We start from the raw sequence: 279104 nt of genomic DNA on the forward strand, positions 1-279104 counted from the left end.
TACAGGCTAAGATTCTCATCCAGGTATTGTCTCACCCACAGTTGGGATAAATCTCCCACCTCAATTAATTTAACCTCAATAATCCCTTAAAGACAAGGACAGAACCTCACCTTCCTGGCTGTTCCAAACCTCATCAGACTTGACAGTTGAGATCAACCATCACAGAGCACATTTGACACCATAGCTCTGGCCCCAGACATGGTTGATCTACATAGCTTTCCTTGAGGAACACTTTAGTCACGAACTAGAAGCTCTGTAGGGATGGCATTCAGACCTGCATACCTCATTTGAACCTAGTTGCAAGTGTGTCTGTCTTGCTTGGAAGACTCTCTGCTAGTGAGCTTTCCAGTACAGCCTAAAGGCCTGAGATAAGCAGCTTCAGCAGAGAAGGAGGGGTTTTGCTCACAGTTTTGGATCACACACATAATCATAATAAACACATTTTTAAAAATATAATGATAAAAACAGTTACAAATAATCTCACCACCCAGAAACAACTGCTAGCATTTGGAGAGTGTGGTGGTTTGACTATGCTTGGCCCAGGGAGTGGCACTATTAGGAGGTGTGGCTTTGGTGAAGTGGGTGTGACCTTGTTGGAGGAAGATTGTCATTTTGGGAATGGGCTTTGAGATCCTTTGCCTAGCTGCCTGGAAGACAGTCTTCTCCTATTTGTCTTTAGGACAAGATGTAGAACTCTCAGCTCCTTCTCTAGCACTATGTCTGCCTGGTTGCTGCCATGCATCCTGCCATGACAATAATGGACTAACCTCTGAAATTGTAGGCTAGCCCAAATTAAATGTCCCTTTAAGAGTTGCCTTGGTCATGGTATCTCTTCACAGCAATGGAAACCCTAAGATTGGGGAAGTGGGGGGGGGGGGGTGCTGGAGGGATGGCTCAGTGGTTAAGAGCACTGACTGCTCTTCTAGAAGTCCTAAGTTCAATTCCCAGCAGCCGCATGGTGGCTCACCACTATCTGTAATGAGAGATCTGATGCCTTCTTCTGGTGTGTCTGAAAACAGCTACAGTGTACTTACATAAAATAAATAAATAAATCTTTAAAAAAAAGACAGGGAGGCTCTTCTTTTAGCTTCTTTATATGTATAGATATACTTAACATGTATGTAGGCAGAACACCCATACACATAAAATAAATAAATTTAAAAACTAAAATAAATAGTAAAATCACACACACACATATATATATATATATATGTATATATATATATATTACATGTATATCAAATGATTGTTTCAAATGCAATTATTTGGGTTTATTTCAATTAGATGTTTGGTTTGTACAGCTATTTTATTTATATAATTTTTAAGTTTTTTTTATGCATTTGCCTGCATCTATATCTGTATACCATGGTCATCCAGTGCCCTTGAAAGCTAGAAGAAGGCGTCTGATCCCCTGGAACTGGAGGTACAGACAGTTGTGAGCCACTGTGTAGGTGCTGGGAACTGAACCAGACTCCTCTGCGAAAATAGCAAGTGTCCTTAACCACTGAGCCACCTCACCAGCCCTACTGTATACCTATTTTATAAACCTCAAGTGTTTTATATACATATATATATATATATATATATATATATATATATATATATATATATACACACACACACACATATGTATATATAAACACACACATATACATATATATATACATATATATGTATATATATATATATATACATATATATATACACACACACATCTATGGTGTATATATGAGGTTGCATATATATATATACATGTATATATATACATGTATATATATGTGTGTCTCTGTGTGTGTGTGTGTGTGTGTGTGTGTGTATATATATATGTATATATATATATATATAGTGTCTTATGTAAACAGGGCTTACAAATGCTTAAGAAGCCCTACTATGTATGTTTCATGTATTATTTCTTATTAAGATATTTGTTTATTCTCTGTGTGTGCGCACCATAGCAAGCATTTTCTCTCATGTGATCATTATAGCAAGTACCTTTCTTTACCTACTGAGCCCTCAAACTTTGTTTGTGCTTTCTCTCTTGCCTACAGCTTTGTAAACATGTAACAGCTGTATAATAATACATTGAGACGGTGTGCGTTAACCTGCCTAATTGCTTTGTAAAAGGCTATTTTAAAACATTATTATTCATAGCTTGTTGTTTATATTATTATTTAATCTTTATGTGCATAGCAAGGTTTTTACTGAGTCATCTCCTTAGTTCAAAAATGTGCTATTCCAAAAATGTAACCTGAAGTGGTTTCAGAGTTCAAACTGGGAGACAAGAGAGAAGTCTCCTTGTTAAGAGTCCTTGCTGCTCTTCCAAAGGACCCAAAGTAGGGCTCAGTGCCAACACTGGGCAGTTCACAGCTGCTCTCCAAGGGATCCAACACCATCTTCTGGCCTCTGGGAGAACCCCACACACATGTATGCACGCACACACACTCTCACTTTCTCTCTCTCTCTGACACACACACACAGATGCTCGAACACATGCATACACACACACACATACACACAGAGATGATAAATTTAAAACATTTAAAAAATCAGATAGAAATGAAGATGTCAGGGCCCCCTTCGTAGCAACCTCACATTCTAGGACTTCCTCAGTGGCCCTCTTTCTTGTTCTTCCGGAAGCTCTGCGAGGGAAAAGATGTTTAGCCTTGGTATTCCAAGGCTTCCAGCTTCAGCGGGGAGCTCTCAGGGATAAGCTTATCAGAGAACGTGGCTCTCCTCCTTAGGCTCTTCCAAGACCCACTCTAGCCCCTCTGACACTCCCCTCACTGGACTGGGATGACAGCTCCCTGAGACACCGGACATAATTGACAGATCTACAATAGAACAGAGCCTCGCTATCTTCTCACCTCCATTATTTTAATCTCTCTCCAAACAGTCAACTAATGGATCTAAGTTACTGTAAAAACTCCAGGGACAGTGGGTGGTTGTCCATATATCCCTCAGAATCACAAGAGGTCCTGCCCTGTACCTGATTTAGGGAGCTGTGCAGAGACTCAGGCTTGGGACAGAAAGAGACTGAAACGTGCAAGAAGCATAAAGTCTGGTCCACTAGGAAGGGACAGGCAGTGTGGCCCACCTCAGCACCAACGATGTGCATTTACTCCTGTGGAGAGCAATTGGAAGCAAAGGCTGAAACGGTCATTTGGAAGCGGACAAAGATCGTGGAGGATTAGGGATGAGGCTGTGGGCTGACTTGTCCCATCATGTAGCGCTTTATGGAGCTGATCGGTTTGTGCATGGCACCAGGGAATCTAGCTAACTGGAATGGCCCCAACCTTCCAGCAAGTCCCATGGTTGCTGTGTGGGAGGGAAAGTCTGCAACACAACACTGACCGTAGTGATTAAAGCACTATTGAGGTGACGTCAGCTAGCAGGGCCAGCTTTGTGTGCCAGCAGGCTCGCTCGGGACCTGCGCCATCTCAGGCAGCTTCACACACGAAAGCACCTCCTGAGCAGTTCCAGGCTCGGCCTGTGGGCATTGCTGTCCTTCCTATTCATTCCTTTCCCCAGAGATTTATGGAGCTCCTACTGTGTGAGAGGCTCTTGCCCAGGCCCTGGAAACAAGACAGCCAAATCACAGAGTAAAGCACGTAGGACTCTAGCTAGAGTAGATGTCACAGAAAAGGCAACTACTTATCATATGCAGAGTCCCCCAACAGTGAGTGGCCATCCATAGATGGTCTATGGCACTATGGCACTATGGGGGTTTCCCTGGTTAGTTTTATGTGACTGTGACTTGTGCTAAAGTATGGCATTTCGTTGTTTGGTTAAACACCACTTACATAGCACAGTGAACTCACTGTGTAGCCAAGGGTGACTTTGAACTTCTAATCCTTCTGCCCCTACCTCCCCAGTGCTGAGAGGTGCCAGGGATCAAATCCAGGTTCTTGTGTATGCTAAGCAGGCACTGCACCAGCTGAGCTACGCCCCCTGGCCAGATGTGATGAGTGTGTAAGTCAGTGGGCTCTGAATCAAGCTCATCCATGGAGGGCAGCAGACCTCATCCATCCATTCAGTTGAAGGCCTTAAAAGAAAGCAGCCCAAGATTCTCCAATAAAGACTGAACTCTGCCCCAAACAGCCTGTGCATTCAAGATGCAACATCAGCTCATCCTGGGGCCTCCAGGCAACAGGCCTGTCCTGTTACTTACCAGCCCCACAATCACTAGAGTCAGTTCATTTGTCAGTCTGTCAGTCAGTCAGTCTGTCTGCCTGTCTTTTTATCTCTTCTCTTTCTCTCTGTCTTTCTGTGTGTGTGTGTCTGTCTGTCTGTCTGTCTGTCTCTCATCTAGAAATGAGAAGGCACAATCACTGGCTCAGCTACCCTCTCTGCTTTCCGCTGGTGGGCTAAGAGCCGAGATACAAAGGAAAGGGTTGCTAGAACCCTGAATGTGCCTGAAAACTTCATGCATCCACGTTCCTGCTGCGTGGAAATCTTCTCTTTGCAGGTCCTTTATCAATAGCTCCAGGAAGCTCATGCTCATGCTAAGCCTTGCAAAGCCTGCTGCTGGCTGGGCACATGTGGAGTGGATGCCTCTTCCCTGGTAGCCCTTGCGCTTGGAGTCCCAGTTGGACTCCAGGCACTTGGTAGCAGACCAGCCCAGGGGAACCGCCTGTTCTGATTGTCACTGCCCTATATCCTTGGCTTGCCTCTAATGTACAGTGCATCCTGGAAAGCTACAAAGGGGACAACAGCCTTCCAGGAGGTGGGAGGCTGTCACCACAGTCCTAAGGACAGTGTATAACAAGGTCTTTTAGTGATAAGTACATGATGCTCCGAAGAGAACTCTGCCGACATCCCAGGTCTAGTGCTTTGGAAGAGGAAAAAAAAACAAAACAAAACATTAAAATATGTGTCATTGCTACAGATCTGTGCTGTCTTCCGAGGACAAACACAGAGACCCATTGTATGGACTGCAAGTCAGGAGCCATGTTTGAAAGCAGCACACAAAGCCTGCTTGTGCCCCAATGGATCTTTCCACATAAGTCTTGGGGCAAAGGAGGCTGAGTTGATCCCTCAAGGTCTGAAGAGATCTCTTCTAGTGAACAGCAAGGATGGATGGGGGTCATCTCTGAATCCTGTGTCATCGCTCCGCTGACAGTACCCAGTCAGGCAGAGTTGTCCAAAGGCTATGCTCTTCCTAGGGGGAACTGCTTCTAAAGTTGTGAGGTATGTCTTCTCTGTAGAGCTGGATCAATATGCATGGGTGGTGGTAGGGGGTGGTGGTGGTGGTGGTGGTGGTGATGGTGGTGGTGTGTGGTGTGTGGTGTGTGCACGTGCGTAAGTGCATGCATGCGTGTGTGTGTGTGTGTGTGTGTGTGTGTGTGTGTGTGTGTGTGCACATGCAGGTGTGTGTGTGTGTGTGTGTGTGTGTGTGTGTGTGTGTGTCCAGAGGTTGACATCAGGATTGTTCTCCACCTTATATTTTTTAGGAGGGTCTCTCACTGAAACTGGAGCTGGCCAATTCGGCTCATCATTCCTTTGCCCTGAGATTTACTGAGTACCTAGTGTGTGTGTGGTTCTTTTCTGGGCCCTGGGAACAAAGCAGCCAAATTGTGATTTAAAAGCATATAGGACTCCAGCTAGAGTAGATGTCACAGAAAAAGCTGCTACTTGTCACTTGTAGAGTCCCCAAACACTGAATAACCACCTATGGTGTGCCACTTCAATCTTTGGTATGCCCCTTCAATCACTATAGAGGTTGGCCTGGTTAGTTTTATGCAGCTTCAATGTGAAAACTTTGCTTTTTAGAGATTTATTTATTGTGTTTTCTTAATGGGTGTATTTCTTTTCTTCTTTTTTTCGAGATTTATGTGTGTATTTGCTTGTATGAGTTTATGTGTATCATGTGTGCAGGAGCCTACAGAGCCCAGAAGAGGGTATTAGATCCCCTAGAACTGGAGTTCCAGGCAGTTGTGAGCTGCCATGTGGGTGCTGGAAACCAAACCCTGGTCCTCTGCAAGAGCACTAAGTGCTCTTAGCTGCTGAGCCAGCTCTCCAGCCCATGAAATGTATTATTCTTAAGCTAAACAAGTTTCTCTTCCTTACAGTGTTCAAAACAATTTGTGCTGTATTTCCCTGTTTTGAGGTGTGTGTGTGTGTGTGTGTGTGTGTGTGTGTGTGTGTGTGTGACACATATGTGGATGTGTGAGGACCCAAGGCAGGTGACTCTGCCTCCTGAAGCAGGTCTCTCACCAGACCCAATGCGCACTGATTGAGCTATTCTAGTTAGCTAGCTTCTTAGGCTCCTGTCTCTGTGTCCCAAGTGTTGGGATTACAGGCCAGCTGTCATGCGCAGCAAGCATTTGTGCGGGGTCTGGGAATCCAAACTCCAGTCCTCATGCTTGACTGGCAAATGTTTATCCACTGAGCCATTGCCCTGGCCTCATTTCTGCGGTTTCTAAAAACTATACCAAGACACAAGTCTGGAAGGAGCTTTGTTGGTAGTCCTGCCTAGCCTGGAACTCACAATGTAGCCCAAGCTAGCCTCTGACTCAGAGATCTGCATTCCACTGGATCCTGAGTGATGGAATCAGAGATGTATACCACCACCAGCAGCTTGTTTGTTTTTAGAGACAGGTTTTCATATGGCCCAGTCTGCAGTAAGCTTTATATATAGCCGAGGCTGGCCTTTAACTCCCGACCTCCTCCTTCCACCACACACATCACCACACCCAACTGGAAACACTCTTGTGAACATAGGCATCTTTCAAGACTGGGGATAATGGAGAGCATTGTTCATCTTTCCAACTTTCTATATTTTCATTATTTTCTATTTGGAAAGAATAAACCCAAATAAACAGATATGTGGTCACTATGGTGAGAAGATGGGGTGGGAGCTTCATTATCTAGCCTCCCCCTTGGTCTGGTGTCATGTTATACCCATGGTCTGACAACTAGCTGCTGGGAACCCTGCCCAGGCTGTTTGAGACGAACGCACAGGACCGCTGGCTGACTCCAGATCACACCAGATTCCAAATTTAGATGCCTGGCAACCTCTGAATGTCACTGGGTTTGTGTTTTGATTCCCCTTTCCTCTGGCTCCAGTTAGGAGTGCATGTGCACTTGCATGAACACTTAGCACAATATACATGTCTGAGTTGTTGGGGTGCACAGGACGAGGGGCAAGTGTGTGTGGGGACTCAGCCCTGCCTCCTGAGAGGCAGACAAACCCCTCAGCAAATCGCCATCTCTTCTCAAAAGGATACTGGCACTTGAGGCCTGGTTCCTGCAGGGCAGATCTCAGTAATGGTTCCAAAACAAAGACTGCAGTTGTGATGGTTTGTATGTGCTCAGCACGGGGAATGGCACTATTAGGAGGTGTGGCCTTGTTGGAGTGGGTGTGTCACTGTGGGCGTGGGCTTTAAGACCCTCATTCTAGCTGCCTGGAAGGCAGTAGTCTGCTAGCAGCCTTCAGATGAAGATGTAGAACTCTCAGCTCCTCCTGTACCATGCCTACCTGGAGGCCATTATGTTCCTGCCTTAATGATAATGGAATGAACCTCCAAACCTGCAAGCCAGCCCCAATTATCATCCTTATAAGAGTTGCCTTGGTCATGGTGTCTGTTCACAGCAGTAAAACCCTAAGACTGCATTCTAGGGAGGAACATAGGTGGTCTAAGGGCAAGACCTGTCCCTGGTGGTGGTAATGCGGCACACACACTCAGAAGACTGGCACACAGTGTGATGACGGGCTCTTGGTTAACCTGCTCCAAATTCCCAGACCATCAACTGCTTGAAGGTAGGGCCTGGGCAGCTGCAACAAGCCAGTGAGGTTTCTAGCCTTATTCCTCTCATTAGCCATCCTATTGCTTCCAGGAAGAGCTGAAGCTCTGAGTGTTTGAGGTCAAACAGGTCTCATTCTGCAAACGGCTTCAGAAATCTGCTTGTCACCCGAACTGCCATCCCTGCGGAGCCCAGTACCCCGCTCCTGCCCTGCTGCCTGACACATACCCCTTCACTTCCAGCAGCTCTGTTTGACTCTGTTTTGTTTACCTTTCATTACATGATGTGTGTCGAGTTTTGCCTGGAAATTTGTGCACTACATATGTCCTGGTACCTATGGAGACCAGAAGAAGGCATGGGATTTGTAGCTGAAGTTACAGATGGCTGTGAACCATCATGTGGATGCTGGGATCAGTCCTGGGTCTTTTGGAAGAGCAGCTAGTGCTGTTAACTGCTGAGCCATCTGTCCAGCGCTGTGTTTAGTTTACTGAGACAATTTTACGCATCGCCCACAGGCTGGCCAAGCCCTCACTGTGTAGCTGAGGATGAATCTGAATTCCTGATTCTCTTTCCTCGACCTCCCCACTGCTTGCACTGCAGATGTGTTCCAGTACGCCCAGCATCTGAGGTCATTTTGACAGACTCCCACCTCAATGCCACAGGCAGAGGTGAACCAGCAATACCTGGTAAAGGGTCATTCATTCGTTAATCCAACAAAGGAGTGTGCCACACATATCACAGCCTATCACTTAGGCACTGTTCTGCTCAAGTAGAATCAACTAAACTCTTCATAGGACAGCAGAGGGGAAGCCAGCGGGACTCCAGTCCCCGGCAGAGCACATGAGGCATTTGAGTTTGGCCTCACACCACCCGGGACAACCAAAGAAAAACCTCTTTGTTTTCCTTTGCATTTATTCAACACACACACACACATACAAACATACACACACACACATATATATATATATGTGTGTGTGTATATATATGTATATATATACACATATACATACACATATACATATATATATATATATATATATATATATATATATATATATATATATATGTTGCATTTACTTATCTTACACATTTTTGTGTTACAGTGGGGAGTATGTGCCTGCCATGACTTTCTGGAGTTGGTTCTTTCCTTCCGTCATCAGTGGGGCCTGAGGACTGAATGCAGGTCTTCAGGCTTAGTGATAAGTGTCTTTATCAATTGAACCATGTTGCTGGCCCTTAAACTTTTTACATTACATTTACTAATGTGTGTGTGTGGGCGCGCGCATGCGTGTGCACAACATTCAAATAGAGGTCAGGGAATAACTTGGGACACTTGGCTCTCTCCAACATGGGACTGTATTCAGGTTGCCAAGCCTGGTAGTAAGTGCCTCTAGCTGCTAAGCTAGTCTGCTGACACCATTTAAAATACTTTAGGAGGGGGCTGAAGAGATGGAGCAATTGTTGCTCTTGCAAAGGACACAGGTCCAGTTCCCAGCACCCATAAGCAGATCACAACCTTCTGTAACTCCAGTTCTGACATCCTCTTCTGGCTTCTGAGGGAACCAAGCAAACATGTAAGGCACACACATACACACAGACAACACACACATACACACAGACAACACACACACATAAAATAAAAAAAATGAGTAAATCTCTGGCCTGCTCTGGGAAACAAAACTGATTGACGGGATGCACTCTAGCCTTGTCTTTTATAAGAGCGTGATGAAAGGAAAGAGACACAGCGAGGAAATGGCATGGCACTTCTGAATGGAGACTCACTACAGAAGCATTTATACAGCATATGTAATCATACACGTGACACTGAAGCAGCAGATGCAAAGGGCAAGAAGGGATGGACCTTGAAGGCCGGGCCTCAAGGGTTTAGAAGGAAAGCACCGTTTGAGAAATCAAGCATTTCCCACCAAGCCCATCCAGCGCCACTCCCCGGACCGTTGTTCACATGAGCCCATCACCTGGAGTAACAAGGGCCTTGAGGGTCCAGCTTCCCAAGTAGTGGAGTCTCCATCTCTCTGAAATGTCTCCATTTCTGTTATCATGTCTGTCGTCCCACTTGATCTCCCCTTTGCTCTTTTTTTCAACAGGTAGTTATTAAATACCTACTGCGTGCAAGGCACTGTGCCAGCGCTGGGATGGAATGACAGTCAGAAGAGGGAGGTCTAAGCCTGAGGGAGGGAGACAAGCAGTCACGGGGCTCAGATGGAACAGGAGGGAGTAAACTCATAGGACAAATGAATGATGATGAATGAATGAATAACTGTTTGTTTGAACAGCCTGATCTACCATGGTACAGCCATTGCCTAGGACAGCTTTAATCAGGTCACCTTCCTGTCCCAAACTTCCAGCGGCTGTGTTCTAACTCCTAGCCTCTTGACTCTGTCCTTTTTGTTTCTGAGATGCTAGGGATGGAACCCGAAGAGTTCAGACATGCTATGCAAGTGTTTTTGAGCTGTTCCTCCAGCCCAGCCTTCTGACTCAACACGCTCTGCTTCCAGCCTAGCTCTCTACTCTGTTAAGTTCTAACCTAGGAGATAACCCAGTCATCTCCTGTTTGTTTTACCTTTTTAGAAACTTCACCCTAAATTTTGATGCTGAATTAAAAAAAAAAAGTCTTTATTATTACATGTAAGTACACTGTGGCTACACACAGAGGGCACCAGATCTCACTGCGGATGGTTGTGAACCACCATGTGGTTGCTGGGATTTGAACTCGGGACCTTTGGAAGAGCAGTCAGCGTTCTTAACGGCTGAGCCATCGCTCCAGCCCAATGCTGAAGTCTTATTGGAGGGACAGAAGAACCAGAGCTGATGTGGATGCATGAGGCACATCAACTCTTTCCTCCCCAACTTGCTTTTGGTCATGGTGTTTCATCCCAGCAATCGGGATCCTGATGACAAGAGCCACCCACTGAAGCGAGAAGTTGTGACACCGGGTCAGAAAAGTCATGAAGAAGGTGACCTTATTTACAAATCTGGCAGTGTGGGTGGACAGGGAAGCATTCTTCTGTAATCCCAGCACTCAGAGGCTGAGGCAGGAGGGTTCAAAGCCAGCTTGAGTTACATAACAAAGCTTTATTTTTCCCACTGCCAAAACAAAGGAGGGCAAAGGAAGCGAATAAGCAACAATGACAAACCCCACATGGCAAAGCAGCACCTGCCCATAACCTCAGCATTCAAAAGGGCGAGGCAAAAAGATTGCCATGGGTTTGAGCTATGCAGCGAGCTCTGGCCCAGCCTGAGCTACAGTTTAAGACTGAGACAGTGAAAGGGGGAGGGGGCAATGGAAAAGGGCCAAGGAAGAAATGGAGAACAAAGAGGCAACATTGTTTTTATATTCACTGCACCCTGTCGATGCAGACTGTCAACAGCTCAGGCCAGCAGACAGCCGAGCTTGAGCTTGAGGTGTCTATTTGGTTTTGGTCTGTGTGAGTTCTTGCAAATATTGGCTCAGTGTGAGTATTAAGATCAGAGAAGCCGGCCTGGAGTGAGTTCAGATAGCGAAACGGGGAGTTCCCAGCTGTGACATAAAGGCCCATTCCTGGCTTACCGTTGGCTTTACCTTGAGTACGGAAGCTGCAAAGAAGCCCACGGAAGCCTACCAGCCTGCCAGCAAATCTCTCTCCTCCCTCTAAAAGAAAGCCTGAAACCTGAAACTCCTTATCTCTCTCCTGGGTACACCAGATCACCAATTTGGGGGAACTGAATCAAAGAGATGGCAGCACCCCTAAGCCACTTGCCTGTCCTCACGGGGCTCAGATGAGTGGGATTTGCAAAGTGCTGGGGACCCTGTGGATGACCTCCTCATTGTGACTTGCCAGTCATTTTACATTGTGGCTCACCCTGAGTCTTTGAGCGTAGACCTGAACATACCTAAGGCTTCAGTTTTTACCATGGCCTCTTCCTCAGCTGTTACCCACCACCTACTAAGACTAGACCATATACAACCTCACCTCTGTTACCCATCAGAAGTCCTCTCCTTAAGCACACCAGAGTCTAAGTAAGCCTCATCTTCAAGTGTGTCCTCTCTGTCTGACTTCCTTTTTTTTTTTTTTTTTTTTTTTTTTTGGTTTTTCGAGACAGGGAGACCAGGCTGGCCTTGAACTCAGAAATCCACCTGCCTCTGCCTCCAAGTGCTGGGATTAAAGGCGTGTGCCACCACTGCCCTGCTCTGTCTGACTTCCAAGGAACGCCATTCTGCATTTGCTCAGTTCCTGTCCGAATAACTTTGCTGGGCTCCTCCTCAGCACTATCCCCACCTATGTGGGCCTTTTTATCCAGGTTACCTGCCATATATGTTTTCTAGGAAGGTTCACAGCAATCCAAAGCTCTGCTGTCTTCAGCAGCGTGAGCTGCTGCCTGCGATTGCCCCTGCCCGCCCGTCACCTATTCCTGAGCTGTGGCAGACCCTGATAAACACAGTGCTCCAGGTTCCCTTGTCTCCCTGCTGTTTGCTGTTGCTTCTCTCTTCAGTGTCCTTCCATGAGCTTCTGTTATTGCTTCTGTGACCTCCCTCAAGACTTAGGCTATAGGTCCTCTGGGAAGGTCTCTAGGAGACAGGCTACCTTCCAGAACACTTTCATGGAAGGTAATCATACCGGTTTTTTTATATATCGTGTGTGCATATACATGTGTGCATAGGTCAGAGAACAAACCTCAGACATCCTCTGCCTTGATTTTTTTTTTTTTTTTTTTTTTTTTGTCTTACCTTGTAGCCCCGGTTGGCCTGGAACTCTATGTAAAACGAGGCTCACCTTGAATTCAGATGCCTCGTTGTCCAGAGTGCTGAGATTAAAGATGTGCATCACATCTACCAGTCACCTTGTTTTTGGGTCAGGATCTCTCACTGGCCTGGAACTTGCCAATTAAATGAGGCAGACTGGATAAGGAGCCTGTGGAATCTGTTTCTGCTCCCTCAGCACTGAAATTACTGGTATGTGCTACTATGCCAGGCTTTTAAATTGTGTGTGTGTGTGTGTGTGTGTGTGTGTGTGTGTGTGCGCGTGTGCTCAGATACACCAGCACCAGGGAATGACCCCAGTGCTTTGAACATGCTCAGCTGACACTTTACCTCTGAGGTACACCCCTCTTCCTCAAATATTCTTTCTACCACCACAAGTCCATATTCCAAACTATGAGTCTAATTTTCATTCCAAAAGATATAGCCCACCTTTTCTAGTGGTGTTAGGATATCTAAGGTAGGAAGAGATCCTTATTGTGCCAGGCTAAGTAAGCTCGAGGGGAGGGGACGATCACAAAGAAAGCTGGAAGAGAGGAGAGGTCATGGTCACAAAGTCAATGAATGGCAAGGACAAATGCTAAATGACGTCATTTTGGTTCAATATTCCAATAACTGAAGTTTTACAGTGTTGTTTGCACCCAGACTCTGGGCTCCTCATGGATTTAGCAATCTACCTAGTGCATGCTGTGTAACTGCAGGATGCTATTTGTGCTCCTTCCTGGATCATGTGATAATATCTGGACTTTTGAGACACAAAAGATACAGGTTCTCAGCAGTCAAGAATTAAACTGAAGTCAATAAAATGCTGAATAGAAAAGGCAGAAGTCTCTGTGAGAGCCACATCTGCCATCAGATCTTTCTAGGGGATATGGGTTTGCAGGATGAAAAATACACAACAGACGTTTGAAGCCGACTTCGGAGAGTAAGTAAATCTGACGACCAGAAGGCTTAAAATATAATAGAAAGAAAGGAGTGTACAGAGCTCACGGGACCCTGAAGGGAAACGAGAGCAGCAAGTCTGTTGTGTCCCTTTTCTCCACAAACATTTCAAAACATGACACTGGCGGCAGCAAAACTGCATCTCGAAGGTACTACTAGAGCGTTGTCTCTTCTTCCAGACGGGAACACATAGACAGGGAATGGCCTCTTACAGCACTGACAACTTTCAGAAGCATCGCGGATCTACCAGAACATCAGGGTCGGGAGTGGTGGTGGAGAGGAATTAGGCTCCTTCCATCACCCTCTGTGGAGAAAAATATGAGCTTTCAAAATCTTCCCGTGGCTTGAACAGAAACTTGAAAGGGACTCTACGGAGCGCACAGTGCTTCGGACCTTACCCACCAGATTATTACGTATATGTATACCAAGGAGGAGCCAAAGAATGGAGGACCACCGCGGGCTTCCCAGAGCCAGGAAGAAAATGCGGGGTGTGTAGTCTCAGCCCAGGGCTTGGGGTGGGCAGGTTGCGTTCGCTGTAGGGTGGAGTAGCTGCGGGGAAAGCAGGCCTCCCCAGGGGGCTGCTTTGCAGCCGGGATTGTTTGGCTCGCGTCAGAGCAATCCCCGGGGAGCCTCTGAGCGAAGGAGGGGGCCAAGAGGATGCCGCGAGGAGCGCGCAGCGAGCTTCTAGGCCGCGTCCCGCGCACGTACGAGTGTGCACCGTAGGGAGGTACAGGGCGTGTGCACGGCACGGGCCGGAGGCGCGCCAGTGCGTGCGCCAGGTTCAGGGCGCCGCTGCGCAGAGGGCCAGCGCCGCCGGGCGAAAACGCTGCGCAAACCCGGGATACGGCGGGGCGCAGAACCGGAGAACGGAGGCGGCTACGCAGAACTGAATCTGCGGCCCTTTGGTGCGCAAGCTAACGCGGAGTCACAGTGCCCAAAAGCGTGAAGGCAAGCGGCCACGGGAGAATTCCGCACGGCTCTCCGCATTGACCGGGAAGGAGCGTCAGCTCCGAGGAAAGGCGCGCGTCCGAGGCGCGTGAAGAACGCGCAGCTCGCACCCCCGCGCGCTCCACGCGCGGTCTGGACGACCACAGCGCGGGCGGGTATTAGGGGAGAAGGAGGAGGCGTGGTCTTTTCGTGACGAACCAATGGGATCGGGAGCACTGCCTGGAGGCGGAGCTCAGGATCAGGGCGCTGATTGGCCATTCCGCCCTCCGGTATGCAGATGCGGTGGGAGTCACGTGCCGGGGGCCGGTACGACTTCCTGTTGGAGGCCCACGCGGGGCGGGGCCGGGGGCGCGAGCGCCGCGTCTGGCTGGAGCGGGGGGAGGGGGGTTCTTGTCAGTTAGAGCAACAAGATGGCCGCGGTGGCAGCTCCGCACCTCAGCGCGACGGCCCCGGGAGCCGCAGCCGCCGTCGCCGTCCGCGTCGCCGTGCAGCCCTGAGAGCCGCCGGGTCACCCCGGCCGCCCCCGTGACAGGCGGTCCTCGCGCCGTCGCGCTCCCGCCGCCGCCGCCGCGGGCCCGCTCGAGCCGGAGCCTGAGGCGGAGGGAGCGGAGCGGCCCCGCGCCCAGCCGCCCATCGCCGTCCCCGCCTCAGACCCGGGCTGCGTCCGAGCCGCGGCCCGCCGAGACTTAGGAGCAGGGCGCGTCGCGGCGTCGCGGGCACTGGACCTGGACCTGCCGGGACGTGCCGCCGCCCACCCGCCGCCCGCGCCCGGACTCGATCCTGCGGCGCCGGCACTGAGCGGGCCCCCGCCGCCGGAGCGCCCCCGAGGGCCCCGGGCGGCCGAGAGCGACCTCTCCACCGCCAGGCCCGCGCCGCCGGAGCCCCGCGGAGCCGCCGCCGGGGACGGAGCCCAGGTGAGAGCGCCACCGCCGCAGCGCCCGGAGGTCTTCGGGCCCTTTGTTCGGCCGAGCCGGAGCGCGGCGGCCCCGAGCTACCCGCGTGCGGCGCCGGCCGGGGTTGACGGGCGGAGGAGAGGCACGGACTGCGAGCTCCTGGCCGGGCGTGCGACATCGGGATGGGGACCCAGGGGTCGGACACTTAGCCGTTCCCCCCAACCCCCGCGCTCGCTCTCTCGTTCTCTTAAAACTAATGCAGTGGTGGATGATACCCGCTCCCCTTGCATGGTCCCCTGCAGACCGTGCGTTCCCAAAGGGTGGCATACACCGATCCGCAGTGTGGCGTTGTTTGGTGAGCCATGGGCGACCCCGAGGGCCCCCTACAGTTGTGAAATGAGGTGGATTTATTTGTAACGGTGTTGCAAACGGATTGCGGAGTGCTTGCGTGCTAGGAAGACGCACCGCCACCGCCGCCAATGCAGCTACCTCGACCGGGTTAACAGATAAGGAAACCCGAGCGCCCCGACGCCGTCTCTGCTTTTTTAGGGTAGCTTGGTCCGCGGCTTCGCCAAGTAGGTGAGATGTAGCGAATGCTTCCGTAGCAGTTAAAACCTGCAGATGTGGACCTGAAGCTGTCCCCCACCCCCATCTCCCTGTGCGTTGGCCGGGCGAGGAGACGGTTGGCGCGCGCGCTGCGCGTCGCTGGAGGAATCTTGATGAAGGATGGTGCTGGGATGCTGTGAGGGAGCCCGGGGAGGAGGAGGAGCCGGCGGGGCTCGGCTGCACCTATGGCGTTCTGAGACTTCTGACAGTGCTGGTGCTTCCGTGTGTAATTAGTTGAGTTCTTTCCAACCTTTGCCTTCGCCAGATGAAACCTCCATTTGAGTGGTCTGCCCATTGGCTTCTGGGAGTGAAACATAGGTTCAAAACTCAAAATGGTGCTCCATTGATGGCCAACTTGGGCATCTTGAAGGAGTTGCACGTCGGAGTCTCCTGGCTCCTTTGCTCCATTGTACTGCCCAGGTTCTGATGGTAGTGGTTGTTTTCTGGGTGTCTGGTGTGCACGTTAACCGCCTTGTGCCAGTATAGATAGTCTATTCATCACCACATCTCTGAATGGCACCTGACTGTATATGCAGTTATTTTATGCAATTTCCTGTCTTTGGATTGGAATAACTATGTGAATTAGTTCAGACCCTAAAAATGTGACCTGAGTGACTTCAGAGGATAGTTTGAACTGTATATGGGGTGCTGACAATTGTATTCCTGGATTGCAGACTTCTTTCCCTAGGAAATGAAATCCTGAGTTAGATAAGACAGCCCAAGCCAGTTGAACTTGGCTGGCAGAGGGCACCTTTTTTCCCCCCCAGAACAGAAGAGGTGAGCCTTGCTTTGGACATTTCAGTGTGGTTAAGATGCTTTTATTGAGGAAATGAGGTGTCTAAAATACAGGGTTCTGTTATATTGACGAAATTGATTTTATTCATGGGGGGAGTCTGAATAGTTGGGACTTCGTTTACCAATACTGAAAAGACTTTTTTTCTCCCTATCGAATTATCTTAGTACTTGTGTTTTCATAAGATTCTTAGAGTCTATTTTTATTTTATATTTTGAGTAATCAGAAATTAGTAGTTCAGAAAGTAATAGTTAAATTGTGCATCCTACACATATGATTTAATTATATGGATCTGATTTTAAAACTATGAATTTAAACTCATGCTTCTTGTCCAAAGCAATCTGACAGTGATCTCCCATGTGCTAGTAAGCTGTCAGTTTGGACCCTAAGATTGGCAAAGGGTTAATCTTAATTCCACTTTTGATTCTGGTGTTTAAATGTTTAGGTGGTTATAGGGACTCTAGTAAATGCTGGTCTTCCTCTTTATGTTTTGTGTTGTCATAAGGAGCAGATATATGGTTAATAAGAAGGGTTCTTTTCTAATAGGTTTATATTTATGTTTAATTGACTTGGCATTTTGGAATAAGGAGTTGAGTGCTGGAGTAAGGTTCATTGTTTCATTTGACATCCTTGGCTAAAAAGTTGCCAAGGCACTTGGAGATTATTTGAAACTTTAAAGGACAATTCCTCATTCCTGCCACCTTTTGTTAAGCAGTGACCTTACTGAAGTAATTGTGTGTTCTTCCAAATACTGTCACTCAGAACTAAGCCTGGGAGGGAGGAAGTCAGGACTGGGGTGAGAGGCAACTTTTTCCTCATTGAAGGGAGCTTTATAGGGAAGATAAAATTTCTGCAATACTGACTAAGAATCGAGTGTCTGTATCTTCCCACATATTCATAGCCACCAGCTAGGGAAAAGGAGGTCCTGCCTGTTACTCTTGCTGGACCCAAGTTGACATTGACGGGTCAATGTGGGGGTGGGGTGGGGGGGTGGAGGGGTTGATGGGGTCGACATGATTAGTAGCATTACTTTCTTGTGTGGTTTGGTTTGAGTGTGTTAAGTGTCTTTGGCATCATAAATAGCTCCATTACAACCTAAAATGAAGAGCTATTTTGTAGACTACCTCCTTCTCCAGTATGAATTAAACCTGTGAAGGGAAGGTGTGTGTCTGTGTTGGTGTGTGAGATTGTGTGAGGACTATGACTTACTCAAGACTTACTGTGCAAGGGTGATATTAGATTAGAGTTTTTAAATTTTATTTTTATTTTCTGTGCTTTGGTGTTTTGCCTGCATGCTTGTCTGTATTAGGGTGTTGAATTTCCTGGAACTGGATTTACAGATATCTGTGAGCTGCCATGTGGGTGCTGGGAATTGAACCCAGGTCCTCTGGAAAAGCAGCTACTAGTACTCTTAACCAGTGAGCCATTTCTCTGGCCCCTGAGAAAATTTTACAAGAAAGAAAATTGGTGATTTTAGGGTTCAATGTAGCAAAGATTTTGTTTGGAGAAAGTATGAAAAAGATGAGGCAGGATTACATGCAGTTCTTGGGACCCAGAGAGGTATGCTCTGGGGGAGCAGGAGACAGAGCCCCATCAGGCAGGACAGGAAGGTTCCAAATGAGCCCAGAAAAGCCAGGTGGTAGTTTTTGTGTGGTTGGATTTGGATTCCTTTGATTGAAATTGCTTGGAGGTAATCAGATAGGCTTTACCTCTCTCTCATTCAGCCTCGTTCAGACTTTGTGCAGGTGAGAGAATGGAAGTGAGCAAGAGATGAAGTCCTCTGTCAGGGTAAATGGCTTCAGGGAAGGAGACTTAAGATACTAGCATCTTTATCACTGCATTGAAGACACAGCTTTGAGTAAAGAGAGTGGAGCATCATTTGTGAACTAGGTAACATTTAGGGGGTAGTTTTTACAGATTTACTTTCTTTAAGACAGTTTGATGAATGCAAATTAAATTTTTACAGATTTGCTCTTAAATACTTGTGCTGTTTTGAGGAGAGTGTTTCTTACAAAATAATATACCTTTTAGAAATAGACTTTAACATATAAATGTATTCCCGTTGATACATTTTCAGGCTATATGCAATTTTTCAGAAATATAATCACAAATAGTGAAGATTACTTGCTAGAAATGATTGTGTAACCCTTACAGAGAATGCATGTGAGTGATGTGAAACAGATAAATGATAGCCTCTGTCCAGAGCTTGTTTGGTTTATTTCCATCCTCCACTTCTATATAACAAGGTTTTGCATGTTCAGAGTGCTCTGCAACTCCCTACACTTTGGGCCATTTTTGGAGTTGCACTAAAAGTGACTTCTTGGCGGCCTCACATACTTTCAAAGGATGAAGAGGCTTTGCGGGGATGGAGAGCTGTTTGTTAATTTAAGAATGCATTCCTCCTGTGTAGCCCTCAAAACACTATAGAGTTGTGTGCAGAGCTAGACAGTCTGGGCACCCAGCCATGAAGCATCCCTGAGGCAGTGCAGACAGTGTACACACTCTCCTGAGCCCGCCTTCCACAGCTGCACACCACTGCAGGATCATTCCTGTGAAAGCAGCCTTCCTACTCCTGTGAATTCTGTGGCTATGATATAGTTGGGATTAAGCGAGGATAAGAATGTAGCTTCTGCAGTATGTGTCTCTTACAGGCCAATGAATTTAAATGCTTTTTCTAGGAATTTGAATATGGAGTTGTCACCATCACACACACCCCTCCCTTGGCCTATTTGTTGCAACACATCTTTGCTGTTATAAACACATGAGCTCACCTGGCCATGTATAGTCACAAGGCCGAGGAGCCCTTTGGGAGATGCTTCCCTAGAGAGCAGGCTGAGTTGGTCTTTCCATTTTGCTTCTTCATAATCCACCTTTCTGCCACAACAGTTTTTTAAATTGTCAGTTCTCTGTCATTGAAGCTGGTAGCCGTCTTTTTTTTTTTTTTTTTGTATAATAAATGATCCCCCGGGAGCCTTCAGTCTTCCGTCTTTAGACCTCTGGCAGACAATATTCTTTTTTTTTTTTTTTTTTTCCTCCTCTCTCCGGCCCCACTCGCTCTGGCCCAAAGATCAATTTTTTTAGTATATGTAAGTACACTATAACTGTCTTCAGACACACCAGAAGAGGGTGTTAGATCTCATTACAGATGGTTGTGAGCCACCATGAGGTTGCTGGGATTTGAACGCAGGACCTTTGGAAGAGCAGTCAGTGCTTTTAACCGCTGAGCCATCTCTCCAGCCCGACAATATTCTTAATATATTGATGCTTTCTTCCTCAGAAGGCTTGAGCTGTAGACCTACAGTATCACAGCATCAAGTCAGGTTATTCTCAGCAGCCAGAAAAGTATCCCTGGTGAAGGCCTTTGCCATCATGCACAGTCTTTTGACAAGACTGACACCAAAGCACATTCATGGCACAGTGGTTCTTAGGGATGTATGCCTCCTTCTGTGTGTGTTGTCAGATGAGCAAGACAAAAATCTTTCACATCAGAACTCACTTGCTTGGCTTGAGCCTGGCAAAGATATTGTGTACTTTTTCTTCCCAAAGATAATTTCTTTTTAATTATTCTTTGAGCAAAAGCAAGAGAATCCAAGTTAAATTAGCAAGCAGGAATTAGGCTAGATTTGCAGTTCGGAGCTGGTAGCTCAGGCCCTGTGGATTTCCTTCTTTACCTTCTTGCTAAGGCAAGAGATCAACAACAGAGTTGTTCAGAAGCTGTGGGAGAGGGGTGCAGTAGTATTCCTGTTTCCTCATAATCCACATAAAATATGAAATGCTGAGAAAGAGGAAGAGTGCAAGGAACAGGCCTGGTAAACCTGTTCTGAATGAGGGGCTGTGGGCTGATATTTGGAGCAAAGCTTCTGTCAGAAAACACCTTGAGGAAAGAAAGTGGTGGTTCTGTGAGCCCTGGTGCCACTGAATTGCTTAGGACAGCTGTGAGGTAGGAATGATGGACAGTGTTCTGTCACTCAGATCTTCATTTAAGCAAAGCCTTAAAAAGTACGTAACCAACAAACAGTCACTGTGGCTCCATGTCAAGACTATATAATACTTAATATTTACAATACTCCTTTAAAGTAGTTGCCTTTTTTATTGTTCCCATTTCACAGGTGAGCAAGTGGGAAAACAAAGAAGTAATTTCCATAATATCCTATAGTTGATAGGAGATCCCAGATTTCAAATTTATGTACCTCAAAGCCCTCACATATAGAAATAGTGTAGCTTTTAAAGTAGACTCTTAATCTCACTTCCATTGTGTGGTGTTCCACCCATCCTGCTGCTAGTATTGACAGCATGTTTTCCAAATCTTTCTTTGTATTAGCTAGTAAGTGTGGATCTTCTGGTCATGTATACATATGAGGAACCTTGGCTGGTATAGATTGATTTGTCAGCTATTAGTCATCTGTGCCTCAGGCCCTCCAATGCTAGGCCTTTTGGTTCCCTGCTGCTGTTTTCTGTGTACACAGCCACAGTGAAAGAAGGGACTTATAGACTTCCTAGAGTTGACCTGCTGATGTTACCTGCTGTGTAAACAGACAGTAATCAAGAAAGGTTTAGAGGAAGCCACATATTCGTACAGGGATTTGACAAAAATCTATGATGTTGTATACTATGTACTCGTGTATTTAACCTATCCTCTTTGTAAGGGTAGGTTTCAAAACATGCTTCCCAGTCTTCCATGACCACCAAGAAGTTTCCCTCCAGACTAACTTGTAGTTCAGAAGAACTAACTGCCTTTGGGAAATGCTGAGGATATGCCCATCTCTCAGAAGAGAAAATGGTTTGATGGGATATGGTGTGGAAATACACGATTGGTCCAGAAAAGTCTTGATCCTAAAAGATGGAACTTCCTTGGAAGAAAGTGCTAACTTTGCAAGGAGACAATGAGCAAACCAAGTGTGGTGGAACACCTCAGCGGAGACAGAGGGGGACTCATTGTACCTAATAACCTATATGAGCACCGAGACCTAGCTTTTGCATTATTAGTGGGTTTTGTGTTAGTTTTGTGTTGGTAGTGAGGCTTAGTAGGGACAATATTGGGTAGAACCATAATTGTTTACCTGCTTGGACACTGTTGATGCTTGTTGATGTGCTTGACATGAGCAGTGATGGATGAGGACCATTTCTTGACCAGATGTAGTGTTCAAATTGTGGGCAGTGTGACTGGCTGTGTGAGACAGGTGGCCTGGGTGGCAGGAAAATGCGGTGGAACTGAGAGAAGTTAAGATTTTGAAGGACAGAATGCACAGGGATGGTGTGGGTTGTCAGAAGGAAGGAATTCTAAGAGATAAGGCTCTTGGCTAGCTACTTTGTGTAGGGTGTGCCCAGGGGACTTAAAATTAGGTCCCCAAGAAGCTATGTTGAAATGTCCTGCTCAATATAGTGCATCCTTGGTAGATATGTTTGGGGCAAGAGAGCTTATTGTGTGAGGTTTTGTTCAGGGGTAAAAATTTGGATTACAGCAAAACCCAGTCATGCAGTTAACCCCATGAGAGTGGGACTCTGATGTTAATTGTGGGGACTACTCTCAATGAAATCAAGTTTTATGAATATCCTACGTTAAGAAACTGACAACTTAGTCGGGCGTGGTGGCACACGCCTTTAATCCCAGCAATCAGGAGGCAGAGGCAGGTGGATTTCTGAGTTCGAGGACAGCCAGGGCTATACAGAGAAACCCTGTCTCGAAAAAAGCAAAAAAACAAAAAACAAAAAACAAAAACAAAACAAAACAAAAACAAAAATGCAAAAGCAAGAGAAACTGACAGCTTACATAGCACCCCAAGAAATATTTTTTCAAAGCTGCACAGAAGCAAAGTTGGGTTATCACATGAATATTACAACATAGCTACCTTAGTAGTTTTGTTGTTGTTGTGTTTTAGGTGACAACATTTTATAGGTTAGACAAACATAACTTCATAAACTTCAGGAGCAATGCATTCTTGTTTAACAAAGAAAAAAACCCCAAACAAACCCAAAATATACTTTTTCCTTTTTACTCCTTTAGAATAGATTGGGGGAACTTTTTATTTGTTGTGGGGTTTTTTGAGACAAGGTCTTAATGTGTAATTCAAGTTAGCCTTGAACTCAACATTGTTTTGCCTCAACAACCTAAGTGCTAGGATTACATTCTATATGAGAAAACTTTAAAACAGGTCAAAATTATTTTTCTTCTTCCACAGACAGGTGAGGAGAACCTTAACCATCATTGCAGTTAATGTCTTGTACTTAACTGGTTGTACATTAGTGCAAAACTCTTCATTACGGTGATCATTTCCTTATTAGACTTGAATTACTTGTTAGTAGGAGTTACCTGTTCATCTTTGTAATCCCTATAGTAGCTATGGTGTTTCATAAATATTAAGATAAAAATTTCCAGCGTCTAGAAAGATGGCTCAACAGTTAAGAGTACTGGGTGTTCTTGCAGAGGAACAGAATTCTGTTTCCAGCACTCAAAGGAACTTCATGCCCTCCAGGAACTTCAGCTTCAGGAGATCTGATGCCCTCTTCTGGTTTCCACAGCCACCTGTACACACATCATCTGCTCACACAGATACATTAATAAAAAGAAATCTTTAAAACTATACTTTCAGGGATGAGTGCTATAGTTGGCTACTAGAGAAGTTTTTCTGTATAGAGAATAAATAAATATTTTCAATTCTGAGTCATCTATTTCTTCAGTGATGCTGTTTCCACAAATGATAATGAGGGAAAGAGGGAAGTTGAAAATTGATACTTTTGCTTTAAGATAATGACTGAGTTTCCAACTACGCCTAGTTGGGAGGAAGGTAGAAGGGCAATGAGTCCACCTATTGTGAGATCCTTGCATTCCTTTTTTGTGTGGGTACCTGGAGGAATGGCTGCTTCCTTTTCCCTGGCACTGCCAGTGAATGTCCCTAGTAAAATCGAGAAAGCAGCACATGATACTTCTCACAGACATTAAAACTTTCGGTTTGAGTAAAAATAGGAAGTTGTATCTACACACTGGATAGCTTTCTTTAGCTATGAGCCCATTGAAAATATGAGCACAGTTCAAGGAAGGTGTCTGTCTGGCCAAGCTGCTTTACCTGGTCAGCATACATGTAAGCTTGTTCACTTAGTCAGAGGGTTTTTAAAGGATGGTATCAATTTCATTTCCTGAAAATCACTTTTTATTGATTAACTAGTCTTATCAGAAATTTCACAAAAAAAAAAAAAAAAGAAATTTCACAAGGTAGTTGTTCATTGATCATGTTTCTGAGAGCCCAGTCTCATGCATGCTAATAAGCAAGGGCCTTCCCACTGAGCTGCCCTTCTAGTCCCCAGATAGAGTTCTTTCAATAACCTACATGCATCTATTTAAGCTTGGATGTATGGCAGAATTAGGATTTGGTAAATCCTAATTTTCTAACATGATTTTTTTAAGTGAATCTTAAATTAGTTCCCCCCCAACCCCCCCCCCCCCCGGGGGGGGGTTTCTCTGTGTAGCCCTGTCTGTCCTGGAACTCACTTTGTAGACCAGGCTGGCCTCAGAAATCCGCCTGCCTCTGCTTCCCGAGTGCTGGGATTAAAGGTGTGTGCCACCACACCCGGCTTTAAATTAGTTTTAACAGTTTCAGAATTCAACCTTCAAATATACTCTGAATTCAGATGTACCCAGAATTCTCCCTGGGTCCTCTTGCAAAGCTTATTGTTCCCACTCTTCTTTCCCTTTCGCTATCCTGAAGTTCTGTACATCAGAGACGGAGTAAAGAAAGCCTGGATGCAGGAGCAGTGTACGGTTGCTAAGCCACCAGTGAAAGGGTTCTGAATGTCACAGGAGCACTGCCTCAGGAGCACTACCTCAGGAGCACTGCCTCAGGAGCACTGCCTCAGGAGCACTACCTCAGGAGCACTACCTCAGGAGCGCTACCTCAGGAGCACTACCTCAGGAGCGCTACCTCAGGAGTGCTACCTCAGGAGCACTACCTCAGGAGCGCTACCTCAGGAGCGCTACCTCAGGAGCACTGCCTCAGGAGCACTGCCTCAGGAGTGCTGTCGGTGCCAAGGCAAATCACTACGTGATAGATGAAAGACAAGGCTGGGCCTACCTGTCTTCAGTTCCCTCCACCCAAACAGCTCTTACATTTTCTCATTTAGACAGTGATTTTTAGCAAGTTTAAGATCTAGGGGATCTTTAGTACCGCATATTTGATCTGAAGTATCTGGTCTATTCATAAAAGATTTCTTAACCAGTGGTACATGAGTCTCTAATAGAGTGTGGAAGTTGACAGCCCCAATCAGTGTCATTTGGGGCTTTAAATGGAAAAACTTTACTTTGATGTGTATAGAAGAAACAGTATTCATGTGTGAAAACCCTAGTGTAAGCGTTCCTCCCCCAGATTCCTGACTGTGGCATCCAGATGGCTCAGGCCAGTTAGTGTACCTGTCCCTAGTTATAGAGCTTGTGGGGTATTTTTATTATGCCACAGCAGTAGGTTTTTCTTAGAGCATTATTTGAAAATTTAAAAATTTCTGAAAATTTTAAGTCTGTTTAGGATTCTAGATTTAATATGTTATAGGGGGGGGGCATTTCTGTGAAGGAGGAGGAGGAAGAATCTGTGTCACCTTGAAGCTGGAATGCTTTAGTTAATGGGCTAAGTGCAGAGGAAGCTGAGCCTTTGATATACAAAAGCCAAGTATGAATGGGTGATGCTTCCTTTCTTCTGTCTAATTCAGCCGCTTCCTAGTCAGTCTCACATCCCGGCAGGAAAGCAATTTCCCTCACTTGACCCAATTTTTCTACTGTGTATCAGGGTTCTTTTTTTTTTTTTTTTTTTTGTTCTTTAATACAGAAGTTCATAGGAATAGAGTATTGTCAGCCTCAAAGTCTTAACCTGGCAGAGAGACTCAAACAGCTGACGTTTTGGGATAAGCATGTTATCTTTTGTTTATTTGGCTGGGTTTTACTTTTTTAGTTTGCGATTGTGATTTTCAGGAGAGACACGTAAGTAATTGAAATGTGTAGAAAAGTAGGAAGATCGCTTGAGCCCTGGAGTCAAAAACCAGCCTGGGCAAAATAGTAAGATCTCATTATGCATCCCTGGCTGACCTTGAACTCACAGAAATGATCTGTCTCTTCCTCCCAAGTGCTAGGATTAAAGACATGCCCCACGCCTGGGAAAGAACACAAACCATCAGAAGTTAGTAGTAAAATATCCCACTTTAAAACAGAAGAGATTTCCACAGATGTTTCATCAGGTGGTTGACATGGGCTAACACTGGAGAAATGACTGTACAGTGAAGCACCCTTCACATCTATGAGTACAGCCACTGTCAGGAATGGGAGGGGTGGAGATGGTCCAGATGACGGTTGCTGGTAAGTGTGTAAAGAAGTGTGCAATGAGCATTTCAGAGTACTACTCAATAATCAAAAGTAATGGAACCTGGTATGGTATGGTATTGCCTGCCTTTAATCCCAGTACACAGGAGGCAGAAGCAGGTGGATCTCCGTGAGTGTTCGGCCAGCCTGGTCTATAGAGTCAGTTCTAGTCTAGTCATGGCTTCATAACAAGAGCCTGTCTCCTCCATTCATTCAGCAGCAGTAGTAATAGCAGTGTAATCCTAGAACAAATTGAGTCTTAGAAATATACTAGCTGGGCTGTGGGGCCTCTCAGTGAAGTACTTGCCCCAGATCGATTCCATCACTGTGCAGCCAGTCAGACACAAATATATACCAAGTAAAGACCCTAGCATTCACACCTAGGCTGGCTTCAGAAAGGGTAGTAGATCTGCAGGAACCAGAGTATGTCAGTGATTGTCTGAGGCTAACATGAGAAGGTGCTGACTGAAAATGGGCAGAAGGGGTCCTTGGGAGATAGTTCCCCGAAAGTTCACTAAAGGTCAGATGGGGGGAGAAGAGGGACAGCTGGTCTTGTACCTCAGAGCTTTGGTGCATACTAAAATTGATGATGCTTTTATTTCTGACATGTTTGGTTTTTAGCAAAAACATGAAAGACTTTGTGTTTAGTTTTTAGGTTTGCATTAGCATTGCTCTTTGATGTTCTTTATGATCAAGGTCATGATGACTCACAGTGACAGTGTTAAGCAAGCAACAAACATCAGCTCTTGCTTACCTGTTATGTTTCCAACCATCAGTTTAACTAATGTAAACTATCTAAGATTATAGTTGTAGGCAGTGAGTGGTACAGTGCTTTCCTACCTTACAGAAGGTTTTCTTTTCCATCCCCAGCACTGAGGCAGGCAGGAAGGAGTGAAAGGAAGGAATTAATTAATTACATAGCTCTGTAGAGCAAACCCAGAAACAAAGAAGTGGTCACCCAATCCCAGTCTTGGAGAAACTAGTTCTGTGCCTTTGAGCATAGATAACTGTCAAAAGAAGAAAATGTGTAAAGCATATTAGTTGACAAATGTCCTTTAAATGGTAGTCTTCTTTCTAGTAACCAAAGAAAAGTTAAAGAAAAATTAATCGGGACTTGAAAAATTGCTAAGTACTCATTGCACACGTGTAAGGAAGATGAGCAAATGTGATGATTTTTCAGTGGCTGCTGATGGTGCAGCAGGAGCAGCTGAGACCCTGGGGTAATGAGGATGCCTGGGAAAGACTGAAACCTGCCTCGAAGCCTCATGGGGTTTTCTTTCTCTTTTTATGTTTTTTTTTCCCCCCTCTCTCAAGACAGGGTTTCTCTGTATAGCCCTTGCTGTCCTGGAACTCATTTTGTAGACCAGGTTGGCCCCCAAATCAGAGGGATCCGCCTGCCTCTGCCTCCCAAGTGCTGAGATTAAAGGTGTGCGCCACTCTCATACTGCCTCACCCCCCTTTTTCTTTTCTTTTTCTTTCTTTTTTTTTAGCATATATACTAAGTATTTTTTTCTTTATAAATTAGTCTGTACATGTTTAAAATATGCTAGGCAGTAAATTTTGATGACTGTGTGCTTTTAAAATCATATTCACAATCAGAGTAATAGGTTGGGGTGACGTTTTGAATTGTGTGGGTGGAAGGAGAAAGCAATATCTTAAAAGTTGGGCTTCCTGGAAAGACAGTGGGAGAGTGGTCTCTCCAGGAGCAGACCTGATAGATATGTGATTGATATATAAAAGAGGGTTTATTAGATTGCCTACAACCAACAGGGGCTAGGCAATTCAACAGTGGTCATACGTACTCTAGAGAGGCTGAGAACCTGGAAGCTCTAGAGTTTCAAAGATGGATGTCTCAGAAGTGTCCCAATCTGGTCCTTAAGATCTGGAAGCTTCCTGAGGCACTGCCAGTTTTCATCCTGTTATACAACTCAGAGAAGCTGAAGTCTGATATCAGTGAGAGATAGCAGCAGCAGAGCACGAGCGCTCAGCCAGCCAGCAGGGAAAGCAGGCAAGCAGCCAACACCTGATGCCCCCGGGATCTTTGGGCCTGGCATACTCTGGAAGGCGGTCTCCTCCCCTCAGTTAATTCTTCCTAAAAATGCCCTCCCAGATCACCCCAAGGTGGTGTGTCTTTTAGTTGATTCCACATCCAATTAGATTGACAGACAGGATTGGTCATCATAGCAGTCCTATGATTCTACCTTATAAAAGCAGCTGTACATAGCTAAAATATTAAAATCATTTATTCTTCTAGGAAAGTAATAATCTTGAATATTATTTCATCTTTTTTTGAGTAAAATCTGTTTTCTGTGTTTCTGTGATGGGATCTTGTATATCCAGGCTGACCATAAACTCTTAGTTCATAGATCCTCAGCCTACCAAGTGCAGAATTACAGGCATGTACCACCATGCACTACTGAAATGTTCTTTTGAAAATATAAGTCCACATGTGGTGGCTCACCCCTGAACTGCCAAAAACTTGGAAGGGTAAAGCCAAAGGATTGCCATATGTTGAAGCCAGCCTGGGGTGAAGAGAAAAGGAGAGAGGGAGAGAGAATGAGTATGAGACTGTAGGAGAGCATGGTGGTTGTGAGATGTAAAGTTTCCACAAAAATGGCAGGTAGTGTGGTGGCTTTCTTTTGTTTGTTTTTTGTTTGTTTTTAAAGATGGGTCTCACTATGTTGCTTTGGCTGTCCTGGCTAGACGAGGCTGGCTTCGAACTCACAGAGGTCTCTTTGCCTCTGCCTCCCAAGTGCTGGGATTTAAGGTGTGGGCCACTATACCAGCTATTGGTGGTTGTCATTTAGCCTTATCCCATAGAACTGGATAGAAACCACATCCACTCATACCATTCCTTTGTAAAATAGAGTATACTGTGGAGCAAAAGGACGGGTGGAGGGGGGCTGCGGAAGATAGTAGACTGGTTATGTTTCTTGTTGCTGTGACATAAGCAATTTAAGGAGCAAAGGGGTTATTACTAGTCCATCATAGCAATGGGAACTTGAGGCTGCTGGTCGGTTACATTGTATCCTCAGTTGGGCAGACTGCTGCTGCTCAGCTGGCTCCCCCCTCTTCAGTCCAGGACACCAGCCTGTAAGATGACCCCCTCCCCATGAGGACTGACGGGCGGACCCCCCCACCCCCCATCAGTTGTCAGTCTTCTTCAGTTAAACTTCCCTGAAAACACTGGACAGGTAGCCGAGGAGTCTGTCTCCCAGGTGATTCTAGATCTTGTCAAGATGACAGTCAAGGTTAAGTATTTTAGATAACATCTAGCATAGTCATTTATGGTATGAAGAATAGCTATGGAAACACCTTATCCTTATATCTTTTTTTAAATAGTTGATACTAGTTTCTGACAACTACTCTCAAGTATGCTCTTGAGAAAGTCATTTCTGGTTTGTATTCCTAGATATGTCACTTGTGAGGTCACTTTAGCTTAATTTCTGGGTGCCTTTGCTAACTCAGCTGGAGGAGGTACTTACTGATGTACTCTGCAGTGTGCACGTGCTTCCCACACGGCACAGAGATCCGTCGTCAAGTCTGGTTCTCAGTCGCCTCTGGTTGTAATTACCTGGGTGTGCGTTACTTGTAATGTCACAGAAGCTTCAAATCTACAGAGTGGTGTTATTTTAACCCTATCATGAACATGGCCATAGTAATTGATTGGTATAATTGTAAGGTGGGATAGGAAGTTTCTTTACCCTGAAAACATCCACAAATGCTGAAATATAAAATTATTCTTCAATATGGGATAGACATTGTAGTCTTTGTTAAGACTATTAGGATGTTTTCTGCAACATTAGTAAGTTTCACTCTCTGTGTTTCACAAAGAGAATTCAGTCAGGAATTGAAAAATACTTATAAACCTCCCTTTATGCTCAATTTCTGTGATGTGGTAGTGGTGGTTGAGAACTTTAACCGTGGATAAGATGCCTGAAAATTCATAGTCAACTGTGTGTATGCTCAGATGTATGTGTGTACATGTATATATCTTTGTGTCTGTGTATAGCTTGGTTTCCTGCTTCATTTTAAAGGGTTGTGAAGGGTAAGAATAGAATGTTTAACATGGTGTTGACACTCTGCACACAGTTGGAGGGATTGGTAATAGCAAATGTTTCAGGTTCCTCCTTGGATGCCTTGACTTTCTAGGTTTGTTTGTTTGTTTGTTTTTTTAAAGATTTATTTATTTATTTCATGTATATGAGCACACTGTAGCTGTCTTCACACACACCAGAAGAGGGCATCAGATCCCATTACAGATGGTTGGGAACCACCATGTGGTTGCTAGGAATTGAACTCAGGACCTCTGGAAGAGCAGTCAGTGAGTGAGTGCTCTTGACTGCTGAGCCATCTCTCCAGCCCACATCTCACTTTCAGTTCCACTGATTTCTTTCTAGATCCCTAATCTCCAGAATTACAACGTTTGAGAACATTTTTTTTTTTTTTCCGAGACAGGGTTTCTCTGTATAGTCCTGACTGTCCTGGAACTCACTCGGTAGACCAGGCTGACCTCGAACTCAGAAATTCGCCTGCCTCTGCCTCCTGAGTGCTGGGATTAAAGGTATGCGCCACCACCGCCCAGCTCAGAAAACAAATTTTTATGTCTGGTTTAAAACAAAACAAAAAACTTTTGAAAATAATGGTGGTACTGGAGGTGGAACCCAGGTACTTGCTCATGCTGGGGAAATGCTCTATAACTGAGCTTGGTGAAGTGGATGTCAGGTGTTGTGTTTTGTTTTAATTGTGGTAGGGTCTTACTACATAACTCATGCTTACTTCGAACCCTTGATCTTTCTGCTTGCTTCTTAAGTATTGGAATTATAAGTATATGCCATCATACCTGGCTTTAAAAATAATATCTTTTAGGGGCTAGAGAAGTGGCTCAGCAGTTAAGAGCACTGGCTATTCTTGCAGAGAACCTGAGTTCATTTCCCAACACCCACATGTTAGCTCAAGTCTATCTGTAACTCCAGTTCCAAAAGATCCAACACCCTCTTCTGGCCCTCATGTGTACCAGGCACACAAATAGTGCACGTACATACATGGCAGGCAAACATATGCATAAGGTAAAAACAAACAAGAGTTTTTCTTTTTTTAGATTTATTCATTTTATTTGTATGTGTTTTGTCTTTATGGTTATAGCCTGATGCCCTCAGAGTTTAGAATGATCACCTGCAACTGTAGTTCTGAATGATTGTAAACCACCACGTGGGTATTAGGAACTGAACCTGGGTCCTCTGGAAGAGCAAAAGGTGTTTTTAATTAATGAGCCATTGTCTCAGCCCCAAAAGATGTATTTACTTTTATGTATGTATTATGAGTGTTTTGCTTACTTTTATGTTTGTGTACCACATCCATATCTGGTGCCTGTGGAAGCCAGGAGAGGGCATTGGCTTCCCTGGAACTGGAGTTACAGATGGTTGTAAGCTGCCGTGTGGGTGCTAGGAACTGAACTCACAAGAAAAGCCAGCGTGCTCTTAACTGTCCAGCCACCTCTGCAAACACCCCTACCCTATTTTTAAGGTAACTTTTTAGAGGAAGGAAATAAATGTTTTATTGACCTCTAACTTTGTGTTAGGTAGTAGTTAGTCTCCTTTAGAATCTAAAAGCTTAACCAGGTCAAGGAAAGAAATTGATAAAATATCTTCTCTCCTAGGGCACACTTAGCACATGCACGGCTTGAGTCCAGTTTCTGGCATCAAAAGACAACCAAACAAGCGAACAAAACAACTTTAAGCTCCTTTTTTCCCCAGAACTTCCTGTTTGTGGTGGGTGGGCGGGCGTGCATGCCACCTGAAAACTTAGAAAGGATTGGTTGTTTAACTTATTTTATGAAACTAGTTTAGTTATGAACAAAGAATGAAAAATGATAGCAAAATACTTCAGTTTTTTAAGCTTAGTTAATTAGGGTTCTCTAGAGGAAAAGAGCTCATAGAGTGACACCACCCCCACCCCCGGGGGAAGGGGGGTTATTAGAATGGCTTATAAAATGTGGTCCAGCTGATCCAGCAGTGCCTGCCTACAAACCAGAAGGTCCAAGAATCCAATAACTGGTCAGGCCATGAGGCCAGATACCTCAGCTCTTCTTTAGTGTATACATACACCAGAACCCTGAAAAAGTAGGCCAGCGAGGGAATGGACTTGGTAGTGAAAGCAAAAAGAGAAGCTTGCTTCTTAAGAGTTGTTTATACAGGCTACTGGCAGAAGATGTGGACCAGATCTTCCCACCTTAGAAGATGAAGATTAAAGGTTTATTTTCCCACTCAAAGATCTGGATTAGAAGTGAGTCTTCCATTTGAAATGAATCAACTAAGGAAAAAAAAAGTCCCTCACAGGTGTGTCCAGTCATTTGGGTTTTAGTTAATTCCAGATGTAGTCAAGTTGACAACCAAGAATAGCCATCATAGTTAATCAGAAATAACTCATCAATATTGGTCAGTGTCACCCTCTCTCTCTCTCTCCTTCTCCTCCCCTCCCCCTCCCCCCTCCCTCCTCTACCTCCCCCCCTCCCCCTCCCCCCTCCTGTTTGGAGTTTGGTGTGCATGAGCCACCTGTATGTAGGGTAAAGGCCAATGGTATAGAGTCAGGCATTAGTCATTTGTAGCAAGTACTCCTGAACCATTGCACTGCTCTAGTATTGATATTTCTTTCTTTCCTCTTTTGTTTTTCAAGACAGGGTTTCTCTGTGTAGCCTTGGCTGTCCTGAAACATACTTTGTAGACCAGGCTAGTCTCAAATTTACAGAGATCTGCCTGCCTCTGCCTCCTGAGTGTTCAAATTAAAGGTGCATACTACCACTGTCTGGCCTGGTGTTTCTTTAAAATCTGATACTTAAAAAGAGAATTTAAGAAATGCAATCCCACCACACTAAAACAAATAGACTGGGGACATGTCTTAGTGGTAGAAACACTGGCCTAGCATGTGTGAGAACCCTGAGTTCCATCTATAGCCCAGAAGAAAAAAGCAAAATATTAAGATAAAGAAAATTTTGCCTTTGGACTACAAAGAAGTCTAATAATGTTCCACACGTAGCAGGTCCAGTGAGAAAAATCTGTTAGGATTCTCCCTGTTACTTACTTGCGGTGAGAATTGTCATAAAAACCAGTTTCCTTTTGGACTTCTGCTTCCTCTGGGTTGAGCAGACCAACCTTCTGCCAAAGACAGGAAGGCAGGTACCTGGTTGTACTGATGTCTGAGGTGTTGAGATTGCCAGCATGTGTTTGTACTTCTGAGAAGCTTGTCTGCTGTAAGGAGAGAGAAATTCCAGGTGCCTTTCAAAGGCCACTGTCAATTGAAAGCTCTGACTGAAGAATGGAACTGAAAGGTAAAATTAAGACATTGAAGAGAGCTATAGCAGACACATAAACCTGGGGAGGACCCTGCAAACAATCCAGTTTTTGTAAGAAACCATCTGAGGTCTGAGGGTGTGTATGTGTGTGTGAGAGAGAGAGAGTGTGTGTGTGTGTGTTTGTGGGGAGAACTTTTACATTCAGAGTAAGGTACACTTGAAAGTTTTGAATCAGATGGCATGAAGTGAATTGCCCTAGTCTTAAATGCATGTCAAAGCAAAATTGAACCCCATCTGGAGGAAGGTGATGTCCAGAAGCCTGCATGAAGTACAGCTTTCACACACAAGACCAACAGTTAGCCAGAAGGAGATGTATAAGATGACCATCGAGAGTAAAGATGGCAAGGCAGTTATGTCACCCACTAGAGATCTGGAGTTACACACTTGACAGTTAGGGACCTCAAGGCCATGCCAGTTAAATGGTTGGTGAGTGTTAGTGCACTTTTTTTTTTCCTTTATCCCAGTGAGCTCCCAAATAAATGAGACAGAGACTATAAAATTTATTTCATCAAGCTTTATGGCACAATAATTGAGCATATATTATTCTAATCTTCTAAACTAATCTGGCTACCTCTCAGCCAAAAATCCGCAAGATACTTGCATTTTAATATTGATCTGGCTCTCTTTGCTCCAGATGTGTTCTCATGATGGCTCCTGGACCCTTTCCTTGTGGCCAAATCCTCTCTTCCTCTCTTCCTCTCCCTCTCTCCCCTTCCCCTGGCTGATCAGCTTTTATTGACAAATTGGAGAATAAATGGGGAGCAGTGTTTACACAACATCACTGGAGATTTTTAGAATAAGCATTACAAGGAGTTTCAGGGGACATTAGCATTTGAATCATAGGATAGTCTTAACACTGTGCACAATAACATTCTGCCAACAGGTGAGCCAGATGACAAATGGACCATTTAGCAGAAAACTGGAAGCTATGAAGGATTCACATAGAAATTCCAGGATTGAAACATACAATCACTCATTAGAAAATTTGGGATTAGAACTTGAGTTAGTGAGTGGAAGATAGACAAAACAAAACAAACTTCAGCCTCTCCAGCATGAGATAGAAGGCTGGAAAGTAAAAATAAAAGGAAAACAAAAATACCCCAGAAGTAAATGAAACACTGTTAAAAGTCTAAAATACTTATCATTGAAACCTCAGAAAGAAAAGCAGAAGAATAAATCAGAAGTTGTGCTTTAAAAAAAAAAAGTTAGAGACTAGGAAGGTGGCTCAGTGGTTACGTGGTGAAGCTGTTCTGGGGAACCCAGGTCTGAGTCCCAGCACTCACATGGTGCCTCCCAACTGTGTGGAACTCTAGAGCCAAGGGATCTGAAGCCCTCTTCTGGCCTCCACAGGCACTGCATGTATGTAGGGCACAAACATGCATGCAGGCTAAACACCATACACATATTTAAAAAAAAAAAAAAAACCACTAAGGTCTTTGACTGTCAGCCAAAATTTTAAAGATTTAAGAATCACTATAGATCTGTGCAGAATGAGGGAGAGAGGTGGACAGAAGGAAGAGGAGGAAGATGGCTAAAACAAAGCCCTAAAACCTTGACACGGTTATCATCCAGGGAAGCAAGCCATGTGTGGTGGGACACGCTTGTATTTTCAGCTATTCAGGAGATAGAGGCCAAAGGATATTTGAGCACCAAAGTTCAGATCAACCTGGGTAACATAGTGAGACCCTGTCTTAACCGCCAGAGACAAGAAGGCACATTACCTTCAAAGGAACAATGGTGAAGACTGAAGGTTTACTTTGTAGAACAAATAGAAATCAGAGGACAGTGAAAGAGGAAAGTGTCCTAAGAAAATAACTGCCAATTTAGAAATCTCTATCAGAATGCCTTTCAGATGTGAAGGTGGAATATATGTGCTTCCAGATAGGCAAAAAGAAAAGCTTAAGAGACTTTGTCACCAACAAACCCATGACAGAACTGTAAAGAAGTTTCTTTGTATAGAAGAAATTTTTTTCCTCAATGGGGGCATAGAAAAACAGAAGAGAGTGAAGAGCACTGGAGAGACTAAGAGAATCTGAAGTGCTACCCACTGAAAGGCAGGAGAACAGTGGGTAGCAGCACAGAGCCCTGGGACCAGCTTATTAAGTGTTGTGTGCTCTCTGTAGTTTGTGTTAGACTTCAGTGATGTCATGTCCTAGGCAGTCTTTCCTACACTGTTAGTGAGAATCACACTCTAGTGTCCAGGGATAGGATCAGCTCCAGCCTGATGTCCTTAGTGAGCAGTGGGCTGTTGGAGTTCAGTAAGCTCGTGGTTCCCATGTTGTCTATTTGACCCTGTGGTCTGCATGCCCTTGTTAAGAAGGGGCATCAGGCGGCTTGCTTCTTTCCCTCTGCTCTCCAACTGTGAGCACATCTGAAAGCCAGTAAGAGGCCCTTACCATAGCCCAGCCACGCTTGCTTCTTGATCTTGGTCACTTCTACCTCTAACATTCTGTGATGACTATGAGCTTTATGCTAAGTTGTCTTGTTGTCTATGATGAATTAGCTTCCTAGCTCTTAGAATGGTAGAAGCTGTGGACCATCCTCATAGGAAACGAAGAGGAAGATTTTTTATAGGACGGGATTTTTTTTTTAAAGATTTATTTATTTATTATATGTAAGTACACTGTAGCTGTCTTCAGACACTCCAGAAGAGGGCGTCAGATCTCGTTACGGATGGTTGTGAGCCACCATGTGGTTGCTGGGATTTGAACTTCAGACCTTCGGAAGAGCAGTCGGGTGCTCTTACCCACTGAGCCATCTCACCAGCCCCTGAGATTTTTTTTTTTTTTAATGGAACTTCAAGTTGAGAAAAGCCAGAAAGAGCATTTATTGATGCAACCTAATGATGGAGAGAGAGGAGAAATAGGATAAAATAGAAACTGTCCAGAAGATTGAGGAGAGAGAAAAAGACAGACTAGAGAGGGCAAGTTTAGAAGGAGCAACAGGATCAGCTCAAGTGATTACAGACTCCTCCTTCCCTGCAAGTCAACAGTGTCAAAGGAGGAAGAGGTAGATTCTGTGTCTATTAGGCACAAATCCACAGTCCTGTTTTCAATGATCTACTTAATGGCAGACTCCTGAGAGCAGTCCCACTAGGTCACACCTAATAACACACTCAGATTGTCCTCTTGTTATCCTAGCAACTTGGAACTAAGCTAGGATTTGAAATAAATATTTCTTTCTACCAGAGGTCACAGAACAGTTTTGCTGAATCAGAAGATAAAGACAGCACCTGCTTAGAGCTCTTTATGCCAGTGAACCAAAAAGTAGAGGAGGAGAGATTGCTCTTCTCCCTGGATTACTTAGTCCTTAGACTTAGCAGAGACCGTGGTGATGCTGTGCAGTGAAGCATGGAGGGCTCTGTAATTAAGGACTCCCTGGGATGTGTAGTAGGGCTTCTGTGTTGAAGAATAATGAAACACTGCTGCACCCTCTGTTAAGGAGTCATCCTGTCACGCTGAGAACACTGGCTAGCTGACATTCTGATGGAGAACAAAAATAGATGTGAGGTGGGTGCTAGGAGAGGAAGCCAGAGCCAGGCACACTACTTATGACCTGGAAACAAGGAGTAACTTTTTTTCTTGTCTGTCCCCTCTATTTTATATACATACATTTGGAAGTTAGTTGAACAGTTTTGTCTTTAGAGAAGAGACTGTTTAGTAGGCTTGTGACTGAACTGTCAAGTGTGATTAAGTCAGCTCCTTATCTAGGGAGAAGGACATCATTAAGTGAAACACGGTTTTGATGCTTTATGTGAACTCAAGTGCATGTCCAGGGTGTGTAGAAGCCAATAGCAAAGGGGATATAGATAGAGTGCCAGTAGTCAGCCTGTAAGACCCAGGCTGGGAAATCTACAACCATCTGCCTTGCTTTTAATGCAGCCAGCACAACGAACATTTCATTTTAGCTAGCAAGCTTCATTTTAGGCCTCCATAAAGGGCTGTATCAGGGCAGTACAGAAAAGAGAGGGTCAGAGGAAGGTCCTTCACTGCTGACTGACTGTACATCCTCATCAGCCCTGCAGAGGGAGGGATGGTCTCTGCAGTTCTTAGCCCTTTCCCGATTCATAGACAAATTTCATCTTGTAGGTAGTAAATACCTGCCCCACCATTTTGCCTCTTCAGGTCTTCTTTAGCCCCCTTAAAACATACCCACTTTTGAACAGTTAACAAATCTGTTTAGTAAATCTACTCTGTTGTGATTACTGGGATAATGTCTGGCTCCTAGCTGTTCCTGACTACTAAAATTCCTGAGTAGGACTGGGTGTGGTGGTGCAAGAGGAGCTCAGTGAATTTGAGACCAGCCTGATATATATATATGGGGCCAGTGAGACCCTGGCTCAAAAACAAGGCAAGACTCCTGATCATTATTTCCACTTGAGCCTCAGCATCGCCTTCAAGTCCAGGCTTGTAAGTGAGGCAGTTGTGTTGGTTTTCCGTTGTTTATAACAAATGACCACAACTTACAGGTTAAAAAGCAGTGAGTTTTAGGTCTCAGTCCTTTAGGCCAGAGGACCAGCAGAGCAACGACCCAGCAAAGTTTCCAGATGGAGCCTCTATATAAGATTCTACTTGTAGGCTCATTCTTGTTGCTAGCAAAATTCAGTTCCCTGACAGATCTTTCTTTCTTTTCTGGCTACCAGAAATGCTCCTTACAACTCCTCCTTTCTCCCACTTTCAAGTCAGCAACTATGTTAAGTGCTCATCTTCCATGGAACTTCATCCTCTGCCTTGGCTCCCAAACCCAGATTTAAAGCATATGTGTGATTGGGTCAGGCCTACCTCAGTCTTAAAGTCAGCTGATGAGTGACGTGAAGTACACCTGCACGTCTCTTGAAAATTATACCTAGCTTGGTGTTTGAATGTCTGGGAGAAGGTTTATGTACACTAGGGGCTAAGACCTTTGAGGTAATCCAAAAATTGTGCCTCCCACAACCCAAAATAGAAATAAGGAAGTGAAAAGATAGTTGGAATTTACAGATTGAAAACCCAGAAAAAGCACCTCAGAGTGTAGCTGTTTTATTAAGAGGGCGTACATGTGTGTACACCTGAAAAGGGCATCGGGTCCTCTGGAGCTGGAGCTGCCATGCAGTGGCTGAGAACTGAACCTGGGTCACCTGCAAGAACAGCAGATACCTCCTAACTATTGAGGTAGCTCTCTGACCCCAATCAGCTAGTTTTTAAAGGAAAAATAAAACTAGATAAGTGGGTAATTTTACTAAATGCCTACCATTTAGGCAGTACATGTAATATCTGCTCCTTACATAAGAACATGTTAAAATCATAACAGGCATTTGAACTCACTGTGTATAGAAAGTGCATGTGAAGGAAGTAGAGTATAGGTCACTGGTAGAAGGTGTAGGCATGGCCCTGGGTTTCATCATTAACACAAATCAGACGACAGTGTTATTAAAAGAGGAAAGAAAACCATGGAGGGATGTTTGTAAATATGGAAAATACAGGGCTGGAGAGATGGCTCCACAGTTAAAGAGCACTGGCTGCTTTTACAGAGGTTCTGAGTTTAATTCACAGCAACCACAAGGTGGCTCACAACCATCTGTAATGGGATCTGATGCCCTGCTCTGGCACCAGGTGTACATGCAGATAGAGCACTCATATATGTGAAATAACTAAGTAAATCTTAAAAAACACTTTAAAACGTGGAAAATAAATACTACAGAGCTTTCAGTTTAATTAGTTTAGGTTTAAGCAATTCTGGGCTTGGGCTTTTTGAGGAATGATCCTAAAATTGAGCTCCTCTTACCTCTAACTCCTGGGATTATAGAAGCTTGTAACCATTCTTGGCTAGGGGATACTGATTATTAATTTCATTTGTTCATTCATTCATCCATTCATTCATTTATTGTTTTTTTTGGGGGGTGGTGGTGGGTTGTTTTGGTTTTGAAACAGGTTTCTCTGTATAGCCCTGGTTGCCCTGGAACTCACTCTGTAGACCAGGCTGGCTCTAAAATCAGAGGGATCCACCTGCCTCTGCCTTCCAAGTACTGGAATCAAAGGTGTGCACCACCATGGCCCAGCTTATTTATTTTGAGATTAGGTCTCATTATGTAGCCTTTACTGATGCAGAACTCTCTGTGTGGATCAAGCTAGTGATGAAATCAGAGGCCTACCTGCCTCTGCCTCTTGAGGCTTAGGACTGAAGTCATGTGCCATAATTTAAAAAAAATATGTAAAATATTTTAAATGTACTATTATGTGTAAGAGAAAGCGTGTGTGTGTGTGTGTGTGTGTGTGTGTGTGTAGGTCAGAAGACAACTTTCGGGAATTGTGTCTCCTTTCACTGTATGTTCTTCAGGTTGAACTCAGGTTTAAGTGGCAAGATCTTTTATCTGCTGATCTACCTCCCCAGTCCTACATAATGTTTTTCTCTTCAAAATATAATGAGATGATTGTAAATTTCACTTGAAAGGATGAAAGAATAAAGAATTTTAAAAGAGAAATAGTAGCAGTGACTGCAATTTTATGAATCTTGAATGTTAGTGCAGTTCCCATGGAGGTATACAGGGTTAGTGGAGGTCATCTGGCGCATGGGTTCAGTAGAGGAAAAGAGAGTCAGCAATGTATAGAGGAAAGAATTTGTAGTCCTGAACACTAAGTGATGTCCAGTGCTCTCAGCTATTTAAGAAAGAAATGAAGTGCCCAATGTCAAGAATTTGAAACTTCTGAAGGTAAAAAATAAAAAGGTAAACTTCTGAAAATGCAGAAAAGGTTAATGTTTCAATACTTTAAAGGAAAAAAAATGATTTATTTATATTATGTGAGTATACTGTCACTCTTCAGACACACCAGAAGAGGGCATCAGATCCCTTTACATACAGATGGTTGTGACCCACCATGTGGTTGCTGGGAATTGAACTCAGGACCTCTGGAAGAACAGTCAGTGCTCTTAACCGTTGAGCCATCTCTCTGTTCAGGTTAATTTAATACACATATAAACCCATAGAAATTGATGGAGAAAAACCCACAGACTAAGACAGAGTCAACATGGTCTGTGGTAGCCAGAGATACAGAGTTAAGAAAGAAGAGGAATCCTCAGGAAAACGAATTCATAGCAGATATAGGAGGTATGTCATTCATAATCAAGAATTGTGAATTAAGGCCATTGAGATAGTTTTTCTATTAGATTAGCAGAGATAAAAAATTATATTGTGTATATATGAGGAAGTTTTGAAATAAGCGCATTGGTGCTTAGCTAGGAAAAGCATTATTAAAGTGCTCAGCACTTTACAACAGCAGTTGAGTGATGTGCTGAGCCCTTCAGGAGTTACTTCTGAGGCATCCCTTCAAGTGGTGATGAAAGCACAAAAGAGGTATAGACAGCATGAAACAAAGACACCACTCAGAACTGGGATCTGAGTACACTATAGAGACCCAAAACAATTCTGTTTCGGCTTTCATAGTTAAGTTTGTGAGGCTTGGTTAAGAGCATTTACATGAAAATTGTGACAATCATGAGGTTTTGGGTTTTTGTTTTTAAAATATTCCCTAAAGCAAATGAAGCATTGTCTCTGAAAAAAAAGAAAAAAGTATTTTAAGTCTAAAAGTGTATGGACCCCTTAAATTCAAGCACCCAGAAAGCAAAGATAACCAAATGTCTGTGAGTTTGAGGACAACCTGGTGTACATAGCAAGTTCTAGACTAGTCAGAACTACTTAGTATGATTCTGTCTCAGAAGAGAAACAGAGACAGACAGACAGACTGTATGTTTGTGTGTCTGCTCTTCCAGAGGACCCAGGTTTGATTCTCAGCACCCATATGACTCTTTACAACCATTTCTTAACTCCAGCCCTAAGAGATTTGACACCCCCTCTTCTGGCCTCTTGGGCACTGCACTAATGAGGTGCATAGACACACATACACACAAAATACCCACATAAAAATAATAAGTACCATAAAAACATTTAAATTGTATTTTTAATTATGTGTTTGACTGCAGGTGCACTCTGTAGCTAGTGTTACAGGCATTTGTGAATTACCTGATGTAGTTGCTGGGAACTGAGCCTTTGTCCTCTGTAAGAACAGCACATGGTCTTAATCACTGAGCCTCTGTCCAGCCCAGTGACCCTATATAGCGTTCTTGAGAATGTAAGTTAGGATGGTGGTTTCCTGTGTCCCTGTGACCCTGTGCCAGGTAGAAGTATCTGAAGGCTCTTTATTCTCTTCACTGCATCATTGAGCCTCAGCAGGTCTCTTCTCTCCGAGCCTGACTGTCCTGCACCCACTCTCACTGGGGATTACTGCTGAACTTTGAGACACTGCCCACCCCACAGCCTTCGCTTTGTTTTGATTTTGTCCAACTATTTGTAGAGCTCAAAGTTCAGTAATAATTAGCATTGTACCCAATAATACCCAGTGCACATTTCACACTGGGATCAACTCCCTCAGTAAGCTTACACCATTCCCCTTTGTTTTGCGCCTCATTTGTTGGGTACTTCAGATTTAAATTTCATTTCATTTCATGGTCCATGTGTGTGGGGATAAATGACAGTGAGGGAGTGACATTATTGTTTGAGGAAAAAAATTGTGTTTTATTTAATTTATTTTATATGTGTCCATGCATACTACAGCATACAGGTGGAGGTCATAGGATAGTTTGGCTTTTGAGATTAGGGTCCCTTCCTCTACCAGGTGGATTTCTGGGACTGAATGGGGCCACATACTTTGCAGTAGTCCACCTGTTACCTGCTGAGCCATCTCTCTGGCCCAGGAATTTTTCATAAATTTATCTCTAGACATTGTCATGTATTCCAGACTGGCCTTGAACTCACTATGTAGCAGAGGACAACCTTGAATTTGTTTTGTTTTTTGTTTTTGTTTTTTAATTCTCCTGCCTCTATGTCTGAGGCTCAGGGATTATAGACATGTGTTGTCATATCCAGGGTTACTATATAGTGCTAGCAATTAATCCCAGGGCTTTCTGCATTCTAGGCAAATGCTTTACTAACTAAGCTATGGCTTCAGACCAAGTTTTTATACTTTACCTCAGAGACATAAAGTGGTGTAGGTCTAAAATGTTGAGATCTCATTCAGGACCCCCGTGTTTGAGTGGCTTTGCTGACAGGCTCCATGAAGACAGGAACCAGGCCTTAAAGGCACAGTACAGGCAGTCTCATTCAGTCAACCTGAAGACCGCTTTCCACCTCTGAAGCGGCTTCCACTGGAGTTCTTCCCCATGAAGACCTCAGTATTCCTGTTTCTTGGCATCTGGATCTTTAGCACAGCGTCATTTCGTTGCCTTAAAGAGTACATCTTACAGTCAAGACACTCACAAGTGGCATCAAGTGGGTGTAGGGAGCATGGAACTGTGTGGGCACCAGGGGGCCTAAAGCTGCGTGGCTGGAGGTGAGCACAGTGCTGCTGCTTAGCAGCAGGATCTGGGACTCAGGGTGCTGTGTGCAGTCCACACCAGTTCTGGGAAAACTGTTGTGTCTTAAGTTTTTTGAAAATCCTGGATATCTATGTGAGACACATGAGATTTGACTTGTGTTGATGCTTGTGTGTGTTGCGTGCCACTCTCCAGGAGCACACATCTTGCATTTACAGAGATTATTTATGCTTTTGTCTGGACTTTCTCCAAGCTCATCACTTACCTAAGCCACTTAGGACATTTCACTCACAGTGACCGTTTAAACTTTTTAATTGCACTTAGGTTTGTTCACTGTGTGCCATTGTAGTTATGGCTTTCTTGTGGATGTAATATGACCAGCTTGTAACAGGGAATGTTTGCTTTTTTGTGTTGATATCAAGTCACATGGTCACTGTAGGGTCACATACTCCATCCAGTATTAAAGTTGTCACTTTAAAGTGGTACAGTTGATAGATATTTGATTTATTGGGTGATGATAGATATTGAGATAGCGAGGAGCAAAAAACACTTTACAAAGTGGGAGGTTCTCTGGTCTCATCTGTTTGATCCAGTAAAGAGGATATGGCTTTGTATTTGCTGAACAAATGACTAAAGACCATATTTCACTTATTTCTTGCAGGCTTCCTAAGCCAGTGGTTCACAACTTTTCCTGATGCTGTGACCTTTTAATACAGTTCCTCATGTTATGGTGACCCCCAAACATAAAATTATTTTCATTGCTATTTCATAACTAATTGCTACTGTTATGAATCATAATGTAAATATCTGATATGAATGTAGGACATTGATATATGACCCCTGTGCATCACTTGAACCCCAAAGGGGTCTTGACCCATAGGTTGAGAATCATCACTCTAGATTGATATTTAGACTTCTTTTTCCCTCTGATCTGAATCTGATGCAGAATTGAAAATAAAATTAAAAAATACTTTAATAGGATTTTTCAAACATTTTCTGAAACAACTTTTACATATGTATTTTCTTTTTTTTTAAGATTTATTTATTTATTATATGTAAGTACACTGTAGCTGTTTTCAGACACACCAGAAGAGGGCGTCAGATCTTGTTACGGATGGTTGTGAGCCACCATGTGGTTGCTGGGACTTGAACACTGGACCTTTGGAAGAGCAGTCGGGTACTCTTACCCACTGAGCCATCTCGCCAGCCCACATATGTATTTTCTATGGAAACTATCAGTAAATGTTTTTTAGTAGTAATGTGTTTTGACTGTAGTTATAATTAGTCAGAGAAACTTTTTCTATTGCTAAGTTTCATTATAGAAATTGGGCAAATATCTATCAACTGTTCTGGAGCATATATATTTGCTTATTTTTTTATTTTTTTATTTTTAAAGATTTATTTATTACATGTAAGCACACTGTAGCTGTCTTCAAACACTCCAGAAGAGGGTGTCAGGGCCGGGCGTGGTGGCACACGCCTTTAATCCCAGCACTTGGGAGGCAGAGGCAGGTGGATTTCTGAGTTTGAGGCCAGCCTGGTCTACAGAGTGAGTTCCAGGACAGCCAGGGCCACACAGAGAAACCCTGTTAAAAAAAAAAAAAAAAAAAAAAGAGGGCGTCAGATCTTGTTATGGATGGCTGTAAGCCACCATGTGGTTGCTGAGATTTGAACTCAGGACCTTTAGAAAAGCAGTCGGTGCTCTTAACCACTAAGCCATCTCTCCAGCCCACCGTTGCTTATTTTTTGGGCTGGAAAGATGGTTCAGCCTTTAAAGGCTAGGCTCCAACCAAAAATATTTTTAAGGCAAGCCCTCAGCTTTAAATGTTTCTAGATCAAGGAACAGGTTGGAGGGTGTTATCATCTCTTTTTATATTTGATTTTTTTCCTTTGCATAGATTGTCATCAAGCTATTTCTGCTCAAGTCTTGTCTGCCTCCTGCCTCTCCCAAATTAGAATCCAGTTTGAGTACGTTTTAGCTTAATGACTCCTGAAGCTGAATGTCTGGGTTAACAGCCCTTCTAGTTCTCAGAGTTGCAGGGGCTTTGAATAGACATGTCCCCTGGAGACACCATGTTGATGGCTTGCCGCAGGCTTGCTTCATCACTTCAGTGACTGGCCTGAGGCTGTGGCGCTGGGCTTTGTCCTTTTTCTTTCACAATGGTGAAGGGAGAGCCTTTCCCGAGGCAGCCAACATGTCAGGAGTTCTAGAAATGATACCGATTCTACAGAGCTGCTCTCCTCTCTCTGCCTGCTGGTTTCTAGTCTGGGCAACCTCTATCTAACCAAAGTCAGTTTTTGTTCTGTGGTGATAGCTAAATTCAGTTTGTAGTTTTATATACTCTGACTTCATTCATCATTTAAACACATCTGTAATTCAGTTTTATCGTTTTATATACTGACTTAATTCATTCATCATTTAAACACATCTGTGAATTTGTTTATTGGTGTAATAGTATTTTTAAACTTTCCAGTTCATTGGCAGGCTTTGAAATAAGCTGTCATTTGAAGGTTTCTCTATCAGTCAAGAGAAAACAAACATGTAGTCATGTGAACAAGGAAAAGAAGCCTGAAGAGTCAGTGTAGCAAGGGTTAGAGTAGGAAGATGAGCTCCCTGTAAGAGGCCACATCACTGGGAAGGACATGGCAAAAAAAGTCAATGAGGTGTCTGCCATGTGGACCCAACCTGCCAGAAAGTTACAGTCCACCATGAAAGCAGTTCCTGGGAGTCCCACATGTGTGCTTAACAGGAGCCTGCCTTGGAGCACCAGTTGGGAGGTATAAACTTTCCTCTCCGCTTCTCTCCAGCTCCCTCTGCCAGAGAAGTTGGACCTCATGCCAGCTGGTGAGGGAAAGTAGTTAAACGTCACAGATCCATTTGCACAAAGCAGGCAGGAGGCAGAAGTTGGCATTATAGGTAGTAAATGAATAACCAGCCAGTTCCTACCTCAGCAGCAGGAAGTGCTGGTCATGGGTATATAGTGCATGTTGTCAGATTTCCCAGCGAGCAGTGAGATTCTGTCATTGTTAGTAACTGAACACTGTAGCATACACAGCAAGATGAGCCAGCAGAGTACTGACTCTCAAAAATTAGTTGGGGTTTCCTTTGTATTACTAGGTGTTGTGCTATACAAATTTAATCACTCAGGAGGCAGAGACAGGGCTCTCTGTGACTCCCACCTTGGGGCTGTTGCTAACATTGGTTTTCTTTAGGATTCTTAAGTTACATGTGATAGAAAATAACAATTTAGGGAAGAACAAAAACTGACTTTGGTTAGATAGAGGTTGCCCAGACTAGAAACCAGCAGCAACCCAGAAGTCCTGTGCAGCTACCCCTGGTGGACAGGGGACAGACATCCTGCAATGCAGGTGTGTTCCCTGCCGGCTGCTGCCTCCCTTCCATCCTAACAGCCTGATGTAGCTCAAGCTTTTCTCTCTCCCTTAGAGGGCAGGCTTGTGCACTAGGCTCAAGTCTGCGTTCTGGACTTAGGCCACGCCCCTACAGGTGGAGTTCAGCCTTGTGTTTCTTGGTTTCTTTTTCTCTAAGTTGCCTTCATTTTGGGATCTCTGGCTGAGAGCACAGCTTCTAGCCGCTAGTTCTAGATATTCGTGTGTCAAGCCATCCCTGAGCCCAAGCACTGTCGTCCAGGTAACGCGCTGCCTGTGGATTAGCCACACCCAGAATGCTTCACTGAAGCTACTGTGCTTCAGAGACTTTGAATTGAAGGGGCTCTGTGAGGGAAATAGAGGTGCAGTTCCCAGTTCGGAAGGAAAGGGTGTGGTGTGTGTAGGTGATCACCATAGTTTACAGAGGAAAGCCTGCAAAAATGAAAGGCAGATTTCTGAGGCCAGCCTGGTCTACAAAGTGATTTCCAGGGCAGCCAGGGCTATACAGAGAAACAAACAAAAGCTACACAACAGATGACAGGAGACAAGCCTCAGAAAGATGTGTGTCTTAGGAAGGCAGTAGGGGGCATTGTTTCTAAAGTCAGATAAACTGAGAATTGCTGCTGGGATCTGTCTTGCCTTAGTAGTAACTCTTAACAAGTGAATCTTGAATCTGAAGCCCTCTTAAACCAGGTGGCAGTAAGACAGGCTTTCTTTGGAAAGCTGGAGACCACTGTTCAAATCTCTGACTCTTCTTCATGTTCCAAAGTAAAAGTCACAGTTGTTTCTAGACCATTCCATTCTGTGGGCACAGGCTCTAGGTTGAGCCCTGCACTCCTGGGCTCTGGTCTAGCTGGGGCTGCCTGGCTTGGCTCGGGGAGTGGGTGTGACCCTTGGAGGGTGTTGACCTTGCACTGCTGTGCAGTTGAACCAGAGGTAAGCCCACCCTGTGACAGTTGCTACCAGAGCTGGGAGAATTCCTTTCTTGGATGAACACCACCCCCCAGCCCCCAGGCATCACACCATCCCAGCTAGCTCCTGGGATCCCCCCTTCTACTGAGAAAACTGGTTTCTGTCCACTTTAGCTGCCTGGGCCATCTTTACTACAACACAGCTCTGAGGGCGACGTAGACCCCGGTCAAAACTTGAGAAAAGATAGAGATGAGAAAGCCGCCTTCACACAGGTTGAATTCCTAACTCTCAGCTGCTCTTTCGAAAGTCCTCATAATTGTGCTTACTCCTGCTTATATTCTGTATTTTATTACACTTTGTCTAGTGTCATTGTAAGTCAGCAAGAGAGTCTGTAGTGGGTGCTCTCTCTCTCTCTCTCTCTGGTCAGCCTCAGAAGTCCTAACTCACTGTATGTTTTATGAGTAACAGGTTTGTGAGCCTGGTGGCTTGCAGCAGTACCTACCTATCTAGTGGTTCATACCCTCTGAGTATTAGGGAGCTACAGTCAGGGCAGGGTTGGGTTTTTTCCTGAAGGCTCTTTTGGGGAAGGGTCAGTCCTCAGTCTTCCACAGGCCATAGTTGGGCAAAATTCAGTTACTGTAGTACTGTAATAAGATTTACAGTAAGTTGTGACTTCAGAGCTCTCTCTATCTAATCAAAGGAGATTTTAACACCAGTCTGCTAGAACAAAGTGTCTATCACATAGTGAGTGAGGGAAGTGACATAGACCAGTGTGGTGTGGTGTTCTGATGGTTAGAAACAAGTCACAGGTTTTCCTTCTTACACTCAAGAGTGGTCTGTCAACTGTTAGCCTTTAACCCTCAGAGGACATGCTCCCTCTCAACGTCATGTCCTGTCCTTCAGAATCACCGAGCGAGCGCGTAGGTCTCCACTGTTGTAATGCGCCCTGCCAGGTGACCCAAAGAGTCAGTCCTAAGTACTTACTCCAGGACCATTCTGCCCATGACTTTCCAGTCAGTCAGGTACTAAATGTTACTCAGACCATGCTGCACCTTTCCCATCAGATTCTCCATTGAGGTCTTTGTCTTGTTACATTGCCCACCCCTCAGAGTCCAGCACACCTAACCCTAACTTTTCTTACTTAGCGCAGCAGGTAGCAGAAGTTGGATAAAGTGAGGATTGAATATCTGTGATGATGGACAAGATACTGTGTCCTCCCCTTTTCCTTTTAGTTCGTTTGATAACGCTTACCAGTCCTTCCTAACTAACTAACCTAACTAACACTGCAAGGAAAATCTTCCTCAATTAGCCAGATTTTCTAAATGATGGTGGTAGCCTGTGCCCTCTGTCATTTAAGAGTGAGCTAGATAATGCTTTGATGGGAAGAGCTTGGAGTACAGCCAGATCAACCCAGGATGTGGATTCTTGTGTTTCTTGAAGATGAAACTCAGGATGAGAAACAGTTTTGATTTCAGGTAACTAGCCCCCAGAGGCAAACACAAGCCCCAGTCCTTTTATTGCCTCCTACTTTATAAATACAGGGAATAATCAGCTAACAAGAGTTTGAGAATAAAAGAAACAAATGTATTGAAAAACTAACTCGCCACACCCTCCCCCACCTCATGCCCTCACCACCCAGCAAAAATATCTCTCACAGGTGCTTCATGTCCAGCCTGCCCCCCATCTTAGAGCCCCGTATCACATTCCTCCTTACACAGTTCCCACAGTTACAGAAACAGAAGTGGCACTGCCAATCAAAGCAAGGCTGTTTTCTTAAACAGAAGCTGGGCAGGAGAGTGGGAGCTCCTTTGTAGTAACAGTAAGCTGAGAATAGAGTGAGTGTGTGTGAATGGAGGAGTGATAAGTGCATTATGAGAAGGGTCACACCACAGTGTACTAAGGAGCCATTAGAAAGAAGAGGGTGATGGCTCATGCCTTTAATCCCAGCACTTGGGAGACAGAGGCAGGCGGATTTCTGAGTTCGAGGCCAGCCTGGTCTACAGAGCGAGTTCCAGGACAGCCAGGGCTACACAGAGAAACCCTGTCTTGAAAAAAAAAAAAAAGAGGGGTTGGGGGGGAGACGAGAGGGAGAGAGAGAGGAGAGAGAGAAAGGATGAGTTATGGTCAAAGTCAAGGAAATTAGAAACAAAGGTGGTACCTCCACATCCGGGGCAGGGGGGTAGGGGGGTGGGGGAGAAGGCTAGGCATGGTTGCCTTTAGTTCTAGCACTAGGGAGGTGGAAGTAGACTGCTTCTGATCTCTGTGAGTTCAGGGCTAGCCTAGTCTCTGTAGCAAGTTCCCAAACAGCCTGGGTTACATAGTAAGTCCTATCTTTAAAATAAAAATTAAAAATAAATAAAATTGAAAATGCTGTCTTTTTTCCACTGGATGGTTTTAGCTTCTTTGTCAAAGATCAAGTGACTATAGGTGTGTGGGTTCATTTCTGGGTCTTCAATTCTATTCCATTGGTCTACCTGTCTGTCTCTGTACCAGTACCATACAGGTTTGGTTTTGTTTTGATCATGATTGCTCTGTAGTACAGCTTGAGGTCAGGGATGGTGATTCCCCAGATGTTTTTATTGTTGAGAATAGTTTTTGCTATCCTGGGTTTTTTTGTTATTCCAAATGAATTTGAGAATTGCTCTTTCTAACTCTATGAAGAATTGAGTTAGAATTTTGATGGTGATTGCATTGAATCTATAGATTGCTTTTGGCAAGATAGCCATTTTTACTATCTTAATCCTGCCAATCCATGAGCATGGGAGATCTTTCCATCTTCTGAGGTCTTCTTCAATTTCTTTATTTAGAAACATGAAGTTTGTGTCTTTCAGATCTTTCACTTGTTTGGTTAGAGTCACACCAAGATATTTTATATTATTTTTAACTATTGTGAAAGGTGTCATTTCCCTAATTTCTTTTTCAGCCTGTTTATCATGTGTATAAAGGAAAGCTACTGATCTGTTTGAGTTTATTTATTTATTTATTTATTTATTCATTTATTTATTATATGTAAGTACACTGTAGCTGTCCTCAGACACTCCAGAAGAGGGCGTCAGATCTCGTTACAGATGGTTGTGAGCCACCATGTGGTTGCTGGGATTTGAACTCCTGACCTTCGGAAGAGCAGTCAGGTGCTCTTACCCACTGAGCCATCTCACCAGCCCTTGAGTTAATTTTATATCCAGCCACTTTGCTGAAGTTATCAGCTGTAGGAGTTGAGTACTCTGGTGGAATTTTTGCAGTCACTTAAGTATACTATCATATCACATACAAATAGTGATATTTTGACTTCTCCCTTTCTAATTGGTATCCCAGCATGTAGAACAATGCAAATTGATCCATTCTTATCTCCCTGTACAAAGCTCAAGTCCAAGTGGATCAAGGGACTTCCATATAAAAGCAGATACACTGAGTCTAATAGAAGAGAAAGTGGGGAAAAGTCTTGAACACATGGGCACAGGGGGAAATTTTCCTGAACAGAACACCAATGGCTTATGCTCTAAAGAATTGACAAATGGGACCTCATAAAATAGCAAAGCTTCTGTAAGGCAAAGGGCACTGTCAGTAGGACAAAATGGCAACCAACAGATTGGGAAAAGATCTTTACTAATCCTACATCCGATAGAGGGCTAATATCCAACATATACAAAGAACTCAAGAAGTTAGACTCCAGAGAACACCCGATCAAAAAATGGGGAACAGAGCTAAACAGAGAATTCTCAACTGGGGAAACTTGACTGGCCAAGAAGCACCTAAAGAAGTGTTCAATATAGTCATCAGGGAAATGCAAATGAAAACAACCCTGAGATTCCACCTCACACCAGTCAGAATGATTGAGATCAAAAACTCAGGTGACAGCAAATGCTGGCAAGGAAGTGGAGAAAGAGGAACACTCCTCCATTGCTGGTGGGATTGCAAGCTGGTATAACCACTCTGGAAATCAGTCTGACGGTTCCTCAGAAAATTGGAGATAGTACTACCTGAGGACCCAGCTATACCACTCCTAGGCATATACCCAGAAGATGCTCCAACATGTAAAAAGGACACATGCTCCACTATGTTCATAGCAGCCATTATAATAGCCAGAATCTGGAAACAACCCAGATGTCCCTTAACAGAGGAATGGATACAGAAAATGTGGTACATTTGCACAATGGAGTACTTACTACTCAGCTATTAAAAAGAATGACTTCATGAAATTCACAGGCAAATGGATGGAGCTAGAAAATACCATCCTGAGGGAGGTAACTCAGTCACAAAAGAACACACATGGTATGTACTCACTGATAACTGGTATTAGGCAAAGAGCATGGAATACCCATGATATAATTCATGGAGCACATGAAGCTCAAGAGGAGGGAAGACCAAAGAGAGGATGCTTCAGTCCTGCTTAGAAGGGAAGTAGAGGGTGGGAGGGACTTGGAAGGAAGAGAGGAGGGGGAGGAGGAAAAGGGGCAGAATCAGGTATGGGAGGAGATGGAGGAGATGTACACAGGGTCAGGAAATTGAACAGAGGTGTGTAGCAATGAGAAATGGAGAACTGGGGGTAGCAACCAGAAAGCTCCAGGTGCCAGGAAAGCAAAAGCCTCCCAGAACCCCATGGGGATGGCAATAGCTGAAATACCCCACAAAGGGGAAGGAGAATGTATTGAGACCATATCCAGATGTTAGGCATGGCCCCCTGGTTGAGTAATGGGGCCACCCACCACCTCCAAAATTTTAATTCAGAATTGCTCCTGTCTAAAGGAAATACAGGGACAAAGAGTGGGACAGAGACTGAAGGATAGGCTATCTAGAAACTGCCCTACCTGGGGATGCCCTACATGCAGATACCAAATCCAGACACTCTTGCTGATGCCAAGAATGCTTGCTGACAGGAGCCTGATACAGCTGTCTCCTGAGAGGCTCTGCCAGATCCTGAACAATACAGATGGGGATACTCACAGCCAACCATTGGGATGAGTACAGGGATCCCAGTGGAGGAGTTAGAGGAAGGACTGAAGAGCTGAAGGGGCCTTATTTGGCATCAGTGGGAGGGGAGGCCCTTGGTCCTGTGAAGGCTTGATGCCCTAGTGTAGAGGAATGCTAGCTAGGGCAGTGAGGTGGGAATGGGTAGGTATGTGGGGGAGCACCCTCAAAGAAGCAGGGTAAGCGGGGATAGGATAGGAGGTTTGCAGAGGGAAAACCTGGAAAGGGGATAACATTTGAAATATAAACAAATAAAATAATCCAATTTAAAAAAAACTTGCAAATAAATAAAAGTACCATTAAAATTAATTAATGAGTTAAATTAAATAAATTGAGTAAATAAATAAATGGAATTCTAGGACTATGGAGATGGCTCAGTGTGGGGAGAGGGCAGAGACCTGCCTGTAATTCTAATACAGAAGAGAGGTGGCAACAGAAAATTTCTGGAACGAGTAATCTGGATAGCTGAACTAGCCAAAGCAGTGAGCTCCAGCTTCAGCCAGATAGCTTTCTTCAGGATAGATAGATAATGGAAAGAGATTGAGGAAAACCTCCTTCATCAGCCTCTAGAAATGCGTACACACATGCACATGTGCACCTATACACACAAGCATGATCCCACACACCTTAAAAAAAATTAAAAACACTGACTTATTCCTCATTTAATCAGTACATGCTAGCTTTTTACAACTGTCCCATAGGTCCAGAAATCTTTACAAATTCAAGCTTATAATCTCACTGACCCCACAAGAGAGATAGTAACTTACTAATGATCAGAAAAGAAAACTTGATCAGAGAAGAATGTGTACATTTGGAATATTCTGTTCTTTGTAAGCATTAGCTGAGAGTAGATACCAAAAGGGAGAGATGGGACAAAAAAGCTTTAAGTGGTTCTAGGTTTTTCCTGAGGTCAGAGAGACAGGAGGAGTCTGTTACCAGGGCACCAACAGCCCAGAAGATAGAGGAAGCTATTTTTAAAAAATATATATATTTATTTCATTTATGAGTACACTATAGCTGTCTTCAGACACACCAGAAGAGGGCATCAGATCCCATTACAGATGGTTGTGGTTGTTGGGAATTGAACTCTGGAACAGCAAACAACCAGTGCCCTTAATTGCTGAGCTGTCTCTCTAGTCCCAGAGGAAGCTATTTTAAAGCTAGGAACATACAGTTTCCCTGGCTGTCCTGAAGGCCTGCACCTGCAGGTGCAGTCTCAGCCACCCCTTACTGTGGCCAAGAGCAGTGCTGATGACAGCAGCTTGCTAGAGTCATTTAGATGTGTGTTCTTGTTTGTGTATGTGTGCATTGTCTTGTGCTGTGATTCCAGAGGACATGCAGAGCTATTGGCCGGAAATGTGTGTTACATGAATCAGTCCTCCCTCTTTAGTCTGCTGCCTTCCCCAGCGAGTAGCATGCTTTTCATCCGTCATGTCCTTGTGAGCATACAAGATGGTCCTGAGGTTTCATCTCTTTAAGAAGACAAGTAAGCCGCGGGCCAGCCTGGTCTACAAAGTGAGTTCCAGGACAGCCAAGTCTATACAGAGAAACCCTGTCTCAAAAAACCAAAAAAAAAAAAAAAAAAAAAAAAGAAGAAGAAGAAGAAGAAGACAAGTAATGGCAACAGCTTAGCTTGGCAGGGCACGGGAGAGTCAGGAAATAGAAGTTTCCATGAGGGTCAAGAACATACATAGCAGAAATAGGAATAAGGACAGAAAGTTAGGGTCAGGATCCAGGATTGTCCAGGACAACTCCAGCAGGAGGCTGCTTTTGGGTGGCTAAGATCTAGTACCTAATGCTAGGTCAAATGCATGATAGCCAGGAGTTTGAGGCTGCTTTAGCATGGCAGACAGCTCCTGGAGAGGACTCCACAGAGAAATGCATCTATCCAGAAACACGAAGCTCTCAGACTGTTAGGGAAGAACAGACAGAAGCATAATTCTGTAGGTAACAGATAACAGACTGGCTTTCCTCTCTAGCTGGAAGGGAGCAGGATTTCCATTTGCAAAACAGTGGCAAGGTTATATAGAAAGGCAGTCAGGAGGGAGGACCTAAGGGAAGTGCTGAAAATAGTTCTACGGGCTTGAAACCATCCATAAGCCAAACGCTAAGCATGAGCCGTGGCACAAAACCCACTGAGGTACATATTCATGAAGCTTCAGAACTCAGAAGAGGTACGTACATGCAGCTCTGTTGGGAAAGAAAAAGCATGTGACCTGAAAAGAATTTAGTACTTAGTGGCATGGTCCTTCTGACAAGGACTGTGTGCTGAGCTGCAGCCCATGGTGCAGTGCCTTAAATCACTTTGTCACCTGACATGCCACCGGTGACCAGTCTAACAAAAAGGAAGCTTTCACAGCTTCTAGAAATTCACTTCTGTAGCCCTTTCTTTTTAATTTTCCTTTAAAAAATTTTTCTGGGGGCTGGTGAGATAGCTCAGTGGGTAAGAGCACCCGACTGTTCTTCCGAAGGTCCAGAGTTCAAATCCCAGCAACCACATGGTGGCTCACAACCATCTGTAACGAGATCTGACTCCCTCTTCTGGAGTGTCTGAAGACAGCTACAGTGTACTTACATATAATAAATAAATAAATCTTTAAAAATTTTTTTCCTTTACCTTTTTTATTTTATATGTATAGGTGATTTGCCTGTATGCATGTCCATGTACCGTGTGTTTACAGTGACAACAGTGGCCAGAAGAAGGTGTCAGATTGCCTGGAGTAGAGTTAAAGAAAGTTATGTAGTGCTGGGAATCAAACCTGAGTCATTGCAAGGATTCAGTGCTCTTAACTAGTGAGCCACCTCTCCATCTTAACTAGTGAGCCACCTCTCCAGCCCCTCCTCCCCACCCCACCCCCACTCAGACAGGGTCTCACTATGTAGCTTTGACCATCCTGAAACCCCGATACAGACCAGGCTGGCCTGAAACTTACAGAGAACTGCCTACCTCCATCTCTAGCCCAGACCATGCCTGCCTATGCAGGGATTGGATTAAAGGACTGCGCCACCATGCCAGGCTAATTAAAGAGACACTTTTGTTTTCTAGCAAGACAAGATAGCAGTTGCAGGAGGGCAAGTCATGGAATAGCTAACTGAGTTCAAACATTGACGTGAACAGTACTGGCTAGGTAAAGATGTCACTGGTTCCTTATGATGGGTCTGTGTCCTCTCCCTTCCCCGCCATTCTGAATCAAATCCACGTGAGTGAAGCAGGGGTTGGAGATAGAGCTCAGCCGTTGAGAGAGAGAGAGAGCACTTCTTCTTAGAGAGGATCTGGGTTCAGCCCAGCATCTGCACAGTAGCTCACAACCATCTGTAATTCCAGTTCCTGGGGATCAGACCCACCCTCTTCTGACCTCCACTAGCTTATGCATGTGCAAGTGCATGCATGCACATAGAATATTCATATGCATAAAGTGAATACTTTTAATTTAAATTTTTTGATTCAAAATAGAAGTTGAATGTAGAAAAAAAGCTAGACCTTGGCAAAAAGTGACCATAGGATCCAGGAAAAGATGTACAGAATGCCAGTAGCCTATGAGAGTGCGCTCAGCATTGCTGAGACCATAGGAGGGTTCTGATTACAGCTAAATGAGCCAGTGTAGTCAGATTCACAAAGGAGAGGGGAGAATGGGCAGTTTCTGTTTTGAAAGGGGGAATGTGCTAGTTACATGGCAGTGGGGATAACAACACTACTAAGACATAGCCCCCCCCCTTTTTTAAAGATTATTTATTTATTTATTATATGTAAGTACACTCTAGCTGTCTTCAGACACACCAGAAGAGGACGCCAGATCTTGTTACGGATGGTTGTGAGTCACCATGTGGTTGCTGGGAATTGAACTCAGGACCTTCGGAAAAGCAGTCAGTGCTTTTAACTGCTGAGCCATCTCTCCAGCCCCCATAGTCCTTTTTTTTTTAAATGATAAAGAATATATCACTTATTTGGACAAACTGACTTGCAAGTACGTCTTTGTGCCCTAATGTCCTTTGTTAGCTTTTTACATTTGTTTTGAGAACATTATACATGAACACTTCGTCTGTATCACGCTCACCTTCCTCTAATTCTTCCATGCTTCCTCCCTCCCAAATGTTTAATTATAACTGTTACATATATATATTCATATGTGTGTGTGTGTATACCCACATTATACACACCTTTGTGCAATCTGCTGGGTCCATTTAGCATTGCCTGTTTGTACACATGTCCAGGGTTGACCTCTTGGGATTAGACAACGTGACATGGAGCTTGTCCTTGGGGGAAAGTGATTGTCCCTCTCTGAGCAGCCGTTGACCACTGTAGCCCTTCGTTTAGGGGTAGAACCTTGTGGAGTTTCCTGTGTCCATGTTGGCATGTGTGCTGCCCTTGTTCAGGGAACGATGTTGCAAGTTCCTGGGTGCATTTTCCCTGTCATGAATAAGCAGCACTGTCTAGCTTAGTGTCCCAGGCTGCTCCCTTACCTTAGGAGTGGGGTGTTGTGCTGCAGGTCTGTCCATTGGGACTGGCCACTCCTCTGTCAGCTGCTCTCTGGATGTGGCCTAACCTTTATCTATTGCAAAAAGAAGAGTCTTTGATGAAGGGAGAAAACCATGCTTACTCGGTGGGGCCTGAGGCCTATGAACTGCACAGACAGGCCTGAGCAATACATACCTTAAAATGCTTAAAAGAGAAAATTGCAACATATACTTTAGCAGAAGTCTTAGTTTTTTAAAACTGGTGTACTGTAGGGTTAATGGGGCCCAGCTTCTGCCTATGTTCCACCACAATGTTTGGCCGCCCCAGGAGGCAGGACTCAGGAAGTTGATTGCGCTTACCCCATGCCATAGCTGGGCGGATGTCAGGGCATAGGGCAGCCCAGGGAACCGCTCTGGGGGCTGGGAAGCCAGGCCGTCCAGGGGACTACATAGTGAGACCCTGCCTCAAAGGAATAAAGAAAAGGTTCCACAAAAAGAGAAAACAGCAGAGCCAGGCTGTAGGGTGAAAGATCAGATTCCGCCCTGGAACTCCCCCACTAAGAAACCTTATATAAAGCTTGTCTCCTGGCCAGTTTGCTGCTGCTTCTTGCCCAAGCAAGGGCAGCCACCCTCTTATGTCTCTCTCAATAAACCTGTGTGAGGTTTGTTGTGTGCTGTGACTTTATGGTATTCCTTGGCTCTCCACTGCCAGGATGTCTTTCCCTTTAGAGCTGTAACACCTTCGTTGGGGAAGCCTTCCTCTTCAGAGCTGTAACACTTCCATTGGGAAGAGCCTTTCCTCTCAGAGCTATAACACTTACACAGGCCCTATCCACCATTACCAAAACCACAAAAAAGAAACAAGGCCCACATTCGCTAGAATGGATCACTAAGTAACACAGATGAAAGGGGATAATAAGTACACCTCATTTATTGCTTTTAAAAAGAAGCATATGACCGGGCAGTGGTGGTGCATTACAAGTCAGTTCCAGTACTCAGTAGGCAGAGACAGCAGGTCTTTGTGAGTTCGAGGCCGGCTTGGTCTACAGAGCCGTTTCCAGGACAGCCAGGGCTGTTACACAAAGAAATTCTTATCTCAAAGAAAGAGGGAGGGAGGGAGGGAGGGAGGGAGGGAGGAAGGAAGGAAGGAAGGAAGGAAGGAAGGAAGGAAGGAAGGAAGGAAGGAAAGAAAATTTGGTTTGATTCAATTTCAAGACACTCCTGCTTCCCTGCTTCCTAGGATTTGCAGGTGTGCACCACCAAGCAACCAGCTAGAGCTCCAGTGCTTTTGGTTTGTGAAGGATGTGGAAGGTGGTGACCCAGGGCCATATTTGTGCTGGAACAGGAGCTTTGCCCCCAGTCCCATAAAGAGCGTTCTTGAGGCTACCCAAGAAACTTTCAGCTTACATTGCCTCTAAGATGACACCAGTTGACACACAAGAAAGGAGTCTTTCCTTTTCTCTTTGTACTGTGAGTGCTTTCCCATGGGCATGTATTATAAGAATGTGATTAGATATTAATAATGAAAAGTGGCAGATGTACAGTTAGAGTAGGAGTGGTTGCTACTGGGGTGCTTTGTCATGTAAACAGCCAGCTGAAGAGTAACTGGCCTTAGTCACTTTACTGTTGCAGATGAATAGAAATGAAGCAGAAGTCATTTTATTCCTCCTACCATTGAATCCTTCTGTAACAAGAACAAACCCCTACCTCCCTACCTGCTCTTTTACGGTTCCTCTCTGAGGGTAATTGAAGGGTCTTGGTGTGCTGTAGGCTGAGAAAGCCTGACTGTGGCAGCTGGCAGCCACTACTGTCGCAGTTTTATTTTCTTTCTAGATGTATGACTGAAGATGCATGGTTGCAGCATACCTGGTCACACTCAGAACTGCCTGCAGCTGGAATGCAGTACATGCAAACGGCTCAGTGTGTTTACATCTTTTATCATGGAAACATTCCTGGAGAGTATCTCTTAAGATCATGAATAGTAGTTTTTCAGAGTTGTTAATATGTAGAGATTCTGGAGTCATCTGAAAGCTCTAAATACTGCTAATGCCAGCGTCCTGTCCCTAAAGATTTCATTGAGATGGGTTGCAGCAGGCTGGGTTTGGAAGTTGATAAGCTTCCCAAGTTAATTCTGACCAGAAGCCACAGACTGAGTACACGGTTTTAAAGGAAAAATATTCAGATACCCCACCGTATCAATTTAAATGGATTTTATTATGATAGTATTTTGTTATTGCCTCTAGTTTGAAATTCCTTATGGGTAGTTGCATGTAAAATACATTGGTAAATGCAAGATTATTAAATACAAAGCAGCGTCTACGCATGAGTGAATGATGCCTTGGCTGAAGCTTTTGGGCACATTCTTCTTCTAGTTTAGCTGTTGAATATGTCTGCCCACCTGTATTAGTCTAGGTCCAGTAGGGATGTAGAAGCTTTACAGTGGTATAAATGGATATATTTCATTCAAGAAATAAGTCGTGATAATAGGATTAACTGTAAACTGGGAGTGGTGGCACACGCCTTTTATTCTAGTGCTCAGAAGTCAGAGGCAGGGGATCTTTGGGTTTAAGGCCAGTCTGGTTTGTATACTGAATTCCAGGCCAGCCAGGACCACATACTGAGACCCTGTCTCAACAAACAAGCAAACAAACAATTAACTGTAGAAAGTGGCATGAACCCTAAGCTGATGAAGCCCTAGCTAATAAGAAGGGAGCCCCGCTGGAAAGCTGTCACACTAGGAGCAGTGCACAGATTTGCTGAATGAGCATCAGGAAGCACTTTAAGCTACCTGTTCTTCACCTAGAGCACACGCAAAATGCAAGCCAGTCACAACCAGCAGCCCCTCAGCCAGTTGCTTGTGCTCCCATTGAAAAGAAGCCTGGGCAAGTTGATGGCTAGGTATGTGTGTGGGGTATCGGTGCAGCAGGCCTGGAGCCCCCTGTTTCTGTTATGAGGGCCACTTTATTGGGAGACCCATGGGAGACATGGGTAGGTGGCTAGTAATAAGAGGACTGGAATAAGATCAGTGTTGAGAGTGCCATTGGATGGGATGCTAGACTGCCAGAGCTAAGGTTGTGTATGCTAACTAAGCCTAGGTCTGTAGCCATCATCAGGGCTTCATGCCCACATCGAAGCACCACAGTACCAGGTGTCAAGAGGGCCCTTCTTGGGCTGGTGAGATGGCTCATCGATTAAGAGCACTGACTGCTCTTCTGAAGGTCTTGAGTTCGAATTCCAGCAACCACATGGTGGCTCACAACCATCCGTAATGAGATCTGACTCCCTCTTCTGGAGTGTCTGAAGACAGCTACAGTGTACTTACATATAATAAATAAATAAATCTTAAAAAAAAAAAGAAATTGTTAAAAAAAGAAAAAAAGAGGGCCCTTCTTCCTGCAGTACCTCTACCAAGGGGAAAGCTCCCTGTGGTGCTGACTGAAGGAGAGGAGAGCGTGGAGCGATCAGGAGATAGTGCCCACCCCACTGACATAAACCACCTGGGCTATTGCCTCCCAACACCCAGCTGTTGGCTATCTTGACTTTTTAAAGCAGAATTCTCCCGTGTTGCATATCTTGTAATAGCTCTCCAGCTGAACAGGGTTCTATATAAAAAGGTAATCCTTTTGTCAAACAAACATGAAATTAGAGCACACATAGGAATCATCTCCAAAGAACCTGACTTGTTGGGTAAGGTAGATAGAAGTCACAAATGTGCATTTCTAATAGGTAACACCCAGTGATGGCAGTCTCTGAGACAAGGCTTTGATAATCCCTTACTCTGTAGACCCCATACAAAGCCCTGCACTTGTCTATTTCTCCACAGTTGTGGGCAGAACAAATGAGACAGTTAAGCTACTTCACAAAAAGGCAGGGCAGCTGCTATAGTACTGGAGGTGAACCTCCATTTCTGACATCCTCTCAAAGTGGCTCTATCCTGTTTATGACATTGTCTAGCTCAAGACTTTCTGCACAAATAATATCCCGATCCTGTATCTTGAGTGTTGAGTTTCAAACCCAGGGCCTTTCACGTACAAGGCAAACTAGCACTCTACTACTGAGCTACGGGAGCAGCACCCTCCTACATACAGATTGGTCTTCAGTTTACCCTGTAGGCCTCTCAGGCCTTAAACTTGTGATTCACTTGCCACAGCCTCCCAGACAGGAGTACAGTCCTGTGCCACCAGTCCTGGTTACTCTTTTACTTCTTCATTGGCTTTAAAGTAGACATCATACTAACACTGCTCCTTAAATATTCAATAGGGTAAAAGAACAGGAAACACAAGAAGAGGAACGTTTGATGGAAGAAAAGAAAAAGAAAAAGCAGGAAGACAAGAAAAAGAAGGAAGGTGCTCAGAAAAAGGTTTGCTAAAATTCCTTTTCCCATGTTCTCCTGGGTCGTGTCTGTATTAACATAGCTATCTCATGGCCAAGGTTGATTCTGTTACTTTTTTAAATCAATATGTTGAGTCTATAATTAGTAAATATAGATGTTGAGTCTATAATTAGTAACTATAGATACTTGACTAGTGAAGCGAGAACAATGCCAGCTACTGAAGGTCTTTTCTGAAGGCGCATGGTGTGTCTGGGGCCGTGTAATTAATGTGTAAAGAATGTTTGGGCCGCCTCCTGAGGATGGACTGTGCTCAGCCCAGAGTAGCCCTATCTGAGATACCAGGGAGAACCAGGACACTGACAGTATTAGTAAAGCTAGAAATCATTTTTTCAGTCTTAGTAAATATTCTTTTTTTTTTTTTAAAGTTTTTTGAGACAGGGTTTCTCTGTGTAGCCCTGGCTGTCCTGGAACTCACTCTGTAGACCAGACTGGCCTCGAACTCAGAAATCCACCTGCCTCTGCCTCCCAAGTTCTGGGATTAAAGGCGTGTGCCACCATGCCTGGCTTGTAAATATTCTTTATATTTATAAATCCTTATAAATAAATAAGTTCTATAAACCAGTCTGAAGAGATGACTCAACAGTTAAAAACATTAAAAAAATCTCTTTTTAGAGTTCTTTAAACTTTATACTCCTATTTCCATTTTCTTTTATTTTAAAGATTTATATATTATTATATCTTAAGTACACTGTAGCTGTCTTCAGACACATCAGAAGAGGGCATCAGATCTTATTATGGGTGGTTGTGAGCCACCATGTAGTTGTTGGGATTTGAACTCAAGACCTTCGGAAGAACAGTCAGTGTTCTTACCCACACTGAGCTATCTCCACAACCCCATATTTCCATTTTCATTGTGTAAAATAACCAAATTAAACCACCCATCCTTGCTTTCATCCCTGTACTAAGCCATGGCGTTGGAAAGATCCCTTCTAGACTGGCACATAGAGAGTGCAGGTAGTGTCCATAAAAATGTTTGCTGGTAACTAACTTAGCACTGTCATGTGGTCAGAGCAGGATTTTTATTTTTCAGTAGTAAATTAGCTAAATAAAAGGCTTGCTTTAGGGAACTGGAGAGATGGCTCAGCAGTTAAGAGTACTAACTGCTTGTCCAAAGGTCCTGAGTTCAAATCCCAGCAACCACATGGTGGCTCACAACCATCTGTAATGGGATCTGACGCCCTCTTCTGGTGTGTCTGAAGACAGCTACAGTAAATCTTTAGAAATCTAAATCTAAATCTTTAGAAACAAAAGGAGGAGCTTGCTTTAAAAATGTATATTCTCCCCCCCCCCTCCAAAATTAAAGTAAAATAAAGAAAAACAGAGGCAGGCAGATCTTTATAGGTTTGAGGCCAGCCTGCTCTGCACAGTGAATTCCAGGACAGTCAAGGTTCCATGTCTCAAAGAAACTAAGGAAAAAAAAAAAAAAAAAACCCTAAAATACTTAGAAGTTTGCTTATAAACCTTCATCAGTGTGGACATTGCTACAATTGTTTCTAAAGAAGTTCTGATTTTTTTTTTCAGGCTGCTGATCAAAAAACCAAAGGTAAGTATGTTTGTTTGTTTATTTTTATACTTTGTGAGGGGCATACTTTTTATAGTAGTATCAAACTTTGCAATGGTGTGACTTTTGTAAAATTTATGTTTATAGGTGTTTTGCCTACATGTTTGTCTGTGTACCAAGTGTGTACAAAGGCCAGAATAGAGCCTTGGATCTCCTAGACCTGGAATTGAGATAGCTGTGAGCCACCATGTGTGTGCTATTAAATACTTCTTTTTGTCTTCCCTTGGACACAATTGCACATGTAGATACTTGCATTGTAAGGACTTTTGCAAAGGTTCTGCCAGCTGCAGTCTGTATTAATACTCTGTGTCTACTTGGTATCTTGTAGTTTTGCTTTGTTTTTTAAGATTGTTTTAAAAATTCATTTTATTTATATAAGTACACTGTAGCTATCTTGAGACACACCAGAAAATGGCATAGGATCCCATTACAGATGGTTATGAGCCACCATGTAGTTGCTGGGATTTGAACTCAGGACCTCTGGAAGAGCAGTCAGTGCTCTTAGCCTCTGAGCCATCTTTCCAGCCCAGCATCGTTTGTGTAGTTTTAAAGTCAAAATTATGTGTAGAATTTGAAATTGAGCAGGACTTGGAATAAGTTCTTGGTTTTATTTTTAGTAAATGCAGAATTGGTGGAACTACGGCTTTTGACCCTGTGTATCAGTCCTTGGTCCTTGTTACCAGAGTCACTTCAACAGATGAGTTTACTGTTAAATGGGTATTGAAGCAGCAGGGTACCAGGTCATCTCCTCTGCTCTGTTAGAATCTTTTCAGAAGGCTCCAGAAGGACTGGCCATGGCTGTATTTGAATTTATGATTTCAAATAAAACAGTGTTTTTTTACAAATATGGAACTCTTCCTGCATTGCTTATATGCCCCCCCTCTTTGTGTGTGTGTGTCCCATTTTCATAATCTGCTTCATTGTCATTGGTGACTCTTGACTTCTCAGGCTGTGACTGCTCACAGCTGTGTGGTGACTGAAGTACACTGTCCTGCCTCCTCTTGTGGAACCCTGGTTTCTGTAAGTGTGCTGGTGTTTGCACTGTGGATGACTGACTCTGCTGGGTTCTTGTATCTCCTCTCCGTTGATGGGTTTTGGGGAACAGTTTGTTGGTAACTGTAATCGGCCTTTGGATTTGTCCTAGACACAGTTGTTGTATACTTCTAGAATTATAAAGGATCTAAAGTCTTCTACATAATTTTCTTTTTTAGTTAATTATTTCTGTGTTAAATGTATGAGTATGTTGCCAGCATGTTTGTATGTGCACCACAAAATGTATGCCTGGAATTCATTGAGGCCAAAAGAGGGTGCTGGATCCGTTGGAATTGGAAAGTGGTTTTGAGCTGATGTGGGAGTGCTAGGAACTGACCCAGGTCCTCTGAAAGAGCATCAAGTCCTCTTAACCACCAAGCCCATCTCTCCAGCCTAGTTTGTTTTCTAAGAAATATTAGTAGTGTCAGGTTTTGATTTTCTCACAGCCTATCATTACTCAGTCCCACCAGAATCAGCTGCTGTGAAGTGGCTCTCATGCCTGGTGCTGGTGTTAGACAGGACATTGATGTGGTAATGAGATGTTAAACAGCAGCATAAGACAGGCTTGCATTTGCCCCTCCCTGTCCTCTTTGCCTCCTGGCATGGCCTGCCTGGCAGTACATAGTTCAGGGGCTACAACTGCCTGTCCCTACACTCTCCCCAGAACCCTCACTCAGCTCCTGCCTTCAGACTTGTTCTAGGCCCTAGCATTAATGAGTCCCCTTGTTGCTGCTGTCACTGGGGACAGGAAGGAATCTAAAGCTACAGAGTTTGCTACCAAACATGGAGGATTTGTGGGACATCATACAGTGGGCCCTGGCCCCCCTTCTCCTATGTCCGAAGCCAGTGAGCTTCAGAGCAGTGGTATCAGGATGCTTTCTGAGAAAGACAGCAGCAGGGGGCTTAGCAGTCCCTCTCCATCTGCCAGTCTAGTAGAGACCACACTTCTCTCTCCCTTATAAATTTGAAAGTGGTAGTTTGTTTGTTTGTTTTAGAAATTCTGTTTTAGAAATTCTTTCAAAATCATAATTAAAATAGAGATTGTCTCTGACTATCTTTTCTTTTAAAAAAAAAATCATTTTGCAGAGGCGGGGTGCAGGGGGCTGGAGAAATGGCTCAGGGGTTAGGAGCATCAATTCCCAGCAACCACATGGTGGCTCACAACCATCTGTAATGGGATCTGATGCCCTCTTCTGGTGTCTGAAGACAGTGACAATGTGCTTGTTTACATAATACAAATAAAATCTTTTAAAAATGTTTATTTTTATTTTATGTGTTTGGGCATTGTGACTGTATGTATATCTACAGAAGCTGGAAAAGGGAATGTCCAGTCCCCTGGGACAAGAACTGTAGGTCGTTGTGCGGTGCCATGTGGGTGCCAGGAATCAAACCCTGGTCTCTGTTAAAGCAGCCAGTGCTCTTTAACCACCAAACCATCTCTCTAGAACCAGGCTAGTTTTTCAAGTCCTGTTCTGTGATTGCTTTGTGGAAGTCTCATTCTTGTCTTAAAGATCAGAACGAGAAGATGAGTTGTGGAGCATCCTTTTTCTGGCATCCTGCCCTTAGGTTGTACCGTAAGGAACACTGTTTTCGTTGTAGACAGGAGATACACTGTTGTTCTGCTCTGGAGCTATTTGCAAATGGTAGGTCTTTTACCAGAATTTCTCTCCCTCTGGGCCTTCACTGTCTCTGTTGGTAGAGGAAACTCTACATTAATGCCTTACTGTTACAAAAGCAAAACAAAGCAAAACTTTTATTGAAAATACTTGGGAGACAAAAACTGAAGGGTCATGAGTTCTCTCTCTCTCTCTCTCTCTCTCTCTCTCTCTCTCTCTCTCTCACACACACACTCCCAAGAGAAATGTCTTATTTCCCATTCACTGTTTATTAACCACCCTGTATATCTCATTATATTATTAATGTCAATACACTGCTTTCCACAGTTTATACTCCCCTCAAACCTGAGCACTAAGCCATTTAAACACCTTCCTGCCAGCCTGTTCATAGATAGAATCAGCCTGGTACATTCTCCTGTACCTGCATTAGTTACTAAAGAAGGGCAAATGAGCACGCAGGCTTCCTGCCCCAGTGAGAGCCTCAGTGTGTCATGGCAGGAGTGATGGGTGGGTCGGCTGCATGCTGCTGTGCACTGTGCTGTGCACTGTGCTGCCCTGTGTGTCACCGATGCTGAATTAGTGACTGAGGTCCAGACAGCAGCAGTCTCTCTATTTAGGGCCCTGCCCTTAATTTGGGTATGATTGGTAATAATAGTTTTTTTTTCCCTTTCTTTCTTTTTTGGTTTTTTGAGACAGGGTTTCTCTGTGTAGCCCCGGCTGTCCTGGAACTCACTCTGTAGACCAGGCTGGCCTCGAATTCAGAAATCCACTTGCCTCTGCCTCCCGAGTGCTGAGATTAAAGGCGTGCGCCATCACACCTGGCTCAATAGTTTCTTGGTTTTTTTTTTAATCTGTGAACTTTGTGAGCCTCAATTTTGTATCATGTTTTCTGAGGCTTTTCAAGGATTGATTTGGGAAGTAGAGGGCAGAATTAACCATATGGTACTCCTCATAAATGATTGATTTTATATTCATGAAATAAAAAGTTTTCCTATAAAAAGCTCAAATTTAGTCAGATCACCTATGAAAGCAAGTGCTTTGATGTTTGCTTGTGGCTCGTCTCGGGAGATTACTAAGTTAGGGTCTCTGGACTGAATGTGGGACTGACTGCTCACTTTGTAATTGCTAGTTCTCAGAAAACCATTGTTAAAGTCAGTGCAAACCATGTGAAACCATATTCTTTCAGTATGAGCACTTCACCCAGTACTACACTCAAACTTTGGCTCTGTGTGTGTGTGTGTGTGTGTGTGTGTTATAAGTGAAATGCAATAAATTGCACATATTAAAAAAAGAACAGTTTGCCATATGTTGGAATGTGTGCTCTTGTGAAACCAATGACACCAAGCAATCCCCAAGATTTTCTTTGTTCCTCTTTACCCCCATTTCTGTTATCTCCTCCTTGGCTATCTGCCCTGAGCAAACACTGGCCCACTTTTGCCTAAAATTGACTCTATTACATAATGTATAATGAATGGACTCATATGCCATTGTCTTGCTCAGCAGAATATGTGGGGATTCATCCACTTGTGTGCCACTGGTCCCTCCCTTTTTCTTGCTGGGTACCGTTCGATTGTGCATGTATACCATCAGCTTGCCCATCCATTCACCCACTCCTGGGCATTTGATTTTTTTTTTCTTTTCTTTTGGACATTTGTGTCAAGGTCTTAGAATGGTATATACCTGGATTTTTTTTTCTTGAGTAAATACATGGAAAAGAATAGCTGTAATCATTTTCTCAAGAGGCTGCAAACTCTTGAGGAGTTTCCAAAGTGATTGTACAGTTCCGCCTTCCACCAGCATGTGTTTTGGGCCTTGTTATGATTCCTAATACTTAATGGTGTTTGTCTTCGTCAGGGTTCCATTTCCCTTGATGAAACACTATGACCAAAAAGTAAGATGGAGAGGAAAGGTTACTCGGCTTACACTTTCGTCATTGAAGGAAGTCAGGACAGGAACTCACACAGGGCAGGAACCTGGACACAGGAGCTGATGCGGAGGCCATGGAGGGAGTTGCTTACTGACTTGTTCCCCATGGCTTGCTCAGACTGCTTTCTTAAAGAACCCTGAATCACCAGCCCAGAAATGGAACCACCCACAAAGGCCTGAGCCCTCTCTCTTCAGTCAATAATTAAGAGCACGCCCTACAGCCCTAAAGCCTGGGCGCTTTTTCTTTACTGAGACTACCTTCTCTCAGATGACTTTGTTCTGTATCAAGTTGGCATAAAACCATCCAGCACAGTGTGAACATTATTTTCACGTCCTTATTTGCCATCTATGTAACTTGTCTGAGGCATGTCTGCTTCCTATCAGCTGCCTGTCTTCACATTGCTTACTTGTGAGTCTCAGCTGTCCTCTTGAGCTGCACAGAAAGGCTCAGCACTCTCTCCTGTTAGCCTGATGTCCTCTTTCTTAACATGCATGACTTGATAACCTTGAAGATGATGACATTCCTGCATAGTGAAAGCTTGCATTACTCACACTCTGCTACTGAAATATACTAGTCAGCTCATTCGCTCCTTAACAGGTTAGTAAAGACCTACTGGGTGCTCTGGGTGAGTTCTGTTCTCACAGATACTGCAGTAGCGAGTTGGATACATAAGCAAGTGAGTGCAATACAATTTCTGATGTTGTGATCTCCTTATGTCACACTTTCTACCTGAAAAGATTTACAGTTAGTTATCTTTTCATGAACTGTTTCTGTCCTTTTAAGGACTGGAAGATTATTTGCTTTTAAAAATAAATGAGAGTAGGGCATGGTGGCATACACATTCAATCCCAGCTTGGGAGGTAGAGGTAGCTAGATCCCTGGAGCTAGGGCCAAGCCTGGTCTACATAATGAGCTTTAGGTCAGCCAAAACTACATAGAGAGACCCAGTCTCAGGGAGGAGAGATAGAAAAACCCTTTGTCCTTGTCTCATGGAGGATGGATGTAGATCACAACTATCCACTCCACACATCTTTAATAACTGCAGTGACTGCTGGGCAAAGAGTGACTTGGTTGGATGAGGGAAGAAGTTACGGAAGGGATCTGAGGGTAGTGCTGGACTGAGATCTGAAAGGTGACTAGAATTTCATAAGCCTGGATAAGAGACAGGAGAGAAGTTAGACCCCCACAGAGAGAACAAGCTTTGCTGGGCTTAAGGGTGGGTGGTAGGACATTTTCCAGAACAAAACAGAAGATTAGTGTAGCACCTGACGAGTGGCAGAGGAGAGTGTGTGGTCAGGGCTACAGGGAGTGGCCCCCTTCCTTCTCCCCAGCTTCTCTCACTGGTTCAGTGATTTGACATGGGCTCTCTCTTCTGGCAGTTTGAACATTCTACATTTGCTGGGAAGTAGACCAAAATTTTAGCTCTTTTTCACAATTTACTAATTTATTAAAAATATTGCATGCAGCCCTGTGGAAGTTGTATTCAGCACATTTGTATCCTAGAACACCTGAGATCCAAGTCTACTCAAGGCTCTTTCTGAGGTGGAGGAAGCCCTGTATGTCCCAGAGTGTACGCACTTGAGGGTAACAGACTTGGAACAGGATGAGGGGAGCACTGGCAAGCTTTGTGCATCCTCGGTCGTCTGCCCAGTGTGTTGCTGTGGTAGAAATCGACATGGATGAGTTCAAAAGACCTGTGGTCATTAATGCTGTATGGCTCACTCAGCTTGATACAACACAGCTTTCAACCTTATTATTCTTATTGTTAGTAGCCACTATAAATATAACTGTACAGTTAACATTAATGTTATCTAGGGCACAATATTGAAAGTAGCACTTAATTTAATTTGAATACCTTTCGGAGTAGCTGGCGCGCTGCATGTGGTGCAGAGTATCCTTGCAAACGTCAGTTCTCAGGCCCACTAGATCACACAGATGGCCCCTTGCTGCCATCTCCCTACAGCCAACACCTAGATAAATCAATTGTGCAGTTGTTGAACGAAGGGCACCTTCTTCTTCAGAAGACCATGAGGCAAAGAAAGGCACCAGAGAGGTGGTTTGTATCTTAAGCAGTGATGGCAGTCTGACCATGCACACTACACTGAGAACTCTTTAGCAGCAGAGCATGGGAAGGCACGGGTAGGCAGCAGGTGGCATCCTGTCTCTGATGCCAGCAATGCCAGGAAACCGGAAGCAAGGCTGAAAGTCAGATTCAACACACAGGGGTCCAATAGCACGGCCTGGAGAAGGCCGGGAGCATAAGGAGAGCACGGTCACGGCTGTGGCTGGCTGGCTGAATGGCCCAGGACCTGAGGCACAGTTCTTGTTCCGTGGCTCTTTAGAGATGCTGAGACCGAAAGGTCAGAAATATTTACCAGCTGACATCTGATCTTCTGGAGCCTGGTCTATGGAGGACTTGGCGAGCTGGGCCAGATGGGACCATGCTGCTGAAGTCCTTAACAGAAAACAGAAAACAGAAAATGACTTGTTAGAATAGAGTTTTCAGGGATTGTCTCTTTCTTAAATAATGTATCTATCTTTTGCCAGCAGGTGTCGCCCTCACTTAAGAAAAACATGAAATGCCTATTAGGCAGTGAAACTAAGACTTTTAGCTTGCTGAAAGCTTTTTAAAAAGGTTAACTGTTCCTTTGAAATGTGGCCCTAGATGCATTTGTCTGAAGAAGAGGATGGCAGAGTGGTCTTGATACCCTATGTCTTTGGACAGGAATAGAATCAGAAATTTAGATCTGAAAACAGAAAACCAAAAAATACTGGCTTAATCAGAAGTTTTCTCAGCACACTATATCTCGCAGCTCCCCCTGCTCAGGGTTGTTGGCTGGCTACCTCACTGCTTGCTTGTCCAGCCATCTCCTTTCTCGGAGTCCTAAAGGACCAGCTCAAAGTGTTCGCAGTTCTGGCAGCTGGAAGCAGGCTGTGAAAAGAAACATGTAGACCAAAAACTGAGCGTGTTCATGCTACTCTCCAGGCTTCCCAATCTCTGTTACTGTGATATATAATAAGTTATGTTTCTCCATTTGGGTAGCTGAGAACTGAACCCTGGTCCTCTGGAAGAATAGCCAGTGCTCTTAACCCCTGAGCTACCTATCTATCTAGCCCCAAGAAAACAAAATCTTATTTTTTTTAAGATTTATTTATTTATTATATGTGAGTACACTGTAGCTGTCTTCAGACACTCCAGAAGAGGGCATCAGATCTCATGACAGATGGTTGTGAGCCACTATGTGGTTGCTAGGATTTGAACTCAGGACCTTTGGAATAGCAGTCAGTACTCTTAACCACTGAGCCATCTCTCCAGCCCAAGAAAATAAATTCTTAAATGTAATATATTTCTGAGAAACTTGTTCAAACTTTTCTTGTTGGAGAGCACACTTCCATTTCCTGGAAAAGTCCTGTCCAGCAGAAACATCATGCAATGCAAAGGGCTGAGTGCGTACCTCAGTGATAGAGTGTGTAGGTTTAGCGCGTGTGAGGAGACCCTGGATGTGATCCTCAGGAGGGAGAGAAGACAAGGGGGGGGGGAGAGAGGGGGGGGGGAGAGAGGCAGAGGGAGAGGGAGAGGGAGGAGAGAAGAAATTGCATTTAGCTCACAATGATGACATGTGCCTATAGCTATACAGGTGGTTGAAGCAGAGGATCACTTGAGCCCAGGTGTGTAAAGCCAGCCTGAGCTCCATGTTTTGTTTTGTTTGAGACGTGGTCTCGTGTAGTTTGGGCTAGCCTTAAACTTGCTGTGTAGCTGAGATTACTTTGAACTCCTTATCATGCTGCCTGTACTGTCCAGTGGCTGAGATGGCTGGTCACAAGGGGACTCTCTCTGTCTTAGACTCACAGCACATCTCCGTAGCCTCACATGGTTACAATTTTTATTTTCCCAGTTGTTGATTCAGTTGGGTAAGAAATCATGGGTTGTGCTTCATTGCTGTCTACAGAAAGAAACACTTGGCTCATCCCCAGGGACTTATTGCTCCACTCTTGGATATCTTCATTTGGAAGGGAAATGACTTCCAAGTGGCCCTTCCCAGCTGACAACTGAAGATAAAGCCTGGACTCAGGGCAGCACTGGGCAGCACTGGGGTTTATTTGTTTCCAAGACAAGGCTATATGGGTGCCACTCTTGAATAGCCCAGAGCATGACTGAGAACAAAAATTTGGAGCCCGTTGGTGTGAAGGACCCAGAGAGTAAGGGGTAGGCAGCTGCTCCTGACCATCCTGCTGAGTGTGGCTCTCTTGTACTTGGAGCTCTCTGCTGGGATGGAGAGGAGGGGCTGATGCTCTCTGAGCACGTGCCTTCCTCTGTTAAAAATATCACCTCCCCTTTTCATTCTGTGACGATGAACAAGATCTTCACAGCAAAGAACGTGGTTGGGGATGGGATTCATATTTGTTCAAAATCATCTGCATTCTTTGAGGGAGTATGTGCAGAAGACCTGAGGATACAGGGCTGCTGTCTTTTCCTAGGGGACTTGTGTGTCCAGTAGTCTAAGAATACAAATAGTTTCTGTTCTGTGCCAGTAAACAGCAAACTTCTCCTGTAAAGGACTGGATGGTGACTGTTACAGAGTTAGGAGCCCATAACTGGTCTCTGCCATTTGTTTTCTCCCTCCCATCCTTTAAAATTGTGAGAAGCAATTTTCTGAGTTTCTGCCAGTCTTTACTCTCTCCTGGAGCAGTTATCGAGGAAAAAGGGAGGTTTCAGGGATATCACACACGCCTAATATGCCAGACAAGCAACATGGGACAAGGAACTGAATATTCTGTATTCATATGTCTTAGACTTTGGGGACTTAGATGGCAAGGAAAGCAGCGGACTCACAGCATCAGCTTACTTAATAGGAATTACTTTTTCTATACCAGGCTTAGCAACAACAACAACAAATAGCCCTGAACTTGTCCTTTTGTCTAGTTAGTTAGTTAGTTAGTTAGTTGATAGTACATAGGACAGGAGGGTGTACATTCCACAGCCACACGTGGAGGTCAGAAAACAGTGGTGTGGGATCAATTCTCTCCTGCCACCTTTACATTGGATGCCAGAAATTGAACTCAAGTCTCCAGGATTATAAGGCAAATACCTGTATGTGATGAGCTGTCTTCCTGTCTCTTTCAATCTTTTGTAAAAAATACTGGTGGTGTAGTAGGATAGACCTGGACTGGCTTCTCGTGCTGATCTGTGACTGTGTTGTCACTGGCTTAGTCATCTTTGTGGCTTGGGCAGTAGGGAGGCAAGAGTGACCCTCAGAGGTAACCACAGGAGAGAGGTCTTTGGCCTGAAGACTAGAAGTAAGAACATGGGGCCATACTGTGGCATTGGATTTAAGAACCAGGAAGTCATTACAGTGTGCCTTTATGGGCACACACAAACAGAAGAGGAAGATAGGGAGGAGTGGGAAATAAGGAGCAGGAAGAGGCAGCTGACACAGTCTGAGACATCTGGCTTTTACAGAGGAGGGAACTTAGAAGGAGCTGGGAGAACGGGCTGGGGACTTATCCAAGGCTGTTGAAGAAGGGAGCATTTCTCCTCCCTCCGTAGCAACATGAGTGACTGAGATTCTTTTCTCTTGAAAGAATGGTATCTGCAGTATTGAAGCAAGAAAAGATGTAAACATCTATAAACAAGTTAATCTAATACCCAACCTTTAGGTCTTCATGGGTGGAAAATCATGGCCCATGAAGACACCATCCATCTTTCTTCTTTCCCTGAGACCTGCCACCTGGTATACATGTGCCACTAGAAAAGAAGAAAGCAAAACACACAAATAAAAACAGTGCCTCTATGCGATGTCAGCATTTGGGAAATGTGTCACACTATGAGAGACTATAGTCTTAATTCTTAGATGAGTGTTAACAGATGTGTAACACAAAGAATAGTGTGTTGAAGCCAGGCAGTGGTGGCGCACGCCTTTAATCCCAGCACTTGGAAGGCAGAGGCAGGCGGATTTCTGAGTTCGAGGCCAGCCTGGTCTATACTATAGAGTGAGTTCCAGGACAGCCAGGGATACACAGAAAAACCCTGTCTCAAAAAACAAAAACAAAAAAAAATAGTGTGTTGATTGCATTTCTGTTGTGGCAGAAACTTGGGAAGGCTTTGCCTAGTTGCTTTTATTTTTTCTTCAGAGTAAAGTCAAATTTATTTTCTGGGAATGAGAGGCTAAGGTAGGGTAGTAACGCAGTAGAGGCTTGGAAGTGAAAGGTGTTTGGATGGGTTGTTGACACCGGAACACATAGGGTTAGCAGGACTTTGCTCTAGAAAGGGCCCCCGGAGAGTCTTAGGCAGAGTCACTGCAGAGAGAGGATTCAGTGGCTTTCTCGATAGGCACGGGTGGTAGACAGAACCTAGTATACAATAGAGCCCATGCTAGAAGACCACATTGGGCTAATAAAGGAAAGGAGAAAGCTTATAGACCCTAGAGTGTCTTACAATAGTAGCAACTCAGAAGGGCTTACCTGTACCTAAGAGAGATGCCTGACACGGCTAGAGAGAGATCTCAACAGTCAGCCACACTGGCGGTTCTTCCAAAGGCCCCAGCTTCTATTCCCGTCACCCACATAGCAGCATGCAGTCATCCGTAACTCTAGTTCTAGGGGATCTGATGCCCTCTTCTGGCCTGCATGGGTACTAGGCATGCTCATGCAGGCAAAACACCCCAACACGTAAATACAATACCTGCAATTGTTTCTTAACTCAGTAGTATAAAGCTTTTATTCAGCCATAAAAGGAAAGACGTTTATAAGTTAACTAGGTAGAAACTTTCCCTCTCTATTTTGGATAATGGTTTACACGGAGAGTGATGGTAGGTCTGGGTATTAAGGGTCAGATCGAAAGATCTGTGCACTGATACACTTGTTCTGCATCCTTGGCCACACATCTGGGACAGCACAGCAGTGTTGCAGGTAAGGTCTCCATACATGCTCACTCTGTCATGCCGTAACACAGCGTGCAGAGGACTGTTGTTTGTGTAGACGCCACACAGAAGGTCATGCCCACACTCACTCGGGCAGTCAGTATACAGACAGACTAAACAAGCAGTGCCTCCTCGGGTTGCTGGGTATATTTTATTTGAATTTTAAGGTGTTATTGAAGCTTTGGGTCATTTTTCCTTTTGGGTCTTTTCAGTGCCAGAACTTACTAAGACCTGTTCAAGCCAGCCCCAACCTGCCGGTACCAGTCCCAGTACTTCCACCAGCACTATTTCTAGCGGCAGCAATGGCAAACGTGCATCTGCCTGTGGCCAGCAGCCAGCTGCATCCCGTTACCTGCCTCGGGAGGTGCCTCCACGCTTTCGCCAGCAAGAACAGAAGCAGCTGTTAAAGAGAGGCCAGCCATTGCCCACAGGGGGTCTGACCAGTTTGAACTCAGCACAGGCTGCTGGACCTGCAGGGGCCAGCCCTCCTCCCCTCCCTGGAGCTGGGGCACAGCAACATCCCAGCAAGCTCCAACAAGGTAAGGACCATGAAGATTGGGACTTGTTTGGTGTTAGGGATAGGACCGGGACCTTGTAATTGCTAGGCAGGTGCGTGGCCATTACGCTGTCCCATCAATCCTGAGGCTTTCTTTCCATGTGCCTCTATTACCCACTACTCAGACTGAAATGAGAGGAATTTTTGTGTCTTACCTAGAGTTTGAGGCTAGCCTTTGCACCATAGTGGGACCTTGTCTTGAAAAATCTATAGATATATAGATTCACACATAAACACAGACTGGGCAGGAAGCTTATCTAGATACTTGCATGGTCACCATAGAACACGAACACGCACACACGAGTTGTATAGAGTATAACTCTTATGGATAAAAAAAAAAAGTCTGAAAATTCAATCAGTCTATATAATGAGTATAAATGAGAAGTTGCTCTCAGCTCCCAGACAGCTTCATTTTACCTTCTCTTCTCCCTCCAGTGTCTGGCAGTGTTGCCTGCTGAGTGTTACTATCACCTCGCTGACCCAGCAGCCCCCTCAGACACCGACATAGTCCTAATGTGCAAATTCAATTTTCTTTCTACCACAGCTATGTCTGGTCAACACGTGTTATCTGTGTGGCCTCAGAGGTGACAGTACTTAGTTTTCCCTAGAGGTCCGTGTGAAGGGCTGCCCTCCACTGCCTGTATTTGGAGATTCCTGTGTCTGTCCCCTATCACTCCTTTTGGATCTGTAATGTGTCTGTCTGCTGGGTATCTCAGAGTCTCACCTCTCAGCTGAGGTGAGAGCTTGGGGAATGTCCAAGCTTGCTGTGTGTGACTGACTAGGTGGGGTGGAAGTCTCTACTGCTTCTGCCACCTCTAGCCCTGCATCTTCATCTGAAAGGAGAGGTCTGCTCTTCAGAATGCAGTCCCTTTCCTTTTTGATGTCAACATAGTCCATGTTGTAGGATGACCCGATACTTGTGTATTAAAAGTAAGTTCTAGGCAGGAATGCCAGTGCATGCTTTTAATTCCAGCACTGTGTTAGAGTTAGAGACAGGTGTATCTCTGTGAGTTCAAGACCAGCCTGCTTCTATATAACAAGTTCCAGTCAGGGCTTAATAATAGAACCAGTCTCAAAAGTAATAATTATTATTATCATCCCTGGATATTTGTAATGTTTAATAACATGAGATGGCAATGAAACGTAGTCAGTTTAAAGCAGAAACAGACTTTGATAATGATCTACCAATTCAAAGGTCTATTTTCAAGCATCAAACTTACAATAGTTAATTCTATGCCTGCAATTTATATATAACTGTGTGGGTAATTTACCTCATGGAAACTGGGCTCTCAAATAAGTGTGCCCAATGACAAGTGACAGAAGCCTAAAATGCCCAGGAAGCAACTGAGGGGAGACCTCCTGGCAGCCTAAGCCAGAGCCATGGGTATAGAAAAGGTAGGCTTACTAAACGGAAGACATGGGCTACAAGCCTTTACCTGGACAGGGTGGGTTCTGTGCGGGCCTCTGCTCCTTCGAAGGTGTGGTGAGAGGTGGAATGGTCTTTGCAGCCACAGTCTAGATGTTCATTGTACAGGTGTGCTGCTGGTGAGTGAGACCTGGGCTTTCTCACAGAAGATCCCAACAGGAAGTTAATGGGAGAAGAGCTTGTTTAACCAAGTGGAGGAAAACCTACCCTGCCCTGATGACATGGATATATCTGTGCATACACAGAGGAGCTCACACAGTGTGCTCATTTCTGAAGAAGCCTTCTCTGTCACGTTGTCTTCTCTACAGACCGTGGCTTCGCAAGGGTTCAGGGAAACGCCAGCTTGAAGCTCTTGACTTCTTATTTTCTATTTTCTCTCCTTCCCTCCTTTCTTTTCTTTCTTTTTATCAGGGTATCTTTGTGTAGCCCTGGCTGTCCTGGAACTCACTCTACAGACCAGGCTGAACTCAAACTCAGAGATCCACCTACCCCTGCCTCCCAAATGCTGGGATTAAAGGTGTGCAGCAGCACCACCCAGCTAGAATTTGTTTCTTTTTTTTTTTTTTTTTTTAAGATTTATTTATTTATTATATGTAAGTACACTGTAGCTGTCTTCAGACACTCCAGAAGAGGGCATCAGATTTCATTACAGATGGTTGTGAGCCACCATGTGGTTGCTGGGATTTGAACTCAGGACCTTCAGAAGAGCAGTCAGTGCTCTTAACCACTGAGCCATCTCACCAGCCCAAATTTTTTTTAAAAATTTTTAAACAGTTTTTTCTTCTGCCTAAATGTATTGTATTTGTGTCTACTTTGTACATCTATAAACAGAAGCTCCGACTAGTATGTGCTTCTTACACCCTTTTTGGATTGAAGCAGGAAAATAATTAAGAAGGTGGACTTATGCCAGTTTACATATAGACCTTGCATAGAATATTACGTTGCTGGTCTGCAGGTGTTGAGGGGTTGTGTAGAGGAAGGCAAGGAGGAATGTAAAACAAAGGGGAAATACCAGATTTTTTGCATTCAGCCAATAGGAAATATGCCATTATTATTTTGGCTAGCTTTCAAAAAAATAGAAGGGATGGGGAGAGGTGGCTCTGGTTTGAATTGTCACTGGGTCCTGAAGTAAACTGTTTTTGAGAATTGAGAGAATTTAGTATCAGCTATGGTTAGATCATGAAAGCTTAAAGGACCTGTTACAGTCAGAGCCTGGTTGCCAAGGGCCATCTTTTCCACAGGGCTGCAGCTATTTCCTCTCCCTAAAGCAGGAGAGAAACAGACCCTGAGCCTGGAGCAGCTGCTTCTCCCAGCCAGAGTGACAGGCAGCTCTGAGCTGCAGTGCTGCACTGAGCAAAGCCATGACCATGGTGCTGCCTACCTACCATGCTGCCAGACACTCCAGGCAGGCACACCTTCCCTACACTACCCCTCATTGTCTCCTCATACTCTCAACCTTGACATGTCGTCTCTTGTACGGAAACACGACGGCAGATTATTCTTTTAGAGACATTATCGTTTACAGCAAATTTTTCTGTGTTCCACATTGCTGGTTGTCTGGGCTGTAGCAGCGGACAGATGAGATGGGAGAGATTCTGCCCCTCCGTTGGAGGAATTTAGAACACAAAGTACTTTCTCCCTTGAATTTTTTAAAATTAATTTATTTTTTATTAGCTATTTTCTTTATATACATTTCAAATGCTATCCCAAAAGTTCCCTATACCCTCCCTCCGCCCTGTTCCCCTACCCACCCACTCCTGTTTCTTGGCCCTGGCATTCCCCTGTACTGGGGCATATAAAGTTTGCAATACCAAGGGGCCTCTCTTCCCAATGATGGCCGACTAGTACTGGTTAGTTCATATTGTTGTTCCACCTATAGGGTTGCAGACCCCTTCAGCTCCTTGGGTGCTTTCTCTAGCTTCTCCCTTGGGGGCCCTGTGTTCCATCCTATAGCTGACTGTGAGCATCCACTTCTGTATTTATTTGCCAGGCACTGGCATAGCCTCATACGAGACCGCTATAACAGGGTCCCTTCAGCAAAATCTTTCTGGCGTATCCAATAGTGTCCGGGTTTGGTGGCTGATTATGTCTCCCTTGGATTTTTATATGAAGTCAATTTTACATGTGGTAGAGAGGGAGGGTCTCAAGAGCTAACGACAGCTATGCTCTTTGACCCAAAAACCAGAGGCAAGGAATCTGTGCTCACAGTAAATATTAAGGGACACACATGGTCAAAACCACCAGGGACTGCTTTCTCCAGTTTGTGGTTTGTCATTCAGTTAAAAGACCTGTGGTGGTGAAGAACAAACTCCTTTGCTGTTTGTGTGAGTGCCAATAAAAGCATTCAACAGAGTCCTAACTTTCCTACCTGACCAAGTCACTGCCTGATATGGATGTGGCTTACTATAGCTTTTGGGAGGTCTGTGTTATCCTCTGGCTGGGGAGAACGCTCAGGGGCTAAGAGCACTGACTGCTCTTCCGAGTGGTCCTGAGTTCAGTTCCCAGCACCACATGGTGGCTCACAACCATCTGTAATGGAATCTGATGCACTCTTTTGGTGTGTGTCTGAAGACAGCTACAGTGTACTGGTATAAATAATAATAAACAATATTTTTTAAAAAGAGAAAATTTTATCCTCATAGGGTAATGTGGGTATTTAAACATCAAGAGGAAAGCTTTTTCCCTTGTTGTTGTGATTCAATCCTTTAATTATTTTTATTTTTTATTTTTTTGGGTTTTTTGAGACAGGGTTTCGCTGTGTAGCCCTGGCTGTCCTGGAACTCACCCCGTAGAGCAGGCTGGCCTCGAACTCAGAAATCCGCCTGCCTCTGCCTCCCAAGTGTAAAGGTGTGCGCCACCACCGCCCGCTGATTTAATCCTTTTGGATTTAGTCACTTAAGACAGCTATGTTGCTTAGATTTTTATAGAGGCTACTATTTATAGAACATATAAGCCATTTAAACAGGAAAAAGAGTATTTAGCGTTACACTTGAACCTCATTTATCTTCCCTTTTTAGGGGAGTTGCACTGATGTGTGGTAACTAGCAGGAGAGTCTTGTTTTGAAGCATGAGTTTTGGTTCCTCACTACTTAGGAGTCTCAGACTTCAGCTGGTCACCCCACTTCCCTCACCTTCTCTTCCCTGTGTGCACAGTGGGCCAGGTTTGTTTGTGAGCCTCACTAAGCTTAGGCTCATACTGTGGTCAGCACCAACCTTTGAACATAGAGAGCTTCGTTTCCTGCCTATCCCCCAGCTATGTTAGTTTTTACGTCAAGCAACAAAGCTTGTGTAACTATTTTCAAAGGTTGATATTGAACACAATATGTTCCTTCTGATGACTGTGATAGTTCTTCAAGTGGTCTTGACTTTCCCTGAGCTCCATCCAAATTAGGAGAGTGGGAAGCTGGAGAGGTGGCTTAGAGGTTAAGAGCGGCTGCTCTTCCAGAGGACCCAGGTTCAATTCCTAGCACCCACATGGCAGCTCACAACTGTTTATAACTCCAGTTCCAGAGGATCTGACACCCTCACACAGGCATATATGAAGGTCTAATACCAAATGTAGATATAAAAATTAAAATGTTAGAGTATATCAGTTAGGGTCCTCCAGAGGAGCAGACTTAGAGCGGGAATTATGTGGGGTTTGTTATACGCTAATCCAGCAGTGGCTGTCTACCAATGGAAGGTCTGAGATTCCAGCAGTGATTCAGCCCACGAGGCTGGATGTCTTAGCTGGCCTTCAGTGTACAGGAGAATTCCAAAGACGTAGGCTCCACTGCCAGTGAAGGCACGGGCTTTACAGCTGGAATGAGCAGGCTGTTAGCAAGCTTGCTTCTTTGTCCTTATAGAGGCTGCCTGCCAGGGTGTAGCCCAAAGCAAAGGTGGATCCTCCCATCTCAAAAGATCCAGGTTAAAAATGTGTCTTCCCACTTCACATGATTTAATTCAGAAAAAATATCCCTCCCAGATGTAAACGAGTTGACAATGAGGAATATCCCTCCCAGGTACACACTTGTCAACTGAACACACAGTTATATCTCAGCAGATGGTATTGTAACAGGAATAGAACCTGTAGGCATTTGGGCTAGTGGCTTCAGGACCTTCTTGGGTCCGATCATATATATTCTGTGTCCATTTGATTGGATTGCTGCTGTATACATCCTAGTTTATAAGTTGGAGGGTTTGGTAATACTCAGCTCATGATAGAAAGTTCAAGTTGCATGATAACTTGGTGGCCCATTGATTGTCAAATGATCAATTTTCACTAGCAAGCCAAGAGCTGTCTTTCAAAGAGAGAATAGTTGTCTGCAGCCAAGGGTTGGTCCTTGCTCCTAAATCCCAAAGGTCTCTGTGAGTCATCTGTAGGCCTGCTAAACACCCTAACAACATCCCTGTCTACCACTGAGACCTCAGGCACCATTGGCTCTGCAGGACCATATGGTCCAATTGGTAGAGCAACCTGCATAGTAGCCTGGACCTGTTGAGAAGTCTTCTCCTGTTCAGGCTCCACACGAAGCTAGCACCTTCCCAAGTCACTGGGTCTACGGACCCTGAGTAACACACCCAAGTGAGTAGATGTGCTGTCTCCAGAATCCAGACAGGCCCATTAAACGCTTCTTTCTAAGTGCAGTAACTCATCCTTCACTTTAGAAGAAATGGTACACATGCCCCACACCATTAGATTCCTAAGAATTTCACCAAAGTAGATTTTTGAATGTTGGTTGCTGTCTCCTGCACAGCAGGAGCTAGTCCAGTCATCTTGATAACATCAAGGAAACATTCGGGGTTTTAAGGGGTTGGTTGGTTGGTTGGTTGGTTGGTGGTTTTTGTTGTTGCTGTTTTGTAGTCCTGGGATGGAACCCAGGAACTTAGATGTGCTGGGCAGGTGCTCTACCACTGAGCCACACCCACAGCCCCTTATGCTTTTTATGCATTTTTCAATGAGAATTGAGAACTTAAGATAAAAAGCTAGTTTTCTCCCCAAAACTAGTTCTTAGTTGATTCATTGACAGATGGGAGGAGAATCTAATTTTGAGTTTTGTTTCATCTTTTTCCAGATCTTGGTCACAGTGGATTGGTAGATCATTATGAAAATTCCCACTGGGGACAGCATCCCTCTTACAGAAGTGAAGCCAACTGCAGCTGGGATAAAGTGATAATAGACAGGACTGAGCCGGAGGTGTGGCCGTCCATCCCAGTAACTGAGACGGAATCTGCCTCAGAATGTCCTACCGACACTGACTCTGCCTCCAACTGTGGCTCAGAGAACAGTAGCATGGCTACAGGGAGTGCCCAGAGCAGCTTCCCGAGCCACCTGAAGAAGACAAACGGCAGTCATGGCACCAATGGCGCACTCGTCCAAAGCCCTTCTAACCAGAGTGCCCTTGGGGCAGGAGGAACCAATGGGAACGGGGGCGTGGCCAGAGTGTGGGGTGTAGCCACAAGCTCCAGCTCTGGCCTGGCTCACTGCTCTGTTGGTGGTGGAGATGGGAAAATGGACAACATGATCGGAGATGGGAGAAGTCAGAATTGTTGGGGTGCTTCTAACTCCAATGCGGGCATTAATCTCAACCTTAATCCAAATGCCAACCCAGCTGCCTGGCCTGTACTCGGGCATGAAGGAACTGTGGCAACAGGCAACCCTTCCAGTATTTGCAGTCCAGTCAGTGCCATAGGTCAGAATATGGGCAGCCAGAATGGGAACCCAGTGGGCGCCCTAGGTGCCTGGGGAAACTTGCTGCCCCAAGAGAGCGCAGAACCACAGACATCCACTTCTCAGAATGTGTCTTTCAGCGTACAACCTCAGAACCTTAACACTGATGGACCAAATAACACTAACCCCATGAACTCTTCACCAAACCCTATCAATGCAATGCAGACAAACGGACTGCCAAACTGGGGCATGGCTGTTGGTATGGGGGCCATCATCCCACCCCACCTGCAAGGCCTTCCTGGTGCTAACGGATCATCAGTCTCTCAAGGCAGTGGGAGTGGTGGGGAAGGAATGGGCAGTTCTGTGTGGGGACTGTCCCCTGGTAACCCTGCCACAGGAAGTACCAATTGTGGGTTCAGTCAAGGGAATGGAGACACTGTGAACTCAGCATTAAGTGCTAAGCAGAACGGATCCAGCAGTGCTGTGCAGAAGGAAGGGAATGGAGGGAACGCCTGGGACTCAGGGCCTCCTGCAGGGCCTGGCATCCTTGCCTGGGGAAGGGGCAGTGGCACCAATGGCATTGGTAATATCCATTCAGGAGCTTGGGGCCATCCCAGCCGAAGTTCTTCTAATGGTGTGAATGGGGAGTGGGGGAAGCCCCCAAACCAGCATTCCAGTAGTGACATCAGTGGGAAAGGATCAACAGGGTGGGACAGTGCCAGTGCTGCCAGCCAGACCCCTGCCCTGCAGCCTGGCAGTGAACACATGAACTCGTGGGCCAAAGCCACATCTTCTGGAACTACAGCAAGTGAAGGAAGCAGTGATGGGTCCGGCAATCACAATGAAGGAAGCACTGGGAGGGAAGGGACAGGAGAGGGCCGGAGGCGAGACAAAGGGGTTCTAGACCAAGGGCACATCCAGTTGCCAAGGAATGACCTTGACCCAAGAGTTCTGTCTAACAGTGGTTGGGGACAGACTCCCGTAAAGCAAAACACTGCCTGGGAATTTGAAGAGTCCCCTAGGTCTGAAAGGAAAAATGACAATGGGACAGAGGCCTGGGGTAGTATAGCTACTCAGCCTTCAAACTCAGGGGGGAAGACTGATGGGTCCATCATGAACAGTACAAATACCTCTTCAGTATCGGGGTGGGTCAGCTCACCACCTGCCGCCGTGCCAGCAAACACAAGCTGGGGAGACAGCAACAACAAAGCGCCAAGTGGCCCAGGAGTTTGGGGGGACTCAATAAGCTCTACTGCTGTTAACAATGCTGCTGCCACCAAGAGTGGCCATGCTTGGAGTGGGACTGTAAACCAAGAGGACAAATCACCCACCTGGGGTGAGCCTCAGAAGCCCAAATCCCAAAACTGGGGAGATGGACAAAGAGCAAACCCAGCCTGGAGCACAGGGGCAGGAGACTGGGCAGATTCATCATCTGTCCTTGGACATCTAGGGGATGGAAAGAAAAATGGATCTGGATGGGATGCTGATGGTAATAGGTCAGGGTCTGGTTGGAATGATGCCACGAGATGTGGGACCAGTGGCTGGGGCAGTGGCACAAATGCTAAGGTGAATCCAGGTACAAACTGGGGGGAGTCTCTCAAGCCTGGTCCCCAGCAGAACTGGGCTCATAAGCCCCAAGACAACAATGTGAGTAACTGGGGAGGAGCTGCTTCTGTTAAGCAGACAGGGACAGGGTGGATTGGGGGGCCACTGCCAGTCAAGCAGAAGGACAGCAGTGAGGCGACTGGCTGGGAGGAGCCTTCCCCACCCTCCATCCGACGCAAAATGGAAATTGATGATGGTACCTCAGCTTGGGGGGACCCAAGCACCTACAACAATAAAACTGTAAACATGTGGGACAGAAACAATCCAGTCATCCAGAGCAGTACCACAGCCCCTGCCACCCCCACGACCCCCACCTCGAGCAGCACCACACACCGGGCCGAGACGCCGCCTTCACACCAGGCTGGCACTCAGCTGAATCGGTCACCACTGCTCGGGCCAGGTATGCTGGGGGCCCTCTGGTCATACCATTGGTGTGTACTCCGTGCCTGTGTAAATTCTTGGACTGAAACTCTCATAGCAAATGACTAAGTGGTGTAGCTGGTTTCCAAGGGAGGAAACAAAGCAAATTCTTGTAGTTTTCCAGGGAAAAGATGTGCTGGGTGGTGTGCTCAGTACTGCCAGGGCTCCGGCCATGTTGTCCTTTTCATCATGCTTCCAACAGTGAGGGGCTAATTTTAATTTTGTTTTGACCTTAAGTTTTACTGTGCTGTACGGAACCTTTGGGCAATTGTCCTTCTTTTATAGGAGCAACTCTGAAGCCTTTCTGCCATGTGGCTATAGTTTTTGTCTGCTTAGATCACTTGTTGATGGTTCTGTGCATCTCCTTGGCCTTGGCCCAGTTGATGAAGTTTTACTTGATCGTAGACACCACCCAGTCAAGTACAAGCAAGCTCATTCTTCTGCCCTGTGCTGTGCATACAGTCTGGGGCTGCCCATGCCATAGTGCATGCAGCCTTTGCATGGCGCCCAGCACTGGTGAGGAAAGAAGCCTGGGACACCTCCTGTTATTGTGTGTTCTTTTGCAAGATGTCTTCATTGCTAGATAAAACAAGTAGTTTTCCATCCTGGCTTTTCTTTAATTGCCTTGGCACTTGATGAGATAGGCTACCAGTCCCAGAGAATCTGATGAATCTACAGCAGAGCTGTTCCACTCATAGTTTTAAAGTTCCGCCCTGAAAATGGAGCAGTCTATAAAACATGAGAGTCATTATACAAGTTGTATTTTTATTTCAGTTGCAAGTCAAATGCAAAATCGGACTGACTTATGTTTGGATTCTGTGCTCTGTAAAAGTAGAAAAGAAGATGCTGGGATGATCCAGCTGGAAGCTTAAATAGCTGTGAGAGACCAGGCCTGAGTTAAAACACGGGTGACACGGGTGGAATGCAGGTACAAAGTGCTGTGCTCCAAGCACAGAGTAAGCCTGACTCTTGACAATTGTACTCACCAAATGGCAGCACTTGTGTGTCCAATTTACAACATAACTCTATTCTGATACCAGATAAAAGCAAGGAACTAGAGGAAGCTTCAAGAGACCTGACTCACAGACTGACTTCCTGGCCTCCTGCTCTTCCTTAGCCAGGCCCCAAACCAGCCTTGTCTGTATAGTAGCATTTAGAACTCTGTCCTTGAAGCAGTATTGCAGAACTTGAGCAGTGACTGAGGTCACTGTTGTCTGTGTGCCCATTGGCAGGAGCTCTCCTCACGAGGCAGCAGCTTCCTGCAGTTGCACTTCCTGGTGGGCTTAGTGGTCGTCCTGGAAGCACTAAGCTTAGAGATGATGTGAAGGAGCTGAAGGCCCTGCTGTAACTACGTGCCATGCTGTGCGCTGAGCAGAAACTGCAGCCCCTTATCCCACTTAGCTGCACTCTGAGCCCTGTCCCATGTGCCTCTAGGATCAGGCTTAAAGTCAGGTTGCTTCTTGGTAAAGCTACTCTGTCCTGAAGACTGCTCTTCCTTGTGTGTCACAGAGTCTCAGATGTAGAGCCCTGCTTGTGGTTTTAGCTTTTCCTTCCTGTTTTGTGTGCTGAGGGGCTTGAGGGGGTAGTTCTTTATAAAAGTTTGGGGGGTGTAGTGTGCTTATGTGTGTATGTATGTTCACGTGTGTGTGGACATGAGAGGAAGCAGCTGTACATGTACATTATTACTTGTAGAGGTCAGAGGTTGATATTAGGCATCTACGGTCACATTCCGCCTTGTATACTGAGACTCAAGTAGTCCACCTAGATAACTTGCTCCATGGATCTCTTCTCCAACTCCTGAGCACTGGGATTGCAGGAGCCTAGAGTGTAGTCCTCTTGTATATATGGCAGCCACTTTACCTCCTGGCCCATCTCTCCAAGATTCTCCTGAGTTTAAATGTACCCTAAAAAACAAGAGGAGGAAGTCTTCCCACCTAGACATCTTAAGGTTTCTTCATAGTCATTCTGAGCCCAGTGTGCAGGAGAGTGTGGCCTTGGTAGAGAGGCTCAGAGAAGCTGTTAGAGTAGGGGCTGAGTGCTGGTTGACTGCCACATGTAAACTGGCTTCTGTGGCCTTGAGATAGCTTAACGGGGAAAGGTACAGGCCGCCAAGCCTTCGCATGCATTTGGTTCCTGGGACCTACATGGTGGTGGAAAGGGAGAACCGACGCCTACAAGTTGTTCCCTGACGTGCACTAGTCTTCTCTCCTCAAAAATAGGAATTGTAAAAAATTTTTAAAACAAATGTAAAGATGTTGACTTAAAATACTATTGTGGCAGTCAGCCTTCTGCACAAGAGCTGAGTGGACAGTCAGCGGCAACCTTGCTCCGTACCATCTTCTGCTCCCATTCCATGATGTATGCAGAGGACAGTTGGGAAGAGCAGGTAGGAATTGTTAAGTAATTGGACATCATGAAGAAGGTCTTACAGCAATAAGCAAGCTGCAAAGAGGCGCAAGGGCAAGTGGGACTTTTGTAGGCATCTGGACAGTGTCTAGAGGCCCCGTGAACCATGAAACAGTTCTGAGCAGAGCTTGAAGGCTTAGGCTTTAAACTAGTCATTCTCACTCAAATGTCTGCACAGGGAAGCCTGTGATGGCGGTCTGGGGGGATAGCCTCGGGGTGAAGGGGGCACTTAAAAGGAGCAGTGCCTGGGGAAGCAAACAAGTGGCTCAGAGTTGGGGGACTCAATGCTGGTGGATGGGGATGACACCAAAGTATTCACATGAAAGTTGAGATCTCAGCATAGACTTCACTAAAGAGACCACTGTGAGAAAGTAACTGAGTAAGAAATTATCGTCAACAAAAAAATTACTTGGAGGCTAGAGAGGGTAGGTGCAGTGAGCTACAGCTCCGTGAACAAATGCTTTGTTAGCGTGCCGAAGGCCCTCGGGTTCAGTTCCCAGCCCCAGAAAGAGAATGCCTCAAGTAGCAGTACTGGACACATTTAAAAGCTTATAGAAAGGGGCATGTAGAGAGATGGATCCAAATGGGAAGGCCCTCTGTTTATCAGGTGAGTGACCCACACTCCAGCCTGTAGATGAGGTAAAGGACAAGTACCCAGCCAGGCCATTAGTGGTCAAGAGCTTGAGGGTACCAACACTCTCCATGAAGGAGAGAGAAGGTGTGAGAGCAGAGATGTGAAGTCTGATTGCCCAAAAGGCTACCTGGCAGTGACATACCAAATACTAAGTAAAATCGTCCCTGGCCTGTAGGTCCCATATAGGTCCTATAGGCCAGGGAGGGAGGATGACAAGAGCCCAGGGAGGCCGTGCATGGTTAAGGGTCAAGCCTGGGCACTGAACAGCTCCTGGGTTCTGATTGGAAGATTCAGCAGCTGGGGTGGGAGGAGTGTCCTTTGTGTGTGCATTTGCACGTCACTATCCCACACGTGCTCCCCTGGTGCCTCAGTGCACCCTCTAGTATCACTTGCCACCTAGAAATTCAGGATGGATCTATCTGAGGCTCTTTGTCCTGGATAAAAGTTCTAAGTTACAGATTGTACCAAGACTCACAGATGTTGCCAGTTGGTACATAAATTTTGTGAATCAGCCTTTTTAGTGAAAAAACAATGTTCTGCTAGAAGCCTGAAAGTAGGACACAGTGGCATCGTGTGGCAGCATCCCACCAGAGTGAATGAAGGGCTGTGCTCCCAGTCACACACTTGCACCAGCCCAGAGGGCCCCGGCACTGGAACTAGCCAAAAGGTCTGGGCCAACTTCCTTCTACTGAACTCAATTATATTAACTGTCTGCTGCCTCAGCATCTGAACATCTAGTTCCTGGTTTGATTATGTGTAGGTTTATGTCTACGTGTGGGTGTGTGCTCATGTGAATACAAGTGCGCTCAAAGGCCAAAGACATTGGATTGGATCCCTTGGAGAAGTTACAGACCAGTTGTAAGGTACATGGTATGGGTGCTGGGAGCTGAGCTCAGGTCCTCTGGAAGAACTTCAAGAGCTCTTAACTGCTGAACCATCTTTGTAACTGATAAATGACTGTTGCTAAGCACTCCAATCTGAAGGACTTGAAAGAATGAAGAAAATGAGGAGGAAAGGTAACTGATTGGGGTGGGGTGGGGGATAGAAAGAAAAAGCTAGGCATAGTGGTGCATACCTTTAATCCCAGCACTCAAGAGGCAGAGACGGGTAGATTTCTGTGAGTTCAAGGCCAACCTGATTTATATAGTGAGGTCTAGGAAAGCCAGAGGAAGCAGAATTTGAATATTAAAACTCAGCGTATAGAGTGTATGGTATAATGCACATCATTGCAATCTCAGCCCTCAGGAGGCAAAGGCAGAAAGACCAGAGTTTGAAGCTACCCTAGACTATGCAGTAAGTTCTAGGCCAGCCAGAACTAGATGTGAGAAACTGGTTGAAAACAATAGTGGGGGCTGGAGAGAGGGCTCAGTGGTTAAGAGCACCAACTGCTCTTCCAAAGGTCCTGAGTTCAAATCCCAGCAACCACATGGTGAATCACAACCATCTATAAAGAGATCTGATGCCCTCTTCTGGTGCATCTGAAGACAGCTACAGTGTACTTAGATATAATAATAGTTCTAAAAGAAAAGAAAAAAACAATAATGATACAGCATAGCAGAAGAAAGGCCAGTACTAGGTCTCTGCGTTGTGATCTGTATATGGTACAAATGGAAAGTACTTTGAGAAGAGTTAGTACTTTAAAATGCCACCACAAGCTGGAGGTGCTGCCTCATGGCTTTAATCCCAGGGGTCGGGAGGCAGAGGCAGGAGAATCTCAGACTTTGGAGGAAACCTGGTCCACACAGCAAGCTCCAGGACATCGTAAGGGCCTATCTCAAAAGAGAGGGGAGGAGGCACCACCGTGGCCCTCATAGCATGAAGTAGTCCCATCAAATATGCACATGTGTGCATTCAGGTGTAAGTGTGTGCACGTGTGTATGGAGACTGGAGGGGAACACCTAAGAGGTGGTGACCCATGGGACTGGAGCTTACCGGTTTGACTAGATTGGATCTTCCCATCTTTTCAGTACTGGGATTATAAGAGCTCACTGTGTAACTGTATTTTATGAAAGCACACATGACTACCAAATTTAAAAGCAGAAAGGTGTACTATTGACTATTTCTTCTAAATGCAAAACTTGGCTTCCCAGACCCTGTGTCCCTGCCTTCAGCTTCTGGAGTCTGCATATTCTTAAAGGTATAGCAGTATCATAGAAGCTTCTGTGAATTTAGATACCATTAACAAAGACAGTGTTTTTCCTATCTGTAGGCCCAAGAAACGGCCAAGTTCGGTGTATGGTATAGCATGTGATGGTGTCATGTGTTTTTCTTATAGTGTCACTTTCCTCTCCCACGGGAACAGAGTGGCCACACTTTGCCCCACATTCCCTATGGTATTGAAATCTCAGACCTAAAACAAGCTACCTCAGAATTGCAAGTAACCAGAGCCTGTGTTTTTGTAAGCTTGTTGTGAAGCTGTTCTTTGACCCCAGAGAAGTAGCAAGTAGGATTCCAAACAGACTGCTGGATGACAGCCACAGCAGCTGCCAAGCTGGATCAGACAGGCTGAAGCACAGGCATAGGCTTTTCATGACTCCACTCAGATCCTTCATTCCAGCAAAAGCATCCATCACTTTTAGTGGTTAACCATGTTTTTGCTGTTAATAAAACTTGGTATTTTATAGGAATTCTGCTTTTCTTTGACCTGTGCTAGTTTTATGTAATTTCTATTTATGTCAGAAAATATGGCTTCTCCATGAACATAGTTTTGTGTGTTCAGTCTTACAGGGGTAAATGATACAAAACAGTTTTGCCCGGTTCTTATATTGATAGTGAGTTTCCGGGAGTCTATTTAAAACCCATGTGGGTTAGGAAATTCTTTGTAGTTTGGCTAACTAGCTTGTTTGGACCTGACCCAGCCTCACTTTGGGGTTAGAACAGTGGTACTAGCCTGAAGAAATGTCCCTGTACCTGTCATCAGATTCGCAACTGCTGTGGAGCTCTCACAGGCTATGCTGACACAGGATACAAAGTCACAGCTCTGTACTACACTTGACAGTGTTTCCTCCTGGTTGCTGATTGTGTGTCAGGCTGTCTGGCAGAACCTGAAGCTGTTACATCATCTTGCAACCTCTAATGGGGAATGGCTGAGAACAAGAAAGAGTTAAGTCAGAAGTTATTTGTTTTAAAACAGATTCTGAAAAATGCCAGGCAGCCTGATTATCTAGTGTACTTGGAGATGGGTATTCCATAGCACTTAATTAGCTTGCAGGCACACAAGAAGCAGTAAATATTAATAAAACAGAACAGCAGTACTGTTCAGGGTACTGTCCTCAGTGATAGCTGGGTCTCAAAAGTGCTACTGTAGGATTTGGATTAGGTTTTGTTCTGTTGCTGTTGGGTAGGTTTCTGATTTCTACACAGGCTGGCCTCAGACCTGCAGCTGTTGTCTTTCCTGGCTGTTTAATTCAGCCCTGAGCATCGTCGTTTCACCCAAATGCTCTGGTCACTTTTAGAGGGATTGGTGTTGGGGAAAGATGCTTGCAGAGGGCAGCATAGAGATAGATGATCCAGACAAGATCAGGGACCTCCCCCACCTCCTGTTGGCTATTGTCCAACAGTGAGTGAAGTCGCAGTTTGTCATGTTCTGGAACCTGTAGACGATGTACCAAAGTAGAATAGTAGCTCCCTGTGAGGGTCTTGAAGTCTGAGCAAGGGAAGAGTGCTCTGGAGAAGCTGATTGAAGAGACCTCTGCACCCTACCTGAGGCGGCTGAGACAGGTTTGAGGCTGCTCACCAGGTTGGCAGTTGGCGATGGTCTGGAAAGGCTGACTTTGCACTTGGGTCCACTGCTCCTTGTTCCAAAGCTTTCTTTTCAGACACAAATATGAGAAGGTTTTATAGACTGAGCTTAGGTGAGTTAACTACGGAAAAGCCATGTCTCATTCACTATACTGAACCTCGGGAGAGCTTGACTTCGGCCTAGGTGGGGGATTGGTGCCTTCTTAGAGCGTCAAAAGCTAGAGAACAGTGTCCTTGCTCAAGCTTCAAGACCTCCCTCCAGGGAACAGTGAATCAGAGGGGCTGTGACGCCTCTGCTGTTTTGACACCAGGACTCTAAAATTAGCCTCCAGTCACCAGCCAGAGGGAGTCCATTTTCAGCAACATTGCAATAGTTTTTTAACAGAAGAGAGGACTTTTGTCCTTTTTGTAGCTATGGACAGGGAGGAGAATTCTGCTTTCCTGTATTTTATAGGACTGTGGGATTAGTGTATCTGTACAGAATTGGGAAAGGTGCCTAAATATGAAAGCCCGTGAACCTCATACACAGGCTTCCACCGCAGGACATTTATTTAAAAATAAATAAATGGGTGGCAGTTGGAAATCCAATGTGGTCCCTTGAAATCCTATAAAGTGAATGCACTCACATTTACACACAAAAAAGGAAAACTCTTCTGGCAAAAAAAAAAAGAAAAAAAAAGCATTTAAAAATACTTGTTTGCTTGGGTTTTGTCGGTTGGTCGGCCAGGTGAGGCAGGGTCTCGTGGGTGTTGTGTGCTGTCGCACGGAGCTTCATCCACCAGCCCTGCCACTGCTGGTCTGCTTGATCCAGCCAAGTTCTGTACCAAAAGGCGTTAGGCTTGCTCTAGCGGCCACACTTAAACATTTGACATTATTTTAATGCTGTGCGTTTAAAGCTATTGTCTATAAACTGAAAATGCTTGCTCTGAACCAGAATTGTTTAGAATATTTTAGTTTGTCACATATCTTCTAGAGACTAGACCCTGGGTCTTTGTGAGTCTTTCCAGAGACGAGCTTGGCCCAAGGAGACAGTTTGCTGAGTGGTTCTTCCACTTCTCCCAGGGCTTTAAGATGTGAAGCCAGTGAGTCCCCCACTGCATACATAGGGTTTTCTGTTGATTCCTAACCGGAACCAAAACTCCCTACAAGAAATGGATTCATTAATTCCTATGGTCTGACTGTTTAACTTACTTAATTGTTCTGTTAGTATCTTGTAATCTGGCCTTCAAAGACATGGCCGTGGAGGAATGCCAGATCAGGAGAATCCTGGTCCTGCTCTCCGCTGCTGATCGGCGCTTCTGATGACTGGTTATAGTAACGCGTCATCTGTGGGAATCTTCATTCAGTTGCTCCCATAAATCTGAAAAAGTGCTTTTCAGTTTGGTTACTGATTTCTGTGTAATTGCTGGTAACTGATTTGTATAACTTACCAGTTGTTAATAATTTGCTGAAACTGTTGCCCAGCAGAGAGCTTGAAATTTATAATGATTCATAGCTACATGCCCTTTTTGTCATTAATCAGGGTTACTGCATTTTATTAGAATAAAGAGTGCTGTGGGAACCGGTTCCCTACTATCATTAGTAAGAAAATTAAAAATTTCACAATTGAGATAATATTCATACTGAGACCAAACAGTTTGGAGCTGGTCGCACCCTGTACTCTCCTCCTTAGCCTCTGAGCTGATACACCCTGTGGAGTTTGCAGCTGTTGGCATTGCCAGCAGAGGCAGGGGCTCCTTGGACGTGCAGGGTGATGAGGTCTGTTGATTTGGAATGGCACAGCTTGACTTTCACTTGCATTCTCCCCCATTCCCAGTTTCATCCGGCTGGGGAGAGATGCCCAGTGTTCACTCCAAGGCCGAGAACTCCTGGGGAGAGCCATCTTCCCCTTGTACCCTGGTGGACAATGGCACAGCAGCGTGGGGGAAGCCTCCCAGCAGTGGCAGTGGGTGGGATCATCCTGCTGAGCCGGTGGTGCCATTTGGAAGAGCCAGCGCTCCTGCTGCCGCCCCAGCCCTGTGCAAACCAGGTATGCCAACATGCCTGGGCCTAGCACCTAAGACGTGGTTCACGGGGTGGAGAAGTAGATCAGTAAGGAAGGTTATTTGCTGTGTAAGTATAAGGACTAGAGTTCAACTCTCCAGTGCCGACATAAGAAGCCAGCCGTGGCTACATGTGCCTGCAACCCCCAGCATTGGAGGGCAGAAACAGGTGCATCCCAGGAGCTCCCTGGCCAACTAGTATAGCCAAAATGGCTAGCTTCACCATATCATAATGGAGTAAGGTAAAAGTGATAGAAGACGACACCACCTGATGCATTCCTTTGCCCTTCATGTGCACACATGGGTTATGAATTTATAGATTTATATGCCTGTACCACACATGAAATAAAAATGGATCTGAGGATTCTATTTATAGAGATTTTTTTTTCACTGAATTTTAGAGCTTATCTGTTGTTGTTGTTGTTGCAAGGCCCTGGCTTACATCATCCCTATCTTGAAAAGACCAAGAGGGGCTGGAGAGATGGCTCAGTTGTTAAGAGCACTGACTGCTCTTTCAAAGGTCCTGAGTTCAAATCCCAGCAACCACATGATGGCTCACAACCGTCTGTAATGAGATCTGATGCCCTCTTCTGGAGTGTCTGAAGACAGCTATAGTGTACTTACATATAATAAATAAATAAATCTTAAAAAAAAAAAAAAAGACAGAAAAGACCATCAATAGAAACAATAGATAACTATTTCCACGACTGCAGAATTGTTTGGGGTTTTTTGCTTGTCAATAGATGTGTGTCTTAAGTTGGTTGACTGATTTGAGGCAGAGTCTCACTAGGTAGCCCTGGCTGGTCTGGCACTTTGTAGATTGAGTTGATCTCAAACTCACAGAGATCTTCCTGCCTCTGCTTCCCAAGAACTGGTATTAAAGGTGAAGCTAAGACCTAAAAGAAAGGCAGTCATTTTTCAGGAGTCCTCATTTAAGTTGCATTTTCATCTGAAGAGACTTCTACCTCCCCTGTGGCCTTGGACTTGGTTTTAGAATGCCTTTGTGTCGGGTGGAAGGCAGAGTTGATTGAGGAAGTTTGGTTCAGTACAGCTGGAGTTACAAAGGAAAACATTACACATACATCCTGTACCTCTGTAAGAGAAAAGAAATAGGGATAACAGTAGGTCCTGTTTCCCCGCCCCTCACGTATTCTGGTGACACAGGTTTCTTCTCAGGACAGGTGAGTCTGACAAGTTCCTCACTGTTCTCTTCCAGCTTCCAAATCTATGCAAGAAGGCTGGGGCAGCGGTGCGGATGAAATGAACCTGGGCACCAGCCAGTGGGAGGATGAGGACGGGGACATGTGGAACAACGCTGCCTCCCAAGAAAGCAGCTCATCCTGCAGCTCCTGGGGCAACACCTCAAAAAAAGGACTTCAGAAGGTAGGTGCTGCTGGGGAGCTCGGCCGGTGCCCGTCCTGCAGGCGAGGCAGGTCTAGTCATGGCTGGGAAGACAGAACTCACTCCAGGTAGTCTTGGGACCCTAGTCTCTCTGTACATTGGCAAAATCGAAACTATTTTCAGGGCTGGGCATGGTGGTGCATGCTGTTAATCCCAGCACTCAGGAGACAAAGGTAGGCAGAGCTCTTGAGTTTAAGGGTAGCCTCGTCTACATAGTGAGTTTTAGGACAACAGAGTCTACACAGAGAATCCTTGTCTTGAAAAAAAACAAAAACAGCCGGGTGGTGGTGAAATCCGCCTTTAATCCCAGCACTCGGGAGGCAGAGGCAGGCGGATTTCTGAGTTCGAGGCCAACCTGGTCTACAGAGCGAGTTCCAGGACAGCCAGGGCTACAAAGAGAAATCCTGCCTCGGAAAAAAAAAAAAAAAAAAAAAAGACCCAAAAGCTATTTTGAAATATTGATAGAATACATATTGATGCAGCACTGCTGGTGGCTCTGCACATTTGTAGCTCTTTGGGACGTTGTCATCGAACGTGAGAATGAGTGCGCTTTAGTGCAGCAGCAGTCAGAATGCATCTGCACCTCGTCACATGAGGAACCAAGCACTTGCCTTGGACGTGTGCAAAAGAACATACCTAGCACAGCACAGGCGTTTGTAGAAGGAAGGGGAAGCATAGCTGTGTGTATACATGTAATAGCTTCTGTATGCTGTTCCAAACCTTCTGTCCTCTGGAATATAGATAATAATCTTCAAAGAGAGACTTCTTGGAAGAGATCAGGGTCTAAGCAGTATTGAGGACTTTTTACTTTATTTCTTTTGTAATTTAGAATTACTGATTTATTGATATTTAGAAAATGGTATTAAAAATCATTCATTAAGAAACAAACAGAACCCAGAACTTGAAATCAGCCTGTCTGTTGATAAGGAGTAGAAATGATTACAAACATGAAGAGAAGTCGTTTTACAGTGGGGCTGGGTAATCCAGTTGCCATAGGACCAGAAATCCTGAAATAGTAAATTGCAGTGGTAGAATCTGGCCCTGGCAGCTTGCTGTCCCGGTGAGCTGCCTCCCAGGGCTCCAGCGCCGTGTGCTCTGCTGTGGAAGAGGGTGCCGTGCACACCTGCAACCCCAGCACTTGGGCAGTAAAGACAAGGAGGATCAGGAGTCAAGGTTACCCTCAGCCACACAGCAAGTTTAAAGCCAGCCTGGGCTACATGAGCCCCTGTCTGTCTCAAAAGGAGAAAAGGGAGGAAACAGAAGGGAGGGAAGTAAGGAAGGGGAAGGGGAAAGCAAGCACGTTGCAGCCATGCTCTGTGGGAGGCCTGGGTTTAGTTGGCTCTGTTGACTGTGAGAATACTCAGACACCCTTCCACCTTGTGCGCCTGGTTCCCAGATTCCTGTGCCCTGTTCTTGGGCTGCCCTTTCCCTGTGGTCGGCCTCTCTCCTCCTTTCCTCTAGCATCTCTGTTCATGTTCCTTGCCTCTCACCTGAGTGAGGGCCAAACTATGGATAAAGATACATCATTAAGATCAGCGGACTGTTGTTCCTCTCTTATGTGGCGTTTCCTCATTTTGTCCTTGTTGAGAATAAATCGTATATGAAGGTAAAAACCGTGAAATGTTTAGGAAACTTGACAGTGTGGAGAGCTTCCAAGGCGTTCCTGTGACCAGTGGGAATAGTCTACTCTTATAAGAAGAGAAGTAATTACCCTGCTTTTTGTTAATCCATAAATGACAGGCATAACCAGCCTTCAGATGCACCCTGCAGTTTCCACAGTGTTAACCCAAGATGATGTGGGCTCTGAGCGTCAGCACAGTTCAGTGATAACTCACAGACTCTGTAGCTGCAGCCACTGAGTTTGGGTGATCACCGGCTGTTGTTGTTGGGGTTTGTTTTGTTTTATTTGGTTTTGGGTTTTGTCTTTTTTGTTTGTTTGTTTTGTTTTGTTTTTGTTTTTTTTAACAAGGTTTCTTTGCATAGCCCCAGCTGTCTTGGAACTTGCTCTATTAACTAGTATTAACCATGCTGGCCTCGAACTCAAGAGATTTGCCTACCTCTGCCTCCACGTGCTGGTAGTTTAAAGGCGTGTGCCACCACCACCCAGGTGTTGTCACCGATTTCTGAAACACGTTAAAAGTGACTCCTGGCCTTTTCCTTTGCCCACTCTGTTCCAGGGCATGAAGACTCCTGGCAAGCAGGATGAGGCCTGGATCATGAGCCGGCTGATCAAACAACTCACAGACATGGGCTTCCCGGTAACTGACATCCTGATGCTCCTGCCCCGAGTCTCCAGTGGACAGCCTGCAAGCATTCCCTAGCCAGTCTGTTGTATGTGATGAGGCACAGATGCTCTGTGGATGGCGTCACTATCTAATTATCTGTTTGGTTCCTTTGGCCTGGGCCATAAACAAAGAATTACTCAGTTTCCATCAAGAATGACTCTTCCTAAGACAATGTATGATTTGTAATTTCCATAGACATAGACAGTTTCATATTTTCTGTGATTTATATTCACAAGTGAGTTTCCTTCCTTAAAGAGTAAGTGAAAAGACACAGCAGGAAGCTGAGTAATTAGACACCAAGCTCCCATGGCAGTCTAACAAATGAGCCTCCTTCCTGTGTCCTGAAGCTCCTCAGTCTTCCCAGTGCCTAGGTCAGGTGACAGTGTGTGCCACGGGCAAGCCCTTCATGGCTTCCTGCCAAGTCATGTCCCAACGTGCACCTGTTACTCAGCCACTGTGTGTGTACCTGAGAGGAGTCCAGAACAGCCTCATGCCTTAGACTGATGCTATATAAATGAGCAGGCCACTGCCCTGTGGTACAGCCTCTCTCTAAATGGTCCACAGAATATTGTGATGGGCATCCCAGCATGCCCCTCCCCAGCCCCATGGCCATCTCAGTGTACCCTCCAGCCCCAGCAAATTTGGCTTTCTTTTTTTGTTTAAGTTTGTTTCAAACATTTAAATTATTCTTTAATTTATATTCATGTGTGTGAGCCTATCTGCAGTTATGAGCCTACAAAGGCTAGAAGTGAATGTGCGATCCGCTGGGACTAGAGTTTCTGATGGTTACGAGCCACCTTGTGGGTGTTGGAAACTGAACCAGAGCCCTCTGCAAGAGCAGTACGCTCTCTTAACCTCTGAGCCATCTCTCCAGCCCTTATTTTTATATTTCAATTCATTAATTTGTTTATGTGTGTAGTATTTTGTCTGCTTTGTGCCTGTATCCCACATGTGTACCTGCTGCCTTTGGAAGCCAGAGGCAGACATTGGGTCAATCCTACAGTTAGAGTTACAGAGTTACAGACTGTTGTCAACTACCTCGTGGGGGCTAGAAAGAGCATCTTGTGCTCTTCATATGTATATATGTGTGCCTGGGTATGAGTTTGTATGTATGCGTGTGGTTCCTGCAGAGGCCAGGGAGGAAAAAAAAAAGAGTATCAGATCTATTGTGAACCACCAAGTATGACACTGAATTATGATCCTTTGCAAGAACTGTGTGTGATATTAACTGTTGAGCCATCTCTCCAGTCCCTAGCAAACAACTTTTGATTTTCTTCAGGAATTGGTCTGTTCTGATAAAACAACAACAACAACAAACAACAACAACAACAACAAAATAGTTACCAGTGTGAATCTGATCTGATTGCTTTTTTGTTTCTTGGCCAAAAGTTTGGGTGATAGAGACTGGGGTTGATGACTTAACGAAAAGTTGATGTTACATACCTGCTGGCACTCAGAGTGACAGATAAAACGGGGAAGTGCATGTGAAGAGTCCAGAGCTCTGCAGTTCTGCTGAACTGTCATCGTTCAGTGCAGTGCAGAAACCAGTGTAGGTGTACTTACAAGCTTCCTACAGCCTCACTGTTTAAAGACTGATTGGTTTATCTATATGTATGTGTGTGAGTACACTGTAGCTGTCTTCAGACACCAGAACAGGGCATCAAAATCCATTACAGATGGTTGTGAGCCACCATGTGATTGCTGGAAATTGAACTCAGGACCTCTGAAAGAGCAGTCAATGCTCTTAACCGCTGAGCCATCTCTCCAGCCAGCATATTTTTTATTTCTGATATTAAATACAAGTTTTCTTTCTATGCTTTTGAGACAAGATCTCACTGTATAACCCAGACTGGCCTCAAATGCATAGAGATCTGTCTGTTGAGATTAAAGGTGTGAGCTGTAATATCCAGCCAACTGTAAGTTCTTGACTCTCCATTCTCTAGAGTTTTAGCTACAAGTGTTTTCTATTACAAGACACCTCTATAGCACTCAGGAGGCAGAGGTAGAGTGTACATATAGATGCACCATCATACCTGCCTTTAAAAATTAAAAAAATGCTGTCTCTGACCTCAACAAAAGAGAAGAACATTTCTAATTCCAAAAACTAGTGCCAGTCACCTCTTTTCTACCGGACTGCTGAGATGTTTGGGAGTTATTCTCGTTGTCTATCTGTGTGCACTGCTAACAAGAATTCTCCTTCTCCCCCACTAGAGAGAGCCAGCCGAAGAGGCCTTGAAAAGCAACAGTATGAACCTTGACCAGGCCATGAGTAAGTGACAGGGCTTCTGTCCCAGGTGCCTCTTGGGAAGTTTTGCATTGTAGAACCATTTGCTTATAGTCATCATTAAACCTGACGAGGTGGGTAGAACAGGCTCGGGAAGAACAAGCACAGAACCCCAGTCATGGCAGGGGCCTCTCCTGGGATAGCCCCACAAAGGCTCCCACAAGCCTGTTAGCCACAAACCCTTATTTTATGTATGTTAGTGCTTCGGAATACTTTATTTACATGTTTTTATAAAAAAAAAAAATGTGAGTTAATCAGGATATGATGTCTCCTGACCCTGGGTAATGTGGTTGTAATTCTTTTTTTACCCAGACTGCCAGCTGTACTATCCATTATGCATATTTTTTGGTGTATATGCATGAAGTGTGTGTGGGCACATGTGCTGTGGTGCATGTTGGGGGTGGGGGCACACATGCAGTGCTACATGTATGTGAAGTGTGTGTGATATATGTGTTCGGGTCAGAGAACAACTTCTGTGGAGTCACTTCTCTACAGCTTTCCCTTGGCTTCTGGGGATCCAACTCAGGTCAGCAGGCTTGAATAGTAAGCGCCTCTACTGCTTAGCCACACTGCCAGTTGACTACGCAGACCTGTGTGTTGACCTGTCGGTAGCTATAGGCATGCTGTGGATGCCAGCCTCAGCGCCTCCTGAGGAGCCTCACCAGTGAAATTCCTTCTCCTCCTTCATTTCTCTGCTGGGATTTGTTAACACCCGACCTACAAGCTACAGTGCTACAGCTCATGCCTGAAAGAAAATGACCTGGCACATGCAATTTCTCTACAAGGCACGGCTAGCTTTCTTGCATTAGGAATACCACATAGCACTACATTAGGGAGCATTCCAAGAGCAACAGAACACACAGCTATGACCAACGTGGCAGCAAATGCACCACAGAGACTCTTCAATACGAGGCTCAGGAAGAGTGTAGAGCACTCCCTTGTCAGACCTGAACTGGACACTCCAGCCAAGTCAGGGTTCCTCTTAACCTCCAGGGTCCACAAGTGAACCATAAGCATGCTACGGTGCTTATGTGGCTGCAGACCCATGAATGATGGGACAGGCTGTAGAAACCAAAGCATGCTGTGTACACTGTAAGGCAGAGAAACCGTGCAAGTGGAAGCAGTGACACATCACCACACCCAATGTAGTAGGCCAAAAGCTTGCCCACAGCAGGCAGTGACCATGGCGGAGGTGAGGTAGTGGTCTCAGGTTACGGCAGTGAGAAGGCTCCACTCGCTGGTGGCCTGGAGCTGGTGGCTTGCAGGAAGGAAGCAAGTCCATGAAGACCTGGGAGCAGAGGAAGTTCATTCTACAAGAGAAGATAATGATGAGTTTCCTAAGGGCTGGCAAGAGCGTGGGGCCAGAGTGGTCAGGAGCAGGGTGAGCAGGTCCAGTCACAGTGTGCACGGTGGTCCTGGGTCTCGAGAGCAGCCCCGGCTCCATTGCCACCTCCTGTCCTGTGCTCGTTCGTTCTCAGTGTTGATCTCCATGTTGTACCCCAGGTGCTCTGCTGGAAAAGAAGGTGGACATGGACAAACGTGGACTGGGAATGACCGACTACAATGGAATGGTCACCAAACCCCTCGGCTGCCGCCCACCAATCTCCAAAGAGTCTTCCATGGACCGCCCCACCTTCCTTGACAAGGTATGGATCTAGGCAGCTGTCTTAGTTCTGCCTTCAACAAGAATTCTTTATCTGAGCTGTGTCCTTAAAGCAAGTCAGATGGAAAGTTAGGACATTTAAGTGGCTTTTGCCTCACTTTTTTTCCTAACATGTAAGAATGTATGACTCAGAGGTGCCTTTGCATTACACATGATACCGTAAGGAGTGGAAAGTGCTAGAATTGAAACTGACTCTCCTTGTTAGCCTGTGAACCTGACAGTTCTCTATGGAGTCATGCTGTAGGGGTCATCACATTTTTCTGTCTCACTTGAAATGTTCAGTTCTTCTGATTGGAGATGGATCCATAGCAGGTGTGACCTTACAAAGGGACTGGGGGGCAGGACAGTTGTAGCATAGGCCTTTAATCCCAGTACTTGAGAGGCAAAGGCAGGGGGATCTCTCTGGGTTCAGAACAGCCAAGGCTATACAGAGAAACTCTATCTTGGGTGGGGGGGGGGGGGGGAAGGAAACAGAATAAGAAAAGGAGTGGAAGGGCAGGGCACCTGTGTCCAGCTGGTCCTTGCCCTGTGTCCACGTTTAGTGCCCATGGGAATCTCCCTACACATTCCAAATGCAGCCAAAACTCTGTCCCCCTTTAGTGTCTCATGGGAGGGTGTCCTGTCTCCTGAGTGGTATGACTCCATAAGGAGAGAACGTCACATTCAATTCAATTTCGGTATTGATCTCTGAAAGTAAAACTGCAGCAAGAAAAGACAAATCTGGAAAGGACTAAGAATCGAGGCTTGGTGGCCGTAACCTGTAATCCCAGCTTCCCCAGAGACTGAGCAAAACCCTGCCTCCAAGGAAAGGAAACTTCTAGGGGTGTTAGCTTGGCAGAGCCCTTGCCTTGCATACTCTGGGGCCAAGATTCCATCTAAGTTCTGTTCCCAGAAGAACCCTTGACACCCTGACAGGACTTGATAGTCCTGGAGTCTCTTTCATGTTCCACACAGACAGATGAGCTGTGGCCTCAGGGTCAGGAACACTTTATACTAAAAAATATTTGTCTGAAATTCCAAATTATTGGCTGGCTTCATATTCCTTATTCTTATATTCCTTATATTCTGAAATGCAGAGGTTACAGTTGTGCACCACTGTGTCTGTTTTTATCTGCGGAATCTGGAAGTGTAATTGGGCCTAAGCTCCTTCGTTAAAGTGTGGAATGATTTGCAGGTAGCTGTGCTCCCAGCTGAGATGTTAGATTTGCAGAGCTTGGCAGTTAGGTGACCTTAGTAGACCTGGAGTCGGTAGCACTTTCTGTTCATGTCGCTCTCTGAGTAAGCCAATGCTGCATGAGGTGGAAACCATGCCCTTGGAGTCTGCAGGTCAGACTTGCTGCTGGCTGTACCTTCCCACCAGTAGCTGGGCGGGGGCAGTGGAGTGGGAAGAATGCTAGAAGCTATAGTGTGTGCTTGTCAGGCTCTGTTTTAACCAAGCAGCATGGTAATCCTCTTTCTCTCTCTCTTCTCTCCTCCTCCTGTTGCCCATGTCCTCCGTTCCCTCATCATCCACACATTTTTTATCGTTCAATTCTTTATCCATCCACCCCACCCCCCACCCCACTATTTCCATGGGACACTGTTTGGTGCTCTGCGTGCTGGCGGGCACCGCACACAGCTCACCCTTTCTTTCTCCAATCAGGATGGCGGCCTCGTGGAAGAGCCCACGACTTCACCGTTTTTGCCTTCCCCAAGCCTGAAGCTCCCCCTTTCCAACAGTGCACTCCCCAGTCAGGCCCTGGGTGGGGTTGCCTCAGGGCTGGGCATGCAAAACTTGAACTCTTCTAGACAGGTAAGGCTGTTGGGAAGAGCAGGCAGTGGCCTACATTCCTGTCTCCTGATTTTTCTAACCTAGTAGAGGGAAAAAGTACTGTTTTCAGTTGATATTTTGATCTTAAAATATGGGGAAATACGTGAAGCTACTGAAATGCTCTCAGGACACCCCTTGGGGTGCTCAAAGAAGCTCAACATTGAATGACAGTTCTAGAAATTTAGTCACTCTATAGGAATGTTTCAAGGTTGTTTTTATGCTGCACTAAAATGTGTTTGAGCTCCTCTCAGCACTCCAAACTCCAGTCATTGCTGCTGATTACAGTGCTGGTCTGTTACCAAGTGTTCTTCAGCACGGGGGCCTGGGCGTCCCTCTCCAAAGACGGAGGGGACTTCTGTGAAATTTGCAGAGCCTGTCATGCTCTGTGTAAGAGGTCCCCAGAAAGAGACTGAGAGGCCTGAGTACCTGTGGCCACTGCAGATTATCATGGACCTGTTGGCTCTTAGCAGCTCCGTGGTCATGTTTAGTGGGAAGATTGAACCCTAGAAACCCACAGTCTATTGGGCACAGGCAGGCATAGCAGGCTCTGCTGTCAGTGCCTCTCAGTCAGCTTTCCAAAAGCCACCCATCATACTCCAGCCAGCGGCTAGGCGGCTCATGCCACCCACCGAGTAGAGAACACAGCCGAGTGAGTGAGTATGTGGGACAGCAGGCCAACTCTGACTTTGCTGACTGGCTCAGTTCAGGGTTTGTTGAAGTGACTGCTGTGTTTCTGAGTTTGCTGCTTCCCAGTGGTCAGCGCGTGTTCTCTCTGCCTCACTTCACGCAGCCTTCAGGGATGGAAGGCTCAGACTCTTCTCTTATCACCGTTATTTTTGAATCATTCTTAATTATCTCTTTAACTGTGACAGCCGTGTTTAGGGACACGTTAAAATGCAGTCATGTGTGTATCCTTGATTTAAGATCATAGGCAGTTCCCTAAGCTGCTCCTTCATCTTCCATAACCTTAAGGACCAGGCTGAAGGGGCAGGAAACAGAAGAAACACCCGCATTCTTGGTGGGAAACTTATCACTCAGCCCTTCCCCAGCCTGCCTGCCCACCTCTTAACAGCTGTCCTGTCTTCTGCAGATCCCGAGTGGCAATCTGGGTGTGTTTGGCAATAGCGGAGCAGCACAAGCCAGGACCATGCAGCAGCCGCCAGTGCAGCCTCTTAATTCCTCCCAGCCCAGCCTCCGCGCTCAAGTGCCTCAGTTTCTATCCCCTCAGGTCCGAACAATAAGCTTTGCACACTGTACTTGGTATGGTTTTGATCTGGATCTGGCTGGATCCTGGAAATTACTGTGATAAACATGACAAGTAGTATCCTGGGTTATTTGGAATGAAAACAAGCAGATTGCTATTGGCATAGAACATCAAGAAGGACCAGGACCCCCAAGACAAGGGTGTTTCAGTGAGGTAGCAGTTGAAGTTATGTAAGAGAGTGTTCGTGCACAGAGCCAGGTGATGGTGTGTGAGAGTGCATGTGCACAAAACCTGACGATGGTGTGTAAGACTGTGTGTGTGTGTGTGTGTGTGCGCGCGCGCACCTGTGTGAATGCAAAGAGTCTGGTGACCTCATCTTTAACCCCAGCATGCAGTAGGCAAGGACAGGCTGAGCTCTGTGAGTTTGAGGCTAACCTGGTCTACAGAGGAGTTCTAGGACAGCCAGGGCTACACAGAGAAACCCTGTGGTGGGAGAGTGTGTGTGTGTGCTACAGATAGGAGATTACACTTTGTATATACTAGCTGATCATTGTCAGATAGGATTGGTGGGGAGGTTGTGGTGTTTGCTCATTGTTTTCATGGTGTGTGTCCTAGTTAGGGTTGTTGCTACTGTGATAAAACACAGGACCGAAGCAAGGTGGGGAGGAGAGCCCTGCCCTGCTCGGCTTGGCTTCTCCTTGTGCAGCACTGCTGATCACTGAATGAAAGCAGGGCAGAGCCTGGAGACAGGAGCTGATGCAGAGGCCATGGAGGGGCCCGCTTACTGGGCTTGCTCCAGCTTGCTGGATCCACCTGCTCATGCAGGACGACAGGAAATGGGTTGGGCCCTCCCTCCTTCCCCCATCAATCACTAATTTAGAAAATGCCCTCCAGGCTTGCCTACAGCCAGTGTTATGGAGGCATGTTCTCAATTAAGTCTCCCTCCTCTCTGATGGCTCTAGCTTGTGTCAAGTTGATGACATAAAACTAACCAGCACCATGTGCTTCCTTCTTCCTTTGTGTCTGTCTGTCTGTCTCTCTCTCTCTCTCTCTTTCTCTCTCTCTCTCTCTCTTTCTTCAAATTTTATTTTATGTAGACCAGGCTGACATGACAGGGATCTCTGTACTTTTACCTCTGCCTCCTAAGTACTAGGATTGACGGTGTGCACCACAATACCCACGAGTTTAGAGACATTCTTTCATGGCCTTACACCATGTGCACACCAGAGAGTCTCAGATCCCCACAACTGGAGTAACTATGTGGGTGCTAAGAATCAAACCCAGGTCCTCTGCAAGAGCAGCCAGTGTACTGAGCCACCTCTCTAGCCCAGACCCATAGAGATTCGTGTGTGTGTGTGTGTGTGTGTGTGTGTGTGAGAGAGAGAGAGAGAGAGAGAGAGAGAGGGAGAGGGAGAGAGATTCATTCATATATAATCATATATATGTGTGTGTATATTTTTTAGATAAAAATATAATTACATTATTCTCCCCCCCCTTCCCTTTCCTCCCTCCATATCCTCCCTTGTACCCCTTCTTGCTCTCATCCCAGTGTATGGTCTCTTGAAGCAAAAAGATCTCTATGAATTCAAGGCCTGCTAGGGATATGCAGCAAGGGCAAGGTCCTGCTTAAACACAGACACAATTTGTGGCCTCTTTGGTGGTGGTGTGTATGTGCGCACGCATGTTCATGTGCATTCCTAAATATATAAATATGGCCTGCTTGTTTCTATAACATTTCTTGTGTATGTTTTCAGGGCTGACAGTTTGGAATTGGATAACCAACTGGTGTGTTTTGTTCCTAGTGGAAACACACACACACACACACACGCATATCTGTTATTCATACTTAGGCAGCCGTGTTGGTAGACTTCACATATATAGTTCTCTGTCATGCTAGGAAACCATCTCATACTCACAGCAAGCTTCCTGTTTCTCTGACTCTTAACAACCTCCAACCTTCTTCTGCACTAATCCCTGAGCCTGAAGTACAAACTCCACAGCTCTGCATATTGATCAGTTACACTTTTCTGTAATGATCTCTTGTCTGTTGGAAAGAGAAGTTTCCTTGGTGGGGGAGGACTACATGTATTTTGGTGTAAGGACAAGTATTTATAGTTGGCTTTATGCTGGTTTAGTAGAGTGGCAGTTGTAGAATCTCCTCTAAGGTCCATGACTACTTCTAGTTCTGGGCAGTTGGCTAGTGTCATGTACCAAGCAGGATTTTCCTCTTGCTGAATAGGCCTTAAGTCCAATTAGAGATTTCTTGGTTTCTGCCAAGGTGTGTGTGCCACTAGTGTCCCTTTGAAGCTGTTGTGGCATGCTGAAGACTCAGTGCCTTGACGTCCAGCACAAGGAAAGAAGACGCTGTGGGTTTGTGTAGCACTAGGTCTGTCCTTTTTTTAAAAAACATTAGCACTGCTTACTTTTAGAACAATAGATTTCACTTTTGGCCTATTTTTAATTACAGAATGACACTCTTTATCCCTTGTTAGGAATATTAGTAATCAGTTCATACTGATAACATCTTTGAACCTGAGGTAACTCACAACTCCAGTCAGTATATAATTATGGTATCTGCTTGGAAAGAGCAAGTGTGTCCTGAAGTCCCCACCTCTAGTAGCACCCAACTGATATAGACAATGCTGCTCTGTTATGAGACTTCTACTACCAACCAGATAGCTGGGATTTCTGAAGACTGTTACTTGTAATCTGTTTGGAAAGAGATCACACTAATCCCATCAGCTGTAACATGTCATTTCAAGTGCTGTGTAGTCTGTTGAAGTGGATATTGTCCAAGTAGCTTACAGCTCTAAAGGCTGCAAGTGCAGAGTAAAGGATTGTGGAGGGCTTACTCATCCTAAATGGCCACTTTTGTGCATCCAGGGGGTTCAGCAAGCAGCAAGCTTCCCTAAGCTTCAATGATGAGGACACTGATCCCACTCAGGACAGGGCCCTAAAACCTAGTCACCTCCCAGAATTCCACCCCTTTAAATTAGTTAGGTTGGTGGTTGGTTGGTTTTATGTGTGTGAGGGTTTGCCTGCATGTGTGCATGTGCACCATCTCTGTTCCTGATAGACAAAGAGGTCAGAAGAGGGGATCTTGAAACTGGAGTTACTTACAGATGGTTGGAGGCTATTATGTGAGTACTAGGACTGAACCCAGGTCCTCTGCAAGAGCAAAAACTACTCTAAAACCACTGAGCCATCTCTCTAGCCCCTGGCAAAGTTTTAACTTCTGACTAGCACATTGGAGAATGTTTCATTGCTCCTAGGAGTTTGGGGGACATCTATTCTGTCCCTGCACATAGGAAGACAGTGTTGACATGTGGAAAAGAACAGCTCTGTACAGTGAGTTGACATGGCTAGAACTTGGTAGAGAAATAATTAAACGTATTAATGAGGATGTAGCAACTCCTATGGAGACTGGTTGGAGGCCTATATAGGATAATGCATCTTCCTCCTACTGAGGCAGTAGTTAGCTGGATTAATATCTCCTTCAGACCTTAAAGTTTCCCTTTGGCAGAACATAAACTAACCTCTGATAGGAATGGCCTCAAGCCATGGAAAACAAATGTACAGCTAAAATATTTAGAGAAGGAAATCTTCTAGGAGCTGTCTTGGCATGATGGTCCTTGCCTATAATTCCAGGATTCAAGAGGTAGAAACAAAAGGATCAGGAGGAATTCTAGCCCATCCACTACGTAGCCATTTTAAGGCTAGCCTGAGACTTACATGAGACCTTGTCTCAAGAAAGAAAGAAGAAAATTAATTATCTATTTATCAAGATAGGGTTTCTCTGTGTAGCCCTGAATGTCTTGGAACTCACTCTGTAGACCAGGCTGGCCTCAAACTCACAGAGATCTGCCTGCCTCTACTTCCCTAATACTAGGATTAAAGGCATGTGGTACCACACCCAGATGAAAAAAAAATACATTAGTTTAAAAATACTTTTTGTATTCTGAACATGTTAACTACTAATGTTCAAATGTTCATAAAATGTTCTCATGGCCTATCAAGTTCTGCTGTCAAACAAATGTAATTGTCAATTAACCAGTTTGAACCCCAAAACAAAGCTATACAGACAAGTCAGTGTTTTCATAGAGATGGTGGTTAATGATATATTTTCTATTAAACAGGTTCAAGCACAGCTTTTGCAGTTTGCAGCAAAAAACATTGGTCTCAGCCCTGCACTATTAACCTCGCCAATTAACCCTCAGCATATGACGATGTTGAACCAGCTCTATCAGCTGCAGCTGGTAAGTGGAGTGGACCCAGGTGAGAGACGAAGCTCATGTCTCAGATAGCAGCAACTCTCTGACACACCGTGAGCTTGCTGTCACCCTCTTCCACAGCCAACTGTGTTCTGTGCCTGCTAGGAATTAGGAAAGTTTTGCTCAAGGATATTGTTTGTACGCTTTGCAAATGTCTTAGCCCCTTCCTGTTCATGGTCTCGCAGATCTATAACCTAGCCTTTCTGTTCCGTGGATCTCTCAGAGTTGCTCCTCTGAGTCACAGAACACAGAAATCATATGAGTGGACATTCCCTCACTCATCCCCAGGATGGTAAACACAGACACCATCCCGGGATGGATCATAGTGGAGAGACTTTGCTGCCATTCCTGGAACAACTGCTGGGGCCTTGAGACTCGGGATCACAGAACCTCAGTCCAGAGCAACTAATAAGACCCAGGAGTCCTTGAAGGTTGTGTGTTTAGCATACATGAATTCTTAATTTTAAGTAGTCGTCTTGTTTTTAACTATTAAATGGCAACCATTGTTTCCCTGGCCACAGAGTGAATTTATCTCTACTAGTGCACCAAAGGTGCTCATGTCTTCTCCAATATCTACTGATCTATATAGAAGTCTTACCGTGGAAGTCCACTGCCTGGAAAATGAGTCTTGAAGGAAGCAAAGGAAATTAGGAAGGCCAGAGAAGAGGTACAGGGGACAGAAGGCTAACCGAAGACCTTTGTGTCTGAGAGCAGTCGGCCCCAAGTCCGTCACTTTTCTAATCACATGACTAGGAAATGCAAGGCTCTAACATTTCTGTAGGTAGCAGGGAAGCAGGACAAAGGCAAGTGTCCCAGAGATGTGTGTGTCCTTGCTGTCCTCAAGGGCACAGACCTCTGGACTTAGGCAGCATATGGCCTCCCCATCAAGCTGTTCCTATATTCCTGACTCGGGAGTCCTGTGTCTGTCAGCCTGCAGGAAGGCCTCCCTACCTACCTGGACACTCAGGAAGCCATGTTGCTTCCTGGACTAAGACAGTAGCTGAAGGCAAGTTCACTCAGGACAGGAAGGGTATTGGAGGCTGCACAGCTTGTGTCTGGGTGATCCTGCAGAGCACTGTCACTGGCCAGAGCTGGGGGGAGGGGGGACTGACACACAGTGTGTGCTTCAGCAGGCTTTCTTTGTGGTATAATGGAGGAAACGGCTGCCTTGTACCTAATGTGTTCCGCTCATGAACTGTTCTTCCAGAAAAATAGAGAAATAAAGTTTATTACTTGCTACAGAACGTTTAGAAGTTCTAGAGAATCATTAAGTGAACACTTTCTCTATAAGTCCTGAGGGGTTTTAACACAACTCTCATTTGGTTCTGTTTAACGAAGTCTTCTGTTTAGGATCAAATGGGCACAAACAACTGAAACCATGTTCTGCCTGAGTCTTGATTGGAGTCTAGTGAGTTTATCTGAGTTACAGGAGCACAGGCGGCAGCTCACAAGCTCCATCTTGAGCTCCCTGAAAAACTATCAGGCAGCTGCACATAGTACTCTCCTGTCAGCAGCTGTTCACTGCTCATCTGACCTCACGGAGGGAGGGCTGTGAACCCAAGGTTGGTGCATTTGGAAGTAACTACAGGAGTCCTCCAGTTAAGAAGTCTCCCAAAATATGTTTTGTACAGAAAATTAATCAATATTCAGCCAACATTTTGAAATAATCAAATTAAAAGACTTTTTACATCAGCGCACAGAGCTCATTTCACAGTTTGCCCAGGAGACATCATGCAGACGTCCTCCCCGCACTTCAGGTCTGGTTCATGTGTTTATTGGATAGAGCGTTACAGTGTTTGCCACATTGTATAGCCAGTCTAGCCTTTAGTCTAGATCATCCTAAAACGTTTTTTTCTATTTTCTGAATGTAGAGAAGATTGAGTCACTTGTCTTGACAGCTTTCTTATGGTATTCCAACTTTTCTATCAACAGGCATACCAACGTTTACAAATCCAGCAGCAGATGTTACAGGCCCAGCGGAATGTTTCCGGACCCATGAGGCAACAGGAGCAGCAAGTTAGTGTCCCTTAGAGTGGCTTTTGCCACTAGCTCCACTTTTAGTAGAGGAGACCCCAGTGGATCAGCCCTCAGCTTGGTGATGGCTTTCCTCTGGTTGGACTCCCTGTGTGGAAAGTCCCAGGGCTGGGTTTGGGACAGGGCTGGCCCAGCTGGTAGAGGCTGAGGTGTGAGTATTGTGTAGATGAGCTATGTGCTCAGCCTCAACCCTGCCTAACATGCGTGGGTGTGTGTGTCTCCACCTGCCAGGTTGCGCGCACAATCACTAATCTGCAGCAGCAGATCCAGCAGCACCAGCGCCAGCTGGCCCAGGCCCTGCTTGTAAAGCAGCCACCACCTCCGCCACCCCCGCCGCACCTGTCTCTGCACCCCTCTGCAGGCAAATCGGGCATGGAGAGCTTCCCCCCTCCCCCCCAGGCTCCCGGCCTTCCCGACCTGCAGACCAAAGAGCAGCAGTCTTCACCCAACACCTTTGCTCCTTATCCTCTTGGTGAGTCTTCTGTGGGCTTCAGAGGCACAGCAGTGGACGGAGCCTCTCCTGTGCTCACCAAGAAGCTGCGCCATAGGTGGAGTGGACAGTGCGGGAACAGCTGTCAGAGGCGCAGTCAGAGGCTTTGTCCTGAGGGAACAGCACTGCCTTCCCTTCAGCATAGCACAAGCTTCATAAGTACCACAGATATTCCTAGTACCTGGGAGGCCCTCCACGGTGGCTCTCCCCTGTACCTCAGGCACTTGCGAGGCAGAGGGAGTTCAGAAGTAGCCTGAACTATACATCAGGGGCCTGCTTGGAGTAGTGCTTAGGAACCCTCTGCTGCAACAACATTCAGTTCATTCTGGTTCGCCATCTGTACGCTTCTTATTTGGGGGTGGGGCTCAAACTATAGCCCAGGCTAACAAAAGCTCTCAGCAATTCTCCTGTCTCTACCTCTCAAGTATTAAAAGTACAGGTCTCTGCTGTTGTTGTTTATCCTCTGTCCTCCAGCCTCAGCTATAGAGAGGCATTTGTCTCATCTGGCCAGTGGTACTCAGACTGGTAATACAGACCCTCCGTAAGATCTGTGGCTGGCCTGCAGTCCTATAGTATAGGTGTGTGGTAACTGCCCAGCACACAGAACCTATTCTGTCAGAACAAGCTTGATGCTGGAAACTTTATGGTACCAGCTAAGGAGAAATGTCACCAGGAACTAGGAGAAAGCATTCCAGGACTGTGTGCTGATAGCTGGCAGAATCTGTGGACATGAATAAGTAGCATCAAATACACACCTCCAGGAGGGCAAAGGCCATCTGGACCCTCCCTTCACTATTGTCTTGTCCGTTATTGTCCCTTGACTGATAGAAGGACAAGTTGTTCCTTGGCAAGACCTAACTTAGGACTTAGACCTCCTCGAGACCAGCTTCTCCCCACTGCTAACTTACACAGTTTGCGTGGTTGCTCTTTGCCTCAGTTCTGCTGTATTTATAGAAATATTCATCACACCGAGTTCTTTTAAAAATTACATGAAGCCAGGTAGTGGTGGCGCTTGCCTTTAATCGCAGCACCTGGGAGGCAGAGGTGGGTGGGTCTCTGTGAGTTCAGGACCAGCCTGGTCTACAGAGTGAGTTCTGGGCAGCCACAGGTACCTTGTTGAAAAGGAAGCAGACAGACAAAAGCTCTCCAGAATGAAAGGCTTGCTGTCCCCACCATGATAGGCTAAAAAGATAAACCTGTAATCTCAGCATTAAGGAGCAGATGCAGGAGGATTGCTGCCAGTACAAGATTAGCCTGGGCTGTTGCCAGGCGGTGGTGGCACACCCCTTTAATCCCAGCACTTGGGAGGCAGAGGCAGGTGGATTTCTGAGTTCGAGGCCAGCCTGATCTACAGAGTGAGTTCCAGGACAGCCAGGGCTACACAGAGAAACCCTGTCTCGAAAAATAAAAAGATTCGCCTGGGCTGTATAGCAAATACCAAACCAACCAGATCATGTACCAAGACCCTCTCTCAAAACAAAAAAGTAAAAAATATATAAGATTAAAATTTAGAGTCCAGTTTACAGGGTACAGCAGAGAGAAGCCCTGTTGTGCTCAGAGTTGTCCATCCAGCCGTTTTCACTGCCTTGTCTGTTGAATCTGTATGAGGAAATAGAGGTTGGAAAGCAGAGGCTATTGAGGGGACAACCCCTGGGCAGATTTACACAGCCGTTGTGCTCGCAGGTGTGGGACTGTGTGTAAACACCTGAAATGTTGAGCATTAGCAGGCTGCGTGCCCAGTGCCATGGCACACATCTGTAATCCCCGTACTCGGAGGGAGAGGCAGGCAGAACTCTGTGGGTTCCAGGGTGATGAGTTCCAGCCCAATCTATGCAACGTGTTCTGGGACAGGCACATGGAGAGACGTCTCAAAAACAAAACAGAAAGGAGAAACAACAGCAGCTGGGTACAGAGAGCCTGCTTCCCACGTGGCAGTGCTTACTCAGCCCAGTAGTGCCTGGTTTTGGCAGGGCAGAACCTGTTTCATTTGCCCTTGTCTGCATTGCTCACTCATATACCCCCATGAATATTGGAGTGTTCAGCTCCTGCTCTAAAATTTAGAACTAAAATGTTTGACTCTACTTGAGTGGTAGGGCTCCCTCTGCCATAACTTTGATTATGGAATGGGACTCACTGTCGGAGGGTGGTGGTGTTTGTGAACAAAATCTCAGTTACTTAGTGTTACCAGTGGGCGAATTCTCAGGAGTCAGATGCTGGCTGATTTTATTGAATCCTGCTTGCAGAATTCAAGCAGAAAGCTCTTAGATTAAAGGTGTGTGCTGAGGCTGAGCCACACTATAGCTAATAACAGGTTGTTCCATTTAATAACACAATCTTGGGATCCACAGGATGATAAAATATCCTGCAACATTTCCCCTCTTTGTCTAAATATAAAGGAGAGGTTTTAACTTTTTTTTTTTTAAGATTTATTTATTTTATATATGTGAGTACACTGTAGCTGTCTTCAGATACACCAGAAGAGGGAGTCAGATCTCATTACAGATGGTTGTGAGCCACCATGTGGTTGCTGGGAATTGAACTCAGGATCTCTAGAGGAGCAGTCCGGGCTCTTAACCACAGAGCCATCTCTCCAGCCCAGAGATTTTAACTCTTAACACAGTAAAACGATTTGCAATAATGAAGCTATTCCTCCCAAACTTTCCACAATGTCCAGCTTGCTTGTATTTTGTGATCTTAGGAATAAGTATATTTGAGTTCAAAGTTGTGTAAAATATAACTGTCTTTCTCATATGAACTTAGCAATTTGAATGTCCTGAGCAGTTTGTAGTCTTAGCCAGCATCCCACACCAAATTTACTGAACTACATAGTGAATTCCAGGACAGGTAGGGTTGACATACTGAGACCTTGTCTCAAAATATAAAGCAAAGCCAAAGTCTAGCAGCGTGGTACATTGCTGTAACTTCAACACTCAGGATTCAGAGGCAGGCAGAACTCCTTGAGTTTTAGGTTAACTGAGGCTACATAGTGAGGCCTTGTCTCCAGAAAGCTCTAGGTGTAGCTGATGGGTTTACCATGGAAGTGTGTGCCTGTGCCTGAGGCTGGACGCTAAGTCTCCAAGAGGTCTTTCAGAGCAGAGGCTTTGATGGAAGAGCAGATGCTAACGGTGTCTGTGCTTTTAGCTGGATTGAACCCGAACATGAATGTCAACAGCATAGACATGAGCAGTGGCTTGTCTGTGAAGGACCCGTCGCAGTCCCAGTCACGCCTGCCTCAGTGGACACATCCCAACTCCATGGGTAACTTGTCTAGTGCTGCTTCTCCCCTGGACCAGAATCCTAGCAAGCATGGTACGTATGCTCGTGCCAAATGCCCACCCACAGAAGGCAGCACTTCACTTATTGACGGGGTAGCTAGCCTAAAATATCACTTTTCTTTCTGTGCATTTCTATGAGTGCAATTCCCAAAACAGAAAAGGAGTCTGCCATTGCACAGCACCTTCGAGCTAACCATCAGATCTTAGCTCCAAACTCATAATCATTAAAAATGCCCCAGAATACCAAAGAGCCCAGTGTTCTTTAGTTAATTCCTTTTTTCTGCCAACAAAAAGAGCCAACTAAACCCTAGAGAGATGGCTCAGCAGGTAAGAGCAGGTACTACTCTTGCAGAAGACCTGAGTTGAGTTCTAACAGCCATACTGGGTGGTTTACACCTGCTTCTGACCGAAGATCCATGGCCTCTATGGGTGCCTACACTCACATGTAGTACATGCCCACCCACATGCCATACACAAATATATAATTGGGAATTTTTAAAAATTTTTCTTAATGTCAAAAAAAAGTACTAAAAAGAATCACCTTTAAAAAATGTAAGTCACAGAAAGTATCAGATAGGAAGGAGAAAGAAACAAACATGCTAATGATCATATTGGCCTGCAGTGGGCTAGAATATGGCTCAAAGACAGGCCACTAACCTGGCCTTAGCGGCCTCCGTTCAGTGGTAGGGCACTAGGTTCACATGTGTGAGGTCCTGAGTTCTGTATCCAGAACCAGAAAGGAATCAATGAAATGTAATAAAGTATATAGTTTTCTTTTCATACAAAGTAATCTAAAAGGAAAATTCCCCTCATGAATAATTTAGCAAGAAATTCTCCATATGACATCTGGTCCCTTTGCATTGTTGATTTTCTCTGTATAAATCAGTGCCCACTTTGTTTTGCATAGTAAGGGCACCACTGCAGCAAAGGGGACATGGAGGTACCAGCAAACACAACCACTAACCAGGAAGACACATACTGTGTCCCCAGAAAAACTTAATGGTGGGCAGCTTACCAGTGCATAAAGATTCCCAGCTTCAGGTGATTGGGGAATGATCTCTAATCCCCAGCAGTTATGAGGTACAGGCAGGAAGACTAGGAGTTCAAGGTCGTCCTTGGCTACTTACAAGTTGGAGGCTAACCTGTGTTACATGAGACCTGTCTCAAAAAATATTTTTTTCTTAAATAAGATTTACAATGTGGCTAGGGGTATAACTCGATCACTGATAGTTCAAGTATCTGTGTTTATAGCCAGAAGCACAAAAGATATGGTGGCCTGTAATCCTAGCTCTTAGAGGCAGAGAGAGGCAGGCAGATCTCTGAATTTGAGGCCAGCTTGTCTGCAGAGTGAGTTCCAGAACAGCCAGGGCTGCATATTCACTGGCTATGTGACATAAATTGAGCTTCTTAAGAGGCCAAGACCACATGTCACTTAAGCCCAAGTATTCCAACCTGCCTGGTTAAGTCTAATTTTAAAAGGTGGGCTGGAGGAAGATCCAGAAATTCAAGGGCATCTTTAAATACACAGCAAGCAAAGTACACAGAACCCTGCCTATCTCAGAAAGAAAGAAGCCTTCCAGCTCGACAATCTCAAATAGTTTATAGTGGCACACACCTCTCATTTCAGCATTTGGGCAGGTGCAAGTTGGGAGGTGAGGAGTTTAGGCTTATCCTTGGCTACATATGAAGTTCAAGGCCAATCCAGACTCTATGATACCATCTCAAGAGAACATAGAGTACTAATACACCATGGGTGAAGCCTTGGGTTTGATCCACGGCACTAAAAAGTAATGACATTAACCACTGGGGGAGGGGGGTTGGCACACTCCTGTGATCCCAATGCTCAAGGGGCAGAGGAAGGTGGATCTTTCTGAGTTTGAAACTGGTCTGGTCTATAGAGTGAGTTCCAGGGCAGCCAAGAATGCATAGAAAAACCCTGACTTGGGGAAAAAAAAAATCTCAACAATAACAATAATGGTGTGTGCTTGGTACTAGTTGGGTTAGTCAGTGTCTCTAAGGGGTAGAAACTTAATCTGTCATCCACAGGGCCCCGAGTTCTGTGCCTCGCACCACAAAAGAATAGTCATCTAAAGACCATGTTTGGGGTAACTGACTCAGTTCTTAGAGAACCCTCGATCGAGAGGGCTGAGACCCTGGACGCAGGAGGGAGGTTGTGCTGTATCCCGGGGACTCACTCTGTCCCTGCTTCCTGCTCTGTAGGTGCTATCCCTGGAGGTCTAAGCATCGGGCCTCCAGGTAAGTCCTCCATTGATGACTCTTACGGCCGGTACGATTTAATTCAGAACAGTGAGTCACCAGCCAGTCCTCCCGTAGCTGTTCCCCATAGCTGGTCACGTGCCAAATCTGACAGTGATAAAATCTCAAATGGCTCCAGCATCAGCTGGCCCCCAGGTAAGACTGCATGACACTTGTGGGCAGCAGTAGATTCAGGTGTGCCCCAAGCCCCAGAGAGCGGTTAAAGCCGAGGGAGCCTGGGTCTGCACTGTGGGTCCTGCAGGCATCACGTCTATGGCTTTGGGGTTTCCATTAAGGCTCCATGCGGTATGGTAGTGTCAAGCATTGTTCTGTAGCTTCCCAGTTCGAGGTAAGAGAAAACCAGTGGCAGGTGGCAGTTGGGGAAGGGACACCAGCTCCCACCTGGGAAAGGCATTCCTGTCTGAAATGTTGCTGGTCCTGGTTTCTTCCAAAAGGATGAACTGTATGTAAGCAAGGCGTGCCTCTGGGCCTGATTATCAGATTTAGAAATTTCTAGATATGGAAAATGAATTTTAAGTGTCATGATGCAATATGAAGGTGCGCGCATACAACCCCAGTTTGGTTTCCGTGAACAGAATTCCACCCTGGAGTTCCATGGAAAGGACTTCAGAACATTGACCCTGAGAATGACCCTGATGTCACGCCTGGCAGTGTCCCTACAGGACCTACCATCAACACCACCATCCAGGATGTCAACCGCTACCTCCTCAAGAGTGGAGGTAAGGAGGGCTGTCACCCCTGCCTGCTGTGCATCATCTGGCTGTGTGGGCCATGAGCCAGGTGTGGCATCAGAGGACGCCAAGCCAAGCCTATGTGAGGACTGACGAGGTGTGGGCTTGTGTTGAGTGTCCCTTGGCCAGTGTACTCAGAACAACATGTGCTTCAGATTTTGTTTTGTTTGGTGGTTTTTTTCGAGGCAGGGTTTCTCTATGTAGCCCTGGCTGTCCTGGAACTCACTCTGTAGACCAGGCCGGCCTCGAACTCAGAAATCCACCTGCCTCTGCCTCCCAAGTGCTGGGATTAAAGGTGTGCACTACCCGTACTAGGCCTTATAAAAACTCAAAAACACAAGATATGTACACACTGTCTTAGATGTACAGGTATACTTGTAGTCATCAAAGCACATCCAGATTTTTAAACTAGTGTGCCACGCCTTGCTGCATGGGACTCCCTCCAGAAGATCCTGAAGCCTCTCTTCCTTGGGGATTCCAGGAGCACTCCATGCCCAGAGAAGAAAACTGTGTTGATGTAGTTCAGCTTCATGTTCAAAAATACAAAGCCAGGGCTGGAGAGATGGCTCAGCAGTTAAGAGCACTGTCTGCTCTTCCAGAGGTCCTGAGTTCAATTCCCAGCAACCACATGTTGGCTCACAACCATCTGTAATGAGATCTGATGCCCTCTTCTGGTGTATCTGAAGACAGCTACAGTATACTCACATGCATAAAATAAATAAATCTTTTTTAAAAAAAAGCTGGTACCGCTAGATTGTTTGCACTCCTGTTCATGTTGACAGAGTGGTGTGTTTAAACCTTTTATACCTCCACTGGGGAGTGGCAAAGAAAAAAGCCAGAATAAAAACCATCTTTCTTGGTAGCATTTGGTTTGCAGAGTATCTAGCATGTGTTCACGATGAAGCTGTAGTCCTCCTATTGGCCAGTGTGGCAGGAGAGCAGGTAGATCATATCTGTATTGTGATGTCTCAGGAGCACATGGGGGATCGTGGTGAGTTTGCGCAGATGAGGGAGTTGGGCTGGTGTGACCGTTGCTTTTGTTTCTCGTAGTGAGTTGTAATTACTGCATCCCCAGTCAGCATGCCTGTGCTGCCTCCCAAATCAGAAGCAGTGGAGGCATCTGTGTCTACATCGAGATAGAAAAAGGCTGTCCCTAGACCTTGGGAGATTACAGTGGCTATGGGAAACAAGTCTGTCAGAAGGAGCATTTTTCTGACGGGGCTAGTGCCCCTAGACATTGTATAAGAAACCTGTGCAGGCCATGCTTCCGGCCATGACCGTCTCAGCACAGCTTGCTGAGGATACGTTAGAGACTGAAATCAAAAGGCTAGGGATGTGTCCCAGTGGACAGGGTGCTTGCCCAGCATTCACTGAGCCCTGGATCCATTCCCAGCACCAAGTAAATCAGGTATAGTGACACATGCCTGTAATTCTGTCACTTGAGAGGCAGAAGCAGGAAGATCAGCACAGGCTCCAGGCCAACCTTGGTGGTCCTGTCTCAATCAAATGAGCACAAAACTAGTGTTTTTTCCACAGCCAGTGTTAGCAAGCTGATGAAGTGTCAGCAGTCCACAGTCTACACAGTGCACACATGGTATCTTAGAGCAGAAGGTAGAAGGCTCAGAGGCTAGGAGGCTGAGGCAGAACCCAGCAGGTGGAGGCCAGCCTGGGCAGCAGACAGGGACAGCATGAGACAGTGCACTTTGGTGCTTTGATGCTGTTGATCTTTCCCATCTGTGATGTCAGTGTCCTGCCAGCTTCCAGAGCTGCAGTCCCTCTCGGCCTGTAGACATGCATATACTGTCTCTCTCCTTCTAGGTAAGCTGTCTGATATTAAATCAACATGGTCCTCAGGCCCAGCCTCTCACACGCAAGCCTCTCTGTCTCATGAGCTGTGGAAGGTACCCAGAAACACTACTGCACCCACCAGGCCGCCTCCAGGCTTAGCCAATCCCAAGCCTTCCTCCACCTGGGGCACCAGCCCCCTCGGCTGGACCAGCTCCTACTCCTCGGGTAAGCACTGCTCAGGTAACTGCTGTCGACAGGGCACAGGGCACTCATAGCTACTCTACATGTGATTCAGGAAGTGTGTGTGTCCATTTCACCCCATGCCTCTCATCAGACTCCCCGTGCCTGGGAGCATCTTATACTGGCAGGGCATTGGACACATGTACCACATGAACTGTGTTGTCCTCAAAAAGACCATTCAGCCATTTGAGGCTTCCTGCCCATCTCAGCCAGCACAGAGATCTTAACTTCTCTACAAGGTTCCATGGAAAAAGTAAGACACTTTGAAGGTTTTGTTCTATTGCACAGTAGGTCCCTCCCAGCACACTCATGCATCACATGTGTGGTCAGCCGGTCACTGGGTTCCTCTGACTACACAGACCAACTGCAGATCCTGCGAGCAGCAGCCCAGCCTCTGGCAGCGGCCTTGCCCGATGCACTCACCTTATCTCATTAATCACAGTTGTAAGTGTGTGGATTCCGAGTGAAGGCTGGGATGTGGCAAGACAGAGACTAGAACTGCAGGGGACTCTCAGGGCCCTTCAGATCTGACCTCCTCCCAGTACAGACAGAAAAGGACAGACCTCCTGGTGCATTTGGGAGGTCAGGGTTTTCATTGCCCATGGATGGAATCTGCAGTAATTATGAGATTGGGCTTCTCAAAAGGTGCCATGGCTGCTACGGGATGGAAAAACTAAAGCTTGCTGTATGGTTTAGTTCAGACTAAAAATATGGCCAGTGGATCGATCGTGCTCTTGTCCTGTGATTTGTCACACAGGTTCTGCATGGAGCACTGACACCTCAGGAAGAACAAGCAGCTGGCTCGTTCTGCGCAATCTCACACCCCAGGTAAAAGTGCTGCCATGTTGGGGGTCGGGGGGCTGTCATATCATACCCATGGGTAGCTGCTTATGGCCAAGGAGGTACCTACTTTGCCCTTGGAACAGATAACTGTCTGTGTCAGGCATCTTTTCTCAGAACCCAGAGTGGCAGAGGCAAGTGTGGGTGCGGGCAGGTGTGAGTGTGGGCAAGTGTGGGTGCGGCAGGTGTGAGTGTGGGCAAGTGTGGGTGCGGCAGGTGTGAGTGTGGGCAAGTGTGGGAAGCACAGGTAATTCTCTCAGCTATGTTCCTCGAAGCTTATTTGCCCTTCCAAAGCTGACAAATCTACTCTTAGGAAGAGGACCGTCCATCTTATAAACACATCATTTGAGGAGGTTTGGCCCTCTCAGCTCTATGGTCAGCCTGTGTTTACCATTCCCTGGCACAGAACGGGCCTGTCTCTGCAAGGCTGCCAGCCTGCTGCTGTGCCTTTTGCAAACTGTGGAACCCAGAATGGGACTTTGGCCCACACTTGAGCTGCCTGGCCACCGAGGCATCTGTCACTGTCAGTTACAGTCGTGAGCCTGTCTAGTTCGCAATGCTTGCATCCAGTGTTGGCCCCTCCAGAACATAGCAAGGGCCTGGAGGAAGTCACGCCCCGCCCTTTGCTTCTCCTCAGATCGATGGTTCTACACTTCGGACGCTGTGTCTGCAGCATGGACCTCTCATCACATTCCACCTGAACCTAACCCAGGGCAACGCTGTAGTCCGCTACAGTTCTAAGGAAGAAGCCGCCAAGGCCCAGAAGTCTCTGCACATGTATGTTTTCCTCAGCCCCTCAGACTGCCAAGTAGACACAGGTGCCCAACAGTGTTAGGAGGGGATGGGGAAGTGCTACGCACCCCACACTGCACCCCAGGTAGCAAGTGCCCTGATGAGAGGCTGGCAGTCCAAGGCAAAGTGTGGGCACACTTAACTTCTGCGGCCTAGTTCCTCTGCCTGCCGGCAGCTGTCCTCTCCCCATGTCTCCGTGTAGTCACTGTGTTGGTTTCAGTCTGTCTGTGAGTCCCCTAGGAAGAGCAGCCCACTGTCTCCTTGAGGGTGCTTTCTATGCAGTCCTGCTCTGAGTGTCACCTGAGACACGAGACACTGATGCCAGCTGAACCCCCATTGCACAGCACTTTTTTTTTTTAAGATTTATTTATTATATCTAAGTACACTGTAGCTGTCTTCAGACACTCCAGAAGAGGGCGTCAGATCTCATTACAGGTGGTTGTGAGCCACCATGTGGTTGCTGGGATTTAAACTCAGGACCTTTGGACAAGCAGTCAGTGCTCTTAACCGCTGAGCCATCTCGCCAGCCCCTGTGCAGCACTTTGAAACGCACACTCCACACATGAGTCTTCTGTGGCTGTGGGAGTCTAAAGTGAGGGAGACACAGGCACAGGCTGGTAGCCTGGGACGTGGCGATCCTTTTATCCGTCTTCACGAGTAGTACAGACTCAGGACGAAGGGTGACATACTTACCCAGCCTCTTGCCTTGTAGGTGTGTACTGGGAAACACCACCATCTTGGCTGAGTTTGCCGGGGAAGAAGAAGTGAACCGGTTCCTGGCCCAAGGCCAAGCCCTCCCACCCACCTCCAGCTGGCAGTCCAGCAGCGGGGGCAGCCAGCCCAGACTGGGCACCTCGGGCAGCACCCATGGCCTAGTGCGCAGCGACACTGCCCACTGGAACACCCCATGCCTGAGTGGCAAAGGCAGCAGTGAGCTGCTGTGGGGTGGGGTCCCCCAGTACTCCAGCAGCCTGTGGGGCCCGCCCAGTGCTGAGGACGCCAGAGTGATCGGCAGCCCCACGCCTCTCAACACTCTGCTGCCTGGGGACCTGCTCAGCGGCGAGTCCATCTAGGGGCCACGGTCACTGGGGGAAGAGAGCTGACCATGCCAGGGCCGGCTCCGAAGCTCCAGCTGACGGACAAGCTGCCCCTTGGAGTACCTCTGTCCAGTCTGAAGATGAACCTTGGCCTCGGCCCCTGTGAACTGTTGAAGACAGTGCGGGCTGAGGTTGGTCAGTGTCATGTGCTAAGGACAGGACGTCTCTCATAGCTTTTTATTTCATGTCGTCTTAGGTTTGTACAGTGCGCTGCCATTTTGAGTTTTAAGTATAAAAGCTGCTTAGAATAGTTCTATCATGAAGGGCACTTTTCAGATTGTGGGCTGGAAAGGGTTATTTTATGGTGGGGTGGGGGGAGACTTGAAGCCTATTTAAAGTGAGCCTGTGACGATTATGCACATTACAGAGGCGGTAGGCGGGACAGGCGGCTGGGCTGCGTTGTGCGGGCACAGAGCTGAGGCGTGTGGCCAGTGCTCTGTCCCCCCGATCGCCTGCGCACATTACCCTCGTTTCGTTACCTTTTCATGTCATTTTTTTTTATCCCAAAAAAATATTTTTTAAAAGTTAAAAAAAAAAAGACATATCAAACATGCAAATACTTGAACCCAGCAGGCCAATACCGAAATGTGAACACTTCCACGTTGACATCCGTGCACAGAAACAGGCTCTAGGAAATGTCTACGTTCATAGCCTACATGTGCGTGTATGCGTGAGTGCGTGTGCTTGTGTGCTTGTGTGGTGCGGTGTGCAGAAGAGTGTGTGTGAGTGTGTTCTTGCACAGGCAGGGCTTCCTGTGCGTGCGTGCGCACTTGAGTGTGTGAGGGACTTAACTGTGGGTTTCCCTTCTAGTCAGTATATGCTTTTGGTTTTGGTTTTTTTGGGGGTTTTTGTTTTTGTTTGTTTTGTTTTTTGTTTTTGGCATTGGTCAAATGTTCTCATTGTTGTTATTTGCTTCTAACTTTGCACTGAGGTGTCTCTGCCCTTCCTTTAGCTAATCCTAAACAGTAAAGAGAATTCTCGGGACAGGGCTGGTGACAATTCATGTGTAAATGTTTACTCAAGGACTCTGTTGTTGCATTTAAAGTCGCAGTGTATATCTCTGGAGAAATGATGTGTCTGTCTACTTCAGCAGCTTGTCATTGTGGACTCATGCAGAAGATTATTACCAGAGTATTGCACCACTTCCCATCTGCAATATAAAGTTAAAGAGAAAAACAAACTCTTGTTGAACTGTGGCCATAGATACTTGTAGAGACTGGTGCCGCGCACGAGGCGCGGGCGGGCGGGCGGCCGGCCGAGCACTTGGACGTGGTGGTGACTGCTTTTGGAGGAGCTGTGTTTGGGCTCCCACCTGTTTACAGACTTTTTTTTTTTTTTTTTCCTCCTTCAGACTTTAAAATAAAATTTTAAAAAAATTTTAAAAATGTTAAAAGGAATAAAAAAAAAAGACTTCCATCATTTAAAACAAACAAGCAAACAAACAGCAACCTATTTTCAGATACAGATGTGTTGCTCCAGAGCTCTGGGATGGGACATGCTGTTCCCCTCCAGCCGTCGCGCGTGCGCGGACTCTGTGGACTGTCTTCACCCCTCCTCAAGGTGACAGGGCCTCGTGGTCTCTGTCTTGCACACGCCAGCTCGCTCTCAGGAACGCCAGGGCTCCCGAGGGCGGTGCCACACCACTTCATGTATTTTTAAACCCAACTCCTAGCACTGAAGATGTTATTTAAAAAAAAAAAAAAAAAAAAAGAGAGAGAAAAAAAAAGAAAGAAAAGAAAAAAACACACACACACACACAAAGAAGAAAAATACCTAATCTCTAATGTGTAGCAGTTACATATTTACCAAATAATGGACTCAAAAGAAATAGATGTTTGAAGAGTGCTTTATATATTAAAAATTGCTTTATGTTTTAAAGATGATCAATGTTTTGATTGTTTTACAAGGAAGAAAGACAATGAAATCACACACCCTCAAGTATGTTTTAGAAAAGTATATGAACATTGTACTCCCTGCCTACGTGGTCGGGAAACTTGTGCATTACATTTTTTAATTAGCTTTTTAATGGTTTTATCAAAACAGAAAGCAAGCAAGCAAGTCCTGCACGGTTGCAGCAACGCAGTGCTTTCTTAGAGGATCAGGAACTATGCACAACTGGGTTCAAAACTTGTTCGAGTTTTGTTATGTATCCCACGGAATGGCCCTCCTCAGAGTGACTGCATCTCATCGCCATTACGTGCGTCCTAGATATTTGATGTATGTATATCCAAGTATGTATATCAAATACGTGCGTGTGCGCGCTCCCAGACGCACAGCTTGCCATGCTGCCATTTAGCACTGAGTTGTAGAAAAACTCATGTTTTAAAACTGGGGATGGAAGGAAAAGATGTTCCCAGTTTTTGTGGGCTTTCCCCTCTTTTTCCTTTTTGATCCTTTTGAATTTTAAATGTCTCTGACTCTAAGATTAAAAGAAAAAGTTTGTGGCGCTTAATGCCCTCCTCTTGGAATGTGATGGTTGGACGCACACCGGAGGTTGCTTTCGAAAAATAACAGCGCTTTGTTGAGTCTTAATAAACTGCAGTTTTTCTTGGCTATTGATGTAATTGCTGTGTCTTTCATCTGTGAAAGGCAGGTGCTTCCTTTTCATGTGTGGAGACAGCCTACTATGTCTCTGCTGAGTTTGTACTCGTCTCTGCCGAAACTCGCAGTCTGGGCCATTTGAGGTGTTTGTATGTAGCCTTTGCTCTTTGGTTCTGCTGCGAATAGTGGATCCTTTTAGTAGCCATTGGGAGGCGTCCCAGCTTCCACGTCCTCCCAGGACCACCACCCCACAGTCACTCACACGCCCAGTGCCAGCATTTTAAGAAAAAACAGTAATCGTAATGGAGAGGCTGGGGTGTCGCTCAGTGGTCTTCGTGTGCAGGCACAAGGCCCTAGTTCCATCCCCAACACTATCTGGAAAAAACCAGTGGTATGTATCTGCAGTCCCAGCACACAAGAGGCTGTGCCTGAGTCCACAGGCTCAAGACCAAGTCAGACAACACAGCAAGACCCAACATGTGCTTCCCAAGTGTTTTATTGATCTCTTTCCCCTAAAACCATAGTGGCTAATGTGCACAAAATGGCATGGCTGCCAGCAGGATCATGGGTGACACGGGAAGTAGAAACATGATGTCAGCTTTCACCCTCGAATATCGACCCACTATGTGCTGAGGATGAGCCCTGGCCTACCAGGGGACTCAGGAAAGAACAGGAGCTGCTAGTTCTGCTAAGAAAATCACTGAGGAGGCCCCTGGCCCCAGGAGAACCCAAAGACCAGAGGAAGAACGAGACTCAGAATGGCACGCTGCCCTTGATCTTCCAAGAACTGCAGCTCTGCTGGCCAGAGCACCAGCGGAAGAGCAGGCAAGGCCAGACTAGTAGCAGCCTGCGGCTCAGGTACTTTCGTCTCTTAGGGGTAAAGCAGCAGTGGCTGGTGTCTTTGTGAAATGCTGTGCCTTGAAGACTTCCAGGGAGTGGACAGTCGGTTTTGTGGTGGAGGTGGCCATTGAGGCTGTGTTGGATCTACAACAGTGAGGAGCAGAATGATGAAGATCGACAGAAAAGGCCTCATGTGACTGGATCGGACGAAGTAGGCCTGTCAGGGATCCAGGAAATGGCAGGCTTGGACCTGCCCTATCACTGCACTGTTCTGACAAGATTGACACAGCAGTGATGGCAGGGTGCCTGGCCAAGGCGGTAGGATGGCGGAGGAGAGGCCTGCAGAGGTGGGTAAGAAGCCCCTGACATGGGCGTGAGCTAGGGTGGGAACTACTGTGGGCTGGCCTAGACTGAAGCTGGAGGAAGACATTGGCAGCGCGGGATGTCAGAAAGCTCCTTTGCAGCCACAGGACTTTGAGAAGACCCAGGAAGCCGGGGTGAGGTGTGCCCTCGGGTACCACTACTACTGATGAAGGCAGGCATCCTCACAGGCTCGGCTCCTGCGGCCTGTGAATCCCATGCTTATCAACAGTCTTCAGATTAGGTGTCTGTGTGACAGGCGGCGCCAGATTGCAGCCTTGGCCTTAGAATCATGGTGCTAGGACTGTGTACCCGTGATGGATCTCTGGGTGCTACAGGCGCTTCTAAACCCCATGTGACTCCCTTGTGCAGCTTAGTGACAGTAGTAGTGATTCTAGTGTGGGATGGGTGATAGAGTTGTACATTCAGTGTTAAGTGCAGGTAACAGCTAACTCAGCATCCTTCCCTCTCTTCCCAAGCCTGTGACACTGATGAAGGTGGCTCTGCAGCAGAGCCCATCCCAAGGTAAGGTATGAAGGGCAGGAGGGACAAAGGTGGCAGACACAGAGTGCTCTGCAGCTCTGCCTGAATCCTCGTTGGTGGGAGTCACTCCACGCCTGGCCCTGGGCTGATAGAGGCCAGTGCTGGTGACTCTACGAAACACCCCAGGCAATTTTCCCTTAGTGGTACGTCCTGACCGCATGAGGCAGAACTGGGCTCTGGAGGTCTGGACAGACAACTGTAAAGCTTGTCACCCACTGTTGCCTTACTCAGTGCAGACCCCCAGGTTGGTTAGAGACTCTAGTGCCCCCGATATGGGCACGGCCCTTACTCATGCCTGGAGACACAGGCACCATCCAGCCTAGATCAGCTGGGAGTGGCTGGTGGCCAGCAGGAGCTTGTCTCCTCTAACAAAGGGAGAAGGGAGAGCCCAGTGCTGTTGTCATGCCCCACCCAACCCCAGGTAATGCACCAGCAGATGCAGCTAACGAAGGCCATCCAGACCTGGAGACCTGCAAGCCTAGGCTCCGCCCACCCAAGGCAGCTCACCAAAAGGTTCACCTCCTAGACAAGATGCTGATGGTCCCTCTTCTGAGGGGCTTCTGACCTCGTGAGCCCTCCCCTGAATCTGCACTCCTCTTTTGTCCACATGACATCACCACTGATTGGTTCACCCCACCCCCCACCCCCACCCCTACCCCAAGCACAGACCTTTCCATCCTGCCCAGGAGAACATTGCCACTTCCTCTCTACCAGTAAAGGGTGACCTTCACTTAACCCAAGCCCTGAGCCCATGGAAAGCCCAGTGAGTCCCAAGCAACACGCACAGGACAGGTGCAGGTCCCAAGCTCATCCTGAAGCACAAACTCATGTAGCAAAACCCATTTAATAGGGGGTGCACACCTCTGGTTTCAGCACTTGGAAGGGAGAAGCAGGTGGATCTCTGACTTCAAGGTCAGCCAGGTCAACAGAGTGCCAGGACACCCCAGGGCTATGTAGATACACCCTACCAGGGGAAGGGGTCCCACATCCCACATTCTTGCTCTATGCCAACTAGAGTTCATGGGAAGTCACTCTACTGCCACATCCTGTGGGGATCTCAGGTCCAAGTCTCTGCTTGCAGGATCATGGTGACCGGGGGTTACAGGGTTCCTTCTGGTCCCCTCCATCCTCATGCCAGGCAGGTGGTTCAGTAGTGTCCTGGGTTCTGCCAGGCCTGCCAGAAACAGAAATCAGGATGATCCAACAACATAACAACATGAAAGCACCTCTAACCTGCATGAAGGGTGGCTCAGTGGATGCTCTGAGGCCCAGAGAATCCATGCCGGCCTCCCACACAGCAGTGAAGACAAGGCTGGCATGGGAGTGTGAAGAAAACACCAAGGAATGTGTTCCAGGAACTTGCTTTCAAGAGCTGCTGAGCCACGTGACTTTGTAGTCCAAAGCTTTGGACTATCAGCAGCCTGTGGGGAGCAGCTTGCAGTAACAGGCCCCTCAGAGAAGACATGATGTCAATACAGGGGCTCAAGGAGCACAGCGCACATAGATACCAGCTGTGAGGACAAGAGGAACCAAGACCACCACCACTCCCTCTGCCTCGCTAAGGGAACTGCCAGTCTCCAAAAGGCACAAGGGCAGGGCTATGTGTCTGACCTTGGGTTCCCTTGCAAGGTAGCCCAAGGCCCAGGATGACCGGATGTTATGCCTTCAGTTCAGGACATCAGTCTCGATGTGAGGAGCCCTCACGGCTGCAGCTGGGGACCTGCAGACATGGCCTGACGGAACAAGCCCCAGCTTGCTGGAGGGTTGGGGGACCTCAGGTGTGCAGGGTACCATGGTGTCTGTGCTCCACTGAGCAGGGAGAAATTCTTATGTTCTCAAGGTCACTATAAAACTAGTCCGTGAGAATGGAGAGGTGGCACCTGTCGCTCTTCCACAAACCCAGGATCAATTCACAGCACCTACATGGCAGCTTAACTCTGCTTCCATGGGATCTGATGCCCTCTGACCTCCATAGGCACACAAACATACATCAAGCAAAAACTACCCATACACATAAATTTTTCTTTTTCCAAGACAGGGTTTCTCTGTATAAACCACCCTACCTGCCCTGGAACTGACTTTTATAGATCAGGCTGGCCTCAAACTCACAGAGATCCAGCATAATTTTTTTTTTAATGTTTAAATTTAAAGATAAAGCTGGCCTGCCTCAGTGGGGCCTGAATGTGGCTCTTCATCCCCAAGGGTGTCTTGATTACACAAATCCCTGCATCCCAGCAGCTACCACCCAGCCTTAACAGGGACATTGAAGGCAGAGGGTGGGGCAAGTCAGGAGCTGACTCCTGGAGCCCAGAGATGCCTCACCAAGGGAGTACCACTGAAGCAGGGCTGCCGCTTTCCATGTGCCCTCCTTCCTCCCCAACCCGCTCACACAGGCTCCGCCATCACCTGCTCCTTCCCTCCTCCTCGTAAACAGAGTGAAGCTTGTTGATCAGGAAGATCTTGTCCTCTCCTTCCTAGAATGGCCAGAACACACGTGTGAGAAGCACCCGGCCCTGCACCCCAGAGCTGGCCTGTTCAAGGCATCCTGTGGAGCTCACATGGGAATCGCATCATCACAAGAACCAGACAGTCAAAGAAGGACCTGGGCGTGGTGGCCCACACCTGCTCCCAGCACAGGAGGCAAGCGTGGCCCCGTCTCCATAGAAAACTCTAGGCTAGCTAAGGCTACGTGGTAAGGCTATGTCTCAAAAATGAAAAAGGTAAAAGTGGGCATGTGTATGGATCTAAGCCTAGTAATCAAGGTGAAAATGGAAGCTTAACTGTGAAGGCCTAGGGACCAGCCCAATCCAATTCCCAACTGGCCCTTCCTCTGCCCTAGACAAGCCTGTCCCCCTTCTCTTACAGCCCCTCTAGAGAAAGTCTCCCCTGATGCCCAGGCTGGTCTCATTATATAACTGGCTGACCCTGAACCAGCCCTCAATTGCTGGGATTATAGATACACACCACATCTTGCTTATACTGTCTCCTTAAGAAAAATGGTTTTTAGTCCTGACCGCTTTTGACAGCCTGTGTATATACACAGCCCCAGAGATACCCAGCACTCCCCACTCCTAAACCAATCAGCAGGTTCCGTGCCCACTCCGTCCCAAGGCCTGGCTGCTTCATGCTTGCTCTCTGCCTAATCTCAGTCACACACAAGTGTTCCACACTAATCCCAGTACTCAAGGAACTGAGACAAGTAGATCACTGAGATTAAGGTCAGCCTGAGCTACAAAGACCCTATCTCAGAAACAAAACCCAAGACGTCTATCAGATGGATCACTAGAACCCACAAAGAAGTGGGAGAACCAACTCCACACACAGACACTAAATTAAAACATTGAAAATAAAAAACTTTAAATTTAAAGAAAAAAAAAAAGCAGGCTGGAGAGATGGCTCAGCAATTAAGAGGGCTGTCTGCTCTTCCAGAGGTCCTGAGTTCAATCCCCAGCAACTACACGGTGGCTCACAACCATCTGAAATGGGATCTGATGCCCTCTTCTGGTGTGTCTGAAGACAGCTACAGTGTATTTACATATAATAAATAAATCTTTGGGCTGGAGCAAGGAGGAGGGAAAAAAAAAGGGCCTGGCACACAGGAGGCCCTGGGTGTGATAGCCAGCAATACAGAGGAAGATCTGGATGAGAAACCTGACATGACTGCCTGGGCTACAGAGTCAAGCTCCTCCCCCAAACTAGAGCAAACACAGGTGTGCCGAGGGGAACCCCACAAGCTAGGCGCACAGGCAGGCTGGCACTCACATTCCGGATCTGCTCCTTGAGCAGGCAGATGACCTTCCGTTGTCCTTTCACCACCTGGATGTTGAAGTAGATGACAGCCCTGAGGAGATGGGGGGCTCAGGCTGGAGGCTGGTGACAGGGCCAGGACAACACAGGACACTAGCACAGGCTAGCCTCTCACCGCCACCCCCACCTTAGAACTCACAGCAGCAGGGCTGAAGCCAGGAAGAGGAAGAAAGTGTTCTCCACCAGGAAGTGGTGCAGCCAGGGCAGCCAGGAGGCTCCGGAGCCTGCATGCTCCAGGCGACGCACCCAGACCGTGCCTGCTTCATACATGGTGTTCAGAGTCCGGAAAGGGCCACAAGTGCTCGAGGGCCTCACCCTGGAGAAGTGGGAGACCAGGCCCTGAGTCCCACTCTCAGCTAGTACAAAACATTTCCTGTGTCCATTCTCCCCCCCCCCCCCCAAGCCAAAGAACAGGCTTCCACTCACTGCCAGACAGCATAGCAGAGGAAAACAGCAGCGCCCAGGAACGACGGGAAGCAGAGCAAGGTGAGGAAGACAGTGCTCATGTGCGAGGCCAGCCAGGGTCGGCGTGGTGCCTGGCAGTTGGCCATCAGGCTGGCCTGGGGACAAAGGCTAGGATTTACATTCTGCCAAAGCCACCACGTCCTGCCCGCCAAACTCCATCCCCCCACGCTGGTCCTATAAGAGTATGATTATTACTGCTTACCCACCTCTGGGCATCCCTGTGAGCATTTCTAGATTCACTTAACTGAGGAGGGGGGAAGACCCACCCTGAATGCTGGGAGTACCACCCCACCAGCTGGGGTCCTTGACTACGTACAAAATGAGAAAGCAAGCTTAGGAGCAGCATCCATCTCTGCTTCCCGACGGAGGATGCCGCGTGACCAGCTGCCTCTCGCTCCCACTGCTGTGCCTTCCTCAGCGGGAACTGTAAACCCTCTGAATGAGCTAAAATAAACCCTTTCCCTCTTAAACTCCATTTGTCAGGTACTTGGTCACAGCAACAATAAAGACAGTACAAAGACACAGCCAAAAAGCTGGCCTGCAGCCAGGCCCCAAGCCAGAACTCAGGACAGTAGAGAGAGAGAGAGACCCTGCCCCCTTCACCCTAGGCAATAAGAGGCAGCAAGCCTGGGCAAAGGGGCTAGCCTTCACCACCACATGCACTGGCTGACCAGCACCACTCTGGATCTCAGCTGCCCACAAGGCAGCAGCCCAGTAAGACTACCACGTGAAGGGGGCAGCTGAGGAGGAACAGAATGGGGCCCAGAGTCTCTCCCAAGAGTCATGGGAACCAACAGATGTCTCCAGCAGATGCCCCAGGCAGGAATGTTGGGGAGGGGCAGCCCAGTGCCACAAGCCCACTCTGCTACCAAGTTAGCATCTTTTTCAGGGGGAAAGGGGGAGGGGGTCTTATTATGTAGCCCCAACTACCCTAGAACTTGTGTAGATCAGGCTGGCCTTGAACTCAGCAAATCCCTGCCTCGGCTACCTGGCCGCTGGAATTAGAAGTGCCGGCCATCACACCCAGCCCGGGTTACCTTCTTGATGTGGAAAAGGAAGAGCAGCCGGAGAATCTGTACTGCAGGCAGGAGCGGTGAGAACAGGACGCCCAGCCTGGAGAGGGCGGCAGGCAGGGCTGGTGAGCATCTTCCCACCCACCCTCTACCCTCTGCCCACCCAGAACCAAAGGCAGGCTGCCATGGCGCAGGGAAGAAAGGCACTGGCTGACAGCCAGTGGGAAGCAGGCGGGAGACCCTCACCAGGTCAGTGTCTGTCCATAAATCAGGTCCAGCACATTCCTGGCAATGTCAAACTCAGGCTTCTGCCCCCTCTTGAGCTTCTTCTCTGAGATGAGCCTGGACAGAGGAGCCCCTGAGAGATGAGCAGGGAGACTCTCATCCCCAGAGCACCAGGCAGAGCCACCTAGCACCCAGCAAATGTCAGGAGAGATTGTGGCCACTCAGGGCCTGGGGGCAGTCACTGCAGAAGCCCCGTCTGATCCTCTCCCCAAAGCAAGACACCAATCTCAGCACACTGCATTGTGTATGTACTGTGGGGCTAGAGAGATGGCTCAGCGATTGAGAGCACTGCTGCCCTTTCAGAGGACCTGGGTTCAATTCCAAGCACCCTCATGGTGGCTCACAACTGTCTACAACTTCAAGATCTGACACTCTCACAGACATACATACAGGCAAAATGATATAAATTGATTTTTTGGTTGTTTTTGGTTTGTTGTTTTGGTTTGGTTTTTGTTTTATTTTTTTTCAAGATAGGGTTTCTCTGTGTAGTTCTGGCTGTCCTGGAACTCACTCTGTAGACCAGGCTGGCCTTGAACTCAGAAATCCGCCTGCCTCTGCCTCCCAAGTGCTGGGATTAAAGGCATGCACCACCACTGCCCGATTAATTGTTTTTTGGGTTTTTTTTGTTTGTTTCTTGTTTTGAGTTGTACTGCTCTAAAACCAAACAAAGGGGGCGTTGGGGGTAGAGAGACCACTCAGTGGTTAAGAACACCTGCTATTCTTCCAAAGGACTCGAATTCAGTTCCCAGCACCCACATAAGGTAGCTCAGAACTGCCTGTAACAGCAGCTGTGGCTGGGGAGAGACATCTGACTCCCTCTCACAGCCTCTACCACCACCAACACCTACACACAGATACACACACACATGCACACACGACAAGAATACGAATGAGAAAATAACTACAAATGGAATGGGCAAGGCGGTGCACGTCTGAAACACCAGCACTCAGGAAGCTGAGGCAGGAAGATTCCACGAATAAGGCAAGACAGGACTACATAGTGAGCTCCAAGGCAGCCAAGACAAAGACAAAGCAGCATTCAGGAGGCCAAGGCCAGCCTATACTACAAGGTGAGACCGTGTGTCGAGAAAGCAAGAGGTGACAGGGCATGGTGGCGCATGCCTTTAATCTCAGCACTCAGGCAAAGGCAGGCAGATCTCTGAGTTCCAGGCCAGCTGGGACCTTGTCTCAAAACAAGGACTTCTAGGTCAGGTGGCATAGGCTTAGGCCTGTAATCCCCTCAGAAGGAGGAAGTAGGCAGTCTGGAGTAAGGCTGGGTGACTTCTCAGGATTCACCTCAAATGGGCAGAAAAGGCTTGGTAAGATGGATGTGCAGATAAATGTACCCAACGTAATGACCTGAGTTAAATCCTCAGGATCCATGTGTTAGGAAAGAACTGACCTACACACACACACACACACACACACACACACACACACACACACACACACACACACACATACACACACACCACAATTAAAAAAAAGTCTAAGAAAAGATTGAAGCCAGGTGTGGTGGCACACACCTTCAACCCCAACACTCAGGAGGCAGAAGCAGATGGATCTCTATGAGTTTAAGGCCAGCCTGGTGTACAGAGTGAATTCAGGACAGCCAGGACTACACAGGAAAAACCCTGTCTCAGAAAACCAAAAAGAAAAGCGTTGAAGAACAATGTCTTACTTTTCAACTCTCCTTAACTCCATGTCCTCTCAAAGGAAACACAGGAGTCAATGATTGCTCAGAAAGCTGGAAGCCGCGCCCCACCCCCGGGACATGATGACTTCTCTCTCTTCCGCTGTCTATAAGCAATACTGAAACCCCATTTTCCTTTCCACCTGAAACTACCCCACATCCTGCCTCCCACCATCCTCCTTGTCTAAGAACCTTTCACAGGCTGGTACCCAGAGCCCAGAGGACAGGGTGGGAAGGCCTCCATCCTCACCTCCACACCAACTCTCCAAAAAGGGAGTCCAAGAGCATGAAGATGAAATCCACGACCATGAAGCGGTACAGCTCCTGGCCCACAAAGTCCTCCCAGCACTGACCCTGCAGGGTGGCCACCCTGCGGCCCAGCCAGTGATAGCAAAGCACACCCAGGACGGCCATCTTCAGGATGAGGTTCCTGTGCAGGTGGAGGGTTTGGAGGCTAAGGGGGAGGCCGGACAACAGACACTCCGAGGAGCCCTACCCAGCAGCCCACGCTCCCAGCCACACACCTGCAGATGGCCATGTATACCTCCAACACAGGGGAGTCATGTCGCTCCAGAGTGGCTAGACCACGGAACAGGTAGGAGGCACCCAGGTTAAGGACACTGACCACCAGGGGCAAGGCCAACGCCTCCACCCCCTGGCCACCAGAAGCAGGTCTCTATGAGAAGAGAGAGGATTCCTTTAGAAAAGATGCACTACCCACAGGGACATGCCACCCTGTGGGGAGCAGGCACTACTGGAAGGGTCTGGCTGGAAAATGGGGGCAACTTCCTCTCCCAAGACACACAGCTTGCTCCAGGCCTGGGTTCCGGCCACACAGGAAGCAAGGGAGAGCATTAGAACCGTGGGGGGAGGCGGGGGTGGCCCAGGCCTGATGGGGTTATGGAATCTCAGCCACTGGGCATTCTATCCCTTGCCTTACCTGAATCATTACCTCTGAGAAGGTGAGGACAGCCACCGTGCAGCCCATTGTGGAGCCCAGACACAGCAGCCACCCCAGACCTAGAACGACGACCTGCCTCAGCTGCCCGCACACACTCCGAGGGCGCTTTCGAAGGTGCCATTCAGCCAACAGCTCCTGAAGATGGTAGTGTGTCTCTGTCACTGGACAGCCTGACACACAAGCAGGCTGCCCCAGCCCCTCCCTTCCCTAAAGAGGCTCAGGCCATACATCTAGGACACAGGGAGTCCAGGATGGCCACCAGCTTAAGGCCTGTCCCTCCTCATCCCTTCACCACAGTCTTAACTCTAGGAAGCCCAGTGCCTGGCCTGTGTCCCTTGTCCCCTTCAATGGACATGGGCAGCCCCTAGCCGACCAGAGCCCCTGGGGGGGGGGTGGACACCTGTCCACAAGAAAAACTCTCATGAAACCCCAGAGTGGCCCCTGTGACCTTGAACAGAGGATCTGATCACTGTGCCTCCATTTCCCCAGCAGTCCTTAGCCCCTGACCACTGTAGTCACTAGTACTATAAAGGAAGCTGTTCACAGCTGATAGGTTGAGGGTAGGAAGGCAAAGTTCCCCAGAAAAGGGAAGCAGTTCCAGTAACTCCAGCACCTTCATGTCACTGACACTCAGGGATAATGCCACGGAGGCCCCAGCTGAAGTAAGGTACAGGAACATCAGACCTCCTGGTCACTGTTAGGGAAAGACCACCACAGCCCAGAACCTCAAGGCCAGCTCACAGTCATACACCACTTCCACACAGATCTGGCTACTTGCTCCTGAGAGGATAAGGTCTGCAGAAACTAGGCAGCATGCATGGGACTGGTAGCTGCTTACCTTCAGCTGAGTGCAGATGCTGTCCTGTTGGACACGGGAAGCCCTCTTCTGTGTCACCTTGTAGTCCCAGGAGCAGAAGACCGTAAGGGCATGGATACCCTTGGTACTGCCAACCCGGTAGCTCTCCCCAAAGGAGTGGGACATGCTAGAGAGCAGCAGAGACAAGCAGTGAACAATGGGAGGATGGGTAGACAGACAGGTGATGAGTAGACGGATGGATGGATGGATGGATGGATGGATGGATGGATGGATGGATAGATGGATGGATGGTTGGGTAGGTGGGTGGGTGGATGGATGGATGAATGGGTGGGTGTGTGGGTGGGTGGATGGGTGGGTGGATGGATGGGTAGATGGACAGATAGATGGGTAAGTGAATGGATGATAGATAGATGGCTATGTGGATAGATGGGAAATATGGTTTGGCAGGAAAGTAGGTGGGCAGATGGGTGGATGCACAAATGGATCGAGGGACTGACAGAAGAAAGCACAAGTAGGGGATACAGGAATGGTTAGATGGGCAAGTGGGTAGACAGGTAGACAGGCAGGTAGATGGACAGATGGACGGATGGGTGGATGGGTGTGAATGGAAAAATCAATAGCTGTATGCACAGAAGACGTAATCAGGATAGAGAGATGGGTGGGTAAGTGGATGTCTCAATAGGAACATGGGTAGGCAGACATGGGAGAACGGATAAGGGGATGAGTGGAAAAGAGCTGGATAGACAATGTAGGAGCCACAGGTGAGAGGAAGGTGCTCAGAGTGAGGGCTCCGTGGTTAAGGTATACCTGTATACCAGAATGATGCAGGTAAGGAAGAAGGTGGCCCCCATTGTGAAGAGGTAGGCCAGCGGCATGTTATAGGGCAGGCTGCCCAGCCTGGGACTGCACTGGCCACCTTCCCGAGGGGCGTCACATGACGGGCTCAGCGTGCTGTTACTGTAGTAGCCGTAGTACATAACTGTGTGTGTGAACCGGCCCTGTCAGGAGGCCAAGCACAGTCAGACATCCTCTCTCCCTTCCCCTAGCCCAGGGGTTCTCGACCTTTGTAATGCTGCGACCCTTTAATACAGCTCCTCATGTTGTGGAGACCCCCAACCATAAGATTATTTTATTGTAACTTCAAAACTGTAATTTTGCTACCATTATGAATTGTAATGTAAATACCTGATACACAGGATACTGTATTCAGACCCCAAATGGGTTGTTGGGACCCACAAGTTGAGAACCACTGCCCTAGCCCATTCTTGGGCCTCCAGAAGAAGGGAAAGCTACCCATAGAGATATCTAGGAACAGGCAAGAGCCCACCAGGAGAGTCAGGACAAGCCTGGCACCAGTTCTTGGCCAAGGCAGGAGCTGAAGGCCTCACCCCGCCTGTGAGGAGTTCCAGACCAGAAAACGTAGGCACGGGGCCTGCTGGGTCAGGTGGAAAGGCAGCCTGAACACCCACGAGGAAGGCCAGCAAAGGCAGCAACATCAGCGCGTTGAAGGCCAACAGGGTCTTGAGGAAGAGGAAGTAGGAGAGGACGCTGGAGCCAAACTGGCCACCGATCTGCTTCAGAGCATAGCGCCACGGCCTGGCAGCATACAGGCCTGAGAGCAGTGCCAGCCCCAGGCTATGAAGAGCCTGGAGGAACAGACGGAGGACAGCCCTGAGGGCTGGGATACCAGGACAGGTCTCACTTGTTCGCGAGCACACACATACACACACACACACACACACACACACACACACACACACACACACACACGCATGCACAGCCCCAGGTGTCCTCAACCCCAGCCACCCACATCCACAGCAGGGTGACCTCACAGCTCAGGGCTCACACCATACCAGCATGCAGGTGTATCTGAGCCGGCTACAGCAGGAGAAGGCCCCGCTTCGACCCTGCAGGTGCCGCCGCTTTCCCTTTGGGCTCCAACTTTTCTCTCTGGGGACAGAGACAATGCCTAGACCATAAATGCCTAAACCACAGAGGGAGGCTCAGGCAGGCCAGCAGAGGCCATGGGGCACTCACCGAAGACAGCGCTTCTCACCCAGACTCAAGGGCATGTTCCGCACCATGTGGTCCCTCTGGGCCGCCGACAGACCTTGAAGCTCCTTTACTAGCAGGCTCCGCTTCTCTGCCCAGAGGAAAAAGATCCCTCAGTGCCCAGCATCCTTCCTGCTGCATATTGACCAGGGCCCTGGACAGCTTGCAGCCCAACACAAGCCCCTGAGACCACCCAGATGGCTGCCCTCTGACGCAGGCAACAGTCCAGACCATCCTCTCCCTCAATCGTCTACCTCTCAGGAGCCCATTCTCCTGTCTCCACCACAACCCGACAGACATCCTTGATCCAGGCCTAGGGAGCCCAGTGTTTCCCAGCAGTGAATGATCTCCTCCTGGTGGAGTGGAGGGGGTGGGCTGCCACCCACCCACACCCTGCTTCTCAGGTACCCTGAGTCTCAACATAAAGACTTTCAGGGGCCAGTGGTATTCTCCCCCAGTGGTATTCTCAGGGACCCCAAGAAGTCCCAAGCCTGTCAGGATAGATGTACAAAGCGGCAAGGGAATGGGCAGGGGTCAGAATTGCCTCCTCATGGCTACTGTGATGTTATTAGTGACAACTTGACAGACTTTAGAGTCACCGGAAGATGGGTCCCTGGGCATGCCCGTGAGGGGTTATGGTGATGATTTTAATCAGTGTGGGAAGACCCGCCATAACGCTGGACAGGGAATTGTTTGTTTGTTTGTTTGTTTGTTTGTTTGTTTTTTGAGACAGGGTTTTTCTGTGAGGCCTGGCTGTCCTGGAACTCAGTTTGTAGACCAGGCTGGCCTCGAACTCAGAGATCCGCCTGCCTCTGCCTCCCAAGTGCTGGGATTAAAGGCATGCGCCACCATGCCCGGCTTGAACAGGGGATCCTGCATGATATAAAGTGGAGGTGAGCTGCGCCCCAGTGTTCCTTCATTCACGACAACTGGACTCATGCTCAGCTGCTCAAAGCCCCTGTCACCCTGACAACCTGACACACTGGGCTGTAGTCTGAACGTGAGCCAGAGTAAAACCCTGTGTCTCGTATGCTGCTTTGGGCAGAGTACTATACCACAGCAACAGGAAGAAGAGTTTACCACACTTCCGGCCCCACAATATAATGAGATGCAGCCCTCATCTTTATATCCAGCCCATGGAGGGAATTTTGTAACTCCAACTTTATAGATAAGTCATCTACCCCTCACAGGCATGGCCAGGGACCCATCTTCTGGCAAAAGGACCAGAGTTCAGAGCCAACCTGAGCAGGCCTGGACCCTGTCTTCAGTCACCAAGAGCCTGAAGACATAGACCAACAGTAGAGTGTTTGCCTAATGCTCACAGTTCACACCCACAGAAAGGGAAGACGAGGGGAGGAAAGGAGAAAGAAGCCAGGGAGAGCAGGCCCTCTGGAAGGTGGGACATGGCCTCGGCCAGGCGACAAAGTAAATAGAGCCCACGACACTGCAAGCCACTCAGCTCCCATTGTCAGTAGCCGCGCGCGGGCTTGCCTCTGTCCCCCAAGCCTCTCCACGTTGGCTCTGAACGAAACCAGGTTTGTTCCAGCCTGTGGGCCTTGGCACCTGCCTCCTCCACTCCAGTTAACTCCTCCAGGAAGCCTCCCAGGAGCCCCGGGCTGGGCTGCTCCCAGCTCGCCCTCCTGGAGTCCTCTCCAGTTGCGCTTGTGTCTGAGCTTCAGGCTCCTGCTCACCCGTTTATTCAGCTCCTATTTGTCTCACCCAGCAAGAAGTAAGCTAAGAGCTATTACTGGAGCTACTGACCACCACTGCCTGCTGGAAGGCTCCCCTGCACTCAGTGATAGATTTGGTGGTAATGGTGAGTGGGGTTTAAATACCAGCCCTGGAAAAGACCTCGGCCGCTAGTCTGGTATGCAAAAAGCAGCCCTTGGGGCCACTAGTCTGGTATGCCCTTGGCAGCAGTAGAAAGAGACTTGCTGACCCTGTTGTGTTCTAGCTCCTGCCCAGCCAGCTGGCTGGGTTACTCAACTCACCATCCTCCTCCAAGATTGTGGAGTCCAGCTCCAGGTCATACAGGCGAAGGCTGGGCCGGGCAGAGGGCACCACATTGCCCAGCAAGGGCCGGCTGCTCCTGCGCCGAAGCCTCACTGTGCGGTTGTAGTATTGGGAGATGATGGCCCCACGGCTGCGACCTTGGAAATCCGGTGGCAGGGTATTAGAGAGGAGGAAGGGGACTAGCCTCATGCCCTTCTGAAAAGTTCTCAGCACCAGGACTGAGGGAAAACCCTTTACCAGAAACCCAAGAGCCTATCCTATCTTCCCTCCCTCCCCCAGCTGTAGCAAGTGGTCATGTTTAGAGTCCAATAATGACCCAGGACTATGCTGAGCTTCAGGCTCCAGCAACAGGAAAGCTGGGAGCCCAGAAGAACTGACTCTGGGTTCACAGACCCCAGCTGGGGTGAAGGCCAGCACAAGGACAAAGGACCCGGCTCACCAATGGTACGGCTGGGCATGCTGGCCAGGATGCGGAGAGTGGCCGAGCTAAGGGCAGGAGCACCTTCAAGTCCTGGGAGGGTCTGGTCACCTCTGCCTAGGGATGAAAAGACGCTGTGGTTCAGCTGTTCTACCTAGCCCACCCCACCCAATCCACTCTTGTAACAAACGACAGCAGATATTCCCAGGTCCTCCACCACACCTGGTCAGAGGGCAGGCCTGGGCTTACCTAGACCCAAGGGCAGTAGCTCCAGCCCCTCCTCCGCCACCCGAAGGCTTTGCTCTTGAATGAGCTGGTGGAAGGAGTCATGGACTTCACTTTCTTCATAGGGGCTGGGCTCCAGGCTACGAGGGAGGAGTGAGTGTGGGAATCCAAACTCAGGCCCGCCCACTTGCAGAATGATTTGCACCAAGGGGTAACACAAATACATTGCAGGCCACCGGCACCAGGGCACTTACCCTTCGTCTCCCGTGGTCTCCGGGACATCGAGGGCTAAAGCCAGTGACTGAGCCATGGCTGTGCTATACCCTGCAGACCTAGGGGAGCTCAGAGACTGGACGCAGCCTGTGGAACCCCATACAGCCCATCTGTTGAGACAAAACCAGCTTTCAATGCTTGGGGGCCATACTTTAGGCACAGACACACATTACAGGAATCCCCACCCTGTACCCCATCCACAGCTAAATTCACAGTTAAAACAAGTGGGCCCAAACATTCCCACCATGACCGGCTGTGGGGGAGTGACGAAAACAGGAAGGAAGGGTGAGGCCGCGGCTCCTCCATTGGTTTCCTAGATGTTGCTAGTACTGGGGGAAAAAGGAGAGGCCTGTAAACACTACCCGTTTCTGGTCTGTTCCCAGGCGAGGGCCCTAGAGCTTCATCATTTTTAGAGCAGCGGCTGAAAGGCTCCGAGGACTTCCCTGTGCCCGCCCTATGACCCCAATGTGCTTTCACCAGCAGGAAGTGCGACCAGGCAGCCGCAAAGTCCTGCCCCCAGCACCGGAGGCAGCGTCCACACACTGGACTCCTCGCGTCCTCCGGAGGCTGACTCCCTACATTCCCAACTCAGCTGAAGGCTGGAGAGAGAAGCTGAGCTGACACAAGCACCCTTTGTCCAGCTCTGTCACCGGGCACAGTTACAACCAGATCGTTGTTAGGGGCTTATTGTTCTCCTGGCCCAGGGCCCTGAGGGAAAGCGCGACGGAAAGAGCAGTCAATCACTTGACTCCTGCAAGATCGCCCTCCAGAAGGCAAGCCCCCGCCCCGCCATGTCCGCCGGTCCTCCCTGCCTTCGCCTAGGGAAGTTTTCTGGAGCTCCCCCGACGGCCAAGAGCCCCACGCAACCCGGACTGGCACCCGGCACGCCCCCGCCTGCGCTGCAGTGGAGCACTGCAGGGAGAGGCCAGGCTGGAGCCGGCGGGAGGTGGCACCGCCCGGGTGGAAAGCAGCCAGGAGAGGTGGTGCCCTTTTAGTTCCAGGGTCCTTTCCCTGGCCACAGTACTTCTCAGGCTCAAGGCCCCGGGCGGGCCCACACCTCTTCTCCTCAGTAGTCTGGGTGCTCCGGAGGCTACGGGCCGGGGCTCCGGATCTGCCTGGGTTCCTGATCTTCAGGTCCTCCTGGGACCAGCCAGGTGTGCGCTGTTCCGGGGCGCACCATCCTGCACCCTGAGCCAGATGGGGAGAGGCCGGGAGCGGCAGTTTCCAGAAACCCGCACCCAAGCTGTCAACTACCTGGCGATAGCAACCGCCCCTACACCGCAGTTGCGCCCCAGCACCAGGGTCCCAGCGCCCCTCTGGGTAGAGGAGCCCCATTCTCCCCAGATTGGCTCACCTGTGCGCGCACCCGCCGCGGGGAACCGAGGTCTCAGCCCCACCAGCAGGAGAATCAGCACACAGTAATTAAGGGTACATAGTTTTGATGGTTTCCAGACTGGCAGCTGGAGGTAGCCTCACCGCCCGCCCACGTGGCACCGGGCCCCAAAGGTCACGTGACTCGTTCCTGCCTACCGGTAGGACCCGCCCATCCAAAACAGTGCCCTGTGCAAGCCAGCCTCAGACTCCACCCCAGCACTCCACCCTCAAGTCTGAGTAAAGTAGGCGTGTCCCACCCACTATTTGGATGTATACAACCCCTAGGTGGAGTCACTAATATTCCTCTTGAGTTTCTAAAGAGGGACGGCATTTCCACGTCCCGGGGTCACTTACCAGTCCCTAGCCTTCCCACGCGGGATTGAGTAATCGCCTCCTCCCAGCCTGGTTAACTGTTCTTTATCAGAGGCTGAGCAAACGAGTTACTGCCCGCTCCGCCCTGGGCGTGGTGTCTGTTTCTAAAGCTAGGGTTAAACTGCTTCCTGCTGTGCCAAGACAGTCAAAGACCTTTCTATTTCACAGATGAGGAAATTGAACCCGAGAAAGTGTCACCAGCCTCCAGGTGTCACCAGCTGGAGCAAGGAACCTGGCCACCAAGATGCTCCATAGAACCGCTTCCCCCAAGTTACAGACAGGGTGACCGGTGACCGTGAGAAGTAGAAGGGAAAAACAAGTCCCCTCCTACACACGAAGGTTAACAGACCCCAGGAAACGTGTGGGATACCGGAAGGAGATGAAGCCTGAGGGGGGAGGGCGACGCTTCTTCGCAGCTGTCTCTCCGTGCCTGGGTGGGTTTACCAAGCGGCGCCTTGGCACCGGAAGTCTTGGTCTGCAGACCCAGCCCTCCTCAGCCCCTAGTTGACTCCTTGCTCTTACTCTGAATTTTGCACGACTTTGGCCCAATTTGAAAGCCATTTCCTGGGGCGCCTTCCTGTGTGAACTTGTTGGGAGTACAGAGCCTGTGGGCAGGGACACAGGCGGAGACTCAGAATCCAGAGCTGAGACAACAAGGTTTTAAAAGAGGTGAACAGGGAGGAAAGGCTAGGGCTCCCAGAACTGGGAACTGGCCAAGATGACTCCTAAAGGTCTAGTCAGTGGATGACGAGTGACGTGCTTGAAGAAGCTGCTTCCTCAGCTCTTAGGTTGGGCTTGGTGCCAGAGCCTGGCCAGGGCATAGCAACAGGGAGGGCAGTGCCTGCCCTTAAGGCGGTCAGTTCAAAAATAACCTGCCAGCCAGTCATAGTGACACAGGCCTTTCTTTAATCCCAGCCTTGGGCAAGTGTCTCTGTGAGTTCAAGGCCAGCCTGCTCTACATGATGAATTCCAAGACAATCAGAGTTACACAGTGAGACCCTGTCTTGAAATAGAACAAAAAGCAAAGAACAAAGCGCCAGGGATCCGGAGAGGCAGCAGCTCCAGTGCTGAGACCATCCACCCATCACTAGCCTGCTCTCTGGGGCGACTGCGGACCGCAGATAAGGGTCCCCGCACCAGGACACGCCTAAGGGCTGGCGGCCAGGAAGGGGGCTTGCAGGAGTGGGAGCACAGAAAAGCAGGTCGGCCTGGTGCCACCCGCGCCTCTCACCTGTGCCCGTGACCCTCCAGGTCGGGAAGTGCACGCAGAGGCAGAGGAAACTGTGAGGAAGGAAGGCGGGAGTGGGTGGAGGGGAGGAGACGCGGTGGGCCCCCACCCCCGGGGTTCCTGTCACGTGACCCCCACCCCACTCCCTCACCACCCTGCCTGGTGTGTCAAGAGCTGGTCTTAGGAGGGGGCTCTTCGGGGAGCTTGGTCCCTTGCCTCTTTGTGAGCTGCTTGCCTTGTGACAATAAGGACGGTGAGAGGGGGAAGAAGGCCAGGGCTATTGCTTCCTTCCGGATGGTTTGGGGGGGGGGGTGTCTTTTCTTTTCTCATGATTGGGGATGTAGCCACGCCTTCTATTCTGGGTCCCTTGAGAAGACCAGAGCAGACCCAGCCTGGACAAAACACACAGAATGGGGCGGGCAGTGACGGTGCTCGCCTTTAATCCCAGCACTTGGGAGTCAGAGACAAGCAGATTTCTGAGTTCAAGGCCAGCCTGGTCTACAGAGTGAATTCTAGGACAGCCAGGGCTACACAGAGAAACCCTGTCTCAAAAAAACAAAACAAACACACACAGAGAGAACGGAGCCCTAGTACATCCAGAGCTGGGGTGTTGCAGGAAGCTAAATTCTAGGAGCTGTCGGGGGTTCGGGACAGGAGTGACCTCCCAAAAGCCAATCAGCACATGGGAAAAGATTGTGTTTTTCTAAAGCGTAAGGTAAGGTTTAGGACAGACAGCCTTTGCCCGCGGCTTCTCTCTCCTCATATCCTGGAGGCCTTTCACCGTGCTTGGCAGTTGAAGACTAAGGCCTTGGTCAGTGGGTCTGTTTGAGAGGTGGAGTGGGGCAGCCCCGGCTTCGACCACAGCAGGCTTCTTTTCACTGTGGACACTGGCAGGGCCAAGGTGGAGCTCCTGCGAGCAAGGATCTTGCCTGTCTGTCCCGCGCGCCCACTGGGATGTTTCGCCAGTGGTCGGTGCAGTCAGGACCAGCCCCACGAAGGCCTGAATCCCAGGCGGCCTCGGAGGAGCTGTGGGAGCAAGAAGTGGAGCGGCTATGCGCCTCCCGGACGCCTGTGCGGATGCTGCCTTACGCCATGGCAGACAAGCGCTTCATCCGGTGGGTGCCGCTCGGCTACTCTGGACGAGCTGCGCAGGGGTGGGGTGGGGGTGGGGGGCCTCCGGAGGATGCATCTGTCAGATGGATTACTCAAGGGCGCCCCCCTGTCACCACGGTCCTGCAGGGAACTGCGGGAGCCCGAGGGAGTGAAGACCACCTTCTGGCAGCGGTGGCATCGCCCGAGGCGGGTGGCGCGACAACACCTGAGGGAGGCAGAGCAACGGCTGGCCCGCGGCTTCGGTCTCTGGGAGGGAGCTCTCTACGAGATTGGGGGTAGGATCCCATGCCGACCCATATTTCCCACCTTCCTCATCAGCCCCTCCATCCTTGTACACCCCTCGGATTCCTCCTGTGCACACCTAGCTGGGTTACATACAGATCTCTGGAGGGCTGTGGGGGCGCGCGGAGCCCTAATTTTGCCCTGGGCTGGTCCATATTGCCACACATCACACAGCCCTGGGATTCTCAACGTGGCTGACTCTCCCTGTTTTCTCTCGTAGGCCTCTTCGGAACCGGGATCCAGTCCTACTTCACTTTCCTTCGCTTCCTGCTGCTGCTCAACCTGCTGACCATGCTGCTGACTGCCTGCTTTGTGCTGCTGCCCCTGGTCTGGCTCCGCCCCCCTGAGCTAGGCCCTGCCCTGAAACTGAGTGAGTGCTGGCCCTGCCTGGGCAAGCTGCATGGGCTAGCTTTGGACTCTCCTCCATAGGACCTTCTGCCCGGATGCCACCCAGCACAAACTCAGACATCCTCGGTATAGGGTCGAGACAGTGGAGTTGGGAGATAGAGTGTCACATATTTGGGGGACCCTGTCCTGATGCCATTCTCTTCCCACTTAGCAGGACTCCAGTGCTCCAGCAGCCCCCTGCCTCAGAGTGACATTCCAAGGTTTCACAACCCACTTTGGAATATTTTAACGGGCAGAGTAAGTGGGGTATCTTCTGGCAATGTTCTGGGACATCTGGGAGACTCCAGCCTGAAAGGACCCCTGCTCCCTCAAGAGAGATTTTTGGCTTTTAAGGGAGACTTTTCCCTAAGCCAGCCAGGCCAGATATAGGGACATGTCCCCATGACCCACAGAATCCAGCTTGGAGCAAGAGACAAATGGAGGAAGATGTCCAGGCCTGTTAGATAAGCACCTCCCACCAGGTGTGGTGACACACGACTTTAATCCCAGGATTTAGGAAGCAGAGGCAGGCAGGTCTCTGGGTTTAAGTTCAGCCTCATCTAGAGAGAGTTCTAGAACAGCCAAGGCTTCCTAGAGAAACCCTGTCTGGGGGCTGGGGGAGTACCTCCCAATTCCTGGAGGCCGCTGAGCCAGTAGCCTGAGTCCTGGGTCCAAATCCCTGCAGCCTTGGGCAAGTCACCTGGCTTCTTTGAGTGTGTGTAAAACAGGGATGCTCTTAGGCCAGGCAGCAGGAGGATTTCAAGTTCAAGGCTTGCCTGGGATAGGAAAGGAGATCTTGTCCTTCCAGGGCAAGCACTTCAGGGCCCTGCACTCAGCTTCATTCAGATGCCCTCACTGTCTCTCCAGGCCTTCAACAACACCTATCTCTTCTACGGTGCCTACCGAGCGGGGCCAGAGAGCAGCTCTGAATACAGCATCCGCCTGGCCTACCTCCTTAGCCCGATGGTCTGCCTGCTCCTCTGTTTCTGTGGGATACTGCAGAGGTGAGGGACGACCCCACATCCTCCAGGCCTCCATCCTTGGCCATCCTTCCCGGGCCACAGAGATCCTCAGTTGGCAGATAGATCACTGTGCAGTGAGACTCATCCTGGTTCCGCCTCCTGTATGGCGAGGGTGGAGGGACCCCCCCACCACCACAGAAATCCTTCCCCCTTCCACCAGGATGGCAGAAGGCCTACCCCAGCAGACACTCTTGGGTCAGCGCTACAGGACACCCCTCAGCGCCAAAGTGTTCTCATCCTGGGACTTCTGCATCCGGGTGTGGGAAGCCGCCACCATCAAGAAGCACGAAATCAGCAATGAACTGAAGGTGTGTGTGGCCAAGCGCACGAGTGTGGCTGGCGATGAAAGTGAGGGTGAGGGGCTGCGTGGGCGTGCACGCGTGTGCCCCGTGTGAGAACATGCAAATGTTCTAAGAATGTGTGAGCCAGACCTAGTGGCACATGTCTTTAATCATACCACTTGGGAAGCAGAGGCAGGAGGATGGCTGTGATTTCCAATTCAGCCAGGGGCTACACAGTGAGATCCTGCCTTAAAAAATAATAATAATAATGTGAGTGTGTCTAGGTATGATGTACATATCTGATCCCAGCACTGGGATCCAGGGCTGAGGCAGGAAGATCTTCCTGAGTTTGCTACTAACCTGGGCTACAATTGTGGAAGTGCCAGGCCAGCCAAGATTATGAGACAAGGCCCTGTCTCAGCGAGAGGTTGGCAAGATAGTTCTTCAGGTAAAGGGCCTTGCTCTGAGACTGCCGACTTAAAGTTCATCTCTGGATCCCACATGGGAGAAAGAACCAGCTCTTACAAGCTGTACTCTGATCTCCATGTGTGCACCATGACACTCACACACGCATGTGCACACACACACACACACATGCATGTACACACACACACATGCATGTACACACACAGTGTAAAAATAAAATTAAAAACCCAACCACAGGGGCTGGAGAGATGGCTCAGCAGTTAAGAGTACTGACTATGCCGGGCATGGAGGCTGGCACATGCCTTTAATCCCAGCAGGCAGAAGCAGGCAGATTTCTGAGTTCGGGGCCAGCCTGGTTTACAGAGTGAGTTCCAGGACAGCCAGGACTACACAGAGAAACCCTGTCTTGAAAAACAAACAAACAAACAAAAAAGAGTACTGACTGTTCTTCCAGAGGTCCTGAGTTCAATTTCCAGCATCCACATGGTGGCTCACAACCATCTGTGATGGGATCTGTGGAAGAGTATATCACATACATAAAATAAATAAATCTTTAAAATAAAAAAACAAACCGAACAACAAAAGGGGCGGACACACACCCATGTGTGTGTGGCTGGTGAGAGAGTGTATGATCAGGGGTGGCTAGTGATTGGATGAGGGTAAGTGTGGATGTGTGGATGTGGAGTGCTTCAGGGCCCCTCTCTGCTGCTGTCACGTCAGATGGAGCTGGAAGAGGGCCGCCGCGTGGAGCTGGCTCAACAACAGACCAGGGCCCAGAAGGCCTGCCGCCTGCTCACCTACCTTCGCACCAACATCCTCATTGTGCTCCTAGTGGTCGGAGCCATCAGCGCCATCTTCTGGGCCACCAAGTACTCACAGGACAACAAGGAGGTACAGGAGACTTGTAATCCTTTCTTTACCATTTGTTTGCTTTTCTGGTGTGAACGGTGGGAGGAGGTGAGTGCCCCCGCTTGGCAGATGAGAAAATGGAGGCTCAGGTCAAGGCCCTGCTTGGGAGAGCTGCATCTTCGGAACCCTGACCTTCCCTCCTACTCCCCACAGGAGTCCCTTTTTCTGGTGCTCCAGTACTTGCCTCCTGGAGTCATCTCCCTGGTCAACTTCCTGGGCCCCCAATTGTTCACAGTCCTGATCCAGCTGGAGAACTACCCTCCCGGCACTGAAGTCAACCTCACCCTGATCTGGTGAGCATACGGTGTGTGTGTGTGTGTGTGTGTGGCATTGTGGTTCCCGGGCCCTGAACTGGGACTCTCTATTCTTCACTACAGCCAAGGGATGGTGAGCAGTGCTTTTAGAACATTCAACCTTAGGGACCCAAATCTGAGGCTTCCCTGAAGAGAGCCATCAGCCTGCACCAAGCGGAGGGAGGGCCGTTCGGAGGGTTGGGATGCTCTTTGGCTTTGGGGAGTCAAACCAGCTGTGAACACTCACAAAAATCCCGCAGTTTGCTGGGGGGTTATGGAGGGTGTTGCTGTGGTGGCACACACCTTTAATCCCAGCACTTGAGAGGCAGAGGCACACAGACCTCTGTGAGTTCCAGGCCAGCCTGGTCTATAGAGTGAGTTCCAGGACAGCCAGGGCTATACAGAGGAACCCTGTCTCAAAAAAGAAAATGAAAAAAAAAATTAAAAATTCATCAGTTTGAGACACAACTCCTGCAAAGCGTGAGGGCTAAGCACCTGACCTTCAGCCTGGAAATGCTGGACCAGTTTCCTGCCTGTGTACCTCACCAGCTTCAGAAGTTTCTCCTCTCACCTCTCAGGGTCTTGCCTTCTCTCCTCCTCTGCATCCCTCATGGTCAATTCTGATTTGCTTTGAAACACACACAAGAAACAACTCGTGCCAGGCATGGTGGCGTAACTCTAGCACTTGAGATGCAGAGGCAGGGAGTCACAAGTTCAAAGCTAGCCTGGGCTACACAGCAAGATGCTGTCAAAACCATCAAAGTTAACATCTATCAAGAGGGCTTGGAGGGTATAAGCCCACGCCATGCAAGCTTGACAGCCTGAGCTTGGATCCCTGGAACACATGTACAAAGCCAGATGTGGTTAAAAAGCCAGATGTGGTAGCACACATCTGTAACCCCAGCACTCCTGTGTTGAGAAGGGAAACAGACAGGGACTCACCTGGGAGCACCCAGGCCAGCAACCCTGGAGCACACAGAACATCCTTAGAAAAGTGAGCTCTTGGGCCAGGTGGTGGTGGCACACGCCTTTAATCCCAGCACTTGGGAGGCAGAAGCAGGCAGATTTCTGAGTTTGAGGCCCGCCTGGTCTATAAAGTGAGTTCTAGGACAGCCAGGGCTATACAGAGAAACCCTGTCTTGGGAAAAGAAAAAAAAAAAAAAAGAAAGAAAGAAAAGAAAAGAAAAGTGAGCTCTTGCATCGACAGTTTGTTTGCTGTTTGTTTTTGAGACAGAGTCTCACTCCATAGGCTGGCCTTGAACTCACAGAGACCTGCCTGCCTCTGCCTCCCAGTGCTGGGAATGAAGATGTGTACCACTTGTCCCAGGCTTGCCTTTGTTTTTTGTTTTGGTTTTGTTTTAAGATTTATTTTGTTTATATGATTACACTGTAGCTGTCTTCTGACACACCAGAAGAGGTCATCAGATCCCATTACAGCCACCATCATATGGTTGCTGGGAATTGAACTCAGGACCTTTGGAAGAGCAGTCAGTGCCTTTAACTGAGCTGTCTCTCCTGCTTCCCTAAATGACAGTTCAAACAGCTGTAAGCCATCAAGTACTTGCTGGGATTTGAACCAGGATACTTTGAAACAGCAGTCGGTGCTCTTAACTGCTGAGCCACCTCTCCTGCACGCTGGTTTGGGTTTTTTTGTTTGTCTTTTAAGGTGCTCCAAAGGGCAGCCATCCCTGCCTCTCAGCCCCTGCTGAACTGGAGACCAAGCCTCGGTTACCAGCCCTTCTAGTCACACAAACACTGTACTGTCTAGGTTACAGGTATGCCACAGATTCAGGCCATCAGACTATGACACATTCAGAAACTACGTGTGGCATGTGTTTCTTTTCTTTTTCTTTTTTTTTTTTTTTTTTTTTTTTTTTTTGGTTTTTCGAGACAGGGTTTCTCTGTATAACCCTGGCTGTCCTGGAACTCACTTTAAAGACCAGGCTGGCTTCGAACTCAGAAATCCACCTGCCTCTGCCTCCCAAGTGCTGGGATTAAAGGCGTGCGCCACCACGCACGGCTAATGACGTGTGTTTCTGAAGCACACAGTGCTGAGCAGTGAACCTGGGAGTTAACTACTGGGGCTGGGCTGTAGCTCAGCCATACAGTGTGTCTTTAGCATGAAAGAAGACTGAGCTCAGATGCTAGCAGCCATGTAACTGGTATGGTGGTGTGTGCTTGTAACAATCCACTCCCACAGCAGTGTTGGGGGCAGGGAGACGGGTGTATCCCAAGAGTTCCTTGTTCTGTGTAACTTTAAATGCTGAGATTTGGGCTTAGTGAGAAACCCTGTCTCAAAATAAAAGTGGACAGTTGAAATGTGGCTTAGCAGTTATAAGCAGGCATAGCTCCTTCCAGAGGACCCAAATTACATTCCCAGCATCCACATCAGGCCGCTCCTCCAGGGAGGTTCGAGCCCTCTGGCCTTCACTGACAACCACATTTACAGGCACATACCCACACAGACATGTAATTCATAATTTTAAATATAAAAATAGCATTCAGGAGTCAAAGACAGGCAGGCAGAGTTTGAGGCCAACTTGGTTCACAGAAGGAATCCTGGGCCAGCCTGAGCTACATAGTGAGACATTGTCCCAAATAAATAACCAAAAATAATTTTTAAAAATGTAAGTAGAGCTGGGCGTAGTGGCTCACACCTTTAATCCCAGCACTCGGGAGGTAGAGGCAGGTGGATTTCTGAGTTTGAAGCCAGCCTGGTCTATAAAGTGAGTTCCAGGACAGCCAGGGCTATACAGAGAAACCCTGTACAAAACAAGCAAACAAACAAAAATGTAAATAGAGAGCAATAGAGACCTAAAGTCAACCTCTAGTCTCATATGTATGTCCAGGTGAGTGTACCCAACACACGTGCTTATGCCCCATACATGCATGCCCCCCCCACACACACACACACGGAAGGTGACCAGTGTAAGTTTGAGGTTAGCTTGGCTTACATAGTAAGTTCCTGGCCAGCCAGGGCTACATAGTAAATAAAAAGGGAGGAAGAAGGTGTTGTCTGAACTGAGGCTCTGAGGACTCAGGAAGGTGCGGAGTTTCTCTTGTGCGACGCGTTGGAATAAATCGTAAAGCTGGCAGCAAGGAGTATAGCTGGGTGGTGCAGTATTTCCCAAACTGGTTTAGAAACAGGACCCATTCCCTGAGACTCTGTAGAGTCAGGTTTGAGGAACGTGTTTTGAGAAACACTGGCGGGAGATAAAGCAAGCTGGACAGAGACTGAACTTTGAAATAGGGGCAGTGCCCAGGACTCAGGATCTCGGGCAACAGCCTGAATAGATCGGGCCCGGACCCTCTGATGCATCCCCGCATGACGCACGCCTCGTCCGTAGGTGCGTGGTGCTGAAGCTGGCCAGCTTGGGCATGTTCTCCTTCTCCCTGGGTCAGACGGTGCTGTGCATAGGCAGAAACAAGACCAGCTGCGAGTCCTACGGCTACAACGCTTGCGACTACCAGGTGGCCTACAGCCCCATCCTTCCCCACAAAGCCCCACCTCAGACTCCTTGGTGCTCCCTGGATCTCACTGAGTAGCTGGACACGGAGCTGCTATACCACAGCATGCACCAAGGGGGCGCCCTTCACCCTGCTATAGTTCTCCTGGCGTGGGAGTCCTCGGCTCTAGTCTATCCCCAGGTCGTGTCTGGCTGCAAACGGCCCACCCTAGCCGCTAACCCACTCCCACCGACACCCCCACCCCACCCTATCCCCCCACCCCCGGCAAGCAATGGGTGAGGGGAGAGAATCTGGAGGAGCTTGAGGATAGTGATGGGTTCCACCCCTTTCCCCCTCTGCACCGCAGTGCTGGGAGAACTCGGTGGGCGAAGAATTATATAAGTTAATCATCTTCAACTTCCTGCTCACCGTGGCCTTCGCCTTCCTGGTCAGCCTGCCTCGAAGGTGAGCTATATGGGCACGCCCCAGGGAACGGCTGGAAGCCACAGCCAAGCCAATAGGGATGACCCGTGTGGGTGTGGCTCGCATACTTGCCTGGACTGTACCCAGGTCACCCCCACCCCCACCCCAGGCTGTTAGTGGAGCGCTTCTCGGGCTGGTTCTGGACTTGGCTAGACCGGGAGGAGTTCCTGGTGCCTAAGAATGTGCTGGACATCGTGGCTGCACAGACTGTCACCTGGATGGGCCTCTTCTACTGCCCCCTGCTGCCACTACTCAACAGTGTCTTCCTCTTTCTCACCTTCTACATCAAGAAGGTGAGGGGGTTGGTTCAGGCGGTCCCCTGGGCACCCTGAGGCTGCATCCTGTTTCTGCGCCTCCCTTCTCTGGGCCTCATACTCACTCCGTGGTCTACAAACCCCCCTGGTCAATGCTGTTTTCGCTCACCTCCAGTACACCCTCCTGAGGAACTCCAGGGCGTCCCCGCGGCGTTTCCGAGCCTCCAGCTCCACCTTCTTCTTCCACCTGGTGCTGCTCCTAGGCCTGCTTTTGGCTGCAGTACCTCTGGCCTACGTGATCAGCAGGTGACGAAAGGCTGGTGGCTGGGAGGCTGGCCCAGTAACTCCTACCCCAGATTCTGACAAGCCTGTCTGCTCCCATCTCTCCAGCACCCACTCCTCCTGGGACTGTGGCCTCTTCACAAACTATTCGGCCCCCTGGCAGGTGGTACCCGAGCTGGTAGCCCTCCAGCTCCCACTTCCTAGCCAGCGTGCCCTCCGTTACCTCAGCTCCCACGCCTTCAGCTTCCCACTCCTCATTCTGCTCAGGTGACTATACAGCAGGACAGAGGGAGAAACTCCAAGGGTTTGGCTCCTTCCCCAGGGGTCGTGAACGCTTGAGCATCTCTAGACAGCGTTCTGGAGTGTAGGAGCCAGAGAAATGGGGGCTCAAAGATAGGTACCAACACAGCCCCGGGTGAACCAACTTGCCTTGCTGGGGAACTCGGAGTGTGGGGCTGTGGGAAGAAGTGGGAGGTGAAATATGGTGTCTTCCGATAAAGCACAGAGACCTGAGGTGAGACAGTTGAGTTAGTGTGATACTGCACACTTGTAAGTAATCCTAACACTCAGGAGGCTGAGGCAGGAGGATTGCTGTGAATTTGAAGCCACCCTACCTACAGAGTGAGCTCCAGGCCAGCCTGGGCTACATGACAAGGCCCTGTCTCAAAGACGGAGACTCGGGGAGGGGCAAGGAAGTCAGGCCGGATGACTGTGATCTGAGAGTTGACTGACCTGGAGTCCTATCTGCCTTAAGCATCGTCCTGACGGTTTGCATCTCCCAGTCCCGGGCGAATGCCAGAGCCATCCAGGGGCTGAGGAAGCAACTGGTGTGGGTGAGTGTGCATCGGCCTGACCCTTGAGGAATGTGTAGCTAGCTACTCTGAAGGACGGAGCTGACAGGGTGGATTTCTTTCTTCCTTGTGGTGGGTGTACCTCCAGGTTAGGAAGGGACCCATGGCTCCTGTGACAGGCAGCCTACTTTAGTGGACACTTGGCCTTAGGTTATGGGCGTGGTCTGGGTAGGAGTAGGAAGGAGGTGTTGGAGGTGGGGCCATGATGCTTCCTGGTCATAGGTTAGGGGCGGGGCCTCTAGTGGCCTCCTGCTGCATTGAGAACAGATCCTGGCAGAGGCGTGGCCTCAGGTTGCGTTGTGGGCGTGGGTTTTGGCTACAACTTCTAACATCTGGTCTCTTTCCCCTGCAGCAGGTCCAGGAAAAGTGGCACCTGGTGGACGACCTGTCGCGGCTGCTGCCAGAACTGAGCCCAGAGCCCGGGTCCCCTCACTCTCGAGCTTCGCGTCCACGATCCTTCTGTCCTGGATTTCCATGCCCAGGCTCGCCCGGTCCCAGGACACCCAGGCTGGCACCCTCCAACAGGCTGAGCTCCTCGAGCCTCGGAGCCCCCAGTGCCTCGGTTCCTGCCTCCAGATTTCACTTCCCCAGCCGCACAGAGCTGTAGCACCGACCCCACGTCCCTTGGCTCTGCCGCAGCTTCCTCCAGTGCCTCCTGCACTCTCAGCCCTTCCACCACCTCCTTAGGCCCACAATCTCTGCCCCCCCCCCGCCGCCCCCGCCCAAACCACTGCATACAGATGGCTCCTGGTCCTCTAGCAAGGTTCTCCAAAGCAAGCCACACCCTCAGGAAGAACATGAGAATTTCTACCTCTATTTTATTTTATCTCATTCCTTCAATTTTTTTATTGAGTGTTCTATAGTGTACATAACAGTATGAATATAAACTCATGGATGCAATTTATAAATATATATATATATGTATATATTTGGAAATACTTGAATTTCTTGGACAAGAGTTGCTCTCAGAAACCTTTGTATATTTCTCTCCATGAGGCTGCAAGAGCTGGTCTGAACCTGCATTTCTGTGCCCCTACAAAGGTGAAGCCATGCTCTGCAAGGAGCATGGCTGGGGCTTGAACCAAATATATGGGCTCCAAAGCCACACTTAACTAGGGTGGGGCTCAAAAGCCACTCCAGAGCCTGAGAATGGCTTGCTGACATTCAGTAATGTCTGGGTCCCTTGGGGAAAGCAGATCAAGGTACATGGCTGCTGGGTTTTATAAAAAGAAAGGGAGGCCAGAGATATGTGTGGTGGAAATGGGGTATGGTGTGGTGGAAGGGGATGCCTTTGTGGGCCAATGCTGAGGCATCCTTTCCCCTTGAGGGACTAGCCACACGATGGTATAGTATAGAATAGAGTTTATTCAGGGTATGGGGAGGGGAGCTGAGAGGGTAGTAGAGACAGAGAAAGGAAGAGACAGAGAGACCAGAGAGAGAGAAGAAGAAGAGGAGGAGGAAGAAGAAGGAGGAGGAGGAAGAGAAGAAAAAGAAGGAGAAGAGAGAAGAGAGTAGTAGAGGCTAGCCATGAGTACGTGGAGAGAGAGGAATGGATGGGGAGAGAGGTGGGTCAGGAGCAAGAGGAGAGAGCAAGAGCAAGAAATCAAGAGAGGGGGCTAGTGAGATGGCTCAGTGGGTAAGAGCACCCGACTGCTCTTCCGAAGGTCCAGAGTTCAAATCCCAGCAACCACATGGTGGCTCACAACCATCCGTAATGAGATCTGACTCCCTCTTCTGGAGTGTCTGAAGACAGCTACAGTGTACTTACATATAATAAATAAATCTTTAAAAAAAAAAAAAAAGAAATCAAGAGAGAGGAGGGGGCGAGCAGTCCCTTTTTTATAGTGAGTCAGGCACGCCTGACTGTTGCCAGGTAACTGTGGGGCAGAGCCTAGATTAAATGCCAACACCTCTGCAGAACACTGTTCTCTCAGCCTTCCCTGGGAGCCACACTGAGCCTCTGAGGGGTGAAAATTCACACCCTGCCAGGCTCTCAGTGCCAGGTACAGGCCTGCACTCTGAGACCTGTGGAGGGTGTGCTGTGGGAGGGGGGATGTTCATGGGGCTGCAAAGGCGGGGCAGTGGTGCAGCCTGCAGCTGGGCCTGGGATTCCTTCTCTCCTTCCCTCCCTCCACACATTCTTTGAGTTTGAGAAGCTTTGAAGTTGGAAACTGCAGTGGCGGCTTTGAACCCACCACATGGAAGGCACTCTCTATAGAGTTCTGAAGCTAACAGATCCCTGCTGACTTTGAGGTGACTTTGATCTGGTTGTAGCCAGCAGCCTGGGAACAGTTTCTGTTTCTCTTTTTTTGGGGGGTGGGGGTGGGGGGAGTGGTCGTGGTGGTGGTTTTTTGTTTTTTGTTTTGTTTTTTGTTTGTTTTTGTTTTTTGTTGTGTGTTGGTTTTGAGACAGGGTCTCTCTACATAGTCCTGGCTGTCCTGGAACTCACTGTGTAGACCAGGTCTGTCTCAAACTCACAGAGATCCTCCTGTCTCTGCCTCCCAAGTGCTGGAATTAAAGTCTGGCTCCCAGCCCCAAGAGGACATTTTAAAGCACCCAGGTCCAAGCAGCTGGGTGCAGAGCTGCTCGCAGAGGGAACCCGGGGAGATGCAGCCCAGGCTGGCCTGGAGCCCCTGACCCTCTTGCCTCTGCTTGCCTAGGCAACAGAGGGTGACAATCATGGGCCCCTCCACCCAGCTGAGACATCTACAGAGACTGCCTTGATTTCTGTCACAGACTCTGGAGTCTTCTTGGGTGACCGCTGAAGACTTGGCCACTTCAAGCCCTCCTGAGACTTCGCTGGCTTCAGAGGCCTGACCACCACATGACTTCCCCCTCCCATCTGTAACCAAACACCAGTTAAATGCTTCTAAATGCCAGGGTTTCCATGGCAGGTACAGGTTTACACTTGGAGACATGTGGCAATGTACCATAGGAGGTAACCCTGGAGAGTGGGGTTCCCATTCCCCAGGCCACCAAGACAGGGTTCCTGGGGCAATGAGACCTGGAGGGGCACAGGTAGGCTCTGGTGCTCAGTAGAAGGGGGGGTCACAAATAAAAAAATTAGTTCTTGGTGCTGGAGAGATCAGCGGTTAAAAATACTGAGTGTTCTTCCAGAGGTCCTGAGTTCAATTCCCAGCAACCACATGGTAGCTCACAAACATCTGTAATGGGATGCCCTCTTCTGGTGTGTTTGAAAACAGCAACACTGTACTCATATACATTAAATAAATACATACATACTTTTTTTAAAATCCTCATTAAAAAAAAAAAAAACTAATTCTTGGGGCTGGAGAGATGACTCAGCGGTTAAAAGCACTGACTGCTCTTCTGAAGGTCCTGAGTTCAAATCCCATCAACCACATGGTGGCTCACAACCACCCGTAATGAGACCTGATGCCCTCTTCTGGTGTGTCTGAAGACAGCTACAGTGTACTTATGTATAATAATAAATAAATCTTTGGACTGGAGCAAGCAGGGACTGAGTGAGTGAAGTTGACCGAATCAAGCAGAGGTCCTAAAATTCAATTCTTAGCAACCACATGAAGGCTCACAACCATCTGTACAGCTACAGTGTACTCACATACATGAATACTAAATAAATAAATAAATCTTTTAAAAAACCCTAATTCTTAAAGAATGGTAATTTTGTGGGGAACTAAGTCAAAACATTCTCCCCTTCACTGATTTCCCACTGGAGAAACTTAACAAAGCGTGCGTGGGCCTGGTGCACACTGCTGAGTGTCAGAGCTGGCTCAAGGGCCTTACTGTAAGGCACACACAGCGGGTGTCCAGGTGACCACCTGCCTCCTTTGCTGGATCTTCCCGTGGCTTTTCACTCTGCCCTCTGACTATGGAGCTACAGTTCAGACAGCTTCCTGATAGAACTCGGCCACTGTAGATCCTCCAAGAGTGGCAAGAGGGGCCCAGGCTAGAGTGGCCTTCCTAGAGAACAGGGCTGGACAGGGGCTGGAGTGCAGTGGCCAGTCAGGCTCTGTGGAGCATCTACACATGACACAGGCTGTGACCTGGCAGCAGGAGTCCTCTGCTGTGAAGACACTGTCAAAGCAGGCGTCTCCTGTGCAGTCACTGAGCCTGCCCAGAAAGCCACAGGCTAGTCTGCAGGCCTAGACTGGGGGGGGGGGGGTCACCCATGTGGGTGGGTAGCTATGGGTGGCCTCCCATGGGGTAGTATGATCCAGTGCCAGCTTACCTGCTTCTTCGGTTCTCTGCCCCTCGGTCCCTGTGGGTCTGGCCCTGGTGTAGCCTTAGGCTCGGAAAGAACGGCTCTGCTCAGACCACCCCAGTATTGGTCGCATGGTCCACTTCCCTTTGTCCAGGTAAGGCTGGATCTAGGTCCTTAAGGGACAACCTTGCCTTTCTCTGAACTCCTTTAAAGACAAGAGTAAGGCACTGCAATGGCTGAGTGGGAGAGGAGGGACTTTCAGATTCCTGCAGGCAGGTTAGCAGACACAGGTGGAGGGAAAGGGGATTCACCAAGCTTGGGAGGGAGAGAGAGCCACCAGCCATGTGAGATCTTGGGTGGAGTGGCCATTGGCCTCTTCCCTGACTGGGTTTGGGGAAATTAGAAATGTAACTAAACTGAGGGCAGATTTAGGGTGCTGAGCAAGGGGAAGGTAACTGGGCAACTGAGTTGAGGGCAGAATTAGAGGTGTTGATCTGAGTGAAGATAAGGACATGTTAGCCTCAGGAGGCTTAAAAGTATCCAACCATTGAGCTAAAAAGCATATTAAAAATAAACTACTGTGTATCTGTCAAAAAAAAAAAAAGAGTAAGGCACTGGGCTACACACTCTCAGGTGACAGAGTCTCATCCCACCTGAGGTCTAACTTGGAGACAGAATGCACCAGCTATAGCAGAAGGCGGAAGCACCCTGAAAGCCAGAGAGAGAGAGACTGTGGGAGGGTCTGAGCAGAATATCGATAGCTAGACAGGATCTAGCTGGGGACACCTGGGTCACAGCTGCATGCTTGTGGCAAGTGCCTTGGCTAAAAAGACGTTACTGATGGTGAGGACTCGGTGTGAGAGGATCCAGATGGATAACTGTGACCTCCACCCCTACAGGGCAGGGTGGGAGAGGAGGAGTTTGAGATGTGCGAGGAGGAGGGATCCACAGGGAGCAGCTGCATTGTTCACAGGGCCCAGGTCCTCCCAGGGGGCAAAATTCACCTGGTATGTGGTGTTCAGATGGATCTCAATATGATGTGAACCTCCCCTCCCTGCCTCTTAACAGGAATCTACTGATTCTCCAGGTTTCCTGGATAAGGAGAGCCCTTGTGTTAACATTAGCCCCACGCCAGTGCCCCAGGATAATCACACATCCCAAACTCAGTAGACACACGCGCTTATCCCCTCCTCCCCTGCAGGTAACAGGGGGAGAACACAGATATCCCTGGAACCAGCCCTGTAAGGTATTGGGGCCCCTGGAGAGCCACAACCTTCAAGTTATCTCCTAGCTGCAGGCAGCCACCCGAGGAGCATCCAGGGGCCTTGGGGTGGAGAGGCCAGACAGGAAGCTTTGGACAGCCTGAGCCATACACAGCCCCAACCTCACAGACGCATGGCGCTCCTTCAGCTGCTCCTCTTTGCCATGCTGGGTGAGTCTCCTGCAGACATCACGGGAAGGGCCTTGAGAGAGTAGGCTCAGGGAATGGAGTGTGAAGAGAGTCCAAGAGAGAAAGAGACCCAAAGGCGGAAGCACCCTGGAAGCCAGAGAGAGAGAGAGAGAGAGACACGGTGAGAGGGTCTGAGCAGGAGATTGACAGCAGACAGATGTGCTATGCTATGCAGATGTGACCTTGTTTAGGGTATCATCTGTCATTTGGATTCCACTGGTGTATGTAGTATGTGTGGTGTGTATGTGAGTATGGTGTAGTGTGTTCTGTATGTGTATGTATGTGTGTATGGTGTGATGTGTGTGTGGTATAGTGTGTTTGGGAGGGTGCCCATGCGCACGTGTGCATGTCCAGCACTCAGGAAGTAGAGACAGGAAGATCAGGATTCCAAGGTCACCCTCAGGTACGTATTGAGTTCAAAGCCAGCCTGGAGTATAGGGGAGACCCTGTGTTAAGTAAGATAAGATAAAAACTCCAGATCAGAGATGCTAACTGGTCCCAGGGGCCTCACTGTCAGATATCAGCCTGGGCAGGAAGCTGTCTGGACAGTCTCCCTCCTCTGCAGGGCTTCCTCTTACCCCTCCCCTCTCCTCTTTTACAGCTGCCTGTGGCTTCTCAGAGGAGCAGACAGAAGGTGAGTAGCCCCCACACTGGGGGGAGAAGGATCTAGCTGGGGACACCTGGGTCACAGCTGGGTGCTTGTGGCAAGTGCCTTGGCTAAAAAGACTGATGGTGAGGACTTGGTGTGAGAGGATCCAGATGGATAACTGTGACCTCCACCCCACAGGGCAGGGTGGGAGAGGAGGAGTTTGAGGTGTGTAAAGAGGAGGGATCCACAGGGAGCAGCTGCATTGTTCACAGGGCCCAGGTCCTCCCAGGGGGCAAAATTCACCTGTTCCATCAAGTCCCACAGCTCTGCCTAATAGGTGGGATGCAGAGAAGGCTGGGGAACTCTAGTGTGCACTTCTGGGACAGGAGGGGCTTGCTGAGGGAGCTGGAGACCTCAGGGAATCTAGAGATTAAGCCACTTTGCTCTGACAGCAGTTGAGAGTGAGTGTCCTCTGTCTGTCTGTCTGTCTGTCTGTCTGTCTGATCTATTTATCTATCTATACATATATACCTATGTATGTATAACTATATCATGCACACATACACATATATATGCACAGATAAACAGATAGATCCCTCCTGTGTTCCCTCTCTCTTTTCGGCTTCCTGTCCCTCCTTTCTTCTCCTTTCTCCTTCCCTCCCCCTTCCCCTCTCTCTTTTTCTCCCCAGTAGTCCCGGTACAGAGCCAGGAAGGAGAGGTTTCAGGGACAGGTCGCAGCCCTGGACCGCTCCATTCATGCCCTGCTCCATTTTCCTCTTTGCCTCTCACCTCCTTCCCCTAGATGGACCCCTTTCATGGTCCTCGCCACTTCTCCACCTCCTGCACCCTTCAAGGTGGAGGCAGGCGTTTCCTCCCTGTCTCCACCTTGCATCCCTGGGCATCCCCTTCTGTTCTGCTGAAGGGTGGTGTTGACGCAGATCTCACTCGGATGAGGCACAGACCAAACTACCATTTCCTCATTTTCTGTAAAAAAGAAAAAGTTTATTAGTGTCACAGTTAAAAAAAGAGCTGGTGGCTGAGTCTCAGGAAAGTACCCAGGCAGAGGCGGTCCTGCCTTCCTGTCCTCTCAGCCCATGGCTGCAGCTCTGCTAATGTATCCTGTGCCAGATCTCTGAAAAGCTGGCTGATCCCTTGTTCCCTCACAAACCCTGGAGGATGGCGTTTGGCCAAGTTTAGAAAGAAAACCCAAGAGCCAGGCGTGGTGGCGCACGCCTTTAATCCCAGCACTCAGGAGGCAGAAGCAGGCAGATTTCTGAGTTCAGTTGGAGGCCAGCCTGGTCTACAGAGTGAGTTCCAGGACAGCTAGGGATATACAAACAAACCCTGTCCCGAAAAACAAACACAAAAAAAGAGTACCCATGGGTGTGGTGGTTCAAATCTACAGTCTCTGCACTGGGGAGACAGAGACAGGAGGATCTCTGTGAGTTCGAGGTCAGCCTGGTCCACATAGTGTGTTCCAGGACAGCCTGGGCTACACAGAGAAACCCTGTCTCAAAAAACAAAAACCAGGGCTGAAGAGATGGCTCAGCGGTTAAGAACACTGGCTTCTCTTCTAGAGGTCCCGAGTTCAAGTCCCAGCAACTACATGATGGCTCACAACCATCTGTAATGAGATCTGACCCCTCTTCTGGGGTTTCTAAGGAGAAAGACAGTGCACATACATAAAATAAATACATACTTCTTTAAAACAAAACAAACAACAAAAACCTCAGCAGCTCTCCCCACACCAGCTCCGTGAGGAGACGTGAGGAGAGAGCCCGGCCTTGTTCTCCCCTCTGGGAGCAAGCTGTACTTTCTGTTGCTACAGTCAGCACATATGCAAACCAAGCTTCTATTCCCGGCCTCCGACATGGAAACGAGAGGGACTGGGTTTCTTTTCATTTTTACAGTCAACTCAGTGTCTCTCCTGAAAGAAAGAGACAAACAAACAAACAAACAAACAAACAGAACCATAATGGGGAAAACAAACAAACAAACAAACAAACATAACCGAAATTTAGCCTAGAACTCATTTCTTCAGCGAGGCAGAGTTCAGCCCCAAATATTTCGTTTGGACCCCAAAGAGACCTGTTGTCCCTAAAGATTAAGGTGGTAAAAGTCTTGCCAGAAGTCTGCCTGACAGAGTTCAGAAAGGATCTAACTTTAGCATTGGATCCACTAACTCAAATTGGAAATCTATTTTGATTTAAAAAACAAAAACAAACAAACAAACAAAAAAACAAAAAAACCCTCCCAAAGAGGGGTACTTAGCAAAGTTTTCAAAAAGCCCCGGAAGTATGTTCTGTTGGTGTTGGGAACAGGCAGCTGGACACAGGCCAGTCATGTGCTGCTGTGGGGTGTGGAGTGGGTCCCTAGCCTCAGTACTCAGCTGGAGTACCAGCAGACACAGAATTCCCCTGAAACAGTGGTAGGAATTAGGATCTGAGAAAAAGTGTGCATTGTGGTCAGATGGCCTGGGGATTCCCAGGAGATGTCTGTCTGTAAGAGTCTAGCATGCCTTCTCTGGGGGGCGGGGGTCCTTCTAAACAGGGGGTCCAGTAGAGCAAGAGCAATGTATATAGTCTGGGAGGTAGATTACCTCCTCCTCTTCCTCCTCCTCCTCTCCACCCCCCCTTCTTCTTCTTTTTTGGTTTCTCTGTCCTGGAACTCACTCTATAGACCAGGCTGGCCTTGAACTCAGAAATCCGCCTGCCTCTGCCTCCCAAGTGCTGGGATTAAAGGTGTGCGCCACTATGCCTGGCTCCTCTTCTTCTTCTTTGACACAGGGTTTCATTGTGTAGTCTTGGCTGTCCTGGAATATAAGACCAGGTTAGCATTAAACTTATAGAGATCTGCCTGGCTCTGTCTCCCAAAGGCTGAGATTAAAGGTGTGTGTCACATGCTGTGTGTGTGCATGTGTGTGTGTGTGTGTGTGTGTGTGTGTCTGTCTGTCTGTCTGTCTGTCTGTCTGTCTGTGAACCACATGCAGGCGGTACCCACAGAAGCCAGGAGAGAGCTTGGATTCCATAGGCAGCTGTGAGCCACTGTGTGACACCCTCTTAACTGCAGGGCCTTCTTCCCAGCCCTGCCTGCTTCTACTGTGCTTTTAAAGGTTTATTGTTGTTAATTTTACTTATATGTATGTATGTGACATGTATGTACTTTGTGAGTGACTGCCACTTGTACAGGCATGCCTGAGAAGGCCAGAAGAGGAGCCAGATCCCCTGGAATTGGACTTAGAGGCAGTTAGGAACTGCCTGCTGTGGGGCCTGGCAGCCCAACGCTGGTCCTCTGCAAGAGTGGCAAGCGTCCTTAACCACTGAGCCATCTCTCCAGCTCCTCCAAACAAAACAAAACAAAAAGTATACTTATATCCCAGTTTCCCTCGCGTCTCGGCTTCTCAGACCTGGAGTCATGTTACCCTGGTGCTGTGGCAGCTGCTGGGCACATTTCTTTCTTTTGACCTCACTGGAAGTCACAGTCCTTGCACAGATCTTGTTCCAGTGTTAGGTTCTGAAGATGTCTCCACCTCTTGGTAGCCATGCCAGAGTTGCCCTGACAGGCCTGTAAGGATCTGTCTGAGGCTGACTTTGATTCTGTCCGGATGTGTCTAGAACTACAATTGCGAATCTTTTAGGCTAGGGGTAATGGATAATTCTTTTAGCTCCTCCTGCCCCCTTTTATGGTGCTGGGGACAGATCCTAGAGTCTTTGGATTGATAGCCTTATATCCTATCACTGATATACAAACAAACAGAACCATAATAGGGAAAACAAACAAACAAACACAACCGTGATTTAGCCTAGAACTCATTTCTTCAGTGAGGCAGAGTTCAGCCCCAAATATTTCGTTCAGCCCCAAATAGTCCATCCACAACCCTTAAGCTTATTTCTTTCAACAGCTGGTTTGCTTATGTGTATATGTATCTGCATGAGTTTATGTGAACCACCCTGCAGCTGTCCTCAGAGGGCCAGGAGAGCGTGTGGACCCCTGAGACCTGAAGTTAGTTGGTTGTGAGCTGACCTGAGTTGGGAACCAAACCCCAAGTCCCCTGGAAGTGCTCTTGGCCACTGAGCCTTCTATCCAGCTCCGATTATTTAACTCTCTGAAGAATTGTCAACCTGGAGGGTTTTTGTATGTGTGTGTGGGGGGGGGGGGGTTCAAGACAGGGTTTCTCTGTGTAGCCCTGGCTGTCCTGGAATTTACTCTGTAGATCAGGCTGGCCTCAAACTCAGAAATCTGCCTGCCTCTGCTTCCCAAGGGTTGGGATTAAAGGCGTGTGCCACCACTGCCCAGCCTAACCTGGAGTTTCTTTTAGGCGTCTGATTGGCTTGGTTTCTTTCTTTCTCTGACCGGTTCTCCTCACAGGCATCACCATTGCCTACAAAGTACTGGAAGTTTATCCCCAAAGCCGGAGGGTGCTTATAACCTGCGATGCCCCTGAGGCGTCCCAGCCCATCACATACTCTCTCCTGGCTAGCCGAGGTATCCTGGTGGCAAAAAAGGTTGTGCATGACTCCGTGCCGGCCTCCTTCAACATCAATATCACCATCAAGTCCAGCCCAGACCTGCTCACCTACTCCTGCCAGGCAACCTCGAACTCTGGCACCTATGGACCCAGCAGCAGGCTCCAGATGTACCAGGAACTGTGGGCTAGTAAGTACAGAGGGTGTGGGCTGCTGAGGCTGGGGGGATACAGATCAGTGGAGGGCATAGGGAAAGAGGAGATTAGAGGAGACCAAAGAAGAGGCCAGCAGAGTGGACAAGGGCAGACTGTTTGCCTCCAAAGCTATACTCTATCCATGATGACCAAGGACACAGTCTCCAGGCAGGAGCCAGAAGGCACAGTCAGGCCTGCCATGGCTGGCAATCAAGGGACTGTTGTTAGTTACCGCACCCACTCCCACGGGAGACGGTCAGCTTCTCCACAGCCACTGTGCAAACTGAAGTTCTCTGAGGCTGAGGGCCTTGCTTAGACAACCTGCAAGTGGCCACAACTGGTTTCATTCCCAACACTACCCACTCCAGACCTTTCTTTCTTCCCTTTCCAGCACAGAGGCCACTTCCTTGTTAATAGAAACAAGGAAGTATTGTTAGCCTCTATGAGCCCAGCATCCCTAACCCTTAAAAGCACCACAGTGCACAGGGTTGGGCAGCACTTAATCCCAGTGCTTGGGAGGCAGAGGCAGGTGGATTTCTGAGTTTGAGGCCAGCCTGGTCTACAGAGTGGGTACTAGGATAGCCAGGGCTATACAGGGAAACCCTGTCTTGAAAAAAAAAACAAAACTAAAAACAGAGAGAGACAGAGAGCGAAAGAGACAGAGAGAGAGGAGAGAGAGAGAGAGAGAGAGAGAGAGAGAGAGAGAGAGAGAGAGAGAGAGAGAGAGAAGGGTGAGATCTCTTTGTGAGCTGGCTGTGGAGTTATAGACAAGTTTCTCAACATCTGGGCCTCAGTTGTTTTGCCTGTGAAACAAAAAGATAACAGGGCCACCCCAGGGGGCTTAAGGGCTTGATAGAGGTTGTGTTCTAACCTAATGAGGCTGAGACCAGGCATGGAACAGGTAGCCTACTGGTCAGTGGGGATGCTGAGAACATCTGCCTGAGTACCCCAGCTCCTGATTCTTGTCCTGAAGGAGCTTCTTGGATAGAGAGATAACCCTGCCGTCCTGCTCTGTATGTAGCTCACACCTTTAATCCCTGAGCCAGAGGCTGTCAGTCCGGGGCAGCATCCTACCACCGAGCTCCATCCTCAACCTAGCTTAAAGATTTATTTTCCTTTTATGTGCATGAGTGTTTTGCCTGTATGCCAGTGCCACTGAGGCCAGATGATGACCTCAGAGCCCCCAGAAGTAGAGTTACAGGTCACTGTGAGGTGCCATGTGGGTTCTGGGAACCAAATTGGGGTCCTCGGAGAACAAAATGTAGCTTTGTTGTTTTGTTTTGTTTTTGTTAAAAGATCTATCTACCTACCTATCTACCTACCTACCTACCTACCTACCTACCTATCTATCTATCTATCTATCTATCTATCTATCTATCTATCTATCTATCTATCTATCTACCTACCTATCTATCTATTATATGTAAGTACACTGTAGCTGTCGTCAGGCACTCCAGAAGAGTGAGTCAGCTCTCATTACCAATGGTTGTGAGCCACCACGTGGTTGCTGGGATTTGAACTCAGGACCTTCAGAAGAGCAGTCAACGCTCTTAACCGCTGAGCCATCTCACCAGCCCTTGTTTTGTTTTTTGAGGCAGGGTTTCTCTGTATAGCTCTGGTACTCACTATTAGACCAGGCTGGCTTTGAACACAGAAATCTGCCGGCCTCTTCCTCCCAATTAAAAGGATGTGACACCACTGCCCGATCTGTTTATTTATTTAGAATTATGTGGTATGAACAGGTGTCTTTGGAGGCCAGACTCCAAAGATGTCCTAGAGCTGGAGTTAGGTGGTTGTGAGCTACTTAACATGGGTCTTGGGAATCTAAGATGGTCCTCTACAAAAGCAGTAAGCACTTTTTCAGAGGCTGAGCCATCTCTCTAGGCCCCACTCCACCATTTTTCTTGTTTGTTTGTTATTTTTTTGCTCCAGACTCTTGAGAGCTTGGATTTCAGGCATGTGCTGCCATGTCTGGCCAGCACTTGTCCTCTTTAGGAACTTAAATTGAAAGCAGGCGCCTGAGCAACCTGACTGCTCTCTCTATCTTCTCAGATAGACTGCTTGGTGTTAGCTTGGTGATGTGGGACTTAGCTCTTGTGGCTCCATTTTTTATTTTCTAGCATGGCTCCCACAGGATCTTAGTCCAAAACAATTTAAAATAATAACTTAACCACACCAGGTGGTATGGTGGTGGTGCACACCTTTAATCTCAGTGTGTGAAAGGCAGAGGCAGGCAGACCTCTGTGGTCAAGGCCAGTCTGATCTACAGAGTGAATTCCAGGACAGTCAGAGCTATGGAGCGAGATCCTGTTTCAAAAACAACAACAACAACAACAACAACAACAACAATTTCTTTAAAGCACTTTTTTTTCCCCCCTTTGGTTTTGTTTTTGTTTTTTTTGAGACAGGGTTTCTCTGTGTAGCCCTGGCTGTTCTCGAACTCACTCTGTAGACCAGGCTGGCCTCGAACTCAGAAACCCGCCTGCCTCTGCCTCCCAAGTGCTGGGATTAAAGGCGTGCGCCACCACTGCCTGGCTCTAAAGTACATGTTAAAGATAAAATTGTATAGTGTATACTATAAGAAGTCTGGAAGCCTAGACATTCGGTGCAGAGGACACTCTGGCTGGGGAGAAGGTAGCAGTCACACTGAGTCTCTGGGTTCCCTGACGTACCAGGAGGAGAATGTACAGGGGTTATGAAAAGCTTCTCCCCACACCAGTGCTACTCTCTTCCACCCTATCAGAGCCAGTGTCTCAGCTGCAGGCTGACTTCGTCCTACGCCATGGGGACTCGGGCCCCACTGTGGAGCTGTCCTGCCTGGCATCCTCAGGCAGCCCCCCCATCACCTACCGCTTGGTGGGGAATGGTGGGCGTGTTCTTGCACAGCAAAGGCCACTTCATGGAAAACCAGCCAACTTCTCCCTCCCGCTGTCCCAGACCACTGGTTGGTTCCAGTGCGAAGCTGAAAACGATGTCGGTGTGGACAGCAGTGCCCGCATCCCGCTGCCCCGAGGTGAGCTGGTCCTTCCTGGCCTGGAGCAGGGAGTTGTGAGGTGGTTGGGGCTGAATCTGGCCACTGCGCAGGGCAGGGCAGGCCTAGGGGTTGCCGCACGCCTTCTTTGCCCCTTTCATAGCAGAGGCCCGAGCCAAGCTGGTGACCACCCTCGCAGGGGAGCTGCCCCTGACACCCACCTGTATTCTGGCTGGCAGCCTCGTCTCCATAGCCGTTATTGCTTCCAGGATGCTGAGCTCGACCGGGTAAGCCATGGGAGCTTAGTGTGGGCGAGAGGCTGACCATCTCTGTGACCAGCCAGTGTCCTGAGTGGGAACAGCAGGTTAGTCTTGTGAGACTGGGTCTGTATAACAAGGCCCAACCTGAAGCTGCTTATTAAAGCCAAAGGCCTATGGTATCTAGCAAGTTCCTTACACCCTCACTGTGGTTCCCAGCCGACACCTGGTGAGGGATTTCTCTATGGGTCTCATGGGGCCTCTAGAGACCAGAGTGGGCCAGGAGTTCTACTTACCACACAGTCCCACCTGTCAGCCTTTCTGCAGATGTGAGACCTTCCTGGTTCCCCTCTCCCAAGCCTCCACCTCTCACACGTACAGTGGCCAGGGCATTTGTGTGCTTTGGCTCCAAGCACCAGACATCTCCATGCACACCCAGTACCGGCCTTTGGGTTGTGACCACTTCTGTCCTTGAACATCTCAACTTGGTACCTGCTGGACCTTATGGTTCATCCTCCCAAGACCATCTTTTCCAGAAGCCAGACACGTAGGAGAGCATGTCACCTGAGACTCATTGTATTCCTCTGTAAAATGGGTACAGAGGCCTAACTCCTACTGACACATGACCAGGGACCAGGAAGTAGCCTCTTGGTGATTCGGTGCACTTAGTGGGTGCACTTAGTGGGTGCACTTAGTAGGTGCACTTAGTGGGGTGAGTGAGCTCACTGGCGTACCCGGCATCACATGACCGGGTGAACCTGTCTGACCTGGACTAACTCCCTTGTCATCAGGTTGTGACCGGAAGACAGAGCCATGGGCTTGCCTCCCTGCCCTGTACAAGAACCCACCAATGGAGCAAAAGAGAGCCTGAGGTGTGGGGGTAGAAAAGGGGGGTTCAGGGCTGGAGAGATGGCTCAGTTACAGCACTGACTGTTCTTCCAGAGGTCCCGAGTTCAATTCCCATAATGTACTTCTACACATAAAATAAATAATTCTTTTTTTGTTTTGTTTTGTTTTTTTGAGGGGTTTCTCTGTATAGCCCTGGCTGTCCTGGAACTCACTTTGTAGACCAGACTGGCCTCGAACTCAGAAATCTGCCTGCCTCTGCCTCCTGAGTGCTGGGATTAAAGGTGTGCGCCACCATGCCCAGCAAATAATTCTTTAAAAAAAACAAAACAAAAAAAACCTTAAAAAAGAAAGGGGATGCAGCTCAGAGTATCAAAAGTAGTGCACCCCAAAAGGGCCCCAGAAATCTAGAGCATTAGTGTGAACGAGGCCCAAGGGGATAGAACTATCGTGTGTGGGATTCCTATTTCATGACTGGCTGTTAGTGAGCAGCGGTTGCTACAAGAGGGCATCAGAGCGACTGAGGGGGGTGCTCCTGCTCTCTGACGCACTGAAGCCCAGCTTCTTTAGTTTCTGGTCACAACCCCATGTGGGGTTGTGTAACTGAAGAAGGGGGTGCTCATCAACTATTGGGCAACAGTAGAAGGTTTCTGTGTGTGGTGGCTCATCCCTGTGATCCCAGAACTCAGGAGGTGGAGGCAGGAGGATCAGGAGGAGTTCAAGGTCAATCCTGGTCCAGGAGTCTGGTCCCGAAGAATGGGACAATAACAACCAAAAGAGAAATGAAAAACTGAGCTGCTGGCCAGGGATGCTGGCACACACCTCTGGTTCCAGCATGTGGGAGGCAGAAGCGGGAGGATCCCTGTGAGCTAGAGGCTAGCCTGGTCTACAAAATGTGTGCCAGGACAGTCAGGCTGCATAGTGAGACTCTGTCTCAAAATAAAACGAAAATCTGAGAAGGGTCTTGTGAGATGGGTGAAGGTGTTTGCTGCCAAGTCTGGGATCCTGAGTTCAATCCCAGGGACCCACCCTGTGAAGGGAGCAAGCGCTATGTCTTACAAGGTGTCCTTTTTATGACATGTGTCATCTCGTGTGCTCTACCCACCCACCCCAGGCACAAACCAATTACATGTAATGATGTAATGGCAAAAGGTTGGTTTTGGTTTTGGTTTTTTGAGATAGAGTTTCTCTGTGTAGGAAAGAGAGAGAGAGAGAGAGAGAGAGAGAGAGAGAGAGAGAGAGAGAGAGAGAGAGAAAGAGAGAGAGAGAGAGAGAGAGAGAGAAAGGGAGGCTTTGTAGGAAAGTCCTGACAGCCAGTTCTCCTTCATCAAACACTCATGGCGTGTATGAACAGATTTTAGGAGGTAGCCCTGGGCTCACCTACCAGCGGCTTGTCACAGGCTCTGTTAGTGTGGGGAGGGTGCAAATAGACGCAGATAGACTGTTAGAAGGCCCAGTCTCTCTTGTGCCTACTCCTGTCTTCTCCCGAGTGGTGACCCTTCTGGTGGGGCAGGCTTCTGCCTCAGTTTCCTTATTGTCCAGCCCCCCTCATTACTGAGGTGAGTCTGTCTCATTATTCATTATCCATTGAAGTGACTGTGGTAAAGCCATCTTGTCATGACTCCATTCTGTGTCACTTCTCAGCCCTCTACACCCCTCAACAGCCATGGTCTCCTTGGGAACAAATTTGTGTTGTCAACAGAAGGATATCTGGAGGCCTCTTGGCGGCCAAGGTGAAGCCCTGGGTTGACACACGACCCCTTCCGATTAAGCATCAGGTTCCCTTTCTAAATGTTATTGGGGGACAGGGGGAGCTGGAGTCTATGACCTAGTGATCTCATTTGTTTTAATTTTTAAAATTACAATCCTCAGTATGTGTGTACTTGAGACTAGATCTCAGATAGCTCAGGGTTGTCTTGAACTCCTTATTCTCCTGCCCTCTTTCTCTTCCTGAGACAACAGCCACCAGGTACTTTGCAGCATGTGATCACGATGTCTAGAAATCTGCCCTTCAGAGCCCTTTGGCTTTCAGGCTTAGCTCCAGAGCAAAGAGTAGCCAGAACTGTGGGGGCCATAGTTATTAATTACTACAGTAGTCCAGAGGTTGGAACTGGGGGCCTCTGATGTGCTAGGCAAGAGCTTATGCCCCAGTCCTTTGGTCTGGAGCAGAATGGTGAAGTGACATCCAGGTATTTACGAGCCTGGATTCTGGATTGGTGGGATTTGGGTGTCTGGAGGGCTTATGGGAGAGGACCTTCACCAGGGCACTGTGTAAGTAAGAGTAAAGTGGGAGCCGCCTAGGATGTCTCTTCTTGGGGACTCTTTGATCCTTTCTGGATGAACTCAGTAGGACATATTTCCCAGGGGTGAGCTTTTCCTCCCCCTTCCGCACCCTGGCGCCTCCTGCGAGCTCCAAGTTTTGCTGCCAACTTCCACGAGTTTGGAGGGGCTACTTCCCGGCGGTTGGCCCCGCCCTGTCGGCGGCCGGACCCGCCCCCGTGGGCGGGGCGGGGCAATCCGGCTAGTTCCCGGCCATCCGCGGCTCGGTGGCGAAAGCGACATGGAGAGCGGGGCCTATGGCGCGGCCAACGCGGGCGGCTCCTTCGACCTGCGGCGCTTCCTGTCTCAGCCTCAGGTGGTGACGCGCCTCGTGAGCATGGTGAGTCCACCAGCGAGGACCCGGAGCCGGGCGTCCTGGCTACCAGGGCCCGTGGGGCCGCGGGCCGCAGAGCGCGACAGGTGGCGGCGGCTGCGCGTCCTGGGCCTTTCGGAGAGCGCGGGGCCCCGTGCCCCTCCGCGTCTCTGTCCCCTCCAGCCCGTGGGTTTTGTCGCCTGTTCCACTCCGGACCTTGTCTCCCCAACTCCGGGCCGGGCCCCGCCGCACCCTGGACCACTGGTCCAGGCCGCTCTGGTGCGGGACGTCCCCGAAGTTCTCCGGGGAGGCAGGCCTGTCGCCTTGTTGGCATTGGGAGGGACCGGAGAGGGGCACGGCACAGCAGGTGGCCGGCACGCCGCGGCTCCCAGCCTAGGGAATTCACCTGGAAGGGACTTTCTGCAGCCACGTGGGGTGCGAGGAGGGGGATTGGCCTGGCACTCTGAAGGAGAGTTTCCTTCCCTCTCAGAGGCTAGCAACAGGTCTGCTTTCCCACCAAATGCACTCCCTTCCCAGAAGCGGGGCGAGCCCCCTTGTACCAGGCGTGCGGGGGCAGCTTTCCATACCTTGGGATGAAAACACTGAAAACTGAGACTTTAGCTGCCAGATTGAGGGTGGCCCCACTGCGCCCAGGGGGTCTGGGCCTGGAGCCTTGGAGGTGCCCTGGCTCCCCGGAATCTCCCAGCCTAGCGGTGGAATCTAGTGACTCCGTCCTGGGTTGTACCCTGTCAGTCAGGATGGCAGTGCCAGGAGCCCTGACCCATACTCCGCGCCCAGTCCTGGAGTTCCGGCTTCATCCACAGCTGGGGGCGGGGCTTGTGACTGCCAGTTCCACAATCCTATTGAGAGCGTCCCCGCAGGATCGCTCTGGTCCTGCAAGTCTGGAGGCAGCCAGGTGCCCACAGACTCAGTTGCATCTGCCGCCTTGACGTGGGCTTGGCGGTGGCCTTAGGGTGTGGGGAGGAAGCGAAATGACTAGGACGATTCCAAAGGAGCTGCTTTCCAAACTTTGGCCAGTCTCTGCTGGTGACTTTCCCACCTCTGTCCTGGCTCCTGCGGGATCTGAGTCTGGCTGTGGATCTGACCACCCCAAGAACCTTGCTCTGAGGGGAACCGTTGTGGGGGTGGAGACTAGTAGTTCTCTGGAGGGGAGGGGCCGACGTGCCAAAGAAGCCGGAAGTCCTTGTAGGGAGAAGGCTGGCTGACTGGGGAGTCTCTTGCTTTAGGGGGAGTCTTGGAGGGAAATAGGGCAGCTGTTGAAGGGTGTTCTGGAAGATATTGGTTGATGCTGTAGAGTTGACTTGGGGCAGGGTGTTGGGGTGAGGGTTAGATGAAACACTGAGTTTCACCTCCGTGATTTTGTGTCCCATCCTATTTAAAACTCATTCAAATGGGAGGTGGTTATCAGCATTGAGGCAGCTGAGGCAGGATTGTCATGAATTTCAGGCCAGCCTGAACTTGAGTGAGATCCTGTCTTTTTTATTTCTCTTTACTTATTTTTATTTTGTATGTATGTTTGCCTGCATGTATGAAGGTACACCAACCACGTGCATGCCTGGTATTCAGAAGGTGGTTGGTTATCTTGTCCTCTGGAATTGGAGTCACAGGTGGTGATGAGCTAACATGAGGGTCTCCAGGTCCTCTGCAAGAGCAGTCAGTGCTCTTAACTGATGAGCCATCTCTCCAGCCTGAGATTCTATCTTAAAACAGCCAATAAGGACAGGTGTGGTGGTACAGGCCTTGAATCCCAGCATTCTATTCTGGAGGCAGAGGCAGGTTCTCTGAATTCCAGGACAGCTAGCTAATGGCATCCTGTCTCAGAGAAAGAAAGGAAAACCCTGAAACTTACAGATGCACACACGACCTCGCGGGCTGGAGACGTACGTAGGTCAGTGGGGTGAGCTTACCAACAAGTGTGAAGCCCTAGGTTCCAGTTGCCAGCGAGCAGGATGGGGTAGGGTTGGGAGGAGTCCAAGCAGGCATGCCAACACATGATTATCCCAGCATTGGGAGGTGGAGGCAGGAGGCAGGATCATTTTGAATTACAACTAAATGAAACTCCTTCACCCAAAACAAACAGAAAACCAAACCAACACCCCCTCCAAAAGAAACCCAAATCTTATTCAAAATGGAGATGGACGGATTCTTTTTTTAAAGACTTTATGTCTGTGAGTCCACTGTTGCTGTCTTCAGACACCAGAAGAGGGCATCAGATCTCATTACAGATGGTTGTGAGCCACCATGTGGGTGCTGGGAATTGAACTCAGAACCTCAGGAAGAGCAGTCAGTGCTCTTAACCGCTGAGCCATCTCTCCAGCCCAGGTGGATTCTTCTTTGTTCTTAGTCACAACCCTAAGTAAGGTCACTCTGTAGTCAGGCAGCTAGGGGGGTCACCTCGTCTCGTAATAAATAGCCCATTCTGTCCCCAGCCCCTTGTGGTCAGGAACTGCTTTGATGATACCCTGGCCACAGTCTGCCTGTCACCTCAGCCCCACAAAGCCAGAAGGGGTTGAAACAGCAGTCTCAGATGGGGACATCAGCAGAAAGACAAGAGACATCCTGATGTCCTGCTAGGATCCCCCTCTCTAGGCCCTCAGGGGGTCTGTACAGGCAATGGCCAACAGGCGTCTGCCACTGCCCATGGCATCTCCTCTCCCCCAGGTCTTGGCCTTGATCGTGTTCTCCTGCATCTTCGGCGAGGGCTACACCAACATTCACACATCTGATCAACTATACTGTGTGTTCAACCAGAATGAGGATGCCTGCCGCTACGGCAGCGCCATCGGGGTGCTGGCCTTCCTGGCCTCAGCCTTCTTCCTTGTGGTCGATGCCTTCTTCTCCCAGATAAGCAATGCCACTGACCGAAAGTACCTGGTCATTGGCGACCTGCTCTTCTCAGGTATGCCTGTGGCACTGCTATACCAGGGCTTCGGTACTGTTGGGAGGGGGTGCTGACAGCAGCTGAGGGCCATGAAACTCACCTGAGGCTTCTCCTAGGTCCTCCTGTTCCCTGGGATGGCACACAGGCTTTCTGACTTCAGAAATCAGGGGTGTTGGGGCATAAGAAACACAGTATCAGGTTTCCCGACTCATCAACCCCACCAAGTAGCTGACCCCCTTAGCCCTCACATCCCTCTGTGTCTATAGGTTACACAGCCTACGGCCCTGGGGAGAGTCATTCTCTGTCCCTCCTGGACCCTGGGGATCCAGGCTGTCCCTAGGGCCAACTCTCTCCCTTATTTCCCTAGCTCTCTGGACCTTCCTGTGGTTTGTTGGTTTCTGCTTCCTGACCAACCAGTGGGCAGCCACCAAACCTCAAGATGTCCGGGTGGGTGCGGACTCAGCTCGGGCAGCCATCACCTTCAGCTTCTTCTCCATCTTTTCCTGGGTAGGTGGACGGGGAGGGCAGTTTGGAGGTTTGGGTGTGGACTGAGGTCCCCTGCTGTGCCCATACCTTGGGTCTCCTCCACCTGCCCACAGGGTGTGCTGGCTTCCCTGGCCTACCAGCGCTACAAGGCTGGAGTGGATGCCTTCATTCAGAACTACGTGGATCCCACCCCGGATCCCAACACAGCCTATGCCTCCTACCCTAGTGCCTCCGTGGAAAACTACCAGCAGCCGCCCTTCACCCAGAATGTGGAGACTACTGAGGGCTACCAGCCTCCCCCTGTGTACTGAGCAGCCAGGGACAAGAAGGCAGGGAAGGGGTGGTTGGGAGAGGGCCGCCCCTCTACCCTGGACTTCTCTCAAGGGTTGCTACTCACAATGTAGTCCCTTGCCTGTTACAGTTGACAGCCAAAGAGTCCACGCCTTTCTGCCTCCCAGCTGCAGACAGAGCACACCTGAAGTGCCCATGCCCAGCTGGGCTTCGCCGCCGCCCACCCAATCCTCAAGGGCATTTTTGAGATGGTTTTGACTAGATCTTTTTATCCCCCACCATAGTACTGTAGATAGGACCCAGGGCTTGGATTTGCTTAACCAGCGCAGCCATCCAGCTGTGTGCCCAGCTCCTTGTTGCTTTTAGTAACCCCGATCCCCTTCTCAGAGAGCCAGAAGCAGGTGCCTGTTAGTGCTACCATGTTTTTGACCCATGCTAGTTTCTCCACTGGGAGCCCCAACTCTTTCCCCAAAGCCAAGCTTGGGGATCCTCGTGCCTGTCTCCCCACGTCCTCACTCAGGTTCAGGAGCCAGCTCTCTGCTGTGTCTTCTGGGGTCACCACTGTGCCAATTGTCCCCAGGCTGCCTGCCAACCGTGGGACAGGCAGAGGGACAAGATGCCACTTCCTTCTTTCTCCCGCTCCTGGCAGGAGGGACAGGATTTGCCTGGAGATAACACCCAGCTTTATGTAAATACTACCAAGCAGCGGTTAGATACTAGTGGGGAGGGCAGGAACCCCTGCACTGAATGTATTGGAGACTGGTGGGGATGGCCCTGCCCTCAGATTCTATAGACTAGTTTGGAGATGGAATAAACGGTTTTTCTCAGCGTGTTGTGCTGGGTGGCGCCTCAGGCTAGGGGTGGAGATACACTTTGGAAGGTATTGCTTTGAGACAAGGCCTCAAACTTACAGAGCCAAGGATGACCCACCCTCTGACTTCCCCCAAGTGCTTGGTTTCAAACCCTGGACTTCATGCCAGGCAACTAAGTCAGCTTCCAGCCTTTCAAAGGTAACATAACCCAGGCTTCAACTTGAGACAAACCTCCTGCCTCACCCTGGTTCTAGTTCTACACCATGACTCACTTTGTAGACCAGGCTGGCCTCAAACTCAGAAATCCACCTGCCTCTGCCTCCCAAGTGCTGAGATCAAAGGTGTGCACCACCACTGCCCGGCTTACACCATGTTTTTTGTTGTTTTGTTTTAGACAGGGTCTTACTGTGTAGCTCTGGCTGTCCTGGAACTCAGAGACCCACTTGGCTCTGCCCCTTGAGTGCTGGGTAAAGCTTAGACCATCATGCCCAGCTAGATGTTTTTTGAACTTGGGGTGGCAGCTTCCCCAGTGGGGTCTCATTCTTCATGCTGCCTTCCACTGCATCCTAAAATAGCTACCACGTCAGCTTGTAAAATGGATTGTTCTGGATAGCTTGCCAGGGTTCTGCTGCCTGCCAGGGCCCCTGGGTGCTGCCCCTCTGAGGTTGACTCTGGCCCCTCTTGACACCTTCCAGGGACCTGGCAGGCAGTGGACCCATCTCTCAGGAAGCAGCATAACCCTGAGGTAACTCTTGTGCAATGACAAGGCTGTCGATGGTGGCCGGCGGTGTCTTTCAAAATCTGAAGCATAAGCTAACAGCCCGGCTCTGAACTGTGGGCCTCCTCTGCAGAACATGCATTAAGCAGTTAATGAGTTAGATGGCAGGCAAGCTGGGCACAGCACCAGCGGCACACTGGCACCTTAGACCCAGGTCTCTAGTCCTCAAGGGTGTCACCCCACCCACTTTCCAAGGCCTATCTGAGTATCTGAGCTGTTTTCTCAACTCAAGCTATCAAATGTCTGTCTCATAAAACCTGACCACCCCCTAACCCCCATGCCAGCTAGAAACACCATCTCCTGACTCTCTAGCAGGTTCTTTGCCATTTTTTGTCACGAAACCAACCAGATAGAAATGTGGGGGACTGTTCTTCTTGGGCTGTGGTGAGACCATTGGTACTACAAAACACATTTCTACCCCCAAGTCATGTGGGTGCCGGTTGCAAGTTAGGGAAACCCAGGCTAAGGAGAAACACGTTCTCATTAGTAGTAAACTTTAATATTGTTCATTTTGCACAAGAAAAGTGGCTCACTAAGAGCTGAGGTTCTGAGGAGAGAATGTTTAGGCATAAATGGGGGAGCTGTGAGAGGCCTGGAGCCTTGGTGAGGGTGGGGCTCTGAGACTGAAACCCAGCCACCAACAAGGAAGAAACTAGCCCCACCAGTGTCACAATGCTGGACAGCTCTGTCCTCACCTTTGGCTGAACACGGGACCGCTAGCCACCAGGCAGGGTCTGGGCTCCAGTCTGCATTGAGGCATCTTGGCAATCAAGAAGGGAACTGAAAACGGCTTCAGCGAGTGGCAGCCTGTTCAAGGTACATTGTCCATTAGGAATGGCAGGCCCGCGCTCCCCCTGCTCTCTGAGAGTCCAACCTGGGTAGGAGCTGGCAGGCCTCAGGTCCCCTCAGTTGGCAGAGTTGTATTGTAGGACTTGCTGAGAGGCAAAGAGCTTCCTGACAACCAAGGCCTCTCCCGGCTGCCCCAGCACCAGACAGTTCTTGTTGTCTGAGCCAGCAGTCTGGGCTGAAGACTTCTTAAAGTAGCACAGGCGGCACACGGAGTGATACTTGTCGGCTCCGCCAATCACCTCCACCTGGTGGGAGGGAGATGTGAGGGCGGGACTCAGAAGCCGGAGCCTAAGCCCACCCCACTCCTTGGGCAGAAGTGTGTGTGTGTGTGTGTGTGTGTGTGTGTATACCTCTTTCTCCAGGCCCAATCACCTCCACCTGGTGGGAGGGAGATGTGAGGGTGGGACTCAGAAGCCAGAGCCTAAGCCCACCCCACTCCTTGGGCAGAAGTAAGTGTGTGTGTGTGTGTGTGTGTGTGTGTGTGTGTGTGTTGTGTGTGTGTGTGTGTGTGTGTGTGTGTGTGTGTGTGTGTGTGTGTGTGTGTGTGTGTACCTCTTTCTCCAGGCCCAGCCTCTTCGTGTAGGCAGCTTCTCGGAAGCACTCCATGCACACAGCGGTGAGCTTCACCACACTCTCCGCCAGGGGCACCAGGTTCAAGATGCTGCCGAAAGCCTGCACGGAAGACAGCAGGTGTGTGCGGTCAGTTAGCCAGGCACCTCCCTCCTCTGCCTGTGTTCACATGTGTATGTGTGTGGGGGCCAGAGAGCAACGTCAGGAGCTGTGCCTCTGCACTGTCTACCTTGGTGCTTTTGGAAACGGTCTCTCACTGGCTTGGGGCTTGCAGTGTAGACTAGATCAGCTTGCCAGTAAGCCGCTAAGATCTGCCTGTCTCTGTCTCCTGGTGATAGCATTTTAAAGAGTCCTGAGGATCTAACTCGAGCCTGTGTGCTTTGCAAGGCAAGCATGCTTCAGCTTGAGCTCTTCCCACCGCCAACGCTTCTCTTTTAAACCCCATGATTCAGGCTACATCATACTTTACTGATCCTGCTTTCTTGAGAGCCACACCCTCCTGCTCTCTACCCTTTGGCCAGTTCAGAGCACCCACTAGCCAATAGCTTCTATTCTGAACACACCTACTTCTGGGGAGACCTTGTATATTGTTTCCTGCCTCAGGATCCTCTGCCAAGCCAGAGTCAGACATCTTTACCTTCCTCTGGAAGGTCCCATCCAGCGCTGCCACAATTACTGTCTTGCCCTCGTTGGCCATCATTTCACAGAAATCCACAATGTCAGGAAACTGGGAAAAGTCCAGAGGATGAGGTGAGCTGCCCCAGGCAAGGGCCTCACGAAGACCGTGGGGGAGCTGAGCATGCAGGTAAGCCCAGAGCCGGAGACCAGACCACACCGCCAGTCCTGTTAAGACATCCCACCCACTTGCCCACTGCTACCCAGAGCTTGCCAGCAGGCTCCATCCAGCATCTGAGAGAGGCCTCTACACACCAGAGAGGCTGGAACAGCAGCTCTCAACTTGCAGGTCACGACCCCCGGGGGCTGAACGACCCTTTCTTTCACAGGGGTCACATATTAGATATTTGCATTATGATTCATAACAGCAGCAACATCATAGTTATTAAGTAGCAACAAAAATATATAGAATAGAGTTTATTTAGGCCATGAGGAGGGGAGTTGAGAGAGTAGCAGAGGCAGAGAAAAGCAGAAAGGAGAGAATAGAGACATGGGGGCCGACCATGACCATGTGGAGAGTGGGGGAAGGGAATGGGGAGCAAGGGGGTGAGAGGCAAGAGTGTAAGAAACAAAAATAATCTTCTGGCTGGGGTCACCACACGAGGAACTGTATTAAAGGTCTCAGTTAGGAAGGTTGAGAGCCACCAGGCTAGAACTTTCCCCTACAGTTCCTGGAAGGAAGCGGCCCTGCCAACACCAAGGGTCTCTTCCTTCCAGAACGGTCAGTGCACAAAGCTCTGGGCTTAAAGTCCTTGCTGACTTCTGTTAGGGCAGACTTAGAAGCTAAACACAGCTCATGTTTAAAATGGGCTTTCAGAGAGAGAACTCGGGGTGGACGGCAGGAAAGAGCACGTGCCACTCTTGCAAAGGACCCAGTTGCCAGGGCCACATGGTCACTTACAACCATATGTTAATTTCAGCTCCAGGGGCCCTGGTGACCTCTTCTGGCTTCTATGGACACTGCACACATTTGATAGACATACATATAAAAATAGCAAACACTCATACATTTCAGGAGCAGACCAGGTAGCTCAGTTGGTAGAAGAGAGCTTACCCAGTGTGCATGAAGCCTTGGGCTCCACCCCCAGCAATAAATGAACCAGACACAGTGTCCAACACCATAATACCAGTACTTTGAAGGTAGAAGGATTACAAAGTTCAAAGCTATGAGATCCTGTCCCAAAACATACAGGGCTGGGGAGATGGTTCAGCAGTTAAAAGTATGACTCGTTCCTATAGATTACCAGAATTCAATTCCCAGTACCCACATCAGATAGCTTAGCTCCAAGGGATCTAATATCCTCTTTTGGCCTCTGCAGGCACCCATAAACACGCACACGCACGCACGCTCTTCAGCCCCCATGGACGGGTGGAGGGAGAGCCTAAGTGAAAACCCAGAGAATAAGCACCATGAGGTTACACTGGCATTTTCCCACCAAGAAATCCCACGTGAGAGAGAATGGCTCTTGGCAATGAGATGTGCGAGGCAGGAGCAGGTTGGCAGGGATAGCTGCCCTCCGGGGTCACTCAGGCCGGCCAACCTTCAATAGCACAGTGTCTCCCTAGAATCAAGACCCAGGCTTCTCTCCCCTGCCCAGCAAGGCTGGGCATTTTCCTTAATAGTTCTTTACCTTCTTTGTTTGAGATAGGACTCTCACTGAATCTAGACCACAGCCATTCAGATGGGCGACAGGGAGCTCCAGGGACCCGCCTGCCTCTGCCTCCCTAGTACTGCGGTTATGGACACGTGGCTATACCCAGCATTTTACAGGGGTGCTAGGGACTCACGCCTGCAGAGCCAAGGCCTCACTGTTCTGTCTCCCCATCTCTTCCATCTTTTGCTTTTGATTGGTTATTACCGTGTAACCCAGGCTGGCCTGGTACTCAAAGCAATCTCCTGTCTCAGTGTTCGTGGAGCTGAGTGTGCAGGTCTGCCACCCTGCCTGGTTCCTCAGACCTTTTCTTGAGCACACTCCTGCTCCACGCCTTAGTGTTCTAGCCTTTCTCTTCGTCCCCAGTCCCTCCCAGTCTATCAACAGAGGTGAGCTGGAAGCTCCAGATTTGTCTCCAGACAGAGAATGCCACAGCCAAAGGGCAGAAACTTGGAATGAATGTGATTGGTCCCTGGACCCAGCCATCCCCACAATAGTCACAGCATGTGACATGGCCTGCTCTATAAAAACGCACATGTATAATTAGAAGCGTCCAGGCTGGGCTGGCACTCGTCAGAGTCCTGGCCCTGACTGAACATAATCTCTTGGGCCAACATCAGGCAAGGCACCCTGGCCAGCATGAATATAGACCCATTCCGCCGTCTCACCTGAGCATCGACAAAACAGGCACAGTTTATGCCAGAAGCAGCCAGACAGGCACTGCCCTCCCTCCAGGCTCCAACCCTTCTGCCAGAAGACCCACGGGAGCCCTCTCCTTCCCCCAACCCCCTCTCGGAATACCACTGCTCCATGACTAGTGTTTGCTCCGAGGCAGGTTTTAGAACCCACGATGTTGAACTGGCAGGGCATTCCCAGTAGTTCCTGGTTCAAAGACACTGATGTGACAAGCCTCCTCTTTCTGGTGTGCTCCTATTGTGTCCTAGATTGAGCCTGTCCTTACTGTGTCAAACAGAAAGGAAACACAAAGTCCCTGAAGATGCAAGCTTCTCTCTTGCCCAGAAGCCCGTGGGCCCTGGTGCTGGTGAATGAACACAGGGAAAGCTCTATATCCTCAGCTGTGGCTTCAGGGACCCTAAAGGACCCTCCACCCACTGTCTAAGGCAAGGACATGGAAGGAAGGGCAGCCCTTTTGTTTTGCAGTGGGGAGATCCTGAACTTAGTATAAAGAGCAGGTTCTAGAGACTGGGGCAGAAGCATGCAAGAACTGTGTTGTTTATATGAAGCTGGTGTGAGGGCCCATGACCGCAATCCCAGGACTCAGGGAGCTGAGTTCTAATCCAGCCCGGACCACAAAACAAGACCTATCTCAGAAATCAAAGTATCCACTAAATGAACTAGTTTTTCTTAATCATAAGGGGGAAGCATAGAAATAAATCTCTCTTATAGGCTAGGATGGGGAACAGGGCTGGAGCAACTGCTAGACTGGTGCCAGACCTGGGTACGAATCTACTGATCAGGAAGAGCTGAGAAAGGAAGGCAAGCCTAGGGAGTCGGCTGGGCCTCCGGGAACACCAGGAGAGCATAGCTAGTAAGCAGGCCACTGCGGCAGGCCTGAGGCGGGGAGCTGCACCCTAAGTCAACATCTCCACAGCCATCCTGCTCCAAGACTTACCTCTGAGGACAAAACAGATCTGGCACATCCTGGTGGATGGGCAGGTGCCAAGAGCACGGTTAGAGTGCCACAGCCGGAGCTGCCTCACTCTATCTGGGGGTTGAGGGCACACATAGGGCAGACTGGGACCCCTCCTCCATTAAACCCAAACAGCCTGGCTCCTTCCAGGGTAGAGCATGAGAGTGGGCGGCCAGAGAGCCACACAGAGTCCAACAGAAAGTCAGCAAGTGACATCGAGGCTCTGGCCCAAACCACAGGCCACCCGGGGCCATCATCCACCTTTGTGAACAAGCCACTTGCAGCCACAGGACAGTGAGGGATTCTTTTTCTTTTGTTTTGTTTTGTTTTCCAAGACAGGGTTTCTCTGTGTAGCCCTGGCTGTCCTGGAACTCACTTTGTAGACCAGGCTGTCCTCGAACTCAGAAATCCACCTGCTTCTGCCTCTGCCTCCCGAGTGCTGGGATTAAAGGCGTGCATCACCACGCCCGGCTGAGGGATTATTTATTGAGTGGTTTATTATGTTGCCACAGGTTGCATGCTTGGGACATATATGTTATCTTCGACAACTCTTTAAAATTTTTAAAAATTATGTGTATGTGTCTATGTAAGGTATGTGTGCGTGCATGTGTGTAGATGCCCGCACAGGCCAGGAGAGACCCTGAGCTGGGGTTAAAAGCAGCCCAATGCGGGTGCTGGGAACCAAAGTTGGGTCATTTGCACAGTAAGCAAGTGCTCTTAACACCCGAGCCTTCTCTCCAGCCCACTTCTTGTTTTTAAATGTCTATTACTATGTATGATGCATGGGGGTGGGCGCTCACATGTGGAGGTCAGAGGTCGACTCTGAGGAGGCGGATTCCTGCTTTTACCCTTTCATGAGTTCTAGGCTTAAACTCAGGTCGCCAGGCTGTGCAGCAAGCTCCTTTACCCACTGAGCCGTCTCACTGGCCCTATTTTTGGTTTGAGACGAGGTCTTACTCTATAGCTAAAGCTGGCTTTGAACTCCTGATCTTCCTCCTGCCTTAGTCTCCCAAGTACAGGGATCACAGCATTACCTTACCGTACATCAACAAATACTCTTGGAAACCTCTATGATGTTAAGTGTTAGAGGCCTCTGTCCTTGCTCTTCCTGGTGGACTGGAGACAGCCTGAAATTGGCAAAGAAGCGTGGCCAGTCCTTCCTGTTTACAGCCCCCCCCTGGAGCACAGGCTGATTCCAAACTGGCTAAATAGCCAATGATACTTTGAACCGATCCCCACCTCCATCTCTGGTGCTAGACTTATAGGCACTCCAGCATGTCTAGTTCATGCCATGCCGGGCTGGGCCCTGGGGCCTTGTGCTCACCAGGAAGGTGCTCTGCCAGCCCAGCTCGGTCCCCTATGGAAAGGCTTCTACATGGGAGTGAAGTTAAGACCACAAAAGACATAATTCCCACCCCAGTCAGAGGACGCCCAGGAAGCAAACACCACCTCCCAAACAGACCCTGAAACCAAAGCAAGGCTGGGATCAAAGGACCCAGCCACCACTGAGGCCAAGGCTAGAGCTCTCCCCCACAGCTACCTTGGCAAGGGGATCCGCACCCCAGTAAAGACAAGTTAATGACAGGGACTTCTGAGTCAGCAGGGCAGGAAGGGTCAGGGGTCAGGGTGAGGGTTATGCTGCAGGCTGACTTACAAACTGCCCCTCATCGATGCCAATGACGGCCACACCCAAGGACTCCTGGGTCACATCGCGGAGCATGCAGGCTGGCAATGCGTCCATGGTGTTCCTGGGAAGAGAAGGCCAAGAATGAGCAAGGGCAGAGACCAAGCACCCCGAGGACCCAGAGGCCCAGACAAGCGGCCTGAGGTGATCCATCAGTTTCTGTGGGGGAGCACTGGGGAATACAGGGACTTATTCAGAAAACCAGTTAAAAGACAAAGCAAAATAACTCATTTGAGACAGGGTCTCTCTGTAGACCAGACTGGCCCCATACTCTCTCTGCCTCTGCCCACCAAGTGCTAGAATTAAAGGTGTAAGTCACACATGGGGAAATGTTAAAAATGTAGCTGTATTTATTAGCAGTTTCCCTGCATATAGGTCTGTGTATTGTGTGCACATCTGGTGGCCTTAGAGTTTAGAAAAGGGTGTTAGATCCTCTGGAACTGGAGTCACTGATGGTTGTGAGCCATCAAATGTGCTGGGAACTGAACCTGGGTCCTTGACAAGAATAAGGACTCTTAGCCACAGAAGGCAGAGTGCGGTACCCAGGAAAGGAAAGCTGTCAGAGGCCCGTGGATCTGCCATGAGCAGCCCAAGGCGAGACGCATCCTGTTCTCAGTGTCTGGAATGGGGGTGGCCTTGGAAGCCAGGCAGCAGAGTGACCCTCTGGAACCCCTTCCAGTCACTGCCCTCCAGATTGGAGGACTCTCCACACCATGCGGCTGTCTGCTGGCAGAGCCAGGCTGAGAAGCCTCTGCTATAGGCCCCACTGGAGACCGCTTCCCGGCAAGGGAGAATCCACCCAGGCCTCTGAAGGCCAGCTTGGACACACTCCAGAACACCATTAAAGGATGCCGGGAACCTCTGCTCTAAGGAATGGAATGCTGGGCTGCACCCAGCGCCTTCTCCCTCTGGTTTCTGCCTCACTTTCAGAAACTAACTCAGAAAGCCGTTTCCCAAACCACAGACAAGCAGCATATAGTGGCATTCTTCCCAAGGAAAGCACCTCCTGGCCTACTTACTACCTCACCATCTTAAAATCTGGGAAGCTGGGTGTGGCCAACCACATCCGGAATCCTTGTATTTACATAGATCTGAAGGAGTTGTGGGCTGGGTGTGGGATTGCTAGCCTGTAATTCCAGGAGGAAGAGGAGGGAGGGTTACAAGTTATAACCCACCTATGCTACCTGAGACCTGCCTCAGTAAATGGGTTGAGAGATCATTTGTCATTCTTGCAGAGGACCTAGGTTCTACCCCCAGGAACCACATGGCAGCTGACAATTATCTATAATTCCTGTTCCAGGGAATCGGATGCTCTTTTCTGACCTCCCAGGGTACCAGACAAGCAAGTAGCGTGCAGATCTACATGCAAAAACCCTAAACAAATCAAAAACAGGATGGAGATGTCTGAATGTGTAAAGGGCTTGCTTTGAGAGCATACTGAGCCAGGTGTGGTGGGACATGTCATTGATCCCAGCGTTTGGCAGGCACAGTTGGATCTCTGTGAGTTCAAGGTCAACCTGGTCTACAGAGTGAATTCCAGGGCAACCAGAGGTCTGTAGAGAGTTCCTGTCTCAAAACAAAACAAAACAAAAAAAAGATATGGCCAATGAGTGTGGAACACAGATCTTATAACCCGAGGCTGTCCTCTGAACGCGGGTGTATGGTTACCTGTGTGCAAACACACACCTCCCTAAGAAACCAACCAAAGCTGGGCATGGTGGTGCACGCCTTTAATCCTAGCACTTGGGAGGCAGAGGCAGGAGGATTTCTGAGTTCAAGGCCAGCATGGTCTACAAAGTGAGTTCCAGGACAGCCAGGGCGACACAGAGAAACCCTGTCTCAGAAAAAAATAAAAGAAACCAACTAAAGAACACAACACAACACTCGGGCATCTTAAATTCTCTCTTCCCTCCCCTGGTAGAGGGGACCAGAGAGAGGACAGGCAACAAGCCAGCTGTGGCCACCACTCTAGGCACTGTTGCCTCCTCTGATTTCGGTCCTCCTGGATGCACATCCCGTCCTGAGCGCTGGCACCGTGGTTACAAAGACAGTTGTAAAGACCTCAGTACAGAGTCTGGCAGGAAGCCTGGCTTGAATCCCCAGGCCAACTCCCAAGTCCTGGTAGTTCTCGGCTCCACTTCCTGCTCCGCTTCAGAAACCTGCTCTACCCCAGGCTGCTCACCCTTGGCCCAGCTCCAGCAACCCCGAGAGGCACAAATTACTTTCTTGAACTCCTACCTACCCTTGGGCTCAGAGGGAAATGTCCAGTGGAAGGGCTGATAGATAGACAATTCAGAATGATGACGGCTACCTAATGGCAGAGAGCCAACTAAAGAGGGGGGGAAATATCTCTGGAGTCAAGAGGGCTGCAGCCTCTACCCAAGTGGGACCCAGGTTCTCCCAGCCTCCGTGGGTACAATGGACACTTGGGGACAGGTTATTCTAAGTAAGTTTTGAGCACTTATTCATATCCACTAGAGGCTAGCAGCAGTGTGCCCCGAGGCTTAGGGGTTTCCGAAGGGCAGGCTCAGGGGTAGGACTGACCGATCATGTGTGGAGAAGCTGTTGCTATAGCGCGTGTCTTTGGCATACTTGATGACCAGGCACTTGTACTGGGCGATCTGGAAGCGCCGGACTCTTCTCATCAGCTCTGTGCTGCAAGAATTAACCAGAGCACATGAGGCCCGAGCAAAAGGCGGGCTGCCACTACCACCTAGCGTCGGGCAGCCGGAACTGCAGCCGTTCACCCCATGCTGTTCTGAACAAAATTCAATTTTCATGAATGAACTTCAAAGTCTTTGACAGAATCACCAGAGAGCTTGCTTCTGGATCCCAGATCATGAGTTTGGCCCTCACCCTCGGGGCAAGGGACAAATTGAGGTGACACCAGACCATTCAGAAATAATGAGGTGCCTGGTATGGTGATGCACCCCAGCAGAGGCAAGCGGATCTCTGAGTTGGGCCACAAATAAAGACGCTGAGTTAAAAAAAAAAAAACAAAAACTAACCCCAAGATAAAGCAAAGAAAACCCAAGTAGTGTGTGTTTGTTATTCTGGGTGGGACTCCCAGAGTTTAGACCCTCACCTCAGAGTTAATTGGGCTCCAAGGCTTTAGGAGAGCTCGCATGGGGAATGAATGAGGAAACTGTCAGAGAAGGTGCCTAACTCCCAGGGGACACATGAGAGTTCGGTGGGCTCCTGGGTAATGTGGGCTGGGGTCTTCAATTGTACCCCCATGTGGTCCGCCTCAGCAAAGATAGGGTTCCCCAAGAGAAAAGGCTTGGGCAGGAGGATGGCAGCAATCCAGGAAATCGAATTTTGGGCGGGAATGTACACACAGAGGTCGAGCGCGTTTGCCGCCTAGTCAGAGGCTCCTGGGAAGATGGGGGAGGGGGGAGAGGAGAGCCAGGGCCTGCAGAGAGAGAGGCTGCAGAGAGAGAGGGAGGCCCACCGCCCCGAAGGCCCATTCATTACCTTTTCCCTGAGAACATGGGCCCGAGAATCACCTAGAAGAGAAGTCATTTAAGGGGTCTCCCCCTTGTACACCCCGCACCAGCCACCACCCGACCCCACTCCAGACCCCGCACCTGAATCTGCCCCCGAGTCTTGCTGGGGGAGCTGGGCAGCACGGTGGGCAGATTGATGTAGCTCATGGCTGCTGTGCAAACCTTAGTTAGCACCGAGAGTCCGTGGGTGGAAAAATTTCGACTTACTGCTCGCATTTGCCCGCGAACTCAAAAGGGGGCGGGACGAAGACAAGACTCGTCCCACCTCTCAGCTACGTGAAAAGCCTGGAGCTCGACCATCCCCTCCGGATCTGGCCATGGCGTTTCCTTCCCTTTCTGCGGGCCAGAATCCCTGGAGGAACTTGTCTTCGGAGGTAGGTGTGGTGCAGCCGCCCAGAGCCGGGACTGGAATTTTAGGATGCCCACAAGCCAAATTTCCAAGCGTTGAGCGCCAGATTTCTTCATTTTTCTCGTCATAGAGCAGGTTTAGCTTGTTAGCCTGGTTTTAAAGACAGCGAAAACTCAAGTTCCAGCAGGAACTAAGGGGCTTAGGGTTTGGACCTTACTCTGAGGTTGTGCAGTGTGATTCTGTGTTTCTGTAACTACAGTCTGGAAGGTGCCAAGGCTGGGGGTCCTTGCTGTGAGTCGCAAAGTAAGGCAGGCACCTTCAGGGACAGACTGTATTGAGCGGCTTCAGAATTCCCATGCTAAAACTCCTATGGCTCACACCGAGCATGCCCAGAAACCTTCTCACTCAGGAATTTGTTTGGTTACTCTGTCTGCCATTGGTTGCGGCAAGGGTTACCAAAGGCATACACAAAGCAGGACAACACATTTTGGCGCTTGCTGTAGTTAATTACCATTCCACTAGGATTTCTTGACTGGTTAGCTTGTATTAAACAGGCTTCTTTGTTTTGGTCACAGACAGACATCACTTAGAATCTGTTGAAAGTTAGGAACATGTGTCCTCGGGGGTGGCTCAAGCATTCAATTCCAGGCAGAGGCAGGCAGGTGACTTAAGTTCAAGGCCAGCCGGGTCTACAGAGTGAGTTCCAGGTCAGCCAGGACTACACAAAAAATAAACTTTAAAATACAATCAATCATAAATCCTAATAGTAAAAATGAAGGCAGAGGGCTAGAGAAATGGCTCGGCTGTTGAGCATCCACAGCTCCTCCGGAGGCGCAGAGTTGAGGATTTCCAACACCCACATCAAGACAGCTCACAGCGTCCAGCTCCAGAAGGGACTGCAGGCACACACATTTAAAGAGGAAATAAAAAGACTTTTGGCACATGTCAGTAATCTCAGCACTTGATCCTCGAGGCAGCTACACAGTTACAAGAGATGAGAAAACAAAAAGACGACAAAAAAAAAAAAGATGATGCCTAGCCAGGCCCCTAGCATCCAGCAGGTACCAACCGGAACGAGAAGGGTCTATAGCATGTAAGACGAACATTCAACAGGAAGAGGCAGAGGCAGCTGTGTTTGAGCAAGGGGCTTACATTGTTTCTCTTACACACCTCCCTTCCAACCCTGTGGGCGTCTAGCACCCCCATTATATCAACGAGAAGAGCAAGGCTAGAGACAGCTGGAGAGAGCCAAAGGTGCCCAGCCCCAGGCCTCAGTGTGAAGACGCACTCACTGTCTTCAGGATTCCTGTGTTGGCTTAGGAACCTGTGTCCTCCTGGCTTTCTGTGTTAAGTGTGGGCATCTTACATTTTCCCCTCGTGGTGGTAGAGATTGAACCCAGCACAACAGGCAAATGCTCTGCCACTGAACTGTCCCCACTTTTCACTTTATAACCCAAACACTGTTTATTTGTAAACAGAGTCTCACTGTGTAGTCCTGGCTATCTATCCAGGAACTGGCTTGGCTGTCCTCCTGCCTCTGCCTCCCTCTGCCTCACAGCGAGCTGGGATTCCAGCTGCGTTTACCACACCTCTGGCTGCATAGCCTTCTGCAGCTGCCATCTGGCTGAGCAACATTTGCAAACTGACTTTTGACTTCTTCCTGCTTACCTCTGTCCCTGGGACCCTGTATGTGCCTGTGGTCAGAATACTGTCCTCCCAGAAAAACAGCTCATGCCACTTGATTGCTAATGGTCACACAGTTGCCTCACCTCCTGTGGTCTCAGTTCCCGTAGGAATTTGGCCCCCTAATGCCATTTACAGACCTCATGTCTCATGAAGGCCGTTAGCTGGTTAAAGGCATGGTTGCCGCTAGGGAACCCCTCTGGCACCTTTTTGAGGGCACCTTAGATGTTCTGCTGAAATACCTAATGGGGCAGCTAGTAGGGGGGACTAGGGAGCAGAAGTTGAAAAGGCTTGTAGAAAGCTGCATGCATTAGGGGTCTTCTCAGGGCAGAGAAGAAGAAAGGATCAGCCATCACGGTCCCGGTCGACACACGCCCCGAGAGGGAGTCTCACAGGGTTCTGTCTCGCCCACAGGAGCTGGAGAAGCAATACTCACCCAGCAGATGGGTCATCCACACGAAACCAGAGGAAGTTGTTGGGAACTTCGTGCAGATAGGAAGCCAGGGTACTGTGGGACTCTCTCTGGATACTGTGGCCGCTTATTTGGGGTTGGGGAGGGGGCTACACCCCTGAATGGAAGGGCATTACTCTTCTATCAGGCGCATGGGTGAGCCTCTGCTGGGGCGGGAGGTGAGGGTGTAGCTGGAGGCAGAAAAGGCTGGCACGAGGCCAAGCTCTTCTGAGACACTCAGGCTACCCTCCTGACTGGCTAAGGGCCTCTAAGCTCTAAAGGCACAGTTCTCTACATGGAAATCCCCAACATCGAAATCGAGATCCCTTTGGGGACTGAAGCACCCTTTCACAGGGGTTGCCTAAGACCGCCGGAAATATCAGATATTTATATCACGATTCATAACGGTAGTAAAACTCCAGTTAGGAAAGAGCAACAAAAATCGTTTTATGGTTGGGGGTCACCACAACATGAGGAAGTGTATTAAAGGGTCGCACGCAGCGTTAAGAAGGTTGAGAACCGCTGCTCTGAAGGGACATGCTGTGGTTGGCACGGAAATGTGAACTGAAAAAAAAGCAAAGAAAGCAGGGCGCTGTTACTATTTTTTTTTTTTTAAGTTTTTTGTTGTTGTTGTTGTCATTGTCATGGAATTCACTCTGTAGACCAGCTGGGTTACACTCTCTGTGGCATAGACCTGGCATGGTGGTGCCTGGCTGCAATGGTAGCACCAGTGAGCAGAGCAGAGCAGGAGTTCAAGGTTATTCTCAGTTACATAGTGAATTCCAAGCCAGACTGGGATACGAGATACCGTGAAGAGGGAGAGGGGTGGGGAAAGATAAAGCAATCAGAGCTTGGGACTGAGTACACGTGAGGCCTGCCCTCTGCTCCAGAGTGTAGAGGTGCTGTGGTGGCTGCAAATCCTTGTTCATGCTGGGTGGGGAACTGCTCTGAAAGGGAAGTAGGCTGTGGAGACAGCTGGCTGTCTGCTCAGAGCGGGAATCTGGATGCTGGACAAGTGCCTAGTCTCAGCAGACTGACCAAAACCTTGCCCTGGGGAGTTTCCTCAATAGAGACAGCCAGGGAGAGAATCAGGCTTTGGGGGTGTCTTGTTTCTTGTCCCCTAGTGTGGGTCCCCTAGGCTCTGAAGGGTCCTTGCTGTGGCGGTCACAGTAACTATGTGGAGATGTGCAGGCCTGGAGGGAGCATGTTCGCCTGTCTTGTCTGGAGAGATAAAAAGCCAGCCCAGCAGGGGAAAGAACTCACCAGCCAAAGCCCAGAGCTGATAGTAGGCCACTGCTCGCTCAGAACCCGCTGTGGCCAACTCTCAGGAAATGCTGGCAGGGCTGTCCTGCTGGTGCACCCCCTAATCTCAGCACTAACAGACAGATCTCAGGACTCCTCTAGCTTGAGGGGATCTGAAGCCTTCCTCTGACTTCCACAGAGAACTGCACATGTGTACCCGCACATACACATGCACAGATGTACACATTAAATAAGGTAAGTCTCTAGAAAACTCACAAAAATATAATCTTATCATTTCAAGAGGCTGAAGCAGGAGGTTCAAGGCCAGCATGGGCTACATAGCAGTTCTGGGTCATCCTGGATAAATGTGTCTCAAAAATGCAAAACAAAACAATGTGGTATGCAGTCTGATGATCCCAAATGTTGAAATGTGCAGGTGGGAGGGTCACAAGTTCAAGGTCACCTTGGCTAGGTAGGGCTCTGGGCTAGCCAAGGTTACATGAAATCCTGTCTAAAACAAACTGAAGGTTCCAGAAGGAGAGAGCATGCTTGAGTCCGTATCTATGACCTATACTGAGCTCTGGTTTCTGCCTCCCACTGACCAGTTCTCTCTCATGCTTGGATTCATCTGCCTGGCTTCTGACCTCTGCTCCCACTGTTAGACTGCTAACACAGCATTCTGGTTGGCTCTGGGCCATGACTTCTAGACCCTGGAGTTTTGGCGCTTTGGGTTATGAGTAATTAAAGTCCAATTTCCTCTTTGTTACAAAGTTTATTCTGGAGTGTCTTTCAAAAGCCCTCCTGTATTGCTGCTTTGGGGTTCAGGGCCTGGAGGTTGAGGGGAATTCACAAGGACCAGAGGCTGGTCCTTGTTCTCAAGTCAGCCGTGCTTTGAATGTCTGAGATTTCTGTGTGCTGTTCCTATGTCCGACAGAGGCTTTGTTTCTGTTGCTCTTCAACGGACAACAAAAGTGTGGTTTTAGCACCAAGTAAATCTAATTCAGCCAGGCCAAGTTGTCAGGACTCTTAGCAAGGTCGCTAGCTTTGCTGAGGAGACTCCGAGACCCACACATCTCCCTTGTTGGAAGGCCCCGTGGAGGACACTACCAGTGCCCTCCTATTGGCAATCATGGCCACCTTCTGGCCTGGAAGCTACACTTCCTGAAGGCGCTTGTTCCCAGGGTCAGCACAGTATAAACAAGGTTGTTGTCAGCAGGGTGGTTTCTGGCACCCTAAGATAATCCATACGTGGCTATGGTTGGATCTCAGCCAGGATGAGGTCACAAAGGATGCTTGTTGCGACAGATGCTGACGGCGGCGGTGGCTATAGGAGTCCAGCGAGGAGCAGGAAGAATAGAGAGGGGTACCACTACCTTCTGGGGACAAGAGGAGGCAGAACCCACCAGGGAGTCTCAGTGCTGGTGGGAAGGGGGACCCTGATTCAAGATAGGATGTGGAGGCAGAGTCTCGGGGAGAGGAGCTGAGGGCATCGCAGGGGGACACAGCGGTGTGGCTGGTGGAGAGAATGGCTGTGACCATCGTATGGGACCTGTGTAACCCATGCTTGCTCTTTACATGAGGAAATACTTTCTGTTTGTCTTGGGATAGGCTTCCTGTATAGCCCAGGCTGCCTTAAGACCTTACTGCCTCAGCCTCCTGGGTGCTGGCAGGTCACAGACGGATCTCTTCTCATCTGAGTATTATTCCTGGGGTCCTGGTTATGTGTGGTCTTTGTTGACTTCAGGGTCATGAAAGCGTCTTGCTGCTGTCCTTTTATGAGTGTGTGCTGCAGTGGGTGTGTGGCAGTCAGGACAACGTTTGAGAGTTGTTTCTCTCCTTGCACCAGGTGGGTCTGGGAGATCGAACTCTGTCGACTCTCCGGGCTTGGCGGCAAGCCTCTCTACCTGTTAAGCCCTGTCACTGACTCCTAAGGTGCTTTCTCAAAGTCTGGTGTACGTTTAACATATCTGGAGTTGATCTTTGTAGTATGAGGCAGGGATCATTTGGATAGTTATTGGATCCCAGTATTGTTGCTCTTCACTGCCAAGACATCGCCTCTCCACCTCCAGTTTTTGGTTAAGATAATAAAATAAATCTTTTTTAGAAGGCACTGTCTTCGATTCAAATGTCCCTGTCCCTAATTGGATGGTCTCAAGATTATCCATTTCAGCCAGGTGGTGGTGGCACACGCCTTTAATCCCAGCACTTGGGAGGCAGAGGCAGGCGGATTTCTGAGTTCAAGGCCAGCCTGGTCTACAGAGTGAGTTCCATGACACCCAAGGCTACACAGAGAAACCCTGTCTGAAAAAAAAAATCCATTTCAAGGTGACAATGATGACTCAGTGGGTAACAATGCTTGCACAGGAGCCTGGTGAGGTGAGTTTGATAGACCTTTTTGAGACCCTGCTCAAAAAAAATAAAACAAAGAGCCAGGTGTGGTGGTGTACACCTTTGATCCCAGCCCTCAGGAGGCAGAGGCAGGCGGATCCCAGAGAAATCCAGTCTCAAAACCACACCCAACATTTTTTTAAATAGATAAGTAAAAATAAGGCAGGGGCTGAGGCAGACTTGGCAACCACACCCCCCTCACCACCACACACAAGATCTCTTCTGGTGACCTGAGCTAGATCCCAAGTACCCATGGTGAAAGGAAAGAATAAATTCCTGTAAGTTGTCCTCTGACCTGCACGCTCACACCTTAACACACACACACACACACACACACACACACACACAATGAATACAAATGTTAACGCCTAGATAGGTGTCTGCTATCTAGTGGTAAATGTAATCAGAATGCAGTGAAATAGCGGCAGCCGCAATGCCTTCTGGGACCACGAGTCACTTGTCCGCAGCTGTCAGGGTGGGGGCGGGGCTCCCGGCGGAAGCTACCTCAGCTGAGCACTTACCACTGAGGAGGGTGCTGCAAACAGCCCAGAACTTGCTGTACCTGGACTTAACTGACAGCGACTCGCCTGCCTCTGCAGCCACCCAGAAGGCCCGGGCCACCAGGAGGAACCAGCTGGATGTCCCCTATGGAGATGGCGAAGGGGAGAAACTGGACATCTACTTTCCCGATGAGGATTCCAAGGGTGAGATGGGCGGGGCCGACGGTCCCCTCCAGGCAGCCAGCTGTCCGGCTCACCAGCGCCCCCTGCCTTGTCTTACAGCTTTCCCTCTGTTCCTGTTCTTGCATGGAGGATACTGGCAGAGTGGAAGGTGAGCAGGATGTCTGTAGGTGACTAGTAAGCATGAGTCACCCTTCCGCAGTTTGGTGTCCCGGAGCTGCCCTGACACAGTAGCGAGTGGTCCAACCTATAAGGAGAGAAGCGTGGCGTGTGGCAGGAAGTCAGAATGGAGGTGCTGCGGTGCCTGGCTAGAGGTGCTAACGAGGCAGTGTGCTTGTGGCCGTGTCTCCAGCTTCTGCTTCCGTCTTCACATGGTCACTGATGCTTGTGTCCCAGTAGGGTTGGACACATGGCTCAGGGGTTAAGAGCACCTGATGCTCTTCCAGAGGACCTGAGTTTGGTTCCCGGCACCCACAGCTTCAGGGATCTGACTGTCTTCCAGCTTCCACAAAAACATCACTCATGTGCACAGACATATACATTCAAAATATGTAATAGGGGGCTGGAGAGAGCACTGACTGCCCTTCCAAAGGTCCTGAGTTCAAATCCCAGCAACCACATGGTGGCTCACAACCATTCGTAATGAGCCTAACCTGATGCCCTCTTCTGGGGTGTCTGAGGACAGCTACAGTGTACTTACATATAATAAATAAATAAATCTTTTAAAAAAATGTAATAATTTGGGGAGAGGGTTGAGACAGAGTTTCTCTGTGTACCCTTGCCTATGCTGGAGTTCCTGGGTAGATCAGGCTGACCTCAAACTCAGATCTGCCTGCCTCTGCCTCCCAAGTCCTGGCATTAAAGGTGTGTGCCACCACCTCTTTTTAAAGAAGTAAATCTTTTTTTAAAGGCATTGTTTTAGATGTAGATGTCCTTGTCCCATGTAGAGGACCTCAAGGTTGTCAGTTTCTAATTTACAAGATGGCTCAGCGGGTAAAGGTGCTTGTTGTGCCAGCTTTGTTTGGGACTAAGAGGACATGGAGTTGGGCTGGTGAGATGGCTCAGTGGATAAGAGCACCCGACTGCTCTTCCGAAGGTCCAAAGTTCAAATCCCAGCAACCACATGGTGGCTCACAACCATCTGTAACGAGATCTGACGCCCTCTTCTGGTGTGTCTGAAGACAGCTACAGTGTACTTACATGTAATAAATAAATAAATCTTTAAAAAAAAAAAAAAAAAAAAAAAAAAAGAGGACATGGAGTGTTTGGTGCTTTGGAAATAAGAGCAGGGAAGCTGAGACAGGAGGATTTACTGCAGGTTTGAGGCCAGCCTTGTCTCAGAAGACAAAGCAAGAAGGTGGGGTGTAGCAGGGCGGTAGGGCCTGTGGTCTGCAGCAAGCCTTGGGTTACATCCCTGGCACTGAATAAAACTCAGCGTGATATTGAGTACCTGTGATTCCAGCCCTCGGGAGCTGGAGGTCAGGGATCAGGGTTATCCTCGGCTAAATAGGGAGTTTGAGGCCAGGCTGGGATGCATGAAGCAGCAAGTTTGTGTTTACACATACATGCTGCATACACACTAAATAGATGCAGTTGGTGTCCCTGCATTGAGAAGAAGGGTGTTTGGGGTCTTGGAGGACACCGCTGTTCTGAGGACCATCCCGAGATGCCTGCCACCGGATCCACCCCGCCCCTGCAGCATGCACATTTTTTTAGTTTTTCGTCTTATTCAGCTGCTGTATTCCATTTAACTCTCTACACTTTTAATCTTTAACTCTCACAGCTTGCTAAGAGAAGGGACATAATTGTCTCTGTTTCCCAAGGGAGGGAGCAGCCTGGAGATTAAAGTCCACAGTGAGGACAGCCTGTTCATTTCCCTCAGCACAGTGTCCTGTGCGCATGGGGCGTCTGCCCTGAGGCATGTTTGTCCAGGACCTTAGGGAGGCAACATCATGGTCAAGTTGTTTACAGTTGTCATATCATCTTTATCTTTCATTTTACGTTGTTTGGGCTTTTCGAGACTGGGTCTCATAGCTGAGGCTAGCCTCAAACTCACTAAGTAGCTGAGGAAGGCCTTGGACTCCTGACTCTTCTGCCTCTCCTTCCCAAGTATGTATTGTAAGCTACATTATCATCATTTTATGTGTGCTGGCATTTTCCTGCTTGTGCACCACGAGCCTGCCTGGTGTCTGCAGAGCTAGGAGAACAACTGGAGTTCCAGATGTTCGTGAGCTTCCGCATGGGAGCTGAGGGTTGAATCTTTGCGCTCTGGAAGAGTAGCCAGTGCTCTAAACCCATGGGCCAGCCCTCCAGCCCCCGGCCCACTTTTGTCTTTCCACAGTAAAGATGACTCGGCCTTCATGGTAAACCCACTGACTGCACAGGGAATCGTGGTGGTGATAGTGGCTTATGACATTGCACCCAAAGGTAATAAGGGTGGCCCCTGAAGATCTGCGGGCCAGAGCTTTGTGTAGATAGAGCCCCCTGGTGGATCCTGACCCAGCATTTTGCTCTGTTCAGGCACACTGGACCAGATGGTGGACCAGGTGACCCGCAGTGTCGTGTTTCTACAGAGGCGCTATCCAAGCAATGAGTAGGTGTCTCACGGATGCTTTCAGGGAGCAAGGGAGGGCTAGGTCTGTGGAGCCCGACACAGACCGGGACTTCTGATGCCTTAGGGAAATGCCTTAGCCGTAATCCGGGTCTCTGTCTCACCCAGGGGAATCTACCTCTGCGGACACTCTGCGGGAGCTCACCTGGCTGCTATGGTGCTCCTGGCCCGCTGGACCAAGCATGGCGTCACACCCAACCTCCAAGGTTTCTTATTGTTTGTCAGGTAGCCCAGGCTGGCATCCAACCTGTAAGGTTTCTGTGGGTATGGGAGGAGCTGGCCAGGCAGCTCATACCCTCTCTGGAGCAGTGAGAGGGTAGAGCAGCTGGTTGAAAGGCTGATAACTTGAGTAGAGGAGACCCTTCTTTGCCTCTGCCCACAGTCCTGGTCTTCCTCTCTGGCCTGGAGGGTGGGCAGGTTGGTCTTACCAGGCCTGGCTGCTGGCCTGAGCTCCTCACCTTCATAGGCTTTCTCCTGGTGAGTGGGATCTACGACCTGGAGCCCCTCATAGCCACCTCCCAGAATGACCCTCTGCGCATGACCCTGTGAGTTATCACCCCTTCCTTTCTCCGGCACCCACCCGAGGCCTGTCTCCCCTCTGTCCTGACCCCACCACTGTCCCATCCCAGGGAAGATGCTCAGAGAAACAGTCCACAGCGACACTTGGATGTGGTTCCAGCACAGCCTGTGGCTCCAGCCTGCCCTGTGCTGGTGCTTGTGGGTCAGCATGACTCCCCAGAGTTCCACCGGCAGTCCAAGGAGTTCTACGAGGTACTGCTAACAGCCAGCTATGACCCCGGGTTCAGCATCATGTGGTCTCCTCTCCCTCGTTATTCTGCCCAAATGAGCTGGACCTGTTGGTGCACACGTGGACTCCCAGTTACTCCGGAGGCTGAGGCAAGAGGATCATGTGGTCAGGGTGTGCTTTAAAGAGAGCTCAAGGCTCTAAGGAACTTAGTAAGACCCTGTTATAAAATTTAAAGAAGCCGGGCGTGGTGGTGCACGCCTTTAATCCCAGCACTGGGGAGGCAGAGGCAGGCGGATTTCTGAGTTCAAGGCCAGCCTGGTCTACAAAGTGAGTTCCAGGACAGCCAGAGCTACACAGAGAAACCCTGTCTCGAAAAACAAAACAAAACAAAACAAAAATTAAAGAAAGAAAGGTTAGGGTATAACTCGATGGTAATGGGCTTGGTAAGCATAAACAAAGTTCTGGTGCAATCCCCAGGACTGTAATAAATAGACATATTCTGTCTAGCGGACCCCAGGACGGTCATTCCCTCATTCAACAAAGCCATTCAAAAAAACCTGCCTTTTACTGAGAGCCACCACTTCAGCCGCACTCTCATGCCCCGCCCCCTCATTTCTATCCAGACACTTCTCCGCGTGGGATGGAAGGCCTCTTTCCAGCAGCTGCGTGGTGTGGATCACTTTGACATCATAGAGAATCTGACCCGGGAGGATGACGTGCTCACCCAGGTGGGGCTAACCCCCACAACAGTCTTTCTAAATGGACAGCGTGGATCCCACGCCCACACATGGGCGTGGCCTGGGCGTCAAGAGCAGAGGGAAAGATTGGCAGTGCCTAGATGGAAAAGCCAAAGCCGGCTCCACAGAAGGGCATGTGGCGAGTGTTTATTGTTTATTATTGTTGTTGCTGAGACAATGTCTCACTGTATAACCCTGGCTGGACTGGGACTTAAAATATAGATCAGGCTGCCCACAAACTTGTAGTGATCCTCCTGCCTCAGTCTCCTGGGGCGCTGAGGTTAGAGGTGTGTACAACTGTATCAGACTTGTTACGGCTCTGACACAGAGAGTACCATAAACAGTTCAGAGAAGCCGGCAAGATGGCTCAGTGGATAAAGAAAGGGACTTGCTATGGTGTCTGAGAAGCTGAGGCTGACCCCTAGGACCCAGGCGGTGGAAGGGGAAAACCAGCTCTTGCAAGTTGTCCTCTGACCTCCACGCGTGTGTCACGGTGTGTGAACATCCACTAAATAAATAGTTCTCTTAAAGGGATGACGCTGTGTGTGGTGGCGCACGCCTCTAGTCCCAGCACCTGAGAGGCAGAGGCAGGCGGATCTCTGAGTTTGAGGCCAGCCTGGTCTACAAAGCGAGTTCCAGGACAGCCAGGACTACACAGAGAATCCATTTGAGGGGAGGGGGGCAAAGGATAAATAGAAAATTGTTGCCACACATCTGACAGGTGATAATCTTTTTCTTTTTCCCCCACTTCGGAAGTAGGGAAGGGCACCTGACTAGCTTGATTTTATTTTGAGGTGCTGGGAATTGAACACTGTGTGTGTGTGTGTGTGTGTGTGTGTGTGTGTGTATGCATGTGTACGCATGTACATGTGGAGGCCAGAGGTTGACATACGGCATCTGCTTCAGACACTCCTTTTTTTTTTTTTTTAAGATTTATTTATTTATTTTACATACAATGTCAATCAGACACACCAGAAGAGGGCATCAGATCCCATTACAGATGGTTGTGGGCCACCATGAGGTTGCTGGGAATTGAACTCAGGACCTCTGGAAGAGCAGTCGGTGCTCTCCAGCCTTCTCTCCAGCCCCACACGTTTTTTAGACAGGGCATCTCATGGAACCCAGAGCTCATTGCTTTTGGCAGGCTGGCTGCTGCTGGCCAGGGAGTTCAGGGTTCCACCTATCTCTGCTCTCCACCCCAGCTCTAGAGTCAGATCTGGGCCCCTGCACCCGACCTCTGTGGGTTCTGGGAATATGTCTGGTGTCTCCCCAGCTGAGCCACCTCTTGGTCCGTACTTCTTTTTTTTTTTTCTTTTTTTTTTTAAGATTTATTTATTTATTATATGTAAAGTACACTGTAGCTGTCTTCAGACACTCCAGAAGAGGTTGTCAGATCTCGTTATGGATGGTTGTGAGTCACCATGTGGTTGCTGGGATTTGAACTCGGACCTTCGGAAGAGCAGTCGGGTGCTCTTACCCACTGAGCCATCTCACCAGCCCTGGTCCATACTTCTAAGTTGAGCGACAGGCTCTTCCTAAGTAGACCAGGCAGGCTTTTAACCCCTTCCTTATGCTTTCCTGTCTACTCTGTTTGGATGGTGGAGGTCAGAGGCTCACTTGCGGGACTTGGTTATTCTCTTCAGTTTGATTCTGGGATCAGACTCAGGCAGTCAACTTGGTGGCAAGCACCTTTATCCACTGAGCCATCCCACTTTGGTTTTGAACTTGTAGCCCTTCTGCCTCAGGATCCTGTTGGCCCACAGGACCAGCTTAGACCTTTTTATTTACTTGTTTGTCTATTTATTTTGAAACAGGGTCTCACTCTGTAGACCAGGCTGGCCTGGAACTGAGGTCCACCTGCCTCTGCCTCCCAAGTGTTGGGAGCAAAGGTGTGTGCCAGCACCTACAACTGTTTCTTTATTCAGATAGCCATCCATTCCTGGCCTTTCTTGTCCTCTCTTCCTCCTGCAGATCATTTTGAAAACAGTCTTCCAGAAGCTGTGAGGACACCCAGTCCCCATTCTGTATGCACCTCAGAGAGCCTTCAGAAAAGAGGCTCCATCTCACACTGCCTTGCCTGTCCACCCTGTACAGTCTCCCTGCTGTGAACACAATCTCCTCTCCTGCCATTCTTCACCCCACCCAGATGGAGGCCCAGGGAAAGCCTGCAGATTGTTACTGGAAAATGCACACAGCCACCACCTGGCCAAGTCTGCCCCACCCTCCACCCCACCCCTGCCTGCTGACAGGGAGTTGCCATTAACTTCTGGCTGGCTTTCTGTGCCAATTAGCAGTATCAGTGTGGACTGGCTGGGGCTGAGGCTGTAGCTGAGTGCTGGAGTTCTGCCTATCTCCTACTGCAAGAGAAGGTGGGGTGGGGAAAAGAAATGAAGACAGACAGACAGACCAACCAAACACTGGGGGACGTAGCTCGCTGGTAGAAAGCCTGACCACCATGCATACGATCCTGGGTTTCAACAAGGAAACCTGATACTAACAAGGAAAAAAGAAAGAAAAGAGAAGAGACAGAGACAGGCCCAGTGTATACCTGAATCCCAACACTGAAGCAAGAGAATTGCTTGTGATTTCAAGACCATCCTGGACAACATAGCTAGACCCTGTCTCAAAAAGAAAAGGGACTGGAGAGATGGCTTGGCAGATCAGAGTGCCTGGCACTGAGCCTGACAACCTGTGTTTGGTCCTTGGGGATCCATATGGAAGGAAACAACCAACTCCCCCAAATTGTCTTTTGGCTGCCATGTGTGTGTATCTTAGCATACACACCACACATACATGATGATGGTGATAAAAAGAGTCCATGTTGTGCCTGCTGTATGAACTAACAAGGATTTACTTAGAACTGCACCAGCCCAGAGAGGCCACCCGCACAAAGACCTGTGTGTAGCAGGCTCTACCAGACCTGATAACTATTCCTGCAGCACACCACTGGGCCTTCTGAAACAGCTGGTGTGGGCTGTAGCCATACTTCTTGCCTACTTTATTGGGTTCTCATAGCTACCACTCTTCCCCACCCCAATCCCTTCCAACCCCCCAACACTAGGGAGTTGAGAAGGTTGGAGGGAAGGGGGGCATAGATCTCTTTAGATGCCCTGCTGATTAGGGGCATCGAGATCTTTGGGACAAGAACAGCCAGCAAGTCATCAAATAGCAAAGGAGCCACAGGGGACGCAGCAGCCACCTCCTCTTGGGGCTCTGGCATTTTTAACCCTCTTAAGAACCCCCAGAATTCCAAATGTCAACTATCTTCCTCTGGCAGCCTCACGCCCCTGCCTGCCAGGGCAGGAGACAAATCGTAGTTGCATGTGGACAATCTTAAGCAGCCCCATTTCCCACACCTGGCATTAAAGCAAAAGCTTAGTCACATAACTGGGGTTTTCTGTTTGTTTATTTAATGTATGTGAATATACTGTCACTCTTCAGACACACCAGAATAGGGAATTGGATCCTATTTCAGATGGCTGTGAGCCACCATGTGGTTCCTGGGAATTGAACTCAGGACCTCTGGAAGAGTGGTTAGTACTCTTAACTGCTGAGCCCATCTCTCCAGCCCCATTAACTGGAATTTTTAAAGAAACCAAAATTCTCACTATAGTGGGCACTCCTGCTTCATTTTCAAAGCTCCCCTCAAACTGGCATGGGGCATGCCAGCAATCCCAGCACTTGAGGCAGAGGCAGGAGGGTTTGGGGACCGGGAAAGGGCTCTTTACTACATGTCTAATTTGTGATGTGGTTTTCTTGTGTCTAGTTTGCTTTTATGTTTCTGTAGCAAATACCATGACCAAAGCAACCTGAGAAGGAAAGAGTTCACTTCATCCTACACTTTTCAGTCCAAGGAAGCCACGGCAGGAGCTTGGGGCAGAAATGACCAGAGGAAGGCTGTGTACTGTCTTGCTCCTAGCCTCAGGTTCAGCCACCTTTCTTCTACAGACCAGACCCACCTGCTTAGGGATGACACCACCCATGGTGGTCTGGACCCTTTTACTTGAATTATTAATTATGACAGAGTCCCACAGACATGTCGACAGGCTACTCTGATGGAGCAGTTCCTCAGCTGATAGTTTCTCTACCTGGATGTGTGTCAAGGTTTGTGTGAAGTTGACAGGCGATGCCATCTATGACATCTTATGTCCTGAGGGTTGTAAGAAGCAGAAGGCCCAGCCCACATTTCTATGCCTTCCCCTTTCCCACTCTTTCCTGCCAAATCAGAGGCTCATGCAGAGTGGAACACTGATGCGGAGCAGAGCGTCTGCATGTTTTTTTTATCATTCCTCCTTCACGGGAGCCAGTTCTCTTTCTGGGCAGACAAGCTAAGCCTCAGTGGCATCTTATCACCCACTGGGTGCAACCAGTTCTCCCCCCTCTACTTTCAGGTCTGTCTGTCCCTATTCAGGCATCAATTGTATCACATGACTTTTCCTGAGGGGATATGAAGAAGGCATCTATCTACTCACCCCCAGAAAGGGCACCAGCAACAGACCAAAGGAATGGTCACATCAAGTCTAGTGCCAGTGAATTTATTACTGACAGGAATGGTTGACTCAAGGCAGCTGTGTCCTTGGAAAGCCCTTGCAGCATGGGTGGGAACTCACAGACCTTCATTCCTGGAGCCACTGCATGTGGTCAGGTCAGGCCTTTGAGCATTTATCTACTGATTTATAAGCTTGAAGCTAGGCCTTGCTGAGCGTTGCTGAGCCTTCTGGCTCCCTACAGGAGTGAATGTTTCAATCTAGAGGAGATAGCTACACAACAGCAATCTAGAAAGATTCAAATATCAGGGCTGCAGCACTCGGGAGGCAGAGGCAGGCGAATTTCTGAGTTCGAGGCCAGCCTGGTCTATAGAATGAGTTCCAGGACAACCAGGGCTACACAGAGAAACCCTGACTCAGGGGAAACAAACAAACAAACAAATATCAGGGCTGGAGAGATGGCTCAGCGGTTCAGAGCACATTTTGCTCTGGCAGACTTGAGTTCTATCCCCAGCACCCACATCTGGCAGCACACAACTGACTGTGACTACTTCCAGGAAGACCAGACCTCTCTGGTCCCTGGAGACACTGCACAAAGTGATTAAAATAAAAATAAATCTTCCATACAAACCTTCAAATTTAGGTCACTACAAATCAGCTGTGTTGGAACATGACCTTGTTCGTGGTAGCCTTTGTGCTCCCAGGGCAGGTGGGGTACCTGCAACACAGTCCGTCTGCCCAAAGCAGAAATGTACCCAGCCCTGAGTAAGGCTTTTCTCTGAGCCTCAGTCCGTGCTGGGTCTTCAGTCTGTGCTGGGCGTTTATAATGGATTCATTTCTCATTCCTGGGACTAAACTCCAAGAAACTCCCAACTTAAGGAGAGCCCATTTCATGACTCGGTTTGTGGACACGGACTCCACTATAGAGGAGAGGCATGGAGCACGGGCTGCTGGCGCTAGTCTCCAAAGACCTGGAGGGATGCTTCCTAGGTCCTAAGAGGGTCACATGTGTGGAGCCAGCCATGTCATCTCACTTCAGACCACTTCACAGCCTGGGCCTGCCTCTCAGTACCTAGTAGTTAAAAATATTCACAGTGAGACAGGGGCATTGTCGTGAGTTCAAGTCCAGTCTGGGCTCCATAACAAGACAAGTTTAGGCAGTCCCATAGCAGAACCACACAGTCTCACTTCCTGTATTTGTAAATTACAGGGGACATTCACTAGTGTTTTATCAAATAGGCTTTGTGATTGTGACTTGCCTGACTGTAGCCTGGTGCAGGGTTCTGAACAAATTTGTGTTTCATCATCTGAGGCAAGGTCTTGTGCAGCACATGGTGTCTTGGAACTCCCTATGTAGCTCTAGCTCCAGACATTCTCTTCTGGTTCCCATTGGTACTGGATACATGGCTGGCACATATTCCTTCTCCAGCCCCAAACACATCGTAAAGCCAGGCATGGTAGTGCCTACTTGCCATCCAACCACTGGGGAGACCAAGGCATAATGAACACTGCCGGCTTGAAGCTAGCCTGGGCTACATAGTGAACTGCCTGGTATGGGTGCTGGGAACTGAGCTCATGCCCTGGCAGAGCAGGAAGGAAGCTCTCTTCACTTTGAATCATCTCTCCGACCCCACCATGCCTGTCTTTCTGAGCGGCTTTAAGGTAGGTTGGGCTAAGCCAGGATGTCGGGGTAGTCAGGCCTATTGAGTTCTTCTTTGTCTTGGGATAATTCAAGTCATGGTGGGTTCATTGGAACAGAGTACCATCCTGAGTCACTGAGCACTGTAACATCTAAGTGACATAGACCACAAGGACACCAGACAATCTACATGTGCCACATGGAACATTAAGATACATTTTTAGTGATATACATGAGATGTTCAACCATATACTGCAGCACCATCCCAGACTGTCACACGAAGTCACAAAATTCATGGGCTTCTGTCTATGTGTGTATGTATATCTACATATGTATGTATGTATGTATGTATGTATCTATCTATCTATCTATCTATCTATCTATCTATCTATCTATCTATCTATCTATCTATCTTTTTTATAGCCCTGGCTGTCCTGGAACTTACTCTGTAGACCAGGCTGGCCTCAAACTCAGAAATCCGCCTACCTCTGTCTCCCAAGTGCTGGGACTAAAGGTGTGCGCCACCACGCCTGGCTAATTTTTTGTTTTTGAGACAGTTTCTCTATGTAGCCCTGGCTGTCCTACACCTCACAGGTAGACCAGGATGGCCTCAAACTTAGGGATCAACTTACCTCTGCCTTTCTGGGACTAGAGTAGTACACTACTCCCCATGAGGTTCTTTTTGCACACACAACAATGAATATAAAGGGAGAAGTCTAGAAAGATCCACACTGAAGGTCTCTGTGTCCCTCAGTGGAGGGTATGGTGCCAGGAAGACATGGAGGAGTGTTCGCTTTCTCTGGATCCTTTGACTTTTTACATAAGAGTTGAAAGAGGACTGAGGACTTCAGGGGTCTCTGAATTAGCAACATTAAAATTCTCGGGAACCTCTTTGGAAGCTGTGAGATGGGAATGTTATAGTTGTGACCAGAATCCACTCTGGAGTTACAAAGGAAATGACTCACCACCACAGGACCTCAGTGAATGCTTGTGACACACTCCTGGGATGTCTTTCACCTGAGTTGCTCCCTAGGCTGTACCCTAAAATAGGCATGAGCAAGCATATGAATACATAACATATAGGTATACACTCTGCTATATGTAAATAAGCATGTATAGAGAAAGGGGCTGGGAGCCTGTTTGCCAGCAATACCAGCATTTGACAGACAGAGGTGGGAGTGTAGTAACTTCAACATAGTGAATTTTAGGCCATCCAGGGGTCCCTAGCTAGACTCTCAAAAGCCAAAAAGGGCCACCATGATCGCTCAGCAGGTAAAAAATTTGCTGATTCAACCTGACCCTGTCCTTGGATCCTTGGTAGAAGGATAGACAAACTCTCAAAAACTGTCCTGACCTCCACACAGGAGGTACACTATACACATGCACACACATGTGCTCACACACGTGTATATACATACATCATACTTACACAAACATTGATAACAATTGGTAGGGTTTTTAAAAACTATTTTTTAAAGATTTATTTATTATTTTATGTAAATACACTGTAGCTGTCTTCACACACTCCAGAAGAGGATCTCTTTAAGATCTCTTTACGGATGGTTGTGAGCCACCATGTGGTTGCTGGGATTTGAACTCTGGACCTTCGGAAGAGCAGTCGGGTGCTCTTACTCACTGAGCCATCTCACCAGCCCCCAAAACTATTTTTTTATATTCTTAACTATGCATATGGGAGAGTTTGTGCACATGAATGCAGTGCCCACAGAGGTTTGAGGTCCCAGATTGCCCCCTGTAGCGGGGTTACAGGGAGTTGAACTCAGGTCTTCAGGAAGAGCAGCGAGTGCTCTTAACTGCTGAGCCATCTCTCCAGCCCCCCAAAATCATTTTTTTTCAAAATCAACATTTTAAAAAATTATAGATGCTACTTTTAAAACATAAAAAGTTACCCCCCCCCCCATAGAAGTTATTGATTGAAAGAAGCCAGTAGCCTGGCATGGGGCTGAGGAGGACTAAAAGCCTCTTAGCTTCTTCCTGTACTTCACAGGACAGGAGACACATTGTTCTACAACTCCCAGCATCCTGCTGCAGCAGGCAAGGCAACGATTACTTTACTTATCTTTTTCTTTAGATTTCTATGTGACTGTTTATAGATAGACTGAAGGGTTTACCATTACTTGGTCTCCTTGCTTTGAAAATGCTGGAGAGTTGGCCCAGTGACGAGGCCCCTACTCGATGATGCTCTTTTCCTGGTTCCCCAGTGGCCCTGGCCCTGGCCCAGATTACAGGAGATGGTTCTCCCATAGACACAGACCTCCTGCCCCGGCCCTTTGTATGCATGTGGAGATGTTGGGGTTTTGTTGCTTGCTTGGTTTGGGTTTTTAGAGATAAGGACCCCTATCAAGTTGCTCTCTGGCTCTGGCTGAGAAATCAGGGCCTGCTTTACACCTCTCTGGTTGCCTAGCATCCAGGAGCTGCCCACAGGTTAACTCCAGGATCTGATTTCACCTGGACTCAGGAACCTTCCAGATTTTCCCCAGGAGCTCTGAGTTTCCACATCAAATAACCTGGCTAGACAGGAACAGGCTAGTCAACAGACAGAGCTGTGGAGACAGGTCCTGTTACATAACCTACCTTAGCTGGCAATGGCTGGGTTGCTCAGAGCTAGTTACTGAATAATTGGGGTGGGGAGGGGATGCAAAGAACAGGCAGGCCTGGGTAGCAAGAGAGAAGAAATCAGAAATCGGATGGCGGGGGTTGGGGGGGTGGGGCCCAGAGGGATGGCTTAGCAGTTAAGAACACAGGCTTGGCTGCTCTCCTCACAATTGTCTGTAACTAGTTTCAGGGAATCCGACATCCATAACACAGACATACTTCACATGCAGGCAGATACCAATGCACATATGATAAATAATTAAAGAGAGAGAGGGGGGCTGGAGAGATGGCTCAGCGGTTAAGAGCATCGACTGTTCTTCCAGAGGTCCTGAGTTCAATTCCCAGCAACCACACAGTGGCTCACAACCATCTGTAATGGGATCCGATACCCTCTTCTGGTGTCTGAAGAGAGCAATAGTATACTCATATACATAAAATAAGTAAATAAATTTTTAAGAAGAAATCAAGTAGTCACTTAACTGTGGAAGAGTTGAAATTATAAGCTGCTTGGTTGTTTTATACTCAGATGGGTGAGGATCCAAATGCTTTGACCTCAAACTGTTGTGACATTACTGTGATACAAACCTGGACTCTAAGGACATCAAACAGTGGCCTGATTGACCGTGCCAAGCCAACCTTGCCTGTACATCTGACCCCTGCTGTCCCTTTATTAATCTCAGCTCTGCTAAACAGAATTCCTCACAATTTTCTCATGATAAGCTGAGAAATAAATCCAGTCTGCCAGCCTCTTACCCAACTCAGAGACGGTGGACTCACTGGTAGAGATGAACACAACTTATTAGATAACAGTAACACTGTACATAGCAAATGTTTTGCTAAAATAAATAAAACATCAAGAAATTTACATACTAAATTGTGATGCTAAAAAAAAATGTTTGACTCTGGCTGGAGAGATGTGGATTTGGTCTAACATTTGTATGTGTTAATTGGGTTCCCAAAATTGCATGATAATCTGCACATAAGATGCCGAGTGTTCTTGCCGCAGTTGGTTTTGATTGATAAAGTTGCCAGTGGCCAATGACTGGGCAGGGAAACAGAGGTGGGGCTTAAGGATTCCCAGGGAAGAGTCAGAGGAAGGAACAGGAGGAGAGAACTGCCATGCCAGGAAAGAAGTAAAGACCAGGCCTTAGAAATGCAGGTTAGGGCTGGAGAGATGGCTCAGCAGTTAAGAGCACAGATTGCTCTTCCAAAGGTCCTGAGTTCAAATCCCAGAGACCACATGGCGGCTCATAACCATCTGTAATGAGATCTGATGCCCTCTTCTGGGATGTCAGAAGACAGCTACAGTGTACTTACATAATAAATAAGTAAATCTTTAAAATAAAAGGAAATGCAGGATAGAGAGACAGCCTCCATGTGACAACCGGGGAAGACAGGCCTCACCCCCAGCCCCCACCCAGGTCTAGGGCAACAAAGATGGAATAGAGTAATAACTGAGGAATATCAGAGGGGGGTGTGTTAGCCACGTGGTTGGGAGTGGCCCAACCATTGAGCCCAGAACATTGGGGCGGGTAGCAAGGAACTACCACTGGTGCCAGGTCGATTTCAGTAGGATTAATTAGTAACTGCAAGAGACATGGCTCAGAGGTTAAGAGCACTGGCTGCTCTTCCAGAGGTCCTGAGTTCATAACCATCTGTAATCAGATCTGCTGCCCTCTTCTGGCCTATAGACATACATTCAGGCAGAACGCTGTATACATAAATAAATAAATCTTTAAAAAATGTTTTTTGACTTAGGGCTGGGGAGATGGCTCAGTGAGTATGAGCACTTACTGTGTTCTTACCGGAGTTTGAATCCCTAGCACCAGTCTTAAAGGCCAGGCATGGCCACTGTGTATCTGTAAACCCAGCACTGTGAGGGGCAGAGGCAGGAGGACCAGTGGAGTTTCTGGTAGCCAGTGAGAAACTGTGTCTCAAGGGAATAGGGTAGAGAGTGTTAGAGTCTAACACCCAATGTACTCTGGACTCCACATGCATGTTTAGAAGTGTGTGCACTTACATATATGTACATACACCCACCCCCCCACCCCGAAACAAATCCCACATACAAGTACACACTTTTGAGCTGGGCTGGAACGATAGCTCTTTGGCAGAGTGCTGACCTAGCATGCATGAGGCCCTGTGTTTAAATCAGGCATGGTGGTGTGTGCCTATAATCCCAGCATTTGGGAGATGAAGGCAGGAGGATCAGAAGTTGTTTTATGAATTCAAGGCTAGCCTGGGCCACACTAGACCCTGACTAGGGTTTTTTCCTTTTGTTTTTGACTCCAGTTGGGCACGGTAACGACGACCTATTATTGTAGCACTAGGGAGTGTTGCTTGGTTTTTGCGCTACCACACTTCTGCTTCCCTTCCAACCTCCCAATGCTAGGAAAGAAAGGAGGTTAGAGGGGAAGGGGCGTAGACCTCTTTAGGCTACTTCCTGTTGATTTGGGATACTGGGCTCCTTGGGGCCTGTCCAGTCTTCTTCATCATTAGAATATCCAACTTCTTGTCTCTGCTTATGAATATTTGACAAACTGCAACAACAGTAACCAGGAGCAGCAGGTGGAGCAGCAGCAGGGTCGGGGAGCAGGAGCAGCAGCAAGCAGTGGGAGCACGGGGAACAGCAGGGGGAGGAGCAGCCTCTTCAGAGCACCCCTGTCTCTCTCAGGGCTCAAGGCATTTATACCCTCTAAAGACTTCCCAGAATTCCAAACAATAAACGCTCTCCTGAAGTTGGCAAAAATCACACCCTTGCGCAAGGCAAACCCTAATTATTTGCTGGGAAGCCACCTCTTACTCCACACCTGGGATTAAAACAAAAACACATTCATAAAACATAACTGGGCTTTTAGAGAAACTCAAATTCTCACTACAGGGAAGAGTCCTATCTGAACCGGGCCATGAGAGAGGAGAGGAAGAGATGAGAGAGGGAAGAGGACCAAGAGAGAAGTGGAAAGTTTCAGACCAAGGGAGCAAGCTGTAGAAATGGCTGGTCTATACAGGGAAGAGAAGCTCAAACGCTGGACTGGTGAGGTTTAGGATAGGGGCAGGGTGAGAAGAGCTGGGGGGAGCCACAGGAATTGATACTTGATCCATGTTTCTTCGGGACGTGACAAAACCCCTCTTGTTCCAGCTGCCTATGTGGTATGATCTGTTCTTCCTCACAATCTGTGAGGTGGCCTGGAGCTCATTGGAGGCCCACTGGCAGGAAGCCTACTGAGATTTATTGAAAAGGAAACCGAATTATCAGGGCACTCGTTTGCAACGCCAACCTGGGCTGTGTTCGGGGCATGCCCAGCCTGCTGTCTGCAGTGTGAAGCTCTTTAGAAGCCACTGCAACCACAGGCCGCCCGACAGGAACAGAGACACTGAAAACGGGCCCGCAGCAAGGCAGGCTCAGCAGCCAACAGTCACACCCAGGAAGCAGTATTTTTCTTCTGCTCCTGGACTCTCTTGCGGTGTATGGCTGCTTCCCTTTGGTCTGAGCCAGGCCGATGGTCTCAGAAATAGACACCCATTGACTTTCTTTTCCAGCGCTGGGACATACAGACCCCGCCTCCATCCCAGGGTGTCTATAGGAAGGATGGCGGCTGCTGCAGGGAGGAGGGTCTCCTGTCTTCCTAAGGGCGCCCCTCCACCAGCCTGTGGGTGGGTCCGAGGCACTTCCATTCCGATATCTAGCTGGCCAAATCCTGCAAACCTTGAGGCAGGAAGAACCTGCAGAGCACATGGGACTTGCAGCGGACATGCTTTAAAGAGGTGCCCCAGGCCCGTCCACCGCCCTCGGCCACCCTCCGTGTCCTCTGGGGAGCAGCTGCGGAAGATTCGAGTCAGAATAGCAAGAAGGAACCGCAGCAGAAGGTACAACTCCCAGCATGCCCTGCGCCCGCCACGCCCACAAGGCCAGGCGCAGATGGGCGTGGGGCGGGACTTTCCCGGCTCGCCTCGCGCCGTCCACTCCCAGAAGGCAGCGGGCGAGGGCGTGGGGCCGGGGCTCTCCCGGCATGCTCTGCGGCGCGCCTCCGCCCGCGCGATTTGAATCCTGCGTTTGAGTCGTCTTGGCGGAGGTTGTGGTGACGCCATCATGGGAGCTCCGGCGCTGCCCCAGATCTGGCAGCTGTACCTCAAGAACTACCGCATCGCCACCTTCAAGAACTGGCCCTTCCTGGAGGACTGCGCCTGCACCCCAGAGCGAGTGAGTCCCAGCTTCCAGCGACTCCACCCTGGGCCCGACGGTGCCTTAGTTGTGTGACCCGGGATCAGAACCCGCTATCCCCACCCTCGCTTCGTACTGTTAGCCAGGCTGCTTTGCTCTGCTCTGTCCTCCACGAGGCCACCCCCCCCCCCCGCTCTCCCCACCCTCTGCCTGAACCACTGTTAGCCTCCGGGCCTCTTCCCACTGTCCTCAGTTCTCGGCCCGGAACGATCTCTGGGAATCATGGGATAAGGTCAGACTGTTGATCCCGCTCACGAGCTGTCATTTTCAGATGGCGGAGGCTGGCTTCATCCACTGCCCTACCGAGAACGAGCCTGATTTGGCCCAGTGTTTTTTCTGCTTTAAGGAATTGGAAGGCTGGGAACCCGATGACAACCCGATGTAAGTCCCACAGGCTACTCTCGGTGGGTTTCCTGGTGTTCCCCTTCCATTGAGAGCCTTTTGGGTTGAACTGGAGTTGGGACAAACCATTTGTATTTAGTAGAAGAGCATGCTTCTTGCTCAAGTGTTCCAGTTATACAGCTCAGACTAGTCTTGAATTCTCAATTTCTGCCTTGGTTTCCTGAGTGTTGCCAACATGCATGGTTTTGCCTGAGGTTTTTTTGTTGTGTTTTGTTTTTGTTTTAAAACAGGGTTTGTCTGTGCAGCCTTGGCTGTCCTGGAACTCACTCTGTAGACCAGGCTGGCCTCGAACTCAGAAATCCGCCTGCCTCTGCCTCCCAAGTGCTGGGATTAAAGGCGTGCAGCACCACTGCCCAACCAAATTTTTAAATATGTTATTATTACTTAATTTATATTTCTATTTGTGTATGTTTGGATGTGGGTGTCATGGTGGATGTTGGTGTCAAGACAGCTTGGGGGGATAACTTCTCTCTTATTGTGTTGGTCCCTGGAATTGAGCTCAGGTGAGCAGGTTTGGCAGCAAGCATCCTCACCTGGGCCATTTCAGTGGCCCCTGTTTGGTTTCAGACCCCAGGAGTAGGAACTGAGGTGCTTATTCTACATATCAAAGCAGACCTGGACTCCAGGCTCTCCCAGCATCCCTCACTCCCTCCCTGGCATACTTTGCCCCCAACTCTGAACTTCCAGCCCAGGAACTGGGCAGCCCTTCCCCCCAGAGGCTCCACCCTATATAATCCAGGCATTTTGGACTTCTCTTCTTCTCTCTCTACATGTGTTCTTTCTCTCACCTTCCCATGGTGACTCCCCTGGCCTCAGTCCTTGAGCCCAGTGAATTCACCTGGGAGCAGCTTTCCAATAAACCTGCATTTCATAACATCTAATCTGGCTTGAATTGGTTCATTTAACCAGCAGAGAAATAATTTATAATCCTGGACTATGATTCATTAAAAACAGGTCTATTGAAATATAATCCATCTACTGCAAAAATCAGTAGCTTAGTGACTTTTTAAGGTCTTTTTAAAAATCTAAAAAAAAAAAAAAAATTAAAAAAAAAAAAAAGGCTGAGAGCTGGCTCAGAGGTTAAGACCACTTGTTGCTTTTACAGAAGACCCAGGTTTGGTTCCCAGCACCCACCTGGTGGCTCACAATCAATTACAACTCCAGTCCCGGAGGATCTGAGGCCCCCTTCTTGCTTCTGAGGACACTCAGCACACATGGGACACATCTACACAGAGCACTCATACATGCAAAGCAAAATTTAAAAAGAAAAAAAAAAGACTTAATGTTGTCTGTCTTTAGAGCTTACAAGCTGTGTTCTAACTGCAGTCCTGCATTGAATGCTGTGACGTACCATATGCAGGACAAGTCCTCTCACGGGCGTGTGTGAGTTAGCGGAGTTCCCTGAGTAGACGTGTGCTAAAGCTTTATGAACATTCCTGTAAAGTGGAATGATTTCTAGCAGGTCTTTGGAGGAATTCAAACAATCTTGTGTGTGTGTGTGTGTATGCATATGTACATGTATGTATAATATACATGCGAAGGTTGAGGGACAATTTATAGACATTGGATCTGTCTGTCTCTTCTGTCTTTCTACTATGAGAGTCCTAGGATGGGACTCAAGCTGACAAGCTTAGTGAATTTTATTTTAAAAAAATGTTTATGTTGGGTATGTCTTAGGATTTCTTTTGTTTGTTTTTATTTATTTTATTGGTTTGTTATTTGTGGGTTTTTTTGTTTTGTTTTTGAGACTGGGTTTTTGTTTGTTTGTGTGTGTGTGTGTGTGTGTGTTTGTGTGTGTTTTTGTTTTTCTTTTCTATGTAGCTCTGGCTATCCTGGAACTTTGTAGACCAGGCTAACTTGAACTCTGCCTCCTGAGTGTTGGAATTAGGGGCAGTCACCACCACTGCCTGGTCTTAGGGTTTCTGTTGTAAAGAGACGCCATGGCCACTATAAAGGAAAGCATCTAACTAACTGAGGCTGGCTTACAGTCTAGAGGTTTAGTCCATTATCATCATGGTGGTGGAGAGGTAGCTAAGGGTTCTACAGCTATATCAGCAGGAAGAGAGAGTGACACTGGGCCTGGCTTAAGCTTCTGAAACATTAAAGCCTGTCTCTAGTGACACACTTCATCCAACAAGGCCACAGCTCTTAGTGGTGCCACTCCCTATTAGCTAATGGGGCCACTTTCATTAAAACCACCACAGGGTAAGGCGGTGTCTCTGGTGGCGCAGGTCTTTAATCCCAGCACTTGGGAGGCAGAAACAGGCGGATTTCTGAGTTCAAGGCCAGCCTGGTCTACAGAGTGAGTTCCAGGACAGCCAGGGCTACACAGAGAAACCCTGTCTCGAAAAAACAGAAAAAAAAGAGAAAAGAATGGGGAAGACGGGGGCTGGTGAGATGGCTCAGTGGGTGGGAGTGCTGACTGCTCTTCCGAAGGTCCTGAGTTCGGGTCCCAGAGGCCACATGGTGGCACACAGCCATCTGTGATGAGGTCTGACCCCTCTTATGGAGGGTCTGAAGACAGCTACAGTGTACTTACATATAATTAATAAATGGGTGAATCTTTAAAAAAAAAGAAAAGAAAAAGAATGGGGAAGACATAACAGAGAGAAGATATGCTGTGTGGGATGTTCCTAGGACATGTTTGAGCCTCAAATCTTGTCCTTGACACAGATCAGGGTGCACCAAGAGACAGCCGTGGAGATGGGAGATAGACTGTGGGTGGTGAGTAGCCCTGGCACTTTTGACATGTACGTCTATTTTTTTTTTTTTTATTAGAGAGGAGCATAGAAAGCACTCCCCTGGCTGCGCCTTCCTCACTGTCAAGAAGCAGATGGAAGAACTAACCGTCAGTGAATTCTTGAAACTGGACAGACAGAGAGCCAAGAACAAAATTGTATGTATGATTGAGAATAAGGACTGAGCAAATTCTGCCCCCAGAAGCCCTAGGGATCTGCTCAGGAAGGGTGCTTCAAAGGTGGTTCCTGAGCAGGTCACCTTCCCACCTGAGTGGCAAGCATTGTCAGAAGCCCTTGTCACAGGCTGAGCCCCCAGTGGTAGCACTGGTATAGGTAGAGGCTTGGGGACATGGCAGAGAGTATTGGCTGAAGGGGACACTGAGCAGACAGGTCAGCTGAGCTTTGCCTCCTGTCACGTGAAGTTGATTGGGAAGCAGGAGGCACAGGTGAGTCCACAGGGAGGTGGCTCCCATGCAGCCAGGCATGAAGAGTCAGGGTGGCCAGAGTCCAGAGCTCAGAGTAAACCTGGGTCCATTTTGACTGAGAACACCCCACATTTTGCATTGGTTATTCACTGCAATTGTTCGTTTATCTGAAGTTCAACTCTAAGCAGGCAGCCTGGGTGCTCATCTGTTACCCTCGAACTGTTTTAGTGGGAGGAGTCGGGGAGGGGTTCACTGGCAAACACTATACCTCATCCTCGAAGGATGACCCACAGCTGACCCTGGCTCAGGTAGAGGCTCCGACCTGCTGTCTTGGTTGCCACGGTTTCTCTTCAGCTGTAAGTTACGTTCCTTGGTGGAGGGCTTTGTGAAATAACTGACTGATGCTCAACATAGAGGATGATGGTTTGCTGTCAGGAGGAGAGGGAGCTGAAGATGGTGTTTGGTCAGCGTGCTCAGACACTCTGGGGATGGTCAGGTGAGGTGGGTCCTGCTGCTCAAGTCCCTCTTATATAGCATTCTTTTTTATTTATTTATTTATTTTTTTGAAGCAGAGTTGAGGTTCAATAAACATATTTAATACAAGCTTAGGCACAGAGTCAAAAGAACCATCTATCCAGACTCAGACCCCTCTCCCAAGGTTTTTTTTTAAGGCATGATTCTCTGTGCAGCTCTTTCTGCCCTGGAATTCACTCTGTAGCCCAGCCTGGCCTCAAACCTCTGCCTCCTGGGTGCTGGGATTAAAGGCATGCTCTCCCACCACCAGGCATCCCTTCCTGTGTTTAAGGTTGTAGCTCTGGGTCTGTGGAGATCCTACCATAAGGAGCACAGCCATATTTCAGTCTTTTTTTTTTTCTTGTCAATTTATTAATTTTAAATTAAGTTCTCTAATCTGTGAAAGTAACTTTTATTCTTCTGTAATAATTGTCTCACAGGCTTACTGCCCCTGTCTGCTAACCTAGGCCTAGTCCTGGAAGCTTCTAACCTCTATACAATCTAATCTAGGTCTAGAATGTTTTCAGCCTCTGAGACTCACTGCTGAGTAAACTCACACTTTCTAGTTCTTTCTGGGCTCTAACTGACTGGTTCAACTCAGCTGTTCTGACCCAAACTCTTCTCCAAGCTGACTGATTCAATCTGGCTTTTCTCTTCAGCCTTTTCTGAATTGCTCTGTTTGGCTTCATACTGCCGTTGGCAATCTGTTCTAATCCGGCTGCTTCTCATTCTCTGGCTTGTTCTGTCCTCACCTGTCTCTCATTTGTGCTCTTCAGTCTGTCTGCGCACAGCTGTGCTAGTAAGACGGCCTCCTCTCTTTTCTGCGCCCTGCTCCTTACTTCGCCTCCCCTCCGCTCCCTTCTCAGGAGAGCTGGGCGTGACCTAGTCTCTCAATCTTCCTCTGATTCGTCACTTTGTCTGCCACTCAATTAGACATCACTTGCAAGCATGGGTGCTTCCTTCTACAAACTACCTTCATTGTTTGGGATTAAAGGTGAGTGCTAAGGGCTGAGCCACACCACAACTAGAAACAGTTTTTTTCCAATAAACAACACAATCTTGGGGGTCACAATGTGATCAAATATCCTACAAGACTAACCCGGGCTTGGTGCCACAGGGTACAGTCCTAGGATACTAGGGTACAATCCCAAATAATTTGGCTATTTGGCTGGCTGAAGGAGGACTGAAAGTTAAAAGCTATCCTGGGCTACATGAAAAAACATGTTTTTTTTTGTTTTGTTTTTTTTTTTTGTTTTTTTGTTTTTGGTTTTTTGAGATAGGGTTTCTCTGTATAGCCCTGGCTGTCCTGGAACTCACTTTGTAGACCAGGCTGGCCTGGAACTCAGAGATCCACCTGCCTCTGCCTCCCGAGTGCTGGGATTAAAGGCGTGAGCCACCACGCCCGGCTTGAAAAAACATGTTTATATATATATATGTATATATATAAAAAATCAAGGAAGGAAAATTCCAGTTTGTAGCTCAGTAAGTATTTGCTTATTACTATTGAGGCCCTAGGTTCAATTCCCAGCAATACAAAAATAATAACTTTCCTTTTAATGATTTATCTTGCCACGATGGTGATGAAACTAGCATCTCACCCTGGACAGGCAAGCCTGGCCCTCTGGGCCACACCCCAGCCCCTTCGTGTCTGTTCATCATTCCAGGCAAAGGAGACCAACAACAAGCAAAAAGAGTTTGAAGAGACTGCAAAGACTACCCGTCAGTCAATTGAGCAGCTGGCTGCCTAATGCTGAGCCTTTGCTGAGATAACTTGGACCTGAGTGACATGCCACATCTAAGCCACGCATCCCAGCTTTTCCAGCCAGGGCCTCCTAGCAGGATCTTAGAGAAGGAGACAGTGGTATTTTGAAACTGGATATCAAATATTTTTGGTTTTGCTTTAAAGTGGCTACCTCTCTTTGGTTTTGTGGCTTTGCTCTATTGTGACGTGGACTTAAGCAATAAGGAAGTGATGAAGGGACAGTGTTCTCTGACAGGACCTGTGGGGGTCGGGGTGCCTGTGCAAGGTCTTGGTTCTGATTGTGATATTTCCATACAGGGCTGCTAATGCAGCCCATGGGTAAGTGTGGTTATATGTGTTTGTGCTGATAATTTTGTCCTGATGAGTTTTCCTACCACGGGGTAACGGAATAAAATCACTTGAAAAAGTGGACTGTAAGCTCTGTCTGTCTTGGAGAAATGGTTTGTTTGGTTTTTTGAGACGGGTCTTGTGTGGTCCAGGCTGACCTGGAACTCTATATAGCCAAACCTGGCCTTGAACTCGATCCTGCTGCCCCAACCTCCCAGGTGTTGGCCTGTGCCATGCTCTCAGTACTGTTTGTTTTGTGTTATAAGGTCGTAGACTCAGTGGTATCTTAAGCTTCAATCCCAGCATGAGCTGCAGAGCTGAGCAGTAGTGAGAAGGCACTGGGATTACAGTGTGACTACATGAACAGGACTTCCTCTGCAAGGCAGGTGTGAAGGACAGTGCTGTCAGCTTAATCACCCGTGAGATGGGGGGTATTTTGATTGCATTGAGGAGGACCCTGCACTAAATGATGCAGAGCTGAGCATCAGGGTGCACTCACCATTCTGTTTGCTGACTCAGCAGCTGCTTCATGTTCCCTGGCTTCCCAGGACCTTGAACTGCTCCTCCCTCCAAGTGCTTTTGTCAGAGTGTTTTATCACATCAAGAGAAGCTAAGACACCAGATGGGATGCCACATACTGGTAATCCTAGGACTTTGGAAACAGGCTGAAGGATCAGGGGTTCAAAGTTATCCTAAGCTATGGGTATGAAGGTTGAGGTCAGCCTGGGCTATTTGACATCCTGCTCAAACAAACCATGTAACTATTCTCTGAGCTTGTGGGGAAAAGCACAGCCCACTGTGACTGACATTGGAGAATTAAGTCAGGCAGGGGTACAGATCCCATGCACACCATGCTGATAGACTGAGGCTCAGAGTCCAGTTCTGCTCTGTTCCTGTCCTGCAAGGGTCCCCAGCTTCACCGACTACAGGAGGATGAGCACAGGAAGCCAGTAAGATCTTCAGAACCCAGGAGGCCCGAGGCAGAGTTAGAAATGTCAGCCCGGCGACCTGCTGAGGCTTCCAGCAGGGCTGACTGACTTGCCTGCAGCTTAACTCTGGAAGAACACTGGCAAACCAGACCATCAGTTCTGCAGCAGCCGGGTGAGGCCCAGGCTCGTCTGAGCATGTGTAAAGGATTCAGGCCTCTGTACTTTCCCAGTGGCGGTGATGTGTGCACCTGTGCCCACTTGGATGGCTCCTGGGTGGCCACTTCAGGAGCTGTTCTGGACATCTGGGGCCTGGCTTTCTCCAGAACCACCCAACACATTCTCCCTGAGGGCTTAGGGCAGCTCTGTGCAGCAATAACTCCAGCAAAATAAGGGAACCACTGTACAACATTAGGAGCTGGACCATTCCCACCTTACCTTACCACAGAAATCAGAGAAGCAGCGGAGGGGTTAGAGGAGAGCAGAGGTTAGCAACACAAGTATGAGCGACAAGAACCTGTGTCTAAACAGCTGGTCAAGGCCACAGGCAAGCACCAGGGTGGACATCTGCGCCCAAGTGGAGCTAGATCCCAGTCAGGGATAACAAGACGTGTGCAGACAGGCAGACAGGCAGGCCTGCGGGGGAGACCAGCACCACCACAGCCCGTGAGGGGACCCTGAGGACGGACCTTCCAGTCTCACAGGAGCAAGCATCACCCTGAGTAAGGTGAGGAACCCTGCAGGGCTTCGAGTTTCCTGCCCACTGGCTCCGTCTATGGCACTTGCCAGGTTTCAACAGGGAAGGCCCAGTCTGGGTCTGCGCCCCCACAGTGGGACATTCTGAGTGCTTGAGCATACTCCGAACTGGTGCTGTGCCCTGAACCCTGCCTCCTGCAGCCAGCTTGCAGAGTTTCTACTTGCTTTCTGACCATCAAGGAGGTAAAAAGCCAGCTAGTGTGCCGAGCACCCTGGGTGGCAACAGAAGAGGCAACCGTTCAACATCCCTGTCATTGAGTTCCTGTCAGAAGCTGCCAGCTGGACTGACAAGGGTGGGTGCACAGATCAGGAGAGAGGTGTGCCTTCTAGTCACTGCAAATGTAGTCTGGTATGCGTGTGGGAAGGGAGGACATGGCAATGTCTTGCGCATGCCCGACTCGACCAGCAACACGTTTATTGGGAGAGCTTGATTGCAGAGGCGAAGAGACCCTGAGCCCAGAACTGGTGCTGCTTATACAGGCCTAGGAGAGGCGTGTCTCACACCCGGATTGGTTATGCACTATGCCTCATTTGCATGTTCCTCATCTGATTGGCTACTCTCAGTACCTCACAGAACCTCATTAACATACCTCATTTGCATGTCTCACATCTGATTTGTTATATTCTCAGTACTTCATTAACATGCCCGGGCCAGGCAGTGACTTGGCAAAAAGCTTTACTGCATATGTACACATTGGTTGTTTGTCCAAACTTATGCGTGGTGGCCAGCAGTAGCCAGCGCCACTCTGCAACGGCACATGTGGCTTCCCACAGCGATGAGAACACCTTCCCACTGCAAAGCCCTAGCTGGTGGCAGGGGTGGCCAGCTCTGCCAGTGGACTCACAGATTTGTGGGTTCCACTTGGTTTGATACTATCTGTCAGTCCAGTTACTGCCATGGTCACATCTAGTAGCTATCCAGTGCTTCCTCAGTGTGTATAAACAGAGCCTTGGCTGCAGCCTTGTTTCATCCAAGCAAGATGAAAAGCTGTGTTTCTAGCCTATGCTCTCCAACTCTGGAGAACCTTTTAGATTTTTTTTTTTTTTCATCCTGCATGCTGGGTGGATGAATGGGCCTGTTGGGCAGTAATTTGTGTGAGGTCCATCTTCTGTGGGAGGATGCTCACCATGCTCGGTAAAGTTAGCTGGCAGATAGTTGATGGCCATTGGCTGAAGGGTAATTTAGCTCACAGTTGCAGCTGCTTCCCCAGTCTCGGGCTGGAGGCCATAGCCAGAGTTAGCCTGGGGCAGGACACATGGCTGGCACTAGAGACAGAATCTTTCCAGCAAATGTGACCTAGTTAAAGACAGAGGCTTGGGTGCAGACCTATCTCTGTCACTCAGGATTGGACCATCTTCCTCCAGGAGCCCACCCCTGTCTTTGGCGTCTGTACTGATGGGTTATGCTGTCTTTGAAGAGTCCCTGCAGGAGGCAGAGGCCAGCACACAGCCTAGTACAGCTTACACACTGAGACAACATGTAGTTCTAGAGTAGCTCCTCTTCAGACGGCACCATGTCACTGGCTGAATTCATTAGGGCAGCCCCTCAGGGACCAGCACCTGCCTCCTAGAGGACAATGTCATCAGTGGCTCTGCTGCACAGAACCCAGGGTTGAAAATGAAGTGGGAATGGACTGCTCAGCAGGCCATCGTCCAGCCCTTCAGCTTCAGGGAATCAGTGCTGTGAAGGCAGCCGCATCTTGCTTTCACCTCCCATCCTCTTCCCAAACATCACACACCTCCACCCCCACACCTGCCCCTAACTCTGGGGTAGCAGTGGCCTCGGGCATGGCTGTCACCTACCTTGACAGCTGCCGCACTAGACCCGCTTGAGCTGCACCAAGAACAGGAACCTTTACAAACCTGCTCAAGGACAGGGATTGGGGGGGGGGGGGCTCAGTGACTCAGTGAGAGAGGGATGGGGCCAGACCAGCCTGTCAATTCAGATTTCTATGCAAGAAGCCTTTGACTGAAAGCAAGACTGATTGTTGTCATGTTGACTGGGGTGGCTGCTAGGTGACCTCAAGTCTACGTGATTCATGATTACTCCTCAGCCGTAATCGGTTTGGGATAAGAGCCTCCCTTCTCCCTCTCCTCCTGCCTTGGGAGGGCTGCCTCTCTAAGCACCAGATCATAGGGCTACCACCTGCTTCCAGAGCAGGGGTGTCTGTGGGACAATGCCAGCGGAGAGGTTGTCACAGAGCAGATGTGGCTGGGGAGAGCTTGGTGTGCATGTGAAGGGAGCAGCTTGCAGCGTGCTGGAAGAATTCTGTGCTTGCATCAATTCTTGTTTCAATGGCTGAATTCCACTTGAAATATCGTTTTAATAACTTTGCTAAAATTGCTTTTATCTCTGAACCATATTCCTCAAGCCAAGAGCTTAGCAGAGAGAAAACATATATTATGGAGAGACCCAAATAATCCAAGAAAGGGGGTGGTTGACCTGAGTGTCAAAGCTCTGGTGTCCTAGAAAGACCACCTCTGGCCCTCCTCTTTGGGCTCTGTCCTCCCCAGGGGCGGTGATTTAGAGGTCCCCCCATTCTCCAAAATGTAACCCAGCTCACCTTGCTTCCCATTGCCTGATTCTTCCTGGGAGAGGCCTCTTCCCTGCTCCCTTGCCTCTCCTGCCATTAGCATCTGACTCCTGTCCTTGGGGGGCAGGGGTCTGTATGTGTGCTCTGAAAGTGAGTTAGAAAAAAAGCAATGCTTTTTTCTCCCTGCTGCAGGAAGCTTATTCCACTGGTCCTCGGGACTAATGGAAACCAGGACCCCACACTGAGATGTGTCACAACCCAAGTCTTCCCTAAATGTGCCCAGCTGGGTCTGTCTACCACCCTTCCCTCTCCACAAACCTCCGTTCTAGGAGCTATTGCTGCAGTGGTCCAGCTGCTGACTGCTCCTGCACATCTTGGGGGTGGGGCCATCTTAGACTCACCTCCGATCCTCTTCCCAAACATCACACAGCACTGTGCCTAGTTTGTGACATCATTGGAATTTGAGCCCAAATTTATTGTCTCCAGCTCTGCTACGACCTGAGATTCCCCCCTCTCTTCCCTTACTGCCTGGCCAGCACAGAAAAGTGATCCATTTCCTAGAAAACTTGACCACTCCTGCGGTGGCAGAAATGCAGTGGTCGCAGAAGCACCTATGACGTTGTCTCTCCCCCGCCCCTGCCTTCTATCTACCTCTGCTTCCAGCCAGCCTGCTCTGCAACACCCCTCCCATGCCCTCTCCTGCTGATGCTCCCTCCCCTCCCACCGCCTAAACCTTCACTAGCCTGCTTCATTTCTGTCCCGAACCCCGACTGTCCCCAGCCGACAGTTCTTGTCTTCACCTCCCTGCCACTCTGTGCAGCCAGTCCCTAGCTCCTCTTCCCACTCGGCCCTGCGTCCCGTGCGCTGCTGTCTGGCTCTAACTCACATGGCCCTGCTAGCCACCTTGCTCCTGAGCGCAGCCCTGGGCGCCTTACTCAGCTTCGCGCTGCTGGCAGCGGCTGTCGCCAGCGACTACTGGTACATCCTGGAGGTGGCGGACGCTGGCGGCCTCGGTGGCGTGCAGCTCTTCTCGCATTCCGGGCTCTGGCGCACCTGTGAAGGTGAGCTACACACAGAGACTCCTTGGTCCCACTCTCCTTCCACCTCCTTTATTCCTATCCCCCTAACCCCGTCCCTATCAGTTCCATTGCTGGGATGCGGAGGAGTGTGAGAAAGAAGGTCCCCGCTCAGGGACAGGCTGCTGCCATCGTGGCCATAGCTGGGAAGCAGAGGGGGCTGAAACCATGCTTCCTTACATTCTGAAGAGCTTCTCTCTAAGGCCTGGCTGGGAAGAGTAGGGGTGCCATTGAGAGATGACAGGTCAGGTGGGTGGGCCATGAACCTGCTCCTTGCTTCTGAGTAACTTGATTGCACCTCCTTAGCCTTTCTAGGACTAGGTGCCCCCATGGAGGTCAGAGGAAGAAGAGCACCGGTGGCTGGGTCCCAGTCACCAGGGCTCAGTCGCAGCTTCCTGCGCTTTCTGCTCTTCCACAGGGCTGTTGCCCAGGGACCACGGAAGTCCTGACTCCTTCCTAGAGGAGGGGCCATGGGGCCGAGGAGGGGCAGGAAGCATAGGTGTGGATGTCTAGGGCCCTTCAGCCAAGTGACCAGGGGCTGGTGTCTCCTATGTGAGGCTCCCCAGTGCCCCTCAAGCCCCCATTCTCACCAACCTCAGCCTGATGCTGCCCTTGCCAAAGGGTGTCAAGAATATGACAGTGGCTGTGTATGAACACATGGTACTGTGTGTGTGAGGAAATATAAGTTGTGTGACTATGAGAGGCAAAAATAAATATGATTGTGTGTATGAGTGTGTGTATGTGTGTGTGTGTGTGACTGCGCACAGCTGTGAGCAGACTTGTATGTGTAAGCAGATGCGTGATGGTTGCTTCCTCTGTGTGCTTGGGACGAATGATCAAACTGTTCATTTACCTGGCAAACCTCCTTATCTGTGTGTCCTCGGCATATGTGTAGATGTAGGTGTGTGTGTGTGTGTGTGTGTGTGTGTGTGTGCGCGCGCTCAGCATACGTGCATGTGTGGGTGCTTCCCTGTGTGCTCAGCAGTGTATGTAGGTGCTTATGAGTGTGTGGTCATGTGTAAGGACCAGAGAGCCCTGATAACACGAGTCAGGAATGCTCCAGGATGTGGCATCTCCTCTTTTGGTGACCCAATCTGGGCATTTCTGAATGTTTGAATTTTTACACTCACTTCCCAGTAGGTATGACCTTCTGTGACCCTTAACTAAATAAGAGGTCTAGTCTCTAGTCCCATTTGGAGCCATAGCCCTGAGTTTCAAGAGTTAAACTGGGTCCCAAGGCTATGGTGCCCATGATGCCCAGCCCCCATCTGCACCTTGGTTTTCAGGGCAGAACAGCTGCGTGCCCCTGATTGACCCATTTGCCAGTGCCGGCCTGGAAGTTTCTCCCTCCGTACAGCACCTGCTCTGTGAGTCCTGGGGCAGTGCCATCTCTGACTCTTCAGGCAGGTCTGGGACCCAACCACCTCACCTCAGCCCACAAACTTCTTCTGAGGCTCTGGCCCAGAGGTTGTCTCCGTCATAGCCCTCTGACCACAGATCCTGGAAGCCCAGCCGGCTCTGCCCTCCCCATACCCCGGGTCCTTCTCAGTGGAACCAGCCTCTGATTTTGAGGATGTGAACCACCTTGGAGCATGACTGGGTCTCCTTATGCCCACCAAGTCCCCTTCTAGACTGACCCAGTTTTCAGTTGGATGGCCATCGATGACCTACTCTCCCTGAGAGGCCGGAGGGTGGAGAGGGAAGGGCAATGGCGAGCTCCCTCATCCTGGCTTCAGAAAGCCTGTACCAGAAAGGGGTGGCCACCGGGAGGGTCTAGTAGCCCCTAGGGAGATAGGCGTCTGCTTGAATCTCTGCTCTGGTGACCAGAGCAGGTGAAGGCATGGCTATCTTTGGCTCCTCCTTGGAGGCAGGTCCCTTTCCCTGCCCCTCTGTCCCCCCCTCTGCCTGCCCCTGAAACCCCCTCTTCCCACAGCCCTGCATCGCACAGTCATGGTAGTCTTGCCTCTGAGCCTCGTCCTCATCGTATGTGGTTGGGTCTGCGGCTTGCTCAGCTCCCTATCCCAGAGTGTCCCTCTGCTGCTGGCCACTGGCTGCTACTTCTTGCTAGGGGGTGAGTTGGAGGGAGGGTTGGTCATCCTGGGAGTGGGGTCCTCATTCACTTAGTCCCCACCCTGTCATCAACGGTGGGCAGGTGGCCACACAGGGGTCATTCCTCAGCAGCCTTTATCACTGGGGCTGGGTTTGTGCCGGCCTGTCGACTCAGGCCGGTTGTACTCTCCTGGCTGTGACCACAATGATGAGATTACCCAGGGCTGCACCCCTTCCCAGACAAGCCTGCTTCCCTGCAGGGGACACTGGGCTCTTCAGGAGCCCTTTGTTAGGCACGGGATGAGCCTGAGATGGGGAACCACGGCTAAGAACTAATGAGACAGACATTTAGATCCAGGTCTCTAGAGAAGGAAATTGGGGTAATCAAAATGTCTGCCATGGCCTTGACCCAGGAGACTCTGAGTGCAAAATCCAATTAAGAAGCCACAGGAAGCCGCCACAGGGAGCCACTGACGGCCACAATGGCTTAGGATTATAACTGAGAAAGTTCATAGAGCCTCTGCATTTTTTCTTTGCATAAAGACACCACCACAGGTAGAGGGTCCGAAGGTAGCTTCTGGGCGAGGCTGACCCCGCCTTCCCGGGCAGAGGGCACTTTGCCCTCAGAGGGAAGGGAGGTGAGAGACCTGAGTCAAGATGTCAGGAGGAGAGACAGACGGATCTAGAGCTGAGGCTGCCGGGACCAGCAGGGAGATGTGCTGTGAGAGGCAGAGATTCCGGGAGCTGGGCACTGCAGGTGTTGACCACACCCCACAATGCATTAGATTCTGTGTTACACCCTTTCCCAGATTCAGCAGGTGGCTTTAGCTGCAGGCAGTTAGAAATCCACCCCCCTCTCAGCCCAACACTGCCCAAGGAGGCCAGATAGTGTGGGCTGCAGAGCTGGGCCTTTTTCAGACATAACTGAGCCCTGGGGTCATTTACAAGGGACTTTGCTGGGTGGAGGACTGTATTGGAACCCCCAACACTACATCCCTTAAACAGAGTTCACTACCCTCAGTGCCTGTCCTGAGGCAAAGGTGGTCTCTGGGAGGGGAGAGGAAACCTAACACTGGGTCTGTGGGCGACACATTGAGCAGCCTTGCTGCCCGCCCTTCCCTCCCCAGGTGCCCTGACCCTGGCAGGGCTCAGCATCTACATCAGCTACTCACACCTGGCATTCGTGGAGGCGGCCCGCACGTACGGCGTGACGCACGTGCAGAACGTGCACATCAGCTTCGGCTGGTCACTGGCCCTGGCCTGGGCCTCCTGCGCCTCGGAGGTGCTCAGCGGGGCCCTCCTGCTCGCAGCTGCCCGGCTCCTCAGCCTGAGCCAGCGCCCAGGAGTGCCCCACTCTGTGATCCTCTGAGTCCCAGTGTAACAGGGTGCTGGGGAGAAGGAAGCCCCAGACACCTTTGACATTTGTCGGAATCCTGGCTGGGAAGGGCCTTGGAGATGGGGGGGGGGCGTGGGGAGGGCGTGGGGGGGGGGAGTGCTCCATTCTACTCCATTTGAACATGAGAAGGGCAGGTGGGTAGCCGGTGCCTCGAATCATGAGCTCTTTTTGGGACAGTCTGGTGGGGTGCCTCAGGGTTCTGTGTGTCCAGAAGGTGTTCTTGCTCTGGGGGATGTAGCCCACTCCAACCTAGGGAGCTGAGACAGTCCTCCCCTGTGCTAGGTGCCTGCTGAGTGTTCCGCTTCCTCTCCATCCCCCACAAGCTAGGCAATAGTAACCACTCACCGAATGCCACAGAGTGGGAGACTGAGGCCAGAAGGCCCAAGAACAGATGGCAGGTCTGGGTGTCACTGCTCTTTGGCGGGACCCATGGGTTCAGTTTTGTTCCCTTTCCCAAGGGGAAGTTGGTGGGGAGGAAGCTTGGGGCTGGTGAGAGGCACATCTTCCAGGCAAAGTGGACCTTTGGGTCTCAGTCCTCATCCCCAGCAGGCTGCTGCCCATGCTGGCCTGGAACTTCCTCTTTATAGCAGCAACCAGGGGAATGTCTGAGGCTGGCCCCATTAACAGTGAATTGGAGCCATGCCTGGCCAGCCCCCTGGGTTGTCTGGCTAGAGGAACTCCTCAGAGGGACGCAGAAGCCTGGCCTGGAGACTTGGCTGCAGATGTGGATGGGTCAGCTCACAGGCCCAGGCCTGCAGCCCTCTCCCTGCCTGGGACAGCACAGATGAGAACTGGATCAGCTCTGGCCACATACAAGGGGACAGACCTGTGTTTATGTATTTGGACAATAGGCAGCTGTAAGTTAGGGGCTGTACAGTACCCCAAAAGCCCCAAACAGCCCTGATTCTGGTGTGGGCTCTTCCTGAGTTTGGGACATATACTAGGGAAGGTAGTATCTCTCAAGGTTTGGTCCCAGCAGTGTCCCCAAGCTACTTAGATTGCTTCTAAGGATCTGGGGAGCTTCTGAGGAGCAGGGTTAGTGGGACCCACTGAGGGCAAAGGACTGGAGCTGATGGAGACCCTGCCCTCCAGTTTGTGTTCAGACCTTTGCCATTCCATGTAAGAGCACTTCCAGGTGTCTGAATAAATCAGCTGTGATATATGTGTTTCTCTTACAGTTATTTGTTTGTTTTGGCGGGGAGGGCACAGGGACAAAGTCTCACTATGTAGCAAGCTCAAACTTGCTGCCCCCACCTTAATCTCCCTAGTGGAGAGATTTCATCCATACACCACCAGGGCCAGCCTGGAGTTCTTCAAACTAGGTAATAATACCCATTTCTCATGATGTTAGAAGGGTGAACACAGCCTAGTGCATGTGTCTCTGGCCATCAGTGATGTGCCTTGCATGTATGTGTGTGTGTGTGCCCGTCACAGATATCCTGTGAGCACGTGCTCTCTGTCATGTAAGCTACAGGACTTGCCTTCTTCCTGGGTCCAGAGACTGAGAGGAGCCTTGGGCCTCAGCAGGATTTGGGCTGGCTCATGGCGAGCTGGAAGAAAGTTATAGCCTCTCCCTGTCCAGCTTTGTAGACATTTGCCGAGGTGTCTGCCTGCTGGAAGTTAGGCTGTGAATTTAACTCCAGCCCCACGGAATGTGGATGGCTTTAGGACTCCAGGCTACACTGGGGAAGACCCACACAGTGGCTGTGAAGACCTCCACAATTGCCTAAGGGTATGTGTCTGTATATGTGGGCATGTGGCCAGACATGGGTCTTACTGAAGCCAGCCGAGGCCTCCCCTCTGATGGGCCAGTCTCCTTAGCAACGCCCAATGGTTTCATCTTGTTTCACGGTTCACTGGGTAGCTGGGCTCTGAGGCCCAGGTGAAAGGCAAAGCAGTGCTGCCCAGGGAGGAGTTAGCGGCTCAGAGCTGATGAGAAGAGACAGTGGGCTCCGGTGAGAGAAGAGACAAGTGGGGAGCTTTCCCACACATACAAGAACAAGCCTCTGGCAATCGGGCCTCACAGGCAAGAGCCTCACCCTTCCCTATGTGTGGGCCTCAGGTCCTGCAGCCAAATGTGGGCCAGCAAAGGAGCCCCATAGCAGCACAGGGCTCCCTGGCTCTGGGCTCACTTGCCTGCAAATGTTCTGCTCTTCCCTTTCCTCTGCCACACCACAGCTGCCTCTGGTCATTTATCCTCTGATGGCACCAGTGACCCACGAGGATGCAGTGTCTCCTGGATGCAGGCTTTACCCCACCCAGCACCTGACACACTAAGTCTGGACATATATAATGCAATACTGTGATGGCTTGCATACGCTTAGCCTAGGGAGTGGCACTATTTAGAGGTTGTGGCTTTGTTAGAGTAGGTGTGTCACTGTGGGTGTGGGCTATAAGACCCTCGATTCTAGCTGCCTGGGAGCCAGTATTCTGCTAGCAGCCTTCAGATGAAGATGTAGAACTCTCAGCTCCTCCTGCACCGTGCCTGCCTGGATGCTGCCATGCTCCCACCTTGATGATAATGGACTGAACCTCTGAACCTGTAAGCCAGCCCCAATTAAATGCTGTCCTTTATAAGAGCTGCCTTGGTTGTGGTGTCTGTCACAGCAGGAAAACCCTAACTAAGACACATAGGAAGAGGCAGACAGTGCCTGCCTAGGGGGAGCCCACCACACTGAGGTTGGGGTGAGAGGAGACTTGCCCCAAGCAGACAGGTATAAAGCCAAGGGTGCAGAGCAGCCACCATGGAGGCTGATGACCTACACAGAGCATTCATTGATTAGGAAAGGTCAAACTGAGCTCCAGCTAGCTCTCTAGTTCCTAAGGCTAGAACCTTAGAGCTGGCGAGGGGTTCCTGCCTGGTTAGGACACTAGCTCGCCTGGGAGAGCTTGTTCCCCATCAGTGGTGGGTAACGGCACAACGCGTTTTTATTGCCTGTCTCCAGAAGGCAGTTTAGGAGAGTAAGAAAGAAGACGCTGGCTTCATGCTCTACCACCTGAGACACAGGAGAAACACTCTGGGGCCCTGTGATCCCTAAATCCTAGATCACAGACAGATCTGGAGCCTCCTGGGGGTGCAGGGCAGACAGCCCTCTGTAGCCGGCTCTGACACTTCCCTGCTTGCAGTAGCTGCGGTCCAGACTGTTCATCACACGATGTCGCTGCCTGGGCCTGGCACCTCCCAGAGGTCCCCGTGGCAAGTGCTTTACCATTGTATTCTGCTTCCCATAGACACAGCTACAGGGCTCACTAGTCACAGACTGACGCCTTCCAGACTGGGAGCCAAAAGACACTTTTTCTCTAGTAAGTTGATTGGTGTTGGTAACTGTTATAGTGACATACAACGAGATTCATGTCCACATCCATGAGTATGTTTTTAAGTTTTGCCTGCATGTGTATCTGTGTACTTTGTATGTACCTGGTGCCAGTGGAGGCCAGAAGAGGACATCCGAGCCCCTGGAACTGAAGTTACAGATGGTTGTGAGCCACTGTGCGGATGCTGGAAGTCAAGCCTGTTGCTCTCTGTCACGTATTTAGCCCGGACATAAAAGTAACCAGTATAGTGCCTTCAGTATTTTATTTCACAGTCCACCTCTGACAACTCCACTGTGTCAGTCACTAAGGATCTATTTTCTTGAAGACAGGGTCTCGTGTAGCCCAGGCTTGCATCAAATTCTCTGAGTAGCTGAGAGTGGCCTTGAGCTTCTAATCCCCTAGCATGGTAGGGTTACAGTTGTGAGCTGTGAGCTGCTGGGGTTCGAACCCACAGTGCTGGGGATGGAGCCCAGGGCTTATGCACACTAGGCAATCCTGCTACACCCCAGGGCCAACCCCAACCCCAGGGCCTGCCTCCTCTATGCGCTTCCTTCTCTGGATATGCAGTCACAGCTTTCCCCACCTTATGCCTGGTTATTCCTGACTGCGTAAGGCCATCCCAGGAGTGTCACTGGAGCAAACCAGAGACGGAATGATGTCACCATCCTCCAGAGAGGATGAGCCTTCACCAGGCTAACAGCTTCAGGCATCTCACTGCCCACTCCAATCGTAGCACGGGGTCCCGGATCCCCTGGCCTCAGGGCCGCAACTGTCTCAGCACAAACTCCCACTTCTTCAGTGCCAGTTCCGTGTCCTGAGCAGACACATCTCGGTGCCACACAGCCCGCACAGACTGTTCTGTCCAGGGAAACAGCAGCACGCGCACGGCACGGCCAGTCTGAGCCACCTCCTCTGCACTCACAGCCTGCAGGCGCTGGCATAGCTCCGAGGGAGGCAGCCCAGCTACCTGCACCAGCACCATGTTGGTCTCCACGGTGGCAGGATCCACAGAGCAAATGGGTGACGCCAGGTCTTGGAGTCCTGGAGTCAGATATGGTGGTGAGTATACCCCAACCCCAGGGCCCAACCATGCCACTGCCAGATCGATCCCACAGGGAAGGCAGAAGGGCACCCCGATTATCCTGTGGGGAAACAGCTTGAATCCTGATGTGGCATTCAGAAACATGAGTTGAGTCCTACTTTTTCCTTCTTCCTCACACTAAATAGATTGGTCATCTACTCTGGGCCTCAGATGTGGGAACATCATAGGGTCATTATGAATGTTTAGAACATGCACAAAAGACCCAAGTTGGAGGCTCTACTCTGGCCTGGTTCCTGACTCTGCTGGTTGCACCCAGTGTGGGGTGCCCCTTGGAGCAGGGCCGGTGAGGCAAGAAGACCCAAGGTCCCATCCTAGAGACTTAGTGCCAACTAACTCTCTCTCTCTCTCCCCTCTCTCTCTCTTTCTAGAGCTGAGGACTGAACCCAGGGCCTTGCGCTTGCCTAGCACTGAGCTAAATCCCCGACCCTGTAGTGCCAACTCTCAACACGCTAGACTCTTGGGGTGCAGATCTGCTGGGGACCTGATCCTGCTGCCCGGGACATCTAGGCCCAAGTAGGAGGGAGCAAAAGGGATAGGGGGGGGTCCTTCCAGGCACCTTTAGCGAATCTCTGGGCATTCTCGTGGTCCCTTGGTAGCACCTCCTCTGCCTCAGCTAGTCCCACCAGGGCAGCCGCAGCCAGCACTCCAGCCTGGCGCATGCCTCCACCCAGGGCCTTGCGGAGGCGCCATGCTTCTCCAATGAAGTCTTTGGATCCGCCAACCAGAGCTCCCACTGGTGCACCTAGGCCCTAAGGGAAGAGAAGAGACCCTATCTCACAAAGCCTGCCCTTGAGATGAGGTTAGAGCTTCAGCCTCAGCACCCGAGCGAGGCAAGCAGGTCTGTCAGGCTCCGGAAGGACAGCCTACCTTAGAGAAACAGAAGGATACAGAGTCACAGTGCTCTACAAGGCGGGCAGGGGGTATGCGCAGAGCCACTGCTGCATTCATCAACCGAGCTCCATCCATGTGGACCCTTGCTCCGTGGGCGTGGGCCAGGAGGCACACCTGAAAGCAAAGGGCAGGTGGTGTTCAGAGGCAAAATTTCCAAGAGACCACTGGGCTTGGAATCTTGTTTTTTTTTTTTAAATTTAAATTAAATCCAGAAGCACTGGATTCCCCAGGAGCGAGAGTTACAAATTGTGAGTTGCCTGGTGTAGGTGCTGGGAATATAATTCAGGTCCTCTGGAAGAGCAGCAAGTGATGCTAACCATCCAGCCTTCTCTCCAGTTGTCTTATTTTTATTTTATGTGTGCAGGTGTATGCCATTGCAGATGGTTTTGATCCAGCCAAACTCTCAGTCTCTCTCTCTTTCTCTCTCTCTGGTTTTTCGAGACAGGGTTTCTCTGTGTAGCCCTGGCTGTCCTGGAACTCACTGTGTAGACCAGGCTGGCCTCGAACTCAGAAATCCGCCTGCCTCCCAAGTGCTGGGATTAAAGGCGTGCGCCACTACTGCCCGGCTCAGATTCTCTCTTAGAGCACTGTTGTTAACCACTGAGCAATCTCTCCAGTCCGCCAGAGAGAGGATTTTCCTAAGGAAAGGGACTGTATCAGGGGAAACAGGAAGCCCAGAGTGCACTGGGCTGGCATTGGGACACTGCTGTGTGGGAGCCTACCTGGGGGAGGTAGCCTACCTGGCGGAGGTAGTCGACAGGGAGGACCCGGCCTCCCGCGCTGCTGTGAGTGTTCTCCAGGTACACGAGCTCACAGACTGGATGGTAGGGACTCCCAGAGCCCCGCGTGAGTGCCCTCTCTAGCTCATTCAGGTCCAAGGTGCCATAGGGCAGGTCGGGGAGGGGGTGGGAATGCACCCCAGCGATCTGCAGGTGGGAGAGGATGCTGGATCAGGTGGGTCCGGTGGCACTTCTGGGTAGGAAGGTTCCCCTGCAGTCAGAGCCACCTCTGGAACCCAGGGTCTTTCTTCTGAGCATGTTTACACAGCATCCGAACTGGAAAGGCTGCTGGTTCCTGCTTTTTCTGTTCAGTCGTTGCCCTTTGGCGTCTTTCTGGAGTGCTAGTGCTCCATCTGTCCACTAGAGGGCAGTAAGGCACCGCGACAAGTGAGCAAATCTGGGCCCAGGCCCTCCCTTCCATCTCTCTTTCCCCCCTCTGCCGGTTCCAGGCTGGTACCTGAGAAACAGGGGCCTACCTTGACATCCTAGCTGGCTGAAGAATATCCAAAACCCCAGGGTATTATTGTCTGGTCCTTACCTGTGCCACCCCGCCCTGCTCATAGACGTGGAGGTGGCATTCCTGCCCAAGGAGGACCTGGGAACCCCGGCGCCGGCAGTGACCCATCACTGAGACAGATGGGAGGAGGGCAGGATTTGGAACTGGGTCCAGAGGATCTCTCTGCCCCTGCTCAGCTTGGCCAGGCTGAGCTAGGGCCCCCAGTGAGCTCAGACTCCCTCTGTCAATTGGGAGTCAAAACACCTCACTGTCACGTGTTGAAAAGACTGGTGTGTTACACAATTCTAGGCTGTGAAGGCTGGACACTAATAACCTGCACCAGACCCCCATGGCCAGCAAGGAAGAGTGCCAGGATGCTGCCTCCAGGAACAGGCATCCCAGGGTACCAGGAGCAGCCAGAGGACAGAAGCACACTGGGAAACAACCCAGGCCAGGGCTGCAAGGTAAGCATCCAGGAAGAAGAGCTAGGGAGTAGCAGAGACTCAGACCTCACTCCTCCCACTGCCAAATGCAGAGTGCTCCACCAGTTGCACCCAAAAGAAATCCAGGTGTGTGCCCACCAGTGCCACAGACCCTTTGAGCTGGGGCTCAGAGGGGCGGGTAAGACACTCACCAGAGATGAGGTTGGCCATAGTGTTGGTGGGCACAAACAGCGTCCTCTCTACCCCAAGCAACTCTGCAGCCTTTTCCTGCAGTTCTGAGAAGGGAGGGGGGCAGGGGAAGGGCAAGAATCAGCAATTCCTCGGGCCACTGTACCGTGGCACACAGTTCGTGTGTACTTGTTACAGGGTTTGATAGAATAGACCTGTGATTCCAGTACTCTGCTGAAGCAGGAGGATAACTGAGTTGGAGGGCCGCCTGAGCTATACAGCAAGACCTTATCTTAAGCACTTCTCTCCGAAAAGGTACATTTGCTCGGATGAGAAATGATGGTCCTGTGGGTGGGGCTTGGAGTCTGTGATCTTGGTAACCACGTGCCACAGCCAGAGGCCCCTCTGTCAGTCCTCCTGAGCCACAGTCCCCGCCCCAGGCCACCGAAACTCCCTTGTGGTTTGAAGCCCCTTTCCCACCCAGACCTCACACCTGTTTTTCTCCCTTTCCCAGAAGCCCCGGCAGGTGAGGCCTTGTGGTTTCCCTGTGGACTTCCTCTGCACATCACCACGGAAGAAGAGCCTCTGGGGAGCGGGCAGGGCACAAAGAGTGCAGCTGGCGGGTGAGTGGATGGCCTGGGTAAAGGCCATGGTGGCTCTCCTGTCTGTGACACAATGCTCAGTGCTAAAGTGATCTAGATTCTGTCCCCAGAGGACACATACCCGTGTCTCCCTGAGCCCTGTGTGCGGTCGGGGATGAGTTCTGCTCGCTCCTCCTCCCAGCCCCTGGTTCACCCTCCTCAGACTCCTGTCGAGGCCAGGACCTCCCAGCCTTGATGTGGTGACCTGTTTACACCAGGTGCCTGCTGAGAGCAGTGTAGCTCAGCATCTTTGAAGTTCCTGGTAATATCTTGTTGTCAAGAGATTCTAGATCAGCCCCAATCACCCCTGGGTCCACAAAGGTCAAGTGTGATCTCTGGTGTATCTCTGGATCTCTAGTGCACACACAGCAGCACTAGAGGTCCACCTTAGCAGTGACTATTGACCCCGGGTGGGCTTTGGTTTGCTGTCTCCTTAACGCGCTGCACTCCCTAGATATGAAATTCTGCACCCCCCCCCCCCCCCTGTGAAGGAGCAGCGAGCACTTTCTTTGCTGGATTGATTTTGTCTTTGTGAAGTCAGCCAATGAATGAAGGAGAGTAGTTAGCCCTCCTTGTAGTAAGACCTGTCTCAAACCCTGGTTCTTCCCTGTTCCTGATGTGGGTCCTTGAACTCCTCTCTGCCCATCTCGGGGTCTTGCTTTGCCAAGTCTGGACAACACCCATCTGGGCAATTGGGTGACAGTGGGCAGAAATCACCAGGTGGTCCTGTTAAAATGCAGATTCTGGCTCCCCAAGTCCATTGTGGAGCTCAAGAGTCTGCATTACCAGGGATCTCTCCGAGAAGGAACAAGAACGCAGAGTGCACCACTGAGCGTCCTCAAATGTCAGCGAGGCACCCCTCTGCGTCCGTGCTGTCCTGTCAGAACCACGGACAGCGTCCCGGGGTCACCGCAACGACCCCTGCCCCGGGCCTGTTCGCCGGGCTCACCGTGGACCGTAGGGTCTTCGCCGTAATCATCGTCTCCTACAACCGCTTCGGCCATAGCGCGCCTCATGGCCGGCCCTGGCCGGGTCACCGTGTCGCTGCGTAGGTCCACCACGTGGGCTGGGACCCCCGCCCAATTCCTAGACCACTGAGCCCAGGGCACCCTGAGCCCCGGGACCGTGGCCCGGAACAGGCTGCGTAGCATGGCGGCCCGGAACAGGCTGCATAGCATGGCTGTGGCACTCGTCTTTCTCGGCCGCAGGAGCGGAGGACAGTCTCTTCCGTGCCAGCGGGGAACCCGTGTAACTGGACTCTTCTGACCCCGCGCGGACCTGAACTGGGCAAGCCCGGGGCACTATGGGAATTGTAGTCCTCTCTGGAGTTTTATACATTATTCGAGCCCCGCAGCATGCTGAGAGTTGTAGTTTTTGTGTTCCGTTGTTCCAAAGGCTAGGAGATTTTGGAATGACAGTTCCTTACTTTGCTGAGTGGGAAACAAAGCTGAGGTCCGGGGATTTTAGCGTGTACATGGTACTGCTCGTGGCACTGCAGATTTAACTTAATTAAGCGTCTCAGCCACTCTGGGAAACACCTGGGTGTTTGGGAATGGAACTCAGGTTCTCTTCATAATCAGTTCCATGCCTCTGAGCCACCTCTCCAGTCCCTCACGGTCCTCATTTTACACCCGAGGAAACAGGCTGCAGACACTGATGTGAAGTCCAGGAATCAAGTATGGTACCGTGTTGCCCATAAACAGTAGCTTTCAACCACTGGAGTCTTTTTAATTTTTCTCCTTAAAAATTAGTTCTGGCCGGGCAGTGGTGGCGCACGCCTTTAATCACAGCACTTGGGAGGCAGAGGCAGGCGGATTTCTGAGTTCGAGGCCAGCCTGGTTTACAAAGTGAGTTCCAGGACAGCCAGGGCTACACAGAGAAACCTTGTCTCAAAACAAACAAACAAACAACAAAATTAGTTCTGAACTCACTGGGTAACCTAGTTGACCTTGAACATCTGACCGTCCTGCTTGGGAATTCAAGTGTGTGCCACCATGCCCAGTTTACGCTGTGCTGGGAACTAGATTTAGGGCTTTGTAAGTGCTAGGCAAGCATGCTACCAAATGGGATACATTCCCCCTCCCTCCTCTCCCCTCCTCCTCCTCCTTCCCCCTCCCCTTCCCCTCTCCTCTCCCCAAATTCTTCTTTTAAATGAATTTAAAGCTGGGAGGTGGTGGCACACACCTTTAATTCCAGCACTGGGGAGGCAGAGGTAGGCGGATCTCTGAATTCGAGGCCAGCCTGGTCCACAGAGTTCCAGGACAATCAAGGCTACACAGAGACCCTGTATGGGGGGGGGGGGAGATTTAAAACTTTAAAAATCATATGTGTGGGGTGGGGAGTAGATACACATGAGTGTAGTTACCTACTGGGGCCAGAAGAGGGCGCTGGACAACCTGGAGCTAGAGTTACAGAGTCTCCAAGAGACTGTATGGGTTTGTGTCTGCCATCTCTCTAGGACATATGGGAAACGGAGTTTTGGAGGTATCTAGAAATCTTTCTTTTTCCTATACCATTGGCTTGGAGAGACAAGGTGCTTCCATGGAAGTCATGCCCAAGAGCCCTGTGACAGAGCACCTAGCTAGTAAGCATGTGATCCTTAGATTGATTCCTCAGTACTGCAAAAGGCAGGCATGGTGGCTCATGCCTGTAATCTCAGTCCTTTGGGGCGGGGTGGGGTTGGGGGAGGCGGGAGGATATTTGAGACTTTCAGGCCAATCTGTACTAAAGTGAGACTCTGTTTCAAAAAATTAAAATTAAAAAGAAGGAACATAGATAGCATTTGCCCGCTCCCAATAGTGTGTCAGCAGACAACTTGTGGCCATGGTCCCTAACTCTGGTGAGGATCAGAAGCTGCGCTTGTCCAGCCTGGCTCGTGGGAAGTGCTGCTGTTTATCCTGACGTTGGAACTGCAAGGCCCTGGAACTTGGTTCTTCTATTGTGGGATACACTCTGCCTTACCAGGGCCAAGGGGTGACCTTTCCCCATACAGGGAGGTTGGGAACTCAGCCCTGCTCAGCTGCTTCTGTTTCCAAAGTGTGGGTCCCAGTTGTCTGTCTACGGTGTCTATTGGGAGCAAGTTGCTCTGAGCAGGGCTTGTTGGAGCAGAGGCCCTGGTCTAACACGGCGGTGTCTCTCGGATGCAGACTGTGCCTCCTCTCTGTCATTTGCCTTCTTTTAGCCGTGTCTGTGGGTGGCATGTTGGAAAGGAGCAGCCAGGCAGGCTTCCTGGAGGAAGCATCAGTCTTTGACAGCAGGTAATGGAGGAGGAGAGACTGACTTGCATAGGAGACAACATGGGCCACAAGGAGGTGGTGTACCCGTTGGAAGTCCAGGGGGCTAGGAAAGTGGGGAGGAGGGGCAGCCCCAGGCCACCTGTAGGAGCAGAGCCAGTTCTAAGGGACTCTTTCTCCTCTCCCAAACACCTAGCAGAGCCATCCTAAAAGCATGCAGAAGTCAAGTGCGGCAGGCCTGGGACCCCCAGCTAATAGAAAGGCCCCCTGCCTCACCAGAGCAGGGTGCTCTGGCCCTGACCCACACGCTCTGCCTGATTCCCGAATTCCAGTCCTTAGAAAACAAACCCTTATCTCATTGTCTGGCTCCAGGCTTCTGCTGGGAAATGGGGGGCGGGGGCAAAGGCTCCATGGGAGGGGGGTGGATGGGCTGGGAGCAGCCAAGGGAACTCTCAGGGGAGAGAGGGGACAAAAGAGCAGCAAGACACCTCCCTTCGATGGCAAGAGCAGAGAACAGCCACCTGCTTGTAACTCTCTCAGAGACAGCAAGGCCTTCCTGACTCACCCTGTCAGTCCTTAAGCGTCTGTGAGGAGGGGAACAGGACAGGTGGCTTGAGAACTCCCTTCAGGTGACAGCTTGGCCCCTAGCTTTTGTCCTTCCCAGGTGGCCTGTCTCCCCACTGAGGCACACTCTTCTGGGAGAGCAGATGGGATGTGTGCAACCAGGTGTGTTTAGAGGAGACCATACCAGAGCTCAGCCTGGACCTGTCTGTCTGTCTGTCTGTCATATTCTCTCTCTCTCTCATGTGTGTGCCTATGTACATGTGTGCATGTGTGTATGCACATGTGTGTGTATCTGTATGGACTCTGTTTGTGCAGGAGTATAGTGTGTGTGTGTGTGTGTGTGTGTGTGTGTGTTTGTGTGTGTGTGCATGGGTGGATATGTGTGCATCTCTGTGTATATATATGTTTGTGTACTTCCCTAGCCATACCTGAGGTTTGAGTCCATCCTGGTGTGAGATCAAGAGTTGTACCAGAAGCTGGGCGTGGTGGCACATGCCTTTAATCCCAGCACTCGGGAGGCAGAGGCAGGCGAATTTCTGAGTTCGAGGCCAGCCTGGTCTACAGAGTGAGTTCCAGGACAGCCAGGGCTACACAGAAAAACCCTCAAAAACACCAAAAACGAAAACAAACAGAGTTGTACCAGACTCCCTGGTAGGCAGACAGACAGGGAGAGGGGCCGAGGCTAGGTGAGAAAAGTGGAGACTTTTCCAGATAGCCATCTCCCTCAAGCTCCTGACTTGAGACAAAAGCCTGGCAGCTTTCGCCTCCCACCATTTGGCCCCCTGTTGATGGACAAGTTTTGAGGCTGGATCAGGTCATGCCACGACAGTTCTAGGTCAACCAACCAAACTAGCTTCTTCAATCCTCAGTAGGGGAAGAGAACCCTTCAGAGGCAGTAAACCACACAGGCCTTGGGAAGAGACTGGAGTTTTGGCTTTCCAAGTTCTCCCTTTGCTGTGCAGAGCCTTTCTCTCCGTGTGTTGACGTGAGTGTGGTACCTCACCCCAGCAAGGGCTTCCTACCTTCAGCTGCTGACTCTGTGTCTGGGGTGCCTGAGATTTTCCTGCTGTTACTTGCTCTGCTCCAAACACTTCCTGCCTCTCAATTCTTTAGCTTTGTCATTTCTCAACTAGTGACAGTTGAGAACAAGACACCCTTCCTAGGGTAAGGAGCCTCCTATAGAGTTGTCTCCTTTAGTCCTCTGCCTTGACCCTGGTCCCCAGGCTGACCCAGTCCCTCTTCCTCTCTGACTATGTCCTGTCTGCAGTCACAGGGTCACCTCACCCTGCTAGTTGTCTCCTCTCCCCACAGCCACTACTCTGGGCAGGGCAGGGTGACCTGAGTGTCTGCCATAGGTGACCCTTTTATTTATTGTTTATGTGTAGGCACACACATGCATGTATGTGCACACACACGGAGGCCAGAGGTCAACCTCAGTTGTTATTTGTCTGTCCTCCTTAATTTTGGAGACCGTGTCTCTTTCTGGGACATGGGACCCACTGATTAGGGTAGACACCAGCCATCAAGCCCTAGGACTGTGCTTGCCTGTCTCACCAGAGCGGGGACTTCTGGTGCTGGGCATCATTACCATTTCCTCCATGGGTGCTGGGGTGGCACGAGGTCCTCACGCTTATGGACTAACGCTTTCCCCACTGAGCCATCTCTGCAGCCACTCCTTCCCGACCCAGCCTCTTGACGAAGCCTGGGGCTTTTCACCAGCACTTTAGCCTTGTGATATTCTGTCCCCAAATGTACCTCTCTGCTTCCCTCTGTAGTCCTAGCATCTCCTGCCCGGGCCCTTTCTCCATCCCAGCCATCAGCAAATGCCCTTGGTCCTCAGCTTCCCTGTCTTTGGGTCTCAGCTAGAAGATTCTTCCTCTAGGGAGCCCATCCTGACACGGGAAGGACTGGGCCCTCTTCCTGGGTGACACAGTATTTTTCTATCCCACTGTCCAAGGGCCACACGTGCATATTTGTATCACCTGCTCTGTGCAGCTGACCCTGGGGCTTTATGTGTCATGCTCCATGTGCTTAGCCAAGTGCCTGATTCTGGGACTTGCTGAATGGCAGGCTGTGTGGCTGATGAGGGAGGGGCACATGGGCAGCCTGTGTGTCTCTGAGTGACTGACACAGGAGAGTCACTTGGTCCAGTGCCCCTTGACCTTTGGCCACTGGCTGTACACATGGAGAACAGGTGCTATGTGCCTCCCCAGACAGTCCAGAGAACATCAAGAGCAACCCACCCTCACCATCTCTTGCCACTTGAGGGAGGATTTTAAGAGACTCAGGCCAGGGTTTCTTGCAGGGAGAGCTGTCTCTGGGGTTATATCTGACTCCCTGGCACCTGGCCAGGCTGGTGCAGGCTCTTGGGTGTGGGCACGTGTGTGAGCACACTCTCACATGCTGAGTTCATGGTTCAGTGTGCTGTGTGTGCGTATTCCTGTAATGCTGGACCGCTGGCAGGAAGCGAGCTGTGGAGAGGCTGCTGGGAACCCGGCGGTCCCCTCAGAGATAAAGAGAGGCAGCAGATTGGAGCTGTAGATAGCAGCTGGCCCCAGTAAACGGGGAGAACGTCCTTCCCAGCCACTCAGCCCACCCCTCCATAGGGCACTGGTCCAGAGGAGACCAGGGACGCCACCATTACAGCCTGGGGGAGGGGTAAAGGCAGGTGCTAGGAGAGTGTGGGTTGCCGGCTGGGCTTAGCAGTGGGCAAATACTTGGCTCGTGTAGCTTCCCCGCCGCCATGCCAAGTTCCCCTGTCATGATGGAGGGCAGGAAAAGGGAGAGCAGTTCCCCCAAGTCCTCGCATGTCCCCTATGGGGATCCCCCCAGCCCACTCCCACCCCCTCACTCCCCCACCCCCCACCCACATATCAGGAAACCTAGCACTGTGCCCTGAGGGTAAGGAGTGAGCATAAGAGGGGTCACAGCAGGCAGGGTCGCTGTGCAAACCGAAGACAGTGGGTTTCAGTTCCTGTGAGGCTAAAGGGGCCTTATTAGCTTACTTCTGCATTAGCTGGCCTCCGCAGGGGCCGGGAGGGATCTGGCAGGGCTCTGTACAGAGTCTCTCTCCTGTTTTTCTGCTTCAGACATGAGATCTAACTCCCCTACCGAAAAGCACACAAGGCATATTTGTGCCGCACAACAAGCCAATTCGAACAGCAAATGAGCTCCCGTGTTGTGGCCACTCCCATCAAGAGGGGGGACCATGAAGCTGCTGTGGTGGTGGCTCAGGCCTGCTACCCCTGCACTGGGGCAGTGGCTGAGGCAGCAGGATTGCCATGAGACTGAGGTCAGCGTGGGTTACAGAGTGAAACTTTGTCTTTAAATGGGGAAAAAAAAAGTGGACCGTGGTCAAGGTTCCAGAACTATCCCCCTCCCTCCCTCCCTCCGCTGATCATCACCCAGCTTGTGTCCATCTCTCTAGACAGTTAACTGTGGCTGGATTTTGAACCATCGCCTAAGTGGAATCCTTGAGGTCAGGAGCCATCTTCCTGAGAGCCACCACCTGTCGGTCGGTTGTCCTTTCTTGTTTTGGGGAGGCCTTGTAACTTTCTAGTCCAGACCTAAGCTTTAGGGTGCCAGTTTTCACCTACCACCCCTTGGGTCCTGGGACCTGGGAGCAAGCCACCTGCCGAACCATCTCGCAGGCCCTAGGACACAGTTCCAGTCGGGAACCTTCAGCCATGTCCCGTTTCCTTTGTGAGTTGGTGTTGCTGCAGGGAGCATCCTTGTTCCTGCTCTGAGTCCCTCTGCTTCTGTGGCCTGGGGTGGAAGCACTGAGTCACAGCAGGCTACCTGGCAAGCCACCTCCCCAAGGGATGGAAGTGTGTTCTCCTGCTTCCCGGCTGGATGAGTCTTGCGTCATCAGACTTACTCCGGCCCTCTGGGCAGTCAGGCACGTGGGATGTGGGATGTGTGGCCTTGGGATGTGTAGCACCTTGCTTTGTGTCTGGGTCTTCTAGACTCCTTTTAAGTAAAGGGCCTGTCTTCCTGAGGACCAGCCAGTTAGCTTACATATGTTGCAACCTACTCCAGCTGGGAAATGTGTGTGCAATCCACTCTCTCCGGGGTTTGATCTTTCCTTGTATGGCGTTTATTCATCTTTTTTGGTTCGTGTGTGTGTGTGTGTGTGTGTGTGTGTGTGTGTGTTTGTGTGTGTATGCATGCGTTTATATGCATGCGTTTAATTTCTTTTAAAGATAAGTTTTCTTTACAAAGTCCTGACTCTCCCTGACCTCACTATGTAGACCAGGCTGGCCTTGAAATCCACCTGCCCATGCCTACCTGGTACTAAATTAAAGTCACACATCACCATGCCCAGCTTGTGATTGGCTTATGAGGTTCTCCTCATCTCCTCCAGATCACAGGGCTTCTCACCCATCTTCTTCTGCAGAGAAAACAGTGCATCTGAGTGTGTGACCTCATCATCTATGTGTGCATCTGAGCGTGTGTGCACTCACCATCTGCTATGTGTGCATCTGAGCGTGTGTGTGCACTCACCGTCTGCTATGTGTGCATCTGAGTATGTGAACTCCTCATCTATGTGTGCATCTGAGCGTGTGTGCACTCACCGTCTGCTATGTGTGCATCTGAGTGTGTGTGTGCACTCACCGCCTGCTATATGTGCATCTAAGCATGCTGAGTGAGCCATAGAGACTGGGAACACCAAAAATAGTACAGGGGAGTAGAGGTGACAGGTGGCCCATGAGCTAATGCTGGTGCCGATGTGGTGATTCTAAAAGGGGCTGGAGACTCTGTTGGCCATTGGTGAGCTAGGGTGCTGGACAAGCCACAGTCACCCAAACTGCTGCAAGCCATGACTTCTGGGGTCATTGTCACACATCCAAGAAGAGTAATGACTGGCAGGCAGCCGAGAAGCAAATGGGTCAGATGTAGACTTACAAGGAACAGTAGGAAGGACTCCTGCGGGAAGGAGAGGCTCAGAGGGAACAGGGCCACCGTGCTGCTCTGCCTGGTGGTCCTGTGACAGAAACGGGAAGGATAGAGATAATTTTACTGAGATTGGTCACTTGTGAGCATTTTTGCCAGCCAAAGCAGTGAGGAGACCACACACCCTATGTGTGCTCCCTTGGCCTAACTGGAGAGGCAGGCAGTCACGTGTTACACTTGCAGTCATGTGTTACACTTGCAGTCATGGGACTGGTCACATGTTACAGTCATGACCAGCTCATGATCCGGTCCTTCCTTCTCTTCCTGCAGAGAGTCAGCTCTATCCCACCCCATGTCCCCTCTGGCCGGACCGAAATGACCCTCAGCAACTCCTGCATCATCCCCTCCCCAGATAGCACAAATGCTAAGGCTACATGTCTTGGAACTGTAGTGTCTGTCTGATGTACCCACAGTTTGAGGTCCCTTTTGGGGTAGCACCACCAGGATCTGCCTTAAGGGGAACTCGAGGGGCAGCTTTGAATCATGGGAGCCCAGCAGAGAAGGCTTGGAGGAGCAGAGAGCACCCTGGGAATCCTGGAGGACTACTGTCCCTATGTGTGTTCTGAAAGCAGTCAGCCTCCAGGAATCTTAGATTGCATGGAGGGGGAGGGGATGGGATCCTTGAGATAGCACAGTCCCCACTCAGGGGACTATCTGAGAGGCTAGAGGTGGTAGGTGTTAAGGGCAGCAGAGTTTGGGAGAAACCTGGCCTTCCTGACCCCTACCAGCTGTGCTTAGAGACTGTGTGAGCGCCTGCCACTTTCCCAGGTGCCCCCATGCTCTAGCTGGCAGCAGGCTATGCTTTTGTATATTCCATGCTAGCTGTTCCTTCCAGGGCCTTGCTCCTCACTCCTGAGTTCTGCCCCTCCCTCCAAGACAGCTCATTAGTCGTGTGCCCCCCCCCCCCTCCAGTCCCCCAACAGAACAGCCTGCTCCTGGCTCCCGCTCACAACTCAGTGATCACAGGACAGCCTGGCTCCTGGGCTGCGTTTGACATTATTTACCGTGCAACTTCCTTCTTCTTCCAGGAACTTGTCTCTAACTTCAGGCGGCTTCTCATCAGGCAGCAAGACCTCTAATCTCTCACATCTCATTTACTGGCACCGAGCCTCGCAAGCTTCCTGCTACTGAGCCTGGACTGAGGTGCAGGGTCAGCACCCTGCCTGCTGAGATTCTCGATGCTCTGGGGCCCCCTGGGTCTCTCCTTTCAGATTTTCAGGCAGGAAGACAAAGATTCTGGGGAGGGATGGCCAGCTGCAGGGTGGGTTTGTCTCAGCAGCCCCTAGCCCAGTGCTGGGATCAGGAGTGGGGTGGCCTCTGGCCTTGGAGCTCAGGATCTAGCCCACAAAGTCAGTGTCTCCTCCCTCTGTCCCTGTGAACTTGGCAAAGGCCCCAGAGGGCATGGCTCTCTTGAGACCATCCCCTGTTTTCCTTGAATTCCCTGATTCTACAGCCTGGAGCCAGAGCCCAGTGGGAAAGCCTGGGAAGGTTTGGAAGCTGGGCATGAATGGCGGGTGTGGTCAGTGTTCCAGGCTTTATGCCTGCTGGAGATGCAGACTGGCAGGCCTGGCCTGGTTTCAGACCTAGTAGGCTTTCCAAGTCCCCTAGCATAGTGTGACATCTGCCTGCCCCTACCTAGGTCCTGAGTCTTTGACAGGCAGGTCTGCCTTACTTAGGAGCAGTGTTCTTGAAGATGTCCCCAACTTAGGACTGTCTGGACTTTGCTGTGGTGTGAAGCAAAACCTTCAGTAGAAATTGTCCTTGTCCTGATCTTTTCTAGACGATCAACATGTGACATGAGACTGTCCTAGCGGCTGGGTAGTGACTGAACCCCACAGCTCCCCAGCCGCGAGGAAAACCATGGTCCTCCTGTGGCTGTTTCTCCTGCTGGGGCTCACATTTGCCACTTTCAGTTTATGACGGGTCAGTGCAGCTACTGTGAGTGAAGGGCATGTATAATGCCTCCCAAATGCCTACTGTGTGCCCAATACATACTGGGCACTGGACACCTACGGTGTACTGATCACCCACTATGTGATCTTCTCTGTAGCTCTCCAGTCAGTCATCTCTCCCAGAGCCAGGATTTGAGATTTGAACTTCACGCTGCCCTTTTACCCTTTGGGGAGGAAGTTTGGTGTCAGGAGGAGCCACCCCTTTGTCTGTTGTCTCCACAGAACCTATTTCAGTACTGTTCCACAGACAAGTCTCACCTCCCCCCCTCCCCCGACCCCCCCCCCCCCCCCGGCGGTATGGCAGAGAGGATGGGTGTTGGCCATTGTTGGAGGTCACCGCAACCATCCCTCTTGGTCCCTAGATATATCAGCTGGAGTTGTTGTCACCATGGCAGGGTATGAGGAGCACGGGGAAGAAGGAAGCTAGTGTGAGCTGGCAGATGGGCTCATGCAGAAGGCACCAAGAACTCACCCCGGAATCCCAGGGACCAGCGGGAGTCCCAGGGGAATCTGCTAGGCCTTGTTCTTCAGGAGGGAATGTGTGTGAGAACCGGGGCTGGGGCAGCTGCTGGGCTCAGCATTTAAACCATATGCTCAGCAGATGAGCCGCCTCTCCAGCCCAGTCACACTCTTCTTAATGCTAATATCCATAATACCACTATTATTATTACTTTTAATGCCAATATCCATAATATCACTATTATTATTATTCTGCTGTTGGAAGCATGAAGACAGGGTATTATAAATGCCAGAGCAGCCTTGAATTTGCAGGGTAGCTAAGAATCTTACAGTGCCTACCCTCCTGTCCTCACTCCCCACATGTGGGAGACGCACCACCATGCTTGGCTGTAGACGCCAGTCAAGTGGATGGGTATTGTTTGACATGAGTACAGCCGTGTCAAGAACCAGTGCCTCAGTCCCATGGGAGTGGCAAAGCCTTCCCCAGTGTGAGTGAGGCTCAGGGGGATGGCAAAGCCTCCTCAGGTCAGAGTGTGAATGTTGACAGTGTGTTCAGAAAAACAGCCACCATCAATTTCCCTCCACCCCCATGTTACAGCCGGAACGCTGCTCCCCGACAGAAATCAGCTAAACCTGCCTCCTTGTTCAGCTGTGAACTATAAACCCCACCCGCTTGCTCACTTGCAGGCAATAACCTCGCCTAGCTGTTCAACTGCTTGTAATAGAAAAGCGAGCCTCTTGGGTGATGTGTCTTTTCCATCAGAGCCCAGCCACTCGATCCCTGCCTCTCTGTGTCTGTGTGTCTGTCTGTGTGTTTGTCATATCTTTATCCCCTGGCCACCCCACTTAGTTCAGTCCCTGGACTTGTGCAAGGACAAGACACTTGGCTTCTATTTCATTGGGACAGGGTCTTGTTCTGTAGCACTGGTCGGTGTGGCAAGTACTATGTAGACCAGGTTAACCTAGAACTTATAGCAATCCTGTCTCAGATTCCCCCAAGCGCTAGGATTACAGGCAAGAGGCACCACACCCAGTTTTGGTGAATATTTTATATGCAGTAATGCACACATGCCCCTCAGAGACTCAATCTGTAAACTCCTACGAGTATGTGGGTTTTTATTGGCAGGTATGGGCACAGTCCTAACAGTGCCAGGCTTGAATGAAGGCCGATGTTTCCCAGGTCTGATACTTTCTTGTCCTGGCACCTGTTTGCTGAGTCCAGGCTGGAAGATGGCCCCTCTTTGGGGTACCTGGAGGGCTGTGTATAGTGCAGAGTCTCAAGCGGGCTTGTTGAAGATGGGAGGGTGATGCGGTCACAGAGAGGCTCATGCCCCTCTGTAATGGAGAATTGCCCCTGCTGGGAGCAGAGACAAGCCTAAGTGGCTCTCACCCTGAGGTGCAGGACCCCATGACCTGTTCACTCTGCATAGGACAACAGGTCATAAACAACTCCTGTGATTGGGACCTTGGGACCTTGGGACCTCAGGCAGAGCTACTTCTGGGAACAGAATTCCCCAGGCAAGCTGGACCAAGCACAGGCAACTGTAGGTTACATTCCCAGGTGTCCCTCCTCTCATGGGTGCTGAATGCCTGAGAGGTACCAGGAACCCTGGTGGCTTTGGTGCATGCCAAACAGCAGTGTGAACAGAGGTGAGCTGCCACTTAGGGGAGGAAGATCCTGGGAGACGACTTCAAGGTTCTCAGTCCATCTAGCAGTTGGCTAGTCTTCGCTGAGCACTGGGTTAGAATACTTTGTCTTCCAATACTTCTCAAAGAGTGGAAATCACACCGGAGCTGGGATAGTGGCATGGCAGGACAGTGACTCCCACTGCTGACAGAGCGGGCTCAGGAGGCTCCTCTAAGTACTGTGGGCAAAACTGGAGCCTGGGTGTCCAATGTTTGGGTTTCTGTGTACCACAGTAGGTGGCCAGTGTGCAGAGGCAGCGGAGGACTGTACTGAGAGGGTGGGGAGCACGGTCCAGCTCTCACCCGCTTCTGTACCTGGATGAGGGAGTCTCCCATGATAGCCCCATTCTCCCATCTCTCCTGCGCCTGGCTCATCTTGAGGCGGCTTCTGTCCTTGTCACTGTTGTCCCATCCATGTCCCTCACTGGGCCACAGGATCCTTCACTGGTTTTTTTTTTTTTTTTAATTTTTTTTTAGATTTATTTATTTATTTTATGTATGAATACACTGTCACTCTCTTCAGACACACCAGAAGAGGGCATCAGATCCAATTACAGATGGTTGTGAGCCACCATGCAGTTGCTGGGATTTGAACTCAGGACCTCTGGAAGAACAGTCAGTGCTCCTAACTGCTGAGCCATCCCTCCAGCCCCCTTCCCTGGTTCTTATTTCAGGAACTCCATCATGAGGTTGGGCATTGTCGGTGGGTGTTTTAGAACTAAGTGAGGACTAAGGAGGAGGGCTGGGGAGGCTTCCTTCAGAAGATGAGCAGTGGCCCTGGAGACACGAGCCAGGGGACAGGACACTTCCGTCAAAGGCAAGGAGCTCTGCTGTCCCTGGGACAGACCAGTGGGGTCGGCTCCTATAGTCCATGGAGGCCCCTCTAAGCTTTTGCTTTCTTGAGACAGGGTCTTACTGAGCCGCACTAGCTGGCCTCGAGCTCACAGAGATCTGCTCACCTCTGCTGGGACAGCACAGAAGCAAGCCTTCCGTTTATGGGCACCCTCCTGCAGAGGAGAAGGCATGAAGGACGGCTGACTGCCTCTGAAAGTTTGCCCGGACTTCCTGCCTAGGCCACACAGTTCAAGCCAGACAGTCCCTTGGAATCTGAAGGTCATGTGTTTAGTTTGTTCATGTCCTGTGTGAGTGTTTACTGGGACCCAAGAGCCTTCCAGGCATCAGGCTTGGGAAACCTTGACTAGGGGCTGGGCTTCAGGCTGTCCAGCTACCTCATGGTACACTAGGGCTCTGACCCCACTCCTGCAGGGACACGGGGTCCCCTCTGTGCTCACTCTGGCTGGCCCCTGGGCTTTGGGTAGACCTAGAAGAGGAGACCTAGAAGGCCCCTCCCTGTGAAGTCCATTGGGAATAGGTCAGAACAGCCTGCCTAGGGCCTGCCATGGGCAGCCATTTCCAGAAAGGGGGCTTCATCTTTTTGTTGTTGTTGGCAAATATGCATGTAGTCTTAATTATTTATACCTGGCACTTATCTCCCCAAATGTTTTATCGGGATTCTGTAGTCAGGCAAGCATGCATGGCAGGTGACAGGGTGGGAAGTAGACAGACACACAGACCCAGGCAGCACCCAAATCATCCTGGCCCAGTGGTCAAGATGGAGGGACCCCATCAGTGGGAGTGTTGACCTTTCCACGCACATGTGTGTGTGGTGCCCATGGGAGTCTAGAGCTGGCAGGCTTATCCATTGCTTGCCTAGGTTGCAGCAGGGTGTGACCACCAAAGCCCAGTTCTCCTGTATTTGGTTGGTAGGCAGAGCTGCATAGGGAGCGAGCCACTCTTGAGGCCCAAAGAAGGGCCCTAAATTGGCTACGGCAATACATGCTTATATTCCTGGTACTTGAGAGACGAAGGCAAGAGGCTTGCGAGTTTAAGCCTAGCCTGGGCTGCACAGTGTGTTCTAGGCTAGCTTGGGGAAAATGAAATCCTGTCTTCCAAAAACTAAACCAGAGGTTGAAAAGATGGCCCAACAGTTAAGAGCAGTGGCTGCACTTGCAGACGACCAAAGGTCAGTTCCCAGCACCCACATGGCAGTCCACAAGCATCTGTAACTCCTGCTCTGGGAATCCAACGCCTTCTTTGGGTACCAGGGATGCATGGGGTGAATGTACATCCATGCAGGCAAAGCACCTATGCACAAACTAAAAATTAAAAATTAGCCAGGCACGGTTTAACCTTGAAAAGGAGTGGCAGGCTGGGTGGTGGCGGTGATGGCACATACCTTTAATCCCAGCACTCCAGAGGCAGGGGGAATCTCTGAGGCCAGCCCAGTCTACAGAGTTCCAGGACAGCCAGGGCTACAAACTTGGTCTTGAAAATCAAAACCACAATACAAAAAAAAAAAAAAAAAAAATTAAAGATTTAGAAAATATTTTTAAGCACTTGCTGCTCTTGCGGGGGACCTGGGTTCTCTTCCCAACATGGCACCGCAACTGTCTGCTGTCTGTAACTCCATCAGATCCTGTGGATCTGATCCTCCTTTTGAGTAGCAAGCATATATGTAGTCCACAAATACACATACATGCAAAAACACTCATCCGCACAAAATAAATGAATCTTAAAAACAAAATGGCAGAACCGGGCAGTGGTGGCACACACCTTTAATCCCAGCACTTGGGAGGCAGAGGCAGGTGGATTTCTGAGTTTGAGGCCAGCCTGGTCTACAGAGTGTGTTCCAGGACAGCCAAGGCTAAACAGATATACAGAGAAAAAAAAAAAAAATGGCCAGGGGGCTGGAGAGATTGCTCTTCGGATAAGAGCACTGACTGCTCTTCCATATGTCTTGAGTTCAATTCCCAGCAACCACATGGTGGCTCACAACCATCTGTAATGGGGATCTGACACCCTCTTCTGGTGTGTCTGAAGACAGCAACAGTGTACTCACATACATGAAATAAATAAATCTTAATAAAGGCCAGCCCGGGAGCTGGGTATGTGGAGCACACCTGCAACCCCAGCCTTTGAGAGGCAGCTCTCTGCGAGTGTGTCAGGCAAAGAATCCCATATAGGGAATTCCCGACTAGCCATGGCTACACAGTTTGTCTCAAACAAGGACAGGAGACCTTGGCATTCCAACACCCAGGTTAGGGATTTGATCTCCTGCTCTCTGGAGCTTGGAAAATGGAGTAGTCTTACAGTGTTTATTTTGCAGATGAGGCCCAGACACAAGACACACTGGGTTTGGTACCACCACATCATCCCATTTACGCGCAGCTGCCTCAGCGATCCGGACTAAAGGAGTGTAGTGGGTGTGGTCCACCCCTCCCTACCAGGTCTCAGTTTTCGCAGCCCCATAGGAGATTCATTCCCAAAGTGACTTTGCCCGGAACTTGCCCTTGCCTCTGAACTTGCAAGATTGCTGAGGTTTCAGAGGTCAGCCTTCCCACACAGGATCAGCTTCCAAGTGTTCCACCAACGCACCCTTAGCCAGATCTCCGGGTCTGTGCATCCACAGCCAGCAGGCCTCAGGAGTCTGCAGCGGGATCAGCTGCAAGCCAGGGCATCGAGTGGGTCTGGGTGGGAGGTCCACTCGGGGAAAGGAAGCGGGACAGCATGCACCCCACTAGTTACCCATAAACCCACAGGAGTGAGCTCGAGCAGGGCAGGGCGGGACTGGGAGCTGCCCCTGGGGACACCTGTCCCTGCTCACACTCATCATGGGGCTTTCGTTTGTGATGTGTCGGGTGGAAAGCACTGGCAATCGGTGATCTAGCCCGAGTTTCCATCACTAGGATCCGAGTGGGGCGAGCTTCTGCCATGGTCCCCCTGGCCTCTGAGACCGGTGTGTGGGGGTCAAGGCAGAATTCTTCCCTGAAATTAAGCATCCACTCCCCATTCCTGCAGCCTGTGAGCGGAGAGGGAGATTCCCTGCGGCTCCCGGCGGGGGGCCTTCGGGCCTGGTAATTGGTGCATCGATTAGCAGCTGGGGTGTAGGGCTCTCAGATGGGGGCGGGAGGCCGAGTCTCGGGCAGGCCCCGGGGAGATATTGCTGGAGGGAGGCGGGAAGACCGGTGGTGCCAGGTTAGGGAGGGCCTCCTTGCCTCCCTGAGCTACAGGGAAGGGGGGACGGGTAGGATCCCCTGGGGTGGCCAGGACCGCCCGGGCCCCCTTGGGCCCCTGGAAGAATTGGTTCCCACCAGCCAACCTGTTCCCACAGCCAGAAGTTGCCATGGTGACCCCCTCCCACCTTCAGCTACAGCTTTTCCAGTAAAACCACTGCCGAGATCCATACTTCCCGACAGGCACGCCTGCGGGCCCCCACCCCCCCTCGTGGCAGCCGGGAGCAGCTGGGAGTTAACCCTGCATATGCCGGGGGACTGTTGTTTGGGAGGGGGGGGCGGAGAAAGGAAATCGGGAGCCAGTAATGGGGACCGTGGGTAGGAGTGAAGGTGGGCAGGGAAATGATCCTGGCCAGCGACTTGAGCTAGTCTGGAACTTGGAGCAAAGAAGCCAAACTTAGCCAAGCCCCCTGGGCCTCTGGGAGGCCTTGCCTTGCGGGGGGCAGGGGAGACCCACTGGCATCCATGCTCCAACCTCTGGAGGGACCCAGTTGTATGCGGGGACAGTGGATTCTGTCTAGCTTAGCCTGAGCGGCAGCCCTGTCTGACTTTCTCCCTTGTCCCGCAGGCACAAATTGTTTTTCTGGAGGCTGAAAGGTCCCTACAGCCTGGATTTGGCGTTCTTGTGGGCTGTGGTACCCCAGAGGTCCCAGCAGCCCCCGCTTCAGTGTCCTGCCTTGAGAAGTGAGGAGATCAACTGTTTACCCATCTGAGGAGGAAGATGGTGCTTCTTGAATGACACCACCTTGCTGGCCCCAGGGACCCGTGGCCAGGCCTCTGTTAGGGAAGGGGCCCCATGGGGACACTGAGGCTGCAGGCCCAGGGGGGTCCATCTGCGGCTCTGGCGGGCCTCACTTCCACTGTGAGCTGCTTGCTGCTCTCTGCTGCAAGCTCTAATTGTTCTCTGTAGCCGGTGAGTAATTGAGAGGTCTTTGAAGGGAATTAATTAGGCTGCTTATTGACTGTAAATGCTTGCCGTGGATGATAAAGGGAAGGCTGGCCGCCTGTGTGGGCCCGACTCGGGCAACAATCGGACATTTCAGCCACATTCTGCTCCCTCTGGGGTCAGCTGCTCAGCTTGGCAGGGACCTGACCCTCTTGTCTGTCCTGCCCCCTCCTCCAGGAAGGGGCCAAGCACGCTGAGCCCTGCTTAGTCTATACCTCCACGCCCTGCTTCTGGTTTTGAAGGCAGTACTATCTATGCCACAAGTGAGCAGGGGTTTCTCCCACAGGAGAAATGAAGGGCTGTGCAGCGCGTTGGGAGCACTTTCCTAGAATGTTAGGGTCAAGTCCAGAGACAGGCTGGGGGCAGGTTCTTACCCTCAGCTCATACCTAGCTTGGGACCTGCTGGGCTGTCACTGGGCTCCAGCTGTCCAACCTACCTCCAGCCCCCACCCCCACCCCCACCCCAGTCCCAGCCCTTTTCTGGGAAGAAGGGAGAAACTGGAAATCTAGCAAGCATTCCTGCCCTCCTAGCGGGGGTCAGAGTGTAAACAGCCCTGCAGTTGGACACAGTTGGGGTGGATGAGGAGGGCAGGACCGTGCTGGGGTGGCGCCTGGCTGGCTTGCCAGGAGGTGGCACTGATAGCCTGGACTGAGAAGTAGCCGTGGTGGCTCCCTGTCGGATGGCCTCTGCTCCCTGCTGGCGGGTTCTCAGCTAGGTCAGCGCTGACCGGTTTGCTGATTTCATTCTTGCAGCAGCTTTACATAGATCCTGGCCGCAGAGTCAGCACTGGAAGAATGTTCTACTCTGTAGGGACTCTGGGCAGCCCCTGGCTTCCTTAAGGACTGGCTGAATGACTGAGTGGATCTTAGCCCCCTTGATCCAGTCAGAAGACCCACAGGGTGAGGGGTCTACCAGGACCATGGAATGTCACTACTGATGTCTTGTGGTGAAATACCGACTCAGCCACTGGGGGACAGTTCCAGGTGGAGCGTCTGAGGGCTCAGGAGTCAGCCCTAGATTCTCCAGCTGCTGCAGTTACTGGGTCCAGGAAGAACTTGCTGAGAGTCTCAGGCTGCAGGGTTGGAAACAGCTGGTGCCGAAGGAGGTCCAGTGGGGCCGTGCTCCAGACAGACAGGCTGTGGCAGCTCTGAGATAGCTGTAGGGAGAAGGCTGTGGAACCAGGTGGCTAGATATGAAGTTAGGGGACCGGGAGGAGATGGCAGGTGTCACCTTAGGAGCACAGGGACTTAGCTGTTGTCCATCAGGGAGCTAGGACTGTCATGGTCCTGGCAGGAGGAAAGATACTCTGAGAAGACTCTTAGGCACCTCCCTTTGGCTACTAGACTCTAAGAGAATGAACCCCTGAGAAACTGGAATCTCCACAGGAGACAGAAAGGGCTGAGGCCTGGTGTCAGCCAGAGGGGAGCTTGTCTCCCAGGAAGAGATTTCATACCATTCTGACAACTTGTTAGGCCACCTGCAGAAGAGAGGCCTTGTGCTTCCAGGGTCCAGCCAGGCGCTGGCATCTAGCAGACACTTCTGGTGCTTCCACAGCCCTCCTCGCCCTGTGCTGAAAGAAGCTCCCCCAGGGCTTCGTGAGCTGTCCTCTCGTGGGTTCAGTCATTGGCAGCACTTGCAGAAGTGGGGGGCCGGGTAGACCTGTGGTTACTTCCTCTGGATTTGTGGGTCTGTATGGTTTTCCTCCTCTCTCTTCCGCTGCCCCAGCTGCAGACACTCCACACACCATCTCTAACTGTCTCCAAAGTCCTTTGTGATGAGTTATTGCGTGTATACTTATAGTTGACATCTGCCTTGGCTGAGCCACCAAGTTGGTAAACAGGAAGACTTGAACCCGTGCCTACTCACCTCTATATTGCTTATCATCCCGCCGCTCCCCACCTCCCGACCCCGCAGCCCCTCGCGCGCGTGTGCGCGCGTGCACACACACACACACACACCTGTGTGATAACTGGGATTGTCTCCAGCTTCAGAAACCACAAATGGCTCTGAGAAAGAGAAGCCTGTCTTCCCCAAGGTTTCTGAAGCTGAGCACCTAGAACCTGAAGACTGTTGGTAGCCTCAGGAAGACAAGAGTCGAGGAAGAGTTGTGTACCCAAGGGGAAAGAAACAAAGGCAGCCAGGAGTTCAGGCCTGCCTGGAGCCCACCCTTCACTTCTGACAGAGGTCTCCTCTTCTGCTCCTTCCAGGTCTGGGTATCCATAGGTTTGCTCTTCTCAGCAGAGAGCCAAGAGACAGGAATCAGTGGCAAATGACCAATCAAATGCCTTTCTGGGGGCTAGGGGCGGGGCATGTAGCAAAGTGACCAATCAAATGCCTTCCTGTGGGCTGGAGCCGGGCCAGGCGACGTGAATTCACCTGTGCTGTCGAGGTAGATAGAATATGGCACCATTTGTGCTAAGCAGTCATTAATTCTGTTTTCAAACACTCAATGCGTCTGAGGGTGAATTTGAATTTTTGATCTTTCTTCCTTCCTTTTCCAAGTGCTGGGACCACAGACATGTACAAAGCCAAGGCTACAGATGCAGGGTTGTGGACGTGGAGAGGTTGGCAGAGCATTTGCCCCAGCGTACACAAAGCTCCGGGCTCCATCTCCACCACCCTGTGGTAGTGTTTGCCTCACACTGAACACCCTCAGCCGTCCGTCAGAAGGTAGGGAGATGCAGATCAGAAGTTCAGGGTCGTGCTTGGCAACACAGCAAGTTTTCAGACAGCCTGGACTACATGAGACTCAGTCTCTAAAAGAAGGTGGGCTGGGGCAGAGGACGACTGCTACAAGCATAAGGAGTTGAATTTGGACCCCAGCTGCAGAGGCAAGGGTCCGTAACCACAGTGCTCAGAGGGTGGAACTCACTGGATAGACAGTCTGGCCAAGTGGGAAGCACCTGGTCTCCAAAACTGAGGCAGAAGGCATTAAAGGTAGATTCCTGATGTCAGCCCACTTATGTATCATACACTGGAATGTGAAAGGACATTTCAAAGCAAGGGTGCATTATTAAAGCCAACTCTTGTAGCCGGGTGTGGTGGTGCACGACTTTAATCGGGAGGCAGAGGCAGGCAGATTTCTGAGTTTGAGGCCAGCCTGGTCTACAAAGTGAGTTCCAGGACAGCCAGGGCTATACAGAGAAACCCTGTCTCGAAAAAACAAAAACAAAAGAAGAAGCCAACTCTTGTCTTATTCTAACTTTGACTACTAATGTACGTGTGTTTGACGAGTGGGCACTCAGGCGACCGTGCACATGTGGAGGTGAGGGGACAACTTCGTAGAACTGGTTTTCCCCTTTCACCTTTAAGTGGGTTCCAGGGATCGAACTCAACACCAGGCTTGTACAACAAACATCTGCCCACTGAGTCATCTCACCAGCTCGCCCCACCTCCAGATATATATGTTATATATATTTGTTGTTGTTGTTGTTTGTTTTTGTTCTTAATACAGGGTTTTTTTGTGCAGACCTGATTATTCTGGAACTCACTGTGTAGACCAGACTGGGCCCAAACTCTCACAGAGACCCACCTGCCTTTGCCTCCTAAGTGTTGGTAATAAAGGCGTGTGCCACCATGCCTGGCTCCAGCCCTATTTTAAATTTTCATTGTGAAAGCATTGTGTTAGTCTCTGTTGCTCTGGCAAAACGCCACAACCAAGGCAACTCACAGAAGGAACGGTTTCTTTTGGCTTACAGTTCCTGAGGGATTGGTGTCCATCACAGTCATGACAGGGAAGGGTGGCAGCCGGCAGGTATGGTGGCCGGAGCAGCTGAGAGCTCACAACCTCGAACAGGAAGCAGAGAGTGAATGGAGAATGGTGGGGTCTTTTATCCTCAAAGCACACCCCCAGTGACACACTTCCTTTAGCCAGGCCACACCGACTGAACTGTCCCAACAGCATCAGCAACTGGGGACTGAGCATTCAAACGTGGAGGCTGCAGGGAAGGAATATCTCTCTTAAACCTCCACAAATGTTTTGAGTTGTCATTAGGCTTGAGTAACACCCCCCCACTTGGGCTCCATGGTTTTAATGTCCTCCATATTTGTCTAATCAACTTTTATTTCCCAGTAAAGTAATTTTTAAGCTTTTTTTTTAAAATTGTGGTAAAACATGCCATCTTAACCATTTTTAAGCATCCAATTCCGCAGTGTTAAGTAACTGGGTTGTGTAACTGCCACCGTCTCCTGACCCTGTCATCTTCTCCAGGCACAGCTCTGTCCCCCACAAGTTGCAGCTCCCCACTTTGTGCTACTCCAGCTCTGGCTCTCCGAGTCTGTCAGCTTAACTCCTGGTAGGACATCATAGGGAGGTGGCACATCATAGGGTGTATGGCTCTGTGGGTAGAGCATGTGTCTAGCCCAAAGCACTGAGTTCAAGCCCGGGACCTCAGACAACCATCCCAGCACTCAGGATGCTGAGATAGGAGGTTCAGAAGTTCAAAGCCAGCCTCAGCTATGCATCAAATGAAAGTCAACCTGGGCTTCTCAAGACCCTGTCTCGGAGAGGAAAAAGGCACCCGTTTGTCCTGTCAGAGCTGGCTTAAATATTTATCTGTTTTATTTTATACGTATGGGTGTTTTCCCTGCGTGTATGTATATGTACCGTGTGTGCTGGGCGCCTGAGGAGCCAGAAGAGGAAGTCAGAGTTACAGATGATTAGAAGCCACCATGTGGGCACACAACCAAAAGGGGTCTTAAGCACTGAGCTACCTCTCTAGGTCCCCAAGTGGCTTATTTTGAGCATAGCATCTTCCCAGGTCTCCTGAGCTTACTGTCCTGTCGAATTCCCTTCCCCTTTAAGGCTGAAGGGCATATCCCACTGTGGGACGACCATTTCCGCTGTGCCTTCCTAGGTTGGGGGACACCTTCCGGCTCCGGATGCTGGTGTGGAGCTGCTGGGTCACATGCTGAGCCTGTATTAAACGCTCTGAGTATGGCCACACTAATACCACAGCGCCAATAACAGCAGGCACACAAGGTCTCCGGTCTGGCTGCTTCCCTGCCACACTTGTGACTTTAAAGGTTTTCTTTTTGCTTTGGTCTTAGGCTGTCCTCTAACTATCTAGCCAAGAATGACCTTAAATTCTTAATCCTCCTGCCTCCACTTCCCAAGTGCTGGGATTCCAGGTGTGTGACACCATGCCCAGTTTACGCAGTGCTAAGGATCAAACTTAGGATTCAGGCACACTAGGCGAGCACCTACTCACTGAGCCGCAACCCCAGCTCTTGCTTCTCTTCCTTCCTCCCTCCCTCCCTTCCTTTCGTTACATTTATGTTTATTTATTATGTATTCGTGTGTATATGTGGGGGACACATGTATACCATACTCTCCGTGTGTGTGTGGGGGGGGGGGGTCAGAGGATAGCTTGTGGAAGTCAGTTCTCTCCTTCCACCGTATGGGTTCTAAAACTCAGGGGCTCAGGCTTGGCCATGGTGCGTCACCTGCTGAGCTGTCTCACCAGGTATTGTCCATGGAGGATGCCCAAGTAGGTGAGGATATCCTGGGCTTTGGCTGTGCGTGTGAGCCTCCTTTGGCTGAAACTGGGGTGAGATGGGTTTCTCTTTCTTGGACCTGGTACTGACTATGATGGCTTTAATGGCTGCACACAGTAGCTGTGGTCCATTTCTGTCTTTTCTGGGATAACCCAGGTAGGGACTTCCGGGTCTTCTGCCTTCAGGGCCCAGGTGCTGGGCTGCGCTGGCACCTCAGTGTGGAGTCTGTTGTTGGGGTCACTGCCTCATCCCTTGGAAGGAGGAGAGATGCAGGGGGTGGGGTGGGGAAGGGCTTTGGCCTGGATTTCCGGGGGGGGGGGATTTAGTTTATGGCCACTCTGCAGAGGGTCTGGGAAACCCCTGATGAACAGCATCACCCTCTTCACTTTCTACAGAGAGAATGGACTTTGGAGATGGCCAGTGGTCCTCGGGCAGTGCAGCAGATCTTAACTGACTAAGTCATCGTGCCTCCATTCTCTCTAGCCCCACAGCTCCAAGGATCCCCTGGGAACTTGGGAACCGCTAGCCACTCTGAGTGCCCAGCCTGCCCACAGGACCAGAGTGTTCTCCAGTGAAGGGATCCACCATGGAACCCCCATCCCCGGCACCTGTCACCGCAGTACCAGAGTTACTGGGTTGAATGGTGGCCCCGGAAGGCCTTGTTTGAATCTTCAGTATCTTCGTGCCAAAGGCCTGGGACTTCGTATGGTGCTCTTGGAAGCAAGTAAACTATCCAGAGCTGGGGCCACATCGGAGGGTTCAAGGTCACAGGGACCATCCACTTCTCTTACTCTCTTATGGTGTACAGGGACTTTCTCCCGCCCCTCTCTCCTTCCCTCTATTGCTTCCCCCCTCCTCCCTCTCTCCTCCTTCCCTCCTCCCTTTCTTCTCTCTCCCTTCTCCCTTTCTCCTCCCTCCCTCCTCCCTCTCTCCTTGCCTTCCTCCTCCCTCTCTCTTTACCTTTCTCTTCCTTCTCTCCTCTCTATTGCTTCCCCCTCCTCCCTCTCTCAACTCTCCCTCCTCCCTCTCTCCCTCCCTCCCTCCTCCCCTTCCCTCCTCTTTTATTTTCTTCATTTGCTATTTATAGAGATCTGACCTGTTCTAACCGAGCTTGCCAGCAATCCCCACCTACTGTGCTATGTGCAGCCATGGCCTCGAAGCACAGCTTTCCTGGTTGCTAGCCCCAGTGCTCTGGGGCCTCACCACAGGGCTTAGGATTCCTGGGCTGTGGTCAGTGAGGGGGATTGGCTCCCAGGGTGACTGGCTCTCCCATCCTGGCCTGACATAATGTCCTCTAATGGCTTGAACAGCCTTGCACTTGAAGCTGCCAGCTCCCCTAGAGGCTGCCCACTTCCTAAACCTCAGTTCCCAGCTTCAAGAGGGAGCTGCCCTTGTCCTCGGCTCACCCCTCCAGGCCTCACCCCTCCAGGCCTCACCCCTCCAGGCCTCACCCCTCCAGGCCTCACCCCTCCAGGGCTCACCCCTCCAGGCCTCACCCCTCCAGAGCCCACCCCTCCAGAGCCCACCCCTCCAGGCCTCACCCCTCCAGGCCTTACCCCTCCAGGCCTCACCCCTCCAGAGCCCACCCCTCCAGGCCTCACCCCTCCAGAGCACACCCCTCCAGAGCCCACCCCTCCAGGACTCACCCCTCCAGGCCTCACCCCTCCAGAGCCCACCCCTCCAGGGCGCACCCCTCCAGGCCTCACCCCTCCAGAGCCCACCCCTCCAGGCCTCACCCCTCCAAGGCTCACCCCTCCAGAGCCCACCCCTCCAGGCCTCACCCCTCCAGAGCCCACCCCTCCAGGCCTCACCCCTCCAGGCCTCACCCCTCCATAGCTCTTACGTGTGCCCAACTGGCCAGGAAGAACGATGCTGCTACAGGATCCTTCTGCACACATTTATTCAGTCCTGTTTCTTCTTTCTCCATATATCTCCCTTGTTTATATCTCCCTTGTTTTTATATCTCCCTTGTTTTTATATCTCCCCTGTTTGTATCTCTCCCTCGTTTATATCTCTCCCCTGTTTATATCTCCCTTGTTTATATCTCTCCCTTGTTTTTATATCTTCCCCACTAATAGTAATCCTCTCTCGAATAATAATCCTCCCTCTAACCCGGGCCTCTCACTCTTATATACTCTCAGTTCCCATCCACGCACAGCAGGCCACGCCACCTCACCAGGCACGCAGCTTCAGCTAATCAGGGCAGCAGGGGCAAATCTCCACCAAATTGGATTCACCTGTATCCTGGTACACCTGCGCAGCACTCAAGATGTTTGTGTCTTGTATGAGGAAGTCAGGTGCAAGTCATATGACCTAGCTGCAGTCCCTGGCGCCTTTAGGACTGCCGCCACACCCGCTCCTAACATCTCCCCCTTTTTTCTTTTCTGGCAGAGAGAATGTCTGTAGATAGCCCCCCGCAGCCATGCCCCTTACCCGTCCTTGGGAGACAAACAGCATTGGTTTGATCCCTGTCTTAGGTTGGTGACATGCCCAGGGAGTCTTATCACTGACTACCTCTCTATTATGCCAAGCCACTCCTGGGGAGATTGTGTTTTGCTTGCGGTAGGTGCATCAAAAGGCCAGGATGTTGATTAATCTATGGCCAGATCTTAATCGCTGCAAGCAAGCCTCATGGGTGAAGGTAGAGGTCTGATCCCCAGTGTGCAAGCATAGGGGCCCTACACAAAACCATCCCTTAGGCTCATCACCCAGAGAGGTCTTGGCCAGCTCCCGTGTCGTTTTTCCTGGGGGAAGGGAACTAGGACACTGAACCTTCATGCAATCAGACATGCCTTCCACAGGATGCCAACAGCAAGCTATCCTCTGTGCAGTGCTTAGCCTCGCACCCCACGGCATAACGCAGCATAATTTCTTTTAGAGCGGCAAACCGAATCTGAGGAGATTGTCCCGCCTCCACTGCAGCAAAAGCCTATGCTACCATGGCGAAAGTGGGGGCCGCACACTCTGCACCTAACACATGTGCCAAACACAAAAAACACACACACTATAACAAGCATACATCCCAGGGCTCTCATCCCCACTCATCTTCCCTGAAGCAAGGGATAGATAGCCAGAGGGGCTATCTCTTTAAGGGAAATTCAGGGATCAAAAAGCGTGGAAAAATTTGAATGTCATGTCGAGCTGGTATCGGCTTCTGGAATACCGAAAGGATCTCTCATCTCGGCTCCATCCTTTGTGCTTGTGGGATCATCCACCACATCCACAGGGGCAACTGGATCAGGAGCCTCATTCTTGCAGCGTCTCACCAATCTCTCTGGCACCCAAAGAGGTTCCATCTGGTCCTGTGGAAACACACAAACAGACCCTCTCGCCCACGTCAACACCTGATCTACTCGATCCCCAGGGGAGATGGACACAATACCTCGTGGTAATGAGACCATAACCTCAATCACCTGTGTGTTCATCTGGGGAGTCAATATGAGAGTCAAGTTTTCACTAGCTTCCCCTCTGTTAGGCAATGGTTTCCGTGCCCTTATGGCAATCTGATTTACCTGCTTAAACACCTGCACTGGATATCCTGACTGTTGTTGTGCAAATCGACCTTGATCAAGCAGCATATCTCTATCCCATGCAAATTCAGCTTGATCAGTGAAAATAGGACATCCCAGCAAGGAGAATCTATCCTCTTTCCAGACCTCCGGACAGAAGGTCTGCCCATAGATGGCTGACGAGGAGGCATAGGGAGGGGGAGCAAAAGCTAATTCGCCTTCCTCCTCCGCCTCAGCTCTTTTATTTTGTCCTTTCTGTCCACCTGATAACACTGTGTCTCCTTTCTTTTTCCTTTTTCTTTTTAAGCCCTTCTCTTCTTCCGACATACTTTCTTGTTGCTCTGTAAGGATTTTCTGACCTGTCTTGACTGCCTCTACACACAAACAGTAACAGAGTCCATATATCAGAACAAACAAGACCAAAACTATCAGACCAACCCACAAAGGGTCAATGGGAGAAAAAAACATAACTACACAGCGAGGATCTATTGATCACTACACTGAGGTTATCATAGTTCCTTAATCTGTCCTGAAACCGTGAACCTTAACTTGTCCCAAAGCCATGAACCTTTAGTTACCTTGTACCTGCTTCCTGGCAACGTTATATTCGCCTCTATTTTATCGGAGGTCCTTCCCAAACTCCTGGGTTACTTTGTGCCTACTTCTTGGCAACTTTATGCTCACCTCTATTTTATCCGAGGTCCTTCCCAAACTCCTGGGGTCGCAAGTTTCACTCACCTTGAACTTACCCTGCCGGCAACCACTGACTGCTGAAAGTTCTGAACTCGGTGGGGGAGTCGGTTCCCCGTACGGGCCACCAATTGTCGCGCCCACTCTCAACCAGCAAGAACGACACGACCACCAGTCCTTCTAACAGCAGTTTATTCAGTCTTCATCTCTCTTCTTTCTCTTCATCAGTACCTTTCCCCAGCTGAAGAGTTCTGAATCCACGCCGGATCCTTCTCAACAGTCTGTTTTACGAGAACCTTTATTAACCGCTCCTTCCCAGTGATGCAGTTCTGAATCCTTCCTGTAGCAGGGGGTCTTCGCTCTTGCCTGAAGATGTTTCTTTTTCCCGGGTTTCTCGTTCCGGGTCTTCTCGTACCGTCCCGGGTTTCGGCACCAACTCTTACGTGTGCCCAACTGGCCAGGAAGAACGATGCTGCTACAGGATCCTTCTGCACACATTTATTCAGTCCTGTTTCTTCTTTCTCCATATATCTCCCTTGTTTATATCTCCCTTGTTTTTATATCTCCCTTGTTTTTATATCTCCCCTGTTTGTATCTCTCCCTCGTTTATATCTCTCCCCTGTTTATATCTCCCTTGTTTATATCTCTCCCTTGTTTTTATATCTTCCCCACTAATAGTAATCCTCTCTCGAATAATAATCCTCCCTCTAACCCGGGCCTCTCACTCTTATATACTCTCAGTTCCCATCCACGCACAGCAGGCCACGCCACCTCACCAGGCACGCAGCTTCAGCTAATCAGGGCAGCAGGGGCAAATCTCCACCAAATTGGATTCACCTGTATCCTGGTACACCTGCGCAGCACTCAAGATGTTTGTGTCTTGTATGAGGAAGTCAGGTGCAAGTCATATGACCTAGCTGCAGTCCCTGGCGCCTTTAGGACTGCCGCCACACCCGCTCCTAACACATAGCCCACCCCTCCAGGCCTCACCCCTCCAGGACTCACCCCTCCAGAGCCCACCCCTCCAGGCCTCACCCCTCCAGAGCCCACCCCTCCAGGCCTCACCCCTCCAGGCCTCACCCCTCCAGGCCTCACCCCTCCAGAGCCCACCCCTCCAGGCCTCACCCCTCCAGGGCTCACCCCTCCAGGCCTCACTCCTCCAGAGCCCACCCCTCCAGGGCGCACCCCTCCAGGCCTCACCCCTCCAGAGCCCACCCCTCCAGGCCTCACCCCTCCAGAGCCCACCCCTCCAGGACTCACCCTTCCAGAGCCCACCCCTCCAGGCCTCACCCCTCCAGGGCTCACCCTTTCAGAGCCCACCCCACCAGGGTGCACCCCGCCAGGGCTCACCCTGTGGTGAGAAGGCCCAGACGCTGGATGCATGCAGGGGCAAAGCAGCGCCCTGAACACCTCTGGGACCTCTGCCCCACAGATCAGGAAGTATCATGGATGCTCTCAGCACTGGGCAGATAAATGAATGCAGCAGCGTGGGCCCCGGGGTGCAGCTGGCTTCCTGTTGGCGGGACCTTAGATTGGGGCAGAAATGGGGCTGAGGAACAGCTCAGTGGGTCAGAGCTCTTGCTGCGTACCCAAGTTCAAGTCCCCGGCACACACATTAAAAAATGAATAAATACATAAATACATATGTGCTGTGCCTGTGATCCCAGTGCGGCGGGGCGAGGGAGCACATGGTCTTCAGTGTCTCAAAAGATGAGGAATGACTGAGAACCAACCCTTTGTCTTCCTCTGGACTCCACGTGAACACACACGGGCGCATGCATCCGAACACACGTGTGCACAGACACACACTGCTCCTTGACCCTGGTCTCTGAAAGCACCCGTCTCCTTCCTATCTGTTCCCTTGGGTGACACCCAGGAATCCTGGCTTCCGTTGCTGGGCTCTATGCTCAGGACGAGCTGACCCAGACAGTTTCCCTGGGCCTTGCTTGCATAGAACCCTCCAGATCCGGACACCTGATCCCCTGCATTCCCTCTGGGGAATGCTGGAAGCCTGCTGTGAGCCCAGGATTCCTTATACTGCTTCATTCATTCACTCATTCATTCATTCAATCACCTCCTGAGGCCCATTGCAGGGCCAGGATCTGGAGAGTTGGTCTATAGGGGCTCTCTAGGGTCAGATGGATATTTCCAGGTCACCACTTGACCCTTCCTCCTGCACAAGACTTGGAAAGTTCACCTTGAAGGTAGGACTTCAGAATCTGGATAACCAGGAAAGAATAGGGCCTCCTGGGGCTGGAGAGATGGCTCAATGATTAAGAGGTCCTGAGTTCAATTCCCAGCAACCACATGGTGGCTCACAACCATCTGTAACAGGATCCGATGCCCTCTTCTGGTGTGTCTGAAGAGAGCAATGGTGTACTCATATACATAAAATACATAAATAAGTCTCTTTAAAAAAAAAAAAAAAAGAATAGGGCCTACAATTGAGCTGCCTCGATTCTGGGAAGAGAACAAGAGGGAAGTTGCCCCCACTCCCCCAGCCCACACACCCTCCTGTTTGTGGTCCCTCTTCCCCAGGAAGCCCCTGGCATCAGAAAAGCAGAGGCTGCAGGCCTGGGTACCTCTTTGCCCATCCCCCACTCCCATTGCCCTCAAGAAGCCACCTGCAGCAGGGACTGGGCGTAGGGGCCCAGGCTGGGGCTGCCAGCACAGCAGGCCCCTGGGAGTTGCTGAAGAGTCACTGGGGAAGGGACTTACCAGCAGTCAGCTCTACTGAGGAGACCCCAGGAGGTTTCCCCATTTCCAGTAATGTCAGAACGTGTGGGGGAGGGGTGGCCCAAGGTGCCAACTTCTGCCTGCAGCCAGGCCTGGGCCCTGTGTTGTCTCCACCTCCTCCCCTTCTCCAATCCCCAGACTCCAATGGTCAAGAAGGGCTGGGTTGATCTAAAGGTACAGGGAAGAGACTCTGTCCTGTGACAGCTTAGGCCACGACTGGTGCATTTCCACTAAGGGGCTGGGAGAACCCAGCGTCCTCTGAACCTTGCACAAACATGTGCCTACCTCCAGCCCAGTCAGCTCTGGGTCTATCCTGATGACTCTGCTCTTCACCAGGCCAGTGTGGGGTATCTCTGGATATCCCACTCCAGTCATCTGTGGCTGTGAGGGTTAGGTCCACATTATCCTGAGAAGAAGACAGGTGACTTCTCCAGGGTCCTGGTCCCCGCTCTGTTTGGACGGCCTGCCCCTGCATTCAGGGGCAGGGGGACAGGAATGCCCTCAGCAATTGTGTTCCTCCTGTCACTGCTCTCCAGCCCCCGTCCCCCTCGAGGGGGTGGAGAGCTCAGCCCAGGAGGCTGTTAGGACTCCCTCATATCCCAGCTGATTTGGTGCAGAGTGACATCGGAACAAGTTTCCAGGGCCTGCAGGAAGCCTTCTCTTCCAGAAAGAGAAACAGAGAAATGCAATAGGGCATACCCAGAGTCCATCCCTGACCTGGCCTCACTCATTCCTTAACAGGTCTCCAGGAGAATGTCTGTCTGGATCAGCCCCGCAAGGCTGCCAGGCCGATCCTCTTCATACCCCATCTTCATTGCCCCAGTCCAGTTTCTCTTCAGGGGCTTCCTAGTGGCTCTCTGCCTCTTGCTAGGGCCACAGACCTTGACCCTCAGTATTCTGGAAGGCCAAGACCCCAGCCCACTCTGTTTCTGACTCACATTGAAAAAAAGCCATGCCTTTTGGGGGGCCCCAGGTTTCAGCATCAATAACAGGGGCAGAGATACCACAAGTGAGACCTAGGAACACAGCTCAGAGTCTGCAGACTCCCACTAACAGGGTAGCCAGAAGAAGGGATGCAAAGTAGTATACAAAGCATATGCAGATGGGGTCCTACCCCAGCCAGTGACACACTACTAGAGAGAAGACCACTCACTCACTGAAGTCACTACAGTACTATCACCATCACCATCATCACCACAATCACCACCATCACCACCATCACCACAATCACCATTATCACCACCATCACCATCATCACCACAATCACCACCATCACCATCATCACCACAATCACCATTATCACCACCATCACCACAATCACCATTATCACCACCATCACCATCATCACCACAATCACCATTATCACCACCATCACCATCATCACCACTATCAATGCCGGGATTCAGAGCATCTGCTGCAGGCAAGGAGCCCAGCCCAGGTCTGGGGGCCAAGGTGGAAAAGACAGAGGTCAGCTCTTAAGGGATGAATCCCTAAGGGAAGGTGCAGCTGGCAAAGAGGACATGCTACCCACAGGAGGCTGGATCAGAGACACTGAGAGCGGCAGGCACAGAGGCAGACTCGTTCACTCTTGCATTTATTTGGCAGACATTTTGGGGGCAGGTAGCTCAGCTGGCAAAAGCTTGGCTGTGAAAGACTGGAGACCTAAATTCAATCTCCAGAGCCACAAAAAGATGCAGATCACAGATGTGTCACCTCTATAATGCCAGTTCTTCTACAGCAGGCGATGGAGCAGAGATAGGACCACCCAAAACTACAGGACTGGCTAGCCTGGGGTAGGCAGAGGGGCAGAAAGAACCCGGTGTCAACAAGATGGATGCAGGGACCAACTCCAGCAGCAAGCAGCACCCCCAGCCCTCAGCCAAGCAACATATAAACACAGGAGCTATCCTAGCACCAACTTTACAGAGCAAAGGAGAGGGCTGCCTGTGGTGTCTGAGCTTCTGCAGGAGAAGGAGGCACCAGGAAGGACGAGGCCTTCGGAGTGAGGAGGAACTGGCCCCTGGTGCTGACCTGCCAGTCAAGCTACCTCGGAGGATGAAGCAGGCAAGAGTATAAGTTCAAGGCCAACCTGGGCAAGTTAGCCACATCCTGTCTCATCCCGCCCCTCCCCCACGGAGCCTCCAAGCTGTAGTTTAAATCTAGAACATTCCCAAAGGCTTGCCCTCAGCCCCTGTTTGATGCCATTGGAAGAGAGAGAAACCCTTAGGAGATGGGAGCTGGTGGGCCTTCTGGTCACTGTGGGTGGGTCCTCAGAGGGAAGCCCAGGACGCCGGCCTCTTTCTCTTCTTCTCTCTCCGGTGTTCTGGTCATAATGTGAACGGTCTTTGGCTGTTGGTTAATTGGTTGTTTTTGAAATGGAGTTTTACATAGTCCAGGCTGGCCTACAACTTGGTCCATGGTTGAGGATGACCCTGAACTGCTGGTCCTCCTGACTCCCTGCCTAATACCGGGGTTACAGGTGTGTACTGGACTGCTGAGACTTGTACCAGACAACCCTCTCCGCCCTGTGATGCCTCACGAAGGCTACATGTCTGCCCTATTACTGCACCACATTCCCAGTTCCAGGAAGGGTGTGGCCCATGCTGGCCTCATGCAGGATGCTCCAATCTCCCCCTCTTCAACACATCCTATAGCCAGCTCCAGACAAAAATACTCGGCCAACTGTGGTACACCCCTAGACCCTGCTTTAAGATTTCTGTAGTTGGACGTGGTGGGACGTTCTTTAATCCCAGACTTGGGGGGCAGAGGCAGATGAGTCCGTATGGATTTCAGGTCAGTCATAGCTATGCAGTGAGAACCTGCCTCAAAACAACAAGAAGACTGGTTTGTGTGTGACCGCTTCTGTTTACACTTGAGTGCTGGTGAGAGCGCACAGAGACCAGAAGGGGACTGGGTGCCTCCCATGGCTACCCAACTGTCCCTCTGAGGCAGGGTTATTCCCAGAACCTGAGGCTAGTGCTGGAAGCCTACAGGTCCTAGCCATCTCCACACCGTCTTCCTCGGGGCTGGGGTTCAGCTCTGTGCTGGATGCCCTGCTTGGCTGTGGGATCTGAGTTCCAGTCTTCCTGATTGTGCGGCAAGTGCTGCGAACCGCTAAACGTGTCTCTAGCATCCCATTTTGGATTTTGTGAGGCTTTTCTGTTTTTCTGTTTGGGCGTTGGTCTCACCACGTAGTCCTGGCTGGCCTTGAACTTATCATTTTCCTACCACCCCCTTCCACACTGGTGAGCAGCCTCGCTCTGCCGGGTGCCCCTTACTGCCCTGTTCCACCTGAAAGCAGCAGAACCAAAGGACCACGGACTGAAGATTCTGGGTCCAGGAACCAAAAGAAACCTCGACAGCGAGTTTCTGTCAATCGGACATAAGCTAGAGGCATTTGGGGAAAGAGAAGCCTTCGGCAGATTGGTTGCAGTCAAGCAGGGGTGGGGGTGGGGGAGCTTTCCTTGATTGATAACTGATGTAGGAGGGAGAAATTGATTATAATTTCTATTGATCTCAGAAGTCAGTGTTGTCCCAGCAATAGAGATGGCTGTCTGCCTTCTCATTGCTATGTCTATTTCACATAGCAATGAGAAGAATTGTGAGCTTAAGAACGGGACACACTTCTTAATCTGTGTTTGGAGACACTGCAGTACTTGGATTGAGTACTCTTGGCTTCTGGCAGACAAATGTGGTCAGGAGAAGTGGGTTTAAATCACACTGTGGCTGGTGTGACCTCTGGGCTGGTGGTCCTGGGTTATGTGCAAAAGCAGGCTGAGACAAGACGTGGAAAGCAAGCCAGTAAGCAGCATTCCTCCATGGCCCCTGCATCAGCTCCTGCCTCCAGGTACCTGCTCTGCTTGAGGTCTGTCCTGACTTCCTTCAGTGCTGGGGCAGGCGGTGGGGGAAGCAGGAGATGGAGGCAGGAGGATTGCTGGGGGTTCACTGGCCAGCTAGAGACTGTCTTACTTGGAATGTTTTTTGTTTGGTTGGTTTGTTTTGGTTTTTCGAGACAGGGTTTCTCTCTTTAGTCCTGGCTGTCCTGGAACTCACTCTGTAGACCAGGCTGGCCTCGAACTCAGAAATCCGCCTGACTCTGCCTCCCAAGTGCTAGGACTAAAGGCGTGTGCCATCACCGCCCAGCTACTTGATAAGTTCCAAACCACCCATCTAAGGAAAAGAAAATGTGGTTGTTGCCTGAGCAACAACAACCAAGGTTGTGCTTTGCCCTTGACACATAGGTGCATATATGTGCATGTGTACACACACGTGTCACATGCATGCACACACCCTAAAACACAGAAAGCAAGGATGACCGAATAACTGGGAAAGGGAGTGCATGGGCTCATGGCCTCTGCTCTCCTGTCACTTGGACCCATCCACGCTTGCCATCCTCAGGCCTCCGGCCCCTTTGCAGTCGTGGAGGGAACAAGGGAACGGTCATTTGTTCAGTCATTTGTTCTTTGGGCCCAGCAGTCCCTTTCCAGCAATCCTGCTGCAACAGGTTCTTGGTATTTCACAGTTGTTATTACAGGGAAATTTACGTCCTCCAGAACGACGACAACATTCAGCTGCTAATGGGATTATTATTCTTGTTTTTGTGTGTTTTAAAGCCATGGAAATAAAATTTACTTCCAACAGTGCAGCTGCAATTTCGTGTTCCTAAAACTGACCGTAAATAATAAACGTCGTAATAAGCGCAATACCCGAGTGCCTGTAAGTGCATTAAACATCTTTCTCGGAAAACGCGGCCTCTGTCTTTCCATCCTGCCGGGATGGTGGCGGGGTAGCTGGGCAACTGGGGCTCCTGGGATGGCTTCAAAGGGGTGAAGCAACTTCAGGGGGCCCCAGCAGGAACATGTCACTTAACCCTGCAGAGCCCAGCAGCCAGAGGACTGGTCAGAAGGACCCCACTTGGAGAGCTCCTCCCAAGCACTGGGGAGCTGTGGCTTGGGGGGGGGGGGACTCTCTGCGCTCTGGGGTGAGCCTTGTGTCCAGCTTCTGGGGATAGTGGAACAAGGCATCTGGGTGCCCTGACTGGCAGAAAGGGGTTGTATGACAGTCCTAGAGACCACAGGTCTGAAGCCCAGGCCTACTGAGTACTGCTTCCTCCAAAGGCTCCTGGGAAGGCCTGCCTGCTCCTCCAGCTGCTGAGGGGTCCTGCTGTATCTGACTTGTGCTTATATCATGGTCATCTTTGCTTTTGTGGACTCCCTGTGCACCTCTCTGGGCCTGTCATCTCTCTTCTGCCTCTCTATTTAAAATATATATATACATATATATTGTATGTATATGTGCCTGTGTCTGTGTGTGTCAGTGTGTGTCTGTGTGTCAGGGTATGTTCAAGTGACTGTACATGCTACTCGAGGGAGTCACAGTTCCTGGAGCTGGTGTTGATGTGTGTGTGTGTGTCTGTGTGTGTCTGTGTGAGTGTGTGTGTGTGTGTGTGTGTGTGTGTGTGCTTATAACTGAACTCTGCTCCTTTGGAAAAGTAGCAAGCACTTTTATTTATTTATTTATTATTTTTGTTTGTTTGTTTGTTTGATTTAGGACAGAGATTCTCTGTGTAGCCCTCTACATCCTAGACCTCACTCTATAGACCAGGCTAGCCTCATACTAATAGAAATCCACCTGCCTCTGCCTTCCAAGTGCTGGGACTATCAACCACTTTCAAAAGAAAACTTAACAGCCGGGCGTGGTGGTGCACGCCTTTAATCCCAGCACTCGGGAGGCAGAGGCAAGCAGATTTCTGAGTTCGAGGCCAGCCTGGTCTACAAAGTGAGTTCCAGGATAGCCAGGGCTATACAGAGAAACCCTGTCTTGAAAAATAAAAAACAAAAATAAAAATAAACTTACCCTAGGGCTTAGGGTTCACTCTAATCCTTTAGGCCCTGACTTTAAAATCCTTAATATGGGCTGGGTGTGCACACCTCTAATTCCAGCACTCGGGAGGCAGAGGCAAGAGAATCCCTGAGTTCAAGGCCAGCCTGGTTGACAGATTGAGTTCCAAGACAGCCAGAGCTATTACACAAAGAAACACTGTCTTGAAAAACAAAACAAAGAGAAAAAAGGTTTGTAACCTAAGTATATCTGCAAAGAGTTTTTTTGTCAAATAAGATTTTACCTTCAGCCGGGTGTGGTGGCGCATGCCTTTAATCCCAGCACTCGGGAGGCAGAGGCAGGCTGATTTCTGAGTTCGAGGCCAGCCTGGTCTACAAAGTGAGCTCCAGGACAGCCAGGGCTATACAGAGAAACCCTGTCTCGAAAAAACAAAAAAACAAAAAAAAAAAAAAAAGATTTTACCTTCACTGTTCAAGGTAACAAATCTTTTTTATTTGTTTGTTTTTTCGAGACAGGGTTTCTCTGTATAGCCCTGGCTGTCCTGATAACAAATCAGTTCAACCCACTGTAATGCTACCGCTGCTGCCACCACTACTGCCGCCACCACCATCACTACCACCATCATCACCATCATCACCATCACCACCATCATCACCAGGCAGGTAAAATAAAGATGGAGAAGCTGAGAAGTAGGAGCTCTAAGAGACACACATGGACTGTGTATGCTCCCTCAGTTTGCCGTGGCATATTATGACAGAACACTAGCAGTCTGAGATCCACAGAGATGACTCTCACCACCTGGTCCCTGGCCTACAAGTTGTTGGACTAGAATGGCTGGTCCTACATACCACTTGAGATGGGCCTCCCCCCAAAAACGAGAGGACAGAGAGAGAGGTGGGCAGAGTGGGGACCCGAGTCAGGTCGCCTTGTAGAAAACCGGTTCATACAACCTGTGACAGATGCAGGGCTGAACAGGACACTTCTGGAAATTTCCATAGACAGAGAGCAGGCCGGTGGTTGTCAGGGCTGGGATGTGGGGTTGGAGAGTGGTAGATAAAGGTGTTTTTCTTTCTTCTTTCTAGGGTGACAAGAATGTTCTATCCTGGACTGCAGTGGTGGTTGCCCAACTCTGTAGACGCACAAGAAACCCTCAGACCATGCACGAGGGATTGTGAACCGGATCACAACAAAACCACAAACAACAGGAAAGGCAATAAGCAGGCTCTTGGGTCTGTCCTCAGTTTGGGGGGTCCAGCAGCCACTTCCTGGCAGAGCTGGTGACTGGGGAGACCTGACACAATCCCATGCCGCCTCTTCCTTGGGGGTCATTTGCGATGCCTCCCATCCTGAGGAGAAACGGGACGGGGGACAAGGGACTCTTGGGAGAGGCATGAGGCAACCTCGGGGCAGCAGCTGCCAGTCACACAAGGCTAGAGACTCTGGAGGACAGGAGGTAGCAACTTAACTCCGGAGGATGAGAAAGGACCTGGGGCTGGGCACAGCTGGCCATGGCCTCTTGGTAGGTCTGTCCTCTGACTCCACAGTATCTCTTTGGGCGTTCAGATCGAAAAGACCATCCTGGCTGGGCTTGCTCACAGAGTCGGGAAGGGTCAGGAGGCCCTCGCCTAAGCAGACAGTCTCTCCATAACACCTGCTGATCTTAGGAGAGGGGTTAGGGTATGGAGGCTGGGAAGACTAGGGAGGAGGGTTCTATCTACTCAGCCATTGATGGGAAAGTTTTCCCTGCTGGGTAGAGATTTTCTGGTGTGGCCCTTTGAGAGGGTCGAGGGCAACAATCACTCCTGTAATCAATCAATCAATCAATCACCCATGCTCCGTAAGAAAGTCTGATAAAGCCATTGGTTCCCCCGAGTGAATGTTAGAGGAATTGTGCCTGGATTTGTTGTTAGGAGGAAGGGTGGGCATTGTTTATGTCCCCCCCCAAACCCCAGAATAGAATTTTACTGACACTGATTATAGACAGAACTATGCCCCCCCCCCCACAGTTGAGGTTCTAACCAAGTGGGATGGTATTCAAAGACAAGAAGAAGGAAACCGGGTTTACACAAGGTCCTAAGAAGAGATCAGGGCTGGAAAGATGGCTCAGCGGGTAAGAGCACCCGACTGCTCTTCCGAAGGTCCTGAGTTCAAATCCCAGCAACCACATGGTGGCTCACAACCACCCGTAATGAGATCTGACTCCCTCTTCTGGAGTGTCTGAAGACAGCGACAGTGCACTTACATATAATAAATAAATAAATCTTTAAAAAAAAAAAAAAAAAAAGAAGAGATCAGAGCCCTCACAGACAGCAAGTACTGGGGTGTAGCACAGCTGTGAAGTGCTAGGTTAGACCATCACACTTCATACCCTGGACATGATAGTGTACACCTGTAATCCCAGCACATGCGAAGTCCAGGCAGGAGGAGTACAAGGCCAGCCTGGGCTACATGAGACCCTGTCTGAAAACACCAGCAACAAACAGCTGCAGTGTTCAAAAGGTTGGTGCAGTTGATTCATGAGTTTGAGGCCAGCCTGGGCTACATAGTGAGAGCTAATCTCAAAACAAACAAAAAGAGAGCTGGGATATGACAGTGACAGAGCGGTCACCTAGCATGTACGGGACACGGCTTCCGTCTCCAGAGTGGCCCTTTCCTCCCCAGTCCCTTCTGGTCAGTGTTCATCCCAGTGAGAAAAGCACAAAATAGGTAGGACCTGGGCTCAGCTCACGAGGATCCCATGGACTGGACGGGTCATTCAGACACCAGTGGTCAGGGAGTGTGGGGGCTACATGGGTGCACAGCTGCTGTGGCAGGGGCGGGGGTGACAGTGAGTGCCATCCAGACTTTGCTCAGAGCTGGCGAGGACAGGTGTGTCCTTTCCTGAATACATGGGGTTGGTGGAGGTCACCAGGGTCCGTGCCTGTTCCTTGCTTGCACTGTTGATCCTGGGGCTCCTCCTTCCCAATGCTGTATCCCTCTCAGAATCCCAGGTGTGTGTCATATAAACAGGGGTATCCTTGGCCCTCATAACTCAAGGTCCAGGCCCTGGGGCCCGGCTTGTATGCTCCTAGGTGGCAATGGATGTCACAGGAGCTGAGGAGGCTTTTGTGTATCAGCCTCACTCGCTGTCTGTATGAATGCAGGTGCCTAGGCTCCCCTCCAGACCAGCCCAAGCAGCGGGCTGCAAAGGGCCCTAGGAGTCTGTCCTTAAGAAGGGTTTGGCGTGGTGGCACATGAATTTAATCCCAACAGTCCGGAGGCAGGTACATCTCTGAGTTCAAGGCCAGCCTGGTTTGCAGAGTGAGTTCCAGGACAGCCAGGGCTGCACAGGGAAAACATGTCCTAAAAGGTTTTGGAGGCTGGGAGTTCAGCGGGCAGAATGCTTGCCTAGTGTGCATGGAGCCCTGGGTTCCACCCCTAGGATCACATAAATGTGGCAGCGGTGGCTTAAGCCTGAAATCCTGCCACCCAGGAAGTGGAAGTCGGGGGTGGGGTGGGGTCAGAAGTTCAAGGTCATTCTCAGCTATATAGGGGGTACAGGGGGACACAGGTGGCACAGGGAGACATAGGGGTGAGTGCAAGCAACAAAGGAAGAGGAAAGCAGGCCTGGGGTCAGGAGTGGTACACTGCCTGGAATCCCAGCACCAGGAGGTCGATGCCACAGTATTGCTATGAGTTTGAGGCTAGCCTGGTCTACATAGACTGTTCCAGGCTAACCTGTTCTACAGAGTGAATTCCGTGTCAGCCAAGTGGCTGGGGAGAGCAGAGAATGGAGGGCATACCTATTCTTTAAGCCCTTGAGGACTGCATGGAGTTCAAGGCTAAGCTGAGCTCTGTAGTGAGTTCTAGGCCAGGCAGGGTCACACAACAAGACATTGTCTCAAAACCCCAAAGAGGAAAAGTGTTTCAGAGTTCTCTAGAGTGGTCACTCACCTCCCACCCCCGCAGCCGACACGCCCACCCAAAGTACCTACCCATGCACCCCTTCCTCCACCCTCTTCTCTCTGTCTGTACTTCAAGGCTGTAGGCTGGTGGCGCACGCCTTTAATCCCAGCACTGGGGAGGCAGAGGCAGGCGGATTTCTGAGTTCGAGGCCAACCTGGTCTACAAGTGAATTCCTGGACAGCCAGGGCTATACAGAGAAACCCTGTGTGGGGGGGGGGGGAAGCTGTAGGTTTCCATGCCCCCCCTTTCTGCCATCTGTAAGAGCCTCGAACTGTGGGTGGTCTGTGCTGCAGGCCTGGAACCGCCCCCCGCCCCCATCCTCTCTCCCCCTCCCCCGCAGACAGCCGCGAACTGGCAGCTTCTCTTCTTGGAGCCTCTACTCTTGCTGCTGCATTGATCCAGGTCTGCTGCTCAAAGGATTGAAAAGACAAAGGCGAGTCTACAGGCGTCTCCACACACGGGCCAGAAGCTGAGAGCCTTAAGACCCTGCCACACCGCCCAGGGGAGAAAGAGCTGGATTCCAGCTGCTTCCCACTTCCTCCCCAGGGTGAGCTAGGGCCCAGGGGAGCAGCTTCGCACCGCTAGAGGGAGCCCTTTGCAGCGCAGTGGCCCTCAGCAAAGGCCGGAGCTGTAGGCTGTGTTTCCTTCCACTTGGAAGCGTGGATGTGGAAGGAAGATGGCCCCAGATCTATACTCACTGCTGGGTGGTTTGGCTTTCTTTAGGTGGAGGTAAGTCAGTGCAGGAGGTAACCCCAGGAGAGCAAACGGAGGCCCACAGTGAGACCATGGAGGGGGTTGGGGAGCACCACCCAGGCCATTTATGTGGCTGGGCTACTCTACGTGTTGCGTATGAGTCATGAGAAATAACTCAGTAGTAAATAGAGATAATAATATACAGATAAAGAAATGGGGCCCCAGAGAATGACTAGACAGAACCAGACTTCAAACTTGGGTAACAGGGAGTTGGGTCTTGGGTACCACAGTGTCAAGAAACCCTGCCTCTTAGGAAGGGGCAGTTCCTCAGACTGTCAGGTCTAATGGGCCGGCCCTTCAGGGAGGACCTGGCAGGTCTGCCTTTAGAGTCCAACTCCGCCACCTGCCATGTGAGTGCCAGGTGGCCACAGGGCCTTTGTGTGTATTGTGTATTTACACATGGTGGCCACAGGGCCTTTGTGTGTATTATGAGTTTACACATAGTGGCCACTGGGCCTTTGTGTGTATTATGAGTTTACACATGGTGGCCTCAGAGCTTTTGTGCATGTGTATTGTGAGTTTACACATGGCTATACAGTACTTTCTTTGTGCTTTTTCTTTACTTCAGGATGGGTTTCTGGTACTGGTGACCCAAGAATGCATGAGCCCATGAACACAGACACGCCTCATGTCCCGTTTAATGTTCTATCAAATTCTTACTTTTTTTTTTTTAAGGGTCCCACTGTTTGCACAGTCCACTCAGCCACACACACACACAGCAGTCCCGTGTGCTTCTGTCTTTTTTGTTTGTTTGTTTTTCAAGACAGGGTTTCTCTGTGTAGCCCTGGCTGTCCTGGAACTCACTCTGTAGCCCAGCATGCCTCGAACTCAGAAATCCGCCTGCCTCTGCCTCCCAAGTGCTGGGATTAAAGGCGTGTGCCACCATGTCCAGCCTGTCTTTTTCTCAGGCCCTGTAGCATCAGGCACAACTGGCTGCCTTCAGGGAGGAAGAAGCACAGACTTGGAGGCCGAGGGGACTGGCATTGCCCCTAGCATCCCGCCTTAGCCCTAAGCTGCCCCTCAGCAGGGGCACACATGGTGGTCCTCGTTCAGCCCCTGGGCTGGCCGCTCCCCTTACTCCATTCACAGTCACAAGAGTGGGGTTCTCCTCTCAGCATGCTCTTCAGGCCAGTCAGCCCAGGGTCTGCTGAGCACAGGGCCTCTCAACTAGAAGGACTCCCTGCAACCGGGGCTTGAGGCCTCCTAGCTGGGCTTTGGCTCGAACATGGGCAGAAGGCTACAGGCCTCTGAGCAGAAGTGACCTCCATCCCCGCCCCATCACCAGCTCACCCTGGCAGTAGCTGATGCCACCATCAAAGGGATAGCTCGGGTGGCATCTTTTATCCTGGGCCCCTACCCAGGGTGAACGGCCTCTGGGGCAGAGAGTGTTCTGGGAACAGGCAGTGTCCCAGCCAGCAGGGAAACTGAAGCCAGAGCCTAGCTGTGGCCCCTCGAGGTCCACTTGGGTCCACTGAAGCGTCCCTCAGACGAGGGCGTCGAAGCCAGTGATGGGCGGCTGCAGAAGGTACATGGGCGTGAGCCTCCTGCCTGCAGGCTGGCCAGGCTGGGCCCCCTTATCTAACGCAGTCTGGAGACAGCACGCCCAGGACTGTGGTTTGTCCAGATGAACTTCAAAGGGTCATGACTGCAGCGGCTGCCAGCTCGGCTTCCCTTGCTCAGACTCCTCCCTAATCCTCACGTGCTCCTCCACCACACTTAAGGGATACCTCACCTGGAACTTACCCACTTCCTGATGAGGCTTCTTCCTCCCAACATGAGCCTGGCCTGACACCATCAGAGGAACCTTTGTCCTGTGACTACGAATGTCTACTCTTTTTTTTTTTTTTTTTTTTTTTTTTTAAGATTGACTCAACAACAATAACAAAAGCCAAGGCTTAGTGCCTGTTCTCCAGTAGCCAGCAAACTCTGAGCTCTGAGCAGGGCAGACCAGGATGAGTTCCAGGACAGGCAGGGCTACACAGACAAGCCCTGTCTCAAAAGATCCAAAACAAACAAACAAACAAACAAACAAACAAACCCCCTAAGATTTATTTTTATGTGTGTGCTCACAGAAACCAGAAGAAGGTATCTGATGCCCTGGAGCTGGAGTTACAGGCAGGTGGGAGAGAGCTGCCTGATGGGGGAGCTGGTCACTGACCCAGGTGCTCTGCAGGAGCAGCAAGTGCTCTTTTTTTTTTTAAAGATTTGTTTATTATTATATCTAAGTACAATGTAGCAGTCTTCAGATGCAGCAGAAGAGGGCTTCAGATCTCATTATGGGTGGTTCTGAGCCACCATGTGGTTGCTGGGATTTGAACTCAGGACCTTTGGAAGAGCAGTTAGTGCTCTTAACTGATGAGCCATCTCTCCAGCCCAGCTTATGCCTTCATTTTTTAAATTACTTTATGTGTGTGGATGTTTTGCCTGGAAGCATGCATATGCATCACTTGCATGCAGTACCTGTACATGTCAGAAGAGGGCGCCAGATCCCCTGGGACTGAAGATAGAGATGGTTGTGAGCCACACTATGTGGGTGCTAAGAATTGAACCTAAGTCCTCTGGAGGCATAGCCAGCACTTCTAGCCACCAAGCCACCTCTCCAACCTTATTGCTCAACATAAGCCCTACAGATAGGGGCAATGTGGAAAGTAGAGCCTTCTCCCCTAACCTCCAGCCTCCAAGCTTCTATACCCACACAGGGCACCATGTGACTATTCTACCTTCCAGAGAGTTCTCCTGTGGCGAGGTACCCGAATATACTGTATTCGTTATTCTCTACCACTCCGACCAAAGACCCATTAGAAGCATCTTACAGGAAGAGGGGTCTGCTGGCTCACAGTTTGAGAGTTCAGTCAATCCTGTCAGGGACGGCAAGGTGGCTAAGATAGATCTTGTCTATGATCTTTGGGGAAGGGAGAGAAAGAAAACATTCTCACGTCACAACAGGATGGGAATAATCCAGTGTTGAGAGCCTGTTTCCTGTGGCCCACCCAGGCCTCTCTGACAAGGTGACCTTGGGGCAGAGCCTAAGAGAGCCATGCAGTAACCTGGTTCTTAATCGGCTTGCGCAAAATAGGATCATATGGGGAAAGGCGCCCTCAGCTGAGGGGCTGCCTACATCAGGCTGAGCATCTTCCTGAGGGCAACGCCACCCCTGGACAGGTGGGCCTGGGAGCTGTAATTCCTTACATAAGCAAGATGAACAAGTCATGGAGAGCAAGCCAATACACAGCACTCCTCCATGGCCTCTGCTTCTGTTCCTGCCTCTAGGTTCCTGTCTAGAGTTTCTGCCCTGGCTTCCCTTGGTGAAGGACTTCGAGACCAGAAAGATAAATAAATAAATAAATAAATAAACCCTCCCCCCACCAGTTGCTTTTGGTTAGAACGCCTATAACTACATCAATAGCAAGCAAACCAGGGCTCAGGGGTGGGGGGCAGTCAGGATTGGGGACACAGGGTTGGCTGCGAGCAGGGAGGGCTGGCAAGATGGTACTAAGCTGTTGATGCCATAGGGAGGGGAGCCAGCCTCTCTGAGTCTACCAAGGGCAGGAGAGATTAAGGCAGGCTCAGAACCCTGCTAGCAAGAGACTCCCGGCTATAGCCCATGGGTGGGCGGGGGGGGGCGGCATGGGGTTGTGTGATGGAGCCTTAGAAGCTGTCTGTACAGCAGTGTTTGACTGGGGCTATGAGTAACCTGCCTGCTCTGGTTTTGTTCCTGGGCTTCAAGGATGGTTACGTTTTGCCTCGGACCCTGGGACGTGGAGCCTCTCCCTGGGCTGGAATGAGCTGGGTGCTCAGGAAACCCCTTCCCTGCTCCTTATAGAATTCTGCGACAAAACTATCCTGGGACACTGTCACTGCTGTACCAGGGCTGATTGCTAGGAACCTGACTTTCCTCAGGACACGGCCCACTCTGGCACTCTGGCTTGGCTGTGCCTCTAGGACTTTTGTAGACTTCCCATAAGGCACTTCAAAGCAGTGCTCCAGGAAAGTGGACCTGTCCCACCTGTGTGCCCGGCAGGTGTGCTGCTGGGCTTTCCCACCTGTGTGTCCAGTGAGTGTGTGCTTCTGGGGCTGTCCAACCTGTGTGCCCAGTGAGTGTGTGCTGCTGGGGCTGTCCAAACTATGTGCCCAGTGAGTGTGTGCTGCTGGGGCTGTCCAACCTATGTGCCCAGTGAGTGTGTGCTGCTGGGGCTGTCCAAACTATGTGGCCAGTGAGTGTGTGCTGCTTTAGACACAATGTTCTTGGAGAAGCCAGTGGATATTTGTAAGTGGTGCCAATGACTCTTGAGTCGTCCTGTGGCCACAGCTGCTAGACACAGAGAGAGAAAAGGACAGGCTACAGAGAGGAGAACAAGACAGGATGATCAGAACTCCTAAACGGTGGCAAGCTAAGATCCCAAAGAAAAGGGCCAGAGGGGCTGAAGAAACAGCTTAGTGAGTGTAACACTTGCCTTGCAAGCAAAGAATCTGAGTTTGATCCCCAGAACCAACAACAAAGCCAAACACAAAGGTATGCTGGGCTGGAGAGATAGCTCAGGGGCTAAGAGTGCTTCCGGCAGCAGGTAGAAGGGTATCTGTGCCTTTAGTAGTCCCAGGTCAGTCGGATATAAAGTGAGTTCTAGGACAGTCAGGACTACATAAGAAAACCCTGTCTTGAACTCTCTCCCCACCCTCCCCCACAAAAGAGTGCCTTCTGTTCTTGCAAAGGCACCAAGTGTTTGTTTGTTTGTTTGTTGTTCTAAGCACGGGCATCACGTGGCTTACAAACCACCGTCGTAACTCCAGCTCCAGGGGATCTAACTCCTCTGCTGGCCTCCCTTGGGCACCTGTACTTGTGTGCACATACCTTCCCCCACTCATAATTTAAAATAAACCTTGACAATAAGTGGACAGACATGGTGGTGCATTCCAGTGCTGGGGAGTTGGTGAGAAGCAGACCATAGGCTCCTGGCCATCCAGCCTTGCCCATTTGGTGAATTCCAGGCCAGTGAGAGACCCAAGGTGAAAGGAGAGAGAAAGCACGGCAAAGCCAGTGAGCTGATCCAGCAGGCCAAGGCCCTCACCTGGAAGTGGGAGACCTAGGCTGGATCCTTGGGACCCACACGATAGAAGGAAGTTTTCACTCCAGAGAGTTATCATACGACCTCCACACTCATTATGGCGTGTGAATGTCCCTCCTGCACAAACAAATAGCAATAAGCCGAAGTGGACCGCACTGTGACTGAGTAGCAGGGTCAGACGTTGACCTCTGGTCTACACACACACCTAACACACACAGAAGCAAGGGGTGGACAGAAGACCTGAACTTTGTGAAAGAAGACAGATAATGGCAAATGACAGTTAACAAAGTGTTGGGCTGGACATGTGGCTCAGCAGTTAGATGTCCCTGCTGGGAAGGGACCCTTGCATGCCTATTCCGCAGCACTGTGGGTATAGATGCAGAAGGGTCTCTGAGCATGCTGGCTGACTGTCAGGCTATCAGGAAAACTGAGAGCTCTAGGTTCAGAGGGAGACCCTGCTTTCAAGGAAGATGGAGACAGATGAGGGGACTCCTGCACACACAGGTGCACTCACATCAACTCGTACCACAAGACCACATAATAGAAACACCCCAGCGTGGGCGGCAACACAGAGTGACTGGAACTGCTTTGTACGTCAGGGTGGGTGGGCAGCGTGGGTGGACACGGTGGGTGGACACGGTGGGTGGACAGCGTGGCTCCAAAGCAGAACATGACCACTGCCTGCCCCACGGGATTTCATGCAGGTGTGCACCAAATGACAGGTGCTGGGATTACTGTCACTGTCATCGAAGGACCAAGTGGGGGCTGCTCCAACGTCCAAGGGAAGGAAGGTTGGGGAGGGATCTGTGTGTGTGTGTGTGTGTGTGTGTGTGTGTGTGTGTGTGTGTGTGTGCGTGTGTGCGCGCGCGCGCGTGTGTGCCAGTGTGTCTCCAGAGCAATTCTGCAGGAAGCACTGAAGCAGAAAGACCCAGGCAGGGTAGCAGATGCTAACAAAGCCTAAGCCCTGTCCCAGCTCTCCTTCCCCACAGGAATCCCTCATCCTCGCTGCCT

The 279104-nt window shown here is 49.4% G+C and overlaps 10 protein-coding genes and 2 long non-coding RNA genes across 70 annotated transcripts, besides 1 other annotated feature; 8 read left to right on the forward strand and 4 right to left on the reverse strand.

Moving 5' to 3' along the window:
- Positions 1–13674: 13674 nt before the first annotated feature.
- Tnrc6c (trinucleotide repeat containing 6C) lies at positions 13675–123411 on the forward strand. Of its 7 annotated transcripts, none has more exons than XM_030245905.1 (22): positions 13675–13929; positions 60697–60796; positions 62351–62372; positions 74098–74424; positions 80922–83522; positions 92140–92352; positions 93582–93748; positions 95944–96024; positions 98263–98320; positions 99839–99981; positions 101617–101790; positions 102899–103036; positions 107149–107268; positions 109216–109299; positions 109549–109789; positions 112949–113116; positions 115303–115494; positions 115935–116078; positions 117909–118103; positions 118876–118946; positions 119596–119735; positions 120463–123406. In XM_030245905.1, exons 1-22 carry the CDS (start codon positions 13859–13861, stop codon positions 120821–120823), a joined length of 5811 nt encoding a protein of 1936 aa, XP_030101765.1. In that variant the 5' UTR covers positions 13675–13858; the 3' UTR covers positions 120824–123406. The 7 variants fall into 7 exon arrangements, with proteins under 7 accessions (XP_030101765.1, XP_006533172.2, XP_006533174.2 ...); XM_006533109.4 differs by having other exon boundaries at positions 101641–101790; XM_011248961.3 differs by lacking the exon at positions 13675–13929 and adding an exon at positions 14032–15303.
- A 2545-nt stretch (positions 123412–125956) lies between these two features.
- On the reverse strand, positions 125957–142165 carry Tmc6 (transmembrane channel-like gene family 6). 18 transcript variants are annotated; one of them, XM_006533115.1, is made up of 21 exons: positions 142131–142165; positions 141422–141504; positions 139135–139263; positions 138905–139020; positions 138677–138772; positions 138216–138374; positions 136210–136315; positions 136026–136122; positions 135561–135818; positions 134980–135170; positions 134194–134338; positions 133335–133490; positions 132919–133070; positions 132645–132824; positions 130663–130758; positions 130441–130516; positions 129365–129498; positions 129078–129254; positions 128894–128972; positions 127538–127605; positions 125957–126305 (listed from the first exon to the last, which is right to left on the reverse strand). In XM_006533115.1, exons 3-21 carry the CDS (start codon positions 139188–139190, stop codon positions 126215–126217), a joined length of 2433 nt encoding a protein of 810 aa, XP_006533178.1. In that variant the 5' UTR covers positions 139191–139263; positions 141422–141504; positions 142131–142165; the 3' UTR covers positions 125957–126214. The 18 variants fall into 18 exon arrangements, 13 of the variants coding, with proteins under 13 accessions (XP_006533178.1, XP_006533175.1, XP_006533179.1 ...); XM_006533112.4 differs by lacking the exons at positions 141422–141504; positions 142131–142165 and adding exons at positions 140211–140341; positions 140508–140785; XR_003949405.1 differs by lacking the exons at positions 141422–141504; positions 142131–142165 and adding an exon at positions 140508–140789 and having other exon boundaries at positions 130663–130774.
- Tmc8 (transmembrane channel-like gene family 8) lies at positions 141556–153109 on the forward strand. Of its 10 annotated transcripts, none has more exons than XM_006533123.4 (16): positions 141556–142182; positions 143022–143242; positions 143367–143515; positions 143743–143892; positions 144082–144167; positions 144777–144913; positions 145092–145239; positions 146359–146529; positions 146701–146840; positions 150188–150311; positions 150655–150752; positions 150880–151063; positions 151200–151330; positions 151415–151573; positions 152061–152139; positions 152510–153083. In XM_006533123.4, exons 2-16 carry the CDS (start codon positions 143082–143084, stop codon positions 152762–152764), a joined length of 2172 nt encoding a protein of 723 aa, XP_006533186.1. In that variant the 5' UTR covers positions 141556–142182; positions 143022–143081; the 3' UTR covers positions 152765–153083. The 10 variants fall into 10 exon arrangements, 9 of the variants coding, with proteins under 9 accessions (XP_006533186.1, XP_006533187.1, XP_017169986.1 ...); XM_006533124.4 differs by having other exon boundaries at positions 144085–144167; XR_001779966.2 differs by lacking the exon at positions 141556–142182 and adding an exon at positions 142226–142380 and having other exon boundaries at positions 150858–151063.
- Gm11723 lies at positions 142627–146119 on the reverse strand. 2 transcript variants are annotated; one of them, XR_003949820.1, is made up of 3 exons: positions 146082–146119; positions 144535–145702; positions 142627–143445 (listed from the first exon to the last, which is right to left on the reverse strand). It is a non-coding gene; the product is annotated as a predicted gene 11723 (long non-coding RNA). The 2 variants fall into 2 exon arrangements; XR_003949819.1 differs by lacking the exon at positions 146082–146119 and having other exon boundaries at positions 144535–145460; positions 145573–145848.
- Positions 153110–157605: 4496 nt separating the features above from the next.
- On the forward strand, positions 157606–167280 carry 6030468B19Rik (RIKEN cDNA 6030468B19 gene). 4 transcript variants are annotated; one of them, XM_006534499.4, is made up of 6 exons: positions 157621–157775; positions 158395–158427; positions 162751–163038; positions 165786–166055; positions 166180–166300; positions 167062–167277. In XM_006534499.4, the coding sequence occupies exons 1-6, from the start codon at positions 157739–157741 to the stop codon at positions 167066–167068; spliced, it is 756 nt and encodes a 251-aa protein (XP_006534562.1). In that variant the 5' UTR covers positions 157621–157738; the 3' UTR covers positions 167069–167277. The 4 variants fall into 4 exon arrangements, with proteins under 4 accessions (XP_006534563.1, XP_006534561.1, XP_006534562.1 ...); NM_029964.1 differs by having other exon boundaries at positions 157632–157775; positions 166177–166300; positions 167062–167280; XM_006534498.4 differs by having other exon boundaries at positions 157617–157775; positions 165786–166300; positions 167062–167240.
- Positions 167281–169617: 2337 nt separating this feature from the next.
- Positions 169618–174258, forward strand: Syngr2 (synaptogyrin 2). Of its 2 annotated transcripts, NM_009304.2 has the most exons (4): positions 169639–169775; positions 172431–172668; positions 173018–173157; positions 173250–174258. In NM_009304.2, exons 1-4 carry the CDS (start codon positions 169677–169679, stop codon positions 173445–173447), a joined length of 675 nt encoding a protein of 224 aa, NP_033330.1. In that variant the 5' UTR covers positions 169639–169676; the 3' UTR covers positions 173448–174258. The 2 variants fall into 2 exon arrangements, with proteins under 2 accessions (XP_030101611.1, NP_033330.1); XM_030245751.1 differs by lacking the exon at positions 173018–173157 and having other exon boundaries at positions 169618–169775; positions 173250–174255.
- A 1232-nt stretch (positions 174259–175490) lies between these two features.
- Positions 175491–186059, reverse strand: Tk1 (thymidine kinase 1). 5 transcript variants are annotated; one of them, NM_009387.2, is made up of 7 exons: positions 185686–185986; positions 185573–185604; positions 184643–184753; positions 182069–182162; positions 177074–177163; positions 176419–176538; positions 175491–176111 (listed from the first exon to the last, which is right to left on the reverse strand). In NM_009387.2, the coding sequence occupies exons 1-7, from the start codon at positions 185749–185751 to the stop codon at positions 175923–175925; spliced, it is 702 nt and encodes a 233-aa protein (NP_033413.2). In that variant the 5' UTR covers positions 185752–185986; the 3' UTR covers positions 175491–175922. The 5 variants fall into 5 exon arrangements, with proteins under 5 accessions (NP_033413.2, NP_001258658.1, XP_030101777.1 ...); XM_006533149.3 differs by lacking the exon at positions 175491–176111 and adding an exon at positions 176118–176244 and having other exon boundaries at positions 185686–185855; NM_001271729.1 differs by lacking the exon at positions 185573–185604.
- On the forward strand, positions 185475–199880 carry Afmid (arylformamidase). Of its 12 annotated transcripts, none has more exons than NM_027827.3 (11): positions 185891–185978; positions 188051–188141; positions 192317–192421; positions 192500–192548; positions 194739–194824; positions 194918–194990; positions 195117–195214; positions 195475–195553; positions 195638–195779; positions 196380–196484; positions 198465–199880. In NM_027827.3, exons 1-11 carry the CDS (start codon positions 185922–185924, stop codon positions 198495–198497), a joined length of 918 nt encoding a protein of 305 aa, NP_082103.1. In that variant the 5' UTR covers positions 185891–185921; the 3' UTR covers positions 198498–199880. The 12 variants fall into 12 exon arrangements, with proteins under 12 accessions (XP_030102186.1, NP_082103.1, NP_001350089.1 ...); XM_006534248.2 differs by having other exon boundaries at positions 185896–185978; positions 195638–195905; NM_001363160.1 differs by lacking the exon at positions 196380–196484.
- A 9328-nt stretch (positions 199881–209208) lies between these two features.
- Birc5 (baculoviral IAP repeat-containing 5) lies at positions 209209–215715 on the forward strand. Of its 2 annotated transcripts, NM_009689.2 has the most exons (4): positions 209209–209433; positions 209726–209835; positions 212635–212752; positions 215197–215715. In NM_009689.2, exons 1-4 carry the CDS (start codon positions 209323–209325, stop codon positions 215278–215280), a joined length of 423 nt encoding a protein of 140 aa, NP_033819.1. In that variant the 5' UTR covers positions 209209–209322; the 3' UTR covers positions 215281–215715. The 2 variants fall into 2 exon arrangements, with proteins under 2 accessions (NP_033819.1, NP_001012273.1); NM_001012273.1 differs by having other exon boundaries at positions 212635–215715.
- Positions 215716–220723: 5008 nt separating this feature from the next.
- Positions 220724–225515, forward strand: Tmem235 (transmembrane protein 235). The gene is made up of 4 exons (NM_001085535.1): positions 220724–220898; positions 222200–222280; positions 222847–222984; positions 224090–225515. Exons 1-4 carry the CDS (start codon positions 220724–220726, stop codon positions 224329–224331), a joined length of 636 nt encoding a protein of 211 aa, NP_001079004.1. The 3' UTR covers positions 224332–225515.
- Positions 225382–227650: an enhancer, noted in NCBI's record as "VISTA enhancer mm780". NCBI's record gives its function as "enhancer in: eye[6/7]" and the evidence as "EXISTENCE:transgenic organism evidence [ECO:0001131][PMID:17130149]".
- Positions 227921–233498, reverse strand: Tha1 (threonine aldolase 1). Of its 2 annotated transcripts, NM_027919.4 has the most exons (7): positions 233143–233498; positions 231576–231659; positions 230984–231072; positions 230407–230592; positions 229643–229780; positions 229332–229524; positions 227921–228714 (listed from the first exon to the last, which is right to left on the reverse strand). In NM_027919.4, the coding sequence occupies exons 1-7, from the start codon at positions 233369–233371 to the stop codon at positions 228431–228433; spliced, it is 1203 nt and encodes a 400-aa protein (NP_082195.2). In that variant the 5' UTR covers positions 233372–233498; the 3' UTR covers positions 227921–228430. The 2 variants fall into 2 exon arrangements, with proteins under 2 accessions (NP_082195.2, XP_006534324.1); XM_006534261.3 differs by lacking the exons at positions 230984–231072; positions 231576–231659 and having other exon boundaries at positions 233143–233422.
- Gm11725 lies at positions 231057–270481 on the forward strand. 5 transcript variants are annotated; one of them, XR_001780382.2, is made up of 4 exons: positions 231057–231405; positions 232067–232175; positions 249682–250026; positions 256040–256439. It is a non-coding gene; the product is annotated as a predicted gene 11725 (long non-coding RNA). The 5 variants fall into 5 exon arrangements; XR_001780380.2 differs by lacking the exons at positions 249682–250026; positions 256040–256439 and adding an exon at positions 269415–270481; XR_001780378.2 differs by lacking the exon at positions 256040–256439 and having other exon boundaries at positions 249682–250516.
- Positions 270482–279104: the final 8623 nt, after the last annotated feature.

Source organism: Mus musculus, chromosome 11 (assembly GCF_000001635.26).
Source record: "Mus musculus strain C57BL/6J chromosome 11, GRCm38.p6 C57BL/6J".
Lineage (NCBI taxonomy): Eukaryota > Metazoa > Chordata > Mammalia > Rodentia > Muridae > Mus > Mus musculus.

What these genes read in the sequence shown, in the direction of transcription:
- Tnrc6c (XM_030245905.1), top strand. Translation starts at nt 13,859, where the DNA reads ATGTATACCAAGGAGGAGCCAAAGAATGGAGGACCACCGCGGGCTTCC. An exon ending in TGAGGCAACAGGAGCAGCAA is followed by an intron (nt 109,300 to 109,548) that starts GTTAGTGTCCCT and finishes TCCACCTGCCAG; the next exon opens with GTTGCGCGCACAATCACTAA. An exon ending in CTTTGCTCCTTATCCTCTTG is followed by an intron (nt 109,790 to 112,948) that starts GTGAGTCTTCTG and finishes CTGTGCTTTTAG; the next exon opens with CTGGATTGAACCCGAACATG.
- Tmc6 (XM_006533115.1), bottom strand. Translation starts at nt 139,190, where the DNA reads ATGGCTCAGTCACTGGCTTTAGCCCTCGATGTCCCGGAGACCACGGGA. An exon ending in TGGAACTCCTCACAGGCGGG is followed by an intron (nt 135,171 to 135,560) that starts GTGAGGCCTTCA and finishes GCCTCCTGACAG; the next exon opens with GGCCGGTTCACACACACAGT. An exon ending in GTATACATGGCCATCTGCAG is followed by an intron (nt 132,825 to 132,918) that starts GTGTGTGGCTGG and finishes CCACCTGCACAG; the next exon opens with GAACCTCATCCTGAAGATGG.
- Tmc8 (NM_001195088.1), top strand. Translation starts at nt 142,810, where the DNA reads ATGGGAAAAGATTGTGTTTTTCTAAAGCGTAAG. An exon ending in AGGCCCTGCCCTGAAACTGA is followed by an intron (nt 143,893 to 144,081) that starts GTGAGTGCTGGC and finishes CTTCCCACTTAG; the next exon opens with CAGGACTCCAGTGCTCCAGC. An exon ending in ACAACGCTTGCGACTACCAG is followed by an intron (nt 150,312 to 150,654) that starts GTGGCCTACAGC and finishes TCTGCACCGCAG; the next exon opens with TGCTGGGAGAACTCGGTGGG.
- 6030468B19Rik (XM_006534498.4), top strand. Translation starts at nt 157,739, where the DNA reads ATGGCGCTCCTTCAGCTGCTCCTCTTTGCCATGCTGG. An exon ending in GCTCCTCTTTGCCATGCTGG is followed by an intron (nt 157,776 to 158,394) that starts GTGAGTCTCCTG and finishes CCTCTTTTACAG; the next exon opens with CTGCCTGTGGCTTCTCAGAG. An exon ending in CTCAGAGGAGCAGACAGAAG is followed by an intron (nt 158,428 to 162,750) that starts GTGAGTAGCCCC and finishes TTCTCCTCACAG; the next exon opens with GCATCACCATTGCCTACAAA.
- Syngr2 (NM_009304.2), top strand. Translation starts at nt 169,677, where the DNA reads ATGGAGAGCGGGGCCTATGGCGCGGCCAACGCGGGCGGCTCCTTCGAC. An exon ending in TGACGCGCCTCGTGAGCATG is followed by an intron (nt 169,776 to 172,430) that starts GTGAGTCCACCA and finishes CCTCTCCCCCAG; the next exon opens with GTCTTGGCCTTGATCGTGTT. An exon ending in TGGCGACCTGCTCTTCTCAG is followed by an intron (nt 172,669 to 173,017) that starts GTATGCCTGTGG and finishes TTATTTCCCTAG; the next exon opens with CTCTCTGGACCTTCCTGTGG.
- Tk1 (NM_009387.2), bottom strand. Translation starts at nt 185,751, where the DNA reads ATGAGCTACATCAATCTGCCCACCGTGCTGCCCAGCTCCCCCAGCAAG. An exon ending in GCATCGATGAGGGGCAGTTT is followed by an intron (nt 177,164 to 182,068) that starts GTAAGTCAGCCT and finishes GACTTTTCCCAG; the next exon opens with TTTCCTGACATTGTGGATTT. An exon ending in ATGGGACCTTCCAGAGGAAG is followed by an intron (nt 176,539 to 177,073) that starts GTAAAGATGTCT and finishes TCTTCCGTGCAG; the next exon opens with GCTTTCGGCAGCATCTTGAA.
- Afmid (NM_001363158.1), top strand. Translation starts at nt 192,151, where the DNA reads ATGCCTTCTGGGACCACGAGTCACTTGTCCGCAGCTGTCAGGGTGGGG. An exon ending in AGGCGCTATCCAAGCAATGA is followed by an intron (nt 194,991 to 195,116) that starts GTAGGTGTCTCA and finishes TGTCTCACCCAG; the next exon opens with GGGAATCTACCTCTGCGGAC. An exon ending in CGTCACACCCAACCTCCAAG is followed by an intron (nt 195,215 to 195,474) that starts GTTTCTTATTGT and finishes TCACCTTCATAG; the next exon opens with GCTTTCTCCTGGTGAGTGGG.
- Birc5 (NM_009689.2), top strand. Translation starts at nt 209,323, where the DNA reads ATGGGAGCTCCGGCGCTGCCCCAGATCTGGCAGCTGTACCTCAAGAAC. An exon ending in GAACCCGATGACAACCCGAT is followed by an intron (nt 209,836 to 212,634) that starts GTAAGTCCCACA and finishes TTTTTTTATTAG; the next exon opens with AGAGGAGCATAGAAAGCACT. An exon ending in AGAGAGCCAAGAACAAAATT is followed by an intron (nt 212,753 to 215,196) that starts GTATGTATGATT and finishes TCATCATTCCAG; the next exon opens with GCAAAGGAGACCAACAACAA.
- Tmem235 (NM_001085535.1), top strand. Translation starts at nt 220,724, where the DNA reads ATGGCCCTGCTAGCCACCTTGCTCCTGAGCGCAGCCCTGGGCGCCTTA. An exon ending in GCTCTGGCGCACCTGTGAAG is followed by an intron (nt 220,899 to 222,199) that starts GTGAGCTACACA and finishes CTTGGTTTTCAG; the next exon opens with GGCAGAACAGCTGCGTGCCC. An exon ending in CTGCTACTTCTTGCTAGGGG is followed by an intron (nt 222,985 to 224,089) that starts GTGAGTTGGAGG and finishes TTCCCTCCCCAG; the next exon opens with GTGCCCTGACCCTGGCAGGG.
- Tha1 (NM_027919.4), bottom strand. Translation starts at nt 233,371, where the DNA reads ATGCTATGCAGCCTGTTCCGGGCCGCCATGCTACGCAGCCTGTTCCGG. An exon ending in TATGGCCAACCTCATCTCTG is followed by an intron (nt 231,073 to 231,575) that starts GTGAGTGTCTTA and finishes CATCTGTCTCAG; the next exon opens with TGATGGGTCACTGCCGGCGC. An exon ending in TGCCCAGAGATTCGCTAAAG is followed by an intron (nt 228,715 to 229,331) that starts GTGCCTGGAAGG and finishes ATCTGACTCCAG; the next exon opens with GACTCCAAGACCTGGCGTCA.